Source organism: Sciurus vulgaris, assembly GCF_902686455.1.
Source record: "Sciurus vulgaris genome assembly, chromosome: 17".
Lineage (NCBI taxonomy): Eukaryota > Metazoa > Chordata > Mammalia > Rodentia > Sciuridae > Sciurus > Sciurus vulgaris.
Genome location: NC_136478.1, coordinates 30,855,209 through 31,143,566, shown reverse-complemented (window position 1 = coordinate 31,143,566; position 288,358 = coordinate 30,855,209). Strand labels below are relative to the sequence as shown.

Genomic DNA, 288,358 nt, shown 5'->3' with positions numbered 1-288,358 from the left:
ACATATCAGGCAAGCCACCCACCCTGAGCTGTATCCCTACCCCTTTCTAAAACCTTATTTTGAGACAGGGTCTCACCAAGTTTCTTAAGTTGGCCTTGAATTTGTGATCCTCCTGCCTTAGCCTCCCCACTGGCTGGGACAACAGGCATGTTGTTTATCTAACACTTCTTAGTAGATTCTCTTTAATAAGTGAGTATACACATACTTGGGGAAAAAAGAAAATGAAACCAACCATCTGTCATCTGTCCTTTTCTGGCCTATCTCACGAGTCGTGAACTATTACCCAAATGCTTTCACACATATCTTCTAGGATGTTCTCTCAGAACCATGTCTGCACCAACCATGGCCACCCTTATGGAGCTCAGCACCATAGCCCAGATGCCCATTTTGGTCTGGGCACCTGGAAGTTTCCCCCAAACAAGGTCAAAGAAGCCATGAAGGTAGCCATTGATTCAGGATATTGCCACAGACTGTGCCTACGTCTATTAGAATGAGAATCGAGGTAGGAGAAGAGAAGGTGGTATGGACCTCTTTACTGTTAGCAAGTTGTATTGCACTTTTTTTTTTTTAATACCAGGGATTGAACCCAGAGGCTTAACCACTGAGCTACATCCCCAGCCCATTTGGTTTTTATTTTGAGACAGGGTATCACTGAGTTCCTGAGGCTGGCTTTGAACTTGCGATCCTCCTGCCTCAGCCTCCCAAGCCACTGGGATTATAGGTGTGAACCACTGCACCTAGCTGTGGTGCATCTTCTTTGAAAAAAATACCTTCTGAAGGAAGCCTATCAGAAGACCCTCAAAGAAAAAAAAAAAAAGAAGAAGACGACCCTCAAGGATCTGAAACTGGACTATCTGGACATCTATCTTATTCCCTGGCCACAGGGATTGCAGTCTGGGTAGGAGTTATTCCCCAAAGGTGATAAAGACAATGGCCTCACCAGTAAATTAACATTCTTGGATGCCCGGGAGGTCATGGAGGAGCTGGTGGACAAGGGGTTGGTGAAAGCCCTTGGCATCTCAATTTCAACCACGTCCAGGTTGAAAGGATCTTGAACAAACCTGGACTCAAATATAAACCAGTGACTAATCAGGTCAAATGTCACCCACACCTCACCCAGAAGAAACTGATCCACTACTGCCACCTCAAGGGCATCCCTGTCATAGCCTACAGTCTCTCAGGATCTCCAGACAGCCCTTAGGTCAAGCCAGAAGACCCTTCACTACAGGAGGACCCCAAGATTAGGGAGACTGCTGTAAAGCACAAAAAAATCCCCAGCCCAGGTTCTGATCCAGTTCCAGATCCAGAGCAACATGGTGGTGAATCCCAAGCCTGTGCATTGTCAAAAACTTTCAGGTCTTAACTTCCAATTGAATGATGAGGGGATGGTCGACCACCCTCAGCTTCAACAGACACGGAAGGGCCTGCGTCCTGGCTGATGCCCCACCTGATGGAATATCCTCCAATGCCAAATACTGAAGCGACTCTCCTGATACAACCTGGTGGATTCGTTCTCTTCACTGAAGTGGAACTCTCTCGCCCGAGTCTTGTTTTAACCAAGCTTGTGTGAAATAGTACTGCGTCGGAATGGTTGTAAATCAGAAACTAAGTAAGTTTTGGTTTTTTTTTTTTTTTTTAACTGGTGCTTTATAATTATACATAGAGAAATTCATTATGCCCTAATCATACATGGCATGTAACAACTTACTCAACCTCCTTCCCTTTTCTTTCCCTCCTTCCTGCCCCAAGGCAAGGTTTTATTCAGATCCATAGGATGAACCAGAATGAGACGATCACAGGGAAGGATGACTCAGTTGAGCAAATGACAGTTGCTTCCACTTATTTGATCTGACCAAATGTATGTTAAACAATAGGAACTCTGCTAACGCTAATGATGCAAAGATGAAAAGAATCAAAAATAATACTTTTTTTTTTTATTTTTTTTAAACAGCCTGGCACAGTGGTGAAAATCTGTAACTGTAATGTGAAGCCCTTGGTTCTACCCCTAGCAAACAAACACACACACACACACACACACATACACACACACACACACACACAAAATAAATGAATAAATAAATAAATAAATAAATAAATAAATACAAATGACATGGTTAAAAGAACATTGTCCTAGCCAGCTGTAGTGGTGCATGCCTGTTAATCCCAGTATCTCCAGAGGCTGAGGCAGGAGGGTCAGGAGTTCAAACCCAGCCTCAGCAACTTAGTGAGACCCTAAGCAGCTCAGCAAGACCCTGTCTCTAATAAAATATAAAAAGGGCAGGGGCTGTGGCTCAGTGGTTAAATACTCCTGGGTTCAATCCCTGGTACAAAAAAAAAAAACAAAACAAAGAACACCGTCCTTTTGCGTGAGGAAGAGTTGGGAACTTACTGTGCAGTCCTTGCGACTGTGTGACATAAAGTGAGATCAGGTCCAGCATATGTGACCCAGCCTCTGAAAGAGCTGTGCTCACACCCAGCCTTGAGAGAAGCCAGCTGCTCTGAAGATGGAACTGGCCTCTGCTTGGTTTGGCCTGCCAGTCCCTGCTGCTATCATTGGATGTTTAATGTTCCCCGAAGGTTCATGTGTTAAAGACTTAATCCCCAAGTGGAGCTATTAGAAGATGAAGAGGACCCTCAGCAGAAGGAGTCTGGTAGGAGGTCCCAAGGTCATTGGGGTGTGTCCCTGAAGGAGATTATGGAGTTGGGGCCCCTTCCTCTCTCTTTTTGCTTCATGGCCATGAGGTTATCAGTTTACTCAAACACCCACTCCTGTCATTGCCATCTGGCACCCCCATCAGAGACCCAAAGCAATGGGTCTACCCAATCATGGACTGAAAACTTCAAAACCATGAGCCAAAATAAACCTTTTATCTTTATAATTGATCATCTCAGGTATATCATTACAGTGACAGAGGGCTAAGGATGTGGCTCAGTGGCACACCACTTGCCTAACACGTACCAAGCCCCGTATTCAATCCCAAGTACTGAAGGAGAAAAAAAGAGAGAGAACAAAACAAACAAAAAGACCATTATAGGAACAGAAACCTAACACACCTGCCAGAGCTTAGGCCAGAGTTTGCATGCCCCTGCCCCACCATGGCACCCGATGCTAGCTAAAGCCCTTCAGAGGGCCTTTATTACTCTCCAGAAAAGAACGATAGCACAACACACAGCCTAAAAAACCCAGCACAGCAGCCAGAGGTACAGCTCGGTGGAGGAACACTCGCCTACCATTCATGAGGCCCTGCATAAGGAATGGTTCATGGGCTCCATCCCCAGTGTCACCAAAAAAGAAAGCCAGCATGAGCCAGGCATAGCGTCACACCTGTAATCATAGCTACTTCGGAGACTCAGGAAGGAGGATGCCAAGTTCAAGGCCAGGGTTTTAGGCAGCTTTTTTGCTGCTGGGGCCAAAAGACCTGATGAGATCAATTAGAGGAGGACAAGTTTATTCGGAGGCTCACAGTTTGAGAGGTCTCAGTAAATAGATGACCTGCTCCGTTCCTTAGGGCTCTAGGTGAAGCGGAACATCATTACAGAAGAGAGCGATGGAGGAGAGCAGCTCAGGACATGGCCACCAGGAAACAGGCTTGTCCTCTCACCAAGGACAAAATATGTACCCCAAATGCATGCCCCAATGACCCACCTCCTCCAGCAGCACCCTACCTGCCTACAAGTACCACTCAGTTAACCCCCATCAGGGGATTAATTCACTGATTAAGTTGAAGTTCTCATAACCCAATCATTTTCCCGCTAAGCCTTCTTGCATTGTCTCACACATGAGCTTTGGGGGACACCTCACATCCAAACTTTAGCAGTCAGCATGGGCAATTTAGCAAGACCCTGTCTCAAAATGAAATAAAAAGGGCTAGAATTAGAACTCAGAGGTACAGCTCACCTAGTAAGTATAACGTCCTGGATTCCCCACTACTGGGAAAAAAATAAAAAGCCAAACATGATATGACCTCTGATACTTCTCTAGCTCAATCTCATGCCCATGCCCATGCTTCTCTCTCTCTCTCTCTCTCTCTCTCTCTCTCTCTCTCTCTCTCTCTCTCTCTCTCTCTCTCTCTCTCCCCGCTCCAGAAACACTGACTTTCTTCTCCCAGTAGTTAGAAAGGTCCTTGTACAACAAGGCCTTTGCACATGCTAACTCCTCAACCTGACCTACCTACTTATCCTTGTGATGTTTTTTTCTCTTCTTTTCTTTGTTTCTTGTTGTTGTTGTTTGTTTGTTTGTTTGTTTGTTTGCTTTTTTTTTCCGATGGGGAGGAAGGCTGGGAATTGCAGATTGAACCCAGGAGCAGCGCAGGACATATAGCCCATCTCATAGAGTGCCTGCCTCACATGCTGGAGGCCGGGGTTCAAGTCCCCAGCACTGTGAGATTGTGGAAATAACAAACTAATGAAACCTATTCAGATTGAACCCAGGGCCATGTGCTCCACCACTGTGCAATGCTCAATACCCTCAATCCCAACCTTGAAATCTTGAGATCTCAGCTCATGCAAAACTTTTCTCAGGATAAGCTTTGCTGAAGTCCCAGAGAAAAACCTCCCTATTATTGGTTCCAAAGCATTTGTCACAGTGGGAATTTTACATTTACTAATTCAATTATTAGTGACCTGACTAGGCTACAAGCCCCATGAACAATGAGACTGTCTCTCTTTGCTGATCACTGGATTTCCCAGGGCCCCCTACAAAGTCTGGTATACACTAGGCACATGACATTTGTCATTTTGTCAAAATAAAATAAAAAGGAACTGATGAAAGAGGAATGAATGAAGGGATGGACCAATAAAATCCCCAAGGCCACAGACCCATACAATTGTTATTTGTTAAGAACTTAAAGGTCCGGCACAGTGGTGCACACTTGTAATTCCAGGGGCTCGGGAGGCTGAGGCAGGAGGATCACAAGTTCAAAGCCAGCCTCAGCAAAAGCGAGGTGCCAAGCAACTCAGTGAGACCCTGTCTCTAAATAAAACACAAAAAAGGGCTGGGGATGTGGTTCAGTGGTTAACCCACTCTGGGTTAAATCCCTGGTACCAAAAATAAATACATAAACAACCAAAAAAAACTTTTAAAAGACTCCATCTTCTCTTGCAAATTTGAGTTTTTTTTTCAAAAACTCAGTGGTAGAGCACTTGACATCCCCAGTACCACAAAAAAGAAAAAAAAAAAAAATAACAACAACAAAATACAACTCTAAAAGAACCCACTACAGAAGAATTCATCAGTGGTCGCTCTTTCTGGCACAAATCCATTTCATGGAAATAATTTTTAGTACTTTAATGATGCCTCTCTTGCCCTAGAGCATATGACAACAAGGAGCAATTAGCTCTACAAGTATAATGTAAAAGGGGTGGAATGCATTTAAATTGGAATTGATTTTTGTTTAATCTATGTTTCCATGGGTGGAAATCAGCTTTTTTTTTTTTTTTTTTTTTTTTTGGTGGTGGTGTTGCTGGGTATTGAACCCAGGGCCTTTTTCATGCTAGGCAAGCACTCTACCAACTGAACTATATCCCCAGCCCGGAAGTCAGCCTTTCCTGATCTGGCACATTAGAATGGACCAGTTGGTGGATCTTTGGGGGCCTCCTTTTTACAAATAGAAAGGCCAGTACACACCTTCCTCCTCGTTTCACTTTGCCTAGAGTTCCTGTCTTCTCCACTGGTATGCCTCAACACCTCAGGTGTACATGGCAGGTGTGTATGCTCATTTTCAGGTGCCGCCTGAGACTTATGCCCTGCCCGTGGGTCACTGGCCTCATGAAGTGTATTTTTTGGGGGGAGCAATGGTGTGCACCTATAATCCCAGCAACTCCAGAGGCTGAGGCAGGAGGATAGTGAGTTTAAAGTCAGCCTCAACAACTTAGTAAGACCCTAAGTAACTTAGCAAGAGCCTATCTCTGAATACAATATAAAAAGGGCTGGGGATGTGGCTCAGTAGTTAAGCATCCATGGGTTCAATTCCCAGTACAAAAAGAAAAAAAAAGTGTATTTTTGCCTGTAGTTTCCAGTTCATAGACCCTGACACAATTGAGACCTTTAATAAAGAGTGATCATCAGGAAACAACTAAGTGGGCATGAGTCAAGATTTCAGCTCTGCAAACAGTCTGTCTTTTGTCATCCTAGATAATAAAAATACCATCTTAGGAGCTGGGGGTGTAGCTCAGTGGTAGAGTGCATGCTTAGCATGCACCAGGTCTTGGGTTCTATCTCCAGCAACACACACACACAAAAAAAATCTTATTTTGTTGAAGTATGGAGGTTCTTAACTGTTGTGGGGCACAATTTAAGAACAGACTGATCACCACTGAGAATCCAAATCTGAGCATCTTTATTAGCCAGCCTGCTGACTGTCTCACATACCACCCAAAATGGCTATTGGGAGAACAGCCCCAAGGGTAGGGTTGCAGAGGCTTTTATACCATCAGTCAGTACATCAATCATAAGTGTCTGTTGCTATGATTCAAAATAACAAACTAACATCATGAGATCTAAAATCATAAGCAGAAGGGGAAGCAGGTCAAAACAACCTTAGTTGGGTACAAGTTAAAGAATGGTACTAACATCTAGACAATCATTGCTGACAGGTTACATTGTCCAAGAAAAATAAGAACAAAAGAGAACAATTTTACATTATATAAGAATTGCCATTTTGTGTTGCCAAACATGCTATGCTAAGCAACTGTTGATGGGCACAGAGGCGGGGCGTTCCCACGGGAGGGGCATTTCCTACATGACATGGAGTCTCAGGGTAAAATGGAGTCTGTTTGCTCATTGCCCATATAGCCTGGCCCATAACATTGACTCAGCATGTGCAATGGAACCAAGTCCCAAACCAGCATTTCCAGAGACAGGCAGTGGGCAGCCATAGGTTTCGAAAGGACCACAGTGTCTCTCATGCCCAAGTGAGTTTTCAAGCCACCAATGCAGCAGCTCTCTTGTCCTGAAGAGTTAGACAAGGAAACTGAGGACCAGAGAGGTTAATGGTGATTCGCCCGAGACATGACGTGTGCAAGTGAACCAATCTACATTCTGACAAAGGTGTCATCCTAGAAATCCTCTAATCCTGAATGAATGAAGGGTGCTGTACACTCAGGAGCCAATAAGAGTCATTATTAAAGGCCATGTAGCCTGAAAATGTTTAGCTGAGTTGGTAAGGGGTTGCTAGTCTTTTTGATTTATTTTTGAGTATTTTGGAGAATAAACCAGTCCTTGTCATCCTTTTGAGGTAGCTCCTTCCACAAAGTTGCCGTGGCCAGTGTTGTGTGGTCTTGCTACCTTGTCCACACTGCTGATTGTAGCAGGCAGGACAGAAGGCAAACCAATAGCCTGTCAGAAGGCCACTGATAACTAGGGAGGTGGTAGGTGGCCTCTTGATGACTACCTGATCACTACCAGTCAGCAGCTCAGAACGAACCTTAAGTGAGGTATCAGGGTAGAGGGCTGGGAAAGAGCAGAAGGAGCCAAGAGGCAGCAGCGGGAAGTCAAAAATAGAATAGAGCCTTTGGAAAAAAAATAGAGGGCAAAGTTCACAAGTTCAATAGCATCACAAGGTTAAAGGTAGCATGTCCCCACTTTAAGGATTGAAAAGATGGCCAGGTTACTATTGCTGCTTTTTTTCTAATTTTTTTAAGTTGTTAATGGACCTTCATGTTATTCATTTACTTATATGTGGTGCTGAGGATGGAACCCAGTGCCTCACACATACTAGGCAAACTCTCTACCACTGAGCCCACTATTGCTATTTTGTATCCTCAATTTATTCCAGTTCTTTGAGAACCAGTTTGTGCAATTTCTTAGACATTTTTCTGTTTTCTTCACATTCCTGAATATTCCTAAGATTATCTCTGTGTGCTATAAAGTACAGTTGAGGAAGGACAATAACATGACATTTTCCTGCTCACCAAGCACCTCAAAGGAGACTTCTTTGGCCTCTGGCATCTAGAAAGATATCGGGATGGCTTTGGAGCTTCCCAGAATTCTTTGCACCTCTGAGAAATTGCAGGACATCTGTTTTCCTGAACTGAATGGTGGAGCTGTTTTTCATTTCTTTGCTTCTATTGCCCTCTAGTGTTCATTTCCTATACTGATCTTTAGACAATTTTTTTTTTTTTAATTACTTGAGTTAAAAATTCAAAACTAAGAAACTTCTTAGAAGTTTATTCACCACTTTGCATAAATTCATCTAGCTGTACATATGATATATTTGCTTTTTTGGCATGCTTGTTAAGTTTCAATTATTTTAAGTACACACCTGTAATCCCATAGGCTGAGGCAGAAGGATCACAAGTTTAAAACCAAATTCAGCAACTTAGCAAGGCCCTAAGCAATTTAAAATAAAAAAATAAAATGGGCTGGGGATGTGGCTCAGTGGTTAAGCACTACTGGATTCAATCCCCAGCATGGTTTATTATAAAATTTATATACTGGGCTGAGGAGATAGCTCAGTTGGTAGAGTGCTCGCCTCACAAGCACAAGGCCCTGGGTTCAATCCCCAGCACCACAAAAAAAAAAAAAAAAAAAAAAAAATACAGTTCTTGCCTTCATGGAGACCCACCTGAGGATACTGACCATAGATGTCACATACAAAGGTGTGATGACAATTTTGACAGTGCTGCAAGAAGGAAACAGAAAATCCACTTGTTAGGGAAGTCAGGGAAGGATTTCCCTCTGAAAGAAAGAATGGAGTGACATGAAGGAAGGACCAGAGTTATAATGGCAGAAAGGTCAAGGGCAGCAGCAAATGCAGACCTATGTATCCAGGAGTGGAATGGTCTTGAAGTGAAAGCAGACCTGTGTCGCTGGAAGGTAAACAGCAGAGCCTGGGGTGGGGGGAGAGCAGGCTGGAGGAATGATTGAGGGAAGGTCTTCCTGTGGCCCGCTTGACCACCTAAGAATTTTGGTCTTCATTAAAATGAAGAGGCAGCCTTCTTCCTTATGTCTCTTCCTCCCTCCTTTCTTTGCTTCCTCCATACCTCCTTCACTCGCTGCCCTTCTTCCTCCTTTTCTTCTGGTTCTCAATCCTGGCTGTCTATTGCAATCACCTGGTTTAAAATTCCAGCCATCAAGTCATACCTCGGACCACGTTAAACAAGTATCTCTGGGAGTGGGACTTCACATCAGTGCTTCTGAAGTCCCCAAGGTGATTCCTGAAGGATATGAAAAATAACAACCCCCAAGGAAAAAAGGCAACAACAACTCCCTGGGAGAAAGGAGGACAGTGTGACCCGGGTGGGGTCAGTGAGCTCTGGGCTCTGGAGTTCATTCACCCTTTCTCAGCAACAATGGGTTTGAAACTTTTGCAACTGTTTCCTGATTTGGGCTTTGAACTTGCACAACTAACTGACTGCCCAACCAACGCATTCTGCAAATGATTCAAACCTCATTTGTTATGAATTAAATATCACTCAAACCCTATAAAAATCAGACCCCTTCTGTAATCAATTGCCATTTTCTCTCCCGAACATGTGCCATTCTGCTGCTTAATAAAGAAAACTTGCTGATCTCTTGAGGTCTATTTCCCGAGTTGGTCATGTTTGCTTCAATTCCAGTGTGTGGCCAGTGAGGAGAGCTCCCCACAGGAAGTCTCTGAAGATGTAGAAAGAAAAGAAGAAAAGATTCTTCTTTTGCTTCCTATAGTAACTCCTTTTATTTTTTCATACTGTAGATTGAACCCAGCTCCCCCCGACATGATAGTCAAATGCTGCACCATTGAGCTACATGGCCAGCCCTTGTTATTTTGAGACAAGGTCAGCCTCAAACTTGTGATCCTCCTGTCTCAGCAAAGGAATTACAGGTGTGGGCCACCACACCCAGCTTGCTTTGCATTCTTCAATCCAATTCTGTCTGTACCTGACACAGAGGGCAATCTGGAGCAAAGCAGGGCAGTCACAGACCCCAACCCTGAAACTCATCCACCAAAGTTCTGCCTGGGAAACAGGGAGACAAACAGCCCAATCTCCAGCCCAGAAGAAACCAAAGATCCCCTCACCACCCCCTGGTTTTCCTCCCCTATACCTGGCTCCGGTTCCAGTCCAGTTCCACTGCCCTTCCTTTCTTCCCTCCCCACCTGCCTGTATTCCACCCCATCCCAGGGGACAGGGGGATAAGGAGCATTTGTGTTGTGTTGTGTTGTGTTGTGTTGTGTTGTGTTGGGATGGTCAGATTTGTGTTTTGAAAATATCCTGCTAGTCGAGCTGCAAGATGAATTGAAGCTGGATCACAGCTTCCCAGGAGATTAGATCAAAGACCATGAGTAATGCAGCTCTGGTGAGAGAGAACGGCCTCTGGGATGGTGGCCCAAGTGGGATAAAGGAGCTAGAGTCAAGGGATGTATAGAGGATAACTGAGCTTGGTGGTAGGGTGGATATGGGAGGATGGAGAGAAGGAGTCCCCCAAAAGTTTATGTGTAAGACATTGCAAGAATCATCAGGGCCTGGGGATGTGGCTCAGTGGCAGAGTGTATGCCTGGCATGTGCAAGGTCCTGGGTTCAATGCTACCACCTGCTGCCCTACAGCAATTCATTTGCTCAGGAGGCTGAGGATTGACTCACAGTGGGAGGGGATGTGTTCACCAGATTGTGGGGAGTGGTTGAGGGAAGGGAGGGAGGATGGGAATGGAAAAGAAAGTAGGATGAATCAGACATAACTTTCCTATGTAGATATACGAACATATGACCAGTGTAACTCCACATCATGTACAACCACAAAATGGCAAGTTATATCCCACGTATTATGTCAAAATACATTCTACTGTCATGTATAAGTAAAAAGAACAATAAAAAAATTTACAAAAGAAAAAAAAAAAAAAAAGCCAGCCTCAGCATATTAGCAAGGCCCTAGGTAATTTGGCAAGACCCTATCTCAAAATAAGATATAAAAAGGGCTGGGGATGTGGCTCAGTGATTAAGTGTTCTTGGGTTCAAGCCCCAATACCAAAAAAAAAAAAAAAAAAAAAAAAAAAAATCAGAGGTAGCATGATTGAATCATGAGAACTTTAACCCAATCAGTGCATTAACCCACTGATATGGATTAACTGGGTAGTGACTGTAGGCAGATGGGGTGTGAATGGAAGAAGTAGGTCACAGGGGGCATGCCGTTGGGGTTTATATTTTGTCCCTGGTGAGCAGAGCTCTCTCTGCTTCTTGATTGCCATGTCCTGAGCTGCTTTCCTCTGCGATGCCCTTCTGCCATGATGTTCTGCCTCACCCAGGCCCAGAGCAACAGAATCAGCCTTCTATGGACTGAGACCTCAGAAACTGTGAGCACCAAATAAACTTCTCCTCCTCTACTGTGTTCTTGTCAGGTCCTTTTGGTCTTGGTGACAAAATGCTAACTAAAACAAGAGGGATATATCAAAGATGATTCGGGATTCTGGCTTGAGTGACAAGATGGGTGTTGGTGTCATTTCCTATGATAGGGAACAGTGTCAGAGAAACAGATTTCAGGGGCGAGGGAAAAGAAATGCATTTTTACTAGTGTTAGGGCAGAAGCTCTGGCTCCAGGGGTCCCCGTGGACCAGATTCAACCACCCATCCCAAAAAGACAGTCGAAGAGATAAGAAGCAAGAAGAGAGCTTTAGTCAGCATGGCCACAGCAGGAACTGAGCGATCTAGTGACCTGTGCTTCAAGGGTACCAACAAGAGTTTTAGATTTAAACAGGGTAAGAAACTAAGCAGGGGATAAGAAGTAGAGACATCATTAAGCCTTTTCATCAAACTGTGGTCTATTTCAAACAGTTATTTCCGTTCTGGTTTTGTGAGGTCCTGCTGGCTCTGAGGAAGTTGTTGGGGGGCAATCTGGTTCCCATCATGGAGTGATGCAGCTTAGCAGGGCAGGCTCGATTCCCATCGACGTGATCTGCCTCCAAGGCTCGCTGCTCCTAGAATCTTGGAAATATCTTAGTTACTCTGATCTTGGTGTTTTCAGCCTTGAAGGGGGAGGATTAGCAGCTTTGATGAATACTCCTTAAATGATTAACAAGTCTCAGCACAGAGTGAACAGGAATCTGACCCAAAGTTTAAGGCAGTAAAGGAGACAGATACAAAATGAAGGCAGAGATGTCAAGCTTTATCCTGCTTTTAGTTACCCATCGGGCATCTGCAAACCCAAGTGAAGAGTCAGTGCTTGTAGCAAAAGCAGCCTTTAAGCCCCTATTACAGGATGAGTTTGGTTTTGGACAAATTAAGTTTAATGTACCTTTAGGATATTTAAATGGATATTTGAGTGCAGGCAGTAATTTACTCAACAAATACTTACTAAGTCCTTAATGGTGTCAGACACAATTCTAGGCTTTTTCCTTGTAGAGTTTGGATTGTAGCTCATCTCCTTGCCTCTGTGTAGATCCCTGCCCACGTGTCCTGGTCAGATGAAAATCCATTTAGTATTCAATAAGATGATTCTGGGAACTGATTACATATGTAACATTGAACTCAGCACTCTCCTCAAATGGGAGATACTATTTCTTACCTTCACTTACTGCCTTGCCAAAGTAACCCTCAAAGTGCCCCCGACATTACACAAAAACCAAAGTGGAGCATGCTAGGTGCAAGCCAGACTCATTATGAAATGGGACCTCATACAGATATTTACCTGGACTTTCCAGTAAAACTGTTCACTTCAGAAGAGGGGAACCAGGTATGGTGGTGCATACCTGTAATCCCAGTGACCTGGGAGGCTGAGGAAGGAGGATTTCAATTTGAGAACAGCCTCAGCAACTTAGCAGGCCCTAAGAAATTTAGAGAGAACCTATCTTTTAAAAAAAATTTTTTTTTTAAATTTTTATAAAAGGGCTGGGGATGTGACTCAGTCATAAATTGTCCCTGGGTTAAATCCCTGGCACAAAAAAAAAAGGGGGGGGGGGAATATGTTGTATTTTCCCATCCACTTAACTGATGGTTAAACTTTGGAAAGCATTTCTCCCTGAAAATCCCCAGGTCTTAAAATCAAGGACTTTGAGTAGCTGATAATGGAAGTCCTAAGGGTCCTTAAGCAGAGGAACAAAAGAAACACAGAATCTTTTTTAAAAATATTTTTAGTTGTAGATGGACACAATGCCTTTATTTTACTTATTTATATGTGGTACTGAGGATGCAACCCAGTGCCTCACATATGCTAGGCAAGGGCTCTACCACTGAGCTACCCAAACACAGAATCTTAAAGAGGGAAGGAGTTAAGAATTTACCTGGGGCTGGGGAGATAGCTCAGTGGGTAGAGTGCTTGCCTTGTAAGCACAAGGCCCTGGGTTCGATCCCCAGCGCCAAAAAAGAAAAAAAAAAAAAAAAAAAAAGAATTTACCTAATCCCAAAGTGAATTCTGTGCCCCTTAATAATTCCCAGAAATAAAATGATACTCTCACTGGAGGGGATATAAGGAGGTCCCAGAGAGGGACAGGAGTTTACATATAATAAGTCATAGTCAAAGCAGAAGGAAAAGCTATAAGGTTAGCTGACCAGAGCTGGCACCTCAAAATGCCCCATGTTGGACCCCAAAGTAAGATGTCACCAGACGGGATCCAAGGAGGTCCTAGGGAGGGTGACCTCAGCTCAAAACAAGAGCATCCTTGATATACATCATAGAAAAGAATTTCAAGCCATGTCAAATAAAGACACAAGCAAAAGATTTATTCAAGAAAGCAAGGGAGAATGTGGGCTATTTTGAGACTGAGACGTACTTTTGCATTCTTGGAATCTTCTTTGAAAGGAAACTTTGTGAGGGGTGGGCGTGGGAATGTATGTGGAGATGACATCAGTCTAGTGGCTGCAAGACGGTTGAAGGCATCATAGCTGTTCTCAGAATCCTTACGTTGATCTCCATTATCTGATCAATAAATGATATTTGGAATGTACCCTACATTATAGGTTTTTTTAAAATATTGTATTACCCTTGCTTAAACTATTCTAAAAATACATGTATTAGTACATTGCACAGGACAAATTTCATAAGTGAGTGAATTTCCAGTAATTTTAAGATTGTGAGTGAAGATGTGTTGATTTCCCAGAAATTTGGTTCCTACAGGCCTGGGGAAATACTGTCTTGGAGGGAAAAGGCACAAGGAAACTTGGCATAAGGCTTTCAGATTAAAGTTATGGTGTCCTTTTCCTTCCTTTTGATTCCTTCCTACCTTTCTGTTATTTCTTCTATTCTACTCAATACCATGATTCAAACAGTTGGGGGGAAAAATTCTTTAACTCTATACTGTCCTCTTAGACTTCATAATGGGCAAGCGAGGTGGCACATGCCTTTAAGCCCAGGTCAGCCTCGGCAACTTGGCAAGATCCTATCTCAAAAGTTTAAGTGAAAAGGGCTGAGGATGTAGCTCAGTGGTATAACCCCCTTGGGTTCAATCCCCAGTACTGAAAAAAAAAAAAAAGAACAGAACATGGGTTCCCAAACTTATTTAACTACCCAACACTTTTTCTCATAATAGCTACAGAAATGCCTAGGACTGTCTTCAGGTAAAAATATAATGGGTATAATGGTAATAATAATAATTGTCACTATTATTTATTATCTACTTTATGCTATATACTTTTCATTATTTCACTTAATCCTTAAAACAACCCCATATTATTGTTATATAGCGTATTATATTCTATATGTGTATTTATATATCATATATATTATCTCATGTAACATTTAACAAAGGAGAAAATCTAAGACTCAGAATAATTTCTCCAAGGCCATATAGCTGGTAGGAAGTGATAGGGTTCAGGACATATCACCCCAAAATATGGACTGGAATATGCCACCCCAATATGCCTGTTTGGCCTAAGAAATTTTTTGAGCTCTTTTGAGAAAGAGCAGGTATAGAAAAAGCTTTAAAAACAAAAGTAGCAATTTACCCTTTCCTAAGAGAAACTTGCATCTGTAGAGGAAATCCTGCTGCATAACAGTGTCTCTCCCTCTGCACCAGAAGGGCGAGTAAATCACGAGACACCCCCCATGGCAGAGGGGAGAAGACTGACCTACATCTGCATTACAACATTGTTCCATTTACCCTTCTTTTCCTAACCATCTCCTGATAACCTGCCTCTCCCAGGTCTTTTTGGTTCAGCAAACAGTGGTATCTCAGCTTGAAGTTTAAACTCCTCCTTTGAGATTTATTCTTGGATTTTACTCTTAGGCATCTCCCTGAGTATTCACTGGGTATACAGGAGGTATACATGTTATATTAACTCTATGCATCTTTGTCTCATTAATCTGCCCTTTGTTGCAGGAAATCCCCACTAAGAACTATGGAGGGTAGACAGAAAATTATTTTTCCTCCCCTCCAGAGGCATGCTTTGAATACAGGCTCTTAACCATGATTCCACACTGCTTCCAATTCAATCCAAATCCTCTCCCATGCTTGAACAGGCCCACAATACCATGGGAAAGAATTGTCCAATCTCAGGAAATTTAAACATTCTCAGACAGAATACTCACTATTTCTCGAAATAATACATTTCATGATTGAGTATCTTTAAATATTTAGAAAGTTCTTTATATTTAATTGAATCTTTCACTCTCTACCTTCCACTCATTATTTCCAGATCTCACTTCAGAGATGATATACACTAAACCTAATGCTTTCATAAGAGCATGATTCAAATATTTGAAGACAACTATTTTGTCTGCCTGCAAAAAGATAACCAAAGTATAACTGCATTTTTAGAAATGGGTTATAGTCAGTAAGTAAACTGAGACCTGAACTAGTCTTCTAAGTATTTTGTCTGATCACATTGTCTTATGTTTCCTTAATTTCCACAGTGGCACAAAGATGTATTTTTTAATCACTGGGGGGCCAGAAAGAGGGAGAAAGACAAACAGCGTGATTGAGTGCACCTGTTATGTACGCAATCTGATGCACTTTGGGAAAATCATGTACAAAAAGCATTTGATGCTTAATCTTGTGGGTGTGTGTGTGTGTGTGTGTGTGTGTGTGCGCGCACGTGTGTGTTGTGCTGGGGATCAAACCCATTGCCTTATATGTGCTAGGCAAGTGCTCTACCACTGAGCTACACCCCAAACACATGCTCTCTTTGGAAATTCTAAAGAAAACTATTTCCTTGCCAGTTGCAGCTTTTGGTGACCCCAAATGCCAAAGAAAAAATTTTCATGATACTTGTTAAAGATAGTTAGGCAGAGGACTGAAGATTTAATTCAGTGGAGAATGCTTGCCTAACATGCATGAAGCCCTGGGTTTGATCCCCAGCACAACACAACACACACATACCCAGATGACAGTGAGGCAGATTTTATTCAGGGGGACAGTTACAAACGGATTTTGTAATAAGGGAGAGTGATTGGGCAAACTCAGAATAAAATAAAAAGTGGGGCCAGGCATGGTGGTTTGGGAGGCTGAGACAAGAGATCACAAGTTTGAGGCCAACCTCAGCAACTTAACAAGACCCTGTTTCAAAATTAAAAATAAAAAGGCTGGGGATGTGGCTCAGTGGTTAAGTGGCCCTGGGTTCAATCCCTGGTACCAAAAAAAAAGTAGGAATTTATAGCCAAGGAGTAGTATAGAAATCAGTGAATATAAAATAAAATCATGAAGAGGAAGCATCAAAGGTGAGGGGGGATTCTTGCTCCATCGATTCAATAGGATTCTTGCTGCAGACAGGCCAGGGAGATCAGATATCAAGAGTAGGGGATAAGAAATTTGATCAGAAATTGAGAATGGGGAATTTTTATTAACCTGACCCAGGTGAACTTAGACTGAAGAGACCAAGGTCAGGAACTGAAGGCTTAGGGCAGCCTGAGTCAAGCCAGGTGAAAGGAATTTTTGTCATGGTTATCCTGGGATTGTGGCAGCCTAAATCCAGTCTTTATCTCCTTTTTCTCATGATCTTCCTCTGTGTCTCTATGTTCAACTTACCCTCTTCATTCTTTTCTAAAGAGACTAGTTATTGGGTTAAGGGCTCACCCAAATTCAGCATGACTTCATCTTAACCTAATTACATCTTCATTCCCATTTCCTAATAAAGGCACATTCTGAGGTCCCCATGAATTTGGGAAATATACTATCCAACCCACGACTGTGATTAAAACAATGGCCTCTAAAATTCAAATTCTTGCTCTGGACAGGTGTAGTGGTGCACACTTGTAATCTGATGCAAGAGGATCATAATAAGTTCAAGGCCAGTCTCAGCAAAACCCTAAGCAACTTAGTGGCACACACCTGTAATCCCCTCAGCTCTGGGGGCTGAGGCAGGAGTTCAAAATGAGCCTCAGCAAAAGTGAGGCGCTAAGCAACTCAGTGAGACCCTGTCTCCAAATTAAATACAAAATAGGACTGGGGATGTGGCTCAGTGGTTGGGTGCCTTGAGTTCAATCCCCAGTACCAAAAAAAGAAAAAAATTATAACTACACCATGATTTTATCTCACACCAGTCAGAATGGCATTCATCAAGATATAAATAATACTAAATGCTGGAGAGGCTATGGAAAAAAGAACACTTTTACACTGTTGGTGGAATGTAAATTTAGTACAACCACTACGGAAATCAGTATGGAGGCTCCTCAAAAGACAAGGAATGAAACCATCGTATGACCTAGCTATACCACTTCTTAGTATTTATCCTGAAGAATTAAAGTCATCTTACTATAGTATACATGCATACCCATGTTTATAGAAGCACAATTCACAATAGCCACATTATAGAACCAGCCTAGGTGGCCATCAATGGATGAATGGATAAAGAAAATGTGGTGTATATACACAATGGTGTTTTATTCAGCCATAAAGAAAACTGAAATTATGGCATTTGCAGGAAAAGGTTTGGAACTAGAGACCATCATGTTAAGAGAAATAAGTCAAACTCAGGTTAAGGGTCCTATGTTTTCTCTCATATGTGGAAGCTGGAGACGAATAAGGAAAACAGAGATGGGGTGGATCTTCTAAAAATCAAAGGGAGATCAGTAGAGGAAAGGGATCAAGGGGTAGACGGGACAGAATGAAGGGGGAAATGCTGGGAGTGATATAGGCCAAATTATACTGTTTTTTTTTAAACTTTATTTTTTATTCACTTTTTATGTGGTGCTGAGGATCGAAGCCAGTGCCTCATACATGCTAGGCAAGCACTCTACCACTGAGCCACAAACCCAGCGCCCACTGTTATTTTTTTTACATGTCCAAATATGTAACAACAAATCTCATCAATATGTACAACTATAATGCACCAATTAAAAATTGAGAAAAATAGATGAATAAGTGGAGGGAAGAGTCGAATGTGGTGGTACACACCTATAATCCTGGCTACTTGGGAGACTAACAGAAAGACAGCAAGTTCAAGGCCAGCCAGGACAACTTAGTAAGACCCATGTCGAAATAAAATGTTACAAGGGTTGGGGATGTTGAATCCGTGGTAAAGAACTTACCTAGCAGGTGCAAGGTCCTAGGTCCAATCCCCTGAACCAGAAAGGAAGGAAGGAAGGAAGAGAGGTGGGATGATTAACAGTGGGCGATTGTAACAGTAGTCACCCTTTTGTGAGTTGTCCTTTGACTTCCTTTCCCTTTTCCTGGCATTCTAAATTCTAAAGAAAAGCTGCACCTAAATGACTAAGATATTAACTGTTAAATAATATCCTTCAGATTTACAACACCCAGAACATCTGCTGACCTTCAGATGTCAGCATGTGTAAAACCCCTCCTTATTCTTTAGTCTTGTACATCAGCGAACACAAAGGGTGCAAATTACTGAGGTTTAACTCACAGAAAAGTAATGTATTTGTCTAAAGAATGACAAGAACTAGTCCTAGGAGATCAAGGTCAATTACATTGTCTGGCCAGAGTGGGAAAAAATTTACGCACATCCTTGGTGACAAATGTCCTGCCCATTGCTACTCCCACTTCCTCTTCCTCCCTATAAAAAGTCTTTCATGTACCTGAGTCCCCTAAGACAGGCTTTTTATGGGGATGATATCTCCTCAGGGTGCTGGCCCTTGGATAAACCCCATTTCTTCCCACCAACTCTCATCTTCCAACTATTGACTTTTGAGCAGCAAGCAACTGGACTTAGGCTTGGTTAAAAAAACAAAACAAACAAAAAGACTTTGGTACAGAGGTTGGAGACTGCAAATATGAGAAAAGACAATTAACAAGGTTTGGGTGGGTGTTATGGTTTAGAGATGAGGTGTCCCCCGAAAGCTCAAGTGTGAGACATTGTAAGAAAGTTCAGAAGTGAAATGAGTTATGAAAGCCTTAAGCTAATCGGTGCATTAATCCACTGAGGGATGAACTGGGTAGTAACCGTGGGCAGGTAGGGTGTGGCTGGAGGAGATAGGTCCCTAGGGGCAGGACTCGGGGGTGTACACTTTGTTCTTTATGAGGAGAGCTCTCTATTAGCTTCCTGGTGACCGTGTCCTGAGCTGCTTTTCTCCATCACATGCTTCTGCCATGGAGTGCTGCCTCACCTCAGGCCCAAAGCAACAGAGTTGGCTGACTATGGACTGAGATCTCTGAAATGTGAGCCAAATAAAATTGTTCTTTTCAGGTCTTTCGGTCACAATGGCAAAAAAGTTGACTAAAATGGGGGTTGTTTTGTTTTCATTTTGCAGTGCAGGGGATTAATGCTTTGCAGCGCCAGGGCCTTTGTGTATGTTCAGCAAGTGTTGTATCACTGAGCTATACCTCCAGCCCTTACTCAGTTTTTATTTTTTCACACTTGCATACAGGAACTTCCAATAATGGAAAATTTATGGAATGGCCCAAAGTAAAGGTTTACATTATCAACTTAACAAAAAGAGGTGATTTAGGGCTTCAGTGGGAAAATATGAAAGGTTCCTTTGAGGGACTTTTATTGTTTGCTTTTGTTTCATTTTGAATTTGGGTTTTGTTTTTTTTGTTTTGTTTTGTTTTGTTTTGTTTTTTTGTTCCGTTTGCTTTTAGTTTTGTTTGCAGTGTTGGGAGTTGAACTCAGGGCCTTGAGCATCCCAAGCAAATACTCTACCACTGCAATACACCCTCAGTCCCCTATTGAGCTTTCTGATGCAAGTGGGAACAGGCAATTGGTCTCAGCAGCTGAATTCACAGGAATCTCTACTGGAGGAGGGCTGATAGTACATGTTTTTTGGTTTGTTTGTTTTCGTTTGGTTTGGTTTTGGTATTGGGAATTGAACGGAGGTCACTCAACCACTGAGCCACATCCCCAGCCCTTTTTTAATATTGTATTTAGCAAGAGGTTCTTGCTGAGTTGTTTAGGGCCTCACTAAATTGCTGAGGTTGGCTTTGAACTCCCACTCCTCCTATCTCAGCCTCCCAAGTCACTGAGATTATAGGCATGTGCCACTGCACTCAGAAGTACATGTATTTTTTGAGAGGCTCTGATTTAGTCAGATAAGGGAAGTACAGAGAAGATTTCTTTTTGCATCATCTGTTTTTCAAACATTTTCACTTTAAAATAAAAAATCCTTTATACAGGGGATAGGAGTGTAATGGTGGAAGAGAACGGGCCATTCTCAAGGCCCAGATTTGATCCCCAACCCAAAACAAACAAACAAACAAAAACCTTATACCAACTCAAGGGGTCCAAGAGGGCATCCACAACTCCAAAATGGATTCCCTAAGATTTAAGAGCTGAAAGACCTGATATAAGTTACATAAGCCCCTGTATTTGTCAGGGCCCTCCAAAGGACAGAGTCAATAGCGTAAGCAAAAATAACCCAAACAGTTTCAGTACCATAATGAAAGTACAGAATAATCAGGCCAGAGTAGATCCCAAACGGATCAGCAAGCTTTCCTTTATTCTGTATTCTGTAGTAGAGTCAGTCAATCAGGCACGGGAGGGGCTCACTTTCTATGTAGAAAAATGGCCCCCAGTTATAGGCAGGATCTGTGTTTATATAGGTTGCACTGATCCATGACTTAATCACTGAAGACCTTACTAGAACATGTCAGCTTGAGCACTCAGGAAACAGGTTGTGAGAATTTGAAATCTGTTTTTACTGGGAAAGAATGGAGGGTCCGGAGCTCAGCGTTCAGTGCTTATCTCTTTCCCTCCAGGGTCTGTTGTACTGTCACTGGGAAAGGATTTTTTTTTTTTTTTTTTTTTTTTTTTTTTTTTGCGGTACTGGGGATCGAACTCAGGGCCTTGTGCTTGCAAGGCAAGCACTCTACCAGCTGAGCTATCTCCCCAGCCCTGGGAAAGGATTTATTTGGGGAAGGATCGATGTTTTGGCTCCTTCCCAGACACTGTCATTTTAAGGCTTGATGGATACATCTCCTTCCTAGGATTGTCTTGTCACTGGGTGATGCTTGCTTCCTTCCCAGGGATTGTCCTGTCACTGGTAAAAGATGTATTGGGAAAGGATCAATGTTATCAATGTGTTGCCTTCTTCCTCCATCCCTCTTCCCAGGTCACTGTTTTGGGGGGTTATCATTTCCATATCCTTCAAATAGGATATCTAGAGATATATACCAAGGGGTTTATTGGAGGAATGGGTTACCTAATAACGGAGGCCAGGAAGTCCCATGGTTTAAAGTCTATTTTCACCAGACACAGTGGCACATGCCTGTAATCCCAGCAACTGGAGAGAATGAGACAAGAGGATCACCAGTTCAAAGCCAGCCTCAGCAACTTCGCAAGGCCCTAAGTAACTTAGTGAGGCCCTGTCTCTAAATAAAATAATAAAAGGTCTAGGGATGTGGCTCAGTGGTTAAGTACCCCTGGGTTCAATCCCTGATACTAAAAAAATGAATAAAAATAAAAAAGAAAGCCTTCCCTAGTGGTAGGAAAATTGTCTCCAAGAGGTTCCAGGCTCAAACTAGTCCATTTTATTAATCTCAAATTAAGGTGAAAATTTTTTTCCTAATTTCTTTTATAAAATGTTCAGGGCAGACTCTCATTGGACTAGCTTAGAGCATGTGCCTGACCTTGAATCAATCACTTGGACCAATTGTAGGTAATGCTCAGCCTGGAATCCGAGAATGGGATCAGCCCCACCCAACTATGTAAATTGAAAGCTTTTCCCCAAGGGAAAAAGCAAAAGGCAGGAGTTTTTTTGTTTTGTTTTGTTTTGTTTTTTAAGATGGTGACAATACCTTTATTTTATTTGTTTTTATGTGGTGCTAAGGATCGAACTAAGTGCCTCACATATGCGAGGCAAGTGCTCTACCACTGAGCCGAAACCCCAGACCAAGGCAGGAGTTCTTACTGCCACGGGAACGCAGGAAGCTGAAACTCCAAACCTCAGTTCTTGTGTTCCCATGAAAGAAAACTTGAAGTCCGACATCAAGAGAGAGAGTGGGCCATCTCTGAATAGAGAACAAAAAAGTAGACAACATTGCCTCCAAATTTTTGTCTCATTTGTCTTTCACTCCTTTTTTTTTTTTTTTAAGTTGTAGCTGTATACAATACCTTTATTTTATTTACATTTATGTGGTGCTAAGGTTCAAACCCAGTGCCTCACATGTGCTAGGCAAGTGATCAACCACCGAGCTACAACTCCAGCCTGCTGTCTCCAAACTTATTACTGTTTGATGTTTACCCGAAGAACTGGGGACCACCTTCCATACTCTTTGCCAGTCAGGTGTTCAATTCTTCCTTCACTTCGGGTGGTGGAGTTTTTGACCTTAGTTGGTCTTCTCCGGAACTGTCATGGTGACCATCCTATTTAGGGGGACTTCATCTACAAGCCAATCCCATGTTAATGTAGACACTGGGGTCAGAAACTGATCAGAAGTTGCCTTAGTATCCCTGCACTACTAAAGGAATCTTCCTTCCCAGACAATTGGAGACACTTCTAGCCATAATTCCTAACTTCACATCCACCTCAGTGAACCCTGTCAAGAGTTAGTCCCATTAATTCTTTTCTCTTGATGTGATTTCCAACTAGCTCCCTTGCTTCTGTTTACTTTCTACAAATTAACTACCACCCTTGGCTTTCTCGACTACTTTGGAAGTAGTTTAAAGAAGACCCTAAAGGAATTTAAAGAACACTTGGGACCTTACCATGCATTTCACAGCTCATTGCTAGCTAGCTACTCCCTAACATCACCAGAAGACAGAAATACAAAGCAGTCAAAAGCAATTGATGTTCAGCCGTCCTTCCTCTGCCTGAGACCCCTCAGTGAACTCCCCTTCACCAATACTGTGAGCTCTCAGCCTCTGGGCATGAAACACAAGACTCTTCAGGATTAGATCTTTTTTCCTTGTCTGGCCTCACCTCCCTGTCATCTGTGATGTGTACTCCGGGCTCCTACAACAGTACACATCAAGCTTGGGCTCCACACAGCTTATTTTTGTTTGGTTCCTTTTTAATTTTTTGGTACTGAGGATTTAATCCAGGAGTGCTTTACCAATGAGCCACATTCCCAGTCCTATTTATTTATTTATTTGTTTGTTTGTTTATTTATTTATTTATTTTTGGGGGACAGGGCCTTTCTAAATTGCTTAGGATCTCGCTAAATTGCTGAGGCTGGCCTCAAACTTGTAATACTCCTGCTTCAGCCTCCGGAGTTGCTGGAATGACAGGCATGTGCCACCACACCCAACTTTGTTTTTGTTTGTTAGAGATGGGGTCTTACTACCTTGCCCAGGCTGACCTTGAACACCTGGGTTCAAGTGATCTTCCCATCTCAGCCTCCAGGCAGCTTCCTGAATCCAACCTTGGGTCATATGCTCCTCTTCTGAAATACCCATCCACAGGGGCTCAGTGGTCAAACCAAGGGCCTCATGCATGCTAGGTAAGTACTCTATCACTGAGTTATATCCCAACACCATAAAAAATAAAAATGAAATACCCATCCTCTCTTCCTGGCTAATTCCTACTTACTCTTGAAGGCTGAATGTGGGTATCCCCTAGATTATTAAGAGCTCTCTGAACCACTCTGTTCCTGTAATTTCACATTTTGTTAACACTAAGAAGTTTGGCATAAGGTAATCACCCAGTAATTGCTTTACTAATAGATAAATGAATGAATAAGTGAGTGAGTGATAGAGAAGAGTAGAACCTCAATATTTATTGAATGACCAAACTAATTTAAAAAAGAGAAAATTTTAAACAGGGCATGGTGGTACATACCTGTAATACCAGCAACTTGGGAGGCTGAGGCAGGAGGATTGCAAATTTGAGGCCAGCCTCAGCAACTTAGCAAGGCCCTAAGGACTAAGCAAGACTCTCTCTCAAAATAAAAAATAAAAAGGGCTGGGGATGTAGCTCAGTGGTGAAGTGAGCCTAGGTTCAATCCCTGGTACCAAAAAAATAAAAATCAAGGGGAAAATTTGTTGCTTCATTTAACTGAAAAATTCAGGGCAAAAGCTGAATGTATAAATAAATGGGTACATGGATGGGGAGATGTAAGGGTGGGGACAAACAGAAGGATGGGGGTGCTGGGGAGATAGCTCAGCAGATAAAGTGCTTGCAAGGCAAGCACAAGGCCATGGGTTCAATTCCCAGCACCACAAAAAAAAAAAAAAAAAAAGGATAGATGGAGCGATAAGTTAACTGGCAACAAACCTTCTCTTCCAGCAGTCTGGGAAGTGCCCTAGAGCTAGGACTTTCAAGTCGTAGTCATCTGTGCAGACCTATCTTTCCAGAGCTAAAGCCATATTAAAGTGGGCCTAATCCTGACCACTTTCACCTGGCACTTGGGACATTCCTAAGCCTCAGAAAGAGAGAGATGAGTGATACCAGGCCCCAGCGGAACAACTACTACAATGTTCTTAAGAAGAAATGACAGCGTGCCTGCCACAGCTGGAGGATGGTGAGGAATCTTGTTCTTAAAAGCCCTCGGAGACCTTGAACTTAACTGAAGGAGCATCTTGCTCCATCACAAGAGGAAGCAAGACAAACCACCCAGGTTTCTGAACTTCTAAGACCTAGAAACGCCTTCCTTTGATCAGGTAAGAAGCTGAGTGAGCTGGGCTTCTGAGGTGGGTCCTGCCGGGCCTCAGAGCCTCCTCCTCCTGTGTCGTGAGCATCCCTGCTTTACAGGGTGAATTTCCATTAGGAGGAAGGAAAGGGGAAAAAGAAGTGTCTGGGTGGGGGAATGAAAGCGGTTCCCAAAGCTTGCCTGAACCCAGAATGCTGTAGGAGGGGCCCTTGGACTTCCGCATCCCCAGCCACAGGCCGAGCCCAGCACCCCAGGGACAGAGCAGGGCTGGGGCCAGCCAAGACTTTTCAGGCTCTGCTGAAGCAGAAGGAATCTTTTTTTTGGGGGCGGTGCTGGTTATCGAACCCAGGGCCTTGTGCTTACGAGGCAAGCACTCTACCGACTGAGCTATCTCCCCAGCCCCCCCCAAAGAATCTTTTGTAGTTAATTTTTAGGCAAAATTATTTGTCTTCTTGTCCCTTCTTGCTTTTTTCCTTCATCTTTACCACAGTCACATTATGCTCAAAGAGTCCTATTCCGTTTGCCAGGTTTTTATGGCAAAGAAGGATCCCTTCTAGTATATTACAGCCTTTTCCTCCATCTCTCTCCTTCCCTCCCTCTCTCTCTTTTCCCTCTCCTACTTTCAACTCTTCCCTCTGTTTCTTTCCCTCCAGGGAGGGTTACTGAAGATTGAACCCAGGGGTGCTTTACCACTGAGCGCCATCCCCAGACCTTTTACTTTTTATTTTGAGTCACAGTCTCAAGGCTGAGGTTGGCCTCAAACTTGTGATCCTCCTGCCTCAGCCTCCAGAGTCACTGAGATTACAGACTTGTACCACCATGCCAATTCTCCCCCTCCTTTCTTCCTGTCCTTTCCCTCCCTCCTCCATCTCTTTCACTCTTTCTCATCTTCCTCCCTCTTCCTCTTCCCCTTCCTCCTACTCACCAGAGTAAGATTAAAAGACCCTGAATGCTTCAGCCAACCTGCAGTAGGGTGACTCCAAGCTGACCAGAGGTCTGCTGCTCCTCAGGCAGCAGTTAGATCCAAATGAATAAAGAGAAACATTTCCTGCTTTACAGCATAGATGGTCAAAAAACTTGAATTTCAGTTTATTCACCAGGAAGACCCTCCTCTGTTTTGGATTGCACCCAGGGGTGCTCTACCACTGAGGTATATTTCCAGTGCTTTTTATTTTATTTTGAAACGGGGTCTACTGAAATTGCTGAGGTTGACCTCAAACTTGTGACCTTCCTGCTTCAGGATCTGGAGTATGAGTTCAGAAGCCACATTTCTGGGGTTCAAATCTGGTCTCTGCTAATCATGGCTGGTCATACTCAGGCAAGTCACTTACTATCCTCACCTATAAAACGGGTTGGTGTTTGTGGGTGCATCAAGCCATCTCTGAAGGGTCCTCAGTGGGATTCCTGGTGAGAGGAAGGCTTCCTCCTGCTCTCGCTCCAGTTCCACAGAATTGCATCCACACTCCCTGCCTGCCAATCCTCCAATCTCAGCTCCCCAATCCTGTCCTTCAAATGTGTGGTGCCGTCATTTATTTGCAAACATGTCTATTTGATTTCAAATGAAAATGCTTTTGCATTTGCATTAAAACCAAAACACATGCAAGGAGAGAAAAAAAGAGGTTGACAGACATGTTAGTAAACAGTGAAATATTTTTGAAGGCTGGATGCAGATAGCTCAGATGCTAGAGGGTTCAACTTGACAGACTTTTGGTAGGAGACATGTGAATATTAACAGACAGACATTTTCTGGGGATTAATAACCAAAAACGTGAATTCCTCCTCCTTCCCACCAGCACTCAGAGGGTCACTTCCTGAATGACCAAAGCTTTGTGCCTTCCATTTAAGGGATCTCCATTTGATCCTGGTCATTCCCACAATTCATTAACAATACTGCAAGTTAAATATTAAATTATTCATGCAAACAGTGTGGAGTGAGCCAAATGCAAAACCTTCTGGTCAGGAATGTCAGCTGTTGAACCAGCCTTTGAAAAAAAGGAGAGAGAGAAAGAGTCAAGCTGTGACCCACACACCGCAATCAATGTTATGACCACAGAGTCTCCAGAGTTCCAGAGAGTGCACCAGGTGGGGGTCACTGGACAGGCAGAGACCAACCGGCAGATAGTCACCGGACCCAAGAGTCTGCATCCAGGCCTGTGCATTTCCAGAAGCTGTAGAAAAGTCCCCTGAAGCAGAAGACTCCTTTTGTCCTCTGCGGGAAGCTGGAGGGATAGGTTCCTTGGATCGTCACCCTCCACATCATGAATGGGGGGCGCAGGGGTTATTCTGAGGCCTGAATCCCAAGGACGGGGGACCTCTCTCTCCTCCCTCTACGCACAGCTTCTCAGAATGGGGATTGTCTCCTGTTTCAGAGGCCAAAGGCGGTTCCAGAAACGAGGCCAGGGTCCGACTCTGGAGTAAAGCAGCTCAGCTCTTCAGCTCGGGGTGTTCCTCCTTCAGGGAGGCGTCCTTGGCATCCGCTGCCCCCTCGCCAGGCTCCAGCCTCGGTTCTTCTCCCTCGGACTGTTCTCCAGGCTTCTGGGGCTCAGGCGCCACCTCGGTGCCCTTGCTGGAGTGGCACCCCATCTCAGGGGGACGCTGCGGGCCAGTGCCCTTGGACCTTCAGAGAGGAGGCAGGTACGTGCGCAGGGCGTCCTGAGTCAGAGTTAAATAACCCTCGGAGCTCAGCTGGAGAGTGAGCGGGCTCGGTTTCTATGGGGACGAGGAGACGCCCCCTGTGCACAAGGAGCCCCCTGCGGAGAGGGTAGGGCGTGGAGGGTTGCCCTTCCAGAGAACCCGGCTAATTCCAGGCAGTGTGCCCCATTCAGTCCACCGGAGGAATTCCCTTTTGTTGAGCCTCTAACTTCTTTCCCGATCCCCCCACCCACCACCACCACCTAGTTACCTGTAAACACAGCCGGCCTTCACACGCGATGCCCTGTTACCACGCAACCAGCCCTGGCCTCCCTTCTTGTCCCAGGGTCACATCCAGGTCTGGGACTCACAGACCCCACCCCCACTTGCAGGACAGCCTCACCCTAGAAGCCAGCTTCTCCCAGTGTTGAAAAATAGTGAATTCAAAGACAGCGGGCTCCCGGGGTTACCCAGACATACAGGTAACTAAAAGAAGAACAGACACTGGGTGGTACTCTGTGCCAAATACAGGGCACATTAATCAGTTTGTTTACAACCCTAACAGGTAAGTTGGGGGATTTTTTGTTGTCCTTGTTTTGTTTCCTTTTGTCTTATTTGGTACTAGGAATTGAAACCAAGTGCTTTTAACCATTGGGCAACATCCCCTGTTCTTTTTATTTTTCATTTTGAGACAGGGTCTCACTAGGTTGTTGAGTGAGGCTGGCAGAGAACTGGAAATCCTCCTGCCTCAGCCTCCCAAGTCTCTGGGATTACAAACCTGCACCACTGCATCCAGCTCCAGCCCTTTTTAGTTTTAATTTTAAGACAGGGTCTCGCTGAGTTGTCCAGGCTGGCCTGGACTTTGCCATTCTCCTGCCTCAGCCTTCTAAATCACTGGGATTATAGGTGTGCACCACCGCGCCTGACATGTTACATCTTATTCACAGATTGAGGCGCTGAAGCGCAGAGAGTAAGTGATCTGAGGTAGTTACTAACAGCCAGGAAATAGCAGAGTTGGGATTCAAACCCAAGTCTTAGGCTTCCATCCTCTTTATCATTATGTTAATTTTATCTATTTTCTAAGTTTTTTGTTTTTTTGTTTTTAGTCTTATCTATTTTTTTTTTTTTTTTTTTTTTCTTTTCTTTTTTGTGTACTGAGGATCTAACCCAGGGCCTAGTACATGCTAGGCAAGTGTTGCACCTCACGGTGGCACTGTGACTGTAACCCAGGGGTAGAGTGCTTGCCTACTGTGCACTAGGCCCCGGGGTTGGATCACACACACACAATTGCCCAGGACGGCCTCAAACTTGTCTCCTGCCTTAGGCTCTTGAGTAGCTGGGATTACAGGATGGGACACCATGCCAGGCTTAATCTTATTTTAGAGACTCCATCAGGCCATCTTCAAACACGGTGACAGGTATCATCAGCTGGGTAGATTGTCACTGTGTTGCCAGAGTCACAGATTCGGGAACCTGACTTCAGGAAGGTCCCAACCCTTACCCCAGAAGAAAATCAAATGACAAAAGTAATGGTGAAGTAGGAAAGGAATTTAATAGCAAAGCCATACTGGGAAGACGAGACTAGTGACATTGGCCCTGTCCTCAGGGGTACTGATATGAGCTTCAGGTTTAAATAGGGGAAGAAACAAAACTGGGGGGGGGGGGGTGCAACCAGTATGCAGAGTCAAGCAGTCCTGGTCAAGCAGTGGTCTGGTTGACCATTATCTCAGGATGGGTCAAGTGGGGCCTTGCCCACAGTAAGAAACCTGCTGCTGCCTGGTTGGGGGGGGTGGTAATTTTGACTCTTGTCACAATATATTTATCCATCAGATGACTATAGGAGAGAATGACTCAGAGGAAGAACAAGTTAGAAAGGCAAGTTGGTGTTAGTTCCTTCAGGTTTAGGGCAATGGCTAGAGACTTTGAGATGCTGCTCCAGTGACCTGGAACAGGATTTTGTAAATGCTGTCAGTTGGCAATCTGTTGATTATGATGTCCCTGTGAATCTCAAAACATCTTACTCTTATCCGGGTGCTTTTAACCTTGAAGGGAGAGGATTACCAGCTTTACCCAAGGCTTAAGGTAGCAAAGGAAACAGATGCAAAATGAAGGCAGAGATGCCAAGGTTTATCCTGCTTTGAGTTACCCGGTGGACACCTGCTGGCCCAAGTGAAGGGTCCGTGCTTTTAACAACACCAGCCCCTAAGTCCTTGTTACAGTTGTGCTTTGGATCTGAGACACATGGGTAAAGATTTTGAATCATCTGTGATGCAAATGTGTGTGTGTGTGTGTGTGTCTATGTGTGTCTGTGTGTTGCTGGGCTTCCTACATGGTAGGCAGGCACTCTACCACTGAGCTACACCCCCAGTCCTGAAAACTTTTTTTTTTTTTTGTATTGGGAATTTAATTCAGGAGCTCTCTACCATTAAGAGACATCCCCAGCCCGCCCCCCCCTTTTTTCCTTACTTTTTTTATTTTGAGGCAAATTCTAAGTTGCTTAGAGTCTTGTAAAATTCCTGAGGCTGGCCTTGAACTTGCCATCCTCCTATCTCAGCTTCTTGAGTCAGTGGGATTACAGGTGGGCACCACCATGTTCAGCCCCACAAATATTGAGTCTAGTGTGCTATGGATCTGACATTAGGAATTCCTGTGATCTCTATATTACCCTTGTTTTATTTTCTGATCACCTAGGTTTCCTTTTCCTGAAGGAAGCCTGGTAATCCTGACCCAGTTCCTAGGAAGTTAGGAGGAGGATCAGGCAGGCTGTGAAGTGACTTTCACAGAAGCACAAGTTTCACAGAAGCACAAGTTTTACAATGATTCTTTCCTGACTCCCGTTTGCACACAGCAGTCAGGTGACATCAACTCCCATATCAACTCCCATTCACTTACAGAGGGCAGGTACTTGACAGCCTCGGGTCCTTACACAAACCCTCTTGGTTACTCCTCACAATCACACAATTCTTTTCTTTTTTTTTTTTTTTTTTTTTTTTTTGCGCGGTGCTGGGGATTGAACCCAGGGCCTTGTGCTTACAAGGCAAGCACTCTACCAACTGAGCTATATCCCCAGCCCAACAATCACACAATTCTATGAGGAAGTGTAACTAATCCCTCTTTAGAATTGAAATCACAGAATCTAGAGTGGTTAGTTTAGTTGCTCCAAGTTTGAGGTCATGAACCCGGTAAGCAGCCAGCTCGGGATAGAAACCTAAGACCTTCTGCCTCCAAAGCCTGTGATCTCAAGCTCCCTTCTGCCTCTGCCTCCAGTTAAATCATTCCTCTCCCTGGGCCTGGGCATTCAGTGATCTCCAAGAATGTGGGTAAACTCACCTGTAATTCTCTTCCTTCTTCTCTCTCTCTTTTTTTTTTCCCCTCCAGTCCTGGGGATTGAGGACTAGGGCCTCGTGCATGCTAGGCAAACACTTTACCAATGAGCTATACCCTAGCTCTTTTTATTTTATTTTGAGACAAAATCTCATCAAATCACCCTGGCTGACCCCAATCCTCCTGCCTCAGCTCCCAAGCAGTTGAGATTACAGGAGGACCTGGCTATAAATCATCTTTTAAAAAAAGAAAGCATGCCTGTCATCCCAGCAGCTCAGGAGGCTGAGGCAGGAGAATCATGAGTTCAAAGTCAGCCTTAGCAATTTAATGAGGCCCTAAGCTACTCAACGAGACCTGGTTTCAAAATAAAAAATAGGAAGAGGACTGGGGATGTGGTTCAGTGGTTAAGCACCCCTGGGTTCAATTCCTAGTACCAAGAAAAAAAAAAAAAACCTTGCCAACTGGGCTTGGCAGAGTGACAGTGACGGTTAGGAAGATCTGATGATATTATCTGTTTCTATCTGCCATATAAATGCCAAATGGGGGTGACGAAGTAGAAGAGGGAGATTCCCCTTACCTCCAGTTCAGAGGCCCTACTTAAGGCAAACCCTCATTTGGAAATTGAGCTTATAAAGCCAACAATCCTCAGGTGAAGGTTCCAAGTTAATTATGCTGAACCTGAGTGAACCCGAGACGGGCAGCAGGAGCTCTGGCGGCCAGGTGAGCGCCCTCGGAATGGGGAACAGAGGCAGGGTACTTTGCCAAGTGAACAGGGTCAGAGACCTTGGCTTGTTCCTGGCCTCCCCACATGCAGGACTGGTTCTATAATCTATGGGGCCAAAGAATGTGGGGTCCAATCTTTGAATGTTCAAAAATTCTTCAGGATTTCAAGACAGTGACAGCAGGAGTTTAAATAAAGAAAAGGGCCAGCTTCGTGGGCCCATCGAACGTCTTCCTCAACTTCTAGAAATGGATTTGCCACTGACTATTATTTGCCAGATCCACCAGCTGGCTTGGCTCAGGAGACACTGTCCTTGGAAAAGAATGAGGACCAGAGCACACTAGACAAGACATGGAGTCGGGCCAGTCCGAAGATGGAGGGAACACATTCAAAATGCTTCCAGCTTTCTGATTCCTTAGATGAAACCATATTAAATCCAAACTCTCGTGTCTGAGCGATCTCAGAAATAAAATGGTTTACTCAGAAAAAGAACCAGGTCCTGGGATAAGCTTCTGCAAACTACCAGTAGTAGCAAGACTAGATTGCAGTTGGAAGAATGTCCACCAGAACAGAACTAAGAGCATTTTTTTATAACTAAAGTTTGATTTTGGGGGGGGGGGGGCGGGGAGTACTGGGGATTGAACTTGGACACTCGACCACTGAGCCACACCCCCAGTCCTATTTTGTATTCTTATTTAGAGACAGGGTCTCACTGAGTTGCTTAGCACCCCGCTTTTGCTGAGGCTGGCTTTGAACTCACGATCTTCCTGCCTCAGCCTCCCAAGTCGCTGGGATTACAGATGTGAGCCTCCACACCCAGCTTGTTTTTTCAATTGAGCAATTTTAATTTACAAAGTAGTAGAAACAATATATGAAAAAATAAGTTTAACTTCAATAATGTTTTTATTCCCAATGTAGAATTAAATTGAATATACCTCACTATTTTTTGTTTTATTCGGATCCAAAAATATCAACCACAAATATAGAAACTATGAGGAATCTTTTGTCTGACCAGGAAACCATTTAAAAGAAAAACAGGACCTCCAAACACACATACGTGGGTGATTATTCTTCTGTGAATGGACCCACCTTTTGACCCAGTTATCTAACACCTCAGTTTATACCCAAGGAACTTAAAATTAGCATACTACAGTAATGCAGCCACATCAATGTTTATAGCAGCTCAATTCACAATAGCTAGATTGTAGAACCAACCTAGATGCCCTTCGACAGATGAATGGATAAAGAAACTGTGGTATATATACACAATAGAATATTATTCAGTCATAAGGAATAATATGTTATGGCATTTGCAGATAAATGGATGGAATTGGAGAATATCATGCTCAGTGAAATAATCCCATCCCAAAAAGCCAAAGGCTGAATGTTTTCTCTGATAAGTGGATGATGATATATAATGGGGGTGGTGGTGAGAGAAGAATGGAGGAACTTTAGATTACATAGAGGGAAATGAAGGGGGTATGAAAAATGGTGGAATGAGACAGACATCATTACCCTATGGACATGTATGATTACATGAATGTTATGAATCTACATTGTGTACAACCACAGAAATGAAATAATGTACGATGAATCAAAATGCAGTCTGTACAAATTTAAAAAATTTTAAAAATAATAAACTGGGATGATTGAATATTGTAAAGTTTCATTTTTAGATTAATGGAGGAGAAAAAAGTTCAAAAGCCCTTTTTCTATCTGAAGTCCTAATAATGTTAACACTTTAACATTATTAGAAATTCATTCTCTACCTGTAATCACTCAAATATGAACACAAAGCTGGAATCGCATCCCAACCAACAAAGTTCAAGATGAAGTAAATCTGAATTCAATGTGTTACATAGGTAGTATATAGTTGATTTTCCTCTTACCCTAATTTTTTTTTTTTTTTCCCCACTGAGCTGTATCCGGAGTCCTTTTTATTTATTTATTTTTTTGAGACAGGGTTTCCCTAAGTTGCTGAGGCTGACCTCAAACTTTAGATCCTCCTAGCTCAGCCTCCCAGTGGCTAGGATTACAAGTGTGCATCACCATGCCCAGTTTGTAACAAAAATTTGGGAAAGGAAAGCATAAATTGTTCACAATGAACCTACATTGGCTATGGATAAAAGAAATGGGATTACATAATGTAGGGAATGCTTTAGGATATGTAGAGAGGGTGACTCGAACCTGGTCTCTGATTCCCTTATAGCTGCATTTGCAAGGGGAGCTGACTATGCAAAAGTGCTGGTCATGATGCACCAGTTGCTATGGTAACGCCAGCCAGGGGTGGCTAGGTGCAAAGCCAAGGCTCTAACCTTGGATTCAGAGGCCAACTCCCAAGGGTAGAGAATTCTGGGCGTAACAAGATGACCTCCATGTCTCAAGTTTCACTGGGTCCTTCAGACTGCTGCTTTGCTAAAAACTTTCCCACAAATTACTTTTTGATGACAAAACATATATAATAAACGTGCTGAGCTAGCTCTGGTGTCAGTCTTTCCCCATCAGGGGTTGGCTGAACCATCTGACCCCAGTTTTGTCTACATATGTGAGCCCATTTGTCTTTTCTCCATCCCCATCGCCTCTCTGGTTCCTGAATTAATGGCCCAGGCATGAGGCCTCAGCAAGGGTAGAAGCATGGTCCATAAGAAGCACAGTGGTTCAGCTCCAGAGACTGAGGCAGGAGGATCACAAGTTCAAAGCCAGTCTCAGCAGCTTGGCAAGGTCCTAAGCAACTTAGTGAGACCCATTCTCAAAATAAATAAAAAGGACGAGGCGGGGGTGGGGAGGGTGGCTCAGCAATAGTTCAATCCCTGGTGCCACAATAAATAAATAAATAAATATGTAAATAAATAAATAAATATGCAAATAATAAATAAATAGCAATCAGTGCTTCTGAACTGGTGGAGGTTACCAGCCCAGAGAGTTTATGTATGAACAATACAGCGGCCCTGGTGTTTGAGTGTGATGGGATTTAAATCAAAGTTTTCATGTAAACAGTCTTTTTGCTGGTATGGCCACAGCAGATGTTAACTGATTAACTTCCCTTATTCTCCTCTCCCCACCCACCATACTCTCTGGCCTTTGTAATTAAATTTAAGATGTGTCAATTTTTTTAACCACTACTTTCAATACACACACACACACACACACACACACACACACACACACATTAAAAATACAAAAACTGCCTGGAAAAAATGCTGACACGATCGTGTATTAATAAGATTGTGGCGCAACTGGAACTTCCTTTCATGTGTCACTGGTGGAAATACAAGAGCACAGCCATTCGGGGAAAAGAGACTGGCAGGTTTTCCATTATCGCTGTTCTTTTTGTCTTGTGGTGCTGGGCATCTAACCTTGGGACTCTACCACTAAGCAAGTACTCTACCACTGAGACTTGTCCCCATCCCAGACAGAATTACCCTGGCAGTTTCTTATAAAATTAAATGCACACTCTTCCTGGGGTATTTGCCTGTATTATTTGACTGGGGTTGCCATAACAAAATACTACAGATGTGTAGCTAACTTAACAGATGTTCATTTTCTCACAATTCTGGGGCTGGAAGTTCATGACCGAGGTGCCAGCAAAATTGATTTCTGATAAGAACTCTTTTCTGGGCATGTAGATGACATTTTTTTTTTTTGGTACCAGAGATTGAACCCAGGGGCACTTAATCCCTAAGCCACATCCCCAGCTCGTTTTATGATTTATTTTGAGGCAGGGCCTCACTAAGTGGCTTAGGGCCTCACTAAATTGCTAAGGCTGGCTTTGAAGTTGCCATCCTCCTACCTCAGCCTCCTGAGCCACTGGGACTATAGGCGGGTGCCACTCACCTGATTTTCTCCATCCCCCGCCCCACCCCCCACCCCCCACCCCGGGGCTTGGACTGGGGCTGGAACCCAGGTCCTTAAGCATGGTTGGCAAGTGCCCTACCACTGAGTTACATCCAGCCCCTAAGCAACTTAGCGAGACCCTGTGTCTAATACAATATAAAACTTGCTCTCCATTTAAAAAAAAAAAAAAAAGTCAGATCATAACTTTGTGAAATTATTTTAAAAAGCAAAATGAAAGTCCAGGAGTATAGCTCAGAGGTAGAGGGCTTGCTTAGCTTAGCATTGGTGAGGCACTGAGTTGGATCCAGCTCTGAAAGAGAAAAAAAGGACAGAGACAAACAAAACTGTCCCTTTGAAGAAAACAACAGGCAGAACAAGAAAGCACAAAAGATGAGAGAAAAATGAGAGCACCTTATCCATCCTGTCCCATATATAAAGTACAGTGCTCAGCACAAAGCAGATACTCAGTAAATAGGAGTGAAGGTTTCTAGGGCATGTGTTCTGGAATCAAGTAATCCAGATTCAAGAACCAGTTATATCACTTGCTAACTCTAGCTCAAGTTAATTAAACACAAGGAGTCCCAGTTTCTTCCTTGATGCAATGAGAAAAATAACAATGACAGCCAGGTGCAGTGACAGACACCTATAATCCCAGTGATTCAGGAGGCTGAGGCAGGAGGATTTCAAGTTCAAACCCAGCCTCAGCAACTTAGCAAGGCCCCAAGCAACTTAGAGAGACCCTGTCTCTAATACAATATAAAAAAGGACTGGGGATGTGGCCCAGTGTTAAGCACTCCTGGGTCCAATCCATGGTACCAAAAAAATAAATTAATAAATAACAATGACTATTCCATAAGATTATTGTGAGAATTAAACTAGTCCAACTAAAATTCTTAGTGCCTAATATATGGCAAGGTTTTTCTTGTCTGTTTGTTTGTTAGATGTTTGTTTTTGTAGTGCCAAGGGATTGAACCTAGGGCCTTGATTCACCTTACCATGGAGCTATGGCCCCAGTCCCTGCCATTATCAGTGCCTATCAAGCACTGTGCTGCCCCTCAAGGAGACCACGACCTTCCGGGAAAACAGACCTGTTTGTTGATAACTCTGCAGTTTCCAAAACAGTCCATGATTAGTAGAAAGAGAGAAACCAGGAGAGCTCCTAGGAGAAAGTCATTAGGAAGCCTTCAGCCTCCTGATGACAGGCGTCAGAATCCCAGCCTTGTAATCTAGCACTCTGCCCAGGCATGCTTTGGAGCACAGAGGTGGGGAGGGAGCTATTGCAGGGACTAGGGCAAGGGCAGTGTGCAAGTGACTCACAGGCACTTAAAAGTGAAAGAATGGGAAGTTACCTGCCAGCTCGTACATGCCAAGGGCTGTCAGCACTTCTCTGACCCATTCACCTTCACCAGGGCACCAGCCTAATAAGTAGGCTGGGATGGGCCCTGTCTGTGACACTCCCTATTTTTCCTCCTACCCCCACCTCTGGCCCTTGTAGGCACTACCCAGAGGTGACACCTCTGCCTGTCTGTTCCTCTGCCCTTGATATTCACTTTGACCAGATTACACCAGGACAGAAAGTGCAAAGATTAAGTAGGTGCACACACAGGGCAAACCAGGAGGATCAGAGTGGGGGTGGGCCCGGGTGCGGGTGGCCTAGGCTTCCCTTTCACAGATCGCTTGGAATTTCCACTGGTGACATTATCCCCAAGTGTTGTCACAGAGATAAATGGTTGGGATTAAAGGAAGACACTCCCCAAGTAACTTGGCAACATTTGTGTCTCCACCACCAGACCTCTCTGCCTTCGGTGCCCTATAAGTAGATATTCCTTTTTTTTTCTTTTCTTTTTTTTTTTTTTGTTGTTGTTGTCTTGGGATATTGCCCAGGCTGGCATTATATAAGCATGCATGCACCACTGCATATGGCTTAAATAGACAGTTCTCATATCTTCTGTACTTAACCCATGGAGATCTCAATTATATCACATTCTAGTGTGTGTGTGTGTGTTTGTGTGTGTGTGTGTGTGTTAAAAATGTTATTGTGTTACATTAAATGTGAATTCAACCAGGACAGAGATTTTTGCATTTTGTTCTTCCATATACCCCTTGTAGAAATATGCCTGGCATACAGAAGGTGTTCAGTTAATGTTTGTTCAAGTAAAAAAAAATAAATGAAATGTAAACATGTTAAATAGTCCACTTCTTTGCCCTCCCACACCTTTGTGTGTGTGCGCGCGCATGTGTGTTACTGGGGTTTGCTCCCAGGGCTTTGTGCATGCTAGGCAAGTACTCTACCACTGAGCTACATCCCCAGCCCTTTTTATTTGATTTTGAGACAGGTTCTGGATAAATTCCACAGGCTGGCCTCCAACTTGAAGTCCTCCTGCCTCAGCCTCCCAAGTGGCTGGATTACATACAGGTGTGCCCACCATGCCCAGCTAAAACACCAGTTTTGTAGCCATTTGAGCATGTTTTCATTAAGGAAAAAAGAAAGGAAAAACTGGGATCCTCCCGAAAGGGAGGTGGCTGCTCCAAAAGTCTGGCAACGGGACCTCTCTGGACATTGCCTTCCATTAAGTGTCATCTGAATCCAATTATCAGGTAATAAATTCATAAATTCTCTGTTCTCCCTCCACCGAAGGAGACCACTGGAAACGGGATGAGAAGCTTGTGGTGTCACCATAATTACGGACGGCTGCTGGCACTTAGTGATAACGAGTCAGGGATGGCCTCCAAGACCAGGATGGGCCCCATTCAAAGAAATGGCTGTCGCAGCCCGGTGAGAAACACTACTGGGGTTGCTAACTCCTGTGGCGCCCCATTGTGCCTTTCTGACCCCACAGGGAGTGACAGAGTGAATGTTTAACAAAGTTCATAAAGAGAATGGAGGGAACAAGGTGCATCGCAAGGGGTGAGAGGTGTCAAGAGGCTTACTGGTAAGGGAAAGACTTCCCTGGGCTTGAGGAAAAACCCAGTCAGTCCTTTCCATCTTCTGATGCTCCTGGCATGGCTAAAAGAGAGGTTAAGCCAACTTGTGGTGTTATGAAGGCTGTTGGATGAAAGGAAAGATCCCTGAGCCCAGCCAGGAAAATCCCAGGATGAATCCTATGCCGGTGGCCAGGGTCTAGTTCACGCTCCCAAGAAAAAGTAGAGCAAGTTCAGGTCCCAGCGCGCTCTCCTGGGAGGGTGGTCCCGCCCAGGCCGGATCTGCGCCCTTGGGTTCGCAGCGCATTGGAAAACCGCCCACGTGGGAAGCCCCGCATTTCCGCCCTGCACTGCACTCCCACCTCCCAGCCCAAGTCTCCGCGCGGCCACTCAGTGCCCACTAGGTGGCGCCTGCGCTCTAGAGGGCGCCTCATGGGCGCCGGCGAAAGAGACAGATGGAACCTGTGTCCTAGGATTCCGAGGACTGGAGGGCAGCGCCGGCAGCCAAGGTAAGATTCCTGAGTCCCGGGTATTTCCCTAGAATCTTCGAGGGTCGGGTGGGCAGCGTGGCGGCGGTGGAACACTGCTTGTGATCTGCAGAGAATAACAGAGAAATCGGAGCGTGTTGTTGCCTAGGGGGATCGGGAGACCAGTCTCCGAGCTGGGCCTAAGAGCGGAGCAGAACACCAGGTCGCTTGCAGGCAAGCATCCTCCCCGAGCTCCGGCCTCTGGGAGGCTTGCTCAGATCCCCACACGGCAAGCCCCCAAAGCAGAAGGGAGCTAGCTACTGCTGTCCAAAGAGCCTCCAGCGCTGGAGCTGAGCGCTGATCGGGTCCACAGCACTACTTCTCAAACTTGGGTGCACATTGGCTTGGCTCAGGGAGCAGAAAAACATGCTGACGCCCCAGTTCCACATCCCCTGCTCCAAGAGACTTGGATGTAATTGGTCTGGGTTGGGCCGCGGACATCTGGATATTGAAAGGTTCCCAGGAGCTTGGCATGGTTGTCTGTAATCCCAGCTACTCCGGAAGCTGAGGCAGGAGGATCGCAAATTGGAGGCCAGCCTGGGCAATTTAGCAAGACCCTCGGCAACTTAGCTGAGACTGTCTCAATTTTTTTTCTTTAAAAAAAAAAGTACTGGCGATGTAGCTCAGTGGTAGTGTCTAGCATGCAGGAGGCCCTGGATTTAATCCCCAGTTCCGAAGAAGGAAAAATAAATAAATAAAAAGCTTTCCAGGAGATTCCAGTTTGCAGCCAAATTTGAGGATCCTTGATTTAAAGGAAGGTCGAGAATGTTTTGTTACAGCTCAACATGATGTTGTTCTTTTTCCTTCTCCCTAAGCAGGGCATGCCCCTGCCTTTGGGCTATCAAACAAAATAACAAGCCAAAAACCCCACTCCCAACAGACTTGTTCTGAAAGGGCTGAACTCAAAAGGGGGCAGGAGCTGTCTCCTTGGTGCATGCCTGTAATCCCAGGGGCTTGGGAGCCTGAGGCAGGAGGATGAAAATTAGCAAGGCCGTTCCTCAAAGTAAAAAGGGCTGGGAATGTAGCTCAATGGTAAAGTGCCCCTGTGTTCAGTCCCCAGTACCCCCCCCCACCCCCAAAAACATAGTAGGCAGGGAACAGAAATACACCAATGTGGAAAGTGAAAAATGCTCTCAGGAGGATGGGGTGGGGGGTGAATGGGCTCCTGCCCCTCCTGGATCCCAGAGAAGTTCAGGAAAATGTAACTGAGCAGTCAGAGTAAGGAACCTTATAATTAGTAAAAACAACCCCGTATGTTTTATATAAAAGCAAAGTTTTACCAGCAAGGACTTAGAGTCCCAGAGCCAGCCCTTCCTTACTTATGACCCCAGACAACTCACTGAATTACCCTTACCTTCAGTTTCTTCCTATGCCAAATGGGTATGATAGCATAAAACTCTTAGTGTGACCGTGAGAATTACTAAGAATGAAAGCCACTGTTACCAAGGAGTCACTCTGTGCCAGACATTGCTAAACACTTTCTCTGCTTTGCCACTCTGACCCCTCACCAGAGCCCACAAGGCAGTAAGTAAGGACCAGAAGTATTGCACTTGAGAGCTGAGGAAAGTGGCACATGCCTATAATCCCAGTGACCTGGGAGGCTGAGGCAGAAGGATCACAAGGTCAAGGACAACTTTGGCAATCTAGGGAGGCCCTCCCTGTCTTTCTTTTTTTTTTTTTAGAGGTGGGGGGCAGTACCAGGGATTGAATTCAGGGGCACTTGACCACTAAGCCACAGCCCTATTTTGTATTTTATTTATTTATTTATTTATTTATTTTTTTTGCGGTACTGGGGATCGAACTCAGGGCTTTGTGCTTGCAAAGCAAGCTCTCTACCAGCTGAGCTATCTCCCCAGCCCTTGTATTTTATTTAGAGACTAAGTCTCACTGTGTTGCTTAACGCCTCGCTTTTGCTGAACCTGGCTTTAAGGAAGCCCTGTCTTCAAATAAAAATAAAAAGGTCTGGAGATCAGTGCCCTGCAGTGCCCCTGGTTTCAATCCCCAGTAGAAGGAGAGAAAGAACCAAGAAAGCTGGGACTGAGAGGTACCAAAAATCTTGTCAGGGTTATGTAAGTAATGAGACAAAGATCCTGTATTGGAACCCAGGCAGTCTGACTCAGACAATTCATGTGCAAAAGAACAGTATCCTGCTGGCTCCCTGGTTTAAAGAACAGGAAGATGTCACTTAGCATAGGTGCCAGTGAATGGTTTCTCCCTAGCACTTGGCTATCCATGTCTATCTTGGATGTGAGCAAAGCACTTCCACTGAATTGACTCTCTCCCTCATTGGTAATATATTTATTATTGAGACTCTATCATATGCCGGGCCACCTTCCAGATGCTGGGGACCCTTGGTGAATTCACACTCTGATGATTCTTTGCAAATTCTGTATTTGCAAATTTGCAACTCCCTAAAATTTGTAACCCCAAAATCAAAATCCCTAGCACTTCCCCAGTCACATACAGACTTTGCAGAGCAACAAAAAAGTTGTCACTCAACACACCGTTCTCAGCTGAGATCAAACAGAAGTCCTCCCTTCTTCTTCCAGTCCCTGACCAATGACAGCCCAATGCAACATTTTTCCAGCTTTCTGATGGCATAAGAGCAATGCTCATTCTGTAGAAACCATACTCCAAATTCTGAATTCCGATCGTTTCCTGAACTAACCATGTGCAGTACGATACTTTTGAGGGATGCTGGACAGCAGCCGTGGGTTGTAGCCCTGTCAATCACAGGATCATGAGGGGAAACAGTCAATACTATATATACAGTGTACTGTGCTGCTGAGCTGTGATATTCAATAGGTTGGGTGTTTTTAGATATATTTCCAACTTACAATATTTTCCTCTTTAATTAATGAATTAATTAATTATGGCAGTACTGGGGGTTGAACCACGGCTTCTTGCTTGACTTAATATTTTCACTTTAGGTTTATTGGGATGTAACCCTATTGCAACTTGAAAAGCATCTGTATAAACAAATGTCCTTTTTGTGGCTTGTTTTTCTTTTGTTTTGGTACTGCAAATAATTGAATAATTAACCACTGAGCCACATCCCCAGCCCTGTTTTATTTTTTTAAGACTAAGTTGCTTAGGGCCTCTCCCTAAATTGTAGAGGCTGACTTTGAACTTGCGATCCTCCTGCCTCAGCCTCCTGAGTTTCTGGGATTACAGGTGTGCCCCACCACACCCAGGTTTTGTGGTTTCTTTGGTGTTTTTTTTTTTTTTTTTTTGTGTGTGTGTGTGTGTGTGTGTGCACGTGTGTGCTTCATATTTGTGACTTGGATGTTTAAAATGGTCCCTGAGCCTAGTGCTAGAGTACTGTCTGGTATCCTGAGCACAAGAAGATCTTGACGTGCCTTAGGAAGAAAATATGTGTTAGATGAGCTTTATTCAGGCATAAGTTGTACCTGTTGTCTGAGTTCAATGTTATGAAACGATATATATTGAAAAAGATGTCTTGGGGCTGGGAGTATAGATCAGGGGTAGAGTGCTTGGCTCCATGCTCAAGGCCCTGGTTCAATCCCAAAAAAGTGAAAACAAAAATGTTTTTAAACAGTAATGCACATAAAACTCCCATGCACACAAAGGTTATGTATTCATCAGCCAGAGGATGGTGGGAGAGGAAAAAAGTTTCAGACAGAAGCCTTTGCACAGGTAGCCAAGAGCATGCAAGGGAAGGGAGCTCATGGAGAACCTGTGGGCAGGGTGTGTGGGGGTCAGAGGAAGCAGAAGTGCAATAATGTAATGAAATGCTGGAGTGGGAGACTGGGGCCAAGTGACAGCTTTGTGGGCAACTCTCACCTCACCCCATTAGCACAGTAATCCTCGAAGGCCACACAGGATCGTTTTTTGAGATATGACAAAATTGATGAACCATGCTATTAAATGATTCACTCAAAGTTATACTGCTATTAAGTAGCAACCCTCCCACCCCCGCATCATTTTAATCTAATGTTGAGAGGACATTGGGTTATTAATCAGAGATCTCCCGACATGGTCCTGGGCGGAGGTTTGGATTGGTTGGGGGAGGAATACGTAACCTAGTGGTGGCAAAAGCATGGATGAAATCACCTGGGACGGTGTCGGAGTGGGGAGAAGAAAAGTTCTCTCTCTCTCTCTTTTTTTTTTTTTTTTTTTTTTAGATGAGTTTGTGTTGCTCGGGTTGATCTTGAAATTGCGAAGTGATTCTTATGCCTTCAGTTCCTGAGTAGCTGGGACTACAGGCATGTGTCACTGTTTGGCTCTGTCCTTTTAAAAATGAAAATATTCTTGGTGTAAAGACATTAATACTTCAATCCAAAAGTCCTGGGTCCCTGGAGAAGGCAGGAGCAGTGAGGGTGGTCACAGAAGTGTTCAAAAAGGAAATGGGGAGTTTTATTCAAACTGCTGCCTGAATGCTTGGTCTGGGGTGGGCTTCGCTGTCCATGGAGCAACCAGGCCTTTTGTTCCTGCAGGAAAAGGATCTTGAACAAGGACCAGCAAACTTTTTCTGTAAAGGTTTGGTTGGTAAATATTTTGAGCTTTGTGGACTTTATATTTTCAACTGCAACTTCTCAACTCTGCTTTATGGTACAAAAGCAGCCACGGAAGCCGGGTGTGGTGGTGCACATCTGTAATCCCTGTAGCTCCAGAGGCTAAGGCAGGAGGAACACAAGTTCAAGGCCAACCTCGGCAATTTAACAAGACCCTGTCTCAAAATAAAAAAATAAAAAGACTGGGGATATGGCTCCATGATTAAGCCCCAGGGTTCAATCCCTGGAACAACAACAACAAAAAAAGCCACCATAGGGGGTATATAAACAATTGAGTGTAAGTGTATTCTAATAAAATTTTATGGACACTGAAGTTTGGATGTCAGATAACATTGGGGGGTTCAGATAACATTGGGGGGTTTACTTTGGGGAGGTTCTGGGAATTAAACACAGTGCCTTGTGCATGTTAGGCAAGTGTTCTACCACTAAACTATAACCACAACCCCAAACTTAGAATTCTTTTTTCTTTTTTTGAGTTGGGATCTCAAACTAACTTCAAACTCCTGGACTCAAGGGCCTCCTCTGCCTCAGCCTCCCCCCCGTAGCTAAGACCACAAGCATGCGTGCTTCCACACCTGCTGGTTTCATATAATCTTCAGGTGTCAAAAAGTGTTGGTTTTTTTGTTTGGTTTGGTTTTGTTTTGTAGCCCTAGCAATTGAGCCCAGGGATTCTCTACCACTGAGCTACATCCCCCAGCCCTTTTTAAATTTTATTTTGAGATCAGATCTGGCTAAGTTGCCCAGGCTGGCCTCAAAATTATGATCCTCCTGCCCCAGCATCCCAAATTACTGGAAATAACAGGCATGTGCCCCCACACCAGGTTGTTATTCTTCTTTTAATTCTTTTCAACCATTAAAAATTGGAAAGCTATTCTTAGCTCACAGGCTGTATGAGAGCATGCAGGGGGCTGGATGGACTGTGGACTGTGGTTTGCCAACTCTGGATCCAGAATCACAGGACCTGGGGGCCTGAAGGATCCTGAAGGTCCATCAACTTGAATCATTCCCTGACCTGTGACTCTCCAATGAACATTCTCAGCCATTCCTTGAGTGTTCCAGTAAACTGGAACTTACCAACTGATTGGACTACTCATTGTATCATCAGAAACCTAAAACTGTGCCCCAGTTGGAGTTTCCCCAAAAGCAAATCATGAGACAAGAATTCAGGTGCCAGAAATTTATTCGGGAAGCGATCCCAGAAAGCCCAGTGGGAGTGGTGAACCAAAACAGGGAGAAGAGCCAATCAAGGATGTGCTGATGAGCAAGGTACCACTGGGCCACGGGCTCCATCCCTCAGAAACTCTTGGACAGGTTGTGGAATACATTTCACAAGTGTCCCAGAAGTGCTAGGCACAGTGGTGCAGAACTGTAATTCCAGGGAATCGGGAGGCTGAGGTAGGAGAATCTCAAGTTCAAGGGCAGCGGCAGCAACTAGCAAGGCCGTGTCTCAAAATAAAAATTAAAAAGGACTGGGAGTGAGGTTCAGTGCCTGGGTTCAATCTCTAGTACAAAAAAAAAAAATAAATAAATAAATAAAAGTGTCCCAGAAGAGGTAAAGAAACTGGGGTATTTGGTTAATCCCAGCCTCATTGTTCAGGCCTGCTGCTCTCCCTGACACATCTGGCCTGTACCTCTCACTGCATGTTGAACACACCCTGGAGCCAGAAAATGACCTAAGGCACAAAGAAGCCGGAGGCAGACAGTGCATCTGGAAAGCGGCTGCCATAACCTCAGGGATGCACTGGGGAGCAGGGGTGGGAGTGTGGGTGGGGCACCCACCGCAGGTGCTAGGACATGTGTCTGACAGTTCTTTCTGGCCTACCACTGGGTGCCTTGTGACATGATTTGCAGTGGCACAAAGAGACATGGCACTAAAGAATCCCAAGTCTCACAATAGGAAAGGTGTTTCCTATTAAACTCTCTTCTTTTTCACCCTCTATACTAGGGATTGAAATTGAACTCAGAGGTACTCTACTACTGAGCTACATCCCCATCGATTTCATTATTTTATTTTTAAAATTTTTATATATAATTATTTATTTATGGTGCTGGTGCTGGGGATTAAACCCACGAGCACTCTACCACTGAGCCACATCCCCATCCCTTTTTAATTTTTTTTTTTTTTTTTTCTTTTTTGTGGTGCTGGGGATTGAACCCAAGACCTTGTGCTTACAAGGCAAGCACTCTACCAACTGAGCTATATCCCCAGCCCCCTCTTTTTAAATTTTATGTTGAGGCAGGGTCTTGCAAAATTACACAGGCTGGCCTTGAATTTGTGATCCTCCTGCCTCAGTCTCCACAGTAGCTGGAATCATAGTTGTGCACCACTGTGCTGGCTTTAACCTTCTCCTTGAGGCTGCCCTCCTGCTTCTCCAGCACCCTCAGGCTACCCTCACTCCCCAGAGCAGGTGCCCTGGCCACAGTGGCCTTTCACTTCCTCAAACTAACCAGACTCTTCCTTGTGTCTAGTCAATGAGAAGTCTCAGTGAACTGCAACAAGGTCTCTATAGTCCCTGCTGCTTTCCCTCCCAACTGAAAAGATAAGCAGTTAGTACATTTGACAGGCAAGTGTAAGAGTAACTGTAATTATTTAGTAACATTATAATAGTAACAATTTTGCCCAAGGCCCTGGGTTCAATTCCCCAGCACCAAAGCAAAATAGAATTAACAATTTAATAATGTTATGTTTATCTTTGTAATTTCCGCCTATGTATGGCCAGTGTTACTGACTTTTTATTACAGAAGTAATATAAGTTAGGACTGGGGGAGTAGCTTAATCAGTATAGTGCTTGCCTAGTGAAGCCCTGGGTTCCATCCCGAGTACCACAGGGAGGGGGAAAAAAGGGAATATAAATTTCCTTTAAAATAAATTAACAGGGGCTATGGATGTGGCTGAGAAAGTAGAGTACTTTCCCAGTATGCATGAGGGCCCAGATTTGATCCCCAGCACCACAAAAATAAAATAATAGAAATCATATATTCATATGAGGAAAAACATTAAATAAATAATAAGCGATATGAGAATATAAGATATAATAATAGGCACCATTTATTGAGTACTCACTATGTGCTGAGTTCTCTTTTTAAACCTTTTTAATTTTTTGATATTTTTTATTTTTTATTTTTTTATTTTTAATTTTTGCAGGACCAGGGATTGAACCCAGGGGTGCTTAACCACTAAGCCACATCCCCAGCCCTTTTTTATTTTTTTATTTTGAAACGGGGTCTCCCTAAGTTGCTGAGGTCCTCGTTAAATTGCTGATTCTGGCTTTAAATTTGTGATCCTCCTGCCTTAGCTTCCCAAGCCACTGGGATTACAGGTGTATGCCACTACACCCAGCTAATATTTTTTTTATTTTTGATATATAATTACACATATTTATGGGGTACAGTGTGATGTTGCAATACATGAACATAATGTATCATGATGAAATCAGGGTAATTGGTGTACCTGTCATGGGAGAATAGATGTTTCCAGAGAAGGGTCCGAGGAGTTTCTAGAGGAGAGGGGGAACTCACCTCAGGACCAGCAGTTTCAGCGTGAGCTAGACAAATAAACAGAGGTTTATTTAGGAAGGTTGATCCACATTCAAGGGAGAATGGGGGCTGTCTCAAGAGTGAGAAGCAGCCTTGCCTTGGACTGGGGGTCCAATATTTATAGAAGAGCCATATGCCCTTCCTGGAGGTGGATCCAGGGTGGGGCTGCACGATTTCAGGCCAGTTTTCCCTGCCCTTGCATATTTTCCTCATTTTACCAAGGGCTTGGGCCCAGGGCATGTTGCTCAAGATTTACAACTCTGCTTTCTGCATCTCAGTGGCCTGTGGTGTTTCCTTTAAGATTCAGCATTTCTCTCTCTTTATCCTAACTTGCTATGTCATATCTATCACCTCAAGCATTTATCATTTCTTTGTGTTGAGAAAATTAAAAATCCTCTCTGCTAGCAGCCAGGCATGGTGGCACCCATCTGTAATACCAGCAACTCTGGAGGCTGAGGCAGGAGGATTGCACATTGGAGGCCAACCTGGGCAACTTGTTGAGACCCTGTCTCAAAATAAAAGAAGACTAGGTATTTAGCTCAGTGATAAAGCATCCCTGGGTTCAATTCCCAATACTGCACGCACACACACACACACACACACACACACACACACACCCTCTTTGCTAGCTATTTTGAAATATACAATTAGTGTCAACCATAGTTGACCTACTGTGCTACAGAACATTAGAAGTTATTCTTCCTATGCAACCATTCACCATCTTCTTTCCATCTCTGCCTCCTCTGCCCGCTTCCTAGCCTTTTATAACTACTTTTCAACTCTCTACTCATATGAGATCAACTTTTTTAGCTTCCATAGAAATGAGAACATATGGTTTTTGGGTTCCAGTGCCTGACTCATGTCACAGAACATAATGTCCTCCAGGCTTATCCACATTGCCACAAAGAACAAGATTTGGTTCTTTTGTATGGCTGAATAATATTCCATTGTGCATATATACCATTCTGCCCCCCCGCCCACTCCCACCCAATCTATCAATGGACAACTAGGTTGATTCCTTATCTTGGCTATTGTGACTAGTGGTGCAGTAAATACAAGAAATACAAGAGTGCAGTCGTCTCTTTGACATACTGATTCCAATTCTTTTGGATACGTACCCAGTAGTGGGATTGCTAGATCATATGGCAGTTCTATTTCTAGTTTTTTGAGGAACCTCCATACTGTTTTCCAGAGTGGCTGAACTAATTTACATTCCTCCCAACAGTGTCTGAGAGTTCCCCTTTCTTTGCATCCTCTGCTGGCTGCTCTTCTAAGCATTTTGCATGTATAATTCAATTAATCCTCATCACAACCATATGGGTTAAGTACTATTTGAGGTAGGTACTATTATAAGCTCCGTTTTACTTCTGAGAAAATAGGCACAGGAAGTTAAGAAACTTACCTAAAGTTATATAGCTGGTCTGGACATGGTGGAACATGCCTGTAATCCCAGCAACGCAGGAGGATCACAAGTTCTAAGCCAGCCTCAGCAATTCAGCAAGACCCTGTCTCAAAAAATAAAATAAAATAAAATAAAAAATTAAAAAAGAGCTGGGGATATGGCTCAGTGTGTTTAGGCTCTTCTGTTTTCAATCCCCAGTGCCCCTCCCCACCCCCCACCCCCCAAAATAAGTAAGTGTCAGGGCTGGGAAATGAACCTTGGTAGGTCTTATTCCAGGGATTGCGATTTTCTCCCCATTTATTTATGATGTGTGTATGAGGGGGTGCAGGTGATTGAACCCAGGGCCTCTTACATTCTTGGCAAACACTGTACCAAAGAGCCACATCTCCAGTTCAAATTTGTGTTCTCAATCACAGTATTACACTGCTTCTCACAATTATGACCCTCTCCCCGACCCCCAAAAATTTGCTGAGCGCAGTGGCGGTGGCCCGTGCCTGAAATTCCAGCATCTCTGGAGACTGAGGAAGGAGGATCGAGAGTTCAAAACCAACCTCAGCAACTTAGTGAGGCCATAGTAGTGAGGCCCTGTCTTAAAATACAAAATAAAAAAGGACTGGGGATGTGACTCAGTGCTTGAGCGCCCTTTGGTTCAATCCCTGTTACAAAAAGGAAAAAAAAAAAAAAAAGTGAAGGTGATATTTGAATAACAAGGTAGATTGAAAATGCCATGAAATGTTTTTTTTTTTTTTTTTTTTTTTTCTCTATCTCTCTGAATCGGCACAATTTGGTTTGCATACTTTCTCCTAGAGCCTTAGAGTAAATCTATCCCTTTTTCATCATTACAGTTCTTTGGATATTTGATGACAAGGAACTGATTAGCTCTCCTGGATCTTCCCTGCTCTGGATTAAATATCGCGGGTTACTTCTGCTTAGTCTCTGCTGCATATCCTTGGTGTCTTCTCCCAAGCACCGGGTTTCTTTCCTCTTTTTTCTTTTTTATTCAGCAGAAATTAGAAAGTTGGTTTTGTTGCCATAGCAAGTGTCCCACAGTTCATTCTGGGCACAGGTAGATGACTGTGGCTGGCAGATTGATGTGGCAAAGAAAGTCCACTGGGTAGTAAAGTCAAGGGGGGGAGGCAAGTGCTGGACTTGCCTGCCATGTGCAAAGCCCTGGGTTTAATCCCAACCTTGGGAAAAAAGGAGGGGGGTGCAGAGGGAAGACCTGCTGCTCTGTCAAGGAGAACCCCCTCTGGGCCAGCATCACAAGGGGCTGGAGGTTGGCAGCTCAGATTCTTTGCAGGCCAGAGATGGGAATTCTTTAGTGCACTTGGAGCTAATCAGGACAGACTAACCAAATTCACAGGAGCCTGGTGAGGAAGCCAGACCACAAATATATTAAATCACAACGGGGAGAAGGAAACGGCAAAGCAGCCTGAAACTCTTCTGTCAACCTGTCAGCACATTGTCCTCCCTGAGGGAAAGGCCATACAGAAAGCCAAATTCTGGTTGGAAGGTTGGTATTCATGGACTCAAGGCAAGGTGAGCAAGATGAATGATTTTAATAGCCAGGGTAGCCTAGGATACTTGCATCTTCATAGGAGAGTCCAGAAAGGCAACTTCCCATCCCTTTGCTCATGGTAGATAATAACTAAATAATTACTGAACCTTTGACTTCCTCCTGCTCCCTGGACCAGCCTTAAGATCCTTATCAAGACGGTATTTCTGGAAGCTCCCATCAGACCTCAGAGCAGCCTATAACACTCAAGTAGATTTTCAGAGTTCCCACCAGTCTGGACAACGTAGGACACAAAACAGACTCTCAGACTTACTTGCACCTCTGAGTTACCACATCATCTCTCTCTACCTCTTATTTCTGCAGTTTGTGTTAATACAATTGACCTGCCTTTTTTTTTTTTTTTTATTCTGTCAAGTCTTGATTTGATTTCCAGGCCTTGTCCTTCCGGCTTTGTCCAAAGACACATCCTGTCCAATCCATAAGGACTTTTGCAGATCAGTAAACATAGACGTTTTGTGTGCATTCCACTAATATATGATACTCTCCTCACATTTTGGAGGTGACTTACTGTGTATCCTGCAGTAACAATTCTTGCAATGGAGAAGCAGTTTTCTGGGATACTGGATTTTGTTTCATTGTAGAACTGGCAGCACCACAATTTTAAACTGTTACTACTGTTATCATTCGGCTCTGACAGGTCTGAGCTATAAGGGGTGCCAGAGAGCAAGGAGGCAGGAAAGGAAACCTAGGCATTAAACCCAACAAACCATTGAGATTGCTGGTTTGGGGGGCAGCAGGGAGTGGTTCATGCATGCTAAGTTTGCTGCATTTGTACACTGGTTATGCTTAACTAAAGAGTTAGAATTATTGTTTTGGAGCAAACTCATCTTTTTTCAGCCTTAAAAAATGTACAGCGACCATGGGCCGTGGTGCATGCCTATAATTCCAGATACTTGGGAGGCTGAGGCATGAGGATCACAAGTTCAAGACCAGCCTGGGCAATTTAGCAAAATCTTGTCTTAAAAATTTGAAAGAGGCTGGGGGTGGGGGCGCTGGTTTTGTAGCTCAGTGGTAGACCACTTGCCTGGCATGTGTAAGGCATGGGCTTCAATTCTCAGCACCGCATATAAATAAATAAATAAATGCCCAGCAACAACTAAAAAAAAATTTGTAAAAATAATTTTAAAAGGGCTGGGGATGACACTCAGTGTTAGAACACTGTCGTAGGATGCGTGAGGCCCTGGATTTGGTCACCAGCATTGGAAAAAAAAATACCTTATATACGTGACCTCTCTTTCTATCCATATAGAGAATCTTGACTTAAAGAAAAATAAAATATATATGGAGAATTTGTGGCACCTGGAGCTGCTAAGGAAGGCCTTCTTGAGCTTCTTGAGAGGAAAGGTAGCCCCTGCCCTTAGAAGCAACGTTTTCCCAGAATAGCCTTTTTTCTAATGACCTTGGCAGTTTTGAGTAATGCTGGTCAGATATATTATAGAGTACCCCTGTATTGGAATTGGTCTCATATGTTTCCCATGATTAGAGTAGGGTTATGGGCTATAATAAGGAAGACAAGAAGTAAAATTTCATTTGCATCACATATCAAGCATACCTACTGTAAACATGGCTATCACCATGGATACCGACTTGGACTGCCTGTCTGAGGTAGTGTCTGTCAAGTTTCTCCATTGTAAATTACTGTCTTCCTTTCCGCCCTGCACTCTGGAAAGAAAGTCAGTGTGTATAACCCAGACTTAAGGGAATGTGGAGTTATAGTCCCCTTCCTTTATGGCAGAGTATCTACATAATTTACTTGGAACACTTCCACATGGGAGATTTGTCTCCTCTGTTTGCTCATTTTTTCTTTTTCTTTTTTTTTTTAAGCCAAGCATGGTGGTACATGCCTGCAATCCCAGCTACTCAGGAAGCTAAGTTAGGAGAATGGCAAGATCGAGGTCAACCTGGGCAACTGGGCGATATAAAATATAAAGGGTTACAGATATAGCTCAGTGGTAGTGAACCCCTGGTACTACCAAAATTTTTTTTTCTTTATATTAGTATGGATTCATGATATTTATTTTATAATCTGGATTAAAATCCAATTTAAGTTTGTCTTGTTTGATTTATTCAAACTTTGCTTTTGGGAATGGAATTTGTATTTTTGTTGCTGGTTGGGTGTTTCTGTATTGCTGGAGATGGAACCCAGGGCCTTGTACACACTAGGCAATCACCATCCTCCTGAACTACATCCCAAACCAAAAGCATATTTTTTTTTCTTTCTCCACACTCCCCCAACTCCCCCACCTTCAGTGCTGAGAGTTGAACCCAGGCCTAGTCCATGTGAGGCAAGGGTCCAACCTTGAGCTACACCCCTAGCCCCCAAGGCATTTCAGGACTTGGGTTAACCTGGTTCATAGCCCAGCTCCTCCTCTTGCTGGCTTGGTGTGCCCTTGGGCAAGATGCTTAACATCCTGAGCCTCAGCTTTCTCAGCTGACAAAGAGAGCTAATATTGCCACCTTAAGGTTGTTGACAAAATTATTGTTATTGTAAACAAATTATGACTGTAGTCTGGCATTCAGGTTCCTTCTGGATCACCTTCCAAGATATGGAAGCCTTCTCTCCCATCTGTGCCTCTCAGTCACACCACACCCCAGCCAAAGGAACCCTCACCCCATGAGCCCCGCACCAGTTCACACATTTACACATCCTCCTTCCCTCAAAGGGGTTCTCTGTGGCACCGCCCAAGAGCCAAGAAGCAAGTCCCCTCTCTCCTCCAGAGCCACTCACTGTCCTCCTTTTCCTTCGAGCCTTCCTCGCCTTAGAGTTGTGTCCCAGTCAGGTGCATGGACCTTCGTCCCTCTGAGCAGCCCTCACCTTGCTCTCCTGCCTGCACACACTGACCTTCCATATGGGCCTGTGGCTTCTGTGGTAAGTTTTGACAAGACAAAGGAAGTTGAGGGAAAACCGTAGTCTGGGTACTGACTGAGCCTAATTGTATAACCTGGAAGGGCAGAACTCAGAAGTTGAGAGGCTGACCCTGGATCACTTACACTACTTTATCTATATGTATATATACAATTTTTTAAAAAATATTCTTTTAGTTGGCGATGGACCTTTATTTTATTTATTTATATGAGGTGCTGAGGATTGAACCCAGTGCCTCACAAGTGCAAGGCAAGTACTCTGCCACTGAACCCCAGCCCTGTATGTATAAATTTTATGATGGTAAAATATACATGACATAAAATTTATTACTTATTTTATTTTATTGTAGGTGCTGGGGATCAACCCAGAGTCTTGTGTATCCTAGCCAAGTGCTCTACCACCAAGGTACACTCCCAGTCCCTCATAGTAGGCTTTTTGGGTTTTTTTTTTTTTTTTTTTTTTGGTACTGAGAATTGAACCCAGGGACACTTAACTACTGAGCCACGTCCCCAGTCCTATTTTGTATTTTATTTAGAGACAGGGTCTTGCTGAGTTGCTTAGGACCTCACTAAATTGTTGAGGCTGGTTTTGAACTCAAGATTCTCCCACCTCAGCCTCCCGAGCTGCTGGAATTACAAGCATGCACCACCGCACCCAGCCCTCATTGTAGTTTAGATTTGCATTTTCCTAATGATTAATGGTGTTGAACATCTTTTGGCCAAAAATTGAATGTCATCTTTGGAGAAATGTCTATTCAAGCCCCTTTCTCATATTTTAATCAGGCTGGGTTTATATTTTTGTTTGTTTGTTTGTTAAATTGTAGGGGTTTTTTTTCCCCCCAGTACTGAGGACTGAACCCACAGATCCTTTACCACTGATTCACATCTCTAGCCCTTTTAATTTTTTATTTTGAGTCAGGGTCTTGCTAAGTTGGTGAGACTCACCTCGAACTTGGGATCCTCCTACCTCAGCTTCCTGAGTAGTTGAAACACCAGACCTGCATTACCTCACCTAGTGAATTGTAGTTCTTTATATGGCCTTGTTATCAGTCCTTTATCAGATATGATTGCAAAGACTTATTCTCATCTACGTGTTGACCTTTCACTCTATTGATTATTGCCATTTGAACATAAGTTTTAAATTTCGATGAAGTTCAATTTAGCTTTTCCTTTTGTCGTCCAGGCTTTTAGTGTTATACTAAAAAATCATTGCCAGCCAGGCATGGTGGCACATACCTGTGCCTCCAGTGACTCTGGAGGCTGAGGTAGGAGGGTCTCAATTTCAAGGACAGCCTGGGCAATTTAAAAAGGACTGAAGAGGTGACTCAGTGGTAGAGCACCCCTGGATTCAATCTCTAATAGCCCCCCCAAAAAAAGAAAGAAAGAAAAATCATTGCCAAATGCAATGTCATAAAGCTTCTCTTATGTTTTCTTCTAAGAGTTTTATACTTTTAGCTCTTTGTTTAGGTTTTTTATCTATTTCGAGTTAATTTTTATATATAATGTAAGATTAGGGTACAGCTTCATTCTTTTGCATTTGACTATAGTTTTCCCAGCATCATTTGTTAAAAAGACTATCCTTTCCCCATAAATGGTTTTGGTACCCTGTTAAATCATTTGCCCAAACATGCAAGTGTTTGTTTCTATTATCTTTCATTGATCTAGATGCCTCTCTCTATGCCAATATCACATTTTTCTGATTTCTGTAGCTTTATTTGAGCTATTTGGGATTTCTTGAAATTCCATATGGATTTTAGTATGAATTCTTCTATTTCTGCAAAAGCCTCATTGGGATTTTTTTTTTTTTTCTTTCTTTCTTTTTTTTTTTTTTTTTGGTGGTACTGGGGATTGAACTCAGGGCCTCATGCAAATGAGGCAAGCACTCTACCAACTGAGCTATATCCCCAGCCCTTCATTGGGATTTTGATGATGATTACACTGAATCTGTAGATCACTGTGAGTAGAACTGACATCACTATATTTAGTCTTCAAAGTTGTTGATCTTTCCACTTGTTTATGTCTTTTGTTTGTTTTCTGTTTTGCATTAATGAGAATGGAACCCAGGGACTCAACATGCTAGACAAGCACTCTACCGCTGAACTATGTCCTTAACTCTTTTCCTTTTGATTTTTTAAATTTTGATACAGGGTTTCACTAAGTTGCCAAAGCTGACCTGGAACTTTGTGATCCCGCTACCTCAGCCTTCCAAGTTGAGTCAGTGGGATTACAGGTGTGCACCACCATGCCAGGTTTACTTATGTCTTCTTTAACTCCTTTCAGCTATATGTTTTACAGTTTTCAGTGAACAAGGCTTTCTCCTCCTTGGTTAAGTTTATTTCTAAGTATTTTGTTCTTCATGCTCAATTTCACTATTTGCAGCTCCTGATACATTGAAAAGTTGAAGGAATGCAAACAGAACTGCAAAATGGTAGTTTTTTTGTTTTTGTTTTTTTTGTTGTTGTTGTTGTTTCTCCCACCATGTCCCAGGGGCAGTGCATATAGATAGCAATAGGGTTACATAGTGTCAAAAGTCTAAGTTTGAAAGACTGGGCTAGATGGCACATTCCTATAGTCTCAGCTACTCTGGAGGCTGAGGCAGGAGGATTGTATGAGCCTAGGCATTTGAGGCCAACCTGGGAGCATAACAAGACTCCGTTTCTTACCAAAATAAAAATAGCCTAAGTTTGAGGTTTGAGTTTCTTTCCAATGTGAGGTAGTCCTGCCAACTTACCCCCACTATGATCCAAGGATAATTTCACTTATTGGGATCAAATAGGAAAACCATAATTTTCCCTCAGGCCCTGCTCAAGGGACCCAGCAAAGGCCCATTATCACCCTGGATCTAATCAAGACATCTCCAGAAAGTGATGCTGAGAACATGCAGACGCTTTTTTTTTTTTTTTTTTTTGAGGGATGAGGATCAGTACTGGGAATTGAACCCAAGGGCACTTTACCACTGAGCCCTTTTTATTTTTTATTACGAGATAGAGTCTTGCTAAGTTGCTGAGAGCCTTGCTAAATTGCTGAGAGTGGCCTCAAACTTTCAGTCCTCCTGCCTCAACCTCCCAAGTTGCTGGTATTACCAGTGTGCACCACCGCACCCAGCCTGCAGACATTTTTGAAGTCTTAGGCTAGAAGACCCCAGAGCCCAGTGCCATGGTGCTGTGAAATAGACACAGTCCCCTGAAACTACGGAGGAGAAAGAACCACCAACCTACAGTCCTGAATACTCTGTGGCAATCTTGTTTCTGACCCACATCAGTTTCACTTTGAAGAGTTAAGGTTGAGGACAAAAGGTGAGGAGACAGTGTGACAGCCAGTCCTGCTCAGGCATTTCCCCCACCTCTGGAAGGCCTCTCAATGCCTCAACCTGCCTCAGCCTCTCCTTCTCCTCTTTCAGTCTTGTCCCCAAGATACCTGGTTAAAGTTGATTCAGACTTTGGGTTTATTTTGCTGCTTCCTTTGCTTTGACCTGTGGGGATACATATGCAGCATAGTTACACACCTCTCATGCTCCATTCTCTATCACTCCAAATGTCTGCACAATTCAGAGGGCCCGTCCAGGGTGCTGGTGTGGGGGGGGGGGGCACGCCCTTGTTATTCCAGGCACCCGGGAGGCTGGGGCAGGAGGATTGAAATTTGAGGCCAGCCTAGGCAACTTTGTGAGACCCTGTCTCAAAATCAAAATTAAAAAGGTTCCAGGGATGTAACTCCGTGGTAGAGCGCCCTGGGTTCGATCCCCAGTGGAGGAGGGAAGAGGAATTAAAAAGAGGAGAAGAAGAAGAAGGAAGGGGGAAAAAAAAAAAAAAAAAGCAGAGACCCCAGAGTTCTCTGTTTTTTCCCACCTTCTCCTCCTCCCTGTCTGTTGTTGTCTTATCCCAGCCGGAAGTCCCCTCTGTCACAGGGCCAGCTTCCCGGCCACTTGTTCTACTCCAGCTGCTGCTCCTGCAAACCCCAGCCAACTCCCATTTCCATAGCAACTGAAATTCATTTCCCATCCCTGTATTTTGACTTTGGAAGAGAAAGCTATAACAGGTTTTCATGTTGTTTCTTCTCTTTTTCTTTCTCTCTGTCTCTTCTCTTTTCTTTTGGAGGTGCTGGGGATCAAACCCAGGGCCTTGTGCATGCTAGGCAAGCGCTCTAGCCCTGAGCTACGTCCTTCCCTTCCCTGTAACAGGTTGTTGTTGTTGATTTTTGGGACTCCTGCTTTTTACCCACACCCCATGCCCCATTATTTTGATCGTGTTAAGATACACACCTAACATCACATTTTCTGTCATGGCCATTCTTAAGTGCACGATTCAGTGTTGGGGACATTCATAATGTCATGCAAACATACCCACCATTTATTTCCAGTTTCTTTTCATCTTGTAAAAGTGAAACTCTGTACCCCCGAACAGTAACTTCTGGGATCCCCTTCCTCCCAGTTCCTGGTAGCCACCATTCACTGTCTCTGTGGAGTTATGCAGCATTTGTCTTTCTGTGACTCGTTTATTTTACTCTGCATAATGTCCTCGAGGCTCTTCCATGTGGTAGCATAAATCAGAATTTTCTTCTTTTTAAGGCCAAATAAGAGTCCATAATGTACATATTTCATACTTTGCTTAGCATTCATTCCTTCATGGACATTTGGGTTGATTCTGCTGCTTGACTATTGTAAATAATGCTTCTATGAACACAAGTATGCAAATACATATTTTTTTTTTTTTCAATTTTTTACACATCTATCCAGCGATATACCCAGTAGTGGAACTGTTGAGTCATATAATGATTCTGTTTTTCTTTCTTTTTTCCTTCCTGGTCTGGGGATCCTACCCAGGGCCTTTCGCATGCTAGGCAAGTGTGCTACTACTGAGCTGCATCCCCAGTCCTGGTAATTCTGTTTTTAACTTTTTGAGGAATATACAGGTGTACTTTTTTATAATCCCACCAACAGTGCATCAAGGTTCAGATTTTGTTTTTATTTTGAGATGCTGGGATTGAACCCAGGGCCTCGTGCTTAATAGGCAAGCACTCTATGAGCTGAGCTATATCCCCAGCCTGAGGTTCAGATTTCTTTATATCCTAGTCAATACTTATTATTTTCTGTGTTTTTATTTTTGCTTTTTGATACCGTTGTAATGGATACGAGATGGTATATTATGTTTTTTGGTTTTTGTTTGTTTTTGGTATGGGGGATTGAACCCAGGGGTGCTTACCTACTGAACTACATCCCCAGACCTTTTGATTTTTTTATTTTGAAATCAAGTCTCACTAAGGAGCTTAGGGTTTCGCTAAATTGTTGAGACTGAGCCAGGTGCAATGGGGCACACCTGTAATCCCAGATCTTGGAAGGTTGAGGAAGGAAGATTGCAAGTTCAAAGCCAACCTCAGCAGCTCAGCAAGACCCTGTCTCTAAATAAAAAAAATATATATATATAAAAGGTGGGGGGGGGGGGGGCTGGGAATGTGGTTCAGTGGTTAAGTGCCCTTGGGTTCAATCCCTGGTATAAAAAAAAAATTCCTGGGGCTGGGGATATAGCTCAGTTGGTAGAGTGCTTGACTCGCAACCACAAGGCCTTGGGTTCAAATCCCCAGTACTGAAAAAAAAAAAAAAAAATTCCTGAGGCTGGCTTTGAACTCATGATCCTGCTGCCTCAGATTCCCAAGTCACTAGGATTACAGGCGTCTGCCACCATGCCCAACTTATTTTTAATTTTGAGACAAGGTTCCACTAAATTGCTGAGTTTGGCCTCAAATTTGAGATCCTCCTGCCTCAGCCTCCTAAATTGCTGAGATTTTAGGCCTGGACTACCACACCTGGCATGACATTACCTTTTTTTTTTAATTTTTTTTTTATTGGTACCAGGGATTGAACCCAGGGTTGCTTAACTACTGAGCCACATTCCCAGCCATATTTTTTTGATATTGTATGCGGAGACAGAGTCTCAATGAGTTACTGAGGCTGGCTTTGAACTCAAAATCCTTCTGCCTTAGTTTCCCAGGCCACTGGGATTACAGCCCTACACCGCCACCACCTCCACCACCAGGCCTGGCTTGACATTACCTTTCGATGCATACTTATTCTTTAATTTTCATGATGTATGATTTGTCTTTTTAAGATATTGATTTATCTATTTTTACATGTTTAAAGTGTGTGTGTAGTGGTGGGGTGCTGAGAACCAAACTCAGGGGCCGTCACATACTCTACCACTCAGTTACACCACCATCCTGAAGTTTGTTTGTTTATTGCACAACTGGAGATCAAATCCAAGGCCTTGCACATGCTAGACAAGCTCTCTACCACTAAGCTACATCTCCAGCCCTTTAAAGTTTATTTTTAGTTCACAAATAATAATTATATATATTTATGGGGCACATGGTGACCTTTTTTTTTGGCTATTTTCAGGACAGAATCCAGGGGCATTCACTCTACCACTGTGCTACATCCCCAGCCATTTTTGGTTTTTGTTTCAAGGGTCTCACTAAATTGCTGAGGCTGGTCTCAAATTTTTGATCCTCCTGCCTCAGCCTCTATATCAGCTAAGATTATAGGCAGGTGTCACCTTGCCCAGCCAGGGTCATGTTTGATACACTTTTAAAATGTGGAATGATTAAATCAGGCCAGTTAACAAATAGGTCATCTCAGATACTTATTTTGTGTGTGTGGTGAAAGCATTAAAAATCTCCTTTTTTAAAAAATTTAGCTGTTGTCAAGTATACAATGTATTGTAATTGTAGTCGCCATTCTGTCCAATAGGTCACTAAATCTTATTCCTCCTCTCCTACTGAAACTTTGTACTCTTTGGTCATTATTTTTTCTTTTGTTGCCAAAACCCATAATAGTATTTTGAAAGAAAGAGAAAGCCAGCCAGCCAGCCCTAGCATAATCAATTTGAATTATAAAGTGTTTGTATCTCACCCAAATTCCTTGATCCCTTAAAGATCCTTACCTACTTCCCTGCTACCTTTCTCTCCTAAATCCTCATGGCCCCTGACTCAGAAGCAGGTTTGAGAAGTCCCTTTCTCTCTTCAAATTAATGCAGGATGATACTGTGCTTTGCCAACCCAGAGAAGAAGAAGAGTTAGAGGCTTTATTACAGTGCTTTAGGGGATGCTGGCTTTTATTGGTGGGGGTATTGTTTATTTACCCTCCCCTGTCTGGAAAGGTCAGAGGTTGCCTGCATATGTCATTATGTCATTTCTGAAAATGAGACTTTTACTCTAAAATTCTGGGACAGCATGATTCCTAGGTGTTTGAGCAGGATTAGATGATTATGCTTCTGGTATGGTTGTTTGGCATGCATTACCCACACAGGAGACTTGGAGTACTACGTGAGGGGCCTGGGAAAGCTCTCTTTCTTCCTCTACCTGCCTAAATTCCACCATAGACTGTACATGCTATTGGGCTCACTGATCATTTTCTTTCTTTTTTTTTTTTTTTTTCCCACGGTGCTGGGGATTGAACCCAGGGCCTTGAGCTTGTGACACAGGCACTCTACCAACTGAGCCATATCCCCAGCCCTCACCTATCATTTTCTACTAAAAATGTAAAATATAGCAGAGCAGTGTGGCACACCTTGTAATCCTAGCTACTTGGGAGGCTAAAGCAGGAGGATCCCAAGTTTGAAGACTCTCCTGGGCAATTTAGCGATGAGACCCTCAAAATAAAATATGCCAAGCACCATGGTGCATGCCTCTAATCCCAGCAACTTGAGGCTGAGGCAGGAGGATGGCAAATTTGAGGCCAGCCTCAGCAATTTAGTGAGGACCCAAGCAACTTAGTGAGACCCTTTCTCACACAGACTGGGGATGTAGTTTAGTGGTAATATACCCTTGGGTTCAATCCCCTGTACCAAAAGTAAATAAATTGGTAATAAAAAGGGAGGAAATATAGCATATGATAGGGTGCTTACCTAGTATGCTCCAGGCCCTGTGTTCAATCCCCAGTACTGAAAAAATAAATAAATAAATAAATAAATACAAATGCAGAGTACATGACAAGCCGTGTTCAGCTTGGACACCTTTGCCCCTAGTGCTATATACCTTGCACAGATTTAGTTGGTGTTATTTGTATTAAATTCATTTTTTTAGCATAAAATGTTCCCACAGAAGACTTTTGTAATCTGACAACTGGCCAGAAACATTTCTGGTACGAACTCTGCTTAGGCAAGGGGATATAATACAAAAACATATTTGATCTTTGTCCCCAGTCTCCGCCCCCCCCCCCAGCCTCCTTTAGCATTCTTTAAGACCCTGGAAACTTTCCCAATGTTAGGAGAGTCTTTTGTTATGCCTAGTGAGCCCCTTTCAATCACACCTCAGTTTATGCTGATTCACTTCGGGTGGAGTCCCTAGATAGCTTCCGGATGGGGCTGGCCACCAGCAAGATCAAGTGATTAGAGGGTAGAGGGTCGGGAACTTTCAGCCCCACACACCCCCCTTCCTCAGGGATGGGGGGCGGGGGGAATGCAGGAGATCAAGGTATGTAAAAACTCAACAATGAAATTGGAGGAGCATCCAGGATGGTGAACAAATAGAGGTTCTTGGAAGGTGGTGGGCCAGAGAGGGCTTGGGAGCTTCCTGCACCCTCCCCACCCCCATACCTCCTCCAGTGCTTCTTTTTCATTTGACTGTCCTTTATGATAAACTGCAAAACATAAGTAAAGGGTTCCAAGAACGTGTTTGGCAAATTACTGAACCCAAAGAAGGGGTTGTGGGAACCCCGTGAACGCATAACCCATTGGTCAGAAGTCTCAGTGGTCTGGAGCCTATGACTGGCATCTGAAATGGGGGCAGGCAGCCTGTGGGACTGACTGAGCCCTTAACCTGTGGGATCTCTTGCTAACTTCAGACAGTGTCAGAATTGAATTAAATTGTAGGTTTACCAGCTGGTATTAGAGAATTGATTTGCACGGGGGCGGGGGGGGGGGGAACCCTACCCATTTGGTGTCAGGAGAGTGTTCATTTGTTATCAGAAGGGTGTTCTGTGGGTAGAAACATCTTAGAAGGCATCTTTTGGCAAGAAAGGATTTTTTTAAAAGTATTACCATTATTATTAACCCCTTTGTTAATTACCACTCCCCTATACCCTACCCACACTTCCATCAACATGGATAACCAAGAGGCGCATGCAAACTGCAGGAACTGGTTTCTAGCATAGCAGTTTGTTATTACAGTTGCTCAAAAAAAATGTGTGCTGGAAGAGTGTCCCTGCGCACCTCCAAGGGGGAAGACAGCGTTTATCTAAACACAGGTCTTTGTCTCCACAACGTGCCACCCCACCCACCCTGCTGCCCGAGCGGGCTGGGCTTTTTGAGTCACTCGTGATGTGTTTTTGAACACAACGTGGGGAAAGGTCCCCCACAGTCTGTTCAGCGCTAGCTATGAAAAATACAAGCTGCGTTTGACTGAATGACAAAAAGAAATCTGTTGAGCCAGGAAGCATAGTAAATACCGTGACTCTCTGCAAATGTGCACAGCCCAAACAGCTTTTTCCAGTCTGGAAAAATGAAGAGATTTGTCTGTGCAAAACCAGCCAAGTCTCCGCCCCTCCTCCCTCTCTACCGCTCCACCCCCACCTCCTGGCAAGGCCTCCCACCCTGCCCCAGACATTCAGTCATCTGCTTTCATCCTCTGTGACTCGGAGTTGCCCCAGGAAATAACATTGCCGGGGCTCTGGGGAGATGCCCTCGGCACTCTCGAGCATCTTCTAGGGATGCCTGTCTGCTTGGGTGGTGCCATTCTCTGACCTTGGCCAGAGCTGGCTCACGGCAGAGTTGCACAGCAGGTGAAGTGGGTCTGGCGTTCTTTCCCTGCCCACTCCCTGTCCTCTCCTTTCCCCTCGATCGCCGCCCCCACTTTTGTTTTGAAGCAACCTTTATCCCATTCCCCTTTCCAAAAGATGGTGTTTAGAGGGAAGACTTGCCAGAGATGAAATTTCAAAAGATTTTGTTGTAGGTTACTGTAGGGCGTGGAGGAGCGATGGGAAACCTCTCAGCCACTCTCAAAGGCATCCAGGTTGGGACAAGCTTTGGTGGGTGCAGAGTTTCTATATGGGAGGGACTCTTTGGGAGAAGCTGGTTCTGCACCTTGTCTTGTGGAAGGTACATTAGCATAACAACTACGTTGTTTCTTTGATCGTATGTTTTGGGGGTGTAGTGCTGACACAGACAGTGGAGCAGGGAAGCAGCCACCCAAGCCCCTGGAGACAACATACCAAACCTGTACTTAGGTGGATTAGGAAAGACACTGGAACTGAAATCCAAATTCCAATGGGTTTGAGCAGGAATGCCACCAAAAGCTCGGTCCTTGTCCCAGATGCCAGTTCATGCCAATTTAAAGGACACCACTTTGAGAAAAAGGAAAAAGAAGACTTATTGCTTTGTTAGCAAATGAAAAGCACAGGGGACTCCTGTCCCAGAGGCTATGATTCTGCCCATCAGGGGAAACAGGGCTTTTAAAGAAGCTATTCAAAGGCTGCATTCCAGGTGTGCCCTGACGGGGGGGGGGGGGGGGGGGGGGGGGGGGTGTTGTCCCAGGTGTGCTGAAATTCACTTGTTAATTTGGGAGAGAGTCACTTCCTAGATCTTCCGGTGACATCTTCTTCCTGTGGTGGGGGTGTACTCCAGGACTGATAACTCAAGGTCATCTTGTTCCCCACCCCCAAGTGAGGGAGGGGGAGAGGGAGAAGAGGAAAAAGAAAAACAGGTCCCTTTTAAAATAAGCAGCGAGGGCTATTTTCAAAAGGTGAAGTGACCCACTGTTACAGGAAGTCGGTCTTATTCACCACCCTGTGCGGAGCCCCTGGCACAAGCCAGTCAACAGCAGGGCTGGGGAATGTTCCTGGAGTCGGGGAATGAATGAATGAACAGATAACATTGGGTACTTTTCCTCTTTGAGCCTCAGTTTCCTTCACTATGAAATCTAACTCCTACTGTGTGTGTGTGTGTGTGTGTGTGTGTGTGTGTGTGTGTGTGTGTGTTTGGGAGAGAGAGGAAAAAAACAAGACAAAATGGAGAGAGAGAAGACAGAATGTATGAGTGTTCTTTGTCCCGAGTAAATCGGAATTTATGAATCAGTTTGTCTCAGGCTCTATGCTTTACCCTTAATGTTTGTGTTCCTCAACAGGAGAAGAGACTATTCCAAGTGTCCCTTAAATATTTAGTTCTCTATCATGTATTTCGGGTACTCTAAGTAGACAGGAGAACATTTTCAATGCTTTTATTTGTATTTATTTTGCATGACCAGGGATGCTCTACCACTGAACTACATCCCTGGCCATTTTTATTTTTTATTCTGAGACGGAGTCTAAGTTGCTGAGAGCCTTGCTAAGTTGTCAAAGCTGTCCTCGAACTCATAATCCTCCTGCCTCAGCCTCCCTACTCACTGGGATTATAGGCAACTACCACTGCCCTGGTGAGAACAATCATGGTTAAGGTTCTCAGCCTTGACTCATGGCCACAGCCCACACTTGACTCCAGAACTCCCCTGAAACCTCAGGAGGGAGCTTGCCTTAGCTTCACATGCCCAGGGACTTGACCTCTAGAGATCCCAAATGTCCAAGGTGTTTCCTCTATCTTGAATGTTCTTCCTTTTTGCTTGATTTTCACCTCACCCTTTCAGACCTCAGCTGAGACATTTCTTGGAAGATACATTCCTCAGTTCCTTGTATCTGTCTTTCAGAGTAAGTGCCCTCTTCAGCTGTGTCCTCTCTACTTCCTCTCAGAGTGCTTACCCCCCTGATGACTAGCTTCCCTTTTAAACTGTGACCTATGAGGACAAGGGCTATACTTTCTCTCTCTCACTCTTTTTTTTTTTTTTTTTTTTTACAGTGCTGGGGATCCAACATAGGGCCTAGCACTTGTGAGACTAGTGCTTTTCACTGAGCTTCACCCCAGCAGCACCGTCTCTGTTCTTGAATGGAACACTAGGGCATGTCACAGTGCCAGACACTGAGAAGGTGCTCCATAAGGATCTATTAAGTCAATAGCAGCACTGCATTGAGATGGGAGGGAGAAGATTGAGGTCATGAAGGTCCTCTTAGGGGGTTACTGTATTTACTGAAATATGAGAAACAACACTTCTTCCCCCAAAATGACTTGCATACAAATTAAGTGTGAATATATACATGGGTGCAAGCCCACGCACACACATTCCTGCACACACCCTGATGTAGGCATTCACTTGTGCAGCTCGCTCTCCCTTGCTTTGAAATATCAGCTCTAGCAGCCAAGATGCGGTGGTGCACACCTGTAACCCCAGCAACTTGGGAGACTAAGGCAGGAGGATCAAAAGTTCAAGGCCAGCCTCAGCAACTTAGTGAGACCCTGTCTCAAAATAAAATAGGACTAGGGAGTTGTAGCTCAGTAGTAAAGTGCCACTGGGTTCAATCCCCAGTACCAAAAAAGAAAAGAAAAGAAGACATTCGTATCTCCTCTTGTCATCTCCTCCCACTCATCTTTCCCATTCCTTCTATGTAGGGAGTTGCAAGTCTGAAAGAATCTACCTGGCAGCAAAATGTCAAGGAAAGAAATGAGGATTTTTTCTCATCTCTCTAAATATTTTAGATTTTGTTCTGTTGTAAGGGAATTCTACTTATCTTTGTACAATTCAATTCAGGAAGATACCTGGCTTCTGAAGTTTTAAAAGTAGGTTTTATTTGGGGGGGGGGCGGTGCTGGAGGTGTAGCTCAAGAACAAGCACGAGGTCCTGGGTTCATCTTCAGCACCGCTCAATAAAAAAGGAAAAAAAAAAGAGGCACAACTTAGTGTGGTTCTGCATGCCCTTTGGAGTCCTGCCAAATGCTGGTTGGCAAATAATCCCCAAATCTGTGACTTAGTTTCCCTCTTTCCTCTCACAGAGATGAGGAAGAGAAGTTGCCCTTGAAAGGCAGTTTTTCTTTTACCCGAAAAGAATAGCTCTTAAATATGCAGAGTTACTGGCCATGACTTTCAGTGTGAAAGAAAGATGTCACTTGATTCTTTTATGAGCAAGTGAATGGTAAGGGTTTTTTTGTTTGTTTGTTTGTTTTTCTTTTTAATGTTGACTCGAATGTGGTCAGAGGCTAAAATGACAACTTGCACTTCTAATCAAAGGAAGGATGAGTTCTGAACTGGCCTTGGAGGGTAAGAGAATTCTGAAGAGAGTGGGAGGGTTGTTGGTAAAGACCCAACTGGCAGCAGATGCCTTGTGATAAAATCACAGAAGCCTAAAAGAGTCTCATGTCCTAGAACTGCAAGCAGCCCTGCCTCTTTTTTTTTTTTTTTTTTTTTTGTGGTGCTGGGGATCGAACCCAGGGCCATGTGCTTGTGGGGCAAGCACTCTACCAACTGAGCTATATCCCCTGCCCCGCCCTGCCTCTTTAGCATGCTGGTCAAGGCCTTTTGTGGTGTGGCTTCATCTGACCTCTTCAGGGCCTCTTCTCCTATACTTTCCACCACCCTACGGCCATACAGGACCCACTTCCTAGGTCCAGCTTACAAAGCTGGGGTGCTCAGGTGACCTCAGATTGCTGCACACATTTTGTTTGGCTCAGAATATCAGCCTCTGGTTTTTGTTGTTGTTTTTGAAGTACTGGGGACTGAATCCAGGGGCTTGTACATGCTAGTAGGCAAATGCTGTACCACTGAGCCACATCCCCAGCCTCCCCGTTTTTAATTTTTTATTTTAAGATGGGGTCTTGCTAAATTGCCCAAGCTAACCCCCCAAGTAGCTGGGATCACAGGTGTGTACCACCCCCCAGGCTTGGAATATTTTTCATTTAAATCAGTTCCCCAATTGGGGGACTTCATGTAAAATCCAGATCTTTACTTCCTTTGGAAAAATGGAAGATCTGGCAGCACAATGCTCACATTCTTCCATAACAACCGTCAGTCAGCTGCTGCCCTTTGCAGAGAACACTTTGCTGTCCCTAGTCCCCACTGCACCAGTGGCTGTCTTTTATCATCTTTTACCCCCTAGGACATTTATATTGCTTGCTGTGCCCCTGAAAGCACCTGAGGGTTCCTGATCTCTCTCTGGGGGAGGACCTTCTGTGCCCTAGGCCAGTGATGCATTAAACATCCTTTCCTCCCCCACACCCCCTGGCTGCTGATTTGCCTAGTATTGCACTGCAGAGGGCTGGCTCTCTCTCCTTCAGGGGGATAAGTTGCCATTATATTAAGATGTACAAGACCATAGGCTAAGGAGCAGGCGAGGACCTGCTCCTCACTCCCCAGACAACACACTCCCAGTTCAGCAGTAACCTTCTGGGAATCATGCCCGTGCCTTTTCTTTCTTTCTATTCCATTAGTGATTTTCAAAGAGGAAGTTTCAGCCAGATAAAGGGAGCAGATGGCATTGTAGCAGGCCTCCTGCAGGATGAATATTTTGGAGGAGTCGGGGCTTTTCTGTGATTTGTTCCTTGTACCCAGTAAGCTTTGATCTCCCAGGTTATTGAGGTGTGTTCTCCTACAGAAGGAATCAGGCTGCACCTCACCTTGATAATTGAAATCACTGTTCTCCTTGCCCTTCTTTCATAAACAAGGAAATTGGAACAGAGCTAAGAGAGGCTTTTTCATGCACTTTAGGAAAGAATGAGCAATGGAAAAAGGAAATTGAGAGCTTTGGGGAGTTTATAGCAGAGGAGCATTTGAGTTTGAAATAGGAGCTGGGAATCCATATGTTTGGGAGGAAAGAAAAGAAAAGAACAGCCACACGCACAGAGCTTCAAGGGTACATGCGGAAATAGTTATGGGGAAGGGGGCAGGGCGCCCACGTGGGTCTCCCTTTATCAGACGCAGATGTTCAGGCACTGGTTCTCAAGATGCCCGTGAAGGGGTCCAGAGCCTGCTGGGCTAGACTCAGTGTTTTCTTAAGTACCAAGAAGCACGTGAAATCAGTGGCTGGGAGCTTTCCACTGTAGCTCAATGACTCCCTGGGGCTCTGCTGGGGTCTGTGCCACACCAGTTATACACCGGCTAAGCTGCCTTGGGGCAGGACTTGGAAGTGGATAAGTCTGGCTGACTGGGTAACCATTCCTGCTCCCATCAGATCCTGCCAAACAGAGGCTGTCAATCTTGCCTCTGTTGCTGCCTACCCTAGGCTAACCTTGGAATACAGGAGTTGGAAGCCTGAGGTTCAGCCTCAATGCCATATTATATAAAATGCCTTAGCCGTGCTAAGCCTCAGTTTTGTTCTCTTTAAATGGGGAGAGAATCTCTTGTGAGGTGCATGCAAGATAATGTGTGGAGCTGGATGCAGTGATGCATGCCTGTAATCCCAGTGGCTGGGAGGCTGAGGCAAGAAGGATTGTGAGTTCCAAGCCAGCCTCAGCAACTTACTGAGGCCCTAAGCAACTCCGTGAGACCCTGTCTCTTAAGTAAAATATTAAAAAGGGCCCGGGATGTGGCTCAGTGGTAAAGTTCACCTGGGTTCAATCCCCAGTACCAAAAAAAAAAAAGATGTGTAAAGTCAGGGATGGTGGGCACACACCTGTAATTCCAGAAACTCAGGAGGCTAAGACAGGAGAGTCCCAAGTTCAAGACCAGCCTCGGAAGTGAGACCCTAAGCACTTTAGCAAGACCCTGTCTCAAAATAAAAAGTGAAAAGGACTGGAGATGTAGCTCGGTGCTAGAGTACCCCTGGGTTCAATCACCAGGACCATGAAATAACTACATAATTGAATAAATACATAATAAATTAATAAATAAAGTATTCATGATAGCCAGGCACAGTATTGTACACTGGTAGTCCCACTTGGGAGGCTGAGGAGGAACCCTTAAGCCCGGGAGTTAGAGACCAGCTTTGGCCTCCCTAATATAGTGAGATCTCCCATCTCAAAAAAAAAAATTAAATATTCATAGTACCTTAAATTACTGTGGAGATTTTCAAATATATGCTCAAGTAGGCAGAATAAACCTTTATCTACCCATAAGACAGCTTCAATAATTATTAACTCACATCCAATCTTATTTCAGCTCTATCTCCTCCGATTTTCCCTATTCCTGTGCTATTTGGAAGCAAATGCCTGATGTATCGTTTTATCCTGTTATCAAATTCAGATGACAGACTCATACCCTCGACCAACTGAAACTCAGATGTTTCTGTCTGTAACCTTGCTCCTTCCAGGGTGCCACATCTCCTATCCCCACCATGCACCCAGTGCCCTCATAAACCTATTATTCCTACAAAATTGTCATGACTGATAAGAGCGCAGGCTTGAAGTCCTGGGAGGCCTGAGATGCATCTGCATTTTATCAGGCTCCGATATCTTCTGAGAAACAAGTGATGATCTGAGAAATGACACTGAAGCTTCAATCCCTAGAAGGCGCTGGAAGTGTTGGCCACTTAGAGCCTGCCAAGCCCTTGACATCAAGTGTTAGCCCTACAGCCATCGGCTGCGGTCCTCCTATTGGTGCTTTTCTTCCAGGGAAAGGGCACGAGGAACAGAGGACACTAGAGGATTGTGTCCTCCCTCAGCTGCCAGCCGCAGGGGAGTCAGGGGTCTCCTCTCCCAGTGGATGTGCTACTGCAGGCAGATAGTCTGTGAGACTCAGGTCCATTCACAAATCCTTGTGCTGTGGAGACAATCCAGGCTTCAGAGGCCAGAAGACCAGAATCTAATCTTGCCCCCACCACTTACACCACACAGCTTCTCTGTGCCTCAGTTTCTCTAACTGATTTATAAAGTGGAGGTCACAGTCCCTACCTCCCAGTTGTTGACAGGATGATATGAGATGTTGCTGTATCCATTAGGATTTTATATGTGTGTGTGTGTGTGTGTGTGTGTGTGTGTATGTGTGTGTGTGTATCTGGGAGTTGAACTAGGGCCTTGTGCATGCTAGGCAAGCATTTTACCTCTGCACCCTATTTATTTATTTTTTTAATTTTGAAACAGGTCTTGATGAATTGCCCAGGCTGGTCTCGAACTTGTGATCCTCCTGCCTATGCCTCCTGAGTGTCCATTAGGATTCTTTTTGTAGCCAGTGACAGAAAACCCAGCCCAAGATGTTTTTAAGCAATAGGGTGGGGCTGGCAGTAAGGCTCAGTGTCAGTGTCCCGGGTCCCCCTGTTGGTGCTTCTCTTCCAGGGAAAGGGCACCTGGGACAGAGAACACTAGAAGATAGTGAGAAATACAAAAACAACAATAAAAACCCTCCATGGGTGGATTCAGGGTTCATGTTAAAATCAGGTCGTAAATACTCTTCACTTCTTACTCTCTCTTTTGTCTTTTAACTTTTAGTCTTGGGTTGATGTGGTAACAGAATGATAACATCAGTCCTAGCCCTTTATCCTTTCAGGGTTCAGGGGAGAAGGGATTCTTTTCCTTGAACAATCCTTGAGGCCAAGGAAAATGAGATAAACTTAATTTGCTCTGGTTGGTATCACTGTATGTAGGTGGACTGAGAGATAAGGAAAGAGGTGGTTCATTAGTAGGAATTTCAGGAGCTGAAGAAATAGCTCCTTTTGGAGGGCACTCGCCTAGCATGTGCAAGGACCGTGGTTCGAATCCCCGGCTTCTCAAATGAGAAGGAAAAAAAAAAAAACCATTAGTAGGAATTTCAGAGGGAGGGTTGGGCATAGTTAATGCTATGGTTTAAATGTCCCCTTCAAAACGCATGCTGAAAAAAAAAATTTTTTTTTAATGATGCCAGGGATCGAACCCAGGGCCCTCTACATGCTAGGCAAGTGCTGTACCACTGAGCTACACCTGCAGCTCCTACATGTAGAAGTTTAATTGCCATTTTAACATTATTGAGAGGTAGGATCTTTAAGAAGTGGTGAGGTCATGAGTGCTCTGCCCCATGAGCGGACTAACGCCATTATCAAGGGAGTGGATTCGTTATTGAAGGAGTAAGCGCCTCATAAAAGGATGAGTTCAGTTCGGTTTTCCTTCCTGTCTCCCTTGTACTCACTTGACCTCGGCAATGTCATGACACAGCATGGAGGCAGAGGCTGGTGCCATGTTGGACTTCCCAGCCACCAGAATCAGGAACCAAATAAACGGTTCGTAAATTACCCAGTTTGTGGTATTCTGTCATAGCAGCAAAAAACCAGACTAAGACAGTTATCAAACTGAAGGTAAGTAGGAGGCTGAGGGAGGACCACAGTGCAAGGGCACCAGGGCAACTTAGTCAGACCCTGTTGCAAGAAGGAAAATGAAAATAAACAAGGGCTGGGGATGTAGCTCAGTGGTAGGCGCATCCCTGAGTTCCATCCAGTACCAGGAATGAAGGTGAATAGGTAGAGTGGTCAAATTGAAGATGCTTGCCGACCATCTGTACTTGGTAAATCTTTCAAGTACATTATCAAAGCTCATAAAATAGTAATTCTCCTCACCTATCTCACGGAGCGCATTGTATTCCATTGCAGGTAAGTTCTATGAATTTGGTCACATTGAGCTTCATAACAGCCCTATGAGACAGACTGGAGTCCAAGTATTATCTTTCCACTTTACAGATGAGGAAATCAAAGCACAGAGCTGTCACACAGCAGGGTAGTCTACTTTGTGTACAGTCACACAGAGCTATAACTGGTTCAGGATGCCCTGGCAGATCCACAAGGACTGGAAACTGGGATATACAGGGTAAGGGTTGCTCGAGGCCTGATGCGGGGTTTGGATCAGCTGCCAGGGCTTGCTCCTGAGTAAACAGTCTGGACTGGTTGCAGTTGGGCATGTCAAGGACCCATTGTTGATGCCCTGGCAGTTGGCAAGGGAAAGAACTGCTACATAGGCAGGACACTGTCACCTCAGGAACACTCTCTCATGACTGAGTCCCTTTACACCAAGCAGCTGGGTACAAGACTTGGTTTTCCTTGTTCCAGAAAAAAATGCCAATAAAAACAAAAATTTTAAAAAATAAAAATAAAAAGAGGGGAGGTAAGGCTGGCTTCTCCCAAGGCTACTTGGTTCTGGAGCCAAGAACCCTCTTCGCCAGAATATAGAGGGGTGCAGAATCCTGGTCAGATGGAGGTGGTTTGCCCAGACCTCACAATCTCTAAAGAGTCTTCCAAAAAAACAATATCCCTCTTCCACATCTAGGTTGAGAACACATTTAGGAAGAAAACAAAGCAATGGCCGAGAGCCCAAATACCACCTGAATTACCACCACAGCTAGCGTGGAGGATGTAGCATATTGTGAGGACAAAATCAGCTTCCCATTTGAGCCTGGGAGAAGGAGGGAGCTGAAAAGATCATTCCAGAGAGCCTTCCCAAGTTCTCCAACCAGAGAGGGCTTTCCATGGAGTTAAAAAACAACACCCATGTTTAGGGAAAATCCCTGCTTATGGAAACCAGAAGCAGAAAAGAAACAAGTGACCATAACAAGTTATTCATCTCTGTGCTCGTCAGTCCCTTCTTCATTAAAATGGGAACAATCACAGTACCTCCCCGCTAAGGAGGCGGCCAGGACTGGACGGGATCATGGGCACACTGGCCCTGGCAGGCATTAGGACTCAGGAAGGGCTGGCTGTTTTTGTGTACGTTCCAGGTTCATGACAGGTGGCCTTGCTTTTCTCCCCGGCATGACGCCCAGGGCCCCAGAGTCCTGCTGTGCTTGTGTATGGCTTTTTCTCTCCAGCTGTAAAAATTCATGAGAACGTGGGTGTGCGGTGGCCTTCCAGTTTCTTGGCTGCTTCCCAAGCTGTGTTCTCCCACTTGGGGGTGCAGAGGGATGGCAGACATCCTTTTCACCATGGTGGGTACCACCCCACCCCAACTCCCATGCCCTGTTCCAGCAGAGCCTGGCTCAAAGTTCAAAGCCTAGGTGGCTTTGTTGAGGATTTCAGTGACACTGCCCGCCCGCCTGCCACGGAGGGTACGTCTCACTCCCACACACCCATTTGCTGAGCATCTGTTGCCCTCTGTTTTGTGGTGTGGAGGCTGGGAACAGGCAGACTGCCCCAACTGACCGCAGGGGGGCTGTGCTTCCTTCCTTCCCCCCTGCTGCCCTGGGGCTCTGGGTCTTGCTCAGGGCCCTGCTGTAGGTTTCAGATCCGCTCCCAGGCCCGTTGGCGCTGACTACATCTGGATTCACACCAACCTCTTCCTCCTGGGGGTTCAGAGTGTTCTTGGAAGATAGCCTGGGAAGGGAAAGGCCTTCCCTAGCGCTCTGCATCCAGTGATTGGCTGACAGCATAGGTCTGAGCTGCCAAGAACTCTGGTGTCAGACAGACCTGAGTTCAAATCCCTGGGTGACCTTGGGCAAGCTGCTCCCTCCACTTCAGTCTCCTCATCTGTAAAAAATGTTGTCAGTAACAGAATCTGCCTCCCGGGACAATGGTGAGAATTCAGAGATACTAAACAGGCGCTCTCACCCCTCCATCTGGGCAGTGGGAGGTGCTTGAGAAATGGTAGCCCTTGGCCATCAGCTGGGGATCGCCTGCCTTCCCCAGGGTGGGCTCTTGGTGGGAGGGAATAACATCTCCTTTTTCCCATCCCCTCCCAAATTAGACCTGTATCACAGTTATTCCCACACAACCAGACTGATTTGGTTCTAGGCAAACTTCTCTTGGGTGAGGAAGGATTCTTTCTCATTTGCCTGAGACCTCCCTGGCCCATCCTAGTGTGGTGCTGGCACTTCACAAGTGCTAAATGTTTGGGAAAAGGAGCAGGAGAGTACCTGGCCAGCAGCCTCTGTTCCAGGGCTATTTTCTGAACTCTAGGCAGTTATTTCTGCCCCCCTGCCTCCCCTCCCTCCCTCCCTCCCTCTTTCCCTTCCTTCCTTCTGACCTTCCTGTTTCAGGCCTTCCTTTCTTTTTCCTCATTGGAAAGAACTTCCTTCTTTCCTTTTCTTATAATATCCTATCTGCTGGAGCATCCCTTGAGAGCCCTTCACCCAGCCGAGAGCAGCGATTCCTCTTTCAAATTGAGTCTGTCCCCTGACTCATTCATTAAAATGCATAGGGCATGTGACCAAACTGCATAATGATTCTCTCATGAGGAAGGCTTGGAGGCAGCAGAGATGCTGCCAACTGCAAAGGCAAATATTTCCCCCCAGCTGTGGATCAGGCTCATTGGCTGTCATGCCCTGGGAAGGCTGGGGGCTGCTGTTCATCTCCAGTAAATCAGCCAAGCCCTGGAGAGCTGCAGCCTGGCGCGGGCTGGAGTCTTGGAAGCTGTGCTGCTTTGGAGAGTCCGATCCATGACCTTTTCTCAACCTTCCTCCACCCCCACTTCATTTAGTTTTTCATTTATTTAAATATATTTTTAAGCACACAGTAAATGAATGCATTCTTTTTGTTGCTATTGTTTTGGTGCTATGGAGAATGCATTCTTATGAAAAAAAAGTCAAATGTAAATGAACACCCCCTTTGATAACGCCTCACTGCTGCTATCCCTCTTGTTGGCATATAGCTTTTCACCTTCCAGGATCCTTGGGTTACTCAGGGACAACCACCCTACAAGGTGATTTGGGAAATTAAACACCCGTTTGCCTTCCTGAAGTCCTAGGCCAGTTCTTGGCAAAAGAGTGAACATTTATCTTAAGGGCCTTCTTAGCTCCCTTCCTCTCAAGCCCTATGTCAGCATGTGTAAACCCAATGACCCATGCATGCACCCCCCCATGAGTCCCATTCCTGCAAAAGAGCCCTGCTGTTGCTGGGCATGGTGATGCAGACCTATAATCCCAGAGGCTCTGGAGGCTGAGGCAGGAGGATTGCAAATTTGAGGCCAGCCTCAGCAATTTAGTGAGGACCAAAGTAAGGTAGTGAGACTCTATCTCCAAATTAAAAAAAAAAAAAAATGAAAGAAGGACAGGGGGTCTCAATGGTTAAGTTCCCCCAGGGTTCAATCCCTGATACCAAAAAAAAAAAAAAAATGCCCTACAAGCACATGGCACAAGCCTATAATCCCAGCAACTCAGGAGTCTGAGGCAGGATCTGAAGTTCAAGGACAGTCTAGGCAGCTTTGTGACACAGTGTCTCAAAATTTTAAAAAAGGGCTGGATGTAGCACAGTGGTAAAGTGCCCCTGGGTTCAATCCCCAGTCCCAGGGGTTGTTGGGGGAGCAGGTAATGTACAGGTAAACTAGGTAACTCCCAGCTTAGACATCTAGGGTGCCTTTTCCAGAGGCATCCTTCCTTTAATATTGGGGCTATGAAGAGTGAGGAAAGTAACAAAATCTAGTGACCCTTGTGGTCGCCTCTTAGGCACCTGGATCACCTGTGTTCGCTTTCTAGTGTTGAGCCTTTCTGGAGACACTATCTCATGCCCCTTGGGGAATAATCTATGTTACTGTGTGGCTTTGGGAAAATCACTAATTTCTCTGACTCACACTAAATCATCTGCAGAATGGGAATAACTGTAGTACCTCCATCATTGGGTTGTTCTGAAGTTTAAAGGGGTTTAGCCACGTAAAGCCTCCTAAGCACAATTCTTGGCACGTGATCAAGATGCAGTTAATGCTATTAATTATGATCATCATCATCATTACACTTATTCCAATTTGTAATAATCCGGTTTACTCATTTAAGAACTATTTATCAAGCACCTACTATGCACCAGGTACTATCCTTTGTCCTGGCAATAAAGCAATGAAGAAGTCAGACAAGGTTTTCAAAAGACATATTCTAGTAAAAAAATGCAATGCACCTTTCTCTTTTCTTCCCCTGCCCCCCCCCCCCCCCCCCCCCCCCCCCCCCCCGTTGGGGATTGATCTAAGGGACACTACCAAGCCACACCCCCAGCCCTTTTCATTTTATTATTTATTTATTTATTTTAGATACTGGGAATTTAACCCAGGGGCGCTTAATCACTGGGCCATATCCTCAGCCCTTTTTATTTTTTATTTTAAGACAGGGTCTCCCTCAGTTGCCTAGGGCCTTGCTAAGTTGCTGAGGCTGGCTTTGAACTCTCCATCCTCCTGTGTCAGCCTCCCAGGTCACTGGGATTTCAGGCTTGCACCCAGTCTACAGCATTCTTTTTTTGATAAGCATTTTGTTCCTCATTGTGTCATGTAGTCTCATTAATGCCTTTTAGTTAAATAAGGACAGTATGGTTGTTCCCACTGTACAGAAAGAAAGCTGAGGTTTCAATAACTAAGCTATTGGAGACAGCTAGAAACTGACCAGGTTTTGGTGGGTGTGGTGGCACACACCTGTAATCCCAGCAGCTGGAGAGGTTGAGGCAGGAGGATGGCAGGTTAGTGGCCAGACTCAGCAACTGAGTGAGGCTCTAAGTAACTTATTGAGATACTGTTTCAAAATAAAAGATTCAAAGGACAGGGAATGTAACTCAGTGGTAGAGTACCCATGGGTTCAGTCTCCAGTACCCCCCTTCCCCTGCCAGATAAATAAATAAATAAATAAGAAAAAGAAAGTAACCAGGTATTACTTGATCTAGGTCTTTTAGACTTTAGTTCTGCTGGTCTCTTGTGTGACAGGCACTGATGATTTGGGGAGGGTGTTGGGGTGGGAGCATGTAAGCAGCTCTCAGAGCTTCGGAACCCTGACCCAGCAGCAAAAGCACAAAGGAGAGGCAGGGACTCTCTCTGGTGTGCCTGAGAGTTCCAGTTCATTCTGTCCATGCCGTTTGTCAATCACCTGGCTCCAACAATATGTTCCTCTGCCTGGTGTCAACTTTGGGGCCTTGGAGGGGACTTCATCTTTAGGAAAAAGTGCTTGCTCCTACCTGTGGTTCATGGGGCAGTGTGATGATAGCAGGCTTCCATTTGCTCCCCACAGAGCAGAATAGAAGATGGATAGGACAGTGACTGAACTGCATGGTCCTGGGTGTCTCCAGTGGCAGGAAGGTTCACTAACCCACGCCCAGGCAGCTGGGTGGGGCAGGGCTGGTCTCGTCTGAGAACGCAACATTCAGGAACTGGAAGTCTGTCCCAGGGGAGGTGGCAGGCAAAGACCTGGCAAAGACCATGGGGGAGAGGTCACTCAGGGCCAGGCATCATGCAGAGATACCAATGTCCCAAACCTGGCTGGTGGCAGGTTGGGAGGGCTATCTCCTGATCCCATGGCAATGACAACTGTCTTCTACCCTCGGATCCCAGGTGACAATTCTTTTTTGTTGTTGTTGCTGTTGAGATGGGTTCTCACGATCTGGCCTGGGCTGGCCTTGAACTTGTGTGCTCAAGTGATCCTTCTGGCTTAGCCTCCCAAGGAGTTGAGATTACAGGTATGTGCTACCACGCCCAGGTCTCCAGGTGATAACTCTGAACTTGCACAGCAGCATGTGGCTAATGCAAGGGGTTTCCTCCTCCAGGATCAACCCTGTCTGATCCTCATGGAAACACCCTGCCCCTTTTTTGGTGCGCTTTACCACCCTCTCTGAACATGCCTTCTGGTACTTCCTACTGGTCCCAAGAGTAGTCTTTTTTTTTTTTTTTTTTTTTTTTTTAATTGAATTCGAGGGCACACGGTTGGACCTACAACAACCTGAGTCTAGTTATTTATCTATAGGTTTATTTATGCGCTTACAATATGGGATGAACGCACTGCAGATTTTTTCCTTGTGTTCCTCCTTTCCGTCTTGAATCCTGAGTTGACCGTTCTTTTGCTTTTATTTCATATATTTTTCTAAGATACATGTTTTTTAGATTTACTCTCTTTCTTTGCTTAAAAGAATGTCCTGCCATATTTCACCTTCTGGAATGTTCTTTTTTCTCATAATATTATGTTGTTAAAATTCATCCATATTGTAGCATATAGTTTGGGTCCATTTGCTTTTGCTTCAATATTATAGTCCTCTCTATTGTCTCTGACATATGTTTCTTCTGTCAATGAACTTTTGGGTTTGTTATCAGCTTTCCACTACTTTGAATATGCTGAGCTGAATATTCTTATACATATCTCCTGGAAAACAATGTGAATTTAACAATTTACAACTCCAACAACAAAAAACCTTTAAAGATCCTATTGATTTTTATCTTCTCCAGCATTTATTATCAGTTTACAGTGGTCAGTGATTCAGTGGAAATACCCTGTCAGGGGACTGAAGTAGTATGCTTAAAGTCTCTCCCAGTTGGAACCATGTCACTTTCTTATTCAACCCTGGTTCCCCAGTCCCCAACACAGTGCCTGGTAGCTCATCATTATCATCATCAAAACCAACAATTCTATAGTAATTATAGATATCATTTATCAAGGGCTTATTAAGTGCCAGGTGCAATGTTAAATAACACCTTTACTTTTATTATCTTATTTAATCATTCTGGAAATCCTATAAGGTAAGGTCCATATTACATCCATTTTGTAGCTGGGGAACTAAAGTTAAATATATTTCCCAGAATCACAAAGTAGTAAATAATGGAGCCAGGATTTGAACAGTGGCATCTTAACTAGCATATGACAGGTGCCCTGTAAATTCTCAAACAAAATGCATGTACCTACCCATAACTAGAGGCAGGGTCAAATGCCATGACAGTTTTCCCTTTTTGTGTGTGGGGGGGTGCTGGGAATTGAACCCAAGGCCTCCGGCATGCCAGGCAAGCACTCTACCACTGAGCTACATCCCTAGCCAGATACGTTTACTTATTTATCTCCTTTCAAATATGTTTAAGATAAACTCACTTTTGGGAAGGATTTTTGTTTTGATATTGGGATTAGAATTCTACAGCTGAGCTGTGCCCCTTTTTCTTTTTCTACCAGTCCTTTTTATTTTGAAACAGGGTCTCACAAAGTTGGTGAGGCTGACCTTGAATTTGTGATCTTCCTGCCTCAGCCTCCCAAGTCACTGGGATTAGAGGTGTATGCCATTGTGCTAAAGAATGTTTTATAATCTTGTTCTAGTCAAATGTAACTCATTCCTGAGGATGGTGGCACATGCCTTCCTGAAGCAGAAAGATCTTAAGTTTGGGGTCAGCCAGGCCAACTTTGTAAGACCTTGTCTCAAAATAAAGTAAAAAGGCTCGGGGATGTGGTTAAGTGCTTGCCTAGCCTGTGGGAGGCACTGGGTTCCATCCCCAGTACTACAAAAAAAAAAAAAAAAAAAAGTAACTTTAATTTAATTTAGGATTAGTGATAATTTCTCAGCAATCATCACGTAGACTTGAGAACTCTCACTGTGAGAGAGATCTTACCTACAAATTATTGTCAAATGTTATGAGATGTTTATGAATTCTTCCTTTACCAATAAATCCTCCTAATCCTGCTCTATTTTCTCATTGATCACACTTATTATCTCTAATATTAATATGATTTACTTATTATTGTGTCGATTATAGATGCACAAGGGCAGGAATGTTTGCCTGTTTAGCTCTGTATCTTTAATTGATTTAGAATTTATGTATCCCTAGTGTCTATAACCCTGCCTGGCACGGAGAGGCTGCTCAACAAAGATCTGTTGGACACATGGAATAAATGGATGCTGACAGGGTGAATGAATGAATAGAGTGAATGAACCAGCAAATTCTAAATTTGAAGCCAAATACTTTTTCAGGTTTTTGTTTTTTGTAATGAGGATTGAACCCAGAGTGCTTAATCACTGAGCCACATCCCTGCCCCTTTTTATATTTTATTTTGAGAATGGGTCTTGCTCATTTGCTTTGGGCCTTGCTAAGTTGCTGAGGCTGGCCTTGAACTTGTGATCCTCCTCTGTTAGTCTCAGGAGTGGCTGAAAAAAGCCACCACACCCAGCTCTTTCAGGCTTTAGACATTTCTGTAGCTGGTGGAAAATCAGGGAGGCCTGAGATTGTGTCTGTACTGCATAAAGGATACAACAGTCCTGATCTGAAGATCCTAAATGATGCTTTTGTTGCCTTTTTCTTTATCTCTCATAAACTAACAATGAGCAGCCTGCCTCAAGTATTGACTGTGGTGATGAAGCAGGAGGCAATCAAAACAAAACAAAACAAAACAAAGCAAAAAAACTGGCAGCTTGAATTTAGTGCATTTTTTCCTAGCAATCTACCTTGGTGTCTAGGCCCAGTGCACCTCATTCCATATGCAAAACATCTGATATTTGTGTAACAGGTCCTTAACCCTTGGCTTTTATTCTTATTTCCAAACTGGAGTGCACTAGATAAATGCAGAAATCAGGAACCATCCCTCCCAGTCAAGCGTCCCTGGCTCAGTTCTCAGAGCCAGGCCAAACGAGTAATTATAGCTTCTCTCTGTGGTGTACAGGGCAGGAGGCTGATTTAATAAAGGAAGCCTGCTGTCTGTCTCCAGCCTGGCTCTGACTCATGGAACTAGGGAGTCCCAGAAGCACTACCCACAGAGGGTGGTGAGCAGCTGGGGGGTGGGAGGTGAGGGTGGCTGGCTAGCAAGGCCTGGGCTGAGAGAGAGCCCAGAGAATGAGGAAACTCCCTGCTTGGCCAGGAGGAACCTGCAGTTGGAGCCAGAGGAAGTGAAGCTCAGACGGAGCAGCTGCCGGTCCAGCTACAGCAGCAACTGCCTCACCCCTGAAAGAAGGCTCCTTGCCGTGTGGACACTTAAAATGAAATGGGTTAGTAATTTTCATATTCAAAATTAATTGGGGGAAACAATGGCATTTGTGTCTATTAGGGATGGCTGCCTTTGTATGATAGAACAGTGGTTTTGGTTTCTTGCAGGGGGTCTGGGTCTTGGAGTGATGAGCAGTCTGTTAATTTGGTTTCTCACTTTGGCAGGGAGGTGGCTAATTAGGTGTTCACAGCCGCAGAGACAGTTTGAGCTGGGAGTGGTTTCAGCTACACAGAGGGTGACAGCCGGCCCTGGAGTGGATTTGGATGCCACCTTAGATAGGTCACCAGAGGTCATCTTATCCTTCCTTCTGTCTCCAGCAGCTTCTTCCTCCTCCCCTGACAATCAGCCAGACGGAGGCAACTTGACCTTCTCCTCCTCTCCCTCCTCCTCCTCCTCCAGGCCCTGCCAGCCAGGAGATTCCGGCTCCACCCCTCCCCTCCCCTTCCTTTCCCGCTGAGTCACACACCTCCCGGTCAGGTGATCCTCCCCTGGGCCCTTCCCAGAGCACCTTGACCTATATTCCGAACTCTCCATGGCAGCAGATTCTAATTGTCCTGAGAGAGGGCCCGCCAGGCCAGCGGGCAGGGCGCCCTGGCAGCCCAGGCTGCAGACGGGCTCCCCAGGCAATGGGAGGGGTGCACCCACTCGGCGAACCACCGACCCGAGAGGCCTGGAAATGGAAAGTTAGGAAGCTGGAGGCTGTGTGCGGGCGGGCGGCGGCGGTGGAGGAGGGGGTGGCGTGTTGAGTCAGCTGCGAGAGCTGACAGCCACTGGGAGCCGCGTGCTTCCTCCCCTTCCTGGCAGGGCTCTCGCCAGCTCCGGGCCAGGCCCTGACTGAGCAGACTACAGGGGGTGAAGTGGTGAAGGACAGATGCCACTGTGGCTGGGTCATGTTGCTGCCCACGGGAAGGGGAGAGGTGAGAAACTATGCAAATAATGGGATAAACCCAGATGACTCATCTGGAGAATCAGCCTAGGAAAACTGCCCTGCTCCAACACCACCGCCTCCCACCCCACCCCCAGAAACAAGTTCCCATCCCAAAATTACCCACAAAATGGCCTCTACTTATCTTGTGTATGGGTTCTTTGTGCAGCCGCTGCCTGGGCAGTCTTTGTGTCCTCTGAATGTGAGGATAATGGGGGTGCTGTGGAAAGGGAATTAAAAGTGTTCAGAGTCAGACTTTGAGCCTCATCCTTGGGTAGCAAGCCTGTAAAAGGCCATACAGCCGAAGATCATAGTCCCTTTTGAATTCGAAAGGGCTCTGAATTTAGGGTCATTCTTCGAAACCTCCCTTTACCAGATAGTATAGCTCCGTGACTGCAAAGTCATTACAGGCCTTAGTCTCCAATCTAATATGGGGCTTTTAATAAAGCCCACCTCCCATTACATCAGACTGCATTAAATCAGATGATGTGCATGAAATATATTAATTGTACATAATGATGCATAACTATATAATGTCTTCTCTAGGTGGCTAACCGCCCCCCCCCCACCCCCAACACACCCAATTTAAAAAGATTCTTTTTTTGTTGTTGTTGAATGTGCCCATCATAGAAGAGCCTGCCTCTGGGTGTGTTTACCAGGGTAAATAGAAAACTGTAGCCTCTGGTTACGGTATGATCCAGTCTAACAAGCAGCCCCACAGTTTATTTACATACCACCCACAGGTTGGTCCTACATTGTTTTGGTCCTTTATATGGAGAAAAGCTGTGTATCTGTCATAGTTTGGATAAAAATCTGCAGATTGAAGTGAAGCATGATTTTTAGATTCATTCCATTTTCTTTGATGTTCTAGGGATGATCCCAGGTCTCATGCATGCGAGGCAAACACTCTACCACTGCATCACAACCTCAGCCCAAGCACAATTTTCAAATCAAGATGCAAATTTAGGAAGTCACTGCCTAGTGCAGAGTGGATGCTAGAAGGTAGATGGAAGTTATGTGGATAGAAAGGAAAAAGGAAGTAAATTAGGCAACCAGAGCGTTACCAGGAAGCTCATTATGCTTAAACTTCAGGGTCCTTTAGGTGCATGTGTCCCTTCCAAGGTCGTACCTCATTTTAAATCAATTATGCGTTCCTTTCCTGAAGAGAGTCCCCAGTGTGATATACCCTTCAGACCCCATCAAGACACCCAGGCTTTGTTCTCATTTAAGACTTATAAGCACAAATGAAAATGTAGGTGGCATAGGGGATGTGGCATTTCCATGCAGTCTCCACCATGGACTCTGTAAGGGATCTCGCAGAAACCACGCCAGACACAGGAAATCACATAAGGGAGTTTATTAAGCAAACAGAGTGTCTCCCTGCAGGGTAAGAGAGAAAATGAGAGGAAAAGAAAGGGAATGAGAAAGGGTGCACACAAGAAAAAGTATGAAAGCCAGGAGGATAGAGAAAGTGAGGAGGAGAGAGAGAAGGATGAGAAAAGATGGTGGGGTAGCTACAGTAAAGCAATTGAATTGCGCCAGGCTAACAGGGGACCAATATCGGAGAAGGATACTTGCAAGCTGACTGATGAACCAATAGGTAGCCAGGATGTTCACAGATTGACAAGTGGTTGAGAGGCGGGCAAAATGGCTGCACCGGAAAGGTCAGGGGGAGCAGCTTTGTACATTACAGACTCCAAATCTGAAATTTGCATAAAGATTCACATGTAAGCCAAAGAAGGGCAACATCACAAGCAAGTGTCCGTATGGGTAGTACACACCTGTAATCCCAGGGACTCAGGAGGCTGAGGCAGGAGGATTCCAAGTTCAAGGCCAACCTCAGCAACTTAGCTAGAGACCCTATCTCAACAAACAAACAAAATGGGAGCTGTGCATGGTGGCACAAGCCTGTAATGCCAGCAACTCGGGAGGATGAGCCATAAGGATTGCAAGTTCAAAGACAGCCTCAGCAACTCAGTGAGGCTCCAAGAAACTCAGAAAGACCCTGTCTGTAAATACAATATTATTTTAAAAAAAAAAAAAAAAACTGGGGATGTAGCTTAGTGGTTGAGCCCCTGGGTTCAATTCCTGGTACCAAAAACAAAACAAAACAAAACACAGGAGGGGTTCTGGGAATGTAGCTGCAGAACGCCTCTGGGCCCCTGGGTGCAATCCCCAATCTAATCTATCTCTTCTCTCTCTCTCTCTCTCTCTCTCTCTCTCTCTCTCTCTCTCTCTCTCTCTCACACACACACACACACACACACACACACACACACACACAGATGGGATGGGATGTTCAAAAAGGTCAGGAATGTGTGGAATTATTGGGCCAATTCCAATAAACATTCAGAATCCACTTTGATACTTCTAGGGCTCTTAAATTTCCAGAAGTTTTGAATCTGGGTGATATGCTTTGCATTATACAGAGCATTGGAGAAATAGTAATTTATAATCTGGAACTCTCACTAGTCCTGGTCTTTACTAATGCCTTCTTGGTAACGAGTTGTGTGTCCTTGGTGGGAGTCACCTTTGGGTCTACATTTTTCTGTATTCAGGATAAGTGGTTTTGGAGCCTCTTAAGCTTCATAAGGGCAGGGATTAAAACTGCCTTGTTCAGCCTGGTGGAGCCTGTAATCAATCCCAGCAGCTTGAGGCTGAGGCAAGAGGATCACAAGTTCAAGGCCAGCCTCAGCAATTTAGCTAGTCCCTAAACAAGTTAGCCAGATCCTGTCTCAAAATAAAAAATAAATAGGGCTGGGAATGCTCATTGGTAAGTGCCCCCAGGTTCAATCCCTGGTACAAAAAAAAAAAAAAAAAAAAACCTGTCTTGTTCACTACCTTATTCCCATTGTTGAGTACAAGGTCTAATAATAAGTATGCAACATTTTTCTTTTTTCATTGTGCTTGAGGATGTGGAAACTGAAGCACAGAATTGTTTGCACACATTCCCTGTCAGTCAGCTATTAAGTGACAGAACTGTGATTCAAACCCAAGCAGTCTACCTCCAGAGTCCTTGTCTTGACACTCTACACCCTCTATAAATATATATTTTTAATGAATAGGCCTTATTTTTAGAATAGTTTTATTTTACAGAAAAATTGTGCAGATAGTACAGTGTGATGAGTAAATAAATCAATGAAGTGCCCCTTGATTGACAGCATGCTTGATCCAAGGTACACCAAAGGGGAATTCACGCTTGTGATTTTTTTTTGTAGCCAGCACTTCACCTAACTCCTAATTCCCACAGCCATCTTATTAAGCAGGTAGTATTTTAACCTCATTTTGCAGTGAGAAAACTAAGGCTCAAAGAGGCTAGGGGACTTGCCCTAGGTTACCCAGCAGATGGGGGGTGGGGTGGGGTTCTAATCTCTGATCCTAAAGATCACATTTTCTCCCCTGGTAGCAAACTTCATCATAATCCAGAGGTATTTTGGGTTGTATATAGTAGCCTACCATTGGTCTCTAGTGACTTATAGTTTTAACAGTGCTCTTTTATCCTTATGTTTTGGTTTTTGAAGGAAAGGCAGCTAGTATGATCCCACTTTACAGAGAAGGCTAATTCAGGCTCAAAATAATTGCAATTCTGTGACAGTGTTGAGGTAGTCAGGACTGAAGCACAAATCTGTGGACTTGCTACTCTGCCTCTCTCCCTTCTCATCAACCTGCCTCTGAGTTTGAAACTGTCTCTTTGCACTTTATTCTTGCTGGCCCTGCACAGAGGAAATACCTTGTTTGCTGAGTCTTCAAGAGGATGATCTTCTTCTCAAGGGTTGGACAACGGAATTTTTACAAAATCTGAATTTCCTTACCCCCTCTCCTACCTCAGCTTTGGGGATGGAACCCAAGGGCAAAATCTAAGCTTTGACTGCATTGATGACTTTCCTAAATATTTGGAGAAGAGTGAACCTTGGCATTTTCCCCCACGTATTTAACTAACACAAGAAATTGACCATTTTCAGTTGGAGTATGTGGGATCAGGTTCGGAAGTTCCTATCAGAAACCATGTTGCCAATGTTGCCAACTCATTCTATAATGGCAACAAGGAAGGAATGTCCTCTCTGCCTTTGGCTGTCAGGACAAAGTAAGTATACCTCTGAAGCAAATAAATTACCTTGGGCCCTTCCTCTTCTCCACAGCCCCCTAGCTTTAAGCACTCAACCTATTACCATAGAGCAGAGATTTGTTTTCTTTTTCTTTTCTTTGCTTTTTTTTCTCCTCTTTAATCTCATGTTCAAAAAAAAATTCAAATCTACAGAAATGGTGCAAGAAAGTTAAAAAATGAGCTCCTTTCTCCATACCTCCTAGATTAAGAAGGACTTCATTAATTTTTAAAATCTCATTCAATGTAATTTTTCTTATTAATTAATTTATTTATTCCTCAACATGGGGATCAAACCCAGAGGTACTCTACCACTGAGCCACATCCTGAGGTTTCCCCCCTCCACCCCGCTTTTTTTTTTTTTTTTTTTTTTTGGTACCGGGAATTGAACTCAGGGGCACTCAACCACTGAGCCACCTCCCCAGTCCTATTTTGTATTTTATTTAGAGACAGGGTCTCACTGAGTTGCTTAGCACCTTGATTTTGCTGAGGCTGGCTTTGAACTGGAGATCCTCCTGTACCAGCCTCCCAAGCCACAGGGATTATGGGCATGTACCACCATTCCCAGCTGAAATGAATATCTCATGCATGTCATTCCACATGGATGCAAGGATTGTTGTAAAATAAATTCCTGGAACTGGGATTTTCTGGGCCTCCTCCCTCAGCCACCCCAGCTGCTGGGATGACAGGCGTGCACCACCTCTCCCAGTAAGCCCTTTTTAATGAGATAGGGTCTCATTAAGGTACCCAGGCTGTCCTTGAACTTGTGGTTCTCCTGCTTGAGCTTCCAGAGTCACTAGGATTACAGGTATATGCCACCCTCCTATGTATGATTTTTTTTTTCTTTAGAGTATTAATTTTGCTTGTTTTGAGTAGAAATTATATTCGTTTGATTCAAAATTTAAAGGACATAGCAGCGTGCAACTGTAATTCCATCTACTCAGAAGGCTAAAGCAGGAGGATGGCAAGGTTAAGGCCAGCCTCAGCAACTTAGTGAGGTCCTAAGCAACTCAGTGAGACCCTGTCTCAAAATAAAAAATAAAAGGGTTTGGGGATGTAGCTCAGTGGTAGAGCACCCCTGAGTTTAATCCCTAGTATCACAAAAACAAAACAAAAAACAAAGGAATATACAATGAGGAGTCTCCTCAACTCTGTCCCCAGTGCCCATTTCTAGAAATCACCAATAATTTCAGTTTTTTGTTTCTAATATTTTTTTAGTTGATGATGGACCTTTATTTTATTTATTTATATGCGGTGCTAAGAATCGAACCCAGTGCCTCACACATGCTAGGCAGGTGCTGTACCCTCAGCCCCAGCCCCAGCCCCTATTTTTAGTTTTTCACGTGCTCTTCCAGAGGTATTTCATAATATATATGAGAAAATGATTGTATTGTATCTTCTTGTTTTGCCTTTTCCCTTGTCCTCCCATGTTTTCCCACAGCCTGGTTTTTTCATTTGAAACTATTTTAATTCATTTCATTAAAGAGCATTTTGTTTTTTTGCTCTGTTTGTTTTGTTTTGTTTTGTTTTGGTACCAGGGATTGAACTCAGGGGTGCTTAACCACTGAGCCATGTCCCTAGCCCCCCCCCCCCCCTTTTTTTTTTTTTTTCATATTTCATTTTGAGGCAGAATCTTGCTAAGTTACTTAGGGCCTGGCTAAATGGCTGGGGCTGGCTTTGAACTCACAATCCTCCTGCCTCAATCTTCTGAGCCACTGGGGTTACAGGCGTGAGTGTTCTTTCTTATTTATTTTAATGTTGTATTTCGTTATATGAGTATTCTGTCACCGGTACCCTAAGGCAGTCTCTTTAAGTCGTTTCTGAGCTTTAGCTGATACTAACCATGTTGTAATGAATAACCTTGTATAAATGTTATTCTATAGGATAGTTTCCAAATTTTAATAGAGACTGGGATTGAAGGCTACATCCAGGAGGCTGGAGGTGTAGCTCAGAGGTAGAGTGAGTGCCTGCCTAGCATGTGTGAGACTCTGGGTTTGAGCCCCAGCACTGCCCCAACCCCCGCCAAAAAAAAAAAAAAAGAAGAAAGAAAGAAAGAAAAAGAAAAGAAAAAAGACTATGTCCAGGAACTTCCATAAGTTTAAATATTTCCAAGAAAGGGCATTACCTGAAGTCTGGGTTCTATCCTCCTTTGATATGGGGTTGGTAACCTAATTTTACATGCTCTCTCTGGTCACAAGAGTGATAGAAGCTTTTCTGAATAGGTTATTTTCTTGTGCAGAAATGGTCTGTTTCCTACTGTATGCCTGTGTCTCATCTCTGCTCAGCATGTTAGCCACTTAGTTCAATATGAATGGCACATGTATCACCTCCATTAGTCCAAACAGATCTGGGATCCTTCAGTTATTGCGTTCTGATCACAGTGTCAGGCCAAAACACTTGAACCAGAAGTTCAGCCTTTATGATACTTGTATTTGGGAAATGAACCAAAGTTTCCCAGGTGTACTGCTTGGGGAACTCAAGTATCATAAAAAGGCATAAGCAACAACAAAAAATAATGATAAATAGCTCCCAAAGGACATCTGGAAGGCAAGAACCATGGAGTAAGGTAGCTAGGAAAATCCTTCACTTCTTCAAATTAGGTCTTATTCCACGAATTTACTAGTGCACATTTCAGGCAAAAAAAAAAAAAAAAGCCTATCTTTGTTAGCTTAGAGAAAAGGAAGACAGCCTCATAATCTAGTTAATGATGCAACTGCTACAAACACACACAAACCACACCATATTTCTAGTGTTATTATAGTGCAGTTTTTTTTCTTTTTTTCTTTTTTTTTTTTTTTTTGACAGTGCTGGGGATGTAGTGCAGCATTTTGGAGGGGAAAAAAAGATCATTCCATTTAGCATCCTGCTTTCTAGACAGGCTACCCTACATCTGTTCTAGAGCTTTATCTATCTATGTATTTTTTTAATTGGTATTAGGGATTAAACACAGGGGTGCTTACCACTGAGCCCCCCCCCTTTTTTTTTTTTTTTTGAAACAGGGTCTCACTAAGTTGCTTGCTGTACTTGTGATCCTCCTACCTCAGCCTCCTGAGCCACTGGTGTTACAGGCATGTGCCACCATGCCTGGCTATTTTAGAGTTTAAAAAAGAAAGAAGCAGCACCGCAGATGAAGCTCAATGGTAGAGCACTTACCTAACAAATGTGAGGCCCTGGGTTCAATTCCCAGGATCACAGTAAATAAACAAAAAGAAGGAAGAAAAGGTATCTTTGAGAAAGTAAAGTTTTTTAGGGAGTTGATCCCTTTGCCAAAGTTCTGCCTTATTTATTTAGCCATTAGGTTGTTTTGGAGAAACTAGTAATAGCTGAATAGTCTTGGTGGAGTAGGAAAAAATGCCTGAGAAGTCACAGGCCTGGGTTCTTGTGTTGCACAAATTCACTGTGTAGCCTTGGGTTCCATCCTTGAAAACATTTAGGAAAGGAAATGTGTATATTCATGCAAAAAATATGTACACAAAGGAGAGACAGCATCAAAATTTCTGAGCACTGTTCCAACTTCAAAGTAAGTAGTCACTGTCCCCATCCAGAAATTCTGCTTTGTTTGTGACTGTTAACTATAGAAATAATTGCCACCTTGTTACCTGGGTATAGGCCTGACACGTTCATTTGTTTAACAAACGTTTACTGATTTCCTACTGTAGGCTAGACACTGTCACAGCACTTCGAATGTTGTGGTAAGCTGGGCATGGTGGTGCATGCCTGTAATCCCAGCTGCTTCTGAGGCTAAGATCAGGAGGATTGCAAGGTTGAGGCCAGCCTTGGCAATTTAGGGAGGCCCATTCTCAAAATTTGAAAAAAATGAAAAGAGCTGGGGAGGTAGCTCAGTCATTAAGCACCTCTAGGTTCAGTTCCTTGTATTGGAGGGCAAAAATGTAGTGACGAACGAAAGAAATCTGCATCCCAGGGAGCTTATGTTCCAGAAGAGGAAGAGAGATGATAAACCACAACATAAAATAAGACATAGAACATTCTGGTGCTAAGTAATAGGGAGAAAAATGAAGCAGGAAATATTGTAAGGAATGTGGGGTGAAGAAAAATGGGCCACAATTTTAATGTAGAGTGATTGGGAAAGCTTCATTGAGAAAGTAGTACTTGAACTAAATCCTAGAGGAGTGGGGGTGAACAGCAGTGACTCTTCAGGTAAAGTAATAAGCCTCCTGTCATTATAATTTGAGAGTAAGTACTTTGTCTATTCATTTTTTTTTTAATCAGCTGATCTTATCCCCAAAATTCTATTAGTAATATATATTTTGGGGTTAAAATGCTAAAATACTGCCAGGTGTGGTGGCGCATGCCTGTAATCCCAGCAGCTCAGGAGGCTGAGGCAGGAGGATCTTGAGTTCAAAGCCAGCCTCAGCAAAAGTGAGGCACTAAGCAACTCAGTGAGACTCTGTCTCTAAATAAACACAAAATAGGGCTGGGGATGTGGCTCAGTGGTCAAGTGCCCTTGAGTTCAATCTCTGGTACAGCCCCCCCCCCCAAAAAAAAAAAGCTGAAATATTGTTGGGGTTGTAGCTCAGTGGTCGAGTGCTTACCTAGCATGAGGAAGGCTCTGGTTGGATTCCCCAATACCACAGGGTGGAGGAGGGAGTTACTCCTGGCTAGCATGGTGGCACACACCTGTCATCTCAGCTACGCTGGATGCTAAGGCAGGAGGATCACACAGTTGTAGCCCAGTGGTAGAGCACGTGTGGGTTAAAGCTCCAATTCTGGGGGGCAGGGAGGATTACTCCAGTTGCTCATACTGTACCGCCACTGGCCAGCCCTGAGGATGTTCTGGGACTCTCAGCTAGTTCTTTCTAATCTTGGTGCTGAGTGAGAGTTTAATTTTGCATCTCCTGAGGACCTAGGAGTTTGGGGGAGTTACCCTACAGATAGTAGTATAAATGAGGACATATAGAAAAGCAATTCTGGGACTTGAGTTCTCCTAGCCTCTGGTTAATTATCACAGCCCTTGGAAAAGAAAAATTTTGGGAAATCCTGAATTTCCTTATTGATTACAAGAAAGTAGCATTACTCATGATGGTATTTGCCTCGTTTTTTGAAATTAGATTGTACTTTCTATCTGTATTCTAGATTTACCTTTGTTGCAACAAGATTCAGTTCTTCAAAATGTTTCTATGACCATAAGCTTTAGACCACAGTCACAAACTCAAATGTGTACAGGGAGCAGATAGTAATGGATACAAGCAGGTATAAGGCTATAGGGACTGGTGGGGACTGTGACAAACTGAAGAGTACATCCTTCCACTCTGCTTCTGGGATGGTGATCAACTGAATGTGAGAGTTCCCATTGCTAGAATTTCTAAGAAGCTGGATATCCACATTTTTTTTTTAGGCAAAATATTCTGATTATAAATGTTGGCAACTAATTCAAGATAGCTAAATACATTGTGCAGATAAATATGGGATCTCTAACATAAACAGACCAAGTTGACCCATTTGCCAAGATTTTGCCTTATCTAGTTAACCAATAGGTTATTTCAAAGAAACTAGCAACATTGGAGTCATCCTGGTAGAGTGGAAGAGAATGTGCAACCTCTGGTAAATCCCTCAGGCCCCTGGGGCATTAATGTCCTCTTCTGCAGAATGAGGGGGCTGGACTTAAATGTTTTCAAAATGTGCCCCCGTTAGCCCAGGAAGTCTTCAGAGATGCCTGCAAGGGCTGGGGAAGGGTGGGGGATCCTAGAGCCTGCAGGACAGCTCAGCCTTTGTTCTGTTTTCTCTTTGGGGCTTCTGCTTTTTTGTTTTACATCTTGAACTTTTGCCAAGAGTTTAGAAATAAGATCTTTTTGAAGAAAGAATTTCCTTGCTTTCAAAAAAGGTTTGACAATCTTTGGATTAGTTGATCAGCTCTAGTGTAAGGTGTTATTAGCTTTTCTCCATTTGCCTAATGCTGCTTATCTCCTTACAGTTGCCACTAGCAGTGCAACCCCAGACTTAAGTCAAGTGAACAAATATTATAGGAAGGGCTTGGGGTGCAGCTCAGCGGGAGAGTATGTGCTTCGGAGGCTCAAGACCCTGGGTTCCATCCCCGGCACCACGTACACGCACAAAATTACAGGGCGATTCTGACACATTACCTAGTGCAATAGCTTATTTCGGATGATATTTTCTTTTTCTCTTTGTTTTGGAAAAAAGATGTGTTCTTTTTTCTGGTATAATATTGCTTATAAACAATGCAGTCATATTTGCTACTAAAAAAAACTTTCCTAGCCAAGGTGATGGCGCAAGTCTGTGGTCCTAGCTAACTGGGAGACTGATTCCTTGAACTGGAATCCAGGCATTCAAAGCCAGACTGAACACCCTGTCTCTTATTATATTAAAAAACAAAACAAAACCCTTTCCTGAGTCACATGATGTTCACAGGAAGTGATAAAACATTAACATTGCACAGTGACCTGCAACTTCCAGGTACTTGGCCACTCGAATGAATCTGGAGATCACTCAACTAACTGGCTATTTAAAAAAAAAAAAAAATTAACCATGATTTATTGATAACTCAATATATGATGACTTTGTGAATATAAGATTCAGGTTATTCACATGCAAAAAGAACTTTTTTGTCTCTCTCTTCCTAATACATAAGGAAACAAAGGCTAGGTGAGGTTGCAAACTTACCTTGATCACACAAGATGCCAACCCATACCTGTCCCAGCATATTCCAGCCAGTTGCTTCCAGCTTTGAGAAGTCAGACAGCAGGAGACCTCTTGTTTTAAGGTGTCCCAGGATCACCTGTCAGGCTGCTTTCAACCTCAGCTTTCCAGATCCTCTTATCTACTGCAAGTGCCTTGAATGGAACTCACAGCTGTTCTGAGTTTGTTGCCCTAATCTTGAATTTAAATAGTCCTTTCCATGCCTTGAATTTCAGTGGAAATGAAAGAACTTGAGATCTGGGGGTGGAAATAGACTTTTGGGAATGATTAAATGGACTTTTTCTTTCTTTTCTTTTTTTTTTTTTTTTTTTTTTTTGACTAGGGATTGAAGCCTGGGGTGCTCTACCACTGAGTTTTGTCCCTCAACCCTTTTTTATTTTTATTTATTTTTTGAAACAGAGTCTCACTAAGTTGCCCAGACTGGTCTTGAACTTGCAATTCACCTGCCTCAGCCAACAGAGTAGCTGGGATCACAGGCATGTGACATAGCACACAGCGGGAATGAATAAATGGATTTTTAAATGTTCCTGCACTTGGCTGAGCTATGTTTCTCCTGCTGTAAAGGAAATTACTTTCCCTGTACGTTGATCTTACCTACTGTTCTAGTCTAACTGGTTTAGTTTCCCTAGTGGTAGGTACGTGCAGAGGAGGTATCAAAAAGCAAGTATTGATTATGGTCCTTTTTTTTTTTTTTTTTAATTTAGCACTTTACTGGGCACATAATATATCCTAGGTCAATATTTCTACTTATTGTAACCACTGGATTTTTTTTTCAAGTTTATGCACAAGACAGAAGACTAGGAACTTTCATTTGTATATGTAGTGTTTTCAGAGAATACATGTGAGCATTATTTATAAGAAACAACAATAAGATAAGACAGGCAGGCAGCGTAGGTGTTATGATTCTTATTTCTTTCTTCTTCTTTTTTTTTTTTTTTTTGTACCAGGGATAGAACCCAAGGTGCTTAATCACTGAGTCCATCCCCAGCTCTTTTTATTTTATTTTATTACCAGGGATTGAACTCAGGGGCACTGAGCCACTGAGCCACAACCTCAGCCCTATTTTGTATTTTATTTAGAGACAGGGTCTCACTGAGTTGCTTAGCACCTTGCTTTGGCTGAGGCTGGCTTTGAACTCATGATCCTCCTGCCTCAGTCTCCCAAGCCTCTGGGATTACATGGATGGGCCACCATGCCCAACCTTTTTTATTTTTGGAAACAGGGTCTTGCTATCTTGCTTAGGGCCTCACTGAATTGCTGAAGCTGGCTTTGAATTTGCGATCCTCCTGCCTCAGTCTCCCAGATTGCTGGGATAATAGGCATGTGGCACCATGCCCGGCAATGATTCTCACTTCACAGGCAAAAAAGAAAAAAAAAAAAATCACAAAATTGCTAATCATTTATGTGGTTGGCCAGTGGTAAAGCCTGGACTGCAATTTAGATATTTCCCTTTTAATCCTGTGTCCTCTCCATTTTACTACAGTCATTTGGCCTTTCTAATTGGAGGAGGAAACTAGGTTCCAGTTAACTTTCAGCATGAACCTAGATTTTTTTTCTGTGTGTGTCCATATCGCAGTGCTGGTATTGGACTCAGGGTCTCACAAATGCTAAGAAAGTATTTCTACCACTGATCTACATTCCCAGCTCTTAGCAGTATTTTCCTATCTGGGCTACACAAGTCATTATACAAATGGCTTTTAAAACATGCTGATGCCAAGACTCATCACCTCTAGTTCTAGGCAGGGTCTGTGCAAATTTTCAAGTTTCTACTAGTGCTTCTAATGTGCAGTGTCATAGTCTGTTTTCTGTGGCTATGACAAAATACCTGAGACTGGGTAATTTATAAAGATAGAGGTTTATATAGCACATGGTTTTGGAAGCCCAGAGCACGGCACTGTCATCTGCTCAGTGTCTGGTAAAGGTCCACTGATAGCATCATAAGATGGCAGAAGGTATCCGATGATGAGACAGAGCAAATGTCTTAGCTCAGGTCTCTCTTTCTCTTATTTATTTATTTATTTATTTATTTATTTATTTATTTATTTATTGTTACTGAGGATTTAACTCAGGGGCTTCTACCATTGAACCATACCCCCAGCACTGGACTCTCTTTTTCTTATTAGAAAATCACTAACACTATCATGGGAGCTCCACTCACATGACCTCCTCTACTCCTAATTACTTCTCCAAGTTTCCATCTTGAATACCATCAGCATATGAATTTGAGGATTAAATTTCTATCACAAACGTTTGGGGTTTGAGAACTTCTGATAGAGTATCCAGTGTCTTGTTCAAAACCAGATAGGATAAGCAGTTCTTTCTGTCAGAAATTTCAGGTCAAAATTCATTCAGTGTAAGGTACACATTTATTGCCCATGTTCTAGGTGCTAGGAACAAGACTGAACCTGTTCATGATGCTTTCCTTCTAGTGGAGAGAGTCATGTAGGAAGTATATAAACAGGACCATGATCAGTGTTAAGAAGGAAACAAACTAGATAGTTGGACCATGAAGGCTGCTACTCTGAGGAACCATTTTTGCAAAACCTGAAGGAAGGAGAAGCAGCTCCTGGAGTCGATAAGGCGAAGGAACAGAAGGTGAAAAGGTCTGAGACAAGGAAGGGGGTGTGTTTGAGGAACACAAAGACTTTTGTTAGCCAGGCACTGTGGTGCATGTCTGTAATCCCAGCAGTTTGGGAAGCTGAGGCAGGAGGATCACAAGTTCAAAGCCAGCTTCAGCAACTTAGTGAAGCCCTAAGCAACTCAGTGAGACCCTGTCTCTAATAAAAAATAAAAAGGGCTAGGGATGTGGCTGAGTGGTAAAGTGTCCCTAGGTTTAATCACCAGTCCCCCCCCCCCCCCCAAAAAAAAAGAAAGAAAGAAAGAAAAATATTCTTGTTGCTTTCAGTTATCTAGAACAAGGAGTAACAGATAGTAAGTACCTGCCTGACATTTCTTATCGTTTACACAAGCCATTCTGTGTGTCCTTGCCAAAGGGTACGCATTCTGCAGAGGAAAGAGAGAGAGCCACTTCCAGGAGCCAGGTGCCAGACAAAGAGAAGACTTTACCAGCTAAAAATTGCCGACTATGAGAAAAAAGTTAGACGATCCTACATGACACTGAGATAAAGAATGAAAAAGGAGGAACAGAAAGAACACTCAATTATATATTTGATATTGAGATGATTTGGCCTAATTCCTCTTTTATCCTATTGCTAATAATCACTTGAATATAGGCTATTAGTGTGGCAAACAGGGCTCAGACATTTAGTTCTATGATGTGGGTTTGTGTGGTGTGTGTGTGTGTGTGTGTGTGTGTGCGTGCGTGTGCCTGTATGGTGCTGGGAATTGAACCCAGGGTCTTGAGCATGCAAAGCATGTGCTCTACTACTGAGCTACCTCCAATCCCTGACATGTTCCCCACCCCCCAATACTGTTTGTAAATTTTTGGTACTGGGGATTGAACGTGGGAGTGCTTTACCACTGAGTTATGTCCCCAGCCCCTTCTTATTGTTTTTAAATTTTGAGACAGGGTCTTACTAGGTTGCTTAGAGTCTCAGTAAGTTGCTGAGGCTGGCCTTGAACTGTGGTCCTCCTGCCCCAGCCTCCTGAATCACTGGGATACCTTTTTTTTTTTTTTTTTCCAGTACTAGAGATTGAACCTAAGACTTCACACATGCTAGACCAGTGCTTTGTCATCGAGCTACATCCCCAGTATCTGATATAATATTTTTAAGGTTTTTTTTTCTCTATCTAAAATACATGAGGAATCAAACATGTACATGTGAAACCTAATTATTTCTATGAATTTCATGTTTTAAGGAAAGCACCTTTCAGCCAGGTGTGGTGGTACACATCTGTAATCCCAGTGGCTTGGGAGACTGGGCAGGAGATCACAGGATCACAAGTTCAAAGCCAGCCTCAGCAATTTAGTGAGGCTCTAAGCAACTTAGTGAGACTCTGTCTCAAAATAAAAATAAAAAGGGCTGGGGGATGTGGCTCAGTGTAAAGTGCCTTGAGTTAAATTCTCAGCACCAAAAAAAAAAGAAGGAAAGCGAGCAAGCATCTTTCCTGTTACCATGCAAGACTGACTTCTGCTTCAATTATACGAGGCCACTACTACTTAACCGCTAATGGTAACCAGAGTAAACAGCTATACTGATTTATTTTCAGCAAAACTCTCTAAGAGCCCACTGCTCTTAAATTAAAATTTGTTTTCAATTATATAACCTGGAATTAATTTTCATGGTTGGCATGTGGTTACTCATCCTCTATAAAACCATGGAATTCAGTGCAAAGAAAGCAACTATAATTAATATGCATCCTCAACCAAAGGTCCAAGAATTCAAATAAATCCCAAATGCCTTTAAATAAGAGATGATAGTGTCTTAATAAAATAGGAGTGCTTCAAAACATGATCTTAACAAGAGGTGACTTTTCATAACCCTCTCCTCCAAAAAAATCCCAAAGAGACACAAAGAAATTTTAGGAGGCGATGGATATGTTTATTACCTGAATTGTGGGGGATGGGAACATGAAGGTATCTGCAGGTTTCTCTCCCAATTAATTATCATTAATTATGTACTCATTTCTGGCATATCAGTTATACTTCAATAAGGCTGGAGGGAAAAGTATAATTTAAAAAATTGATTAGTATGTTATTTTCAAATGGAATATGCAAATATAGTAAAAAAGAGAGAGAGAGAGAGAGAGAGAGAAGAAATCCATATGAGGCAAAACTGGCATGTAGTTAAAAAAACAAAAACAAAAACAAAAAAAACAGACAAGACTATGGTAATTGTTAAAGGAAAGAATTGGGTTTTTTTTGTTCATTTCTTTTACTGTTTTGCTGTGCCGGACATCTAGCCCAGGGCCTGGCACATTCTAGGCCAAGTAGTGGTGTGAAAGCTAGTCAATGACACCATGAGAAAATGAGAGGCGAAGTATAATCGGGGCTATTTTTTAAAAAAGGAAAAAAAAAAAAGTCAGGAACCCCAGGTGCTGTTTCCTCTTGTTTTGAAGATTAAACAGGACAAGATGGGGGGATTTCTTCTGAAAATATAATGCCTATAATGCTTATAAAGCAAACCAGTTGATTAGAAAAATACATGTTTTTTCAGTTTCCATCAGAATTTAGGCTAAGTGGTATACATCATACATGCTTTTTTAAGCATGCCAATTATAATATCTAAATGTTAAGTATTACCCAAATTAATACAAAAAAATCAGTGAGCTGGTATTTATTTACTCCATGGAATAATTTGCCATGAGGCCAGAGGATCATTTCTATCTTGTTCAATGTTATATTTCCACCACCCAGAAATGTGCTTGACACATCAACAGATACTCTTTAAATACTTGCTGAATGGATTCATTTTTAAAACATCCACCACTTGATGTTTTTGCATTTGATCTCTCCAAACTTAATCTAGATGCAACTTCTCCAGGAGTGCTTATATTATCCAAAGAGAAGCAGATGCACAGAAACGAGGAATGGGATGCTCAGGGATGTTTTATCAAGGACAACAGCAAAACTTCTTTTTTCTGAAGACCTTTTAAGATTAGGACAAGCAGCTGTTTATAAAAGCTCTCAGTGTGAGATTTGAACTGTCAAGTAGAATCATGCTTTGAAGTATATTCCTGGCTAAAAGCAGGGGATCAACTAGATAAAACTTGGAGACTCTAAGATCTGTCCCTGATTAAATGGGCCTTGGAGTAAAAATCTGAAGAACAGCTTCCTGGTTGAACATATCATTTGGATGTTATTATTATCAGCAGTCTCTAGATTTGAAAATAGTACTGAACATGCAGCAAAATGATTTTTTTTTTTTTTTTTTTTGTACTGGGGATTGAACCCCCCAGAGGTGATTTCCCACTGAAACACATCCCCAACCTTTTTTATTTTGAGACAGGGTCTTGTTAAGTTGCTTACTTAAGGCCTTGCTATGTTGCTGAGGTTGACCTCAAACTTGGGATCCTCCTGTTTCAGCCAGGGGGATTTTACAGGCATGTACCATCGCGCCCAGCACTAAATGGTCTTTGAGGTGCTTTAAGCTACAGCTAAAGTTTAGCTAGTCCTCATTTCTATCTGCTTGAACAAGAACCTAAAAAGAAGTCTAAAGAGTTTTCTAGCGATATCCTTCACTACTGTTCTAACAACTCTTCACCAAGTTAAAGAAATTTCACAAGTCTCAAGAGCTAATGTGAAATTACTGTTAACTAGAGTTATGTTCCAATTCCTTCTCTAAAGTAGAGAAGTACTTGAGCTGTTCAGGCTACTTTTCATTACTGCAGAGATGGATATCATATCCTATTGTATAATGTAATGGGGCATAAAATATTGAAGTTATGGATCTACATGAAATGTGTAAAATATTTTTAAAAACATTTTAACATTTATAAGTACTTATCACTGGTCAGTGAAAGAACATTTTTCTTTAGTGCCTCAACCTGTGAATGAGTGTCAGAGATGAGCAAGAAGATATTTTATATACACATTTGTTCATTATTTATTCTACATGTTATTACTAATTTAATAGTATTTATATGAGAATGATAATCCTTTATTCTGTGCCCAACACAGCATCTCACCTAGTATGTTTATGTTGTGCAGGAATTTAAACACATATAAAGTTGGGGGTAGGCTTAGTGGAAGAGTGCTCACCTGGCATGGGTGAGGCCCTGAGTTTGATTCTCAGTAAAATGCCCCTCCCCCCATACACACACATATACGCAAATTACAACGAAGTCACAAAACCAGCAAGTCTAATGGGAAAAATAACAGTGCCACTATAACAATATTCAGATTTTTAAAAATCATTTGCTCCTTAACTGGTTTTATAATGTAATTAAAATACGTCTTTTTGTCTTAACCTGTGTCTACATAGATGTATATGGATTTAATGTATATAATACTATAACAAAGTTAGAAGTTACTGGCTGGGCATCACTTTGTTTTAAATGATTAGTTGAGATAGTATTTACTTATCACAAAGTTCACGCTTCTGTGGGTTTTAGTATATTCAGAGTTGCATAACCACCACCTAATTAATTAATTAATCTTTTGCTACTAGGGCTTGAACATTCGCTAGGAAAATGCTCTACCACTGAGATATATCCCTCGCCTACCATCTAATTTTAAAATAGTTTATCACCCAAAAGGAACCTATGCCTATTAGCAGTTACTCTTATTCTTCATTCCATTATTTCCAATTTGACCCCAGGCAACCACTAATCTACCTTCTGTCTGTGTAGCTTTGTTTATTCTGAACCTTTCATATACAGTAAATAGAATCTGGCTTTTATCATAAAGCATTATGTTTTCAAAGTTCATCTGTGTTGTACCTTGTATCAGTACCTGATACTTTTTATGGCTGAATGATATAGTTTTCCATTTTATGGATACACCACTGTTTATGCATTGGAGTTGTTTCTGCTTTAGGGATATATCAAATAATACTGCTATGAGCATTTATGTGCAATTTTTTGTATGAATTTTTTTTTTTTTTTTTTTTTTTTTTTTTTTTGGTATTGGGGATTGGATTGAACCCAGGGGAACATTATCACTGAGCTACATCCCCAGTCCTTTTTATTTATTATTTTAAAACAGGGTTTCACCAAGTTGCTGAAATTGACCTAGAACTTGTGATCCTCCTGCCCTAGCATCCCAAGTTGCTGGTAGCACAGTTGTCTGCTACCACATCAGGCTGAACATATGTTTTCATTTCTCTTGGGTCACTGGATCATATAATAACTAAGTTTAACTTTTCTGTTTTCCATAATGGCTGTATCATTTTACATTTCTCTCACCAGCAATTGTGGGAGGGGTCTAGTTTCTCCAAGTCTTCAACAATACTTGTTATTGTTTATCTTTTTTATTATCGCCATCCTAATGGGTGCAAAATGGTTTTGATTTATTTGCATCTTTATGGTTTTGATTTGCATTTTTCTAACTAATGTTTTGGGCTCCTTTGCCTGTGTATATTGGCCATTAGTATGTCTTTTTTGAAGAAATGGCTATTCAGATACTTTGACTACTTTTAAACCCTTATGAGGTATGTAATTTGCAAATATTTCCATTCAGTCTGTGTTTTGTCATCTTTTTGCTTTCTTACTGGTGTTCATTGGGGCACAAAAGGTTTCCTACCCCACCCCCACTGAGGATTGAATCCAGGGGTGCTCTATTACTGAGCTACATCCCCAGTTCCTTTTATTTTTATTTTGAGACAAGGTCCAGCTAAGTTTCCCAAGCTGGCCTTGAATGTGTGATCTTCCTGCTTTAGTCTCCCAATAAGTTTTCCTATTTTTTTAGTTGTCAATGGGCCTTTATTTTATTTATTTGCATGTGGTGCTGAGAATTGAACCCAGTACCTTACACATGCTAAGCAAGTGTTCCACCACTGAGCTACAGCTTCAGTCCACTTTTCTTATTTTTTAATTTTAAGACAGGGTCTCACTAAGTTGCTGAAGCAGTCCTCAAATTTGTGATCCTCCTGTCCTAGCCTCCCTGGGATTGCAGGTGTGCATCACAGCACCCAGTAGATTTAAATATCTTGAAGCCTTTGCCAACCATATGTGTAAAGATTTCTTTCTAGGCTCTCTAATCTGTTCCATTGATCTGTCTGTCCTTATGCCAGTAGCACACTCTCTTGATTTTTATGACTCTATACTAAGTTTTGAAATCAGAACTTGTGTTGAGTTCTTCTTCTATTTCCTTTTTTAAGCTTGTTTGGACTACTCCTAGATGTATCGATTCAGCTTAACCATGACTACAACCACCTTGGGTCATATCTACCATGGTCAATCACCGTATTGTCCCAGGATAGTCCTAGTCAGTTTTTCCTTCATAGTTTCCCAGCAAACTATAATAGATAAAACCATTAGAGTCATATGTGGGACTTTACAACTGGACCCTGGCTCCAGGGATGTGCCTCTTTGATATTGTCTTAAGATAAACCAGGTACATTCCAGCCAGGATAAAGTCACTTTTATCCTGTACTATAAACATGTCACTCTATCTGACCCAAATTGTGAGGATACAAGTGGTCTTGTTGCTGCCTAACACCGTGTTTATGTCATTAAGTCCCCCGATAATCCACACTCTGTAATCCTGGATCTGTGTGCTTCTCTTTCTTCAGTCTCATAGTGCCTTGAGGCCAGTCAGTCCTTATAAACTAGGATTGGGTTATTCTGGAACATGTGAGTATCACCTTTGCAAGCCTAATCCTTGGTTTTGAAGTTTCATGATCTTGATGGTATCAGTTTTTCCCCAAAGTGAACGTATACTAAAGCATTGGTTCATATTCCTCAAACTTGCAGGAAAAGTCCACAAATTTGCATTGTGGGATATTCTTTTGGTGACCTGAATCAAAATGCCTTTGCAGGAAACTCCCTCCTTTAAGGTGGCAAATTAGTTACTTGCAAAAACATGCTTAGATGTAGCTCGGTGATAGAGTGCTTGCCTAGTATGTGCAAGATACTGGGTTTAATCCCCAGTAGGAAGGAAGGAAGGAAGGAAGGAAGGAAGGAAGGAAGGAAGGAAGGAAGAAAGGGAGGGAGGGAGGGAGGAAGGAGGGAGGGAGGAAGGAGGGAGGGAGGGAAGGAAGGAGGGAGGGAGGGAGGGGGAAAGAAGAAAGAAAGAATGAAAGAAAGAAAGAAAGAAAGAAAGAAAAGAAAGAGGGAGAAAGAAAGAAAGAGAAAGAAAGAAAGAGAAAAAGAGAGAGAGAGAGAGGAGGAGGAAGGAAGGACAAACATGCTTGATTAACATGGAGTTAGAAACTCAGGCTGAAGGGAGGGATATAGCATAATGGTTAAGAGTTCCAGGTTTTGGAGACAGACAGGTTTGTTTTTTTCCCACAGTACCGAGGATTGAGTGCTGTGCTCAGGGGTGCTCTACCACTGAACCACATTCCCTGTCCTTTTTTATTTGAGACAGGGTTTCACCAAGTTGCTCTGGCTGGCCTCAAACTTGTGGTCCTCTTGCCTCACCCTTCTGAGTACCCAGGATTATAGGCTTGTGACACCATGCTTGATGGGATCAGATAGTTATAAGTTTGAATAGTTTTTCTGTATGGCTAGGGCAAGATTTTGAACCCTCTTCTGTAAAATGAGGGGAAAAAATAATCCATCGAGTGGTCGTGAAGGTAAAATGAAATAACAAATTTCGTGGAGCTTTGGGACTAAATTTCAGCAAATGACGCCTATTGTAGGATGTTTTATTCAGGGTGTGAAGAATCCCTCCATCATAGCGCAGGCTTTCTGGAGATTCAAATTAATTATATCCACAGATGTGAGGCCTTTTTGCTTTGAAAGACATTGCATAAGAATGTAGCCATCCTTAACCTAGATTGGGAAGAGGGGACTTGGAGAATGTGGTTACCACTTGGCTTTGGACATTCCTTTGCCTCACAGGAACGGTAGGCCAGTGTTGCTAGATTTTGATGTTGTTCATAATATTGATTCAATTGCAAAGGGTAATCAAATGTACTGATCTAGTTCTTAAACTTTGAGATTCATCTTCTGCTGTAACTTCTCTAGAGTCCACATATCCATAAACTTCAGTTACTCGTAATATTACCAAGATTTTAAAAATAAGTGAAAACCAGTCACTGAACAATCAAAATAGATGTCACAAGAACTCATGTAGTTTATCTGCAGGATAACCCTACCAAAAAAAAAAAATCTTTACTCAAAACTAGAGAGTCTAAACTAATAAAAGCTTATCTGTGTCTAAATTTGTATAGCATACAAACATCAAAAAAGTAGAGAAGCTGGTTGTTTGGTAGGCCCATTGAGAAGTGTCAGCTCATTAGTGAGGAAGACGACACAAAAAAACAGACATAAATGGAAAATAAAAACAGCATTCTAAACCATTGTTATAGGGACAAATTCTACTTTTGCTAATTGCAGTGGTGAGTTTCTGTAATCCCAGCAACTCAGGAGGCTGAGGCAGGAGGACTGTGAGGGCATCCTGGGCTATTTAGTGAGATCCTGTCTCAAAATAAACATTTTTAAAAGTGGGGGCTGGGGATGTGGCTTCCTGGTAGAGCACCTTAGACTCAACCCCCAGGACCCGGCACTCCCAAATACTTTTGTGGACATAATAGGACACAGTAATGTTAATAATTTTAATTATAATGACTTTAATCACCAAGTATAAGTAATTTTCAGAGTTGTATTTAAGAAAACATGAGTTTTCCATCAGATGATGGGAAGACAGTTCTTTAAAGCAGCCAGTTTTTCATTTATATGGGCTGTCTTAATCTATGATGCCAGATAAATGGGATGTTACTGGCCTTAAATTTGACTCAACAAGTTGAATTTGCAAACCAAAGCATTATTCAAATAAGAAGTAGTGTAGGGAGCCCCACGATTAACTCTTCCTGTGCATCCTTATTCTAGTACAGTGTGGGGGTTGTTAAGTATACTGGAGGGAACTCTAGGCTGTAATTGTAATTCTTATTCCTGGCCGGGTTTCCTCCCAGCCCCTTTAGTATCTCAAGTACAATTGTGTTGATCTACTCTGGAGGGTCTTCATGAGGAGTGAAATTACTGAGCAACTAGCACTGTGAATACAGCGGACGTTCTGTTCTGGTCAGGCATAAACAAGGACCCTGACCATTCCTTTGTGGAGGCTGAAACTTAAGGGATTGCTATCAACTGGCAGGTGAATGTTAGGTATTACCCAAAATGGAGATGAAAACAGTAAACAGTTTTGCTGGCAAGTGCTATTTCACTTCATTTATTTATCAATGCTGAGGATGGAACACAGGGAAATGCTAGGCAAGTGCTCCACCAATGAGTCACACCCCAGCCCGACAGCTTTCAACAAACAGACTGTGAAGTTCAAACATTTAATTATTTCATCTATCTTGTGTTTTAATATGGATTTTAAAATTTTAATTAGGTATAAGGTCAGCTCTGGGCCTGAAAGTAGAATTTTTAGAGCTGGAAGGCTTTTAGAAAACTTGTCCAGCCTCTTCATTTTACAGAAGGGAAAACCGAGGCCCTGGGACACGTTATGATTTAATGTAGGTCACCGGGTTAATTAATGACAAAGATGGTACCCAAGTGCCCCAACTCCTTCGTAGGACAGTGAGTTTTCCAGTAAGCCCCCTACTCCTAAACCAGTGTTGCTCTCCCATCCCCATTTGATCTCTGGCCCCTCTTTCTTTCTCTTCCTAATTGTGCAATTTGGAACCTAAGCCTGAACCTTGGGCAGACCAGGATTCAGCCCTGGCTGGGTCTTTCCTCTGCAGGCGTTTAGCACCTGGCCTGAATCGCTGCATCATCGCGGCGGTACTCGCCATACTCCCGATTTTACAGCACAGGCGCGTGTGCCCCGGATCTCAGCGCGAAAGGAGAACGTGGGTAGGAATTCACGGTCGTTTTAAAGGGAGGTTCTGGAAACTCTCGTTTTTCCTGGGCCAACCCTGGCTGGCCTAGAGATGCCCTGTGTGAGTGACCTCGGCGCCGACCCCGCCACTGGTCAGCTCCCGGCCGGGGCGTGCCCGCCGGGGCCTGACGTGGCGGCGGGGCCGCGGGGCGGGAGACGAGAGGGAGAGGCAGCCAGGAGGGCGCGGCCTGACGTGGCGGCCGCCTTGGGGCAGCGAGGGGAGCTGCGGCCACTGCACTGCTCAGTGCTCCGGCCAGAGGGCGCCCGGTCCCAACCCTTCCCCGCCCCGAGGCCGCCTGGGGCTCCCGGAGTAACCGCGCCGGCGATTGGGTCGGTGGCGCGGCGGGGCCATGTTGGAGCAGGACGGCGACCCCGCCTTCTACCGCCCTCCGCTCTAGGTCAAGCCGGGCCGTGAGGGAAGGGGAGCGGCAAGGGGGAATCCTCCCTCCGGGGTAGCCCAATGCTGCCGGTGCGGCGACTGGAGCTGTGGCGGTCATCACCGCCCTCCCCGCGCCCTGGCCAATCAGCGGCGCGGGTACAAATATGCAAATGGTGCGCCGGTGCTGCTGGAGTGCCGCTCGCAGGGGCTGGTGGGGTCGCGCTGGGGGAGTGAACTGGGCCAATCAGGCGGGTGCGTGGCGGCGCGGGGGAGGCGGTGCCCCTTCACTCCTCCCTCCTCTCCCTCCCGGCCCCGCGCTGACAGGGGGGCCTGGCCGCGCCGCGGGTAAGTGTCGCCGCTGCCCGCCGCTACCACCCGCCGCCTCAGGCATGGGGAGGAAGCCCGGGGACACCGCGGGGCAGCGGCTGCGGCTCAACTGGTAGGGAGAGGAGGGAGAGTGCTCTGTCAGCCGGGTGGTCGCTTGCGGCTGCCCCCGCCAGGCCAGCCGCGCGTGTCAGTCTTGGTCGAGGCAGGGGGCGGCGGGGGCGCCTCAGTCATGGCGAAGCGCAAGAGCCAGCGAGCGGCGGTGAGTACGTGCCTTCTCCGCCGCCGCTGCTCGGCCGGGGGGGGGTCGGGGCAGGCAGGGCCGCGCAGCCGCCGCCGCCTGAGGTGAGGGGCTAGCGCCCGGGGAGGGGCGGGCGCGCGGGGAGGCCGGGGAGGGGGTGCTGCCCGCACGTGCGGCCCAGCCGGCCTGCGGCCCGCCCCGCGACTGTCATGGCTGCGGGCTGCTGCCCCCGCCCCCCAGCCCGCAGACCCTGGGGTCGGGACCGGGCCACCTCGCCTGTTGCGTTGCTTGGAGGTGCGGACGGGGCGTGGGGGAGGCGGGCCCCCCTTCCCCGCCCCGCGAGAGGTCGGAGCCACCCCCCGGGCTGGGTTCCCTCCCGAGGGTCGGGCTTCCCTCCATCCCTGCAGCCTCTTCCCCCGCCTGCTGTCTCGCCTGCGTGACTCATGACAGGGCGTCCCGCGCGAGTGCCGGGAGCTCCGGAGCACGGGACGCCCCCGGCACTTTCCCAGGCCTCGCCTCTTGGTTCCTAGCACCCAGCTTTAACTGTGTTCTTCCGCCCCGAGGGGCATCCCCGAGGGCCTCTCCACCTCTGAAGCGTGGCCGGGACCCCGCCAGCCCATTTGAGTCCGGCCAGTGCTGCTCCTTCTCGATGTCTGTCTGGGTGTGGGACGCGATGGGTGGTTCCAGGACTCTCTTCTCGGACATCCATCGCAAAGCCAAGAACAACTCAGAAAGCCTGAGTGTCTTACTGGCTTGTCGCAGCCGCCAGCTCAGAGAGTGGTTTCTGTTTGTTCCTTTTTTGGTTTTGTTTTGCCTTAAAAAAAAAAAAAAAAGAAAAGAAAAGAAAAAAGAAAGAAAATAAAACTTTTTGGAACAAAGTAGACAAAAATTAAAGTCGCAATATTAGTAGTGCTACACAATTTCTTTACTGACGGTTGGAATTTGACACTTGTGACTTTTATCCATTTATGTGAAATACATCTTCGGATTTCCCCCTATTAAATAAAGTTTATCTTCATTAATAAAATCACTCTCACAGTTTAGTTCCTCAGTATTGCATGCTGGTTTTCACTTTTTCTGTGATTTCACATTCTCCAGTTCTTAACCATGATTTGAACTGAAAGGATTTCCTATCTTGTGTGATATTACTTTCTACCTAAACTCTACATGCAGTTAGTTTTAAAGGAACCACTTGGTCTTCAAACACTTGAATATACAGAATGTGAACTTGAAGAGATTCCACATTGCAGAAGGAGGTTTTTAAATTCTTTGTAGTGCAAAATGATGATCATAGTGTTCTTTCTGTTCTTTTGGATTTACAGAACTTTAATTTAGATGCAGTTTTTTGCTAATGGCAGACAACATGGAAACTTACATAGGGTATTTGATAAGTTTTAAGTGAAAAACATTGTTTCTTGGGGCTAGTTAAATCTGTTATGTAGCTTGAAGACTGTTTCTTCAGTGAATTTGACAATATCAAAAAGTTACAGTGTACTACAAATAAATATTAGTAAGCCTCAGTCCTTCGGGAGTTTCCTGTAAACTACAGACATATAATATGGACATGAAATGCACTGGTTAAGGGTAACTCATCATGAAGAATTTCATGGAGGTGGATAATGTAAGAACATCAAACAAGACAAAAAACACAACTTGTGATTGACTAGGAGGAGATGCTGTCTTAAGGACATAGGAAATAACCATTAGAAACAACAACAGCAACATCGTGATATGACCAGTAAAAACCTCTTCTTGACTTGGAGGGAGTACTGGTTGGAGAGAATCAAGACTTAACTCAGGTAGCTGTAGTCAAGTTTCTTGACTTCTGTCAGCTTTAGATTTCTTCAGTGTAAAATTTAGTTTCCTTTAGTTTTAGGGTTCTCAGTATCTCATGAGGTCTGTCCTTGGAAATAACAAAAATTATATTTGGATTTCAAGTGTTAAGAAAAGGCCAATGTTTAAAAGCAAGTAGTGGTAGAGTTGACCTTTTGCAAAGCACATTTATTAAAGAAAAATCTCAAGGGAGACAGGTATGCACAAAGCCAAAAAAGCATCTTCAATGAAAAAACTTAAGATGAGATTAAGATTAATGAAACTGACCATGGTACAAACCTGCAGTCCTAGCTACTTTGGAGGTTGAGACCAGAGGATCATAAATTTGAGGTTAACCTGGGCAACTTAACAAGATCCTATATCAGAACAAAATTTAAAAAGGGAAAAGGGCACATATATATATATATATATAATATATATATATATTATTTTGAGAAACTTACCTTCAAACCTCTTATCTAATGCAATTAATTTTGGTACATGAAAATTTTAGATATTCCAAAGGGTTAATGTGTTGTTGATATAAATGTAGTAGAAGAAAAAGCCAACTAAAAATAAAAGGAAAAATTCTAAAGTGGTCAGAGTCTAAAGAAAAAAAAAAAATGACAATAGATCTACTGGAGAAATTCATCAGATAATCAGTGGAGAATCAGTACAGTGAATAAAGCATAGGGAAGACTATCAAAACTTGAAGTAGTTGGTCAGCATGAAAACTGGTGAAAGCATGTTATATAAGTGTTTGAAAAACTTTTATTTTTTTCTTCCTGTTGCCTGGGGATTGGAACCTGGGACCTGGGCAATGCTAAGCAAGCACTCTACTACTAAGCTATGTACTCCCAGCTCAGTCACATACTTTGATATATTGCCCCCATTCCAGCCCTTTGGTGCTGGGGATCGAATCTATAGCCTCACACATGCTAGGCCAGTTTTCTACCACTGAGCTGTATCACCAGCCTTTTTGAAAAACTTTAAAAACCAAAAATGAGTTATAAGAGATTTGTGGACACTTAAGAGATTGATTTTAATTTTAACCTTTTAAATTCTTTGTAGTTGTTATAGTCTTAAGAGATATAGATTTCTTACATAATGTAAGATTTTGCTTTTTTATACTTTTTTTTAACTTTGTAAAGATAAGTTACTACCTGTGGGTGCTATCATCTAGTACTTTATGCTTCTGTTTATTTCCTTATTGGGGTTTCATTCCCTTTGCACCTCTTGGAACTTACCAGTTTGAATACTCAGGTCTGATTCCACCTTGTGAATAAGATCATCTCTTGTTTTTGTTTTGTTTTATTTTTGGCACCAGGGATTGAACCCAGGGGCACTTAACCTCTGAGCCACATCTTCAGACATTTTTTATTTTTTATTTTGAAACAGGGTCTCACTAAGTTGCTGAGGCTGGCAACTTGCAATTCTCGTTCCTCAGGCGACCAAGCCATTGGGATTATAGGAGTGCATCACCATGCCTGGCCCTCATCTCTGGTTGTGGCCCTTAGGGATTTCTTCTTTCCATGAAACATTGTTCTTTGTCTCACTTATTTCATGTGTCATGTATAACTTCCTTACATCTTTTTTTACGTTTTCAGGAACATTTTTGGTTTTCTTTTTTAGAAACAGTTGGAAAGCTGATCAAGTGACAATGGGAGATCCAGAGAAGGGGAAGCCACTTTTCAGCTATAATTTATTCTCTGGACTTCAGGTTGTTCATATCCATTTATTCATTAAATAGACTTAAGGGCTGGGGCTATAGCTCAGTGGCAGAGCGCTTGTCTAGCAAATGTGAGGCACTGGGTTCTATCCTTGGCAGCTTATAAAAATATAAACAAAGGCATGCTGTTCAGGTACAACTACAAAAATTTCTTTAAAAAAATTAAATGTTATTTATTATGTATTACATATTAAGTTCAGTGATCTTTACCTTCATGAAATGTATAGTTTAACTGTGGAGATAAGTAAAGAACAAGTAAATGTAAAATGGCAATTTATGATGAAGTCAGTGAAAAGAATAGACTGCTGTGAGATAAAGGGCAGGATTTTGTGGGGGCTGGGGTTGTGGCTCAATGGTAGAGCACTCACCTAGCATGTGTGAGGCACTGGGTTTGGTGCTTAGCACCACATAAAAATAAAATGAGAGTGTTGTGTCCACCTTTAACTAAAAACAAAAAATATTTTTTTAAAAAAACGGGGAGCAGGATTTTAGATTTTGTAGTCAGAGAAGGCCTCTTTCAGATAGTGACTTTTAAATTGAGACATAATAAGAAATCAGACAAGTAAAGAGGAAAAAGATTTTTTGGAAGAGAAAAATTTGTTTGTTATGAGGCAAGAAAGAATTTAGAGTTTAAAAATACCATTGTGAGCCCGGTACCGTACCCCTGTAGTCCCAGTAGCTCTGGAGACTGAGGCAGGAGAATCTCCAGTTCAAAGCCAGCCTCAGCAGAAGCAAGGCACTAAGCAACTCATTGAGACCCTGTCTCAAAATAAAATACAAAATAGGGCTGGGATGTGGCTCAGTGGTTAAGTGCCCCTGAGTTCAATCCCTGTCACCCTCTCCCATAAAAAAATACTAGTGTGAAAATGGATTGGAGAAAGACAAGAGTGAAGCAAAGATATTTTAATATATAGTTGTCCCTGCAAGACGTAATATTAGCTGGAATTGGGGTGGGAGCTGTAGAGGTGAAAGAAAGCACTATATTCTTTCCATATATTTCCTTTAGTTTTTCCTCTTACATACATACATACATATAAGAGAAAGAGGAGATGGTGAGATTAGGGTAGGATGAGGCATTACCAACTTGATGGCTTGATTGGATGTTAGAGGAAAGGTGTCAAAAATTATTTCATTGATAGTTCCTGACTTAAGGAATTAGAAAGATGGTGACAGGTGATTGAGATGAAGATGATGAAGGAAAAAAAAGTTTGGCAAGAAATGATGTTTTGAATACCATTCCCAGACAAGTATTCAGAAAGTGGAGTTTGCCTTTATGTGACCATGATAGGTACCTCAGGATAGATATAACTACATGTGTAATGCCATAGCAATTTTCATGTTTATATTTTAAAGATTTTATTTTTTATTTTTATTTTTTGGTACCAGGGATTGAACCCAGAGGCACTTTAGCATGGAGCCACATCTCCAGCTCTTTTTTATTTTTTATTTTGAGACAGGGCCTCACTAAATTGCTGAGGCTACCTTAGCCTCCTGAGCCGCTGGGATTACAAGGTGTGCTCCTCTGTGTCTGGACAAGGGAGTTAGTAGCATGGTTTATTGTATTGTAGACTTATATACACTTTTTAACCTCAGACATCAAATGTATAGCTGGAGTGACTTTTAACTTCAGGAAGTATACTACTTGACAACATGCAGGTACTTTTAGTGTCCAAAACTGAATTTCATTATCCTAAAGATTTTTTGATGGGTCCATCTTATTATCAACCAGCCAACTAAGCCCTTTAAAATGGATTATCTTGGGGTAAGGGTATAGCTGATTGAGCACATGCCCAGTATACATGAGGCCCCAGCACCTCAAAACAGAACAAAATCGACAAGAAATCTCATGGTGAATGTCATGTGGTGAAAGCAGGACCATTATGAGCAAGACTGAAATAATGGAAGACAGCATAGTAATAGTTTTCCCATTTACAAACAATATTTCCTATGGGCCCAAAGGGCTATTTCTTAAAGGCGCATGCATATTGATTTACCCAATTTTTTTCCCATGTGAACTTGATGTGCAAGGCTTAACATTTTGTTCTCTTCTGTGTTATTTTCATATGTATATTCAGATCTGGCATGTACCCTTCAACCAACCAAAACTGAGACACCAATGGTGAAAAACCCCAGTATTTTCTGCTTAAGTTGGTTAATGTGTTAAATTTATGTGACTTTCATTGGCATTCTCTCAAAATGTAAAACCATGGATTAGCACCAGTTTTTTTGTTTGTTTGTTTGTTTGCGGTGCTGGGGATTGAACCCAGGGCCTACCGACTGAGCTATCTCCCCAGCCCTAGCACCAGTTTTGTTGACTTTAATATTGTATACTTAAAGGTATGTTTTCTTCTAATTATCTTGTTATAATAAATGGACGAAAGAAGTATTTTCTACAGATCATTGTTGGTCTGTTGCTTGAGAAAAAAGTTTAAACTCTGTTGAAATCAACACACAAGATGACTTTTTCTGGAAAAAGCTACACATGGTTTTTTGAAGGAAAAACTGTAAAATTCTTTGCTTTTATATTTCAGGTTATTTCCTACAGTTTCATAACGAGCTCAACACAGAAATAACTGCTTGTTCAATAAGTTTATTATCTTTATCTGAAAAAACTTCACAGAAAAACTTGTTTGGTTTAGCTCTCAGCAGCTGTTCCGAGCTCTTGAAGAAACTTGCCTTCTTTTGAGCTACCCCATCTTTCTTCTGGGCAAGGGACATTTTAGGATGGTTCCGCCTTTTCTTTTTAACTTCTCTTGGACTTCTTCTCATCAGTGGCTTCTCTCATGTAGCAGAATGAGCTTCCTTATACATCTCCTCCATTGTTCTTTATATACTGAGGGAATTGTTTCTTGTAAGCATCTTCATCATCTTCCTTTAGATAGCGCATATAATCCGCAGCATTCTGACCCATGATGTGCTTCCGATGTATTTCTGCATTGAACTCCTTGCTTTCAGAATCATAACTAGGGAATTGTTTGGTACTATGAAGGATAGACAAGCCTCCATATACAGCTCCCTTCAGGGCCCCCAAAACTGAATTGCCAGTTGTAGTTCTAGCAAGGCCTGCATCCAAATAGCAGGTAAAGGCACCAGGTTGACTGTCAATACTTCCCACATTGTATTCATCTCCAGTCACCTCCACTTGGCCTTCATAGATCTTGTTCATACCAAACGTACTGAGAAGCCTGCAAGACCAGCAGGCCAGTACAATATGCTGCACAGACTATCATATCCTCTTCTATGTGGGCATAAGCACTCTGGCAAATGATATCTCTGTTAGTTACATGAACTATCATCCTGTATTTGGGTGTGTTGTACTTATATTCGTCCTGGTGATCAAGTGTTTGCAACCATAGTAATCAGTTTTGCCCTCTTCTAAATTTCACTTGGTGTCTCATAAAGTAGGCCTTATTCTTGCCAACTTTAATAAACCCCATCCCGTGGAACAGAGACCTGGGTCTGCAGCTTCACACTGACCTGCAGGCCCAGCAGCACTACAGGGGAGAAAAACCCGGATATATTAATTAAAAAAAATGGTAATTGAGATGATCTTTTTAACAATTTACTTCAGTTTTTGAAGTTTTATTGTAAATAGTCTCATAATTCAGATTATGTTAGATGTAAAGTTGTGAAAGAAGTAATATAGATTGAGCATCCCTGATCTGAAAATCTGAAATTTAAAATGCATCAAAATCCATTACTTTTCGAGTACTGTCTTGATACCTCAAGTGGAAAATCCCATACCTAACCTCCTGTGGAGAATTGCAGTCAAAATGAAAGCACAATAGAAATACTGTATAAAATTATCTTTAGACTACATGTGGAAGGTGTATATGAACAAATTAATTTCATGTTTAGCCTTGGGTCCCATCACTAAGATAGCTCATGTGTACATATGGAAATGTTATAAAATCCAAAGCACTACTAGTCTCAAGCATTTCAGATAAGGGATACTCAACCCAGATAAAATTAGATGAGTAAATATATAGGTCATGGTGCAGAATATAAGTTTTATTGTCTTAGTATTCTTTTTTAAATTTTGTATTGATATTCTTAGCACAATAGCAGCCTTGTTGATCATTTGCTCTCCGGCAGCCAGATACTAAATTTGTAATCCCTCCACCAGATGGGGTCTTGCTAACTTGCTTAGGCTGGCCTCAAACTTGAGATCCTCCTGCCTTAGCCTTCCAAATTGCTGGGATTATACCAAGTTAGTTTTGTCTTAAAATTGTATTTCACGTCACAGATCAGGTACATTTAAAATATTTAAAGGTTAGTTTCTATCTTTGCAATGTTTATTTTTATTTTTTTTTTGTTTTTTTGTTTTTTAATTTATTGTAAACAAATGGGATACATGTTGTTTCAGTTTGTACATGGAGTAACAGCATACCATTTGCATATTCATATATTTACATAGAGTAATGATGTTTGATTCATTCCGTTATTTTTTTCCTCCCCCCACCCCCCACCTCTCTTTTCCCTCTATACAGTCCCTCCTTCCTCCATTCTTGTCCCCCTCCCACCCCCCATTAAGTGTCATCATCCACTTATCAGTGAGATCATTCCTCTTTTGGATTTTTGAGATTGGCTTGTCTCACTTAACATGATATTCTCCAATTTCCTCCATTTGCCTGCAAATGTGCAATGTTTATTGTTAAAAAGGCATTTAGTACTGAGAGTGAGTCTTCAGGATTACAGACCTGCACCATTGTGCCAGGTGTAGCCATGGTACTGGGTTTGATCCCCAGCACCACAAAAGTGAAAGACAATTTTAATGCTGGCTCTCACCTGAAATCCCAGCTACTAGAGGGGATGAAGGCAGGAGGATTGCAAATTCAAAGCCAGCCTTAGCAATTTAGTGAATTCCTAAACAATTTAGTTTAGTTTGACCATGTCTCAAAAAAAAATAAAAGGGCTAAGGATGTAGCTCAGTGGTAAAGTACCCCTGGGTTCAATCCCTAGTGTCCCCCAAAAGAGTTTTTCCACCTTAATGAAGTGGCTCACACTTTAAATCCTGTAAATCTGGGACTCTGAACAGGAGGCTCTCAGGTTTGTGGTCAGCCTTAGCAATTTAGCAAGCTCTTCAGCAACTTGGTGAGACCCTATCTCAAAAAAGAAAAGAATGAACTGGGTGTGTAACACAGTGTTCAAGTGTCCTCGGTTTAATCCCCACTACCACTAAAAGTGGTTTTTTGTTTTGTTTTGTTTTGTTTTTTTCACTTTTCAAGAAACTTATCCTTTTTATCTAAAATAAATCTAGAAATTTAGGATTATAGATTTGGTGTACTTATTTAGTCCATTTTACAGTTGAAGCACTCTAGGTACAGAGAAACTGGATTCTCAAGGGTCTCTCTACATATTGGAGAAGACTCAGATTATATAATTTAGTGAGTTCATTGCATCTCAAAATATATGAACATATTTATTCTATTTTGATGAAAATGTGTTGAAATCAGTAATGTACAGAATTTACTGGCCCTTTCAGAGATCACCCTATATTTGCCACTTTTTTAAAATAATATATTCTCTGTTGTTTATAAATATTTACTTAACACTTCATCTTAAACTTTTAAAACCATAATATATGCAGAAAAGTATATAAATCTTATATATATATATGTCATTTATTACAAAGTGAACACATCTCAAACTACCACCCAAATTTTAAAAAAAATTAGCAGCAGCAGCCCAAAAGCTCCCCTCATATACTAATCACTGCCATTGTATCTTCCCAGTGGTGACCTGACTACTAGGTCACCCCTATAAATCAAATCCAGAGATGAGGCATGTGCTAGGCAAGTGCTCTATCACTGAGTTATATCTCTAGTTCTTTAATTTTTATTTTGAGATAGGATCTTGCTAAGTTGCTCAAACTGGCCTTGAATTTGTGATCCTCCTGCCTTACCTCCCAAATTGCTGGGATTGTACATGTGGGTCATTGTGTCTGGGTTAGTACACTCTTCTGTGTAATATTTCTGTTTTCCCATGCAGGAGTATTTCTTTCATTCTAATTGCTGTTGATTCCAATGTATGATAGACATGTTTTCAATTTTAGACTACTGTGAATAATATTGATGTGAACATTACCATGTATATCACTTGGTACACATGTGCAAATATTTCTGTGAAGTTTATTTCTAGGAGTGAAAAAACTAGCATGGGATCAGGTATGTTCAACATTAGTGATAATGCCTTATTGTTTTCCAAATTTGTTGTTCTAATTTCCATTTTTTTTTAGCAGTGTATGAAAAGGCCAGTTATCCCACATTGAGTTATGTGGTTTGATTAACATACTAATGCAATTGAAGTCTTATGTTCCTTTAAAAAAAATCCAGAGATAGCTATTTGATGATGAATAGCTATTTCTGCCTCATTGAGATACAATAGAAAGGCATATGAGATAGCAGGAAGTTTTTTTAGTTAAAAAATGAGTACCTATGATATACCCTTCGGAATACTGCAGATTCTTTTTTGTGGAGGGGCACTGATGATTGAACCCAGTGGCAATTTACCATTAAGCCACATACTCAGCCCTTTTTATTTTTTATTTTGAGACAGGGTCTTGCTAAGTTGCTTAGGGCCTGACTAAATTGCTGAGACTGGCCTTGAATTCATGATCCTACTTCCTCAGCTTACAGGTGTGCACCAATGTGCCTTTTGGATTACCTCCAATTCTAACAGAACACAATTTTCTATTTTTGAAGTAATAGTCAAATTATAAAAGTCACTTTTTTCTTTTTCTTTTTTTATGGTACTGACAATTGAATCCAGGTCCTCATGCATGCTAGGAAACTACCACTGAGCTGCATCATCAGCTTTTGTAAGTCTATCTTGAGACAGGGTCTCCTAAATTGCCTAGACTGTCCTTGAACTTTCTATCATCTGTAGTAGATGAGATTACAGTTATGGGCCACCACGCCAGCACTGTTGTCTTTTCTTAAGCCTTACAAAAGTTTATTTTTTAAGGTCTATTGAACAGTATACCATTTTAGGGAATAAAATTTGTGAAGAATTAAATATATAGCTTAAAGAAATGTTACCTAAGGAGACAGGAAGAGAAAGTATTTTGTCAAGGTAAATTTCATGACTATTAGAAAATGTATAGTATACTTTGGAATAAGGTTCTAGAGAAGGAGGAGAGAAAGTATTACAAAGCTCTATGTTATTCCTGAGATTTTTATTGAAACTTGTCAGAAATGACCAATTTCCTAGCACTACCCAAGAGCAATGTCATAGTTGATTTTTTTTTTTTTTTTTTTTTCTTCCCCATTTGAGTGTAGTCTTTATTCTTTTTTTTTTGGCAGGTGGCTACCAGGGATTGAAGCCAAAGACACTTAACCATTGAGCCACATCCCAAGCCCTTTATATTTTTTATTTTGAGATAGGGTCTTGCTGAGTTGCTTAGGGCCTTGCCAAGTTGCTGAGACTGGCTTGGAATCTGGGATCCTCCTGCCTCAGTTTCTTGAGCTGCTGGGATTACAAGTGTGTGCCACCACACTCAGCCATAGTCTTTATTCTTAAGGCACTGAAAACCTAAATGGTATTTGATAAGTGAGTATGCATAAATGAAGGGAGGTTTTATATGAAAGACAACATTTGTGTTTGGTTTCTGTTGTCACTTTGGTTAGTGATAGCAAATGTTTTGTAAGGCTATTTATACCTGGTCAAAGAGAGGGATTAAGGAAGCCTTTGGATTTGTCTGCGAAATAACCATGGATAGTATAGTTGCAGTAATTTTATACTGGCAGAAACTACAAAACACAAAAGGTTAACAGGCCAATAAATATTTAGAATAATGGAGATGTCACTGGAGATCTGAGGAGTTCCCAGAGAGGGGATCTTCACTCAGGTCAAGTGGGGGATCCCTGGCATAAGTTTTGGGCAAGAATTTCAGCACTTACCAGTCAGAGACTGATTTATTCAGGAAAGCAGAGATGCATTCAAGGAAGAGTTCTGACTATCTCAGGGAAGAGAAGTCTTTTAGGTGGACTGCCAATAAAATAAGTAGTACGCATTCAAGTAGTAATATGGACCTTCTCCTGAGGGAGACCACAACCTCTTGGTGTGGGCTGTTAATATTTATAGAGGGACAGTTGCTTGGGACTAGACTAGAGGTGGAGCCAGGACAGAGTTACACAATTTCACACCAATTTTTCCAGAGCTTGTGCATTGCCTTCATGTTACTTTTGCAAGCAAGGGCATGGGTCAAGGGTGAGGGGCAAGGGGTAATTTAGGGATATGGGCTGGGTTGCTCAGGAATGCTTATTGTATATCAAAGGTTCATGGGCATTTTCTGCATTCCAAGAACTCTTGTGTGCAGGAGATTCCTATCGCAGAGGCAGTGAATCACTTATTTTCAGTACTTCAGCATTTAATGGAAAGATAGGAATAGGATGATTTGGTTTATATCTTTTGGTTAAGATAGAGACGATGTGCCAATGCTCAAAGTTAGAAGAGAAGCAGGCAATTGTAAGAATTTGATTAAAGATCCTAAGAGAGATGGAGCATGAAGATACAAGTCCCTTTGAGAGACTGGAATGGTGTTAGGAGATCTTTGGAGAAGTCCCATGCTTCCTTTCCTGGTAGGTCAACACAGGATAGGTATAAAGACATATACTTGGTTCTGAAAATATGATTTTGTGGTGAATTTCAATTGAAAGCCCTCAGAAGACTTAAGAGGTAAGACTTCCTTGGGTGAAAAGGGAAAGTTAGTATGAAGGCTTGAGGAGAAAGAACATAAAATAACTATAAAGAGATAGCCTAGAAGCATAAGGAAATTAATTTAAAAATTTCTAAGCAGAGGCAAGAGCCACATTGAAGGTAAAGTGTGTAAATTAGTATTAACCTTATATTAATAAGGTTCTTATAATAAATATATTAATAGTCAGAAAATATTAATTGAATTGAATTAGATGGAGACCTGGAGATAAGATTACAGTGGTGATTGTAATATAATATGGTAGATTGAGTGAATGAAAAAAAGTCACCAGGGTATTGAAGGTGATAAGACAGCATTGGAGATTATTGGTAGAAGAATTCGAGGAGTTCTAGAGAAGCCTAATAGTTGTGGCAGGGTTTGAATAACTATAGACTCTTGGGAAGGCAGAATGGAGATGATAGAGATGATAGGTATGAGAGGGAAGACTACATTAATTAAGCATATATATTTTGCAGTACTGGAAATCAAACCTGATGCCATGCATGCTAGGCAAGTGCTCCACCACTGAGTGACTTTCCTCTCCCCCTCTTCAATATTTTTAATATATTTTTTCTAAACCCTTAAGTTAGGTAGTGATAATCAAAACTGTCTCACATTTCAGTTTTTATATTTAAACTTTTGAAAAACCCTGTATTTGGAAGGTTCCTATTTTTAGTGCTAGTTGAAATTTATTTGGCTTTAGAATGTACATTTATACTTAATTTGGTGTGAGTGCAATTGATGTTTCAGACTACTTTAATTAGGAAATTTGAACTGATGGGAAATTTGAACCCGCCTCAGTAGCAACTAGGAAATTTGTAATCTAATTTCAATTTCAAAAATTATTTATCCTCATTCAGCTTTTACCATGAGTAGAGATGAGATTGTGTTTTAAAGATTTTTAAGTGTGAATGCCAATAAAATAAGTATTTGCATCTAGTAAATGGTTAGCAATCTGTAGAAGAAGATGTTAATAATTTAAGTAGTACAGAAGTACCAGGTTTGTGGTTTTCAGTTTTCTTAAACCAAATAATTCTTTTTTTGTTTGTTTGTTTTTTAGAAATCCTACGTGAAGGTACTGTTGACAAAATATAAACAAAATATTCAAGGTGAAATCTTACTTGGGGGAAGGAAAGGCCTAAATCCCTTTCTTCCTTTCAATGGCTGAATATTGTCCAGCATTCCAAGAAGCATAGTTTGAAAATGCTGAGAGTTTACACAGTGCTTTACATGTATTATTTTACAGTAGTTCTATGTGATTACTGCTAACAATTCCCATTTTACAGATAAAGAAACTGAGCTTCAAAATGATTAAATGGCTTTCCTAGGATTATGTACATAGTAAGCAAAGAAGCCAGAATTCCAATCAAGATAGTCAGTTTCTAGAGCCTGTGAAATTGCTGTCCTACCTGGTCCATTATAGAATTATCTATCAATTGAAAGTAGAATTCTTCACTGAGGGATGGCTGGAAATTAAACTTCAAAATTGCATCAGTGGTAGGGCTGGGGATATAGCTTAGTTGGTTGAATGCTTGCCTCACGTGCACTTGGCCCTGGGTTTAGTACCTAGCACTACACACACACACACACAAATTGCATCAGTGGAACTTTTCTTTAAAATTGTGATGAAGCGTCTATAATAATGTTTACCATTTTAACCATTTTTAAGTGCACAGTTCAGTAGGGACTTTTTTTTTTTTTTTTTTTTTTTTTTTTTTGTATTTTATTTAGAGACAGGGTCTCATGGAATTGCTTAGGGCCTCACTAAGTTACTGAGGCTGACTTTGAACCAGCCTCCTGAGCTGCTGGGATTACAGGCATGTGCCATCTCGCCTGGCTGGGACATTCTTTTTTCTCTTTCTTATTTTTGTGGTTCTGGGGATTTAACTTCAGGGTGCTTTACCACTGAGCTCTACCTCCAACCCTTTTGCTTAGTTTACTGAAACTGGCCTTAAACTTGAAATCCTCCTGCCTCAGCCTCCTGAGTCACTGGGATTACTGGCATGCGGAACCATGCCAGGCTGTTATTGTCATGGGAGAAGAGATATCTCTGGAGAGGGTCCCAGAGAGAAGTGGGAATTCCACTCAGAACCAGCTGGATTCTTGGCATATGTGATGGAAAAGAATTTCAGCATGTGCTTGTCAAAGGCTTATACAGAGGTTTATTTAAGAAAGTAGATACACATTCAATAAGGGTGGGCAATCTCAAAAGAGAGATGCCTTTGGGGTAAATGCAAGTAAGAGGCTCTCAAGGGAGAATTTGAGCTATCTCCATAGGGAGAGACAGCCACCCTTTGGTGAAGGGTGTTAATATTTATAGAGGGTTGGTGCTAGGACTGTATAAGAAATGGAGGCAGGGTGGAGCTACACAATTTAACACCAGTTTTTCTTTTCCTTGCACATTTCCCTTATTTTACAAGGGCACGTCAAACTCAAAGATTTACAACTGCGCTTTCTGTATCTTGATGGCTTGTGTGCATTTCCTTTAATATTCAGTATATCTCTTTATCCTAAATTTCTATCTCATTTCAGCTTGTTGACTTTCTAAAAGCATTTGAGTATTTATTATGTGCCCAGAGTTATAGTAGATGTTAGGGATGTTAGGGATAAAAAGATGAATAAGCACCAGTCTCCACACTCATTGTGTTTAATAGGGAAAACAAACTAATAGACCAAAAATGATAATGTGTGTAAGATGTGGAATACAAAACATTAGTGCCTTATTTTATATATTTATGTATTTTTACTGTGCTGGGAACTGAACCCAGGGCCTCACACATGCTATTGCTCTACTACTGAACTGTATTCGTAGCCCAGTGTAAAAATACTTAAGGGTGGATTTTTCTTTTCTTTCTTTTTTTTTTTTTTTTGTACTAGGGATTGAACCCAAGGGTGCTTAACCACTGGGCCACATCCACAGCCCCTCTTATTTTTCATATTTTGAGACAGGGTCTCATTAAGTTACATAGGGCCTTGCTAAGTCACTGAGGCTAGCCTTGAACATGAGGTCCTCTTACCTCATCCTCCTGAGTTACTGGAATTACAGATGTGTGCCGCCATGCCCGACTTAAGTATCTATGTTTAAAGTTTCCTAGATTTAGTATCTAAATTTATTTATTTGGTACCATGGATTGAACCCAGGGGTACTTAATCACCAAGCCACATCCCCAGCCCTTTTTTATACTTTATTTAGAGACAGGACCTCACTAAGTTGCTGAGAATGACTTTGAACCTGTGATCCTCCTGCCTCAACCTCCTGAGTCACTGGAATTATAGTCGTGGGCCATCGTGCCTGGCCTAAATTTAGTCTTGAAGACAGTTGTAACAACAGTTGGAGAAAGACTGAGTGATGTAGGTGGGGAACTTCCTGTACACATTAATTGAGGTGTGAGAAGTTTGATGAATTCAAGCACTATTTTAATGTGGTTAAAATACAGATTATTTATATGTTGGAAGCAAGTAAGAGTGGGACATCAGTAGTTCTTGGAAGGGAGTGAAACACCAAATGTACATGATGTTGAGTAGGCAAAGATAAATTTAGGCATATTTTGACAATGTTAATCAGCACAGATTTCATTAAATGAGCTGGAACTGGGAATGTACCTCAGTGGTAGAGCACTTTCCTGGCATGTGCAAAGCTCTAGATTCATTCTCTTACCTCAAAAAAAATTTTTTTAAATAAAATGAGTTGGAAAATGAATACCACATAATTAGATATAGTAGGCTCCAATCTTGGTATTATTTCAGCCTGTGAACAAAGAATCTGGACTTATGTTTCTCATTCAATAGGTCAGTCAGTAAGAAGTAAATGTGTACTTCATGAGCACTTGCTATGTTTTAGGAATATGGACATATTCTTTCTAAATTCTGCCACCTTTTTGAGCCCTGTAACTTACATGGTCAGATGAGAAAACCACTGGGAGATTTTAAGAATTACTGAAGGTAGCCAGATGTGGTATCTCAAGGCCTGTGATCCCAGTGACCTGGGAGAGTGAAGCAGGATCACAAGTTCCAGGCCAGCTTTGGCAGCTTAGCAAGACCCTAAGCAATTTAGAGAGACTCCATCTCAAAATAAAAAATAGAAAGGCCTGGGAATATAGCTCAGCAATAAAGTGACCCTGGGTTCAATCCCCAGTACCAAAAAAAAAAAAAAAAAAAAAAAAAAAGTAACAGCATAAAAATGGCAGTTTTTCTAATTGATTGGCAAACCTAATTCCTAACTTGTTTGAATGTCTAGATAGTATAATTAGATTATCAGAAATATGCCAAGGATACATAGAACAAAGCTGGGTGTGATTTTATAGAGCAGTATAAATTTTAAAGCCTCTTACTATTTGGTGTTCTATAATGATTTCATGTTTGTACATTAATTGAACAACCTAAGGATTTGTTAACTACTGGAAACAATTTAGAAGGATGTACTTCCAGATGAAAATTACATATTGTATTATTTTTCTTCTAAGTTCTAATTTTTATTTGGACTAATATATTAATGTCATATTAGTCTGAAAAATAAAGGAATGAGAATAGAGATACTCCCAGAATTAATATAGTGAACTTCTTTAACTTTTTTTTTTTTTTTTTTTTTTTTAGTATTTTGAGGTTTACAACCTATGGTTAATGTCCCAAAGAAGGGGGAAAATTCATCTCTTTATTTTTAAAATTTTAATTTTGGCAGTTTTGGTTTCAAACCCAGGAGCTCACACATGCTAAGCAAGGGCTATCCCACAGAAGTGCATGCCCAACCCTTTTAAAATTTTGAGACAGCGTGGCTAAGTTGCTGAATGCTGGCCTTGAACTTTGATTCTCTCCCCTCAGTCTCCCTAGTAGCTACTGGTATTATTTGTGTGCATCACCATACCTGGCATATCTTTTCCTTTCTTTCCTTCCTTCCTTTCATCCTTTTTTTTTTTAATATTATTTTTGTTTTTAGGTACTGGGTTTTGTGTTTCAATATTGGCACTTTACCACTAAGCTGTATCCTCACCCCTTTTATTTTTTAATTTTGAGACATGGTGTTGCTAACTTTTTAAGACTGGCCTCAGTCTTGAGATCCTCCTTGCGTCAGCCTCCCCAGTTGCTGAGATTACAGGCATGTGCCACTACACCCAGCTGTACAGCTTTTTCTTAATAAAAGTTTTCTTTTTTTCTTTGGCATTGGGCATTGAACATGGGGGTGCTCTTCTACCACTGAGCTATATCCCCAGCCTGGCTTAATAAAAAGTATTTTGAAAAATTAAATTTCACTGAGCCTGGTAGAGTATGCCTATAATCTCAGCTACTTGGAAGGCTCAGGCAGGGTAATCTCAAGTCCGAAGCTAGCCTACCAAATGTAATCACTAAAGTAAGTAAGTAAGTAAATAAATAAAAAAAAGTCTCCAGAATCCCTTGGTTAGTTTTCTAAGTAGTTTAGAGCTGAAAATTGGGTCATAACTTGTGATTTGCTACCCAAACATCTTTTACTTCCTATTAAGAAGCTAAGAATGCTTCTGAGACTAGATTCTGTAGCAGATCATGCTTCTTGTTCTAAAAGAATTTAAAACATTTTTAAAAATCAATAGAAGTGGTCCCTAATATATACAATTAATTATTCAGAAATTCTGGCATATAGTACAATATGGAGGAGCAGTGAGGACATTATGTTAAATAAAATAGCCAATCACAAAAAGGTACACATACTCTGCTCTTAAATTTCTCTATTCTTCCACATTATATTGTTATTGTCAAAGATTATATTTTTATTGTGTACTCATCAACATGTTTGTTTTTGTTATTTGGGCTAGGCGTGGTGGCACACACCTGTAATCCCAGCGATTTGGGAGGTTGTGGCAGGAGGATCACAAGTTTGAGGTCAGCCTCAGCAACTTATGAGAACCTGTCTCACAGTTTAGAAAGAGGGCTCAGGATGTTGTTTGGCGGTAAAGCATCTCTAGATTCAATCCCCAGTACTCCAAAAATTAAAAAGACATAATCTTGCTAAGTTGCTCAGGCGTCCCTGGAACTTGCCATCCTCCTGCCTTACCCTCCTGTATATCTTGGATTATAGGCGTGCACCACCATATCCAGTTCATTAACAGATTTGTAATAAGTGTTTTATTCCTTTGCATTGAAAATTGATTAAGAAAAAAATAGGACTTCATATTCCAAAGGTACAGTAATACTGCCTTTTTAAATATATGTACTAACCTTTACCAGTGCTTTTGTTTCTTCAGAATACTTGCTAGTGGTAGGAGAATTGCAAGTTTCAGGCTAGCTAGCCTCAGCAACTTAGTAAGACCCTGTCTCATTTTTTTTTTTTTTTTAAAGGGTTGAGGGTGTAGGGTTGGTGGAGCACCCCTGTTCCATCTCTAGTACTACAAGAAAAAAAAGGAAAAGGATACTTTCTTGTGTTCTTTATCTCATCCTAAAGGACTCTCATAAGCATTCCTTTTAGGGCAGTTCTAATAATAACTATTTTAGCATGTCTTAATTTCTCTTTCATTCTCTAAAAAATATACATATATATATTTAGTTGTAGATGGACACAACTAGGCAAGAGCTCTACCACTGAGCAACAGCCCCAATCCTGTACTTTCATTCTTTCTTTTTTTTTTTTTTTGCGGTGCTGGGAATCGAACCCAGGGCCTTGTGCTTGCAAGGCAAGCACTCTACCGACTGAGCTGTTTCCCCAGCCCTGTACTTTCATTCTTGAAGAGTAGTTTTTTTAGGTATAGACTTCTTAGTCAATGCCTTTTTTTCTTTCAGCATTTGAAATATCATCCTACTGCCTTCTGATTTCCATGGTTTCGGGAAACTTTTGTTGATATTTTTTGTTTTATCTTATTTATTAATTATTTACTATTAGTGGAGCTAGGGATTTTATTTTATCTTACTTATTTTATTATTTATTATTGTGGAGCTAGGGATAGAATCCAGGGTTTTATGTATATTAGGCAAGTACTCTACCACTGAGCTATGCCCCCAGTCCTATTTTATTGATGATCCACTTTTTGAGACCTTTCTTTCTTTTTTTTCTTTCTTCTTTTTTGGTACTGGGGATTGAACCCAGGGACACTTTACCACTGATCTATATCCCAGTCCTTTTTATTTTTTATTTTGAGATAGGGTCTCCTAAAAAGTTGAGGCTGGCCTTGAACTTGTAATCCTGTCTTGGCCTTCTCAGTCACTATTATTACCTTATCAGAGAGTGTGCTGCACACCTACCATGTTAGCTGAGACCTTTTTTCTTTTTTTGTGATGGGATACCTTACCACTGAGCTGTATTCCTAGCCTCCATTTTTAAATTTTAAATTTTTTTTTAAAATTTTTTTATGAGATAAAGTTTCAAAATTTAACAGAAGTCTCAAAGTGGCTTAGGACCTCCCTAAATTGCTGAGGCTGACTTTTAACTTTAATCCCTTGTCTCTGGACTTGCTGGGATTACAGAAGTGGGCCACTGGGGAACTGAGACCTTTCTTTGTGCTTTCATTTTGACAACAGTGTGTGTCAGTGTGAATGTGTTTGAGTGTATCCTGCTTGGAGTTGGTTGAGCTTTCTGAATGTGTAACATTCATGTCTTTCATCTAAATTGGGGAATTTTCAACCATTGTTTCTTCAGTTACTCTCTTTACCTCCTTCTCACTTTCTTCCTCTGGGATGCCCAGGATACACTAGTATGTTGGTGTGCTTGATATTGTCTCACAGGTTTTTCAGACCCTTTTCACTTTTTTTTCATTCTTTTTTTTTTTTTTTTCTTTTTGTCTCAGACTGAACAACTTCAAATGTCCTATATTCAAATTTGCTGATTTTTTTCTTTGTTTGCTCAAATCTCCTTTTGAACTACTGTTGTGAATTTCTTATTTCAGTTATTGTAGTTTTCAGCTTCAGAATTCCTGTTTATTACCTCTTTATAAATTCTACTTCTGCGTTGATCTTTTCTATTTCCTCCTTCCTCTTCCTGTCTTTATTCCTTTCCTCCCTCCCACCCAGGACTTTACATATGCTTTGCAACAAAATTGGAGGAATAAAGAGGCTCTAGACAGAATAATTCTGGAGATGGAAAAAAATAACAGCTTATTTATATGCTGATGGAGTGATTTAGTTGAATGAGGCAAATTGATGGTTCAGAAGAGAATTATGGAGCCATTGTCTTTCAACAAGTGAAAGTGAGGGAGGAAGAAAAGTATTCATTGTTTATTTTGTTCGAAGAACCTGACATTTTCAACTTAAATCTAAAGCAGTGGAGGAAATTTTTTAAAAAGTAATGTGCTCTAGGGCTGGGGTTGTAGTTCAGTGGTAGAGTGCTTGCCTAGCATGTGTGAGGCACTAGGTTCGATCCTCATCACCACATAAAAATAAATAAAATAAAGGTATCGTGTCTATCTACAATTAAAAAAATTTTTTTTTAATTTAACAAAAGCAAGATGGGGTTGTGACTCAGTGGTAGCGTGCTCACCCAGCATGCATGAGGCCCTGGGTTCGATCCTCAGCACCACATAAAAATAAAGGTATTGTGTCCACCTACAACTAAAAATAAAATAAAATAAAAAGTTAAAAAAATGTAAAAAGTAATATCCTCCAATAATTTCAAGTTTATTTGTGATGTGGTTTAGGGAAGTAATTAAAAAGTTCTTACATTTGCAGATGGAAGACAGTTATTTGTATATGAAGATTTATATCCTGGTAAGATCTCTAGGAAAGAAGATCAAATCAAGAAATAAATAGAAAAACCTGGATGGGAAGTTCTTTCCTACTTTAGTCCTCATTGTGTACAGAATTTAGCAGTTCTCGTTAACTTTTAAAAGATCAACTCTAAATAAGGAACTATATTGAACTCATTATTTAATATTTATGCCCTTTCAATTAATATTTATTGCTGAGTGCAGTGGTACAATTCTGTAATCAAAACTACTAGGAATGATGAGATAGGAGAATCGCAAGTTCGAGGCCAGCTTGAACAATTTAGCAAGACCCTGCCTCAGAAAATTAAAAGAACAAGGTTATATCTCCATGGTTGAATCTGACTTGGTTCAGTCCCCAGTATAGAAAAAAAAGAAAAGAAAAGACACTATTGCTCAACAGTCTCTGGGCTTCCTACTTAAAAAAAAAAAAAAAAAAAATCTAAGTTATACTAAATATCAGATTCCATTTTTGACTAATATTAGCTAATATTTCCTGGGTTGTCACACAACCTTGTAAACTTTTCTTCATCCTAAATTTACTGTTAATGATACATCTTGCTTTTGTATGGAAAACTTTAATTTGCACTATATCACTAAACTATCGTATCTAGTATTTAGGATAGGTTGAAGGTTTGTGTTGATTCTTTGATTGCAGTTTTTCTTCAGGTCCCCAATAATAAGGAACTTTGTGAATAAGCTTATGCATCAACTAGATTTTATCTTTTATCACTGAGTCAGTCAGGATCATTTTAGTTAATTTTTGAAGTTTTAAATTTTAATTGATTAAAACCATCACAGCATTCTACCCTGTCTTCCCCTGTGCACATAATGCTAGGGTTCCCATGCTAGGCAAGTAGTCTACCACCAAGTTACATCCCCAACCATAGCTTATTTGGAGAAGAATTTTTGTCTTGAGTTATTTAAAGATACACATTTGTTCTAGAGTCGACATTTATTTTAAAAATTCACAAAAATATTTCTTTTTACCATTACTAGCTTATTTTAATACTGTCATAAGTTTCAAAGTTATGTTATGCTAAATAGATAGAATATTTTATTTGAGAAAATTAAGTTCCACAGTAAATTGACCAAATCTCCTAAAGCAAACCTGCTTTGTTTTTTTCTCAGGAAAAAAAAAATTTTTTTTTACCTTGTAAATACCTAAGTAAATTTAGTTGGTAATTTGTTGAAGAGAATCAGTTTTCAAGTGGTCATTATAATTCGCCCTTATCTAAAAGATATAACATGTTTCAAAATAATTTAACTCATATAAGTTGTTCTTTTTTAAAAAAAAAATGTGCTGGGGATTGAACCAGGAGCACTCTACCATTGACACCCCAAGACCTATTTTATTTTTGATAGAATCTCTCTAAGTTGCCAAGGCTGGCCTAGAATTTGTGATCCTCCTCTCTCAACCTCCCTCCTCATTGGGATTGTAGGTATGTGTCATTATGCCTAGCTCTGTTCTGGTGTTTTTATTTTTGTTATTGTTTTTGTTTTTGATACTGAGGATCGAACCCAGAGGCATTTTATTACTGAACTACATCCCCAGCCCATTTTATTTTTTTATTTTAAGAGAGGGTCTGGCTAAATTACTTAGGGCCTCATTAAATTGCTAAGGCTGGCTTTGAACTTGCAATCTTCCTGTCTCAGCTTCCAGAGCTGCTAGATTACAGGTATGCCCCACCATGCCCAGTGTTTTTTTTTTTTTTTTTCTTTTTTTTTTTTGTGGTGCTGGGGATTTGACCCAGGGCCTTGTGCTTGCGAGGCAAGCACTCTACCAACTGAGCTATATCCCCAGCCCATGCCCAGTGTTTTTTAACTATTGAGTTGGAACTTTTTGTATATTGCAGATACATGTCCCTTATCAGTTATATGATTTAGAAATATTTTCTCCCATTCTTCCCACTTTACCGTTTCTCTCATGGGTTGTCTTTTTATTTCCTTAATGTTGTCCTTTGAAGTATGAAAGGTTTTAATTTTGATGATGTTGCCCAGACACTTTTTATATCAAAACCCTTTTTTTTTTTTTTTTTTTTTGGTACTAGGGATTGAACTAAGGGGTACTGTTCCACTGAACCACATCCCCGACCTTTCTTCTTTTTATTTTAACACAGATCTCACTAAGTTGCTGTGACTAGCCTTGAACTTGTTAGTTACATGAACTATCATCCTGTATCTTCCTATTTCAGCCTCCCAAATTGCTGGGATTATAGGCATGCCTAGCTTTCATTTTTGCTTAAGTAAAAATTATAGTTACTAGTGGTATACAGTTACTAGAAGTATAGGATTCTGTAGTTAAAAAAATGGTATCCTATAGTTGAAAGACAGTATGTTCTTTCTAATATTTTTTTTATGTTTGCTTTTCCTAAGGATTCATATTTAGATTGTGCTTAGTGATTGTTTCCAAATCTTGCTTTTTTTCTCTCTCTACCTACTTTGCACTTTCTCCATTATGTAGCTGAAGGGACATTAGTACCTATATATTTTTTAAATCACCTTAACTTTACCTTCCTAGTATTTAATTTCATTCCATTTTTTATGATCTTTCCCCCTAGTTAATTATTATTATTATTATTATTATTATTATTTTCAGTACTAGGTATTGATTTCAGAACCTTGTACATGCTATACAAGTGCTCTACCACTAAGCTGCATCCCCAGGTAATATGATTTTGAAGTACATTTAAATTTTAGGTGTTTTGAAATACAATAAAATAATTTAGATTTGAGGAAAACACTTCGGAATTCTTAGATCAATTAAAGATACAGTATAAATTATCTACAGCCCTGTAAACTTTATTGAAATGTACTAAGAACTTTGGGTACCACATTGAAGCTAGGTATTATCAAATGACAAGATTCATAAAATACCAAGATCAGAAGGGACTTTTATTTTATTTTGTTGGTGGTACTGGTGATTGAAACAGGGGTGCTTCACCACCAACCTATATCCCCTTTTTATTTTGAGAGGGTCTTGCAAGTTGCCCATTCTGGCTTCCCTTTTTTTTTTTTTTTTTTTTTTTTTAACTGGAATCACTCTGTGTATTTCTTTTATTTGATCTTGTGGTGCTAGGGAGTGAACCTAGGGCCTTGTGTATACTAGGCAAGTTCTACCACTGAGCCATTCTCCCAGCCCCCTGGCTTCCAATTTATGATCCTCCTACTTTAGCATCCCTAGTACCCAGGATTTTAGGTGTGCATTACCATGCCAAATAAAAAGAAACTTTAAACATTATCCACTCAGTCCCTCATATGTTGCTGAACTTCTTTTCCCAGTATCTCTACTTGAAGTCTTACTTAATCTATGTTAAACTTTAATATGCAATTTTAGTACAAAACTTTCTCCTTATTACTGTTCTGTACTCCTTTCAGGACTGCATGAATGATTTTTCCTTCACAGCTTCAGCAACATGTTTTATCAAATTTGAGAATATCTGTCTAGGAAATTAATTGGTACTATTTGGGTGTAGTAATTGCTGTTTACTAGTATATTATCACAAGAGTTTTGCATTAAGCTAGAAAATCTTGTGAAATTCTATACTATCCGTCATGTACTTAGGAACCCTAAGGAAATCAGTAATTTGGGATCAATAGTTGAAGATTTATCTCTAAACATCAAACATTTTATTTTAGCCATTTTATATAGAATTTTTCATATCTGAATAAACAGGGATTATTCTCTTTGAAGTAGAAGTATTAGAGGAGACATAAGTCTTCAAGAATTGGAAGGTTCATGATAAGAAAAAGAGATTAAGTTCATTTTAAACAATTTCAAAGGGTAAGAATTCCTATGAAGGCAAGGGGAGAGTTGACTTGATTGAAAGATATTTTTTAATAAATATTCAAGTACAGTTTGGATGCCTTATGGGAGTTATTTTTACAAGTTCACAGACTTTTTTTTAAACAAAGAAGTAGTACATTCACTTAAGTTTACCATCTTTTTATTTTGTCAGGTAAGTATATTTATTTTTTTTTTATTTTTTCGTGCCAGGGATTAAACCCCAGGGACGCTTAACCACTGAGCCACATCCCCAGTCCTTTTTTGTTTTGAGACAGGGTCTAATTAAATTGCTTAGGGCCTCACTATGTTGGTTGACCATGACCTGGAATTGACAATCCTCTTGCCTCTGTCTCCTGAGTTACTCTGATTACAGACATGCACCATGACTAACCAAGATCTTATTTCTTAAACATCAATAACAACAAATGACTAATATTCCCTGTAATTATCATTTTATTTAAAAAAATGTTTCTGAGTACATTTTAATTGTTTTGTTATTGTCATCAAGTGTTAAATGTGAATAGCCATGAATGAGAATGATTTCATCGTAGTAAAAATATTAGGTGTTGAGTTAGAGAAGAAATTTTTGACTAGTGAAATGGCTCCCTATTCCTTTTAGGATAAAGTTCAGTTTTCTTAACATGGCTAATAAAAACCCTGGCTGTGTGACCTCTTCTGACCTTTTGGTTTCTCTATTTGGCTAATAGTACATTCTGGCCATAATACACTGTTGAGTAGAAGTGCCATGTCTTGTCTCAACTCTGGGCATTTCTACAGTGATTCTTCTGTGCTCTTGTCCCATTTTAAGGTACATTGCAAGGGAGTGAAAGGATTTTAAAAGTTGTTTCATACTCTAATAGGTGTTAGGTTTATTGACAGGACAGTAGTTTATTTGACTCTATAATTTAAGGTAGACAGGACTGAAGTTAACAATTTTTGTTGTTTATTTTTATTTGTTCTAATTAGTTATGCATGACAGTGGAATGTTTGTTTTTAATAGATGAAAACAAAAATTATGTGATCTTCTCAAGTTCATACAGCTAAAAGGTCACAAGGCCAGGGCTCAGGACTTGACTTTGTGTGTGTGTGTGTGTGTGTGTGTGTATGTGTGTGTTTTAAATTTATAGTCTAATTCCTATGTAATCAGTCATTTTAACAAATTTATTGTGTGATTGTGTGCCTACTATGGTCATCAGCAAACTGAGAATACAAGAATGATAAGCAAATTTCTTTCTTTCTGAGGCCATAAAGTCTATTAGAAAGAAAAGATAAATTGTTACAATGCATCATGATTTGTGGTATGCGTAGGACTTGGGTCTTGGGTCTGGAGAGGCCTTCCATTGGAGTTAAATCTTAATCTGAATTTTCCCCAAGCAAAGAGTGGGTTGATAATGTGGCATAGATTTAATACCATTTAGAAATGTTAAAGAGATGACTAATAGAGGACTGAATAATTTAGTAAGGTCAGTGGTTATTTATTTATTTATTTATTTTGGTACTAGGGATTGAACTCAGAGGCACTCAACCACTGAGCCACATCCCCAGCCTATTTTGTATTTTATTTAGAGACAGGGTCTCACTGAGTTGCTTAATGCCTCACTTTTACTGAGGCTGGAAAGCCATGTACCACCGTGCTGGGCTCAATGATTATTTTAGATTAAATGAAACTTAATTTTTAGAACTTATTGGGAAAACTAATTCATTTAGTAGAAAAAATATTAGGGATATATTTGGAGCGTATTGAAATGTCTTAAAACAAAAGCAGCTATTAGACACTGGGGAAAGTCAATTTGCAATGAGGTCTGTTTATATAAATTCTGTTATAGAATACATATTCAGTTATCTTATTTTTATTCCTAAGACCCAACTCAAGTATTACCTCACCTTTATGCATTTCCTGGCTTTTCCCAAGCATAATTAATTAGTATTTAATCTGTGCTTCAATAATATAGTGTTTTGTATATTTCATTGTTAAGGTATGTATCACAGTATTTGTGTTTTCTTCCCTTCTAGATAATGAGTTTTTTTTTGGAGGTAGAAATTCTCTCCTGTTAATATTTGAATCTGTCTTATATAATCATCATAGTTGGAATTGACTAAATGTAAAAATGAAGATAATTTTAATTCTAAATACTTGTCTCAACCTTCAATGAATTTCTTTTCCTCAGATACACTATTTTAAGGTGCATGCTTGATTATGTTTCTACATCAGTATTCCAACTATATTTCTACCCTTATTTTGCATTGCTTCACTTTTCACTTTTTCTCCCTTTGTATGTTCTCTGCAATGGGTACACTCTTTTCTTAACATATATTTATTGCTGGTATTTCTTTTCTCGAAACCTTTGGGCTTCCTTTCCTATTCCTTTATAAAGGTGACTTCAAAGACTGTTCAAAGATACTTTTTCTGAGTAACTAGCCAAGTATGTTCTCTTACCTTCATAAATCACTTTACATATGAACTTATTACTCTCAGGCCATATTTACCATATTTTATTCAGTATATAACATGTTTTTGTTAACTCCATTTCTTTTTCCCTGCCCCATTTAGAGTCTCAACTTCCTGAGGGCAAGATATTTTTGTTCGTGTAAAGATGCTTTGGATGTTACCGGAATGTCCATAAACATGTGCTTAAATAATAACTTAAAATTAGACTGACATAATGGTTTTTCGAAGTTGGAAATTGGTAGAATTAAAACAATAGATCATAAAAGAGGAATTTAAATGAACATTTTGTCAATTGTAGAATAAGCTGTTCAAACCAGAAAACATGGTTCACTGAATTTTTATGGGCATTTTTTCATAGTTAATTTTTTTTTTAAGTAAGGTTCACTATCTTTTTTATTTTTTATTTTTTTGTATAATAATGTCAGCTATATTCAGTAGTCAGAATAATTACTGAATATTACAAAAATTACAGCACGTGGCTGGTGAATGATGTAAAATTATCTCAACAATGATTTCCTTCCCAAAAAAAGATACCTGGTACTGACAATTCTTGATGCTTTTAGAGGTTCTACAAATAAATTTGGTTGTTTTCTTAGTGTTCTCTATTTTTTCACTAAGTCTCCTAGATCCGTTTTTCTAGTATCTTTGTGATTTATATATCATGTTGATTCTATTACCTCATTTCCCAATCTTTTTTTTTGGTATGGGGATTGAACTCAACCCCTCAACCACTGAGCCACATCCCCAGCCCTATTTTGTATTTTATCTAGAGGCAGGGTCTCACTGAGTTGCTGTCCCTGAGACTGGCTTTGAACTCGAGATCCTCCTGTCTCAGCATCCTGAGCTGTTGAGATTAAAGGTGTGGGATCCTTGCAGCCTAGCCCAGTCTTTTTTTTTTTTTTTTTTTTTTGACTCTGTGAAATTGTGTATTTTGAAAACCTCGTTGCCAACATTTTTTTTTTTCCAGGAAAGAATAAAAATAAATGTGAGTCTTCTTTTAAAAAGAAAAAACAAAACATTGATTTCCTTCTAATTTCTGATTAAAAATTTCAACATGTAACAAAGTTTGAAGGATTTTATAATGGAGACCCATCTGTATTCACCATGCAAACAGATTTTACTGTTTGCATAATTATTGTACTTATTACTTATTTCTCTATCCATTTGTCCTCATAGTGTATATTAGATCTCTGGACTTTTTCATCCTACATTATCTGGTACTTTGTATCCTTTGAACTACAGCCACCACTTTGACTACTATCTTGTCCCTATTAGATATGTATCTTCTTCTAGTATAGTATTTGTGTCAGTGTTTTCTTTGACATTAGATGTTCCTCCTCCATGTTTACCTTTATCAAAGCACATATATCATGTGTTGGCAATGAGTATGTGAAGTTATTGATTAGTAAATATTTATTGGATGAATAAATAACAGTGTTTTCTTAATTAAAATTGCCACTGTTAGTAAGCTTCTGGTAGAAAACACTTTCTGACAAATTAGAAAAAATTAAAAAACTTTCTGTTTTAGCTGATCTACCATAATGTATAAAAATTCAAAAGCTGCCCCAGTTTTTTCATATATGGAATATTACTCTGGCATAACATGAATATTTAGAATAAATCAAATATTTATTTATGTATTAGAGATTGAACTCGGGTGCTCTTTGGATCCTCCTGTAATCCTAAATCACTAGGATTACAGATGTGCACCACTATACTCAACTTCAGAATAGTCTTTTAAAAATTCTTTTATTTTTGCTGGGTGTGGTGGCGCAGGTACATGTCTATAATCACAGTTACTTGGCAGGCTGAGGCAGAAGGATTGCAAGTTCAAGGATGTACCTCAGTGATAGAGCACTAATGGGTTCAATCCCCAGTATTGCCAAAAATAAATAAATAAATAAATAAATAAATAAATAAATAAATAAATGAATAAATAAAATTCTAAGTGTCATAGTTTAATTGGCAGCATTTTTCTTCAACTTGTATCAACTAATATTGTACTTTATAATCGATCAGTGAAATTGTATTTTATAATTTCCATTTTTTTAATATGGTCCATTTGATAAATAATCATCCATTCATGTAAAACTCAGAAGGCATTACTTTTCTGATTTAATTGCTTAGATATACATAGGTGTTTTCTAGTCAAAGTGTCAGAAGCTGAATATAAAGTGTTTCAGAGAAGTTACTTGAGCTACCATATTTTTTGGCTAATGCTTATTGAGTTCAGAGAACAGTCTTCCATATTTTTAGTCTCATAATAGTAAAATCTGAAAAATAATTTCTTTTTCTACATTTTACTTTTTCTAAAATATGTTTATAAAAGCATATGAACATCATAGTGATTGTTAATATGATAATTTCTAGGTAAAGTTAATCTAGATCTGGTAGTTTTTACTCCTCAGGGCTTTTACAAGCATTTCTACATTTAAATGGCAGAAAATTTGTTTAGGAGCTGGGCAGGGCAGCACATGCCTGTAATCACAGCGACTGAGGAGGCCGAGGCAGGAAGATCAAACGTTTGAGGCTAGCCTAGGCAACTTAGCAAGACTGTGTCTCAAAATTTAAAAAATTAAAAAAGGGTTGGGGATGTAGTGTAGTGATAGAGGGCCCATGGGTTCAATCCCTAGTACTGCCAATAAAAAAGTCGTTTTTTTAGAAATCTATATATCCCTTTTTGTGTGTGTGTCGGGGGGCAGTACTGGGAATAGAACCCAGATCCTCACATGTACTAGGCAAGTGCTCAGCAAATGAGCTGTATCCCCAGTCCATAGGAATTTTTTTCCTAATATTGATCTTCCAGAATTGAAGTTCTGAAAAAGTGTCTTAGTCCTTTGTTTATTTTTGAATTCATTCAAATGTAGAACAGCAAATACTTTTATTTGTGGTTCTCCATGCAAGACAGTGTGGGCAGAATAAAAAATTACCTGTATTAAGAATGTTGGGAATGATACAAACCTAGAACAATAATAGATACCTATTCAATATTATCAAGTAATCTGTTAGATCCTTTTTACTCATAAGTAATGTATATGTGTGCCTAAATATAAACATGTACAATTAACCATCTGTAGCCTCAGGTTCTTCATCAAATGTTTCAATCAACTGTAGATCAAAAATATTTGGGAAAAAAAATTGCATCTGTACTGAACATATGTAGACTTCTTTCCTTGTTATTATTTCCTAGACAGTACAGCAGTGTATTGACTCTTTATATAACATTTATTTTGTATTAGGTATCATATGCTACCTAGAGATGATTTAGTATATATAGGAATATTTGCAAAGATTACTAACATGAAAGTGCTCCACATGCATATACTTTTTTTTTTTTTTTTGGTACCAGGGATTGAACCCAGGGGCGCTTGACCACTGAGCCATATCCCCAGCCCTTTTTATTTTAATTCAGGGTCTCATTAAGTTGCTTAGGGCCTCGCTAAGTTGCTGAGGCTAGACATGAACTTGTGATCCTCCTGCTTCAGTCTCCCGAACTGCTGGGATTACAGGTGTGCACCACCATGCCCAGCATGCATTTTAAATAAGGGACTTGAGTATCCATGGATTTTGGTATTTCTCTAGGCAAAGATGGGGGATCATGGTACCCGACCCGCTCAGATTCCAAGGGGCAACTCTGTATACATAATTATAATTGTTTTTCTTATGAGACTATCATAAGACCAAATTTATTGCTTAACTTCTATTTGTTTTCTTCTCAGTGTGAGCCTCAGTATTTGTACAGTTTAGTAAAAATAATAAGCAATATTTATATTCTAGATGATTCAACAGAATGGCATTGGGAATGGAATAATAAATACAGCAATTACAGGAAGGTGCTTGCTTTTGCTTCATAGATGTCTAAATCATTTGGCTATAAAGAAGGCTGATTTTCTATGGTAGATGAACAAGGCCATGGTAGAAAATGTGTGAATGTCTTTCAACATATCCCTCCACATACATCTGTGCTGTCTGCTAATCAGATGGCTAACTTTGGTCTCCTTTTGGGCCAGTTTATAATCTCATGTAGTTGTTCTTCTTGATGCAGTTCTACATACACCTTATGAAATAATAGATTTATCTATTCAAGATGTCCAGAGCACAAGATTGCAATATACTTACTAATCTGAGAAGGTCTGATATCAGTTATCTTAACAGGATTTATTTTGAATTGTAACATAAATATTTTTTACATTGGTGAAAATTGCTGGGGAGTGATGACCATTTCATGCTATGGGAGAAAGTGCAATTAACTATTTCTAGGTTTACTTTACTTTCATCATAATAATATGACTGTATTCATCATAATATTCGAGCTTTAAAAAAAATTTTTGGATCTGGGGCTGTAGCTCAGTGGCAGAGCACTTGCCTAGCATGCACAAGGCACTGGGTTCAATCCTTAGCATCACATAAAAATAAACAAAGGCATTCTGTCCATCTACAACTACAACAATTTTTTTTTAAAAATTTATTTCTTATTTTATGTTTCCGGTACTGGGGATTAAACCCAGGACCTGAACACGCTAGATAAGCACTCTACCACTTAGCTTCATCCCCGGGACTATTGCTCTGCGTGTGTGTGTAGGGGAGGTCCTGGAGTTTGAACCTGGGAGCACATTATCACTGGGCTACATCCCCAGTACTTATTTTTAATTTTGAGAGTCTCATTAAGTCGAAAGATTGCTGAGCTGCTGAGTGTGACTTCGAATTTGTGATCCTCCTGCTTCAGCCTCCCGAATCAATGAGATTACAGGCATGCACCACAGCACCTGGTTCACCCCTATTCTTTTACTGTATTTATTTATTTTTGTGGTGCTGGGAATTGTGCATACAAAGCAGGCACTGTACCACATGAGCTATATCCCCAGCCCACCCCTATTGTTTTTAAATGCATATAGTTATGTCCACTCTCGGAAATTCCCCCACTCCTTATTGGGAATGTTAATGAGCAATTTGCAATGTATTATTCTACAAAAAAACTGTACACTTAATGTTTTATACTTTTTAAGTCATATATAAGCTTTGTTGATGTAAAGTTAATGAATAATCATTATTAAATTTAAGTTGTTTTTGTTCTTTTTTTCCCTAGGATTCTTACACTTGATGACATGTCATTATCTAGAGCAATAATGAACAATGGCTTATTTTGGATTAGTTGATGACCTTCAGTAATGATCTAATAATATCTACCACAGAGAAACTGAATATACTTCATTTGGAGTGAACAGCCCAGATTGTTATTGACTTTTAAAGATGACAGATCCAATGATGGACTTTTTTGATGATGCCAATCTTTTTGGTGAGACCTTAGAAGGTTTATCAGATGATGCATTTGTACAACCAGGACCTGTTTCGCTAGTTGATGAATTGAACTTGGGTGCAGAGTTTGAACCGTTGCATATAGACTCATTGAACCATGTTCATGGTACTCCAACACATCAGAAAATGACTGATTTTGAACAGTTAAATCAATTTGATTCAATGAAATTTCATCAAGTTAATCAGTCTTTTGGTAGCCCAGCTGAACATGTGTTATCTCCACACTCTCAGTTTAATTGTTCTCCTATCCATCCCCCAAACCAACCCAATGGTTTGTTTCCAGATGTGGCAGATGGCAGTCCAATGTGGGGTCATCAGACAGCTACTAACATTTCTAATCAAAATGGATCTCCTTTTCACCAACAAGGACATTCACATTCTATGCATCAAAATAAAAGCTTTGTGGCACACCATGACTTTGCCTTATTTCAGGCCAATGAACAACAAACACAGTGTACTTCACTACGCTCACAACAAAACAGAAATAATCTTACCCCAGGGCAAAATTCTCTTAGCCAGTCTATTAATGTTTCTGGTCCTCATAGAGTCAGTGTTAACCACCCACCACAAATTACTAATGCATCTACTTCACAACAGTCTCTTTCGATGCAGTTTTCTCAAACGCCAAATCCTTCAGTACACTTCCTCAAGTGTAACAATCATCAAGAAGGAAATTTTAATGGACCCTCTCCAAATATGACTTCTTGTTCTGTCAATAATTCTCAGCAGTTTTCTTCACATTATTCCTTTTCCAATAATCATATTTCACCAAACAGTCTCCTTCAATCCTCTGCAGTTCTTGCACCCAATCATGCAAATCAGACTTTATCTGATTTTTCTGGAAGTAATTCCTTTTCACCTCATAGGGGAATCAAGCAAGAATCTACTCAGCATATCCTAAACCCCAATGCATCACTGAATTCAAATAATTTTCAAATGTTGCATTCATCACATCCTCAGGGTAATTATAGCAATTCAAAATTATCTCCTGTGCATATGAACTTCCCAGATCCTGTTGACTCAGGAACTCAAATGGGCCATTTCAATGATCATGTAGAAACTAATGGCTTTTCATCTTTAGAAGACAATTTACTTCATCAAGTGGAATCTCAAACTGAGCCATTCACAGGACTTGACCCAGAGGACCTCCTTCAGGAGGGTCTGCTTCCACAATTTGATGAGTCAACATTTGGACAAGATAATTCAAATCATGCTTTAGATCATGACCTTGATCGACACTTTACTTCACATATTGTAGCACGGACTTCTGATATGGCTCAAACTCAGTTGCAATGTCAGGCTCGGAGTTGGCATTCATCATTTTCTAATCATCAGCATTTACATGACAGAAATCGCCTGTGTTTACAGCGACAGGTATGTAGCTACTTTTATTTTTTATTTTTTTATATTTTAAATATTTTTTTGTTGTAGATGGACACAACACCTTTATATTATTTATTTTCTTATGTGGTGCTGATGATAGAATCCAGAGCATCACACATGCTAGGTAAGCCCTTTACCACTGAGCCATAACCTCAGCCCTACTTTTATTTTTGATATTTGGAGTAGAGTGGGATTTTATTCATTGAGTTCATTTTATTTGTAGCCTATTCAAGATTTCTCAAACTCAGAATTCTATTGAATATGCATATTTTAACATAGGTTTATGTTGCCTTAAAAATGTTACTGAAAGTGATTCATTGATGTCCTCAAAGCAATAGACTAACTTTTATGCTGAGAAAATTGTGAGTTTTGAAACCTCTTCTGTAACATTTAATTATTATTACCTTTAATGAAAGGTGATTTTACCAAAAATAAAACTTTTAAAACCATAATAAAATAAGAAACTGGGAATAAGATAATAAGACTGGGAAAATTTTATTGCAGATGTGATGGACATACTGTTAACATTCCTGTGAAAAGCTCATATAAATTGATTAGAGATCTTAAAATTGCAGTTGATAACTGGATAAAGCCCATAGGTAGAAATTCATAAAACAGGAAATCAAATTAGTAAAACCTGTAATTTTAATAATAAATTAATTCATTGTGGAGTATGATTTAATTTTTATCAATTAGAAACAAATTTTTAGAATGTTAATACTTTAATGCTGCAAATTTTGATGAAATTGGTACATTGCTTTGCCAATTAAAATAAATATTTTGGAAAGCATTTGGTGGTATATTAGAATAATCCATACATTTCTAAAGTAATATACCCACAGATATTTATCTTACTGTTTTCCAAGAGACAACTGGAAATAGCATATCCATTTATTAGATGGTCTATTGTAAGTATTAAAAAGTCTTCAAAAATTAACACTGAAAATATGTTAATGATGAGAGGGAAACAATTCAAAATTACTGTCACAGTAAAGTGGTTCAGAGAATAGGCTTTGGTTCTAGACTACATATGTTCAAATCTTAGTTCCTCTTATTATTTGTATGACTTTGAGCTAACTGTCCAATTTCTATGTGTCTCTTTTTTCTTGTTTTTAAAATATGAAATAATAATAGAGTCTAACTAGTAAGGCTTTTGAAAGGATTAACAGTTATAATGTGTGAAAGTGCTGAGGACTGTGCCTCAATTACAGTTAAGTGCTTAATAAATGTTTTTATAATTACACTTACAGCAATTTGAAAATATGCACATGAAAAAATACCAGAAGAAAATAGGTAGTACAGTTGCACTTTTCTTTCACTTGTTTTCTACGATTTTTGTCATGTTAAGTGTATTACTTTTATAATTAAAAATGTACTTCATGTAATGTTTTACATTTTTATGAACTCTTGTTAAATTAGGGTTTTATAAAATGCTTTAATACCTTGTTTGCCTTTGAGACTTTGTGGACAACAGTATATACCATGGTTCTTAATATTCGGATTTTGGGACCAGTTTCTCATTTTAAAAAATTAAAGTATTTGTAAAAAAAGAAAATCTTTGTTTTCCATAAGGTTTACTTTAGTTGTATATTTTTTTTCTTTTTTGTACTCAGGATTGAACCCAGGGACTGAGTTTCATTCCTAGCTCTTTTTATTTTTATTTTGAGACAGTCTCTCGCTTAGGGCTTACAAAGTTGATGAGGCTGGCCTTGAACTTGGAATTCTCCTGTCTTAGTCTACCAAGTCACTGGGATTACAGGCATGCATCACCACACCCAGCTTAGTTGTATTTCAGAGTATTTTCCACACATTTTTTGAAATGTCTAGATGGATGTAAAGGCACTTAAAAACTCATCTCCCTTCTTGTGACAAGTTGAGTCTTATGATTTTGCTCCCTCTACTGGAGGAGGATCAAGCATCTTAGTAAGAAGAATCCTGAGAAATATCTCCACAGATTGGATTGAAATTTAGGTTCATCTATCCACTTTGTATGTAGATTTCTGACCAGTTTGATTTATCATTTTGTCCATTGAATAATTGAAGTTGTAGACCAAAAATTTGTTAACTTCTTAATTTTGTTTTTCTAAGACCTGTTTTCATTTTAATTCCTTTTTGTGTGTGTGTGTGCATGTGTGTGTGTGTGTTGTTTATCTTAATTTATGTATTTCATTCATCTATTTCTGAAGATGTTTTCCCAGCTTTAGAAAATAGTAAGGACTCAGATTTGGAATGAAGGGTAACATAAGTAACTAAAGTAGTTTCAATTTGCTAGCATATAGACATGTCTAAGAGAAATTCTTTTCAGGCCTGTCATAAGCAACCTTTCATAAATCATGTATAGAATAATCTATACAAAAATTAATAGTTTAAAAATCTACTCACTTTTAGTTTTGGAGGTTATCTCGTTTTGCCAGCTGCTGCTGCTACTGCTACTGCTGCTGCTTCTCTTAAATAAATCTCAAACTTATAATGTAGTCCACTTGGAATACTTTTTTGACTTACTGAACTTGTATTCTTAAGTTTTCTATTACTTATTAGTGTTAAAAGTAATGGGTTTTGTTGATTATGTGGGTAAAGAAGGAAAATGAAATGGTGGAGAAGGCTATTATGGTTATTATAGATTGCATGTCAAATTTTTACGTACAGAATTATAGAACATATAGCCTAAATATGTAGAATTCAAATTATTTACATGTAAATTTTATGAAAAGTTCTAGCAGAACATATAAGCTTTTTGCTTATGTAATTTTCTGGATGTTTATGGGTGCTAACTTTATTTTTTTATTTTTCCAACTTTGGAAATGTGTAGTTCATTACTCAAAAAGCTTACATGTTATTTTAATAAGGTGGTGTTATCAGGTTCTATAGAAAATTTTTTTTGAGGTTTATTTTCAGGTTTCTTTATTTCTCTTGCAATAATTTATGTCACACTAAATTAGCATTACTACATATGCTAATTTGTAGCATATGTAGTAATGCATATAGAAGTTTGGAGATTTAAAAATAATAGTTATAATTTTTAGTTTATCAAAACAATTGAGTCATTTTGTTATAGTCTAATTAAGGTATTGTAGATTTTAATCTACTGATTGAAAAATCACTGATGCCACTCTTCAGAATTCTAGAAAACTGCATTGCAAATGTTGGATGTTCAGTGTATATTTCTAAACCTTGACTTTTCCTACTCCTCAAGTTCAGTAGAGGGATTGTAGATAAAATGTTTATATTTTAGAGTACCTGACATCTGTGTCAATTGTTAATAACAGTGAGTGTGACTGAGATCACTTTTCTAGAATTTGGCTTTAGAATTTTACCACTTAAAATTTTGCCTCTAGAATGTTACCACTTAAAAAATAGAAGAGAGAAGGAGCCCAAATGCTTGAGAGAAAAGACTTGAGGATGAGGTGGGTAAGAAGCTATCACAAGTGCTTTTCTGAATGTTAGTATGTACCAACTGTAGCATAGAGAAAATACTAGCTTATGTCAACTGTAATTTTTGGAGCAATGGAATTTTGAGAGAATAACACTAAACTTTTCCTTGTTCTTTTATAATGTATTTTCTGCTGTTTCATAACACACTCTTTAGTTTTTGTCTTATTTGTGAAGTGGAAACAATGTATGGAGCACTGTCAATGTTTGAAAATTAAGTTTAGTATAAAAGTTCTGTAGGAGTGATATATGGGATGACTAACAAAAGAAGAAATAGAATTTTAGGATGTGTTTATATTTAATGCTTTGTTACCTTTTGTATTATGATGAATTTCTTACTTTAATACCTTGAATTTTTGTTTCCTGAAGGTAGAGATACTTATTACTTACAAATTTTAATTAATTTTTTTTGGTGTGTTTTTTTTTTTTTTTTTTTTTGGTACTGGGGATTGATCTCAGGGGCACTCAACCACTGAGCCACATCCCCAGCTTTATATTGTATTTTATTTAGAGACAGGGTCTTGTATTTTGTTAGAGCCTTGCTAAGTTGCTGAGGCTGGCTTTGAACTCGAGACCTTCTTGCCTCAGCCTCCAAAGCCACTGGGATCATATGTGTGTGCCATCACACCTATTAATTTTATTATTCTTATTTTTCAGTACTAGGGATTGATATCAGGGGTGCTTTACCAGTGAGCTACATCCCCTACCTTTTAAACTTTTATTTTAAGAAAGGATCTCTGTAAGTTGCTCAGGCTAATCTTGAACTTGAGCTCCTTCTGCCTCAGCCTCCTAAATCACTGGGATTACAGGTGTGCATCACCATCGCTATTACTTATTAGCTTTTCAAAAACAACTTAAAGATAGGCTTATATAGCCCATGTAAGGCATATTTTTAAGATACTGATTTTTTTTTTTAACATGTAATGTTACCAAAACATATCTGCTGCTGACATTTTAAGAATACAGTGAGATCTGTTGTGTCTCTTCTTGTCTCTTATTTCCATGGTTTTGCATTTTTAAGAAACCAAATTTGGAACATAGATTTTATACTTCTTTTTGACAGATTATTGCCTTTTAACCCTCTAGTCAATATGTCACATACATTTTTCATGCTGGTAAAGATTTTTCTGAAAATGATTTTGAATGGCTGAATAGTTTACCATTTTAAGGTCATTAAATTACAGTATAAAAGTAAGGTTATTACTGAGATGTTGGAAAATCCGAATTAAGGTTATTAAAATATCTTTATTTTTCTTGCATATATTATCATAATAGTTGAATTTAAATAAGTGCATATTAATAATGAATTACAGTGTCTAACAGATACAGCATTTACTTTGTGCCAAGTACTGCTCTAAATTTTTTTTTGGTACCAGTGGTCCTTAAACAGTGAGACACATCCCCAGCCCTTTTTTATATTTTATAATTCTTTTTTTTTTTTTTTTTTTTGTGGTGCTGGGGATCAAATCCAGGGCCCTATGCTTGTAAGGCAAGCACTTTGCCAACGGATCTATCTCCCCAGCCCTCCTTTTTTATATTTTAGAGACAGGGTCTCACTGAGTTTCTTTAGGACATTGATAAGTTGCTCAGGTTGGCTTTGAGATCTCGTGTTTTTTTTTTTTTTTGGTGATGCTGGGGATCAAACCCAGGGCCTCACGCTTGCAAGGCAAGCACTCTACCAACTGAGCTATATCCCCAGCCCCCTGGCTTTGAGATCTCGATCCTACTGCCTCAGCTTCCCAAGCTGTTGGGATTACAGGCAGGTGCCACTGCACCTGACTGCTATAAATATTTAACATATATTAATACATTGATCTATCACAACAGTCCTTTCAATGTATTTTACTACACTTTATGTATAAAAATGATGTACTAAATATTTCTTCCTCCTTTCACCATTCAGAAACCTACTTTACTAATAAAGCAAAAACTTGTTTTAGAATCTTTAAATGGAGAAGACTTTCGTCTGGTTATTTCCTGGCTATATTGATAATTGTTTATTCATTAGCAGGGGAAAAAACAACCCTAAAATAAAATAAAACAAACAAAATCTAAAATAAAATCTATATTGTTTCCAAAAGTGCTCTGATATTTTTTTATAGATTTTGTATAAGATGATAACAACAAATGCCCTAAAGGTAAAACACAATATCTTCAAATGTTTGGAGATCAGAAAGTGTAAGTCAGATCATGTCAGATCATTTGGTTTAAGGAAGAAGCTTGAAATAAACCTCTTGCTGAACACAGGGAGATGAAATAGCTCAAATGTGTCATAGAAAGAATTTTTATAGTGGGTGGTAAAGACTAAATTGGTGGATTATTCCAATTCTTAAGGAATTGTAATGGTTGTAATTTTAGGTTTCATTGTAGTATATATCATTTATATTACCTATTTTGCTCCCAAGTTACAATTACAAATGATGAAGAAACATGACAGGTCCGCTGACATCCAACAGTGTCAGGGAATTATTGGTTATAGATAAGTAAATTTTCTAGATGGTTAAAATATATTCTGGACTGGGGTTGTAGCTCAGCGGTAGAGCGCTTGCCTAGCACTCATGAGGCACTGGGTCGATCCCAGCACCACAGAAAATATTAAATGAACAAAATAAAGGTACTGTGTCCATCTACAACTAAAAAAAAATTTTTTTAAATTAAAAACTAATGTAATGCAGGGGCTGGGGCTGTAAGTCAGTGACAGAGCACTTCGCCTAGCACATGTGAGGCACTGGGTTGGATCCTTAGCACCACATAAAAATAAAACATAAAATAAAAGCATTCCTGTCCATCTCAACTACCAAAAAAAAAAAAAAAAAAAAAAAACTGTGGGTGTGGTGGTGCACACCTGTAATCCCATTGACTTGGGAGGCTGAGGCAGGAGGATCACACATTCTAGGCCAGCCTCAATTTATGGATACCCTGTTTCAAACTTAAAAAAAGGACTGGGGATGTGGTTCAGAGGTTAAGAATCCCTGGGTTCAATCCCCAGTACCAATAAAGAAGGAAAAAAAAGAGCAAAAAAAATTAAGGCTTTAATTATATCATCTCCCTCCTTTGTGATAGTGATAGAATGCTATGTGAGCAAAAATGAAGAAAAATCTTTTTTAAAATAGGAAGGTCTTACATGTTCACATTTTTTGTTAGTATTAAACCTCCAGGAATTACCGTCCCTTAAATTCAACTCTTAGTGGGACCCATTAGATATTTAAAAATCATCTTAAGCAGAAATGTAACTAATTTTTATAAATTATTATGAAAAGAGGGGACAACATAAAAAACTAAAGATTTTTCTACTTTGCTTATAACCATTAAATTAAGAGGACCTCAAACTCTTTGCTAATATTTTTTCAGTAGTAATTTTCCTAAGTCAGAAAAGTAGAAAATACATGCTTGATTTTTGAAAAATTTCACTCCACTGTACCCCAGACAAAAAGAGGAAATAACCTAAGTAATATTTGAAGTGCTACCTTAAATCGTTTTTTTTTTGTTTTGTTTTGTTTTGTTTTTTTTCTTCCCTCATTACTGGGGATTGAATGCAGGGGTAGTCTACCACCAACTCTCAACCCTATTTATTTTTTGAGACTATCTCTCTGTTGTTGAAACTGGATCTTGAACTTTATATTCTCCTTCCTTACCTTTCTGAGTCTCTGAGATTACAGGTGTGCTCCACCATGCTGGTTTAAAATTAAAATTTCATAAGACTCTTCTCTGTTTACCAGAATATATTTATAGCTATAAATGATATTTGGCATGATATTGCTTATAAAATGTTTCAAAATTCTTAGTTGACTTACTCATCCAAAGCACAAAATAGAAATTCTATCTAGGAATTTTAAAATGTGTTTTAATTAGTTATGTATGACAGTAGAATGTACTTTGTCATATTATACATATATGGAGCATAACTTCTCATTTTTCCGGTTGTACATGATATGGAATTATAGTGGCCATGTAATCATATATGCATATAAGAAAGTAATGTCCGATTCATTCTACTATCTTTCCTTTTTGCATTCCCTTTCCCTTCCCATCATTCCCTTTGTCTAATTCAAAGTTCTTCTATTCCTTGCCCCCCCCCCCCACACACACCTTATTGTGAATTAGCATCAGAGGAACATTTGACCATTTTGTTGTGGGTGGTGGTGGCTTATTTTGCTTAGCATGATGTTCTCCAGTTCCATCCATTTACTGACAAATGCCATCATTTCATTTCTCTCTATGGCTGAGTAGTATTCCATTGTATGTACACATACACACACACACACACATATATATACATCGTATATACATTTGTATATACATACAATATGTGTGTGTGTGTGTATCACATTTTCTTTATCCATCTGTTGAAAGACACCTAGGCTGGTTCCGTAGTTTTAGATATTGTGAGTTGAGCTGCTATAAATATTGGTGTGGCTGTGTCACTGTAGTATGCTGATTTTATGTCCTTTGGGCATAGACTGAGGAGTGGTATAACTGGGTCAAATGGTGATTTCATTCCAAGTTTTCTGAGGAATCTCCATATTGCTTTCCAGAGTGGCTGTACCAATTTGCAATCCCACCAGCAATGTATGAGTGTACCTTATCCCGCCCCCTGCGGCCCCCACGCTCCCTGCATCCTTGCCAATACTTATTATTTGCTATGTTGGGATCAAGCATGTGCTAGGCAGTCACTCTACCACTGGGCCAAAACCCCAGTCCTGTACTTAATTTCTAAAGAAGAGGAAATGCTTTGATTTTAATGAATGAGTAATACTAAGATTTGGGAAGTTACATGGGTACCATCTATAAGGCCTTGAATGCCAGGCTAAGGCTAAGGGAAGACTTGGGCAGGGAAAACCCATGATAAAAACCATACCAGATTAACTTGGGGATTTTGGTGGTGGTGTCATTGTTTTGTGGTGGTAGTGGGGATTTAAGCCAGGGCTTTTTAAATGCTAGACAAGCACTCTTCACTCCCAAGCTTAATTTGGTTTTGAAATAGAACAAAGTAGAAGTAGTATGACTGCACTAGGTAGAGAGGTACATGTATAGACAGTTGAAAATTTTTTAAATAGAATACAGAAGATACGTATTTTGGATATATCTAGTGCAAAGTGGTAAATGATGGCTGAAGCTATGAGACAATAATAGAGACAGAAAATTACAGTGAGAAAATGAGAGTTTGGGAAGAATCTTTGAAAGAACAAACAATAATGGAATTAAAGAATAGTTCTGATACTATATTGTCACCTAATCTGTAGGAAGATTCCAGAAAAAGTGATGGAACCACAGTGTGAAAATTAAAACATTTGAAAAGGATAAAAACAGATAAGAAATTGCTGAGTAGCTATGAAAAGTAATCGATGACCTTGAAATACAGAATTTTTTTTTTCCTTTTGGTAGATTACAGAACAGGAATGAAATCAAAAGAAATTTACAAGTGGTAAGATAATCAGGATATCAGCTGTAATCTACTCTTTTGAGATGTCTGATTATGGAAGGAAAAAGAGTAGTATTTGTGATTATTTAAAAGTGAGAGAAGTGTAAGTCAGTATCTTAAATGTCAATATTTTAAAACTTTCAAGATTGTGATATATACTTATATTAATACAAATAATGTTAGCATTGAAGGTTTTCTTATTATTTTGGCAAACTTAGGTGTATTTATTGAAGAAATTAATTTTGTTTTTGAAGCTGACTTATCATATAATTGAATAAGTTGTGACTTTAAATTTGACCTAAAAATTAATGTAGAAATGCCTTTATGGGTGAAGTTGACTTTTGTTTTTATTTAGTTTTTGTTTCTTTGCAGTTCTGGAGACTGAAGCCAGGGACACTCTACCACTGAGCAAATCCCCAACCTTTTTAATTTTAAGTTTTTAAATTTTGAGACAGGGTTTCACTAAGTTGTTGGGATTGGCCTTGAATTTACTATTAATTCTCCTGCCTCAGCCTCTTGAATTGTTTGGGATTACAGGTGTGTGCCACTGTTACCTGGCTCCTAGGCTTTTTAATTAGCACAGGAGTTGCTTCGTATTTACATGGTTTAAATAAGAACATACTAGAGAAAAAATAATATATATGCATATATATATATATACACACACACACTATATATATATATATATACACATATGTGTATCTTGTAAATGACCATAAATATTTTGTAATTGTATTAGTTTAAATTCATTTAAATTTTGTGATCCTCATGTAAACAAAGAGAATAAAATCGATTTACTTGCATTGAATTTGTTATTCTGTTTTCATTTTGTTTTTTGTAGTACTGGGTATTGAACCCAGGGGCACTTTACCACTGAGTTACACATCTCCAGACTTTTTTATTTATTTTTGTTGTACTGGGGATTGAACCCCCAAGGGTGCTACATCACCAGCCCTATTTATTTTTTGAGACAGGGTCTTGAGAAATTGTTGAAACTGGCCTTAAACTTGCAGTTCTCCTGCTTTAGCCTCCTGAGTCGTTGAGATTATTGGTATATGCCACCACACCTGGCTATATTTTTTTATTTGAGTCAGAGTTTTGCTAAATGGAGCAGACTGGTCTAGAACTTGTGATCCTCCTACCTTAGCCTCCTGAGTAGCTGGAATTACAGTTGTGCACTACTGTGCGTGGCTTTATTATTTTTTTAGATAATGATTCTATCTTAATGTAATTCATATTCTGTATTACTTACCCACTTAGAGTATACTATTCAGTGGTTTTCAGTATATTTGTAGAGTTGTGCATCTATCCCTAAGATCAGTTGTAAAACATTCCTATCACTTCCAAAAGAAACCCCAAATACATTAACTCTCTCTCCATTAACTCCTATCACCCAAAGTCCTAAACACCAGTCTATCTTCTGTCTATGGATTTTCTTATTTTGCATAAATAAATGGAAGCATACAACACATGATCTTTTAAGATGAGCTTCTTTCAGTTAGCATAGTTTATGTTGTAACATGTAACAGAACTTCATTTTTTATTGTTAGTCATATGCCATTTTGTACGTATATTCATTAGGTTTACCTATTCTGCTTTCTAATTATTGTGAATAAGATTCGTGTAGAAGCTTTCATTTCTCTTGGGTATATAACTAGGAATGAAATTGTAGGGTCATGTAATACTCCTGAGCAACTTTCAGGTTGTTTTTCAGAGCAGATGGGCCATTTTACATTTCCGCTAGTGCATGAAGGTTCTAGTTTTTCCATGTTTGCCAGTACTTGTTCATATCTATATTTTTTTATTATAGCCATCTTAGGGGATGTGAAGTAATATCTCATTGTGGTTTGATTTGCATTTCCCTGATATCATGGATTCATTGACCATTTGTACATCTTTTGGAGAAATGCCTATCCATCTTTTACCAATTTTTACATTGGGTTCTTTTTATTATTGAGTTAAATAGATTATATAATCTAAATACCTGTTTCCTAACAGATATTTGTTTTGTAAATAGTTTCCTTAGGACTTTTTTTAATAGAAAAGATTGTGTCTTCTGCATGTACTTCTCCTTTTTAAAAAAAATATTTTATTAGTTATTGATGAACTTTTATTTATTTATTTGCATGTGGTGCTAAGAATTGAACCCAGTGCCTCTCACATGCTAGGCAAGTGCTCGCTCTACCAGTGGGTCACAGCCCCAGCCCATCTGCATGTACTTCTTGATTTGTAATCTGATGCTTTTTAATTTCTTTTTCTAATTGCCCTGGCTAGAATTGCTGGCAAAATGTTGAACAGAAGTGACAAGAGCAGATAACCTTGTGTAGTTTGTAATCTAAGGAAAAACGTTTGATCTTTCACCATGAAATATGATGTTAATTGGGGCTGGGACTGTAGGTCAGTTGGTAGAATGCTTGCCTTACAAGCACAAGGCCCTGGGTTCAATTCCCAGCACCACCAAAAAAAAAAAAAAAAAGATGTTAATTGTTAATTTTAATAGATGTTCTATTTAGCAGGTTGTGGATGTTTCCTTATTCTAATATTTTGAGTATTTTTGTGATGATATGATATTACTTGTCAAACACTTTTTCTTCATCACTTGATATGACATGAGGTTTTATTATTCTATTGATAAGTTATATTACATCGCCTTTTAGATAATAAATTAGCCTTGCATTTCTACAGTATGTCCAACTTAATTAGACATAGTGGTACACGCCTTTAAATTCCAGATACTGGGGTATGGGTATGGGACTGAGGCAGGAGAACCAGAAATTTGAGGCCACCCTGCATAACTCAAAATAAAAAGGGCTGTAAAATTAGCTCATTAGTAGAGTGCCACTGAGTTCTACCCTGAGTAGGGTGAGTGAGGAAGAATCCCACTTCCTTATCATTTCTACTTTTCTTTTTTTCAATTTTAAATGCGATTTTATTTAAAACATTGCATTTGCACTTAGAGTACAGTGCTTGTAATATGCAATGTTATTTTGCTTTCCTGTGCTCATGTTTTTATATTCATGTATTGAGAATGTCCAGTAATTTACTAAGGCAAGTCAACTTTAAAATTGCCACAGAATTTGCTACAAATTTGGACTCTTCTATATTTTACTGCCTGGATCAATGCTACATTATTAATACTTGTGATGGCTTGTTCATCCTCTTAAATGGTGGGTCCCAGAGGAAGCACCAAAGGACAGAACTCCCCCACCAGGGAAGTCCCCAGTATTACTCCTAACTTGCTTCCTGCACTCTGGTATAGCTTGGTAATGATGGGGTTGCAGATTTTTCCAACTCTTTCTGTTGATGCTCAAATTCTTCCTTCTCTGTAGTCTGATCCTTACAGTTGATTATTTTATTACTTTTGTCAAGAATCTTGTTTGTCCATCATTTATCTTGCCTTTTAGTCTATAATTTTAATTCATTATTTGTACCAGTCTTTGTTGTCGTTGTGTTCTTTGGTTCTGGTTGATTGCACTAAATGGAGCAATGCAAGAAATAGCAAAATATTTTTATATTCTTTTGTCAGTAGTTTGTTCATTTATAGGCCAATTTTTTCCATGTCTTACAGGATGATAGGAGATAAATACATTTTTCTTTAAATAAGTTCAAAAAGTAAAAAGTTAATGTTGACAAGTATATCATGACTTATATTCAGTTTTTTTTTTGTTGTTATTGTTTTGTCATTTGTTTTTGTGGTGCTGGGTATTAGATCCAGGGCCTCTTGCATGCCAGGCAGCTGCTGTGGCACTAAGCCACATTCCCAGCCCATAAGTTAAGTGTTTTTATATTTGTATTCTGTATATGTACTAGAGTGGGGTATACCTTAATGTTAAATTTATTATTACTTCAACCCATTATCTTAAGTACTCCTGTGTATTATAAAAGTACTGCATTGAACTATAATTTCTCCCCTTCCTTACCTCCCAAATTAAAACAAATTACAATAGAACCAACAAACTTCTATTCACACTGGTCCCCAAACTCATTCTTAAGGCCTTACCCCAGTGAAGGATAGATAATTGATTAAGTTCCCTGTAAATTTTGTACTAGTTTACAATATGGCTTTCCCTGTGGGAGATGAAGGTGGGTGGAACAAACCAAACTTTTTAAACCACTATACCTCAAAAGAAAAAAATGATTTAAATAGTCCAGAAGAGTTGGTTTGTTTACACTGAGAATCCAAGGTTGTTCCTCATTTTTGCCCTGTTGATTCTATTCACTCATTTTCTGCTAGATCTCATCTGCTAGGATTTGTAGAGTAAGTTTTTAATACATTAAATTTTATTGTGATGTTCCAAGTAGGGGAAATACAAGGCAGCATCTCAGAATCTTTTATGAATGTGAATATTTTAACATCTCATGCTGTCTTAAAATATGATTTGTGAAACATTAACTTATTCCTTGAGAACATAGTTCCAAGTCTTCCTTGTTTTCTTTGGTTCATGTTGATTTCTTTTCCTCCCCTGCCTGATAGTTGATCATTTATTGGTTTTTTTTTTGTTTGTTTGTTTGTTTTTTCTCATATACTCAGTGCCTTATATGCATTTATCTCTATAGTAAAAATATCAACTTTTTTGTGGGCAGCATTCCATTTCATATTTCTCGCCTGTACTTAGAGGATATTGTTGTACCTCTATGTAGTAAGTTCTCTTTCTCTTTCTCTCTTTTTTTTTTTTTTTTGCAATGGTGGTTGAAGCCAGGAACTCTTTACCACTGAGCCTTTTTATTTTCGATTTTAAGAGACTGGCCTTAAACTTGAAATCTTCGGGCATCAGACTCCCAAGCCATGGGGATTACAGGCATGTAAAACTGCCACTGTGCCTACCTGCAGTGTGTTCTTAGCCAGTATTTTCTAAATTGAGTGTCTGCATTAGCAATAAACTAGCATAAATTATAGAATTTACATAATATAATCTAATTTTAGTTTAGAAAAATGAAGTAATAAGAAATTATTTAAGTAGTCAGTGCAAAATTAATTACTATATCTACTCACCCCTTACCCCAGGTATTCACTATACAATAGTTTTGCCTATTTTAGATTCCATATAAATGAAATGGGTTTATGTATTTTTTAATATGTCTGTTTTCATTGGGCATAATAATGTTTTTAAGATGTATCTCTGTCTTTTCAGGTTATTGGGTTTTTTGTTTGTTTTGTACTGGGGATCAAACCCTTGGCTTTGTACAGACTAGGCAAGCACTTTATCTCTAAGCTACATGCCCTGCCCTTGTAATAAAAAGTCAGTCATACATAGAGAAGGTCAATGTCTCTAACATGACAAAAACTAAAAGAACTGTATGTGCCTGCATATATGTGTGTTTTTATGGTGTGTTAAGAAGGAAGGAGAGTTGGAATAGGAATTGGGAAAGTCAGATGTAACCTATATAAAAAAGTCTAGTTAGCCAATTTTGTTTGATAAGGGAGTCCAGCTGTGTCTAACATTGACTCTAGAAAGAAAATGAGTAAGAAAATAGCATCTAGAAATTTAGAGGCCTAATTTTTTTGGTTGAGTATTCTTAACCACTGAGCCACATCCTCAGCCCTTCTTATTTTTTATTTTTTATGTTTTAAATTTTGAGACAGGATTTTTTTCACTAAGTTGCCTAGGGCCTTGCTGGGTTGCTGAGACTGGTCTCAAATTTCAATCCTCTTGCCTCTGTTTCCCAAGTCACTGAAATTGCAAGCGTGCACCACCAGAAGTGGTGCTTTTTTTTTTTTTTTTTTAAAGTCTCTTTTTGTTGTAGATGAACACTGTACCTTTATATTATTAATTATTTTCTTGTGTGGTGCTGAGGATTGAACCCAGGGCCTCACACATGCTAGGCAAGCTCTCCACCAATGAGCCACAACCCCAGCCCCAAGATTTTAGCTTTTTTAGAATGAGAATCAAGGTCTAAAGAACATTAATTTGGTAGAGGGTGGTTTTTGAAGTAGAACTTAAATCTTTAAAATTGTCATTTTTGTTTATAGTTCTATGACTTTAGAAAAATATACACAATTGTGTAAGCACACCACAATCGAAATATATAGTATTATCATCCCCCAAATTCCTTAGTGCCCCTCGTAGTCAACTTTTTACCTAACCCCAGAACCTGACTACCAATGAGCAATGTTTCTTCTTATGTTTTTACTTTTGAGAATATTGTGTAAGTGGAATCATGAAGTATGTTGCCCCATGAGTTTGGCTTCTTCCTCTTAAGTATATTGCATTTTTTGTTACATGTAGTTTTTTTATTTCCTTTCTGTTACTGAGTAGTATTCCATTATATGAAGTTAACACAGACCGTTTATTCATTAGTTAAAGGATAGTTAGATTATTTTCTGATTTTGACAAATATGAATAAATTCCCTATGAACATTTGTGTGCAAATTTTTTTAATCAAATGAAATCAGACATTTCATTTCTTTGTGGAAAATATTTAAGAATAGGATTGCTGGGGATCATTTGTTGAAGTGTATGTTTAACTGTAATAAAACACCACCAAAACTGGTGCACCATTGTGCATTCCTGCTAGTAGTGTATGAGTTTCATTTGCTCTTTATCCTCTCTAGCCATTAATAGTTATTTATTTATTTATTTATTTATTTATTTTGGTACTGATGGAGTGAAACCAGGGGTGCTTTACCACTGAGCTATGTCTCCAGCCCTTTTTATTTTTTATTTTGAGAAAGGGCCTCATTAAATTGCTGAGGCTGGCCTCAAATTTACATTCCTCCTCACTCAGCCTCCTGAGTTGCTGGGACTATAGAAATGCCTCTAAGCCTAGCTTATTTTCCTTCAATTATTCATTCATCCTTTTGTTAGTTTGTTTTTATGGTACTGAGAACTGAACTCCCTTAAGGGCATTCTACCACTGAGCTACTTTCCCAGTCCTTTTCACTTTATTTTGAGGTAGGATCTCCAAGACTGGCCTCAAATTTGCAATTCTCCTGGTTCAGCCTCAGAAGTAGGTGGGATTTATAGGCACAAGCCACCATGCCTGGTGAATTTTTAACCACCATAAATATATTCATTTTCTAATGCTATATAGAAACAAATTATGACATGTTTAATTTAGTGGACTGAAACAGTACACATTTATTATCTCATTGTTTCCTTGGCCCAAGTGTCTGGGCACAAGTTAACTAAGTCTCTTCTCAGGCTCTCACAAGACTTTTGTGCCATGGTATCAACTGGGACTGCATTTCATCTGAAGCCTAGGGTCCTCTTTTCAGCTCATGGAATTGTTGACAAAATTCATTTCCTTGCAGCTGTGGAACTTAGAGCAGTTTGTTTTTTAAAAAGCCAACAGAAGGGGCTGGGGTTGTGGCTCAGTGGTGGAGCACTTGCCTAGCACATGTGAGGCACTGAGTTCGAGCCTTAGCACCGCATGAAAATGAACAAATTAAAATAAAGGCATGCTGTCTACCTACAACTACAAAAAATAAAAATAAAAAGCCAACAGGAGAGTGTCTTTGAGATCTGAAAAGGCCACTCACGTGCGCGTTCTCTCTCTTTTAAGCACTTTTTTTTCTGAGGTAATTGCAAATTTGCATGCAGTTGTAAAAAATGATACAGTGGTCAGGTGCAGTGGTGCACACCTGTAATCCCAGTGGTTTAGGAGGCTTAGGCAGGAGGATTGAGAGTTGAAAGCCACCCTCAGTAATTTAGTGAGGCCCTAAGTAACTCAGTGAGACCCTGTCTCTAAATATAAAGTATAATAAAAAGGCTGGGGATGTGACTTAGTAGTTAAGCACCCCTGAGTTCAATCCCTGGTACCAAAAAGAAATGATACAATGAAATCCAGTGTACCTTTGACTCATTTTCCCTCAATGGTAGCATCTTGTAAAGCTGTAACATCGTATTGCAACAAGTAAATTGAGTTGATAAACTCATTTCATTTAGATTTCCCTGTTTTACATGCACTCATTTTTATGTATCTGTATTTATTTTTATGACCCATTTCTGTGTCTGTGTGTGTGTGCGCGCGCGCACGCTCACTCTCTTAAGGATCAAACCCAAGGCCTTACGTATTTCTCTACCATTTTATCACATTGAAGGTTCTTCATAGTCACGATGCAGGGGTGCTTAACCACTGAACCACATCCCCAGCTCCTTTTAGTTTTTATTTTGAGACAGGGTCTCAGTTGCTTAGGGCCTTGCTAAGTTGCTGAGGCTGACTTTGAACTTTGGATCCTTCTGCCTCAGCCTCCAGAGCTGCTGAGATTATAGGTGAATGCCACCATGCCCAGCTAAATCACCACCACATTTCTGAGTATGCTTTTTTTATAGCTACACCCTTTTCTCTCCTACTCTCTCATTTTTAATCCTTGGCAACATTAATCTCTTCTTTACAATTTGTTCATTTCAAGAATTTATAGAGAGCTGGGGAGATAGCTCAGTCGGTTGAGTGCTTGCCTTGCAAGCACAAGGCCCTGGGTTCAATCCCCAGCACTGCAAAAAAAAAAATTATAGAAATTAGATTATTCATTTTATGATCATATGATTAGGTTAGGCTCACACCTAGTTATGTCCATTTGATTGACTCAAACTTGACTGGTTCAGATCTTGGTTACATCTGTAAAATCCTTTCACTTTTGACACACACTCTGTAATATTGTGTCATGTTCCTACATTCAAGGAGAGGGATTATACAACAGCATGGGTCAATGGGAATTCACTTTCAAATTCTGCCCACCATAATATATGATTAACTCTGATAGATACAGAATGACCCTATATTGAAAGCAACAGATTTGACAATCAGTACAAGAGTACTTAGTAGAAATAAGTGACAAAGAAAATAATGAAAGTGCTTGGGAATAGTCCCTAATCACTGGACCCCGGGGGTATAGCTCAGTAGTAGAGCATTTACCTAACATGCACCACAAAAAACAAACAAAAAAAACCCAAACTTTCAAACTTGTTAGTAAATGAATGACCAGTTTTCATGTGGTAAAAGTTTAAAGACAATGATCAATCAGATTCAATTTTGGATTAAAATATTTTGTAAATTGTAGAACATTTTTAGAAGTTTATAAGCCAAACTAAAATTTTATAACATTTTCTCTCCCATGAAATTGTTTTGTTTTGCTCATAGATCTGTCCCTTCAGTTTTCTTTAGTATAAGGCTTTTAACGTTAATGATTAATATGTTCGTTTTAATAGAAAAGTGTAGAACAGTGATTCTCATTGGTAGACCAGCAGCTAAGAGGCTCCCCTGCTATCTGAATTTCAGAGAGAATTTACTAGTTGTGCCATTTTACTCCCTTCACTTGAGGTTCTGTAAGTGGTGAGATATGTACTATTATGGTGAATATGCTGCCTATGTGAAAAATAAGGAAATACAAAAAGAGTCTCAGAGCTGATAGTAGACTGGTGTAAAGGGAAGAGTGGGAAAGATTATGGGACTTGGCTAAGACTACTTTGTCTCTCCCCCACCTCCCCTTGGGGCTGAGGATCAAGCTTAGGTCCTTGGTACATATTTTCTACATTTTATAATGGAAATACCATATATCACTATGGTCATTTTGTGGGACAGAAGAAATAAATGAATAATATATACAGATTAAAATTATACAGATTAAAATCTCTGTAAACTTTCAGATAAAGTATAAATATTAGTTTTTATCTGTAATCAACTACCCTATTTATAATTAAAATAAGATTTGAATAACATTCTTTGCTCAATATACATAGGAAATTGGTATGTGGTTGATCTACCCTATCTTTTATTCATTGAAATTACTGTAGAAAAGTATCCAGAAGCGATAGTTCTGTACAAGGCATAAGTTTCTTTAGGTGACAGACTACATAATTTGTAACACTAATGTGGTGCCTTATTAATGATAGGCATTTGATAGTTGTTTAAAGAATTGAACTTTTTTTTTTTTTTAAAGAATTGAACTTTCAAGTCTCACAAAATAATTCCTTTTATGTGATATGTATGTGAGCTGTCAGGTCTTGTGTCCCTTTTGTTTTAAGTCAAACATGCCTGATTTTTTGTTGTTAATTCACATAGGATTATTGAATCTTGTCACCTGGATATTTTCCTGTATACCCCTTTCTTTAGACTTTCATGTAGGAATAGTTAAGGAAGCAGTTTTCTTAGTCCAGATTTCCTATAGACAATACTTTCTCAAGTGATTTCTCAAACCTGTTTAAGTTAATTTCTAATTCCTCTTTAATCTTTACCTGACTAGTTTTTTTTTTTTTTTTTTTTAATTCAGATTTCAGTGGTGCCTCTTCAGAACTTTCCTAAATCTGTTCTAAAGTGGTCATCCTGTCACTTTTCACCCCATCATCTTATTTTCTTTCTCTGCCTAGCTTTTACCCCCACTTGAAATTATACCTATTTGCTTATTATCTGCCTCTCTTAAAATGTTAATTACCTAAGAAAGAAATTTTGTTTTCATTGCTCTTAATATCACTTATAAAATGTTTTACATTTAATATGTACTCTGTGTCTTGAATGAATGAACTAGTTCCTGTTCCTCTAAATTAAAACAATACATTTTTCTTGGTAAGGCTGAAATATAGTGTAATTCTGCAGAACATATTTCTATTTATGCAGGCTAGGATTTTATTTTATTTTTCTTTTTTGCCAGCTTATTATACTGTATATTCATTTAGTTTACAGTGAACTTCTTGGTATTTCTTATATGAGCTGCTGTTAATATATGCACCATTTATTTCATGCTTAAGTAGTTCTGTGTGTACAATCATGTTTGTCCACTTATAGATTCAATCTTATAAGTTTTTTTTGTAATCAGCATTAAAAAATATCATTAAACTAAGGGGACGCTAATTTAAGAACTCATGGTAGGGATACTGAAGAGATATTAAACTGAAATAAAAGGGCAGTAGGAATTCAGAAAATAAGCCAAATGGCACCAGTTCACAATTTAAACTGAAATTATTCGGTTAGAGATTTTAGGCATGTGCCACTGTGCCTGGTTCTCTTTATTCTTAAAACATACAGCATAATTCAACTGGTTAAGATTTAACATTGGAGTTATATCTTTTCCTATCTAAATGTTATTCTCTTTGAAACACAGTATGGAAATACACATAATAATATTTGAAAAATGTTCTCTGTGCTCCATCACCTTCATTATCTATTTTCCTTTTCTGTCTACCTCACTGCTACACACCATGCTCACAAGATCTTAGCTGTTTTGTTCAAAACCATTAATAGAGCATTTTCAGTTACCCTAATTTTGTCAAACCCTTACATGCGGGCTATAACTTTCCTGATACTACTCTTACAGTTTAGTGTCTCACATTTTTCTTTACTTTTTTTTTTTTTTTTTTTTTTGTACTTTTCTTTTTTTGTTCTTGGCCCTTTGAAATCTTTATGGCTCTAACCATCATTTTTACATACATAATTTTTTTTTGAGTCTTGACTGATTTATATTTCTTGACTATATTGATCTTTCTATCCTTTTGTAATTTCAGGTAATACCGAGTTATTTTTTTCCCTTAACTTTAAAAGGTGGGCCATCTTTTAAAGAGAGAGATATTTGCCAGGCCTGGAGGTGCATTCCTGTAATTCCAGCGACTTGGGAGACTGAGACCGGAAGATTACAAGTTCCAGGCCAGCCTCTGCAGTTTTGCAAGACCTTAAGAAACTTTGTGAGACCCTGTCTCAAAGTTAAAAGTATAAAGGATTGGGGATGTGACTCAAGAGTTTAAGTGTGCCTGGGCTCTGTCCCTGGTACCAAAAAAAAAAGTGAGAGACATACAAACTACTATGCTTACAGTACCATACTATGTTACAGTACCAGGAAACATGGTTCTGGACACCAGAAGGACAAGGACATTTATAGCTTTCTCATATGGCTCTCATGTGGTCCTCACTACTTCCAGAAATACATTTTTTCTGTGGCGTAACTAATATCCAGAGATGTAGTTTCTCTCATTTCCTTTGTGTTCTCCCAGATGAAATTTTAATGTGATGTAATTAACAATATTTTGTTATTTCTAAAATGCTCCTAATGTTTTTAATAAATTTGATAATATAAGAGATAATATAAGAGATAATATCTTGCTATGAATCCCCAGCTGGCCTTGAACCCTTGGGCTCAAGTGATCTGCCTCAACTTCCCAAGTAGCTGGGGCTGCAGGAATGTACCATCATGCCTGGCCTAACTTTGTGTGTGTGTGTGTGTGTGTGTGTGTGTGTGTGTATGTCATTATTCTTTGGCATATAACAGAATTATATATATATATTTTTAGCCTGCCTTATTTTTAGAATTTACCTTATTGCAATCCTTAACATCACATATATTTATGTTAATAATCACTTGAGTGTTCAAATAGTTTTTTAAAAAATTGTATCAGAATATTGAATTCTAAAATGTTGATTTCTCATAATGAAGTGCATACAATAAGTTATTTAATGGAACCAATTCTCAGTATTCCTTTTAAAGATGGAAAGAGGTTTTTTCCTTTGTGTTTAAGACATTTAGAAACATTGTTTGCCAAAAGAATTTAGAGATGGTCAGTGTTATCAAGCAACTGGTCGTCTAATTTACTTACCCTGTTGCCCTTCTACTTTATTGGGACCTGTCAAGGCTGTACATTTCATCTATGAAGTTTTGTCAGATTGCCACTATAGCAGTCTTTTAGGAGAAGAATGGATAACTGCAATTTGGCATACTGCTTTGAAAAGTTTACTGATTCCTAATAGACTGTCATATTTAATGCTTTTTGAGCTTGGGATCACCCATCATCTATGTGGTCATGGTAGATGATAATAATAGTTAGCAAAATGATTTTTGAAGAGTTGAACCCTATAGGTATTCAGTGTGATAGGTATTTAATCTATCCAGACCTGAATTCTTTCATTTGCAAATTTAGGAATAATTATTTTTTTTAATTGTCACAATATTTTTTTAATTGTCATAATATACCTAATTTATAGGTATATTATGAAATCAAATAAGAAAATATATCAGAAATTGTACAAACTTTCAGGAAAAATTATTTGTGATTAAAACTTATTGAAGTCTTTTTAAGTACTTATAGGCTCCCATCCCCACTAGAAGCATTTTATAATTGATATTATAGAAAGCTTATATTATTTACCAAAGAATTATTTATATATAATATTTACATTTTTAATCAATGTGATTTTTAAAACATTGTTGTAGGAAAGTACTTTAAAATTTTCTACTTAAATTATTCATTCTCCATTCCCTGTCCCCCACATCTCCACGCACTCTATGCCTGTTTTTTTTGTTTGTTTGTTTGTTTTGTTTTATATTTTAGCCAGAAAAATAAAATCATACTAGTTTTTATTTTTTATTTAGGAAGGACATTTGACATTTATTATATCCAATTTTTTCTCCTCATTAAATTTTTTTTCTCACTTTTTAACCTCCTGAATATGGACTCCATTTCAGCCACTCAATTAAACTATTTTAACTACAATTCTACAATATCATACAGTATCAGAAAGTAAGGAAATACTTGAAGTGCGATAGGGATATGTCCAGTGAACACAGTAAGCAACTTAAAGTTGAGTTCTAAATGGCCCAAAGTGGGATAATTTAAGCAACAAATAAATAATTATAGTATCAGATTATAACTCATAGAATGAAGTAACCATTCAGGAGTTTGTACTGGTAAAAATAAATAATTGAATGAATAAATAAATGGCAAAGAGAGAGCTCTTATTTATGGTAGAGTTCCAATTTAAATCCAGAAGGAATGATGGAAATGAAAATTTTTCATTAGGCAAAAACCACAATAATTATTATAGATATTAAAATCAGTGCATGCTACAATTATTGGGCACATGCATACGAGAAATAGTGTATTTGCATAATCTGAAATAACTCTACAATGTGTTTTAGTTCCAAAAGGAGTCATTTATAGTGGAGAATCATGATAGACACTACTTTAACCAAGTGATCAAAGTTAGCATCAGGAATAAGACATACTGGCATCATTTACTCTCTGATAATATCAAGAAGAGCATATCATATCACAGCAAGAGTATTTCTGTGTCCCGCATTATATATTAGGTCTCACAATAGCTCTGTAAGGTAGATACTATTATCATCTCCATTTTATAGTTGAAGAAGCTGAGGCCCAAGTAAATGATGAAACTAGAACTTGAACTGAGGGGCTGGCTGACTCCAAAGCTCATTGCCTTTATCACACCATTATGCTGAGAATAGTTTTTAATGTTAGGGGTAACTTCAGTCTGATGAATTTAATGATTTTAATGTTGTAAGTTGTGAACTTGATAAAGTTTTGCAGTTTGATGTTTTAAAAATATACACTTGACTTAATTTGGAAGCATTGAAAAAGTGACACAAACTACTGTATTATAAGATAAAAGGTTAAATACTACTTATTTTTATGTCATATATAAGCTTTTGCTAAGTGAACATTTTTTGTCAGCATTCTGATATTGTTGAAATTGCTAAGCAAACCAATGTCTAAAAATCTAATTCTATTAACTTGTCTCTATATAATCACTTTCTTCTAATCCTTCATATAAAGTTTAGATATTTTAGCATAACTTATAACTTTTGATAATCTAACATATTCATTAAAATTCTTATTACTTATCATTTCCTACATGATTCTAATTTTCTCATCATACTAAACTACTTGTTATTATAGAATATCACTTCTAAAATGTATTATGTTATATAATAACATAGGTGTACACAAAAGTAGAAGTATCCATCACCCAGGTACAACAACTTTCAATTTATGGCCATCACTTCATTTATATTACCCTCCATCATTCTCACCTGCTCTGTAGATCTCAGTCATATCACTTCATTTGTAAATATTTTAGTTTATATACAAAAACAAAGTTTTGTTTATTCATTTTGCATTTCTGGGATTGAGGAGGATCTCAAGTTCTAGGCATCCTGGGCAACTTAACAAGACCCTGTCTAAAATTAAAAAGAAAAAAGGGCCAGGTATGTAGCTCAGCAGTAGAGCAGTCCTGAGTTTAATCCCCAGAGCTGCAAAAAAAAAAAAAAAAAAAAAAAAAAAAGTAAAGTGAAATAATCACTCCATTTTGATCAAAAATACTGAATTGAAATGTAAGGGCATAACTCAGAAAATAATTTTTATGTTGTAATTTGTTCTTTGATCCATTTTTCCCCTTCTTTAAAAACATCTTTTTTGGTAACTTGGAGAAAAATGTTGTATGCATTAAGAAAAAGCAAAAAAAAAAAAAAAAAAAAAAAAATCGCTTATGTTTGATCCATATTACTAAAATTAACTATGAATTTATTTTTAGAAGGTTGATTTAATGTGAATATTTAATGTTCTGTTTTTTAAACAAGGAAATTAAGAACTAGCATACAAACTCACTATAAACAAGAGAAAGATTTCTTATAAATTATCACTATAACAAATTCTTATGAGATACTTTCCTTAGATATTTCTTTTTTATATTATTAAATTTTTTTTTTAGTTGTAGATGGACACAATACCTTTATTTTATTTATTTATGTGGTGCTGATGATTGAATCCAGTGCCACAGGCATGCAAGGCAAGCTCTCTACCACTGAGCCACAACCCCAAAAAGATATTTCTTTTTGATTATAGTGCTTTTAACTTGAATTTTTTGATTATTCCCTGATACCACTCTATCCTGACTCATCTTAGTATTCTTTCATTTTCTTTTTGTTTTCCTTCATTAACCCCTCTTCATATACTAGCCCTTTAACTTAGTGTATTTGAGTTTCATTACTGGTTATTCTACATTGTCTCTCTAAGCAGTCAAAATCGTTTCTACTCGAGGCTTGCTACTTGTCTCTTACATTCTCTTCCATTGTAACCTCCATGTACCTAGACCCCCAAGCCTGAAGACTGACTGTCCTCTTCCTCTCGAAGATTTTTAGCCAAAGTGCTATTATATGTATGTTGTTGAAAATTATTTGTGTGTTTTTCCTAAATTTGGAAATTTATAACTTTTACTCATGTCTACACACTAGTGATTCAATAATATTTACTTATTTGTAGGCAACTAAAATGGCTAAATACCTCAGTGTGGGAGATTGAGTAGTTGGGAAAATTTTAAGAAGAGGGAACAAATCCCCATTCAGATTTCAAAACCTCTAATTTCTAGACTAAATCTCTGCTGCTTCCCCACATGAAGAAAAAGGGGAATACCGCGTGGTGAAAACATTCTGATTTTCTAAGAGGTATGAAATTCACCCACAAGGCTTAGTTAGGTACCATCCTATTTTATTTTATTTCATATTTAGAAGTGCTAGTCTTGACCTACTAAATATACATCATTAATTCCCTTTTTCGTCATGACCCATGATTTAAAAAATACTCATACTATAAATTCTTGAGATTCTGCAATACTGAAATTTGATATCCAGGGTTTTCCATGTATTCCTCCTATTTGCTGTCAAAGTATCACATATATCATCTGTTTTCTGATTATTTATTTTGTGAGTATTTGAATATGATATTAATGTATGTACCTTTTTATATTTTAAAAATCATTTTAACATATAGATACTTGGGGAACAAAGCCTGTGGATTTGTTTTAAATTTTTAAAATATATTTTGAAACTATCAGAAACTTGCAGAAAAATTTCTAGTACCAAGAAATTCCTTTACTCCTTATTTTTTTAAAAAATTTTTAGTTGTAGGTGTATACAATACCTTTATTTATTTATTTATTGTTTTTTGTTTTTTGTGTTTTGGGTGCTGAGGATCGAACCCAGGACCTTGTGCTTACAAGGCAAGCACTCTACCGTCTGAGCTATTTCCCCAGCCCCCCTTTATTTTATTTTTATGTGGTGCTGAGGATCAAACCCAGGGCCTCACGCATGCCAGGCTGCTCACCTCTACCACTGAGCCCTCCTTTATTTATTCCCTTTGAGAGTAGGTGGCAGACCTGACATTCTGTTACCCTTAAAGTCTATAGTGTGTATTTTATACAAATGAGAACATTTCCCCAGGTAACCACATGTGGATAATTAATACAACCAGATGCTGTGGGGACTGAGAAAAGAAAAACAAAACAAAATACAATTAAGTAGATTTGACAGAATTTGCATACTGTTTAGATGGAAGAAAAGGACCCAAGAACCTTAACATATAGTATGTTTTGTGTGTGAATTGGGAAATGATTGATATTCAGGATATTTAGTTACTTAACACCTTGATGTTGATGTTCTATGAGAATAAAGTTTCTTATTCTAGAAGCCAGATAATTATTTGATCACAAATTCACTATTGTCTACTGTCATATTTATTGTTAAGCAATTGGGATTTTGAATCAGGTAATAGAATTTATTGAAAAACTTTATAGGAGAAGTGGGATATTTTGGAAGTTCTCTTTGGTTCTGTGAATAGATTGTCAGTGAGTTAAGGGAAATGAAAGAGAAGAGCAGGGGAATCTACATCTTCAGTCCCTCCCCCTCATGGTGTCAAGGCTTAAATTCAGGGCTTTGGATTTGCTAAGCAGGTATTCTACCTGTGAACCACATCCCCAGGCCTGGAATCCACATCTTGTATTTTAGCCCTGTCCATCTGGGGGATCTAGTCCCAAATTTCCAATTGCTAGAGTTCTCCATTTCATATTCAATGTGAAAAGAACTAGCTTTATTTCTTTTATCTCTCTCTCTCCCTTTTTTTTTGGCGGGGGGCTATTGGAAATTGAACCCAATGGGGCTTAACCCCTGAGCCACATCCCAACCCTTTTTATTTTTTATTTTGAGACAGGTCTCACTAAGTTGCCTAGGCTGTCATTGAACTTGCAGTCCTTTTGGTTCAGCCTCCTGAGCTGCTGGGATCGCAGGCATGTGCCACCATAGCCAGCTTCATAGAGTTGCTTTGAAGATTGAAGCAATATATGTGAAATATTAGGAATAGGACTTGGCATTCAAAGGAAGTTTTAATTCTTACATTGATTGATTATTTGATTGATTGAGGTAGTTGGGATTGAACCCAGGGATGTGCTACCACTGAGCTATACTCCCACCAGCTTTCTTTAAAAATTTATTTGTTATTGGGTCTTGCTGAGTTGCCCAGGCTGAACTCAATCTTGTGATTCTTCTGCCTTATCTTCTCAAATCTCTGGGATTACAGGTGTGTGCTACCATGCCCTGTCATGCTCTTACTATTATTAATATCAATTAATATCAATTTTGTAATTAAGTTCCTTCTACTATTTTGTAATGCTTCAATAAGAGTATCTCTTACAGGGTATGATGCATGACCTATAATCCCAGCTACTCAGCAGTCTGGAGCTTCGGGATCTCAAATTAGGCCAGGCTAGGCAAAATAAAATAAAAAGGGCTGATGATGTAGTCTAGTGCAAGAACATTTGCCTAGATGTGGGGAGACCTGGGTTTAATCCCTAATAACCCCCCACCCCCCAAAAAAAGAAAAAAATCCCTCTCATTTGGGCCCACCCCCATTTTCTCCATCATTTCTATTATTACCCACTTATTATTCAGGAGTAAATTAGTTAATATATGTAAAGTGCTTAAAATAATGCTTGGCACTTAGTAAGTACCAAGTATGTGTTCAGTCTTTATTATGATGTTTTCATGGTTGAGCTCTAGGTCAGTGAGATCCTTTCCTTGCTTTTAATGGTCCTTTACCTTTAATCTTTTCTCAAGCTGTCCGGATTGATCTTTCTAGGACACTGTTCAGATAGTGTTGTTCTGTTTTGTGACCTTTGATGCCCAGAAAGCAAAACAAAAACAAAACAGTGTGCTTTGATAGTGATATCAGATGACTAGCCAAGACCTACAGAAAAAACGTGGCAATAATGAAAAAATTAAACTTTAATTTTGAACAGTGAAATTTTGTTTTAGCTAATTAGAGGCATTATTAAAATAGTCTCATTTTTTTCTAGACAGAAAAGTTGTTTGTGATCAAATTCACGTGGACTTGCTATTTATTTTTAGCAAAGAATTGAACCTAAAATTTATCTGAAGAACTCAACAGTTCAGTTAAAATAGGATATGAGGCGTAAAGGTCAGAAAGGTTTTTGTGAGTTTTTTATGTTAGGAAAATTAAATTAATATTCATCCAGATTGATAATGAAAAAAAATTTAATGTATATAGTAATTCTTTGTAAAACTCTCATTTGCCCATTTCAAAATCTTAAACCTCTCATAATTTAAAGCTAAATAGCTTTATTTCTCTATTTTTAAAATAACAGATTTTTTTGTTAGAAGAATCATGATTCTTTATCTACTTTCTTAAGAAATCACTTAAGTGTGCATTTGCATATCCTGTTCTTAATACTTTGTACATCTTCAACTATTTTCAATATTTTAAGTATTTTACACTTTTATGAAGCTCTTATGTAAAATTATTTTTCTCAGTGAAAATTGTTTTGGATTTTTAAAAATACTTATAGCCACATAAAGTCATTTCACCACAGTTGTAGTTTCCAGATTATTTTTTTAATCAGTTTTTTTTTTTTGTTTGTTTTGTTTTAAAGAACTTTATTGCAGGAAATGGCAGAGAGAGAGTTAATGTGTTACACGGAGGGAAGAACAGTCCATTGGGGGTTAAATTGCAGAGTCTAATGGAATAATAACTGGTAGCACCATCTGCTGGCCTACTTCCGCAGAAGGAGTCAGTATTTTTAACGACATCTCTAATATTCATGCTGATGCATTTTGATGCTTTGTGCATTCATTTCTTTCTGTGCTTTGTTGGAATCTGGCTATCTGCTTACAGCTATTGAGGAAACTCAGCTTTTTTAGGAGGGCTTACAGTCTTTATCATTCCTAAATAGGATGAACAGTAGATATAAACTTGCCAAGGCAGAAATGTGTTGATAAATCAAAATGTGTATTTGTGGAGGGTTGTGCATCTCTTGGTTGCAGCTTGCTAAATAGGCCATTTAGGAATCTTCTTTCAATGCTTTTTTCTTGAGCACTGCCTGGGGTGGTGAAAAAGCAGAGGGCAAGCCTTTGTCTGACGCCAAAAATGTCTTCAGTGAAGAGGCCAAGAGGAAGGGTAAGTGAAAGCCTGAATGAGTGGGAGGAGGAGGGGTTCTTTGGGCTAAAAGGCTAATGGGATTGAATAACCTTCCTTATTACTGGCTGCTGCTGCGGGAGTCGTACTGCATCGCCATCTTGAGCTTGTTGCTGTTTTCTCGAGTCTTGGTTATTTGTTATAGCCTGTAGGCCTTAAGGTGGCATTTTAGTGAGCGATTCTAAGCCCTCCTTCTTTTCCCAGTGCTGCAGCACTGCTATGAAACCTTTGATGAGGCAGGTATAGAAAAGATACCGGTGAAACACACTGGAATCAGCATGAAAATGTGTTTGGAAATTCCTGATGTTTTTTTTCTTTGCTATAGTCAGAGGCATGTTTACGGGTAAGAACATAACAAAACTGTAATCTAAGTATGTGAATGAATGTGTGTTTGCAGAGGAAATTCTTTTTAAAATGCTCTTGATCTGCTTCCTGTGATATTGCTAAAATATTAATAATCTTAATGTAAAACTATAAAACTTGTTTCTTTCCCATACTGCTTGAGCAAAATAATTATGATACAGAAAAAAGGGGGAAAAATTCTATGTTTAACTTTTTAATGGAAAAACTAAAACTTTCTCTAATTTTAAGTACGAGAATGTCTGTTTACTAACTATTGTGTTGCTGCATTAAAATGATTTAAATGATTTCAGGTTCTCATTCTAGTTTTAAAGCAGGGGCTTTGTTTTTCTAAAAGCCATAATATACTATAAGGAGTAGTGATTCTAAATTAAAATTGTTATTTTAAATTTATTAATAATTTTCAGAGTTTTGGAGTGGAAAGAAAAAACTTTGATTCAAATGCAAAGAACATTTACAGGACAAAATTTGAATCAATTACATTTACAGGAAAAAATCTGAATCAACTAACGAACCAAGAATGCTATGAAAATATCAATGAATCTATATTTATCCTTCCTTAACCTTCATTTTCAAAGCAGCAGTTGAGCTGTTTATATTTTTACTAATTTCCAGATAAACAAAATGTCTGAATTTTAAATTTGTTTGTAGTACTCGCATATTTGCTCATGTAATTTTACTTCTCTATTTAAGCTTACTTAAAAATTTTCAGATACTTATGTCAGTTGTTTTTATAATATACTTTGGTGCATTCCATAAAAATAATATTTTGGTTTCCCTAGCCTCCATCTTCCAAGAAGAATGATGGTTCTGGGACATATACTAAGTTGCAGAATACCCAGGTGAGGGTCATGACTGAGAAGAAGCAGAGAAAAAAGGTGGAATCGGAAAGCAAGCAAGAAAAGGCTAATCGTATAATATCAGAGGCCATAGCAAAAGCAAAGGAGCGTGGGGAACGCAATATTCCACGAGTAATGAGCCCTGAAAACTTTCCTAGTGCTTCAGTTGAAGGCAAAGAGGAAAAGAAAGGTAGAAGGACAAAATCCAAGCCAAAGGACAAGGACAACAAAAAAATAAAAACCTGTTCTAAGTTAAAAGAGAAGACAAAGATTGGGTAAGTTGTTATTAATTAAATTTATTAAATTTATTTTTTATTTAATTAAATTAAATTTATTTTAATTTTTGTTAAAATGCAGCCTGTCTTACCTTCTCCTTTTGAGTATGACATTGTTTACTCCAACATTTAGAGTTTTACATTGCTAGATACCATATGTACCTTATTGTTTTAGACTAGGGAATATTTTAGGACATACTAAATTTTACTGTTCTATGAATGTAGTTTTTTGTGTATTAGTGAAAGAATATGAAATAAGAGGAAAAAAAATAAAATCCATATGGCTGTGCCAGTTCCAAATTCGCTTTCTTTACAGACATGCATCGAAATTCTTTCTTTACCTCTTAATTCTACAATACCTCACTGCACTCTACTGTCCAGAAACACGAAATACAATATTTTCTCAAATTCAACAACTTTGGACTAAATGGAATGGCAATAAAACTAAAACCACGTAACTCAACAATAACAACTAGCTCTTGGCTCTTACTGATTTACTCCCATACAGGCTCTGATTTACCTTATGTAATAAAGAGGCCTGGTGAGGATTAATGCTCCAAGAGAATTTAAAGGACAAAGAATTGTGGTAGGAGAGTAAATTAATCCTATGTATTTTTATTTGACTGTTCAACACATTTTCAAAAACTAGAACATAATAAGAGTTATTGACTTTATGCTTTACCAGCAAGTATAAGCATAACTTAAGGCCAACATGGTTTAGAATTGTTTTTGCAGGACTATTTGGTCATTTTTGAAGACTGTGTGTGCTTAATCTCAGTTTCCTCTTCTTTTTCTTTTTTCTTTTTGAAAAAAGGTACACAATAAAGAAGGAATTCCCTTGTTATCAAGGTCTTCTTTTGCATAAGAAAATATTAAATCCTTATGTAGATATTTAGAATAAAAACAATTTTGTAAACCAAATTAATTCTTACCATTTTAAATACAGCCACCAAATTGAATTTTATAGTTTGGTTGTGATGCCCTTCAATCCAAACCATTAAATAATGTGGGATCTCATTAAAATAGATTAATAAGTGATAGTTGTTGCTGATTTAGCATTTTATTTGCAGATAGGTTAAAATGGAATGAATTCAGAAGTTAGATTTCTACCCATTTATTTTTTTTTTAAGTTTTCAGTATGAATGTATCTAATTTTTCCATACTCATGTCTAGTTTTAATTCCAGAAACCCATATTTAGTATTTCATAATACTAACAGTTAATATGATTAAGATTTTCCAGTTTTAACTTCCATAAGTAGTGTCCTGTTCAGAAAGAGCACTTTGAAAAGTAATATAAGAAGAGAATAGTAGAAGAATTTCAGAAGTTATAGTTACTATTATTTGCTTTAAGTTTGAAGAAACAGGAAACTTTAGCAACCAGAAGCAGAAGATACCAGAAGTAAATCTTGTTTAAGAAGAAAACCAAAATGCCAGAGGGAAAATTTACAAATAAAAGTATACTTTAATATAGTTGGAAGTAGCAACTCTGTAGTAGGTAGATTATTCACAATAAATTTCAATATTATGCAACATTTATCAACATAGTGCTTTGTTTTTAGTAGTTGCAATCTCTAGAAAACAGAAAAAAAAGAATTGTACTAGAAATAACATTTTTGTTTTTCCATTTTGTTTAAATACATGGTGAATACTGACCGCTCAGCAAACACCATACTGTTGAATATAATGCCCAGTCTTAGTCCTTTCTGGTAGAGAAATTTATATGTCCAGATAGGTAAATAAATTAGAATCTTGCCTCTACTCTTAGAATAAAACAAACTTATCTTTATTACCAAAGGACAAAAGTTATGATCATGTTGGAGGAACAAATATAATTGGAATAAGTGAAATTCATATAGAACCCAGAGTTTCAGTATTAGTTAATTGAAATATGACTGTTTCTTCCAGTAATAAACTGTAATTTATTATTTTGAATTTGCTGTTTTTAATTTTTATGTGAAGAATCATCATTTAACTAAAGATCAGTTGTATCATTTTAACTAACAGCATTTTATGATATATGAAATCTTTTAAAACTTTATTTTTGTATTTTTAAAAGACTTAGTCTGCTAATATCAAATTATTGGTATCAGATAATTGAAAGGCAGTGTATGCTGCAACTAACCACTAACAGTATGAAATAAAAATATAAGTAAATTGTAAACAATAATTTATGGTTGATGTATAGTCAGTTCATGTTTATTTAACTCATAGATGTGTTTTGATGTAACTTGAGAAGATTAATCTGAAGAAAAACAATACTGCCATTATTCCCTTTGCTTGCAAGTGTGCTTGAAATCTTTTCATTGTCACTTTTGTAGATTTTTTTTTCAATGAAAGGAATAGGGTGTCCTTTTCAGAGCACTCTCAGAGTCTCATTTAATTTTTATATAAATTCTGTGACTTCGGGTAGACATTCAGTATCATAATGTGGTTAAATTTTTAGCTCTAAAACCAGTTGCATTTGTTCTATTTGTAGTTTCATTAATTATAAGTAGTATAAACCTGGATAGACACTTAACCTCTAATCTGTAAAGTGGGAGTGATGACAGTAGTTGCCTCATAGTGTTATTTTGAGAACAAAATGAGTTAATAACATTTATAGCATGTAAAACAATATCTGGAACTTGCTTGGTGCTTATAGAGCAGTAGCTGTTAATATTTTCTGAGACCATAAATAACATACATTTATTTATGAAAAAAGCCAAGATTAGGAGCCACACACTCAAGTACCTTAATCAAACAGAAGCTGAGGGTGGGAGGGCCACCATTTGTATACTTTTGTTGTTGTGTTTATTTGTTTGTTTGTTTTATGGTGGTTGTGGTCCTGGAGGTGGAACCCAGGGCCTCATGCATTCTAGGCAAATGCTTTCCCGCTGAGCTATACCCACAGCTCAATGGTAGTGACTATTTTGGGGGTACTGTGGATTGAACCCAGGGATGCATTTCCTCTGAAATACATCCCCAGTCCTTTTATATTTTATTTTGAGACAGGGTTGCCCAGGCTAGTCTTGAACTTGGGCTCTCCTACCTCAGCCTCCCAACTACCTGGGCTTACAGGTATGGGCCATCACACCTAGTTTGGTTGCTACTGTTTAAGGAAGATGATACATTAATGGCTATTTTCTCATAAGCATGCTTCTGCTTATCTTGGTAACTTAAGTAGCATTTGGGATGGTAAGGAAATTTTGTTTGAAATGTGCCTGAAATTTGAGAGTGGTTACGTGGAAGGGTGTAAATTGAAATAGAAATGGCAGGAGCAAAATGAAGGGTGAAATAGGACTGGAAAGCAACTTATTTTAAACTTTGACAATTTTCATGATTATGGCAGTTAAGTTTAAATAGCTACCAGATGTAGAATAGCAGATATTCCTATAATAGGTACATGTTTCATGAATGGAATGAATTTTATGGATAAATAAATGGAAAGAAGATTAAATACTAAATGATATCCATTTATAAAGCCATAGGATCATAAACAATGGTTTAGCAATATTAGAGTTAGATTCTAAAATAAATTAATAAAATTTATTCTAAGACTCACAGAATTTCGTAGAAATTTTTGTATGGCTCGGTTTAGTATTAGATTATTTGGTAGAATTTCGCATAATTTGAAGCATTTAAAAATTTGTGACATTTAAACTGTTTCCATGTTGTCATGTAGAATTTACCTCCTTGTGTTAGATTATCTGACTAATCCTAACCCTAACCCTAATGCTTTTGATATTTAAAAATGTTCTCATGGGGCTGGGGTTGTAGCTCAGTGTTAGAGCGCTTGCCTAGTACTGGGTTCGATCATCACCACATACATGAATGAATGAATGAATAAATAAATATTCCCAGAGCTATATAAGTTTAATCAGTTATAATCCTTCATGATTAACCTTTTCTTTTTTTATTGTTCATAATTTTATTTATTACAGAAATACTACATATCAAGTATTAGAAATAGCCTTTTCTTTTAGTTACAGTATGAAACACCTAGATTATTGTTTGTTTTGCAGCACTGGGGATTAAACCCTGGGGTGCTTTATCACTGAGACACATCCCCAGTTATTTTTATTTTTTATTTTGAAGGAGTGTTTAGCTAAATAGCAGTGGCTGTCCTCAAATTTGCTATCCTCCTCACTGGGATTACAGGTGTGGGCCACCCAGTTCCTTTTTCTTTTTGAAGGTTCACTACTACAGTAGAGATCAGGGATATAGCTCAGTGGTAGAGTGCTTGCCAGACATGCACAAGGCTCAGGGTTTGATTCCAAGCACCAAAAAATAAAAATAAAATTCAAAAATCTCAACCAAGCACCGTGGTACACACTCATAATCCCAGTGACTGGGATATTTGTTCTTTGTAAAAGCTTACATGACAGTAGAATGTATATTGACATATCATTTAATTCACTCTTTTGAAAAAAAAAAATGATGTCCAACTTTAATCAGGAAATAATAATCCAAGTTACCAAAAGTTTACAATGTTGCTTTCACATATTGAAGGATTACAATTTAACCTAAATTAAAGAATCAGTTTAAAACTTATTTGTTTTTGCAAGATGAGTTTAAGCTTGGACCTTGAGTTGAAATTTAAATGGGAAGCATTTCTCTGAGTTAAATGTATTTATTTTTAAAAGTAATAAAGTTTATCTTTGACATTTAAAATAACCTTACTTCCTTTTTTTTGACTTGCAAAGAGAAAAATAATGTGAATATAAACAGTATTATCTGTTTTTTCACTTATGATAAATTGGGTATATTAATTAAAACAAATGGAGTAATTGGTTTAGATTCATTGTCCAATTATTGCAATGAGAGAATCAACAGGAGGAAATTACAGATTGACACATTTAGAGAATACAACTTGTTACACAGCATCTAATAACTTGTGGGCAGGATTTGGATGAGTGCATAAATTGCATCTAAAAATCAAGTATACACATGTCAAGTATAAACACTGCAGTTTTCTAGTGCCTATACCTACGAAATGAATTAGCATTTCAAATTCATACCTTAGTTTCAATTACCCTTTTCTGCCAGAAACAAGCAATGTTTTGATATTTAGTTTTTTTTTTTTTTTTACTTGCCCAAATATCTGTTGCTGTAGTTTGCTAACACTGATTAACAGATTCTGTTCATGGTTTTTAAAATCAAAACTTGCATAAAGTCTTTGTTATTAATTTATTCTGCATTACTTTATTACTTTCCTTTGGGAATATATCTTATTAGATAACACATCACTTTATTTGAAGAATTATTTATAGTGAAGTTTTATTTTCATTTATAATGAAATTTTATTTTAGAATTAATATAGGAACTAACCCATGATAGAAGAATAGGGTGCTCTGTGGCTATTAGGTATTTTGTTTAATTATATTATTTGTATTATGTTTCAATTTTCTGATTTTCTTTTTTTAAATTTTTTTAGACCTTTATTTTATTAATTTATTTTTATGTGGTGCTGAGGATCGAACCCAGTGCCTCACACAGGCTAGAGAAGTACTCTGCCACTGAGCCACAACTGCAGCCCCTGATTTTCTTTAGGTAATATTTGTGACTGTCTTTTGCTATTGTGGCTATTGTGCAGGCAATAGAGATTTCTGGTTGCTCCTAAGTCATCTAGCCAGGCTGTGGATATAAGTCAGTGGTAGAGTACTTGCCTAGCAAGTTCAAGGCCCCTGAATTCAATCATCAATACTAGGAGGAAAAAAAAGAAAAAAGTCAGATAAACTATTGTTAATGATTTACTAAAAGATAATTTAGTTTTAGATTTCTCTTTATTCATTTAACTGTTTATTGATGTTAAATCTTTATTGACTGGTTGAAGTATATATGCTATTTTATTTTAAAATCAAATAGAAATAGAAATCTAAGAAATAAAGAGACCTTTATTGTTGTTTTACTAGGCTTGTGACTTTGGCAATTTGTTTGATCTTTTGGAACTGAACTTTCTCTGTTTCAGGATGAGTATCTGCCTTGTCAATTTTAGAATTTTTCTCAGCATCAATTGAGATATTGGAGGCAAAGGCACATCAAAATTTTAAGTGTTCTATAAATATAAAATGGTTTTATTATCCTGAATATTTGTTTCTAGCATTTTCTACAATAGTTGCACATGTGTCAGTTGTTCTCCAACCCAGGAGAGCCTCAGAATCTCTTGGGGGAATATTTTACAAGTCATATTGGGATCCCACTTACTAAATAAGAATCCTGGGGTTGGGACTTGCACATCTGATGGGTTCTTTTTTATTTTTTTAATTTTTTATTTATTTATTTTTTATTGATTAAAAAACAAAACCAAAATTTATTGAAAGCAGGTAGGGAAACAATATGTACAAAAGTCTCATGAAAAGGAGAATAAAACAACTTGAAACAATTCAGTCTGTATAGGACTGAGTTAATACAAAATATAACTAAAGAGCCATACAAGAGAAAGCTGTGTGCCTGAAAGTCAGGAGGTGAATACTCTCGTTCCCCAAATTCCTGGAACATAGTACATAGCCCTTTGGGGTATAGAGGCTGGTCAGAGCATAAGGATATCACTGTTGACTCTACACAACTAGTCTATGCCCCAGGCATAGGCTAAACACGAAATGACATCATCAGCCAAAGCACCTGTAGAGGCTATGCACATAATGACATCACCAGCTAAGGCACCCTTTGCTACCCCAGTGATCCCATTAAGAGAAGTGCTGTCTGCAGAGTCTAAAGACCTGGCAGGGACTGCTGGACCACATGTAGCTTAGAGACAGTTACTCTGCAGCCAGTCACTTAAATTCCTAGACTAAGTCCTTTAATTCCCTTCTCCAGATTCCCACTAACTAGATAGGTAGAGGTGCAAGACATGGAAGCTGTCTCCAAACCAGTTTTTGGTCTTTTTGATAAACTCAAAACTCATGTCAGCTTGACAGGAACTATTGGGCATAGCAGGTGAAAGATTCCAAGGCCCCACTTAGTACCCAGCATTGAAAGGGCAGGAGACAGTTGGTGGAACTGGAGGAGACATGTGCACGTTCTGCTACCGTGGTCACTGCTACAACCTCTATTGTCCTGCTGTCTTCTCACTTGGGGGTCCGTATGCTGCTGCAGTTTTGGGTGAGATGACTCGAGGGTTTCTTAATGTTCCCTAAAGCCTCTGGATTCATCTGTGCAATATCAATCCTCAGCAAGTCACTGGCCAATAATGGCATGCTTGCTCCACCGCCCACTGGCACAGTCAGGAAGATCTCTTTGCTGTCAGCAAGAGGATTGCCGTTGGCAGAGATGTTGATGCTCTCTGGCTGTTGGAGTGCACTGGCCTGGGGTCTTGAAGACACTGGAGTCAAACCTGGGTGTCAGGCCTGGAGTTGGTTTCACCATGAACAGCTCTAATCAGCCCACAGCTGGGGTCACAGTGCTGTCGTGGCTTGACCTTTTGCTTTTGCCTTTTCCTTGCACAGACTGGATTCTCTTCTTGGATGTAGGACACCTTTTGACTCTTGTAGTTTGAAGATTCTTATGTTTGTTTTCCTCCTCCTCTTCTTCCACTATCATTTCATCCACTTGTATTACCTTTCGTGTTTTTGCAGAGTCTGGATAGCTTCTTCAGGTAGTTTGTTTATTTCTGTGATATCCACGTCAGCTGTTGCTGCCTCTTCCAGGGCCTGTTTGTTTCCTCCAAGGGCAAAGTAGTCAAGCCAGTTCATCTCACACAGAGCCTTGGGGAGCCATAGGATCTCGATGTTGTACAGGTTATCCACCTCCTTGAGAAGGTTCTGCCTGTCTGATTCAATTTGCTTGATTTGTACTTGCACTTCACGGTCGAAATCCTTAAGAAAGGAAGTGAGCTTTCAGCTCCGTATGGAGTTGGTCTTGTTCACCCAACTGCCACCCTTCCTAGGAGCCATGGCGCTTCGGAGGAGGCTATGGGTCGGGAAGCAAGGGCCGAGAACACCTCACTGCTCCAGCTGAGAGGCTCTTTTTTATATTTTATTTTGAAATAATTTTAGACTTGCAAAAGTAGGTCAGAGTTCCCTTAGGTTTTACTCCCAGTTTCCAAATGTTAACATTTTATGTAACCATACCATAATTCCAAAGCCAGGAAATAAACATTTTTTACAATTCTGTTACTAATTCTATATCTTTCATGCCGATATTGTTAGTTGTTCCTTTTTGGTTGTTGTTGATTTCTTATTTGGCCAGAATCCAATTCAGGATCCCACATTTCATTTTGTTTTCAGGCCTCCTTAAACTCCTCTTAATTGGCAACAATTCCTCAATAATTCCTCTTCCTTTTTTTAAATTTAAAAAAAAAATTTAAATTTGTCCTTGGACCTTTACTTAATTTCTTTATTTACATGTGGTGCTGAGAATCAAACCCAGTGCTTTATACATGCTAGACAAGCGCTCTACCATTGAGCCACAACCCCAGCCCTGTCTTTTATGAGTGTTTACTTTTTTTTTTCTTTTCTTTTTGATGATTACTACTGGGGATTGAACCCAAGGCCTTAAACCTGTGAGGCAAGCACTTTACCGTTGAGCTACATCCCCAGCCCTGGGTTTTCACTTTTGAAACATGTCGGCTAGCTTTTGTAGAACATCTCTTAATTTGACATTTCCTCCTGAGGAATCTGTTTTGCTTTGTTTTGTTTTGATCCAAACTGGGGATTGAACCCACGGATATTTTTATCACTGAGCTATACTCCCAGTCCTTTTTATTTTTTATTTTGTGATGGAGTCTTCTAAACTGCTGAGGGGTTAAATTGCTGAGACTGGTTTTGAACTTATGACACCCTCCTCCTACTCCAGCCTCCCTGGACCCTGGGATTACAGGCATACACCACTGTGTCCAGCTTGGAATCTGTACTTTAAACAGGCAAATTTCTTTATTTAAATTTTGCAGTACTGGGCATTGAACCCAGGACTTTACATGTGCTAAGGAAGTGGTCTACCACTGAGGTACTTCCCTAGTTACCTTTAAATTTTAAGACAGGGTCTTAATAATTTGCTGTTTGGCCTCAAACCTACAATCTTTCTGCCTCAGCATTCAAAGTAGCTGGGATTATAGGTTTGTGCCACAATGCCCAGTAAACAGACAGCTTTCTAATGAAACCTACCCCATACATTTAGGAACTACCAATCTGATATCCATCTAGGTACTACTTTAGAACATACAATAAACTGATAGGATGTCAGTTTCTAACTGATGTTTTATGTAGGTAGCCCTGGTTTTAAAATCCTTAAATAAACTAGGGGTTGGTAGTATATGCCTGTAATCCCAGTGACTCAGGAGGCTGAGGCAGAAGGATCACAAATTTGAGACTAGCCTCAGCAATTTAGTGGGGCCCTAAGCAATTTAGCAGGACTCTGTCTCAAAGTAAATCAATAAATAAAAAGAACTGGGTTTGTGGCTCAGTGGTAGAGGGCCCCTGAATTCAATCACCAGTCCCCACAAAAGGAAGGAAAAAAAAATTTAAAATAATGTTGAAACAGCTTAGTACTTTGAGAGATCCCGCAACCCCAGTACTAGAAGAAGTTGAATCCAGAATTAGCCTACCTAGTCCTTTTAAATTTTTTTTTTTTTTTTTTTTTTTTAATTTTGAGGCAGGATCTCACTAAATTGCTAAAGCTGGCCATAATCTTGTGATTCTCCTGCCTCAGCCTCCTGAGTCACTGGGATTATAGGCGTGCACCACCATGCCTGGTAAAAAATCTTTTTTTATCCTCTTATACTACTGGAAAGAAATAGTATAACCACTTCATAGTCATTTATAAATTATAAAAAATATGTGACTATGTCTTATTTTGTTGTGCCGTGCCACCCCCACCCTTGTGCTTACGTTTGAACTCAGGGGTGAGTAACACTGAGCTACATTCCTACCCCCTTTTATTTTTCATTTTGAGACAAGGTCTGCTAAAATTTCCCAGGCTAGCCTTGAACTTGGGATCTTCTTGCCTCAGTCTCCTGAATCACTGGGATTACAGGCATGTACCACTGCACCCATCTTGTTGAAGTTTTTATTTAATAGGATTTGAGTCTTTAAGGGAGCCACACAAATATTATATCAGAACATTTGTTTTACATAATTCATTTAGCTAACTAATCATGAAGAAAATGCCTTTTAAAGCAGTATATTAAAGTATATTAATCGACCTTAATTTGCATTTCATAGGAAATTCTTAAGAATGGAACTCTCATTTAACTAGGGTTCTAATGTAGAAACTAGTGAAGATATCCATAAATGTTGGCAGTGGACAGCAAGTGGGAAAGTGCATCAGATAAATATTTCTACTGCCCAATTTTACTTACTGAGCTTGCCATTGACAATCATCTGTATAAATACCTGCGGCTTTATCAAATAATCACAAGGAGAATAATGGATATCCTTAGGAGAAGGTTATTAGTGGATGAAGAGGCATAAAGGGGTTTTTGGAAAACAAATTTCTTGTTTCTTAATATGGAAGTTTGTTACATACATATTTTCTTTTGAGAAAAGTCATTGATCCTCGATATATGCACCTTCTGAATTTATATCATAGTTTAATATTAATCATAGTAGTCTGTTACATTCTTAAACTTATGAAAAAGGAAGGATTAGATTTGTAGGCATTTTGATATTGTGATTATACCTGTGAGATATTCATATGAGTCTGCCTTTGTGAGTCTGAAGGTTGGGAGAAAAGTATAAAGCGAATTTGAGAATCTTCAACTTCTAGGTAGCAGTAAAGAATAGTATGTGTCTAGTAAATGATGGGGACACATTCTACGAAATGTTTTATTAGGTCATTCCCCCCCTCCTTTGGTGCTGAGGATTAATCCTAGGGCTTTGAGAATGCTAAGCGGGCACTTTAACACTAAGCTATACCCCAGTCCCTTGGGGTGATTTTGACCTTGTGTCAACATCACAGAGTGTGCTTAGTACAATCCTAGATGATAAGGTCAATCACTCAACGTGGTATTTAAGAGACTGTATATACAAAATGTATGGGGCTGCTGGCGGAGTAATACAGCATAATGTTTTATAATTAATGTGTTTTTTGTTTTTGTTTTTTATATTTTAAAATTTTTTTTAGTTGTTGATGGACATTTATTTATTATTTATGTGTGGTGCTGAGAATCGAACCCAGTGCCTCACACATGCCTGGCAAGCACTCTATCACTGAGCCACAACCCCAACCCCAGTAAATGTGTTTTTTTAAGTAAGAATATAAAGAATTTAAAGTGTTAAAATGTATAATTACAGAAATCAGTATCATAGTCATTTATTATCAAGTATTATGAATTACATGAGCTGCCAGTCACGTGCATTGTAAATAAGCCTGTGCTGTGAGTCACATTTTATTCTTATGATTGTAATATAGGTGACTAGCAGCACAATAGGTTTATTTATACCAGCATCATCACAAACACATTGAACAATGCATTGCACTAAGACCAGCTGAGAGGTCATTAGGTGATAGGAATTTTTCTGCTCTACAATATTTTGGTACATCATTGACTGAGATGTTGTGTGGTGCATGACTGTAGAATAAATTAAATCTTCCATTTACTGTATGTAAAGAGATAAGAAGTCTGAAGACAGATGTTTGAGAAACACCGAAGTTTGAGGGGCTGGCAGAAAAGATCACTGAATTCTGCCCAGGCATGGTGGCATACGCCTGCAGTTCCGGCAACTCAGGAGGGTGAGACGGAAGGATCACAAGTTCAAGGCCATCCTCAGCAGCTTAGTAAGGCCCTAAGTGACTTAGCAAAACCCTGTCTCAAAATTTAGAAATAAATAAATAGAAAGGGCTTGGGATGCAGCTCAATGGTAAAGTGCCCCAAGGTTCAATCACCAGTACCATCCCTGCCCCATCCCCCACCCCACCAAAAGAACTGACTCCTGCTGAAAATCAACATTCAAGGAATGGATAGAGGAAGTGGAACGAAAGTATAGTGAGAGGAAGTTTGACTATTGCATAATGTAGCCAAGGGAACAAAAAAGAAAATGGTGATTAGTTAAACATTGGTACATAGGACTTTAACATTTTCTATTGGATTTGACATTTTAAAGGTTATCTATGGCTGTACACATTGGGAATTTAGGCTTTAGAGTGAGGCATGTGTAATATCTGTGTCTTTTCATACTCTGTGTGACTTTTAAGCAAGTTATTGGATTTCTTGAAGTCTCGATTTCATGTCTCTATAAAATTATACTTGCCTCTCCAAGTTATATGAACATCAGTTGAAGGAAAACAGGTAAAGTCAGCACAGATGCTGACTCATAGTAAACAATGAATACATAGAAACTATCAATATGAAAAGTAGCTTCAAGAGTTCAGATTATAGTGGGTTTAGAAACGAAAGTGAAATGACAGCCCCGCCTCATACTGAGAATTGAGCACAGGGGGGCTTTACTACTCAGCTACATCCCCAGTCCTTTTTATTTTGAAACAGTATTGAACATTTGCTTAGGGCTGCTGTGGCTGGCCTAGAACTTGTGATCTTCCCAAATCATTGGGATTACAGGCATGTGCAACCACACCTGATGTGAAATGACTTTTGAAAGCTGTAGAAAAGGGAGATCAAGATCACGTGGGATCTGACAGTAGACGTGACCTCTGAGATTTTTTAGTTGTGAAACCAGAATAAGGAAAAATAAGTGTCAGAGGGAAGACATAAACAATGAAAGTGGCAAGAGGAAGAGTGTAGCTTTGGTTGGTTCCTTAATTTGTTTCAGAATATCTTTTTGTATATTCTGGTTCCAGCATGAGCTGTATATGTACACTCTTATTTACTTTCTTCACATATTCAAAACAGTGCAGGTAAGATAGCTAGTTGAATTGCCATTATCTTGTTGTACATAGTCAGTACAAGTATAATAAAGAGGAAAACTCACTGTACATTTATCTTCCTTCATATTTTGTCAGCTAGTCAATACCAAATCTTATTGGCTCTGTTTCCACAGTAAAATACTAGGTCTTTCTTCAGTGTTCATTCATAGTGCCATGGCCCTGGATTATACTTAATTGTTATTTACCTTATCAATAGTTTCTCTGTCTTATACTTTAGTTCTTCCAATCACATTGTTCCCTTCTTTAAATTCTTATCTTACTGTATTTTGTTTTTATTTATTCAAAAATCTCAGTGCCTTTTTATTAAGTATTAGTTGCCAGTGCTAAGATAGGTAGATTTTGTTTAAATTCTTACCCTGTGGAGCTTAAAAACTAACCTTAAAATATTTTAACTCTTTCATGTCTTTTCAAGGCCTTCTATAATCTTCACCATATATAATTTTTCAATTTTCTGCTTCCTCCTTCTGTAATACTCTGTGTCCCTGTCATGCTGTCACCATGGCATATTCACCTCACTCTTCTGTGGTATCTCCCTGCCTGGAATGTACCCTCTTTTTTCACTACCTGTTAAACTGTTTCATCAATCAGTTGCTATATCAAATTGTATCATTTCTGTAACACTCCTATTTTATTTATATAATTTTTAATTTTTTGGTACTGGGGATTGAACCCAGGGGCCCTTCACTACTAAGCCACATCCCCGGCCCTTTTTATATATTTTATTTAGAGACAGGGTCTCACTGAGTTGCTTGGTGCCTTGCTAAGTTGCTGAGGTAGACTTTGAACTCACCATCCTGCTGCAGCCTCCTGAGCCTCTGGGACTATGGGCCTGTTTCACCACCCCAGCTGTAATACTTTCTTTAATTTTCAATGAAAGAATACACTGTTCACATTGTATCCTGTGCTAATATCCACTTAGCAGTTTAGCTGTGATCATTGTCTGGTGACTTTCAGGTTAAAGACTATCTTCATATTCAATCTCTGAACCTAGGAAAGGGCTGAACATGTATTAATTAGCAGTAGTTTCTATTAGTTAGGACTGTGCTAAAGTTAACATACTGTATTGGTAAACTTTTCATGTCTGTGACAAAATTCCTGAGATAAAGGACTTATAGGAAGGAAAGATGTATTTTGTCTCATGGTTTCAGAGGTTTTAGTCCATGGTCACCGAGGACATGTGGTGGAGCAAAACATCATGGCTGGGAGCATGTGGTAGAGTCTAGGCTGCTTACCTTGTTGCAGATGGGAAGCAAAGAGAGGGAGAAGAATGTGCCAGGGTCCCATCCCCTTCAAGTACACGACCCCAGTGACTTCCTCCAACTAGGCCTCACTTCTTTAAAGTACTGCCACCTCCTAGTAGTGCCATCAGAGGAGTACTAAGCCTACAAAACCTGAACTTATGGGAGACATTTAAGATCCAAACCATTACACATATTGTCCTACTTCATTTTCAAGAGGGAGGTAGCTGTTATACTTACTACCCCTATGTTTACAGGCAAGCATTTTGCTCAGGGTCCCACAGATGGGTGAATGTTGGGTTCAGGGTTTATATCTTTGATACTGTGATTTCAAAGTACACACTGTTAACTTTTAAGCTCTCCCACATTAATAAATAATCACTCAAAGAATTCTGAAATCTTTCTGGTATACCATTCCTGAAAATATTTGGGGGATTTTTCAGTTTTTGGAATATAGATATCTAAAGTAGAATTCTGATGATTTGCAGTTAGAATGGTTTATGATTAATATAGTGTTTTACTAATGTTCTGTTAAGGCACATATGTGAGAGCCATATACTTCTATTTGTCATCAAGGAAAAAAATTACACTCTTAATTTGTATATATCTCCTTGATATGTTTGAAAATACTTAATACATATAAACACATACAGAAATGTTCTGAGGATACATACATACTGTAGAAATATAAAAAATGTTTTTTTTTCCCCCTTTGGTATCACAGATTGAACCTGGGGCACTTAACCATTGAACCACATCCCCAGGCCCCCCCATCCCTTTTTGAGACAGGGTCTTGCTAAGTTGCTGAGGCTGACCTGGAACTTGGAATCTTCCTGTCCCAGCCTCCCAAGTTGCTAGGACTATAGGCGTGCACCACCATGCCACTTTATTTCTCACTCTAAACATAAATAAAAGTATTGAAGAAAAATTAATTGTTGAATTGTCAAATAAGGTAGAATTACCATAGGGTATAAAAAAAATAGAGGTTTCCTAGGGTACGGAGGTATTCATGGTCGATAAATGGAATTTAAATTTAATTAAAGGGAAGAGTGAAAAACAGCTCCTCATGATCTTATAGTCCAAATCTATAAGAAAAGAAATAAATTGTTTTTTATGTAATAGTTATGTATGTCCTAAAATGTTAAGTATATTCTAAAAACAAGAGATAGGACTTGACTAGCTTTCTGTGCTTACAAGTACATTAACTGTAGTATTAGGTTTTTTTCATTCTGGTAGAATAGAGGTATAATTTGAAAATGTCTTTATGAATTTCTGAATACTTATCATTTTTGGTTGGACATGCAAGTGGTAGAAAATAGAAGAAAGTTTATAATGATAATCTTAATTTGACCCAAAATAGAAAAATGCAAAGTTCTTACTGTTTGTTCTTTTCCTCTTGAAACAGCAAACTCATTATTACATTGGGTAAGAAACAGAAAAGAAAAAATGAGTCTTCAGATGAAATATCTGATGCAGAGCATATGCCATCACATGCATTCAAAGATCAAGACTCTCAAGTGAGTATTACATTTATTTTCCGAGAAATGAAACACTCTTAGAATTATTTAGGTAGCAAAATACTGCTTTATGTCTACTTACACTGTAGTTTAGTACTAAAAATACATTTTATTATATGGTATAATTTGCAGGACAGCATTATTACAATATGCTCCTAGTAGTATTACCATAGAATATTAGATTTGGGAGGAAACTTACATATCCTCTCCAAACCCTTCATTTTTCAAGATAATAAAACTGAAGCCCTCAAAGATTAAGTAATAATGCAAAGTCCTTGATGGCTTTTAACATGGAAAAGTGTCTATTGGTATTATCCTGTGCTTATTGAGTGCTTTTAAGTGAACTTAATGATAGAAATATTCATTTTAAAAAATCATATACAAATGACAAAGAAAATGAATTGAGTCATTCCTAGAGACAATTCCTTTAGTCTGCTTCTATTGAAGAAAAGAATATAACTGAATATATTAAAAATCCCCTAACATAGACATAAATATTGTGCATTTTACCTTTTTTTTTTTTTTTTTTTTTTTACAAAAATAGGTGGATATTCAAAATAACCTGTGAAGTTAAAAAATATATATATAGAGAGTGAAGGTCATAATAATTCAGGCCACCCTCTGCTTTCTAATATTTAAAATACAACTGTAGGCCATAGGGGTGGTGGCAATTGTTGAATTATGGGGCCAGAAAGCCCCTGAATGGCCTTTCTTCTTCCTTATGCAGCTTCTTATCCATTTGGAGAGTAGTGGCTCAAGGCTCCTGGGCTGCTGCAAGAGTTGAGGTAAGGGCAGTGATCAAAGCTCCTAATATTATATGGCCTGGCTTTTTCTTCATATGTTATCCTTAACTTAGGCAAACTTATATTTAACTTATTCAGTATGAGAAAATATAGCTTAATTTTTACTAGAATAATGCTGGCCATTTTCCCATATGTAATTACGAAAAAATGAAATGATAGTATAGGTCAACACGTACATTTCTTCCATGTTCTTCAGTATCGTATTAAGTTGCTTTGACAAGTGTGTTACTTTAACACCAAAGGGGGTTATTTTCTAATAATCAATTATAAATCTATATTATTGACATATTTGACAGGTCTGTGTATCTTTTAACCACATGCATTGTCAGGATTTGAACTGTAGACTTAAACTTTGTTATCAGGAGGAAATGTAGTACTGCATATAATATTTTTAACTTTCAATAAGAGTATTTTAGTAGTTGTACTACATTTAGAAACCTAAATCTTTTTTTTTTTTTTTTTAATACCTCTACAGTGGATTATATTAGGATTATTTTAGGGAACAAGTGATATCTCATCATAATGAAGTATTAGTCATTTGAAAACATTCTTCTGACCTCTTTTTGTGCGAAATGCTGTGTGCTGATCTGTTAGAGCCTCTAAGACATAAGAAAAAAAAAATCCAGAAATAATAAATTAGTACTACTTGTCATTATTTTAAATTGTATTTTGAAAACATTATGGAGAAAGACAGCAAGAAAAAAGCACATTAGCCAAATATGTGGGCATTATATTAGTTTTTATATTTTTAAACTAGTAGAGATACTATATGACACAGAAAGATAATTGCTGAGAGTTACTTGGCATCAAGTAATGTTTTACTCTGTATCTTATGGAATGTGATTTATTATAAAATCAAGTACATTTTCCTAATTCATGGAATTTTAATCTGCCAGCCTCATAGAGTTTTCATAGGATAAGGAAGACGTTTTCCTTAACTGGTCCTCATTCTGTTTGTAAGCTAAAAGGAGTTTTTCAGAACACTGATCTATCTGTTTGTCCACCCTTCAGTGTTAGACATTGAACTCAGGAGTGCTTTACCACTGATTATACCCCCAGCACTTTTTATTTTATTTTGAGACAATGACTTACTAAATTACCCAAGGCAACCTCAAACCTGTGATCCTCCTGCCTCAGGCTTCCAAATCCCTGGGATTGCAGGCATGTGCCACCACATTTGGTTCTTCATTTACTATTTACCAAAGACAAAAACACTTCAGAGTACTCAGATGCTTGAGTGACCAGAAAAGAAACTATAAAAACTATAAACATTCTTTTTGCCTAGATTCATAGACCCCCCACTCCCCAGCGAATAATAAATATTTCATGTCTCTTTCAAAATAGTATGTGGGAATACTGAGTTTCTCATGGTCTTTTTATTATAATTTTATCCGTCTTCCCCATCTCCTGTATTAATAAAATGTTTATTTGCTATTTGAAAATGTAAATGTCTTCATGGCCATTTGGATGATGACCAAAAAATAAAATTAAACAAAATTTGGGGGCTCAGGGTGCAACTCAGAGGTAGAGTGCTTGCCTAGCATCTATATAATCCTTGGTTCCATCCCCAACGTCCATCCTTCCTCACTGCCGCCACCCATAGAAGCTTAGTGTAACTAGATGGTGACTCCTCTTGAAAGAGGTGTTGAGTTCTCTTTTGACAGCCATATATTGCCTTACTTATAAGTAAGTGAAAGGGGGAGAAGCATGTTGTTACAAAGGCCACTACTGCCACCTTACTGGATACAGATAACAGTATGCCCCTGTGCTATGCACTCACTCAGCCATTTTTGTCATGGCTGTGGAGTAACAAAAGATCTGCCAAATGCAAGACTTAGGCAGAAACCAAAAGGAAAATGCATGGGTTATTTTGTTAGTTCCATTTCTGGGGAGTGTCATGAGAGTTTCATTATATAGAAGAAAAAGGAAAAAGGGTTAGATTTACCAAATATTGGGGGCTGGGGAGATAGCTCAGTCAGTAGAGTGCTTGCCTTGTAAGCACAAGGCCCTGGGTTCAATCCCCACCCCACCCCCCCCAAAAAAAAAAAAAAAGATTTACCAAATGTTAAGCAATAGCACAGTTGGTTGAGGTGCCTACACCCTGTGAGATTTTAGAGAATTAAAAAAAAAAAAAAAAGTAAAATTAAATCCTTTGGGATTTTCAAACCACCCTAAGCTTTTGACTTTTTAGTAGGACCATCAAAAAGATATGTAACCTTGTTTAAAAATTCTCCTTTAAAATATAGAAACTTTTGAAACAAATATTAGATACTTAGGGAGGTAAGTAAAACCATGTATATTTGATTCCTGGTTTTAAATTACTTAGGTAATTTAAAAATTGTGCTACTACATGTAATTCTTTTATTTAAAAGACAACATTTTATGATATTAATGTTTTTATTTTTAGTAAAGCTAGTCAATTAGAAATATTGTTTCTTCCTTCAAGTTTAATTATTTGGTAAATTTAATAAATATTTTTGTATTTAAAACATTGTTTTATTCTACTTTAAACAGTTTCATGTTTTTTCAAATATTCTTTAATGCCCTAGGATTATGCTCCCAATTAATTACTTAACCAATGTTCATCTAATATACTTTTTAGGTTTGGGGCAAAAAAATATGAAAGGATCTATAGTTTTAAATATGTCATGCCTAAGGTTTAAAATAGTGCAACAAAGTAAAATAACCTTTTTGCTCTTTTTAACAATAGTTTATAAAGAAAAGCAACCCAGCAATAAAGGTATTACTAATAAAATATATTTTGCCCAATCTGTAAGATAGTTTTTTAAAAGCAACAGAGTTCTTTTCTTAAAACTTTTAAAGAAAAATAAATAAAGATATTATTACTAATCTTTGATGTTTGAAATTTTGGGAAAGTAAAACATTAGAATGATTATAAACCTGTGGCAATGGGCAAATTATAATCTTCCTTTAAAAGAGTAAGGAAAAAATGTGTGTTGAATATAAGTTTGAAAATTAATAAACAATTTGCCAACTTTAGAAGTAAAATTCTTAAAATCTGTGTTCAAAAGATTTTAAATTATCTAAAAAAATCAGTTGTATAAATCTGATCCTTCTGGTTCATTACAGAAAAGAAGATCAAATCGACAAATTAAAAGAAAAAAATATGCAGAAGATGCAGAAGGGAAGCAATCTGAAGAAGAGGTTAAAGGCTCTATGAAAATAAAAAAGAATTCAACTCCTTTACCTGGTGAACAGCCTTTACAGTTATTTGTGGTAAGGCATATTTGGGATTATTACGACAATACATTTTCAGATAAATGTAAATTCTTCAAAATAGTAGAAATTCATACCTCTCGTTTGCCTTGATTTCCTCATCCTATTTGTCAAAATATTTTTTTCTTCCTCAGTGTATACCGAAAACTCTTTCAAACTGTCTCTCCTTTGCAGAATGTTTCTAAAGAAACAGTCTGATTATTAGGTAGATTGCAATCTATGAGCAGATTGGATAGGGATTACTTTTTGGCTGAAAATTACTCTAATAGTCTTCTAAATCTGAAATAATAATGCCTTTTTTAGCACAGTGTATAAAGAAAGACCTTTGTCTAGATTTTCTGACTTTGTCTCCTGCCACATTTTATAAGGACTACCTTAATGAAGTTTCCTAAATGCCATGTTTTGATACCTTTGTGCCTTTCATGTGTGCTTTCCTCTTCTATAATTCTTTTAATTTCTCTTATCTACATTGTGAACGAAGTACTCATTCACTACCTGAGTGATTGAAAACTTTGGGCATTTAATTATCTTGAATATTCCTGTGTTTTTTAAATTGTACAATGGAGATGATAATAGGAGGGATAATAATGGAGATGTTAATGGATTAGATTAATTAATAAATGCAGAGTGCTTAGAATAATGCCTAGCACACACAAAAAAGCACAGTATGTTTAGAATGATGATGATGATGACAAAAAACATAATAATGATGATATATTTTTTCCATTTTACTATATTTATAAAGTTCATAGTGCTGGGCATCTGTGCTAAATGCTTCTTTGTTGAGTTTTAGGGTATTTATAAACATATAAAATAGCAACTAAAAGATATTTCAGAATGTGTTCCATTGCATATTTCTTTCCCTCACTCCAATAGGAGAACCCAAGTGAAGAAGATGCTGCAATTGTAGACAAAATACTGTCTTCTAGAATTGTTAAAAAGGAAGTAAGTAATGGCACATTATATTTCACACTTTATGTTCCATGTCCTGTTTAAGCTTTATAATTATTAATTTTATTTTCATAGATATCACCTGGAGTGATGATTGATACAGAAGAATTTTTTGTAAAATACAAGAATTAGTAAGTATTTGAGTTAGAAAATTAATGTGAAGTTGGTAGATATTTTAATATAAAACATTGAATTAAAATTACAATTTTCCTTTTACCTGCACTTAAAAATAATTTTTATCATTTATAACTGCATGAATCATTAAAAAGTGGAAGACTATTGAAAACGTTCCATGATGAGACTGATTTTTTTTTCCAGAAAGTATTCCTTATTAATCTCAAAATGCAGGAATCTACAAAATATACTTTTACAAATTATAGGTATTATTCATTGTATGTTGAACTTTTCAGACTTCATTTTTTTTCTTAAAAAATTCTAGTATTTAGGTTATTGCATTAAATATGTATAATGTGATTCTTTTACTTCAAAATTTAAATTTCCATCTTAAACAGCCAATAATCATGAAAAAGTTATTCTTTGTCTACCTTTTTCTGTTGTTTTCTATACTTTCATGAAAGTTTTTAGATAAAATTACGTTGGTTTCAAAATAAGTTAGCACTCTGATTGTGACAGGTCCATTATAATGAAAAAAACGGAAGATAAATTACATCTTGCTGATTACTTCTAGTCAGTTTACTATTCTGTTTCTATATGGTAAATTGTACATCTTAGGCTATAATCTTCTAAGGACATAGAGATCACAGTTGTTTTAATTTTAGAAATTACATGAAGTCTGTTAAAATTAAAGTGATTAAACTGCCTATTACATAATTGAAGATAATATTTCATATTGGATATTATAATTAAAAATTAATCATAAGCATGTTTTTTGTAACGTTCTAATATACCACTTCTATAAAAATTTTAGCTCCTATCTTCACTGTGAATGGGCCACAGAAGAGCAGCTTTTGAAAGATAAAAGGATCCAGCAGAAAATTAAACGATTCAAATTGAGACAAGCACAAAGAGCACATTTTTTTGCAGATGTAAGAAAAAAATAAGACTATTATGTGTTGGACTTTGAATACATGTAGATTTATTTATCAAAATTTAAGCATTAATTTAATTCTTAAGCTTCCAACATTGATATTCAAATAAAATGCTATCAACAGAATTTTTCTCTTTCCAAAATTAACTTGGAAACTAGCCAAAACAAAAATACCGATAATTCGGAATGGTAGATAATATTTGTATTTTTAAGTTAGCATTATTTCAATGTATATAGTCAAACTGGGTGTGTTAAAATCACAAAGAATTTATCAGCAAATTATTTAAGTAAAGGAAGTTATATTATAGCAAATAAATGGAAAATAAAAATTTTCAGTATTGTGTATTAAATATTACATACTAAATAATTATATTAACATTGCATATTATCCATACCAGCCTTCTATTTATGTGACTACAACATCATTGAAAAAATATATGTTTCTAGGCCTCACCAAATGATCTGATGTTCTTTTCTCATCTAATATTTTTTAAAGTAGCCTATTCTTTAGAGCACTTATACATTCATCTGAATTCTTTAATTTGAATAATTTTAAACTATATTTTGGAAAAAAAATCATGAAAATAGTAAAACACATTCCCATGTACATTTTAAATTGATTTTGCAAATGTTAACATTTTCCTATATTTACTTATTTGTATTTATTGTATCCAAATTTCCCCATCCCTTATGCTCCCCATCCTTTTGTCATGCATGCATTTTATGAAACATGAACATATGTTATAAATGTGTCTATTTTCTAAAAACAAAATATATTCTTACATAAAAATAATAGAATTGACATTGATATAGCACTATTATTAGAAATTACATTATAGTACTATTATTATCATCTTCAGACCTTATTCCTATTTCATTGTCAAACTAGTGTTTTAAGAGCCAAAAATGTGTGTGTATATGTTTATGTTTGTCTGTTTTAGAATTCAGTTCAGCATCATATGTTACATTTAGCTGTCATCTCTCTCTATTCAGTTTTTGTTTTTCATTTCTTGGACATTTTTTAAGAATATAGGTTATTTTGTAGAATGTCTCTCAATTTGGGGTTATGTTTATTTTGTTTTAATTCAGGCTATACTTTATTTTCAAGAACATTACAGAAATCATGCTTTATTCTTTTCAGTCATAGATGGTATGTGATACCTATTTGCCCATACATTGTACCTCACTAGTAGATAGTTAACTTTGATCACTGCGTTAAGAGTAGAAAGTACTGTTATTCCCTTCATAATTATTAAAACCACCTCAAAAAAATCTTCTGTTTAGTTTTTTTGTAGTACTGGAAACTAAACCCAAGGCCTCACACATGCTAGGCAAGTACTCTACCATATCCCTAACCCTTTTCACTTTTTATTTTGAGGCATGGTTTTACCTAGTCGTACTGGCTAGTTACAACCTTGTGATTCTTCTCAGCCTTCCCAGTAGCTGGGATTATACATGTGCACCACTGCACCAGACTAGAGTTTTTTCTTCTTTTAACTATCAAAATTTCCTTTTGTTTCCTTAAAAAAAGAAAATTAGTTGTATTTGACAAAGATTACTGATATATTTATGGTTCACAATTTGATAATTTGATACATTTATACATTGTAAAATAATCACCTCCAACTAATGAATATATCTGACACCTTTTCTTTTTTAAAATCTCTAAAGTGTCATATTACCATTCTGGTGTTGGGCTGTCCCCATTGTTATCACATGTGTCCTATACAGAACCATGGACTTGAGGAAAGAGGTTTAAGATACTAAAGAGAACTAAAGGTAGAGCCATGTGATACACAGCATTTTGAGGGTAAACATATGAAGAGTGAAGAGTGCAGTAAAGTAAGCTGAAGTGTCTGTTGAACGTCTTTCAGAGATGAATAGGAATTACTCAAGCAGAGAAGCCAAGAAGTGGTAAACTAGTCAGAAGAGAGCAGAATGAGCATAAAAACATGAACATGTGAGATGAGTTTTAGACAACATGGTTTTGCACTTAGGTAGGTTGCAATCTCAGTTAAAGTTGTAGCAAGCAATAGAAGATAAGGTTGGTAGAAAAGGAGGGATCTTATCAATTACACAAAAAAACTAATTTGAACCTGATCTTCAAACAAGGCAGAATCACTGAAAGATCTTAAACAAGGAAACCGTAAGTAAAATAATTTGTATTTGAGAAAGATTAGTCTGACAACAATATGAAAAACAGTAAAGGAAGACAAGACAGGCTTTGGGGGACAAGTTAGGAGTTACTTTTAAAGATTCTTATAAGAAGTGATGAGTCAATGGGAATGAGGAGGAAGGAACCAATCTGAATTTCAATTAAAAGTAAAATCTGGTGGGGTGTGGTGTCACTTGCCTGTAATCCCAGTGGCTCTGGAGGCTGAGGCAGGAGGATTGCAAGTTCAAAGCGAGCCTCAGCAGTTTACAGAGGACTTAAGCAACCTCGTGAGACCCTGTCTCAAAATTTAAAATATAAAATAGGACTAGGAATGTGGCTCAAAGGTTAAGCACCCCATGTTCAATCCCGGGTACCAAAAAAAAAAAAAAAAAAAAAGTACAAGTCAGAAATAAAGAGAAGTAAAGGAAAAGAAGGAATCTAAGACAGCTTCTTCATTTCTGACTTGTGTGACTGAGTTTCAGGACTGGAAAGGGAGCTGTCCTCCATTAACCCAGTTAGAAAATATAGGAGGAGGTATAGGTTGAAGAGTAAATGAATACAACTAAGTTTGAGGTAGCACAAGTAGACAGTTTGCATTCAACTTGATGAGTGGATCTTGAGCACAGGACTATCAGGTAAAGATAAAGAGTGGTACTACTGAGAACTGAGCAACTTTAGCAACCTGAACAAAGTAGCAAAAGAGAAGCATAGAGGCTAGTTTTAGGAAAACTTTAAACACATCTCCTAAAGTAACTTACTTGTCCGGAATACCCTATTTCTTTTTAGTGCCGTTTGGTTGATCTTATTATTTATAACATGGCCATTCATATATCATAAATGTCTTTTGGAAATTAAACTAGAAAAATGCCATTTGTTGGAAATTTTAATTGGAGTCAAAGTGATGTGTTTGTTCTATAGTGAAACACTGGTAAGTTTGTCTTGCTTTGTACTCTTTTAGATGGAAGAAGAACCCTTTAACCCAGACTATGTTGAAGTAGACAGAGTATTAGAAGTGTCATTTTGTGAAGATAAGGATACTGGTGAGGTAAATACTTTATCATTTTTTAAAATTTTTGTGGTGCTGGGGAACAAACCCAGGGTTTCACAGATGCTCATAAGAATATATTTTTACATAAGAAAAGCCTGAAACTTTGCAAATATTAAAATCTAATACTGGGGTTGGGGTTGTGGCTCAGTGGTAGAGCACTCACCCAGCACAAGGGAGGCCCTGGGTTTGATCCTGAGCACCACATAAAAATAAAGGTATTATATCCACCTAAAACTAAAAAAATTAAAAAAAAAAAAAATACTAATACTCTTTAAAACTTACAGCCTAAAAACTCTTTAATAAAAGTGTTTCATTTGTTTTTATCCACATAGGTTAGTATGTTTAAACTGTCTGTAATCATGCTGTATTTGAACTACTTACTGTTCTTATTTTTAAAATGGTAAATTGAAAAAAAAAATTTTTTTTACAGCCTGTTATTTACTACTTAGTAAAATGGTGCTCATTGCCATATGAAGATAGTACATGGGAACTAAAGGAAGATGTAGATCTGGCAAAAATAGAAGAGTTTGAACAACTACAAGCTTTGAGACCCGACACAAGACATTTGGTAAGAACCTATCATAAACAGCTTCACAAAATCTTAGCACATCAGAATCTCTTAGAGATTTTCAGAAATTAGAGATGCCTTAGATATATAGTATAATTTCTCATAATAGGTTTTGAGCGAGGAGAATTAGTCCCCTTAATGTAAAATCAATGACAACATTGCTAATCTACAATACTTATATAATGTAGGAGGTGATTTTTTTTTTTTGTTATTGTTAGTCATTATTGTTGAATAAAATAGTGTATAAATCATGGAAAGTATTTTTAGAGATTCCAAAAAGAAAATTTTGCTCTCTTCTAAATTAATGAAATATTAACAATGATTGGATTACTGAAAAGAAGTTTATATAGAATGGAATTTAATATGGAAATTATTTTAAGTAGTAACTTAAATGTCATGTTAATAATAATTTTAAAGTTCATTGGCTATTATTTAAGAAATGTTTTCTTGGAATGGAGTTGTAGCTCAGTGGTAGAATGCTTGCCTAGTATGAATGTAGCCCTGTTTTCTTTATAAGCCCTATTTGTCTTAGGTTAACAGCATTAGTTCTACATAGTCTTGATTCTGCAACTTTTACAATTCTTGAAATCAGTTATTATAAGTCCCCAAACTTTATTTACATCTTCCCCACACCTCCCAGTGCTGTTTTGGCTATTTCTGGTACTTTGCATTTCCATGTGCTTTTAGAATTAACTTGTCAATTTCTACAAAAACCGCGATGCAAGTTTGATTGGATTGTGTTGATTTTGTTCACTTTGAGAAAAATTAATAGGTTAACAATGTTAAGTGTTCAAATCAGGGTATATCTTCATTAGTTTTTCTCAGAGTATTTTGTGGCTTCAAATTTACTGGTGCTATACCACTTTTATTAAGAATCAATTTTTAAAAATTAGTATTTTAGATTCATTATAAAATAGCTGTTTCTTAAATAATTCATTATTTTTGCTAAAGTATAGAATACAATTGACTTTTGTACTTCAGTTTTACATTATGTAATCTTGCTAAAACTACTACTTAGTTTAGCTTTTAATAGATCCCAAAGGATTTTCTACATAGACAAATTATATCTACTATGAATAAAGATAGTTTTAGTTTTTCATTTCCAATCTTGGTGACTTTTGTCTGCTTTCCTTGCTTGATCATCCTTGTCACAGCCTATGGTACAATGTAAATAGATGTCACAGGGGACATCTTTGCCTTATTTCTGATCTTAGGGAAAGCTTTCAGTCTTTCTCCTTTAAGAATGATGTTAACTTTGACTTTTTCACCATTCATTCTTTGTTTTTCCACAAAGGACCGCCCTCCCTCTAATATTTGGAAGAAAATAGATCAATCCAGGGACTACAAAAATGGCAATCAACTCAGGGAATATCAACTGGAAGGACTCAACTGGCTCCTGTTCAACTGGTACAACAGGTATGTAGTATATCTTAAAAAATTTTAGTGTTATAACCTTTTCCTTATGTATGTCAAAATACATTAAATAAAGTCAATACTGATGTTTCCATATTGTTATTTTGATGAAGTCTTTGATTTAAAGTGAAGTTACTACTGGGTGCCATGGTACATGCCTGTAATCCCAGCAGCTTGGGAGACTGAAGCAGGAGCATTGCAAGTTCAAACCCAGCCTAGGCAACTTAGCAAGAGCGTGTGTGAAAATAAAAGAATTTAAAAATTTAAAAGGGGAACAGTGGGGATGTGGGTCAGTGGTTAAGCACCCCTGGGTTCAATACCTAGTATCCCTGAAAAATAAATACATAAAATAAGGTGAAGTTACTCTAGAAAAATATGTAAATTAGTTTAAGTTGTCAACTACACTGCTTCCTTTAAGTGTGTGTCAGTCAGAGTTACATTGATTAATCATTAAATTTGAAATAAAGTGCCAAGAGTCCTAAAACATTTGTTATGTTACAGGAAGTTTTTCAGCTTATCCGTTTATACTACTGTCTGCCTACAGTTGGTTTTATTTAGTAAACTGTAACACATTACACCTGTGTGAATTAGATCTCTGTTTTCTAATGCTTTCCATGAAGTATATTGCCAACTATTAATAAAGAATAGAATATAAAAATGAATATAAAAATTACCTCTTTGTTAGTATTTTTCACAGTTTATAAAATGCTTTGTATCTCTTTCTGTGTGTGTGTTTACATGTTTATGCATATATCTGGTATGAAGAATTGAACCCAGGTCCTCATGCATGCTGAGCAAGCAATCTATCACTGAGCTACTTTCCCAGCCCTCAAGCCACAAGTTCTTTTTTGAGATGGAAAGATAATTTTGAAAAAAGAAAAACATGACATCATGATTCAGAAAGAAGTATAATAGTGTATACAAAAGAGCAAATGAAGGCATTATTATTAGTACTTACAGCAATATTTGATGACACTTTAATTCCAAGTCACTTTTCTGTGATTTTACTTATTATATTATTCTTCTCAGTTGTCACACTTAGTAATAATGGTGAGTTATGTGACTCAGATGGAGTGCAGGCATCCTGTTATTCCATACAGTTTTCTTTTCCCTGGTTTTATTTTCTAAATATTAATCATTCTCAAGAATCATCCACATAAATGAGGTTAACACATTTTTTTAAATCTTGCCTTCCTTTATTGATACTCCTACTTCCTACATTACCTGTTTTAAACTTCCATCACTTCCTTCATGTTCTTTGTCACAATTCTGTCTCATTCACTTTCTGTATATGACTGCTATGCATATACAGTCATATACAGGGTGAAAATTCTTGCCTGCCCTCACATTCAATCCTATAAGCATATCTACAGCCATTCTTACCTCTAACCTTGTGCATTGCAAGGTAAAAGATCTTACTCTAGGACAAGGATGAATCATGTTATCTCAGTCCTTGACATGCTAGTTTCATCTAGTGTTTTCAGAGCTTCACTTCATTCAGTTATCATCCTTTTTTAAAAAATATGTTCAAGGGATCCCTGAAGACTATTTCTATCCCTTCAGTCTATGAATAAATTTGGGGTTAGCCTATCTATAGAAAGAAAACAAATGATAAACCTCCTTTTGGCTCTACTAACTGCTTTGAACCCTCTTTGTAGCTTTCCAGGCATATTCCTAGATAGAGTAGCCTGCAGTCTCTCTCCCCATTTCCTTATCTCCATTTCTCTTTTTAACCTGTTGTAATATAGAGTTTGTTTTTGTCTGTTCCCCAAAACTTGATTTTCTAATCCCAAGGATAGTCTTTAGCCTAATCTTACTTTCCATTGGGTAGAAATTGCCAATCCTTCCTGTAAACGTTCCTCCTCCCCATTCAATAGACTCCTGGTTACTCTTCCCCTGCCTGTCATTTAGTTGTTGCTTTTTGCTGCTTCAGGTTCTATCTTATTTCTCTTTTCATATTACATGTTTGTTCTCCCTCAGCCATACTCTGTACTCTGCCCTCCGTGCCTTTCCTTACTACTTTACTTTTGTATGTGCATATGCACGCATGCACACACACAAGCTTGTGTATGTGGTGCCTGAGATCAAACCCAGGACCTTGCAAATGCTAGGCAAGTGCTGTACGATTGAGCTATATACCTCGCCCTATTCACCAATAATATTTTAATAATTCCATATTATGTCTAAGACCTTGAATTCTGGGCCCATATTTCCATTCATCTTCTGGCTACCTGAATGTCAAACACAACAATTCTTCAAACACGGCAGATGTCAAAATTAATTTTAATTCCGGTTTCTTCTGTGTCAAATTTGTTTTTTCTCCATATTTTTCATCTTATTACTAATACAGTTTGTTTTATTACCCAAACTAAAATCTAGATGTCATCTTATACCCTATACATTGAGTTGTTTCCAAGGGCCAATTCATTCTAACCCATAATAGACTCTGACATCATTTCTGGAAAGTTAGTTTATTCTCCCTTAGTCTATATGCCCATAATATCTTCCCTGTCTATTAAAGTACTTTGCCATTTACTTCCCAACTTCTCATCCCCTTACCCTCTGATATCCTTAGTGTCACCAAAATAAAGTTTAAAGTACACACCTAACCTTATAGGGTTTCTTTTAAGATTTTCTGTGCCTCCTATTGCATAAAATAATGATGTCTAACCTCTTCTGTTTATGCCTCCAATCTCACTTCTCTCTTCTTCCTTTACCTTTCCCTGTTGATCATTAACTATATTGAATAACTTTTGGTCCCTCAGTTAGTTCCTCCCCTGCTCCCCCGCTCCACCTCCTGCTTTGCTTTGTCCTCTAGCAAAATCCTAATCATAACTGACTTCCTTGCTGAAGTTGTTTCTTCTTTGATCCCTTTTAGCTATAGTTTATTGGTTTTTCCTCTATGCTGCCATAATAAGTATTATTCTGATATTCTTCACTGGCCACATAGTACAATCATCTATAGAGCTTATTTTAAAAATTAGAACTGACTTTATCCTACTCCATACATATTAAATCATAATGTAAAAGTCGGGGCAGGGGAGAACCTAAGTATCTGTTTTGTTTCTTTTTCAAGCTTTGTAGGCTCTTCTACTGCACAGCTATGGTTGAAAACCAATAGTATAGTTGTGCTTCTACAGTAGCACATTGCATGATTATTTATTTATGTATTTGCATGTCTGCTTCTCTAATAGATACAAGCCCCTGGAAGGCAGAGAACATGTTCTATTTCTTTTGTATCCCATCTTCTCATACTGTCCTGAGATAATAGAAGGTATTTAATAAAAACTTCCTGAATAAATTATGTAATATGCATTGCTCTTATCTTTTCAGTTTTTAGAAAAATCAAACAGTTGTTATCTTTAATTTGGAGCTATAAAAATCTTTAATTTTTCCTTTGCAGGATTATAATAAAATTGTAATCTTGAGCTTATTCTGCACTTCATCAACTTTTGTTTTTATAAGTGCAAATATTTTTATTTACTCTTTGATTATTTTCATATATTTATCTTTAAAAACTTCATAGTATACAGAAGAACCCAATGTATGCATGGATAATATATTTGTTTATTTCAGACGAAACTGCATTTTAGCAGATGAAATGGGTCTTGGCAAAACCATTCAATCAATTACATTCCTCTACGAAATCCTTCTGACTGGTATAAGAGGACCTTTCCTGATTATTGCACCACTTTCTACCATTGCAAACTGGGAGAGAGAATTTCGTACATGGACTGATATTAATGTTGTGGTTTATCATGGAAGCCTGATTAGCAGACAGATGATACAGCAATATGAGATGTACTTCAGGGACTCACAGGTGTGTTACTAATGCTTTTGCTTGTTGTTAAGTGATCAGGGTTGAAAAAGATAGGCATTATATTACTAATTGCTTCCAAATTTAGCATAGATTTTACTTGCATTTTAAAATCATAGGTTAAGCTTAATTTATTTAAAATAAATTATCTTAAAATAAATTATAGTAACTGAAAACAATGACAAGCATTTAATGCTTTTTTAATTATAATGAAGTATGCAAGATTTATGCATATGCAGAAATTTGTAATCTTTACTATTTCAACTGGAATAATTTTTAAGAAAAATAATTATTGTTTTTAAATACACATTAAATTTATTTCTAGAAAAACTGCCTTTGATCATTCTTTACCTTTTTTCCTTCTTTTTATTTTTGTTGTTGTTGTTTAAATATTCAGTGAACACCATGACTTTAAATGGCTATTGAGGCGGGATTATAAATTTTCTTTCATGTTCAATGGATTTTGCCTTTAGACATCTTTAAAGTTTTTGAATTGTGTGTTGGAGATTTAGCTCAATGTTAGAGTACTTGCTTAGAATGGACAAGCCCTAGGTTTGAACCTCAGCACTAGGGGGAAAAACAGTTGGTCATTTGTTTTGTGTACTAATCCAAGCATACCTTCAAATTCTTAGAATCCATAAATCAGTACTTTGGTGATTTGATGGTTTTCTCCTTCTCTATATCCTGGCGGCTTTTTCCATTTTACCGTAGCCACCTTTTTTTTTTTTTTTTTTTTTAAACTTAAGAAAGTTGTTGATCGTTTTTTAACATATTTTATAAAAGTTTCTCAACCATGTATTTGACAATATAGGAAATGGTCAGTTGTTTTCTTAGGAATCTGATAATGACAACTTGAATCTCTACTGCCGCTCACTCAGTAAGAAAGGATTTTCTATTTCTCCTAAATACAAAACTATAAAATGAAAAAGATTATAATATAAGGAAGAATTTTCTAGCAAGAAAACACAAAGTGCCAAGTTGTAATCTTTTGATGTTTGTATGAATCTTTTTGGTTAGAAATTTTTATTAAGTAATAAGACATAAAATTCATTAGCAAAATTTATACCAAATTGCCCTTTTTAATCGAAAAAGATGTATTGCCTGACATTCTACCTCAGTAGCCTCTAAATATCTTCTTTCCCTTTCACTTATTGTTCCATTCTAAAAAGATCGTTATAACATATGTCCAGATCATTTATGGTAGAAGCTGAAATAAGATAATATACATCGCCTTCTACTTTTGCCTCCTAATTATAAGTGACTTTTTCTACATTTTTGAAGCCAACAGTGAATGAATTAACTGATTTTTTTTTTTTTCCTGTAACTTCATTTTCCTGCCTCCTTCCAGGGTTAAAACAACTGAATGTGTATGAAATTATGTATCTGTGTAATCCCTTAATTTGTATTCCTCATTTTTATTACAAAGTACTACCTTTGTACCTTTGGAGTCTATGACATCTCAGGTTATATTTTTATTTCTTTCTGTTATGTGTTGTTATTCTTAATCATACTTTTGTGAAATTTTAAAGTTGTATGGTATCATAGAAATGATTTAGTTTCATCTCATTTAGAGAAGGTACAACTAAAATCTTGAGACTTTAAGAAATTTCTAAGAAAGTTTCAATTTTAATATATATGGTATAAATATTAAAGAGTCAAACTAAAAGATTCTTGATGTATAATAAACTGAGTAATATTTATTAAGTATATTTTTATGGTAAATGTTACACATTCTAAGATTAACTGAAGAGGATTTAAATTTCAAAAAATTATGTCTTATGTAGTGTAATGGTTCTTTAAATATAGACATACCTTTTAATAGTTAAGGCTTACAGATATATTTTAACATAAAATAATTGAATATTTTCTTCTTTTGTCAAATTATCAAGTTGCTTAAAAACACATTAGTAGTAAAACTATGTTAATATTTTCCAGATTGCCCTGTGAGTAGAAATAATAATACCCATAACTACAAACGTTTTTTTTGAGTATCTATCATGTCCCAGCCAATATGCTGAAAGTTTACCTCTATTCACTTCATCTTTGTAACAGCAACCTTGTAAAATAGATATTAGCATCTCCATTTTATATATGCAGATACTGAGCCATAAGGTTGTTATGTAGATTGCCCAAAATACATATAGTAAAACTGTGATTAACATACCCAAGTCAGTGAAACTGAAGAGCCCAATGTAATATATCCCAGGTTGTCAGATTTGTATAAATTCCATCAATTTATACCTCATATTTTGACAATATTCTACTGGAACTGTTATTTAACTGAGTGCTCAGTGTATGCAGTCAATGTGAACTAACCTAAAAATTTCAAAACTTAATCAGAATACATAATTGTTCTTAACCTTTTCTTTCTTTTAATACCTAATAAGTTTAAGTTTTCAATCTACTATCTCTACCAATTCCTGGACTTCACACTGTCTTTCCATCTATTCCTTCTTATTTTATGGATTCCTCCTCATCCCCATATCTAAACTTTTGGGTGATCCAGTGTGCAGCCTTCAGACTCTTCTATTTTATGCTCATTCCCTTAAGCTACATCTGTACTGTTAGACTCCCAAATCACTAGCTGTAAACTCTTTCCCAAATTTCAGTCATATCCAAATACCTACTCAACAACTCCACTTGGATATCTCTAATAGACATCTTCAACTTATTTTGTACACAGTCAGTATCATGAATATTCTCATGTTAGTAAACAGCAACACTAAATTCCAGTTGTACAAACTAAAATTTTTTAGAGTCAAATTTGATTCTCTCCTAATGTCACTCCATATCCATCTCTTACGAAATTCTGTTGACTCTACCTTCAAAACATGTCTACAAGTGAGTGCTTTTCACCACCTCTAATGATGATGTTTTTACTCTGACAACTTTTATGGTCTCTGTGATCCTTTACTTGTATGTTTTCACCACAACAGTCAGAATATTTTTCCTGCAATCCCATCATAGCCTCTTGCTTAGAGGAATACATAGTCCTTGCCACAGTTGTCAAGTCCCTATTCTGTCTGCCTCATCCCCTTCCCCATTCACTGGGTTTCAACCACCCTGGCTTTCTTGCTGTGATCCGAGTATTAGGAAATATACAGGACCTCCATACTTGCTGCTTTTATCAAGAATGGTTTTTCCTCCAGATATCAAAATGGTTTCCTCCCTCAACTTCAGATCTTCTTCATATATCACTTCTCAGTAATGGTCTCCCAACCACCCTATGTAATATTGTAACCCTATAATCTAACCCTATTATTTTTACTTCATATTCATGGTTTATTTTATGCCTCTGCCTTATTGTTTTCTAAATTTAAAAAAAGATTCTTTTTTTTTTTTTTTTTTTTTTTACTGATTATATCCTGCATTAGGATCATTAAAAAGTATAAGTTCCATCCTAACAATTAATTTTGTTTATTCTGTTATCTTCTTTATCTCCAGCAACTAGAACAGAGTCTGGCACATAGACATTCAATAAATATTTGCTGAATAAATTATTTGAATGTCTGATTTTTATATTCATTACTTATTTGCCATTATAAATGTTAACTCAAGGATGTAAATCATAAGCATTACTATTGAAATCTCATTGGCCAGATTTTATAATGGCCTTTCTTGACTTAAATTGTTATTACAACTCTTTCTTTTCTTTTTTTTTTTTTCTTGAGGCAGAGTCTCACTAATTGCTGAGACTTGCCTGAAACTAGTAATCCTCCTAACTCAGCCTCTCTAGTTGCTGGGATTATAGTTGTGCACCACTGCACCCTGCTCTTATTATAATTCTTAAAAATTTTCTTGAAACATTTTACCAAGGAACACTTATTGGAATATAGTTTCAAATAATATAAATATGTAGGCATGCATTTTGAGAGTGATATTAAAAATAATAATCTAATACAGTTAGAATGCTTAAATTTCTTTCAAGGGAGTTTCTATGTATATTTACAAATTTCAGTGGAAAATAATTTACAACAAGTATCACTAGTTTAATTTTATGACATTTGTCAGGAATAAAAAGTGTACCTAAGACATTCTAGAATATTATATTTGATAACTTCTAGGGACGCATCATTCGAGGAGCTTACAGATTCCAAGCCATCATCACCACTTTTGAAATGATTCTCGGAGGCTGTGGAGAGCTTAATGCAATTGAATGGCGATGTGTAATTATTGATGAAGCACATAGGTTAAAAAATAAAAACTGTAAACTCCTAGAAGGTTTGAAACTCATGAATCTGGTAAGTATTCTAAAATCTTTTTTACTTAATTTCCTAGCTATATAGTGAAAGATCATAGACAGAGAACTAAATGCTAAAAATGTACTTTTAAAAAATTTTATAGAGATATCTGAATCCTATCTGTTTTAATTAAGAGAATTTTTGTTCAGTTAGTAAAGGGAATAATCTCATCAGTTTTCTAAGACTTGAAAAATTTTAGTTTTTACCAAAAAGCTTTAGTAATTAATTTATAAAATTACAAAAAGAAATCTTCGTAGGTTTTTACCACTGAAAAGAAAATAAGATCATAAATTTCTGCAAATTAGTTACTGAAAAGCCCTTTCATCAAAGGTACTCAGTAATTTATGGTAGAGAGATAAAGTTCCTACACAATTCCACATGCTTAGCACATTTTGATTATATTTAAATGGAATTTCTTAAAGTCACCTTCTTTGTAGTATATTCAAAGCTTTCAAATAAAAGGTTTTTTAAAAAATATTTTGACTTTTAACTAAGATCACATAATTAGTACATCAGTATATGAACAAATAAATAAACAGAACCACATACAATAAAAAATTGAAGTGCTCCTTTTATATTCCCTCTCTACCTATGCCACCACCCAGTTTAACTCCTCGCTCTGGTATTTAAAGTTAGATGTGTATCTTTCTCTTCATTTGCTATCTTATACATATATATACACACACACACACACATATATGCAGATCTGCGGGCATATATACACAATTTTTAATTCGGCAATTTAGAGGTGTTGTCAAATAAAATTTTAAATGGTAATTTATACTATTATTTTACATATTCTGTATTTTTTTCTGTTCCTATTGTGTTTTAAGTTTTAATGGAATTGTACTTTAAAGCATATTCTAGTCGCCACTTTACATTCTTGGATTGTAACTTCACTGATTTGATAATTTGTTCTGTGAAAAGTTTAATGATCTTTCAAATTACAAAGAATGAACACTGTTTGGTATACATATTATTATACCAATAATGATTCAGTACAAACTAAAAAGTGCCCCTTGTGTTCTTAAAAAAAAAAAAAAAAGTTTATTTCTTTGAGGTAATCCGAAATATGTATTTTCAAAAATTTGGAATTTTTAAAGGTATGCTTAAGTCAAGCTAGCATATAACATAGCATATTCCGAGACTGATAAAGAGGTTTTGGAATTTTTACTTTTATTTATTTTTAATTGAAGATCTGTGCTTCACAAAGATTTTAACACATTTAGAAAAGTACATTGCTGAAGATTTGTGGGAAGAGATGTGTTTTCAGTCGATTCTTGAAAATTATGGGCAGAAATACTTTTGAACATTTGATCCTCCAAATCAGCTTTCATTTAATTTTTGTACTATGGCATTTGAATGCAATTGTTCTTGCTTTGTATAGGAACACAAGGTGCTTTTGACTGGCACTCCTCTCCAAAATACAGTTGAAGAACTTTTCAGTCTTCTTCATTTTCTTGAACCTTTAAGATTTCCTTCTGAATCAACATTTATGCAAGAATTTGGAGATCTGAAAACAGAGGAACAGGTATCCATTGTTCTTTGTAAATAAGTACTTCAGATCTCTTACTATAATTATTTTATATGTACAATTGAATGTGCTTTTGTGTCATGTATATTTTTATTATGTTTTATTTAGGTGCAAAAACTTCAAGCTATCCTGAAACCAATGATGTTGAGACGATTAAAAGAAGATGTTGAAAAGAAATTGGCACCTAAGGAAGAAACTATCATTGAAGTAGAACTTACTAATATTCAAAAAAAATACTACCGGGCTATTTTGGAGAAGAATTTTTCATTTTTGTCCAAAGGAGCAGGACAAACTAATGTACCTAACTTGGTTAATACCATGATGGAGCTTAGGAAATGCTGTAATCATCCATATCTTATCAAAGGTAGCTAAAATGTATTAGAACAAGTACTTTTTTCTTTTGTGAAATACTAATGAACCATTAAACAGAACACCACTACAGCTGTAGAGGCTGTTAACAACTCTGTTCTGCTGTTCTCAGGAATCACAAGTGTTTCAGATTCATGGGCAATGTGAGCTACATTATAGTGTCTAATATTAGCATACCAGGTTCCAAGAGCAAGAGTTTTGTTTAATTTGTTTGGGAGTGAAATTCTGCAGTTTAATCTTTCTCATGGACAAAGGGTAAAACCCATCTTTGAACCTCTGTATATACATTTTTCCCCCTTGATCTTTTTCTAGTTCAGATATTCCACTTAGTATTTCAGTTTTTGTGCTACAGTAATGATACTCTTTAAGGTCTTGTCGATTTCTCTATCAGTGTTCTCTGTACAGTGTTTTGAGTCTTTTCATGTATGTATTCCTGTGAATATACTACTCATCTACTTAGTTTGCCTTAGACAATTGATCCTTCCCTTACAATCTCAATACACTTTTATGGCTTACCAAGGCTGAGGAAAGATGCTGAGAGCCCCTTTAATTCTGATCTAGATTCTTTGAAGAAAGTATACATCACAGACCAATAACATGACTTCCTTTTGACTTTTTCTTATTTTCATGCTAAGAAGATTCCCATAGTCACATCCACAGCAATTAATGATAATCCTCTGATGATGACCATTGTTATGATTTTTTTTTTTTTTTTTTTTTTTTTTGCGGTGCTGGGGATCGAACCCAGGGTGTTGTGCTTGCACGGCAAGCACTCTACCAATTGAGCTATCTCCCCAGCCCTGAGCTATCTCCCCAGCCCTATTGTTATGATTGATGTTTAAATATTTGATTTTTTAAAAATATATATGTATTTATTCACGTGGGTCAGGACCACAATTTTGTACATTCTTTTTCTAATGGCATTCATTTAGTATTTATCAAACATAAGTTCATATAAGCCATTATACCAGATTTCTAGAGAGGTGAAAACATGATTAAGAGATTATCTGTGTCCTCAGTGGAATTACCAATTTGGTATTGGCGGGGATTTAGCCGTAAACATAAATAATTCTAATAAAAGCAATATACTTGACATCAAAAAATTATGCTTTGTTCCAAAGTATGTAGGAGCACTAAATGTGAATTAAAATAAAAGCAATTGGGAATTGCCTGCATTTGTGCATTTTTGCTATCTTTTTATATATATTTTTTGACAGGTGCTGAGGAGAAAATACTTGGAGAATTTAGAGATACATATAATCCAACTGCTACTGATTTTCATCTTCAAGCAATGATCCAGTCAGCTGGTAAATTGGTCCTTATTGATAAATTGCTTCCCAAAATGAAAGCAGGAGGTCATAAAGTGCTCATATTCTCTCAGATGGTACGTTGCCTTGATATTCTGGAGGACTATCTCATACATAAAAGGTAAAACATATTGTAATACATTTAATATTATACTGTGAATTATGCTAAGTATGTTTATTAAGGTTTGTGCAAGGAATTGACCTAGGAATTGTTTTATTATTATATTTGTAAACCTTAATGGTACTAACACCTTCAATGTACATGTAAGTCAATTTAAAAATATATTGCCTATTTATAAATATATTGAAGATAACCATCTTCATTGGAAAAGGTGTTTCAAGAGGCATTTGAATCTATTTTATTATTAATAATTATAACCTGTTATTCCTTGATTTTTATCATAAGCTATATAAAATTGGTGCTTTAATTTCTGATTTATTTGATATGGGGTTTATTGTTTTACTTTTTGAGTTTATGATTGTAAGATAGTCTTAAGTATTGCTTTGTGTTTAGGTAAATAGGATATTTATAAGCTATTTTATCAGAATATTAGAGTTTAATTTGAAAACAGTATATTATTATAAAAGGACTCAGATATTACAGTAGTACAATGTAACTCAAACAATTTAGACCTTTATATAGTAGTAAAGATCAATACTGGTGAATATTTTCAGAGATAATGTAGTTCATGGTTCATTGTTATTTTTCACCTTTGTTTCTAGTTTGTTTGTTTATTTATTTATTTTGTTGTTGTTGTTGTTCTGTGCTAGGAATTGAACTCAGGGTCTCTTTGCATAGTAAGCATGCACTGCATGTTACCACTGAGCTATATCTCCACCTTTTAGTTCTGTTTTTATTGTCAGTTTTCATGTCTGTAGCTTCATTCCAAAATGTATATTGCTCTCAATTTTATACCATATAAGTAAATATAGGAACATTAAGTTGCAATATTCCCCAAACCAAACAGTCTTATATTTTGTCGATTTTCTTACACAAAGAACTTGGTACAGAAATAAATCTGTACATATAAATTTATATTGTGATGAATTTCATGGAGAACTCCATGTTTTATTATCATCATAAATAACTTTATTAGAAACCACACCCCCAGTTGCAGTATTTGAGATAATAGTGGAGCTGCTGCTTAAACTCTAGGAAATTGTACATGAAAAGTACTGTCTTTTCCAGAGGAAGTGTGACAGATGTCACACATATGCCCATTTATTTCGTAGCTCTTAAATTTTCATGTAATTTGTTTTTATTAATGTATTGAAGTTTTTTGAATTTTGTGTATGTTAAGTCGGGAAAGATAAAAGAAGTTAAAAGATTATTGCTTTAGAGTAATGGCTGTAAAAACTTCTGCAACATCCCAGTTTACCCTGAATAGGTTATAGCGTATAAGGAAGTATATCAGTTGATAAAGTAACATAGAATTTGGATTAAAAACAGAAAAATTTATAGGCCTATTGGATAGTTGTGTGAAAGTCATTACTTGTACAAAAGCAATTTGTGGTGATATGTACAGTAATGTAGATTTTTATAAACTGTCTTTTGTTATTCCAACTATTGAAAGTGGTACTTATTATAATGCTGTTTTACCTGTATATTCAGGAATGCAGACATTTTGAATCTTTATGTTACTTTTTGTTCCCACTGTGCTTCTTAGCAAGAAGTATAAAGCCATAGAAACTTAATTGGGATGATTTTTCTACTTCATTTTATAGTTAAACATAATGTTGCAGAAAAACTGACTTTACCTTTGATTGTCTTCCCTTTTCATTATATTCATCTACCTAAATTTAGTGCATTTTATTTGATAGATATTTATATGAGCGAATTGATGGAAGAGTCAGAGGGAATCTTCGACAAGCTGCTATAGATCGATTTAGTAAACCTGATTCAGATCGATTTGTTTTTCTCCTGTGTACCCGAGCTGGTGGGTTGGGCATCAATTTAACTGCAGCTGATACATGTATAATTTTTGATTCTGATTGGAACCCTCAAAATGACCTTCAGGTAATAAACTCCTTGGCTAACAAAGAGTATAATTATTTAAAAATTCATGTAACTTTTTTAGCAGTCCACATCTTTTATTTTTATCTAGCGGACTAATGTGTTTTTCTAAGAAATATCTGTCACATAAAATAGATGAAATTATTTTAATTTTGATTTCAAGATAGTGAAATATAATAAAATGAACTTGTTAATATGTCTCACTAACTTATAAAAAAGTATGCTGAGTTTAATACAGTATTTTTAATTCTTTAGTATATAGAGAAGGGATATAATTTAGTGGTAGAGCACTTGCCTAGCATATGCAAGTCCCTAGGTTCAATCCCTAGTACTGAAAAACCAAGAATTTATGACTCGTAACAAGAATGTTAATTAGAGTGGGGAAAAATAGGTTAAAATTTGCAGAGATTAAGCATTTAGGAGGAATATGAGATGAGAACAAATGATAAGAGAAATTCCTTATTCATGATAGTTGAAATTTATTGCAATTTATGCTACAACTTTGTATATAAAATCAAATATAATAAATAGTTATTGAGAATATACCTGGCTCAATAAAATACAAGGTTTACATTGCTCGTTTATGTAACTATATAATCCAGTTCACAATATCAGGTGGTTATCCAGAATTAATACATAGATTAAACCAGGGCACACTCTTCCTGTAGAAGGCCAATTAATAAATATTTTAGGCTTTATGGACCAATATAAGATCTCTGTCACACATTTTTTTTTCACAAACCTTTAAATATGTAAAAGCCATTTTTACTTGTCAGGCAAGATGTGATCTACAGGCGGTAGTTTGCCAATCCCCAAATTGACTTTAAGTCATGATTATGTGCCTTTGGAATGCATATTTATAGTTAAAACTGCCCTCAGTGCTTGTGATATTAAAATTAAAATAATAGTCATATTGTAGAACCTGAAGAGTAAGTAAAAGTCTATACTGACTTCCTCAATTTCTACCTCTCACTTGATTTTTCTAATTTTCTGTTATTATAGATCTAGTATTTATAAACTAATAAAAAGTTATGATATCTTGTATATGTTACCTAGTTCTAGAATAAAATTACCCATTTATAATTCCGGGTTCCAAATGGTACAAACTGAATATGGACAGAATAAAGTTATCAACAAAAGACTTAGATATTATTAATACCTGTAAATGTTGAAGCCACAGATTGTGATTTAATCTGAGTATAATTGGAATATGATTAATATTAAGAGAAAGACTATATAGATTCTGTAGAACCTTTGGAGTCTAGATTTATCATACAAACTTTAAGTTTAGTTAGGAGCTCAAGATAAAATATGAAGCTCTTATGTAATCTTTGATAGCTTCACTTTTTCTAATGTGTACATATTAATTAGTTCTTCCACTAAATAAAATGTAGATCTCGAGAGTTATCCAGCTTAGAAAATATTTTTCAAAGACTGTTGATAATGGAGTAGAGAACAATTTAGAAATTTAGGGTTGGACTTGAAGACTTAAAAGTTTGAGTTGTTAGCAATGAAAAATTCTGTTTGTATATTTTGTGTTCATTTCTAAAATTACAGGTTGAGTATTCCTTATTGAAAATGCTTGAGACCAGAATATTTTGAGTTTCAGATATTTTTCAATTTTGGAATATTTGCATATACCTAATGAGCTATCTTGGGGTCCCAATATAAACACAAAAATTCAATAATGTTCCAAATATACCTTGAAGGTAATCTTATAGAGTAATTTAGTGTGCCTGAGCTTTTGACTGACCCTATCAGGTCAGGTGTGGAAGTTTCCACTGTGGCATTTCATTGATGCTCAAAAAGTACCAGATTTTGAAGCATTTTAGGTTTCCAAATTAGGGATGCTCAATTATGCCTCCATTAAAACACAGTAATCCTTCATGGATTTATATTCTTTGGAGTATAATCTTAAATTTTAACTTAATGATGATTGTTGGATTATTTCTCATCCTATAAAGTTCTGCCTTTATTTCTAGAAAATAGTTATCTTAATTTAGTAGCTAATGTCTAAAATTGTCTTCTACTTTTACATTCCATTATGTGGTAGAGTAGAAAATGTATTTTGTGAAGAAAATTGAATCTCTAACTTTTCATTTTTTTATAGGCCCAAGCTCGTTGCCACAGAATTGGTCAGAACAAAGCAGTTAAAGTCTACAGATTAGTTACTCGTAACTCATATGAGAGAGAGATGTTTGACCGAGCCAGTCTCAAACTGGGCCTAGATAAAGCTGTGTTACAGAGCATGAGTGGAAGAGAAAGTAATGTTGGTGGTGTATGTATATATATTTTTTCACTTCAAGTTTTTGTGTTAAATTATTTTGTATTTAGTTTTACTTTAGGTAGTGAATCTCTTAATTTTGGTCCACAGGGACCACTAAATACATTGTTTTATGCAAATAGGCATTCTAGAATAGAACTATGTTTAATTAATACTTTTGAATACTTTTTGGTGTATCTACATAGCTCCAGAATTTATGAATTCTAACAATCCTGTCTTCAAGATAAAAATGAGAACATCATTGCTGGGCACAGTGGTGCATGCCTGTAATCCCAGCATTTTGGGAGGGTGAGGCAGGAGCCAGCCTCAGCAATTTAGGGAGGCCCTCAGCAACTTAATAAGATCCTGTCTCAAAATAAAAACAAAAAGAGCTGGGGATGTGATTCAGTGGTTAAGTACCCCTGGGTTCTTAATAAAGAAATAAAGAAATGTTCTCATCTCTTTTTAGGATGTTTGTATGATGGCATAGCAAACTCTAATTTGTGAAATTTTCTTTACTTATATCAAGTTTTTCAAAAAATTTTAAATGTCAGACTTATAACATTATCTTCATCTCATGATGGTTTGTGGCATTTTTTTGCCTCAAGAATTTTGTCTAATATAAAATATTAGTACTAGCCCGGTGTGGTGGCACATGCCTGTAATCCCAGGGGCTCAGGAGGCTGAGGCAGGAGGATCTCAAGTTCAAAACCAATTTCAGCAAAATCAAGGCACCAAGCAACTCAGTGAGACCCTGTCTTTACGTAAAATACAAAGTAGCACTGGGAATGTATCTCAGTGGTTAAGTGCCCCTGAGTTCAATCCCTGGTACCTGATTCTTAGTACTAAAAAGAACCTTGAGGGGTTACTTGTCCCTTAGGCTTTGGTTTAATTGAAGTCTTTTGACATAGTAGGTAATTCTTATTTTAAAAGCTGTCAAAGAAGAGTCAATAACTTAAATATATTCTTTCATGGAATTCTCTCTCATTTGCCTCCCAACCCAAATGCAATTTAAACATAACCTCTCATGTTTTCAACATTCTTTAGGGATACTTTTGCACTCTGTAAACTTTAAAAATACTGTTATTACCAAATTGTTTTCCTTTTAGATTCAACAGCTTTCTAAAAAGGAAATAGAAGACCTGCTTCGACGAGGTGCTTATGGTGCCATTATGGAGGAAGAAGATGAAGGCTCTAAATTCTGTGAAGAGGATATAGATCAGATTTTACTACGTCGTACAAAAACAATTACAATTGAATCAGAAGGACGTGGGTCAACATTTGCCAAGGTAACAGTGAGTACTGTATGTTTTAAACATAAACAATGATGTTTATGTCTCCATTACTGAAAAATTTTTATGATTCTTGTTCTAAATCTATAAGCATACTAAGTTAGCTCAGAGCTAATAATATATCCCTTTCCTTCAGTTTTTTTGATCTTACATAAAATTTCACATGGACTCTTCTGCACCTAAAGAAATGGAATAATTGTAATAATTGCAACTACTTTTGCATATTAATCAGAATAAAACATTTAAAATCAAAGAAATTTAGAAACTAAAAAATATATATATCAATGACAGAGCAAAATGTAAGTAATAATGTCAGAGATTCAGTCAACTTACATTAACTTTAATAATTGAACCTAAAGGAGAGGAAAAAATTGCAATTTCATTTTAAATACTATAATCTAATTTTAGAAGAATAAAATGAGATTTTTGTCTTTAAAGGAAGCATTAATAACTATGTTCAATTTATAGTAAACAATTTCAGAGTTACTAATATATTTACATATTCTATATGTTTCATTATTTCTTTTCTTTCTTTTTTCCCCTTTTCTTTTCAACAGAGACATGGTAAACCTATATCTTCCATTCATCTGAGGTGTTTTTTTAATCACAGTACTCTTTATCATCTGCACTGAGTCATATGAGTTTTCTTCTTTCATCTTCTTTTCTACATTTTTCTTCATCCCAGTCCCTATCCCCATCCCCATTTTACTTCCAGCCCAGAAATCTTTGTTTGTCTTTGTGGGGGAACCCTTTGTTATAGTAGTCCTATGTGTGCTGCACCAAAAGTAATGATATCTGTCTTCAAATAGAAACTTTACTTGCATTCACAGTCCAGTGAAATCTTGTGTCAAGTACTTTCCTAAATACTGTACTAAAATGAATGGACTATAATTGCTGGAAAAATTAAAATAGGAAATTGTTTCATCTATGTAAAATAGGAGAGCAGAAAGTAAGGAAAGCCTTAGTTGAGGCTTGAAGTAATTGTGAATTTCATTGTGTTTGAAAAGGAGAGAGAAATCCTCCTAATTGAATCATATATTGCTAATGTACAAGGAATATTTCAGAAATACGGCATGGAATAAATGAATTAGATGGAGTTGAAAGTGAAGAAATTAGGGAAGTTGGATCCAATTTGTTAAGGACTTTGTGTGCCATTTGATAGGCAGTTCAACTTTTTTTTTTTTTTAAAGCCCCTTAACCAGGAAATATTCACATGCAATCTAGTTTAGAAATTTAACTCTAGGAGCAGTGCAGAAAACAAGTTGGAAAGGGGAAAGACTAGATGCAGGGAGATCTTAAAGAAATGTGTTTAGGAAGTAATGATTGGTGAACTGGGGAGAGTAGGATCCATTTAAATCAGCAGGATTTGATGACCAATTGGAAATCTGTGGAACAAGTTATCAAAAATAACTTAAATTCTGTCTTGAGTTAGCTAGGAGGGTCATTTTGTCATAAAACATGGAGAATGCAGGAGAAGTTCATATGGGAAAAGTAAAATATTAGAGCAGTTGTATTTGCAACATTTACAGGGCATCCAGGAGAGTTGGCTGAGATACAGTTAAAAATTTGGGGAGTTATTAGTTAATAGAAAATAAAAAGTGTAGTAGATAGTATCATAGAAACAAAAGAAATATTGCTTAAGTATAAGGTTTTAAATAAAAGTCATCATGATGGCTAGCTCTTATGTCTTTCCTGGGAAATCTTATTTACTTTTGATTCCTTTTCTCTGTACTTCATGTGTCATAGGTGCAGGAATTGAACCCAGGGCAGTGCACTGTACCACTGAACTACATTCTCAGTCCTTATTTTTATTTTCTTATTTTAAGACAGGTTGTTCTCAGCCAAGTTTCCCAGCCTGACCTGGAATTTGGATCCTCCTGCCATAGCCTCCCAAGTAGCTAAGATTATAGGCATGTAGCATCACTCCTGGCTATACAGATATTTTTTCTTATGTGTGAAGTTCAGTGAAATCCAGTTAATACCAAAGGTATTGTTAGTCTTGATTGTCATCTTTGTTGATTAGGCTAAGCATAGAGTGATTTTCCTTAACTTTTTTCTCCCCTTGAAATGAAGATGTACAAAAAAAACATGTAATGACCACATGAGAGTCTAGGCTTCCTCATTTAAAATGTGAATGATAATAATTATGATAGGCAAAATACCAGTGTTTGAATTTTGACTCATAAGCTGAGTGACCTTGGACAATTAACTTAACCTCTGAGTCTTTCTAGTCTTTAAAGAGATTATAATCATCATACTTGGCCTTCTCTACTTTACTATAAAGTACTGTGAAGGTATTACTTAGATGACTCAGATGTACTCTAATCATAATCAGCTATACTCTAAGAATAAGAAACACTTAAGCATTTGAATATCTATTTTAAAGTCTCAGACCAGGAAGTCACTGCTAGATTTGGAGATAAGGCTCACTAAATAGTAACAAAATAGCTGAGGAGAGTCCAGAGAATTTTCTGTAGTTGCTTTATAATTTGTTTATTTCCTAAATAATTAGGCCAGTCCCAATAGCTGTATGGGAATGGTAATAAATAGTGGACATTTGGCATAGTAAAGTTGGTAGTATTTTATACTTTTTTCTAGAATTTTCAAAGACTTCTGCTAAATATACTTATTTTCAAAGATTTGGACAAATAAAGTATTCATTTCTTGGCATTATCAAATAGAATTTGATAAGGAGCTACATAAATAGAGCACGCTGCTCATAAAAATACTTAGACCAAGCCATGTGCGGTGTTCCATGCCTATAATCCCAGCTACTCAGAAGTCTGCAGCAAAAGTATCCAAGTTTGAGCAACATAGCAAGTCCCCATTTCAAAAATAAGAATATTTATGCTTTGTACATAACCATCAAGTAGAACTCATTATTTGTAACTTCATGTATAAGTAGCTATTATCTAAACCTCGTTCTGAGAGACTTTCATAAGGACATTAAGGTTTGTCCTAGAAATAGAAAAGTTTATTGTTATGTGATTGGTTTGGGTGTGTGGGTGTGTGTGGGTGTGTGTGTGTGTGTGTGTGTGTGTGTGTGTGTGCGCGCGCGCGCACGCATACACACTGGGTTACTTGTTCATGGTAGACCAGTGCTCCAACATTGAGCTACATTCCAGGCAGCTCTAGTCTAATTTTTAAAAATCTTGTGTGGAACAAAAAGTTTGAATTGCATAAACTGGGACTTCATGACATCTTCCACAATGGGCTTTTCATTTCCAAAAATATTATTCCATTGTCACAACCCTTGAGAATCATATAAGTTATCCTGAAAATGGGTTACCTGGCAGTTCATAATATCTTGAATTATTTAGGGACTTTTAGAAAATTTGTTTGAAAAATAAAATTTGTTTTTCTTAAAATGAATGTAACCAAAGCTATTTAATTATGACGCTTAGTTTCTTCTTGGCAAATTATTTTGATTATCAACAGTTATATGTTACCAGCATAAAAATGATCATGCACTATAGCATTTAAAAGTCTGTATCCATTCAATGCCTGTTGGTATTTATGGCATTTCATGTTGAATGTTCTCCAATACATCTAAAATAAACAGGCATTTACTAGATTGATTCAATCTCAAGGGGCAAGATGAGTACAAAAATTCACTCGTATAACCCCAGCTACTAGCAAAACTGAGGCAGAATAATCACAAGTTTGAGACCAGCTTTGGCAACTTATAGAGACCCTGTCTCAAAATTAAAAAAAAAAAAAAATTAAAAAGGATGGGCTATTCAGTGGTAGATTGCCCTGGGTTCAAGCCCCAGTACTGGAGGCTGGGGTGACTCTCAAGATACATGTATCAGTGAAACTGTAATTCAGAATTAAGCCCTGTGAACTATGTTCAGTGAACTTTTCACAGTTCCTGAAAATAGGTAAATTTGTATCACTGAAGATTTCAAAATATCATATGTCTTTGATTGTAAGAAATTCTTTTTTTGTTTTTCTTTTCTATTTAGTAGTACTGGGAATTGAACCCAGGGGCTTGCACAAGCTAGCCAAGCACTCTACCACTGAAGAACATCCCCAACCCTTTTTTCAAATTTTATTTTGACACAAAGTCTCATTAAGTTATCCAGAATGGCCTGAAACTTGAAATATTCCTGCCTCAACCTCCTGAATAGCTGAGAGTACTGCTGTGCTCCATGATGCTCAGCAAGAAATTTGTTTGAGTCAACAAAGTGAAGTCCCTCATAGTTTAGGAATTTCTAGCGCATAATTAGATATCTGTCCATTGTACTTATTCATATACCAGTTTGATGAATTGTTATCGTCCATTTGATTAAATGTTGTCATAAACAAGTTGAGCATCTGTACTCTGAATATCTAAAAAAACTGCTCCATAATCCAAAATTGAGAATTAACACAGTGCCCAAATAATTTTGGATTTTGGAGCATTTCCATTTTCAGATTTTTTAATTAGAAATACTCAGCCAGTAAAGTCTAAGCAAATATTGCAGAAATAAAACTATAAAATCTGAAATCTGAGTAGTAGTCCCAGGCATTTTGCTTAAGGTATACTCAATCTGTTCTTTTGTACAGATAACGGTGGCTTTTTTCTTTTTGTTTCATCAAGCTAGTTAGCCTTTGTTATTTCAATTTGGATATGAGTTTTTAATATGTGGTTTATTAATAGGTGTCTCATTGTATTATTTTCTGTTGCCACTGTAAAAATTTAATGCAAATTTAGTGGCTTAAAACAATACAAATTTATTCTCTTATAGTTCTGGATGTCAGAAGTCCAACATCAGTCTGCCAGGGTTAAAATCAAGAGTCAGCAAGGCTGGTTCATTCTGGAGACTCCAGGGGAGAATCTCTTATCTCTTCCAGTTCCTAAGAATGTCTGCATTCCTTGACTTGTGGCCACAGTACTCCAATCTCTGCTTCTGTTGTGTCATATCCTTTTCCTCTTTTATAGACAAATCTTCCTCTGCCTCCTTCTTGTAAGGGCACTTGTAATGAATGACATTTAGTGGCCACATGGATAATATAAGCTAATATCCCATTTCAAGATCCTAAATCACAGCTGCCAAGTCACAACACAAGGTTCCAGGGATTAGAACCAGATATCTTCGGGAGCCAAAGTTCAGTCTACCACACTCATAATTTTGAACAAGTAAAAAATTATCGTTTTTATAAAGTTTTACAATATTAACGCAGTAGCTTAGAGGAAGCAAAAAAAAAAAAAAAGGAATTTCATTTCATTAAAGCATTTATTACTGTCACTTCAATTTTATAAATATTCCAGGAAAAGACATTTTTAAACACTTATAATATTTAACACTTGCTTTTTATGCAAACACCTTAAAAGACCAACCTTAGAGGAAAGCTAGATGGAATGAATGAATATACTTATTACTTGGTAAGCAATGACAAGAACTGAATCTTATGTTCAACTGGGGGCATTTAGTATTTCAATTTTGTTCCTGTTCATTTTCTAAACATTTTATAAAGTTTCAAACTATAAATACAGACAGAATAGCAGAATGAAATATGTATACTCATCATCCACCTTCAACATTATCAACTCATGCTAAACTGTTTCATTACTACCCACCCATCTTTCATATTGTTTTGAAGCAAATCTCAGCTGTCATGTCATAACTTTATACATACTGTTTCCAAAGTATCACTAAAGATAGACTTTTTAAAAAGACAACCACAATATAATATTTAAAAATAAAATTAGATGTAATTCCTTGATGTTAATTATCTTGTGTTCAGAATTCAGTTAATCTTGAGTGTCGTAAATGACTCATTTTTATGTTTTATTCTCTTTTAATGTATGATTTTCTACACTTTTATCAGAATGCTTTTTTAAAGAAGATTTAAATCCTTCAACTACCATTAGGCAGTATTTTAAAGTGATTTACCTGTTATGTTCTCCTTTAAAATTTTTTTAATGTGAACTATTCTTCTATTTATTTGTATAAGATTTTTTTAGCCCCTTTACTTGCTTAAAGTGTTATGTATCTTTATTTTATTTTTTTATAAAGTAGTTTGATGATTTTTTTTAACGTGGCATTTTCTGTTTTCAGTAACTTAAATTATAAATAATGGTTATTAATTCAAAAAGTATAGAGCTGAAAGGTAATATCTAACATTTCTTCCAAGTAAAATATTTATTTTCTTTTGTTCTGTATTTTCTTAAATTTTTATGACATTATCTATACCATATATTTATTGTAAGGAAAATTTTTTCTCTCTCTCTTTCTCTCTCTCTCTCTCTCTCTCTCTCTCTCTCTCTCTCTCTCTCTCTCTCTCTCTCTCTCTCTCTCTCTCTTTTTTTTTTTGATGGTGCTGGTAATAAAATCCAGGACCTTGCACATAATATGCAAGCATTATATCACTAACCTACATCCTAGCCACTGGAAAAGAATTTTTAAAATAAACACAATAATTCATTTTTATTTTCCATATACTATGTTGCATTTTTTTTCAGGAGATAATACGATTTTGAAAATGTGATGGATATTAAAGTAGGATACCAGAAAATGAACTATATTGTGTAGGTAGATTTTGTAACTCTTTTTCTACCCTAATTTCTTAATGTTTGTGTATCTTTTTAGAAAGTATCTCTGTTCTATGCAATTTCCTTGCTTACAAAGATTAAGAGTTAACCAACAGTAGTAACTAATTTAACTCTGCTCATAAACTCTAACCTGTGTTGGCATTAAGCCTTTGCCTTAAACAAATGCTGTGTTATATTTCAGACCACTGGATTTGAAACATGCTTTGACTATTGTGTATGCTGAATTTAAATTCTATCCACAGTAAATGTGAAGAGATAATATTTTAAGTATACTTTGATAGATTTTCCCTTTCAATTCATAATGACTTGAAAAACGGCGATTATATATTTCAGGCAAGTTTTGTGGCATCTGGAAACCGGACTGATATTTCCTTAGATGATCCCAACTTCTGGCAAAAATGGGCCAAAAAAGCAGAAATAGACATAGATGCCATCAGTGGCAGAGTAAGTATTTATTTCCCTCCAAAAATAATTTTGTTTTGAGATACGAAGTCAGTAACTTTATAGTATTTTAAGGTATTCAGTTGTAAAGATACCGGATAAAAACTTCTGCACACATAAATTGAAATGAGATAGGAGAATGTTTATATACTGAATTAGGCATTACTTCAATTTAATACTTCTGATATATGTCATGATTAGTTATAATATAGAGAAAGTTTAATTTGGGGATATAATTTATCTAATTAAATTATGTTTAAAACTTTTTAAATGTCTTAAATTCATAAATTTTCTTTTCTCCTTTATGTTTTGTTGGTATCAGAACCCTCTAATGAGCTAATAAAATGTAAGAGGGTGAAAAAAGGCAGTCAAGAAGTGGCATTTATAAATTCTTTCTTTTATGACTTCCCTAGAGCTGAGGAAGACAGGGCCAGAAAGCTAAAATAAAATTCATGGAACTGATAATTATAGCATTAACTGTCTACCTACTGACACCTGTCCAGCAATTTTATAGGAATTAATGCTTATAAGCCTTACTTTCAAAATAACATCCTCATGATTAATTTCATAGTAAGCAGTGATACATGGAGTCTCTTTTAGTTTTTTAACATGGAAAGCTTTACAGTTATTAATAACATCACTGCCATTCATAATGTGTTTTTAAAATGTATATAATTTTGTGAAGCAAGTAAATTTGAAAAAAATTATAAAAATCTTATTGCCTGAGACATTTTCATATGCTAAAGTGAACTCTGCAAATCAGTATTAAAAATCATGAATGAGGACTCAGACATGGCCTAAACAGCTGATGCCTTTTCTGGCCCCTTGTTCTTTCCTCTTCTTGTAATGCTATTTCCTCCCTGCCTACCTGACAAGGTCTGGTATCACTATTTTGTGATGTTTTTTTCTCTGACTTCCTTTAGACACTCTTGTATAGTAAAGGATTTCATTTTGAACAGCATTTTTTTGGGGGGAGGAGTTGTACCAGGGATTGAACTCAAGGGCACTGCTCAGGACCACTGGACCACTGAGCCACATCCCCAGCCCTATATTGTATTTTATTTAGAGCCAGGGTCTCACTGAGTTGCTTAGCACCTGGCTTTTGCTGAGGCTGGCTTTGAACTTGGCAATCCTGTCTCAGCCTCCAGAACCACTGGGATTACAGGTATGCGCCATTGAGCCTGGCAACATTTTTTTTTTTTTTTTAACATATTTATCTGACCCTCGGATATGGTTTCTTTATGAATAGACTCTTATTTATCTTTGTATCTACAATCCATAAAACAGTGCCTTACTTAGAGAAGCTTTTAAATAAATGTAGAAGGTGTGTCAACTAAAGTTGTTTTGAATGAATAAGCTAAATCGAGCACAGAGAGGAAGAAACATAAATTGCCTTGCTTTTGTAATATTAGTATAACTCTTGGAGCAAACTAAAACATATTTCTAAATCTATAAAATATTCATAACTTTTGACCAATATTTCAATTCCTAGATATTTTCCTTCTTTTATATTTACCTCTAGGATAAATGTAGATCACAAATATTTACTGTAGCATTATTTATGTTAAAAATTGAAAGTCAAATTAAATTGTGAATTAAATAGGTAAAACAAATTGTGAGGCATAAATTTAGCCTAAATATATTTGATGGTTATTATAGAAATGCAATAGTTTTTTTATATTAATAATAAAGCAGACAGCTGGGTTGTGTGGCTCAGTGGTAGAGCGCTCGCTTGCCTAGTATGCAAAAGGCACTGGGTTCAATCCTTAGCACCACATAAAAGTAAATAAATAAAATAAAGATATAAAAAAATAAAGTAGGGTACAAAATTCTGTTAAGCCTATGACTGTAATGTTATAAAGTTGTACATATGTGGTGAAAATTTTAGAGGAATGTAAAAAATTTTAAGTTGATTTAGTAGAGTGTCAAAACTATTAGTAATTTATGTTTTCTTTCTGAAATTATTGTTTGCACAATTGGGAAGGTAAAAATATAACACTATGATAAACAAAATTATAAAAATATCTTCAAGTAATAGCTGTTAAATTTTACAGAATAGCTTGGTTATTGACACTCCAAGAATTAGGAAGCAAACAAGACCATTTAGTGCCACAAAAGATGAATTGGCTGAATTATCCGAAGCTGAAAGTGAAGGAGATGAAAAACCCAAACTACGGAGACCCTGTGATCGTTCCAATGGCTATGGAAGAACTGAATGCTTCAGAGTAGAGAAAAACTTGCTAGTTTATGGGTAAAGTATTGTTTTTATTGTTTATTTGAAGTCATCATATAAAGTTAGAAAATATATACTGTTTTCCAGTGATTTTTACCTTATTAGAATCAATAAGATTTATTTTTTAAATATCCAGGATTTGTGTGTTGAACAAATGTTCAATTGGAGAATGAGGAATTAGGTTATCACTATCACATCAAACTTCTTGTTCTCAAATTTGCATATTTAGTAATACAAAGTAGATAATGTTACAATCCATTATTGAGTAAAATATACTAGAAATTCCCATACTATTCCTCTTTGTTTACACATGGAGGACAACAACATTAGCAAAATCTATTAATAAGAGAGTTGATTGTTGTTGTTTTGATTTTGGTTAGTTTTTTATTTTTATTCCTTGCCCTTTATGAGTTTTTTTTTTTTTTCCCCCTAGACCTTTACTTAATATCAATGTAACTATACCTTTTTTAACTAGGTGGGGCCGATGGAGAGAGATTCTATCTCATGGACGTTTTAAAAGGCAGCTAAATGAGCATGATGTAGAAATAATTTGCCGAGCTCTCTTGGCATATTGCCTTGTTCACTACCGAGGAGATGAGAAAATTAAAGGTTTCATATGGGATCTCATTACTCCAACTGAAGATGGGCAGACACGAGAGTTGCAAAATCATCTAGGTAAAAACATTCTTTTGTTTTCTTAAAAAAATTTTTTTGTTATATAAGGAATGCTTAACATATTTTCCTATAAAATATTAAATCATTGTAGGTAGCATTTGTCTTCACCCTCAAAGTTCTAGCTTCAGAAAATGCCAGTATTATCAGTTTGGTAGATATTTGGGTTTTACTTATTTTTGTCAAATATGTATCAGTTTATAAGTTGTTGACCTTACAATATGTCTTAGAGGCCTTTCCATTTTTGTTCATTTTGATCCATCTCATTTTAAGCTTGTTTAGTATTCCATAATATGAATGTTTCATAATTTGTTTTGCCTTTTTAATGATGGACATTTAGGTTTCTAATTTTAGAAAATTAAAAACAGGTTTCAGTGAACAGCTTTGTATAGTCTTTCTTACACATATGAACAAATGTTTTAGTAAAACAGATATCAGAAAATAGAATTATGAGATCATAGCATACATCTTGAGTACCTTAAATGTGGTTTCTGGATCAAAAACATCATCATCTCCTGGGATCTTAGAAATGCAAAATCTTATGGCATTAGATTTACGGAATCAGTACTCAAGTAAGATAATCAGTTTTCTTTGGTGAATTTTGCCAGACCATTATCTAAGGAAAAAAATCCCAATTAGTTGCTCTTTTGTGATCCCACATTCAACAGACAACACTTTTAGACTACATATTACCTTTTTGATCTTTATTCTTAAAAGCAATCATAATGAAAGATATCAGACATCTGATGAATGTCTCTCACATGAAAGATAGAGGCTAAAAGTAACCCATTAGAATGAACTTGGAGGAAAGGAAAAACTTTATTTTTGAATTATCATTAATTTCAGCGAGATATTTTAAATACTGTAGTGTAACTTTGAAGGAATAAAATGCTAACAAAAACATTGAGAGCACAAACAAACCTCCTATAAGTTATAAATGAGCAAGTAATAGAAGTAAAAAATAGTTGAACTGAATGGTGAATCTGCAAAAATAATGTGAGGAAGATTATAAATCTAGAATATCTATGGATTTTAGAGTTTCTATATATTTTTAAAATATGCAGTTTAGTTTCCAAACTAGTGAAAATACAAGGGATTAAAATATAAAACTATCATTCTGCAAAAACCATAAAGGAGGGAATCATGTGTAATCATACTTTGTCTCTCCCTGTGAAAAGATAAAAATTGTCAGATGGGAGAGAAAAATCTGTATTTTAAAGCTTCAAAGAGATGTTATTAGACACCAATAAGAAGCTGAAAATAAAGATTTAACAAAAGAGATTTGCTAAAATCTCTTTAAAGAAGCTTTGAAAATATAGATTTACCATATAAAACTGTTTTAGTAACGTTAAGATAGAACACTGTAGAATTGGAAGACATTAATTGGGATAAACAAGTATGAGTTTATATTGCATCTAACAAAATAATCTTGAAATATAAAAAGATCAACCACACAGGTGCTTCCATTTACCATTGTAGTGGAGCTTCTACCTACTGTAGTATGTTAAGGAAAAGATAAGTAAAAAAAGAATTGGAAAGTCAAAACTGCATTATTAGTCATTTTGAAGAATTACAAGTGATATACCATCATGGAAGATTAATAAATATGAGTTGGCATACTCATGTAATAAATTATTACATTAAAATAAATGAATTAATGCTTCATGAATCAACATGGGTAAATCTCAAACAAAATATTTGGAACAATAAATTTGTTATAGGTTTATGTGTATAATGTAATCCTTAATGCTAACTACTTAAATTTAGTGCCCTTAATACTAAATACTTAAATACTTAGATGCTACACATTTCTTCATCAGATATAATGATTGTGTAAACAGGCATGGAAGAAAAAAACAAAGTCAAGGTAGCGATGATCTCTGGGAAGGAGTGAATGAATCGGGTAGGAGAAGACTATGTTGGGACTTCAGAAGCAAATACGAAATATGAGTAGGAATACTTACTTGTATTTTTTAAATATTTCACAACAAAAATCTCAAGAAATAAAATGGATTTAGCTATCTTGAATGGGAACCTCTAGTGGCTAACCTAATCCGTGTTGTTAGTAAAATCAGTTTTGAAAGATAAGAGGCAAGAAAAGTAAAACAAAGGGATAAGTTTGATCTTGTGCTTTTTACATGCAGAAAAAAAAGGAACCTGTTTGGGAACAAAACAGAAATCATAATGATCTTTCTAATTAGACATATAGAATTATTAGATATTTGGGGATGTTGTTTTAATATGTGTAAAACCATCCCCTGACTTGTGATTAGGTTAATATTAAAATTCCTTTATAGCCTGTACAAACCTCAAAAAGTCTCCAGAAATTTCTTGCATGGAAAAAAATCTTTCATATAGTAGTTCTTCATACAAATTTTTCCTTGTTTCACATGGGCTTCTCATTTTAACAGGACTGTCAGCTCCTGTACCCAGGGGTCGAAAAGGGAAGAAAGTGAAGACTCAAACAAGTTCATTTGATATACAAAAAGCAGAATGGCTTCGAAAATATAATCCTGAGCAGCTACTTCAAGATGAAGGCTACAAAAAACATATAAAACACCACTGTAATAAGTAGGTAGTGGGGTATTTTAATATCATTCCTTTAAGATTTACCTTTCTTAATTTATCAATAATCATAAAACATATTATATAGAGATAGCATTGTCTAAGACTAATTCTGCTAGTAATTGTTATCATGTGTCTTCAGCAATCAAGATAACCTTTGTGTCACTGTTTTCACCAACAGATAAATAGAACTGGCCTTTAGATGAACTCATTATCTCTTAAGGGAAAAATAATAATAATGCTTGTGGAGATTTTGAGAACCTTTTTGCATATTGATAGTAATGAGATTCATTTACTCTTTTTAAATATATTTTTAGTTGTAGATGGACACTATACTTTTATTTTATTTATTTATTTTTATGTTGTGCTAATGATCAAACCCAGTGCTTCACACGTGATAGGCAAGTGCTCTATCACTGAGCTATAACCCCAACCTGAGATTCATTTACTTTTACATAATTATTTCATTATAAAAAATGTATATTCAGCAGGCATGGTAACATATGCTTATAATCTCAGCAGCTTGGGAGACTGAGACAGGAGAATCTTAAGCTCGAGGCCATCCTTAGCAACTTAAACCCTGCTTCAATATTTAAAAATAAAAAGGATTGGAGATATAACTGAGTGCAAAAGCATTCCTGGGTTTGATCCCCAGAACCATCACCACCAGCCCCCGCCCCCCCCCCCAATTTTATGTACAAATTACTTCCTAACTTTAACCCTGTAGATTAATTTTTTTAAATATATTTTTTAGATGTTGATAGATCTTTATTGTACTCATTAATTTTTTTTTTTAATATGGTGCTGAGAATCAGATCCATTGCCTCACACATGCTAGGCAAGAACTCTACCACTGAACACCACCCCAGTCCTATGAATTTTTTTAAAGTGAATCATCTTTGTCCCTTTCTGTTTTTTCTTGTTTTCAGGGTTTTGCTTCGTGTAAGAATGCTATATTACCTAAAGCAAGAAGTCATTGGAAATGAGTGTCAAAAAGTATTTGATGGAGTAGATGCAAGGTAAAGTAAATAATATGTATATTCATTTTCCACTAACACAATGAAGCAAACTTTATACTGTATGTTAAGTGACTCCCTAATTCAGGGAAATTCACAAGTAGGAAAATTCTCCAACCTTGGGATTTACCCTTGCCATTTCATTGCCATTTTTGTATTACTCTCATCATTGTCTTTGTTACTAGAAGTTGTAATCATAACAACAATATGGTGGGTTGATAATGTTAAAAATGATTTATAATGTATATGTCATTAAGGCATACACAAATGTATTGACTGATGCATTCGTCGCTTCAGAAACATCTCTTTGTGTGTGTGTTGCTATAGTTTGAACCTACATACTTTAACCTCCTACTCATTCTCGGCAACTGATATCCCTCCTGCTTTGTAGAAAAAAATGTAGGAAAGCTTTCAAACCGAAATTCCCTTAGCTTTTTGCTACCAAATCTAAATTGAACTTTTCTGGGCTATTACCATTTTCATGCCCCTTCTTTTCTCTTTCAACCTAGATTTTATAGTCCAGGATTCTAGGCCTAAACTAAGTTCCTCGATTCCTTTTACCTGCCTTTCCCTCTCTTTTACATACCTGTGCAACTCACGTCAGCTCAGGTGAAATCCAAATATCTTACCTCTCACATTCTGTAAGCAGATAAACATTATTGAAAAAAATACCAAACCCTGTGGAATATACTCATATCAAATGAGATTAAGCACAGACTGTTTAACCACTATGGCTAGTAAATTCACTTTCCTACATCTTATGAGGCTCATCTCGCACCTTCTTTTCTCAACCCTCCTTTGATCCTACCTGCAATAATGACCTTGCTATACATTTCATGAAGCAATGAGGTGAGAGTTACCTTTAGTTCTTCTTGCATATATGTCCACTTATTCTTCCTTCAGGATACTGTAGAAATACTCTCCCTACTTGGGTAAACCTGGTGGCTTATAATTCATCCGTTTTTATCTTGTAAGAACTTTTCTCCTTTGGTAATCTTTCTATTCTGAAACATCTCTCTTTCCCCTTCCTCCCCTCTCCCTTTACTCTCTTTCCTGGATCATCCTGGTATACATTCAGTTGATTGTCTTTGCCTCTCTTTCCGGCTCTCTAAAGCTGATCCTTCAAACAGTGCCAGAGAAATCTTTTCAAAGCAATAATCAAGTCATAGCACCCCTCTTAAAACCCTCCAGATGCTTCTTATTTCTCACAGAATAAAAGCCAAACTCCCATTGACCTCTTCCTTCACTCTGCCCTTCACCCAGTATATTCCAGGTATCTTGGTGTTTCTGTTCCTCCAGTATCAAAGCTCATTCTGTGCTGTTCTCCTTTTCCTACTACCTTCACTCCAGATCTTCCCTAGAACTGCCCCTTCAGGTTATTCAATTCTCTAGGATTGCCTTCTCTGCTAGACCTGCCTTGCTCACTGCAGCTATAGTAACCCACCACTTAGTTACCACTACTTAACTTTATCTGACTCATAATACCATTAATATTCAAAAATTGTGCTTATTTTTTTATATCATCTTTCTCCCTCCTTTTTAATTTAAGCTCCTTAGAACTAAGTGAATTATCTGTCTTATTAATCACTATAGTTTCAAGCCTTAAAATCTGGGACATACTAAGTACTACTTAAATATTTATTGACTAATTGACTACTTTCCCTTGGCCTAACCATGTCTGATCTGCTCATGATTTCCCAGGGACTATCCCTTCATCTTTCATTCTTTCTTTTTTAGGTTAATCTACTGCTCTTTGGTCTCTCATGATTTTTTTTTTTAATGAACAGTTTCCTTTTTTTTCTCTCATTTCATTTTTAGTTGTCAATGGTCCTTTATTTATTTATTTATATGTGGTGCTGAAAATTGAACCCAGTGCCTTACACATGCCAGGCAAGTACTCTACCACTGAGCTACATCCCAAGCCTTCTCATTGAATTTTAATGTTTTTATCTTCCTGATCTTCCATATTTAAGTGCACCCAACACACACACACACACACACACACACACACACACACACACACACACGAACACTTTGACCTAGTAGATATCTCCATTATTGCTCTTGTTGATTTCACAACTAAACTTGTTTTAAGAAGAATATCTGTTATTTCATGTCTCCTTTTTATTCTTCCATGCTTCGTGCAGCAGTTTCTACCTCCTAACTTTACCATACACTTCAATATGTTAACCAACATTCTTACTGCTAAATATTATGGATATGCCATAGTGTTTACCTTACTTTACCCATGTTGAACACCTTGTGCCTTTACCATTCTCCTATACTGTTTAACATACTGCTTCTCATTCTTATTTTCTATTGTCTTTTAAATCTCAGACTCTTCCCATAGGCCCTCTATTCTTATCACTTATCTTGGGTGTTGTCTATGGCTTCATTGTTTAATCTCTTTGCTGATGTCTTCCAAGTCTGCATCTCCAGCCCACAACTCTCTTGTGAACTTCAGATTCACATTTCTCAAATATGCCATGATTGATTCCTCTTGCCTCCAAATCTTCATATTCCAATAGGAATTAATTCCCATTCTTTGATTCTCCCTCTCACTCACCTGTCATTAGCTCCGCCTTTCATGATTTCTCAAGTCTGAATTAGGCACAAATTCAGATTATCATGTCCTAGCCTTCAGCACCTAGTATTGCAGGTACTTCTTTACAAAGGGCATCTGATTTAATTCATTATTGCCATTGTTGGCATAGTGCGTGCTGTTTAAACATGTTTCAAATGAATGATCTATCCTAGGAAAATTTAAGAAATCCTTATGCAGGTTAAAACATATGAGCTGAGTCTTTAAGAATAAAAGTCAACAAGAGGTATACATCTAGTTCATGTCCTTTTTTGCTGACAACTTACTAAGTCCTAATGTTGGGTTGCATTGATTAACTCTTTTCACAAATAGGAACTTTCTACTTCAGGTATCACTGTGTTCTGAGCTTAGAGTGCCACCTGATGGTTGGCAAGGGGAAGGAACTATCTGACCCACTTTCCCCTGCCTCTGGGATCTTGTTTTCTGTGTTCTTCCTCTTTCCTATATTTATTCTTCAGTGATAATGTTTTGTATAGTTAAGGAATGTAATCAAAAATAACTATCTCCTTTAGCCAGATATCTCATCATGTCTTTATTTTTGCCATATTATAGGAGAAGAAAAGTCATTCTTCCTTTTTCTCTAGTTTTTGTTTTTTGTTTTTTTTGTTTTTTTTGTTTTTTTTGCAGTAAGGTAAAAAAAAATTTAATTGTGAATCACCTTAAAACAAACACAGGTATAGTAAATTGCTGACATATTGCTTTAAGAATGTAGAGAAAAGCCGGTGGCACATGCCTGTAGTCCCAGCAGTTTGGGAGACTGAGGCAGGAGGACTGTGAATTCAAAGCCAGCCTCAACAATTTAGCAAGACCCTGTCTCTAAATAAAATGTTTTTTAAAAGGGGCTTTGTTGAATTTAATCCCCAGTATTTTAAAAACAAAAAAATTTAGAGAAAGGTCTCTACCTATTTCTCATATTCCTTGGTTCAAAAACTTTTCTGGGAAAGTAGTTGTGAAAAATAAAAAGTAAATTATTATTATTTATAAAACTTAAGTCTTTCTTTTTCATTGTCATTTTCTTTTGTTTCAAGTATTTTATTGGTGACACATGAAGTTCTTTTACCTAATCTAGGAACATGTGCACCATTTATCAGTTTATTTTTATATGAAAATTTATTTTGAGTACACAACAACAGCCAATGTACAAATGAACTTTTGTCATAGAACCTATTGTAAATGGGAAATTCCCCATTTCTTTAAATCTGTAGATTTTTGTTAGTCAATTTATGAAATATACTAACAAGACAGATGAAATTCTATTCAGTATACTTTGTATTGTATTTTATTATATCTGATTCTGCAAAACTGATAATTCATGAATATCAAATAGGATAATTGTCAACTGTCATTTGATTTCATGCAGTAATTTATTCCATTTGATCTCTACCCCTTAGTTGACAATTGAATATAATACAAGAAACTGTAAATAGATAAGAATTGCTGATACTTATTTGCTAATCATTGTTAAACACAAACACATGCTAGTCTAAAAGAGACAATGATTTAAATGACTGTGGAAAAGAAATGAACATTTCAGCCCTTCTGTACATATGTCTTCTTTTAGAGATACTATATTTGGTACTTGGAAAAGGTTTCTGGGAATATAATAATTTCAAATGTTGGGCACAGGAGAAGAAAATTACATTTGCAAAATTAGCCAGTGTTATAATTCTTTCTTACTCATGAAAAAACAGCCAAGTTTCCAAAGAATTATGAATTTATTATTATAGTTCATGGTACTCAACTCTCATTTTATAGCATATAAATATTGTGTTTATTTGTAGTTAAACTTATCATTTTCTTTGATTTTCTTAGCAAAAAGTGTTATAGAAAAAAACATCTTGTTTTGCAGTGTAAAGCAATTCATTTACCCTTTCAGGACTTCAGTCTTATTTATGGAAAATGACATATTACAGCCAGATAATTTTTAGCAAGTTGTTGGCTGACATAACTTTCCAATCAAATCCTTTTTCTACAAGTTACAAGTAAAAAGAATATGATTCCTTAATTATATAATACACTTTTTTGAAACTTATTTCTTCCATCTAGTTAACAGTATTAGTTTATTTTCTGGTATCCTTTTTGCTAACATGTAGTTTTATAATTTTAATTGGTGGTATCTATGAAAATGAAAAATATCAATGCAATATAATCCTAATCTTTCTTAAAAATCACAGTGCTTTCAAAACTATGTAAATTTTTGCCTCCTCTTTTACTTGTTTGTAATAATTATATCTGCCAGATGCAGTGGCACACCTATAATCCCAGCTGCTCAGGAGGCTAACCCAGGAGAACCTCATCTTTCAGTCCATTCTTTATCAAGACCCTGTTCAAAATAAAAATAAATAGATCTAGAAATGTATTTCAGTGATAGAGCACTCTGGGTTAAATTCTCAGTACCACAAAAAGTAATTCATTGTGCCTTATCGTAATTTTTTTTTCTTTTTTTTTTTTTTTTTAAGTGATATTGATGTTTGGGTACCAGAACCAGACCATTCAGAAGTTCCTGCTGAGTGGTGGGACTTTGACGCTGATAAGTCTCTCCTTATAGGGGTTTTTAAACATGGTAAGTAAGAAGTAAGGTAGGTGGAACCCCTTCTGTGTGTAATGTTATTCAAATAGTTCTCAGTTTATTGATTTTCCCTTATAGCTTTATTCCTATAACACTTTTTAATATATTCTATATTAGAAAGATAATACTATCCAACTAGGTGCATTAGTCACTACATTCCCTCAAGAGAGGGTGTATTCATGACCTGCCTCTCTTGGATGTACATCTTACACAATTTCCTGTCTCAAAAAGATTTACTATATGAAATATGTGTGTATATAGTGCTTATTCTGTTTTCCTTTTTAACAGAAAACTTTCATCTAGGAATCATTATCAGATCATATAATATTTGTGATAATTTCTAGAAAACATGATTCAACTTTTTTCATTTTAATATATAGTCCCTTTATTTCAGGAATATCATCCACAAAAATATGAGAATGCTTATTTATACATCTATCTTTTTTCAATTTTTTTTTTCTGTTATAATTGTTGATGCGCCCAGGATATGAAAAATATAACACTATCCGAGCAGACCCAGCATTATGCTTCTTAGAAAGAGTGGGAAAACCTGATGACAAAGCAGTTGCTGCTGAACAGAGAGCCAATGATTTTATGGATGGGTATGTGCATTTCAGAGTCATGAATTCTCCATGCTTGTCTTCTGTTCAATTCAGCATAGTCTATATCAATCAGGTTTATCTTTAAATGATGTAGAAATAAAAGAATTAATTGAAGTTAAAAATCTCAAAGAGCCCACGATACTCCAAGAAGTTAGTAGTTAACCATACAAAGTAGGGTAAGGAACAGATTGGATGATCTATGTTTAGTTTTGGTTTTGGTCCCTGGTATTGAACCGAGGATATTATGCATGCTAAACACCTGCTTTACCACTCAGCTGTACCCCAGCCCATACTGTTTTCCCCCAACCCTTTGATACTGGGGATTAAACTCCAGGGAGGTCTACGCTGAGATATAGCCCCAGTTCTTTTTGTTTTTTATTTAATGAAAGGATCTCAGTAAGTTGCTTGGGCTAGCCTTGAACTTGCAGAACTTATTGCCTCAGCCTCCCGAGTCTTCAGGATTGCAGGTTACACCACCTCACCCAACCATATCTGTTCCTTTGATGAGTCCTTCATGTTTTTCACTCTAGTAGTGTTTCATGGCCACTAGTCCACAAAATTTTAGGGACTAAGAGGGAAAAAGAAAGGCAAGAATATAACAGTCGCAGAGAAAGATGATATTGTTCACTATCCTGTTATAAGGCCTTATAACAGGATAATCTTTCTATTCTTCACAAAAGAAAGATATAGGAGACATTTCAAGGTTAATAATAGCATATTTAAAATTGAAGTTGGGAGTAAGAATAAATTGGAACTAGCGTTTTTCTTACTTGCCATATAGCAGCATTCATGATATGGCTTGCACTACTCTAGTTAGAAAACAGATTTCATTTCGATTCTTTTTTTTTTTTTTTTTTGGTGCTGGGGATCAAATCCAGGGCCTTGTTGCTTACATGGCAAGCACTCTACTGACTGAGCTATCTCCCCAGCCCCTCATTTCGATTCTTAAACTAACAGATCTTTCCAGTGAAATTTCATTTGTTTGTTCTGTAAATAGAAATCATATCTGTTAAAATAATTATAGCATTTGTTGTAATTTTAACAGGGATGTGGAAGATCCAGAATACAAGCCTGCCCCAGCCATCTTTAAAGATGATATAGAGGTATGCTTTGAACCATATTTTAAAATTCTCCATTTTAGGTGTTCCTTGATTTCTCTTATTTGCTTTTCTTTCATGTTTTTCCTTCATATGTTTTTGGTATACATGATTCTTCTGATTATCAGAAGATAAGCTAAGAAAGTGATCAACTTGAGTAGACAAATGTCACAAATATTCAGAATTTGCTTGATCTCCTCTCCTAGACAAAACAAAGGCTGATTTGGACATGTGGCCATTATGGAGTTTGCCCACATGCTACAAATCTTCAAGCTAAGAAAGACCAAAATCCCCAAGCAAAGTAATAATTAGATCTAAAAGTACACAGCAAGAGATAGAAACTATCTATATAAAGAGGTTTGAAATAGAGGGTAGATCCTAGAGGAATTCTAACCTGCTACAGCATAGTTAATAAATGCTCTCTTCATAGAGTGTCAAAAGGAAGAAGAATTGGAGGAAAATAATCCATGAAGTGGGGAAAAGGATGTTGAAGGAGATGAGGGTTTCTGTAATATTTATGAGAGCATGGTAAAAAACTAGATGTTGCTTTAGTTTGTTGTGTAGGTTTGTTGCTCTTGGTCACTAAGGTTAAATATGAGAATGAGAGACAACATTCATGCTAGTGTATACATAATGAGAACTAAAATAGTGTATGAAGTCTGGACTGTCAAAGGCCAATATCTTTTGAACAAACAGCACAGGATAGGAACAACGAAATTTATCTCAACATGGGCTCTGAATAGGAAAAAAAAATATTATCTCCACTAATAATTTATAACTATAGGACTGTCTTCTCATGAGTTTATGGTTTGGTTCTTTATCTGCATAATCCAAGAACCCTCAAGACAAGCATCATAAATTAAAAAGAGACCCTTAGCCAGTTACAGTGTCACATGCCTATAATTTCAGCTGTTCAGAAGACTGAGGAAGCAGGAAGATCATAAATTTAAGGCCAGCCTAGATGGATTAGCAAAATCCTGTTTGAAAATAAAATTTTACAAAGTACTGGGTGTATTACCCAGTAGTAGAGCATTTGTTTAGCATGTGTGAGGCCCGAGGTTTGATGCCCAGTACAGGAACCAGGGCAGGGCAGGGTGAACAACTCCATAAGAAACCCCTTCTTTAATCTAGATTACATGAGTCCTGAAGATGAAGCCAACATTTTAAAAACATATGAGGGTGGGCTGGGGAGATAGCTCAGTTGGTAGAGTGCTTGTCTTGCAAGCACAAGGCCCTGGGTTCGATCCCCAACACACCCCCCCCCAAAAAAAGAAAAAAGTAAAAACATATGAGGAAAAGTTTACCATAAAAGATGTTAACATATTAAAAAGAACAAGTTTAGAGTTCTGAGAATTTTTTAACTCTTCTTTTTTTTTAACTTTATTTTATTTGTTAATTTTTAAATTTTTTTATGTGGTGCTAAAGATCAAACCCAGTGCCTCATATGTGCTGGGTACGTGCCTTACCACTGAGCCACAACCTCAGCCCCTAGAGTCCTGAGAATTTCTGTTAATATATCTATTGAAATAGAAAATAAGCAGAATTTTAAATGATTAAACACATTAAAGAAAGAACCAGGAACTAAACAAATAAATAAAAGACAAGGTGATTTTAAAAGACTGGGAAAGCCAGGTATAATGGCATATACCTGAATTCCAGCTGCATAGGAGGCTGAGGCAAGAGGATTGATTATGCTGGAAGTTTGAGGCCAGCCTGGGCAACATAGTTGAGACCCTATCTCAAGAAATAGACAAAGAATATGTGAAAAAGAACCTTGTATATAAATGAAACAGTGAGAAATGCAATCATTTACATTTAAAACTCACTGAATAGGTTAAGCATTTTGTTAGACAAACAAATTAGATACACCTCATGAGAGAAGAAATGCTTTGTAAAACTCATTTAAGGAAATTATCCAAAGTGTTGCACAATGACATATTCTGGGCCAATCAGAAGAGAGGAAAACCCCATAGTAATTCAAACAGGTAAAGTTTAATATAAATAATTATTTATTATAGTGAGATTACAATAATTAAAGAATTAAAAGTCAAAGAGAACTCTAAGAAATTCAGGAATCACAGATTGAAGGAGCATCTTCCTCTCCTAGGACTCAAGAAGAGCACCCCAGTTAGAGCCCTGTCTACCCAGAGCCAAGGTCCAGACCTTGTTGGGAGGACATTGCCATGGCTCACTGGATGGCAAAAAAGTTGCTATGCTGCTAAACTGGTGCCACTTGCTGGAAACCTGCCCTCTAGGGTTGCCGAAAAAGTTGTCTTGGTATGGATGGGTACTTTGCTGTAAAACTGCCCAAGGCAGAGGTGGCTGAAAAAATGTTTCTGGCCAGTAGGTGCTAAATGAACTGCCCAAATTGTAGGAATAGGACAATGGGGAAGCATCCTGCGCTGTGGAAGCTGAGCAGTGGAGGAGCTCACCAGAACTAGAAAGGAAAACCTTTTTCTCCTATATTATCTCTCTACTTCCTTCTATTGACAAAGCTTAACATCATAACTGGCTAGTAGAGGAAAACATTTCAACAGTTCAGAGAGGTAATTAATTAATAACCAACACAATGGACTATGTGAAAATTTTTTTTCAAAAACGAGGATAGTATGAACATGTCTGACATATATCTAATAGGCATTCTGGAAGAAACAACTAGAGAAAATAAGGAAGAAGTACATTTGAAAGGGATATTAGCTGAAACTTTTAGGTCTTGATCCCAGATTTAAGAAATAAAATGAGTCTTTGCAAGATAAATAAAACTAAATCCACTCTGAAAAACATCCTGGAGTTTCTACAAATTTGCCAAACGAAGAAGTTAGAAAAAAAAAAAAAAAAAATCAGAATCAAACCAGGCACAGTGATACATGCCTGTAATCCCAGCACCTTGGGAGGCTGAAGCAGGAAGATCCCAAGTTCAAGGACAGCCTCAGCATTCAATCCCTAGTACCAAAAAGAAAAACAAAAGAAATCATCAGAATCTCCTTGTTATGGGGCAGTGCAGCTGCAGTCTAAGTTTTATCTGTTTGGGAAGGGAGAGAAAACAATAGCTGGCATCCAGGGTAACTTCTCCAGGTAAATAGTACTACAGAGGTGTTTAGGACTGTATGTGGCCAGTCACAGAAAAATAATGAATAAATAATTTAAATTTAATTTTTTTTTCAAAGCCATTATCAGCCAGGTGCAGTGGTGCACATCTGTGATCCTAGCAGCTTCAGAGGCTAAGGCAGGTAGATCACAAGTTTAAAGCCAGCCTCAGCACCTCAGTGAGGCCCTAAGCAACATAGCAAGACCCTGTCTCAAAATAAAAAGTAAAAAATAACTGGGAAAGTCTCCCAGTGGGTAAGCACCCCTGGGTTCAGTCCCTGGTATCATATTAATTAATTAAGAAAAAGAAAAGCCATCAGCAAAAAAAGAAACAAAGAGCCCTCCTACACAGATATTATGATAATTCTAACTTCAGACTTTTCTAAAATGATAATAGAAATTAGTAGGCATTGAAATAGATTTCCAAAGTATTAAGGATAAGAAAATGTTAGCATGCCTAATTGAAAGATGCTCTGTTGGTGGGCAAAAATTAGAACTACAGTACAAGTAAACTGTTCAAGGCTAAAAAGAAAGGATTTATAGGTTGTCAAATAAGAGAATTTTCTGAGAGTTGGTATACAGAGGGAAAAAAATGTAGCAATAAAACCTAAGGCATGCTCAGAAATATAGAGGAGAAAATTACTTGTTTAAAAGTAATAAATAGAAAAGTAAATAGTCTTAGTAAATAGTGACTGACTTAGAGTGTCAGATTGAGAATGAGGTATTTGAAGTTTCATTTTTGCTAAATTTTTAAATCTATTGCCAAGAAACATTCTCTATTACAAAGAAGTTTGATTCTCTTCCTATGTGTATATTTCTTGACTCAGTTACCTGTGGCAATTTTTTTTTTTTTTTTTTTTTTTAAAGGATGATGTTTCCTCACCTGGAGATCTTGTTATAGCAGATGGAGGTAAATTGCATTTACTTCTTTACTTATCATTATTGTAATTTCACATTCTTATGACACTATGAGATCAATAAACAATCACAGTTTTATAATGTTGCTATGTATGTAAATCTTTTATTGAATATATTTGTAATCATAGGACATACTGGTTGATTGTGAACTTAACAATGTTTTTAGTTGTTGCCCATCTTTTTTCAGTGGTTCTCTGTTTTTACAGCATTGAGACTGATAATTTTATGACTTGATTATTAAATTTATATGGGAGATTTTATCAACATGTCACCAAGTATTAATGTAGTAATACATTCAATTTCTCATGCTTTCCATATGTACATGAGGAACCATTTTTTATTACCCAGTTTCTACAAAACTTTTCTGAGCAAGATCTGCTTCTACTTCCTTCCAATATTAAGAAACACATTGTTGCTAGAGTACACTTGTCCCCACCTGGCACCCAGAAGAATCCATGCCTCTGCTTCCTACAGTTCAACTAAGAAAGTGGGATTTGCTTAGTATGAATGGGTATACATTAATTATGGCATATTATTGTAATGTTATACCTATAAGTAGAGTGTTAGATCCTGTAGTTTATTATGTAAATAAAATCCTAAAAGCTACAGCATTATGATAGTGATTTTTAATATCAATTTAAATATAGATGGTCAACTGATGGAGGGTGATAAAATTTATTGGCCTACTCAGTCAGCTTTAACCACACGGTTGAGACGTCTTATCACTGCATATCAACGTACTAATAAAAACAGACAAATCCAGCAGATTCAACCAACCTTCTCAGTGCCTGCCAGTATAATGCATCCTCTTTATGAAGAAGCCACTCTTAATCCTAAAATGGCAGCCAAGATAGAAAGACAACAGAGGTAAGACAATAGTACTAATTCTTTTTTTTAAGGTGATGTATACTGGAGATCATACATGCTAGACAAGAGTGCTCTGCCACTGAACTGTGCTCCAGTTCCCTAACTATTTAATGTAGTATCTAAATGTTTGTTAGGTGGGTACAGTGGCATATGCCTGTTGTCCCAGTGGCATATGCCTCCAGAGACTGAGGCAGGAGGATGGAGAGTTCAAAACCAGCCTCAGCAATTTAGCAAGGTATTATGCAACTCAGTGAGACCCTGTCTCTAAATAAAATATTTTAGAAAGGGCTGGGGATGCAGCTCAGTAGTTAAGTACCCCTGGGTTCAATCCCCACTACCAAAAAAAATTAAGATAAAAAATAAATGTTTGATAATTTTAAAGGCTTTCATGGTGTGATTATCTTGCTAACTGATCAAAGCAAAGTTCTGGTGCACATATACTCATATTTGAAGAATTATGATAAAACTAATAAAGATTGTTGCATCTTAATTATTAGCAATACTTCATATTTATCACTTTTTCGGGGAGTACCAGGGATTGAACTTGGAGGCACGCAACCACTGAGTCACATCCCCAGCCCTATTTTGTTTCTTATTTAGAGACAGGATCCCACTGAGTGCTTAGCACCTCACTTTTGCTGAGTCTGGCTTTGAACTCGTCATCCTCCTGCCTCAGCCTCCTGAACCACTGAGATTGCAGGAGTGCACCACAGTGCCTGGCTTAATCACTTTTTTTATTGTAGGAACATTGAGCTATTTTTTAAAAGAAGATGCAGAGCATACCCACGAATAAGTTGATACAGCAGAAGTTTAAATCGTGTGAAATAGGGGCTGGGGAGATAGCTCAGTCGGTAGAGTGCTTGCCTTGAAAGCATAAGGCCCTGGGTTCAATCCCCCGCACCCAAAAAAAAAAAAAAAAAAAATTGTGTGAAATAGATTCTATTTTATATTATTTTATATTAAAAGGCAATTACAGAATGTAAGAATATATAGGAAGGCAAATTCACTTAATTCATACAAGAATGCATCTTTAGAACTATTGGTGTTAATGGAAAAAAAATGTAAGAGACCTTGATAAGAAGATAGGCAAACTTCTTTAAAAAAGAGTATATGGAAAAGAATAGCAATGTGAATCAGTAACCTAGCTTCCTTGTTTTAAACCTGAGTCCTGGGATGTTCTTTGGAAGATAAATCATTGTTCTTTTGTTTTATTTGCAGTACATTCAATGTAGCTAGAACTTAGTATGAAACCTAAGAATTTAGCTATCCTAGCTGTAAGTTTTAAATGCTGTTACCTCTGTAAATATATTATTCAAGTTATCCATTTTTGTATAACAGACTATCCCAAAACATACTGAAATAGAATTCATGTATTTCTTTTGATTCCCTGAGTTGACTGCTTCTTCTGTTTCAGGTGCAAGCATAGGCTGGGGTTCTGAAATAGATGGACGTTTTACCCCAGTCACTCACATAGCTGACTGTTAGTACTAACTGCCAAATGGAAACCCTAATTGTAAGAGGGATCGTTCTAAATAGGAAAGTAGCAAAAGCAGTTGTTGCTGATTTCTTAAGGCCCAGTCTCACCAATTATAAAGTGTCACTTTTGCCCCTTTGTCTTGGTCAAAAATGTCATAGCGCCAGCCCATATGTAAGGGCGAGGGAAATAGATTCCATTTAAAGAATCCGTGACCATCATTAATCTTTTATATTCATTTTTCCTCAGTTTTTTGGGTCCATATTAATCTTCCTAGAATAATAGTTTTATCATGGTGTGCAGTGGCTCTATATTTAAAATAGATATAAAATCTTATATTTTTAAGCCTGGATTCAAAGTTCTCTTCAGTTAGGTTTCAGTATACATTTCTAACTTTTCTCAGTATAATTTCCTTTGTTAGAATGTATTACAGTCTTAACTCAATACCCCAGTTTTTTTTGCTTTGTTTTTATTTTGTTTTGTTGGTACTAGTGATTGAACCCAGGGTCACTTAACCACTGAGCCACATCCCCAGCCCTTTTTATTTTTTATTTTCAGACAGGTTCTCACTAAATTGCTTAGAGCCTTGCTAAGTTGCTGAAGCTGATCTCAAACTTGTGTTCCTCCTGCCTCAGCCTCCTGAGTCACTGTGATTATAGGTGTGCACCACTGTGCCCAGTTCCATTCCTACTCCATCCCTATTCTTATCACCCAGGTTTAAGGTTCATATGATTTGATTGACTTTCTGGACTTGCTGTTTTTACGTTGTCATTAAATTAATGTATAACTATGATAAAAAATGACTCAATATTTTTCAAAGTTCTTTCCCATAAGCTTTTTTCTCAGTGAGTTAAGCAAGGAAAAATTTCTATAAATGGAGATACTGAAGTTTGGAGATCTGTGATTTATGATGTTAACATTACCCTTTTTAGGTAAAAGTTCTTACAAGAAACTTTTACTTAAAAATAAAGATTATTAAGCCAGGCATTTAGAGCATTTCATAACTTGACCCCAGCTTGCTCGTTTTGTCACATGTATGAGCCATATCCTTGTCATCCCAACAAAATAAAGTACTTTCTACTTTGCTTATTCCATACTGTCTTAGTAACACCCCCCCTCATCTTATCCTTGTCCCATCTTACTCTGAGAAATGCTACCTACTCAGTGATGTTTTTCTTAATTGTTCATGTCTGAACTGATCTTTCCATTATCTGTGCCCTCCCAAAATTCTTTCTTTCTATAACTCATACAACAAAAAATACTACCTTGTACTATAAAAGTAGTTGAAAATAGCTGTGCATAGGTGGTACATGCCTAAAATCCCAGCGATTTAGGAGACTGAAGCAAGAGGATCACAAGTATAACAAGTATAAGTTGCCTTGGCAACTTAGCAAGACCCTGTCTCAAAACAAAAATTTTTTGAAAGGACTGTGTATGTAACTCAGAGATAGAACACTCCTGAATTCATTTCCCAGTAATACGCGCTCCCCCCCCCCAATAATGTGTTTTAAAATATTTTATCACTTTCCTGAAGATCAGGGTCATCTTATATAACCTTGTGTCTTGTGCATATTTTCTTACATAGTAAACATGCAGAAAACTATTATCTGAGGAACAATGTATGCTAAATAAAAAGTATGGTTGAATTGATAAGTCAGTTAGCATTTTAAAATGTATTAATAACACAGTAACCCTGATTTTGATCCTTTAAAGTGTTAGGTACTGCTGGGCATTGTGGCGCATGCCTGTAATCTCAGTGGCTTGGAAGGCTGAGGCAGGAGGATCGCCAGTTCAAAGCCAGCCTCTGCAACTTGGTGAGGCCCTCAGGAACTTAGTAAGACCCTGTCTCAAAATAAAAGATAAAAAGGGCTGAGGATGTGACTCAGTTGTCGATTGCCCCTGGGTTCAATCTCTGGTACCAAAAACAAAGTGTTAGGTACTAGAAATGTTTTAAGTTTTTACAATAGTCATTATTTTCAGTAAAAATGTGTATTGATAATGTGGTTTTTTCTTTAATCTGAATCAAAATAGATGGACAAGAAGAGAAGAAGCTGACTTTTATCGAGTTGTATCTACATTTGGAGTTGTTTTTGACCCTGATAGAGGCCAATTTGATTGGACAAAATTTAGAGCTATGGCTAGGTTACATAAGAAAACTGACGAAAGTTTGGAGAAATACTTATATGCATTCATGTCCATGTGTCGGAGGGTTTGTCGTCTTCCTTCCAAAGAAGGTATGTATAAATTTTTCCCTTTGTTTTAGTCAAAGAAGCAAAATCACTGAAATTCAGAAATTTTTCAGAATTTTAAATAAATTATGCTTTAAGATCCTCCATTTCTTAATCCCACTATTAAAATTTATCTCTAAAAAGGATAAAAAATACTAAGTTTTAAGATACCTCACATTTGACCACAGATTTATGATTAGGAAGAAGCAGAAGTTAAACAATAGCTTTTGGTAACCAGAACTATGTCTTGAATCCATCTTATAGAAACTTTGCTAAAGGATTAATTTACCTGAATAATTTTGCAAGAAATGACGCCCCCTCTTTTAAGACATTTTAAAGTATTTTGCTATATGTTCTCCACTTGAATATTATTTAAGTGGTGGGTCTAAAAGTGTAACTCAGTGGTAGACCACTTACCTAACATGAACAAGGCCTTGGATTTGATCCCTAGTATTGCAAAAGTCCTTTCTCTCTCTCTCTCTCTCTCTCACACACACACACACACACACACACCCCACACTTTATTTCATAGTTTGGCCCCTGCTTTTTCTTGGTTTGCCCCTTGTGTGAGCCATATCATTCGTGTGTGTGTGTGTGTGTATGTGTGTTTGGGTGTTTTATAAGTCTTAAATTCCACATAAGTTTCCATATGTGTGTGTGTGTGTGTGTGTGTGTGTGTGTTTCTTTTTAATTGTAGATGGACATATACCTTTATTTTATTTATTTATTTTTATGTGGTACTCAGGATTGAACTTTGCCTCACACGTGCTAGACAAGTGCTCTACCAATGAGCTACAACCCCAGCCCCATAGAGGTTTCTTGTTTTAATTTTATTCTTACAATTTTTTTTGTCAGTCTGTTCAGTAACTAATCACCCAAATACCAGGTGATACAGAATAGGTTTCAGTCTACTTTCAGGTATGTTGGAAGACCATAAGTGGATTTAACAGTCCATTTAAAGCAAAGTATTATGTCTTTTATTTTGTATTGTTACCAGGAGTCTCTTATTTCTTTCTTGTGTTATTCCCATCAAAAATACGGTGATATGAATAAATCCATTACATTTGATTCTAATTTTAAAAGAGAAAAGGCTAATTACTAATCATTGAAAAGAAAGGCCTTCCTTTTTAGAAATGTGATTGAAGTTTTATTTAGGATTTCAAACTACTTCAGTTCAAAGTGCAATAATTTTTTTCATAGAACCTGAGGACAAAATATACCTAACAGTTCTACGTAATGAATAATTAACTCCAGACAATTTAGTGCTATGTCCTAATAATCTAGTAATTATTTGAAAACATAATAACAAATATTGAAAAAAATGTTTTTTTTTTCTTAAATGTTCACAATTACTTCTTAATGGAATATGTGTAACTTTTAGGCACTATACAAATTCTCAAATTGCGTTTGTAGTCTATACCATTATTTCCTTGATTTTTTTTTTCTTTACTATGTTGCTTTGTTTTGAATTATTTTCAGATTTACAGAAAAGTTGCAAAAAATAAACAGCGAGTTTCCATGTATTCCTCACCCTGCCTCTCCCAATGTCAAAATCTTAACATGACTAATTATAATTATCAGACCAGGAAATCAATCTTAGTATAAAATCATTAATTCCATTATACATGTGGGACTGGTTGTAGGACGTCAAAGAATATTAAAACCCAAGGATGCGCTAGTTCTTAAATAAATTGGGTAGTATTTGCATATAACCTATATATATTCTCCTAGAGTTTGAATCATCTCTAGATTCCTTTTAATATATAATACAATTTAAGTACTATACAAATAGTTGTATTGTTGGGGTTGGGGAGATAGCTTAGTTGGTAGAGTGTTTGCCTCACAAACACAAGACCCTGGGTTCAAACCCCAGCACCACCCAAAAAAAAAAAAAAAAAAAAAAAAAGTTGTATTGTTTAGGGAATAATGACAAGCGGGGGAAAGTCCATACAGGTTTAGTATAGACACAAGTTTTTTCCTCCAGCTATTTTCCATCCAGTATTAGTTGAATCAGTGAATATAGGAATCTGACTTTGTGTTTGAATTTTACCAGTTTTTACCCTAGTGTACATTTTTGTTCCAGAAGTCCACATTGTAATTGGTTGTTCTTTCTCCTCAACCTCCTGTAGTTTGTAACAGATTTTTAGTCATTTTTTTCCTAAATAACCTTGGTACCCTTAAAACCATTGAATAATTATTTTGCCATGTATCCTTTGATTTGGGTTTGTCTTGTGTATTCACATGATTGGATTGAGATTGTGTATTTTAGGATAGAGTACCATAGAAATATTGTGTCTTTCTCAGAATGTAGTATCATGTACTTCCTGATGTCAATCTCTTATTACTGATGATGTTGATTTTAATTGTTTAAGTAGGGTATGATTTGTTTTTTCACTATATCTTTGTCCCTGTAGTTAACAAATATCTTTTTTTTTTTTTTTTTTTTTTTTTTTTTTGGTGCTGGAGGTTGAACCCAGGGCCTTATGCTTGCAAGGCATGCACTCTACCAACTGAGCTACATCCCCAGCCCCAACAAATATCTTAAGGAATCTCAGAAATCCTATTTCTCCTCAAATTTTCACCCACTGATTTTAGTATCTGTTAGATACTACATCTTATCTGCAACAGTTTTTATGTAGAATTCTGTTGCAAGGAAGAACTGTTTCTTCTCCCTCGTCTATTTAAAATAATCAATTGCTTATTAATATGAATTCATGGATATTTATTCTATAGGTTACAATCCAATTTTTTTTCCTAAAATTGTTCCATATTTGACCATTATGAGCTCCCCAGGTTGGTCCCTGCATTATTTTAACAAATTCTTATCTTTTTTAAGTGCTTGCTAAATACTAATAACCTAGATTCACAAATATATGACCTCATCAAAAGGAATAATACATGATCTGATGTTGAAACTGAACTACCTCCAGCTGGTAGTTTGTGTGGTATCTGGCAGATATGCCTACGCCTGTGTTTCTCTCAATTTGAAAAATTCCTTGGTTCCCCTATGACTTCACTGTGATGCCCCAAGTTACCTTGTGCAGTTTGAGATGTCAGTTTACGTTTTTTTGTGGGGTATCATTTAATAGCTCTATTTGTATTTTCAGTGAGTTTAAGCAGACATTTTTCTCCTCAATCAAGACAAAGTTTATAGGGAATTTCTTTAAAGTAAATTCCTAATTACACTAACATACTTCTAAAATTATCTTATGTCTTAGTTATTTTTAGAAGATCAGTGTGTTGTTCTTCATTATTTATTTATTTATTTATTTATTTATTTATTTATTTAACTGGGGATTCAATCCAGGGGAGCTTTACCACTGAGCTACATCCCCAGTCCTGTCCTGTCCTGTCCTATCCTTTCCTTCTCTCTCCCCGTCCCTCCCTTTCCTCCTCCTCCTCCTCCTCCTCCTTTTTCTTCTCTCTCTCTCTCTCTCTCTCTCTCTCTCTCTCTCGCTAAGTTTCTTAGGGTCTCACTAAGTTGTCGACACTATTCTCAAACTTGTGGTCTATCTGCCTCAGGCTCGCAAGTCACGGGGATTACAGGTGGGCACTACCATACCTACTAATCGTTCATGATTTTTAATGATTCTTTTTAAAATTTATTTTTCCTGTGTGAAAATACAAAAATTTTGGAAATTGTACAATGATGCTGAGTAGAGGTGTATTTTAGAAGTTAAATTATTTATTTATTTTGAATTTTTGAAGTTAAAATTTTTGTCCTGTTTTAATGCAGAATTGGTAGATCCAAATATTTTTATCCAACCAATCACAGAAGAACGTGCTTCTAGGACTTTGTATCGCATTGAACTTCTGAGGAAAGTACGGGAGCAGGCCCTTCGACATCCACAATTGTTTGAACGCTTGAAGCTTTGCCATCCAAATCCAGACTTGCCAGTCTGGTGGGAATGTGGCCCTCATGATAGGGATTTGCTTATTGGCGCTGCTAAACATGGGGTGAGCCGAACAGATTATCATATTCTTCGTGATCCTGAACTCTCATTTATGGCAGCTCAAAGGAACTACAGTCAAAGTAAGATGACTCATTCAAGGACTTCTACCCCACTTTTACAGCAATACCAAGTAGCACTTTCCGCTTCTCCTCTTACCTCTTTACCTAGGCTCCTAGATGCTAAAGGTATTATTCTAGAGGATATGAAAGTTAAAAGTGAAACCCTTAAAGAAGAGCCTCAGTCTTCTGAAGAAGAATCTATGTCTTCTGTGGAAACCAGGACACTAATAAAGTCCGAGCCTGTAAGTCCAAAGAATGGTGTTTTATCACAGGCTACTGGAGACCAGAAATCTGGTGGAAAAGTTGAAACAGACAGACGCATGGTTGCAGCCAGAACAGAACCCCTAACTCCAAACCCAGCTTCTAAGAAACAGAGAGTCCACAAAAGAGGATCAGAATCTAGTTCTGATTCTGACTCTGATTCTGAGAGATCATCCTGTTCTTCCAGATCATCATCTTCCTCGTCTTCTTCCTCTTCTTGTTCCCATTCTCGATCAGGCTCTAGTTCTTCTTCATCCTCATCATGTTCTTCAGCATCATCTTCATCTTCCTCCTCCTCCTCCTCCTCCTCATCTTCTTCATCTTCATCAGAAGAAAGTGACAGTGAAGAAGAGGAAGTCCAAAAGCGAGGTATATGCATAAAGTAATTTCACTATTTTTAAGACAACTTTTCAAGGGAAAATGAAAATTTGATTTAGATAACTTAAGCATGCTTAACATTGTTAGCTCAAATTTTATGCATACAACTTTTCCTAGAAATTCAGCATTGAAAAGGAAACTAGAACTACTGGTATACACTCCCTATTCAGTATTTAAGGCATTTCAAAATAGATTAGTCACACACAGTAGCTTTGTAATTGCCTTAAATTTGGTAGTACATTTTCCCCCTGAAACAAGTTGATTAGTTAACAAACAAAAGTTAATATTGTATAACAATTACCAGGAATCTTAAACAGGCAAATAAGAATATGATGGGCCCTACTTGACACCTATCTACTTAGAAGGATATAGTTTAAGAACTACAACTTATCAGCAGAGTAGTATTAGGTGGTATTCTTCTCCAAGTATCTTTGAGATTCAGGGATATGAGTCATCACTAGGCATGTGCTGGATCCACTCTGGCTTAAAGAGCTTCATACCCAACAGGAGCCAGAATCTCTTATAATAATTCCATAGGCATAGTGTTCAGGGTTGCCACAAAGAATATGCCTAATTCTAAAAGTTGCCTCATTTAGAGAATTATGGTATCCCCATCAAGTATTTGTATTTCTCCCAATTCAAATGAAATCTTCTAATGAGGAATCATTCTAAAAGTAATGATTACTTTATTGTAATTTAGGTGAATTTTTCCTTTTTATAAAATCCATTTTCTCTACCATTTGTTTTTACTTTTTCATTTTCAAATGTTTCTGAATAATTACATGAAAATTTTATAAGTACATATAAAGGGGCTGGGAATGTAGCTCACTGATAGAGCACTTGCCTAGCATGCATAAAGCCCTTGAGTTTGATCCCCAGAATTGCAAAAGATTAAATCAAGGACATATGACATTGTCTTATGCAGTCATTTAAAAATGGTTATAATTATTCCTAGCAGAAAGTACCCCTCACATGAAGGCCTATGATGAAGAAAGTGTTGCATCACTGAGCACTACCCAGGATGAGACCCAGGACAGTTTCCAAATAAACAATGGGACACCAGAATCTGCTTACCTCTTACAGGGTGGTTACATGCTGGCAGCTTCATATTGGCCAAAGGTAAAGGAATAATTTATTTTTCGGATTGATTTTTTTTTTAGCATTTTTCTATATTGCCCTATAGTGTTTTCTATATTGCTATATTATTATGGGAAAAAATAAGTAATTATAAAATGTGGAATGATATTTTGGCATTAGCATCAATAGTATGTCTTAACCATCCATTACATTAGTTCTGCTTAAATGTGTGTGCTTCTCAACATAACTTTAAAATGTTTAAAGTAGCTCAGCATGGTGGTATACACCTGTAATCCAGTGGCTTGGGAGGCTGAGATTGTAAGATTGCAAGTTCAAAGCTAGCCTCAGCAACTTGGTGAGACCCGAAGGAACTTATTAAGACCCTGTTTCCAAAAATTAGAAAATAGGTCAGGGGATATGACTCAGTGATTAAGCACTGCTCGTTTCAATCCCTGGTACCTCTGAAAATGTTTAGAGTAAAAGATGATGAATCCTTATATCCAAGTTAATAGTCAAGCACTTCTTTATGACAACATGCTTCAAAAAACAGTCCCTTTAAGTACATGAAGCGTCAGTGGTAAAAAGCATCCCAGACTGGATTGATAGAAGCTCACTCATTGTGTTATAAGACTAGTACAGAAATACTCAACTTTAGGAATGAGTTGTATCTCCAAAGGTCTGGCCTAATTATTAAAAATTTTCCTTTGGGAAGAATGATCTCACTGATAAGTGGATGAGGACATATAATGGGGGGTGGGAGGGGTTAGTGTTAGGGTTAGGTTTAGGGTTAGGGTTAGGGAGGGTGGCAAGAATGGAGGAAGGAAGGACTGTATAGAGGGAAAAGAGGGATGGGAGGGGTGGGGGGAAGGAAAAAAATAACAGAATGAATCAAACAACATTACCCTATGTAAATTTATGATTACACAAATGGTATGCCTTTACTTCATGTACAAAAAGAGAAACAACATGTATCCCATTTGTTTATAAAAAAAATTTTTTTAATTAAAAAAAATAGGAAGACAAGGGCCCACACAGCCCTATATTTATTTTATGATTATCCTTTCATTTATTCAATAAATGCTTATCAAATTTGACTATTGTCAAAAAACAAACAAATAAATAAGGAAAACAAAAAAAATTTTTCCTTTGGTGGTGCATGTTTTTCTAGGATCGTGTGATGATCAACCGGCTGGACAGTATTTGTCAAACAGTTCTCAAAGGGAAGTGGCCTTCAGCTAGAAGAAGTTATGATGCTAACACGGTGGCTTCTTTTTATACCACAAAACTACTGGACAGCCCTGGAGCAGCTACAGAATATAGCGAGTCCAGTGTTCCCACTCCCCCAGGTGCTGGTGTCAAAGAAGAACATGATCAGTCAACACAGATGTCAAAGGTGAAGAAGCATGTACGAGAAAAGGAGTTTACAGTGAAAATCAAAGACGTATGTGTATTTTTATTGCCCTAGGGCCTGATTGCGATTGCGGTGTGCAGCATGCTTTTCCTGCAAATGGCTGCCTGCTCTTATTCTTCCTTCCTTCACATACTTGTCTCCTGGTATTTGTGTTTTCTTTTTTGATATCCAGGTTATTAAACTTGAATATTCTACTAGAGGGATCATCATTAAATGTTTCTCTCCTTATACTTCTGAAAATAGTTCTGCTGATCAAGATGCTTTCTTAAACAATGTGACAATTTGTTTTGATTCTTTTATATAATATTTTATTATATCAATGTACTCTCAAACATTTAGCATGTCCTGTTATTAGTAATGTTTATTTTAATAGAACTTTTGAATCTAGGTTGATTACTAGGTATCTAAAATATGGGTAACATTATCTGTGTGTCATTATGAATAATGTACCTTGAGATGTATTAATAAAGCTGAAAATGTCATAATGTACTAATTACACAAAAAACTGTTTTGCTTAGAAAAGCATGTTACATGAATTTTTTTCACTTAAGATAGAAAATTATTGTAGAATTTAATTAAAAAGTTTTATCCAATTGATTTATAAGGAAAATGAGAACTTCATTAATGTTTCAGGGTTTCACTTCACTTTTTCTAAGTAAAAGTTTTCTTTTACTATCCTATCCTACAATAAGATTTTCATTAACATTTTCTGTTTTAATACTGATGTTTTTTTAAACAGGAAGGTGGTTTGAAGTTGACATTTCAGAAGCAAGGGCTTGCCCAAAAAAGACCATTTGATAGTGAAGATGGTGCTCTGGGGCAGCAGCAGTACCTCACTCGACTTCGGGAACTTCAAAATGCATCAGAGACAAGCCTCGTCAATTTTCCAAAATCTATGCCTGTATCAGGTGAAATGCAAATAATATTGTCTTATTATGAAATATTTCCTACAATTTCAGAATTCTCTTATGATTCTTGTAATAAAAATTCATTTTTCATTTAATGTCGGAACCACCGTTAAGTGTATAAAGTAATAACTATAACAAATTTTAATAAATGTTGGAACTTTTAATATGGCATTTTAAATCACAGACGTCAGTTTAGTTTGGGGGCTTGAATATTTGGGGGAAGACTTTTTTTTGTACCAAGGGTCCATAACCACTGAGCTACATCCCCAGCCCTTTCTATTTCTTATTTTGAGACAGAACCTCACTAAGTTTCTGAGGCTGGTTTAGAACTCCTCCTGCCTTAGCCTCCCAAACTGCTGGGATTACAGGCAAGTGCCTTGAGAATGACACTGCAGATCAACTGAGTCTCAGTGTGTTGACCACCACATATTAATCTCCCAAAATACTAATTTTCACTTATAGCTAAGAAATAAGTTCAATTTCCTTTACATGTTCATTATATAAGGCTAAGAACTCTGTTTCGGTGTTATACCAAATCTGGTTGCCACACAATACTTGCAAGTATTTCAAAACTACTGTGTATTGCAGTGTGTGGAATGCCTACATTTTGGGAAAACAAAGCTTTTTTATAATTGTTATCTTGAATTTATTACTGTTTTCAATTGCTGCTGTGCCACTTTTTAATTTTAAATTAAAGTGATGAAGCTTAGCTTCATCAATCATCAGTTTGGTTTCTTGAAGATTCATTGATTATTCACTGTCATTTTCCAATTATTAGACTTTCAGACATGTATTAATCACAGTTTAAATTTAAATCAGCTTTGCTTCTATTACTGACACATAAGTTACCCAAATTATGCTTTACAATTAGAGTTTTATTATTAAGGAGTTCCTTTTTTATTAGAAAATGGGAATGGATGGGACAATAAACTGTGTGCTTTTGTCCAATCTAAATGAAGTTTAATAATATCACGACCCTTATCTTGATGACTCCACCATAAAATGGAATTGATAACTGTCATCTGTATATTTTATTGCTATTGCAACTGAAAATTGTATAGCCTTCACTTATAGGTAATTCTTTGGTAAGGGAAACTTTTTAATAGTATCAATAGGAACATGACTTTTCCAACTATATAATAGGTTAACACTATATAGAGTTATTATTAAGTATTCTATCTCATCTGTCTTAATTACCTTTATGAAAATCTGGAACCTGTATTCCTGATGAGACTTTTTGGCAAGTTTTAACATTTTTGAGTCTTTTCTTGTTTGTGAAATGAGGAACAGGAGGAGGAAAGAGGTCACATTGTTGGGTGAATTACATAAAACAACAAAGTGTCTAGTAAAGAGCTTGGCATACAGTTAAACACTACATAGATGTTAAAAATTAGATGGTTAACAGAAGTTTAAAATTCAAGCATTTGTTTGAAATTTCAAAAGGATGTGCTTTTTTTTATTCTTGTGATTACCTTTTGAACTTTATTTGAAAACCTGAATAAACACACCAAGTGAAATGTAACTTAATTTATGAAGGAAAGTAAAATAACACAGATTATAATAAGAAGATAAAACTAAAGCACTCATTTTGGAAACTATGTGAAGTAATAGATAAAGGATGACAAAACTAAGCAATGTGGGGTTAAATTCTTTTATTAACTCTTGTGACATTGAGTGTTTCTGATCTCATTTTTAAAACAGACAACAATATCTCTGTTTTCATTTTGTTTTTGATGATTTAAGATAGCTTTGTAAAACATCGTCCAATGTATCACTTATAGTAGGCATTCAATAGAAAGAAGCTTTTAAAATATTGTTATTGTTAGATCTACAGTAAAGACAACAAAGACTTCATAAAGTTAAATTTTCATTTTTAAATTCTATCTTAAAATTCATTGAAAATATTTATTAAAATCACTCTAAGAAATAAGTTAGGTTAATATGTAATTAAAATAAAGATTTGAGCAAGTAGGATATTTTTATAAATGTACACTTTGGTGTGCACATATGTTTTTCTATTGATAATTATAGTACTTTTCTTTTATGTAGTACACAGGTAGCACTAAAGGGAAAGGGACGGGAAATAACACAGTCTTTCATTGCTTGGTAGACTACACTTATATGTTATGTATTAGGTAATACATTTAAAAACAAGGTCAGTTATGCTTGGAGCAGTAGTACATGCAATTCCAGTGGCTCAGGAGGATCACAAGTTCAATGTCAGCCTCAGCAATTTTGTGAGGCCCTAAGCAACTTATTGAGACCCTATCCCAAAATAAAAAAGGGATTGGAATGTGGTTCAATGGTTAAGCACTCCTGGGTTCATTCTCTGGTACCAAAAAAAGAAAAAAGACAAGGTAATTATCTTGCTACAAGGAGCATTATACTCATGAATGATGGAAAATGAAATATCACTTCTGACTAGAAACTTGGACAAAGTCCTATGAAAGAGGTGGAATTGAACAGGATTTATTAAGATTAGAGATGGTTCTGGAAAACAGGGTTGATAGGAAGTGTGGAAATACAGGATATAGCCTAAACCAGAGATAAGACATCAGGAAAATTATGTTTTTTTGATAAGACTGACTTAGCTAGTGTATAATTTCTTACTAGAGAGATCTGTATATCAGATTAGAGCCTGCTTATGAAATATGAATCTGAGTTACAAAAAGCATGAAAAACTAGACTATATGGCAATGGTTGAAGGTAGAAATAAAACTGATACAAAGTAGTTCATTCATATTAAGATAGGAAGCCATGAGATGTTTTTATGAAATAGAATGGCACTTTGAAAACTGATACTTTAGGAAGGTTATTGTTATTAGAGCTAAAATGTACTATAGTGAAAATATTTTCAAATCCTATTTATAATATTGTTAATATAATTAAGAAATTTTACTATATGGATATAATAATAAATATATTATTTTTATTGTATTTAGTTATTCCTTACCATGTGAATTAAGGAAATTTTTTACAACTGAAATGGGAGGGAAGTGAGTTCCTTCTATAAGGTTACAGAGCTAGCCAAAGGGCTACACTTTTATTCAGGAATACACAGAAACTCTCAAAAAATTCTCCTTAATGATTGAAGACATATTTTCCACTTATGCGTAGCTACTGAATAGGTATTTATTGAAAAATAAAATGCATGGAACTGTTTCATACCTCTTACAGACATGACTATCAAGTGCCTACTAAAATGAGGAAGGTCACTTTAATTTAGTAACTAAAACTTTACTGATGATACTAAAGAAAATAAGTAGGTTGGAGCAGGAATAGACAACAGGAAAACTGAGAAATAAGTTAGTCTGTATTAAGAAGCAGCACAAAAACTAGACGAAATTAATTTTCTATTTGAATTGGCCTTATTTTTGAGTTGAGGAGGGTCTGAAGTACAGAAGGATATTTTAGTGTAAGAAAATAGAGAGGTGATTTTTAAAATAAGCTTTTAGAAACTGTAGGAATTAATGGGTTTGAGAGAGTTTGTCTTGAACAGGAGAAAGGCATGCTTCCTACTCTAAAAGAGGCAGGAAGAGGTGCAGAAAATGGAGTAGAAGAATTGAGAAAACAAGTCAAAAATTGAAAGAACTCTGTTACACATCTCCAAATTTTAAAGTTGAGAAGCAGGGGAGATGTTTTTATTCCAAGAATTGCTCGATTTAGGGTATATAAAATAAGCACTAACACTTCCTTATAAATTTAGAATACTGATTACTTTCACTTCATTTAAGAACTAAAATTTTATCACTATTTTGGGTGTTTAATTTGATTAGGTACTTCCATTCAATCAACAATTGGTGCCAATGGAGTGATCTTAGACAACCAGCCTGTAGTCAAAAAAAGGCGGGGAAGGAGGAAGAATGTAGAAGGTGTTGACATCCTCTTTTTTAACAGAAATAAACCACCTAATCATGTAAGTAAAGTAACTAAAAATTACTGATCCTTGAGACTAAAATTCAATCCCATAAATATACACATTGTAGTTTTATGAGTTTTAAAAATATAATGTTAATAAAGAAATTAGAAGTATATCATATATTTTCAGGTTTTGTATTATTAGTAGAATCTGACATTGGCCAAGATTCATGAAAATCTTAAGTTTAAAAGATTGAGTAGAATTTAATGGGATACCTTTTTTTTTTTCTTCAAGAAAGAACCACTCCCATGTACATATGTGAAAACATCACAGTATATCCCACTGTCATGTATATCCACAAGAATGGGATCCTAACTAGAATAAGAGAATATCCCATGCTTGTATAATAATATCAAAATGGATTATAGTATAATGTATAACTAAAAAGAACCAATAAAGAGAAAAAAAAAGAACTACTTCATTGAAGCTTGGAAATAAATTTTCATTTGGTGTTTTTCTGCAGGTTACTTTAGGTTTAACCACCTCACAGATTTCCACAGGGATAAATCCAGCATTATCCTATACTCAACCTCAAGGAATTCCTGATACAGAAAGTCCAGTTCCAGTTATTAATCTTAAAGATGGGACAAGACTTGCAGGAGATGATGCACCGAAGAGAAAGGATTTGGAAAAATGGCTTAAGGATCATCCAGGTTATGTGGAAGATTTAGGAGCTTTTATTCCTGTAGGTGATAATTTTTAAATCTTGGTATACATCATTTCTATGATCTGTCAAACATATAATGATGAAGCATGATTTCTCATTCACTTCTGCTAAATATGTGATCTGCCTAAGATTTAGGAAAATTAACTGAAAAAAGAATAACAATCTTTTTTCCCATGATACAATATAGTATCATTTTCCACTTTCCCTTCTGCATTCAACAGGTATTTAATAATAAAAATCACTTCTGATATGAGTACAATGTTAGACCCAATGGAAATTACAAAGGTATAAAACTTCTGACACTTCCTCAAATAATTCATCTTCTTTCTTTTTTTTCTCTCTTTTTTTTAAATATATATGTGTTGCTGAGGATAAAACTCAGGGCCTCACACACACAGGGCGAGCACTCTACCGCTGAGCCATAACTCCAGCCCCGAATTGATTTTCTAATATTGGTCATAGTAAAAATTTAATTCTGTCTGCCATTATATTTAATTCCTAAAGTCTGTTATCTTAATGCACTGTATTAGAATGGTATTGTTATGTTATGACTATTTTACAGATTAAGAAATCGAAACACTGGGATTTTAAATAAATAGTCCAAGGCCACACAGCAAATAAGTCCAGAATTGCACACGCTAGGCAAGTGGTGTACCACTGAGCTACATCCTAAACCCAGAACTTCTGCATTTAAGCTGTACTTCAGGCCATAAGAGTATGGGTTCTGTGTCTCTGCAGGTGCATAAATTTATGTTAATCAAAGATGAGAATCTTACGTTTAATTTATATTCTTCCTAACCTCTGAAATACTGTCATCTTATGGGCTTTCTCACTCAGATATATATTATTTATATTCTGGAACTTTATTATTTCAAACACTAACATATTTTGTGTCATTATCCTTAACATTTCTATGTACTTTATAAGATAAAAGAATGTGGGTCTATCTTATGTATGTGGAGGTTAAAAGTCTATTTGCCTCCTTAAGATCAAATGGATAACCAAAATGAAGCTGTCCAAAATGAAGCTGTCTGCTACCCCAAGAGCTTCCCCATCCCGCCCCACTTTTCTCACTGACCAGGTTCAAACCCAGGGCATTGTACATGTGAGGCAAGTACTCTACCATTGTGCTACAACCCTAGCCCCACCCCATGGGCTTCTTAAGGTCCATGTCCTATTTACCTAAGTGTCCTAGGGCTGAGCACATGAGTACTTATAACATGGAATAGTAAAAAATAAAAATCTTGAAAACTAAAAAGTTCTGTAATAATGGTAAAATGATTATTTTATTAACAGAAAAAAAATCGCCTTGTTATTTTTTTCCATGAAAAGAAATCAGGCAAGTTCTAATCTGGAGAATGGTTTTTGTATCCTTGATATGTATTTAGATCCAATATTTCATTTTGCTACTGTTACCAGGAACTAACCTGATGTCTAAAATAGAGAGCCATAGTCTCTCCCCCTCCCACAAAACCTAGGGCACTTAAACACCGACCTACATCCCCCATCCCTTTTTATTTTATTTTTATTTTTTCATTTTCTTTTTGTTCCAGGGATTGAACTCAGAGGTGCTTCATCACTCACTGAACCACATCCCAGACCTTTTTAAATATTTTATATTTAGAGACAGGGTCTTACTAACTTGCTGAGGTTAACTTTGAACTAGCCATCCTCCTGCCTCAGCTTCCTAAGCCACTGGGATTACAGGTGTGCACTGGCATGCCCAGCTTAACTTTTTATATTGAGACAGTGTCTTGCTAAGCTGCTTAGGGCCTCAGGGTCTCATTAAGTTGCTTAATTTAAGATGGTCTCAAACTTGAGATCCTCCTGCCTCAGCATCCCAAGTCACTGGTATTACAGGCACCACTGGGCTGGGCTTCCTTAGTTTATTCTTCTGGGTGCCCTTCATAGCCCTAGTTTACTCAAAGATGGAACAATTCTCAAGCTTTTATTTAATTCCTTTTCATTTTGATGCCAAATAATGCCCTTGTAATTATAAGGGGAGGACTTGTTCCTAAATAAAATGGGCAATTTCAAAGTGAATATTGTAATTCAAAAAAACAATGAGAATCATCCTTTTAATGCTGTAATTTCATAATATGTTAGAAAGTTATTCCCAGACGTGGTACATACACCTGTAATCCCAGCAGTTCAGAGACTGAAACAAGAAGATCACAAGTTCACAGTCAGGTCAGCAACTTATTGGAGGCCTAAGCACCTGTGACAAGACCCTGCCTCAAAATGAAAAAGGGCTAGGGATGTAGGTCAGTGGTAAAATGCCCCGGATTCGATGGTTCAATTCCCAATACAGGCAGGCAAGCACAAAGGAAGAGGAAAAAAAAAGAGAGAAATGGACATAGAAGTGAGAGGAAGAGAAAGAAATTCATGTGTTCAGCCAACAAATTTTTGAGTGACTACTATGTGCCAGTTATAATTTTAGTGATTGAAAATATACCAGTGAACAATGTGATATTTTTCTTGCTCTTGTAGCACTTACACTGTAGTCTCTGAAGGATTCTCACACCTTTCTCTTAATCACTGCAAGAGTTTTTATTAATGTTCTCAATTTTTTTTATCCATTCATCATTTTCATTGCCAATAAATCTTTTACCATAATGTTTTTTGTAACTTTATTTTTAGGATTTAAAAGCATGTTTTTAAAAGGCAGCATTTATGCCCTGGTGTGGTGGTACACACTCATAATCTCAGCTGTTTGGGAGACTGAGGCAGTAGTACTGCAAGTTCAAGGCCAGCCTTGGCAAGACTCTGTCTCAAAAGAAAATTAAAAAGTATTGAGGATATAGCTTCATGATAGAGCGTCCCTGGATTCAATTCCCAGTTACCACTCCCCATACCCACCCCTCCACACACAAAGGCAGCATTTATTCCACTAAAGAACAGAAGATATTTTGGACATGGTGGTATGAACCTATAATCCTAATGGCTTGAGAGACTGAGACAGGAGTATCATAAGTTCATAGCCAGTCTTAGCAATTTAGCAAGGTCCTAAGCAATTATTGGGACCCTGTCTAAAAATAAAGAACAAAAGGACTGGGGATGTAGCTTAGTGGTAAATTGCCCTGGGTTAAATATCCAGTACCAAAAAAAAGAAGACAAATAGAAAATATAATTTAATTTAGCTGCTTTTCCAAGGATACTTTACATTAATGATTTCATAGATCTCACACATTATTATAATGTCTCTATAACTAAATAATTATGGTATAGAATATATTGCAATAGAGGTATGTATAAAGTTCCATTCATGGGTACAAACATAAGAACAATTAACTACCACTGCACTATATTCCCAGCCTTTTTACATTTTTTAATTTTGAGGGAGTGTTTTATTAAGCTGTGTAGGCTGGCTGCATACTTGTGATCTTTCTGCCTCTGCTTCCCCATTAGCTGGAATTAAAGACATGCACCATTGTGGCCTGCTTGGTTCTGCATTCTAAATCAGTAACTACATGGAACATTTGCAACATGTGAAAAATAACAATTGTGAACTAATACTAGGAGGCTGAGGCAGAAGACCACAACTTCAGGCTGGGCAACTTGGCAAGACTGGCTCAAAATAAAAAATAAAAAGGACTGAGGGACTGGGGTTGTAGCTCAGTGATCATTGTGATTGCATTGAATAATTCTAAAATGTAAATTTGAAGAAAAGACTTATATAAGTTTTTTATTAAAATATTTATAAGTTTAAATATTTTTAAAGTGCCAGCAACTAAAAGGATTAAATTTGAAACAGCTCAGTTGTAATATTTTGAATAGTTTTGCAGAAGCAAGCATTTTAATATTTCTTTGTCTGTTTTAGAGAGTGCAGCTTCATGAGGGAAGACCCAAACAAAAAAGACATCGTTGCAGAAACCCCAATAAGCTTGATGTTAATACTCTTACTGGAGAAGAACGTGTTCAACTGATTAACAGAAGAAATGCCAGAAAGGTATTTATGTATTTGTGGTTAATCTTTTACATTAATTTAAATATGTAGGAACTCTTAGAACACCAATTCATTATGTATTATTTTCTAACAAGACCTGACAAAGGATTGAATTTAGCAGATTTGTGGGGGAAGACGTTAATAATAATTTTATATATCCTAACCCTAAATCCTGTAACACCTACTAAGCTATTAAATGAATAAGGAAGCTGCTCAACATATATGGATCTAAGCAGTGTCATTTCATATGGTTGTGCCCTACACAGGACACTACAGCTAAAACATTGGTTCTTCTCAGGAGGCAATTTTGCTCTTTAAGGGAACATTTGGCAGAACCTGGAGACTTTACCAGAGATTGAACCCAGGGCTCTTAGCCACTCAGCCATATCCTCTGATCCCTAGCCCTTTTTTATATTTTACTTAGAGCTGGGATACCTGAGTTGCTTAGGGTCTCAGCCTCCCAAGCCACTGGGATTACAGGCATGTGGCACTGCACCCAGCTGGAGACATTTTTGGTAACCATAAATGAGCAGTGTGGGTAAGTGGTGAGCAGGAGTAGGGCGCTACTTGCATCTAGTGAGTAGAAGCCAGTTACTCAGATCAGATACTGCTAATCTTTCTGCAGTACATAGGACAACCCCACAATACCAATCCAAAATGTCTGTACTGCAAAGGTTGAGGAAATGTGATCTAAGGAAGAGACACCATTGACATCATAGCCATCATAAAATTTGTCATATTTCATCACTATTTTCCATCAGATAACCCTAACATGTTTGTTCTGTCAAAATCAGCATAATGTATAATTTTATGGTAGATAGAAGTGAATTGTCTTAAGTAAAAGTACCTTGTAGACTAATGGCACTTCTATGCTTATTCCTGTTTTGTCTTTTAAGATTTGAGGTTATTCTGAAACCAGATTTGATTCAATATTTGCTTCCTGAAATTGTTATATATTTAAATGAGTAATATGTGTCTTTACCTTATAAAGTAAATGATAGAAGACTTCTGATACCCTTTTGTAAATGTAGCTTTGACATACTATTTTTTATTCTGATAAATAAATGATAAAATTTGAAAGAAAACGTGGTCTGAGGGTAAGAACACCAAATTTCTCATTGAATTCTTTGGCTCAAACACTCACTTTACATTGCTCATGTTAATTCCCTGATTCTGTTTTACTCTGTTAAATACTCTCACTCCTAGGATAAAATTTTTAGTTTATTATAAGAAATATTGGAAATAGAATAATAATATCAATTGTTTTACTATCATTCTATACGCCAACTCTTTAAAATTAATGCCAGTTTTTCCCCATTTTGGGAGATAATAGTTCATTCAGCTTTTGTTAGTATTTTACAGTAATAGCATAGATTATATTAGAGAAAGAATAAGGTGAATGTTTATAGTAGCATTTTAACTGTGTGCTTGCATATATTTCTGACAAATCTTTGCTATGATTGAATTTGTCTTCACCTTTTTTCCTTCATCTTAGCCAATTTTAAGGAGATGAAACAGTTTTGGATTTTTGTAGGTTTTTTTTTTTCCATACATGTATATAGGGTAATAATGTCTGTCTCATTCTATTGTCCTTCCTGACACCACCTTTCCACCCCTCCCCTCAGTCTCCTCTGCATAATCCAAAATTCCTTCTTTCTTCCCTACCCACCCCCACTATGTATCAGCGTCCACTTATCAGAGAAAACGTTTGACCTTTGGTTTTTTTGGGATTGGCTTATTTCACTTAGCATGATATTCTCTAGTTCCTACATTTATCTGCAAATGCCATCCGTTCATTCTTCTTTAAGGCTGAGTAATATTCCATTGTGTATATGTACCACAGTTTCTTTATCCATTCATCTGTTGAAGGGTATCTAGGTTGGTTCCACAGTTTAGCTATCGGGAATTGAGCTGCTATAAACATTGATGCAAGTGCATCAGTGTAGTATGCTGATTTTAAGTCCTTTGGGTAAAAACTGAGGAGTGGGATGGCTGGGTCAAATGGTGGTTCCATTCCAAGTTTTGTGAGAAATCTCCATAGTGTTTGCACCAATCTGCAGTCCAGCCACCAATGTATGAGTATACCTTTTTCCCCCCACATCTTCACCAACACCTATTATTGCTTGTATTCTTGATAATAGCTATTCTAATCGGAGTGAGATGAAATCTTAAGATAGTTTTGATTTGCATTTCTATAATTGCAAGAGATGTTGAACATTTTTTCATATGTTCATCCATCGATTATTTTTCTTCTGTGAAGTGTCTGTCAGTTCCTTAGCCCATTTATTGATTGGGTTACTTGTTTTTTTGTTTTGTTTTGTTTTTGTTTTTGTTTTTGTTTTTTGATGTTGGGTTTTTTGAGTTCTTTATATATCATGGAGTTTAGTGCTATATCTGAGGTGCATGTGGTAAAGATTTTTTCCCATTCTATAGGCTGTGTCTTCACATTACCTGATTACTTGCTTTGCTGAGAAGCCTTTTTGTTTGAATCCATTCCATTTATTCTTTTTTTTTTAAATTTTTTATACACATTTTTTTTAGATGTTGATAGACCTTTATTTTTTATTCATTTATTTATATGTGGTGCTGAGTATCGAACCCATTTTTTCACACATGCTAAGCAAGTGTTCTACTACTGAGCCAAAACCCCAGTCCCCCATTTATTGATTCTTAATTTTACTTCTTGTGCTTTTGGAGTCTTGTTAAGGAAGTCAGGTCCTAAGCCAACATGATGAAGATTTGGGCCTACTTTTTCTTCTATTAGGCACAGAGTCTCTATTCTAGTGCCTAAGTCTTTGATCCACTTTAAGTTGGTTTTTGTACAGAGTGAGAGATAGAGGTTTAATTTCATTTTTTTACCTATGATTTCCAGTTTTCCCAGCACCATTTGTTGAATTAGGCTATCTTTTCTCCAATGTATATTTTTGGCACCTTTGTCTAGTATGAGATAACCATATTTATGTGGGTTTGTCTCCATGTCTTCTATTTTGTACCATTGGTCTACAGGTCTGTTTTGGTGCCAATACCATGCTGTTTTTGTTAGTATTGCTCTGTAGTATAGTTTAGGTCGGGTATTGTGACGCCCTGCTTCACTCTTCTTGCTAAGGATTGTCTAGGTTGTTCTGGGTCTCTTATTTTTCCAAATGAATTTTGTGGTTGCTTTTTCTATTTTTATGAAGAATGTCATTGGGATTTTAATAGCAATTGCATTGAATCTGTATAAAACTTTTGGTAATATGGCTTTTGACAGTATCAATTCTGCCTATTGAAGAATATGGGAGATCTTTCCATCTTCTAATTTCTAATTTCTTTTTTTAGTGTTCTACAGTTTTCTTTGTAGAGGTCTTTCATCTCTTGTTAGATTGATTCCCCCTTTTTTTTTTTTTTTTTTTTTTTTTTTTGAGGCTACTCTGAATGGGGTTGTTTTCCTAATTTCTCTTGCCATGGATTCATCACTTATGTATAGAAATGCATTTGATTTATGGACATTGATTTTGTATCCTGCTACTTTGCTGAATTCATTTTTGAGTTCTAGAAGTTTTCTGGTGGAATTTTTTGCATCTTCTAAATATAGAGTCATGTTGTCAACAAATAGTAATAATTTGAGTTCTTCTTTTCCTATTTGTATCCCTTTAATTTCTTTCATCTGTCTGATTGCTCTGGCTAGAGTTTCAAGGATGATGTTGAACAGAAGTGGTGAAAGAGGGCAGCCCTGTCTTGTTCCAGTTTTTAGAGGCAATGCTTTCAAATTTCCTCCATTTAGAATGATGTTGACCTTAGGCTTAGCATAGATAGCATTTATAATGTTGATGTATGTACCTACTATCCCTAGTTTTTCTAGTGTTTTGAATATAAAGAGGTGCTGTATTTAGTCACATGCTTTTTCTGCATCTATTGAGATGATCATATGATTCTTATGTTTAAGTCTATTGTATTATGTTTATTGATTTTCATATGTTGAACCAACCTTGCATTCCAGGAATGAACTCCACTTGATCTTGTTGCACTATCTTTTTAATATGTTTTTGTATGCAATTTGCCAGAATTTTATTGAGAATTTTTGAGTCTTATGTTCATCATGGATATCGGTCTGAAGTTTTCTTTCCTTGATGTGTCTTTGTCTGGTTTTGGTATAAGAATGATACTAGCCTCATAGAATGAGTTTGGAAGGGTTCCCTCCTTTTCTATTTCATGAAATAATTTGAGGAGTATTGGTGCTAATTCTTTGAAGGTTTTGTAGAACTTGACTGAGAATTCGTCTGGTCCTGGGCTTTTCTTGGTTGGTAGACTTTTGATGGCGTCTTCTATTTCATTGCTTGAAATTTATCTGTTTAAATTGTGTATGTCCTCCTGATTCAGTTTGGGTAGATACTATGTCTTTAGAAATTCATTGATGTCTCCGAGTTTTTCTATTTTATTAGAGTATAAATTTCAAAATAGTTTCTAATTATCTTCTGTGTTTTAGTAGTGTCTACTGTGATATATCCCTCTTCTTCACAAATTTTCGTAATTTAAGTTTTCTATTTCTCTTTGTTAATGTAGCTAAGTGTTTACCAATTTTTTTTTCAAAGAACGAACTTTTTGTTTTGTCAGTTTTTTTCAATTGTTTCTTTTGTTTTCATTTCATTGATTTCAGCTCTGATTTTAATTATTTCCTGTCTTATACTGCTTTTGTTGTTGATTTGTTCTTCTTTTTCTAGGGCTTTGAGTTGTAATGTTAGGTCATTTATTTGTTGACTTTCATTCTTTTAATGAATGAGCTCAATACAAGGAACTTTCTTCTTAGCAGTGTCTTAATAGTGTCCCAGAGATTTTGATATGTTGTATCCGTGTTCTCATTTACCTCTAAGTATTTTTTTTTAATTTCCTCCCTGATTTCTTCTTTTATCCATTCATCATTCAATAGCATGCTATTTAGTCTGCAGGTGTTGGAGTAGCTTCTATTTTTTATTTTATCATTGATTTCTGGTTTCATTCCATTATGATCTAATAAAATGCAGGGTAGTATTTCTATATTTTTGTATTTGCTGAGATTTGCTTTTGTGGTATAATGTATGGTCTCTTTTAGAGAATGATCCATGTGCTGTTGAGAAGAAGGCATATTCACTCGATGATGGATGAAATACTCTATATATATGTCTGTTAAGTCTAAGGCATTGATTGTATTGTTTAACTCTATAGTTTCTTTGTTTAGTTTTTATTTGGAAGCTCTATCCAGTGATGACAGAAGTATGTTAAAGTCATGCAGTATTATTGTGTTGTGGTTTATTGATTCTTGAAATTGAGATGAATTTGTTTGATGTACATAGATGCTCCATTGTTTGGGGCATATATATGCACAATTGTTCTGTCTTGTTGGTGTATGATTCCCTTAAGCAGTATAAAATGTCCTTCTTTATCCCTTCTGACTAAGCTTGGTTTGAAGACCACTTTGTCTAATATGAGAGTGGAAGCTCAGTCTTTGGTGAGCAATATGTTTTTTCCCAACCTTTCACCTTCAGTCTGTGGATGTCTTTTTCTATGAAATGAGTCTCTTGAAGACAGCATATCATTGGGTCTTTTTTTTTTTTTTAAATCCAATCTGCCAGTCTATGTCTTCTGATTGATGAGTTTAGGCCACTAACACACTCAGGGGTATTATTGAGATACAACTTATATTCCTGGTCATTTTTATTTATTTTTGGTTTTTAACTTAATTTCTCCTTTGATTGACCTCTCTTTACATAGTTCCTCCCTTTGCTGGTTTTCTTTTCTTTTTTTTTTTTTTTTTTTTCTTTTCATTTCCTCCTCATGGAAAATTTTGCTGAGAATGTTCTGTAGTGCCAACTTTCTAGTTGTGAATTCTTTTAATTTAGTTTATCATGGAAAGTTTTTATTTCATTTTCAAATCTGAAGCTTCATTTTGCTGAATATAAAATTCTCGCTTGGCATCCATTTTCTTTCAGAACTTGATATATGTTATTCCAGGACCTCCTGGCATTGAGGGTTTAAGTAGAGAAGTCAACTGAGAACTGAATTGGTTTCCCCCTATATGTGATTGGATTTTTTTCTCTCTAAGTCTTTAAAATTCTATCTTTATTCTGTATGTTAGTCATTCTCATTCTGATGTGTCTTGGTGTGGGTCTGCTATAATTTTATACATTTGGGGTCCTATAAGCCTCTTGTAGTTGATTTTCCATTTCATTCTTTAGATTTGGGAAGTTTTCTGATATTATGTCATTGAAAAGATTGTGCATTCCTTTGGTTTGTATCTCCATGCCTATTTCAATAAATCTTAAATTTGGTCTTTTCATGTTATCCCATATTTCTTGGAACTTCTGTTCATGGTTTCTTACCATCTTATCTATGTGGTTGACTTTATTTTCAAGTATATATTTCGTCTTCATTGTCTGAGGTTGTCTTCAAAGTGGTCTAGTCTATTGGTGATACTTTCTGTTGAATATTTAATTTGGTTTACTGTTTCCTTCATTTTGAGGATTTCTGCTTGATTCCTTTTTATAATCTCTGCCTCTTTATTGAAGTGATCTTTCACTTCCTATATTTTCTAAATTCCTTCTGACATTTCTTCTACTGTATTTTCTATGGATTGTGTTGGAACATCTTGGTTTGTTTGAGGTACTTTGTTCCCTTGTTTTTTCACATTGTTTGTGTGTGTTCTCATCTAGCAGTATGGAACTGAGGCAGTATAGATTCTACCCTGTAGTTTTATAGTGTCCCTGAAGGCCAGTACCCCCACCTTTAAGGGGGAGACCAGTATTAACAGCACCCAATGCAAACAATATCCCACCTTAAACCAAATGGCTCCTACTAAGGTGTTTACAGTTTTGTCACAATAAACAGAAGTGAAGTGTTCAAATATTGTCTACAATATAAACAGTAAGTTTGCTAAAATGATGAACAATGGGGGAACAGAAGTAGTGTAAGATTTGATGTTTATGAGGGAGAGGTAGAGAAGATAGAGGTAAAAATTTATAGTAAGAGTGAGGGAGAAATTAATAGATGTTGGCTGTTAGTATGAGAGAAGTGAGAAAGAGAATCCAGAGAGACAGGTAGGTGTAAAAATATAAGAATACATAACAAAACTGTAATACCCTATTTAGATATCCCATTCCTCAATAAATGGATGCATGAAAAATATTTGAATTAAGAGATGGTAGAGGTGAGAAAAAGAAGGAAAGTCTAAATGGAAAATTGAATGATTGCTTCCCTTGGCTTTCAAAAATTTTCTCAGCTTCCCTTCTCCACTGATAGGTGGGGTTGTCTGAAGTTTGATGTTAGCTCCAGTCCAGTGGGTGCTGGACTGATTGAGTGGGTGAGCCAATAGCAAGATGCCCTCACACCCTCGTACAGTCTTCCAACCCATCATAACTGGCCCCTTTCCATCCCCGCACACTTCAGGACTCACTGAGCTGGAAAGAGCCCAGTTTTCTCCCCCCAGGGAACTGCCCCTCGTCTCCAACTTTCCACAGGCTTGCCAAACCCAGACTGGTCCACACAAACGCAGCTGCAATCTGATGGACCTGGGCTTCAGTTTACCCAGGCCCTGTCTTGCTGCAGTCCCAAGATCTCAATGCCCTTTCAACTTGCAGAGAGACCACCAGGGATGCTCTCACACAAAGGAGCCACCCTGCAAAGAGACCACTAGATGGCAGCCACTACCACACCCAGCAGAAAGACCTCAGGTACAACCAGACCTGCAGGTACCCCCATATATCTCCAGGCCCTGGCCTGTGTCCCCAGACCATGGTGGCCCCACCCTTTGTGGCAAACCTGCAGACCCTGGCCGTGTCCACGTGTAACCAAACCTGCGGCTACTGTGACAGTGGACTTCCAGGCAACGGCAGGCAGCAGGCGGTCTGCTGGCAGTCTGCGGGCAGTCTGCAGGCTAAGGTGGATGATCAGTGGGTAGACATTGGGTAGTGGGTGATGGGCAGGCAAGAGGTGAGCAAACAGGCAAATGGTGGATGATAGGTGGCGGTCAATGAATGATCTGCACTCCAAAGGCAGGTGATGAGTTGGCAGACAGTGGGGTGGCAGGGGCAAGGGCAATTGAGGTGAATGAATGGGATGGTCAGCAAGAACTGCCTTGCAAAGAAACTGCTTGAATCCTGAGTTACTGAGCGACATGGAATACAGCCTCCCTCTAGTCCACCATCTTAGATCTCACTTGTAGGTTTAATAGTAAACATTTTTAAATTTTATTTTTAATTGTTGTAGCCTCATGAGGGTCCAGCTCATTTTCCTTAATTTGTAAAGTTCTTTACTGTTTTGAGTCTGCGAGGTGCAGGCTTAGCTTGTTGAATTACTGAGGAGAAGAATTTACTTACTAAATCCCCAAGAGGGTGTTCAATTTAAATTGAAGCTTAATGAACCTTAATTAAAAAAAAAAAAAAAAGGAGAATACAAGACAAATTGCCCAGACTAAGAATATAAGGGATACTAGACAAGGACACATTATAGGTAATATAGCTGACTACATTAAATTCTGTCTATATCCTATCAAAATATAATATGTACCCATGTGTTAGGGATGTTGCTCAGTGGAAAAGCTTTTGCCTAACATGCACAAGGCCCTGAGTTTCATCCCCAGAACCACAAAAACAGAGAAAAGGAAAGAAGAGAGAGATAGATTATGTATTAATTTTAAAGGGTGTGGAAAAGGAATTAAGAAGTGTCTTTAGAATCCCAAGGGACATCAAATTGGTAAGTCCAAATCATCCAAATGTAATTTTTATGTATTTATTTTGCAATGCTGGGAATCAAACATAGAACCTCACACGTGCCAGACAAATGTTTGTCTGGTATGCCTGAGGCCCTAATATAATATTCTTCTTAATTTAAATCTCAAAATACTTTATCTCAATTTTGGGCTAATTATTATATATATTGATTTTTATCTTTTCAAATTTACTTATGAGTTTTCACAGGGATATGTATAATTTCATACTTTTAATGTTAGTATACATCATAAATAAATATAGGTGTTTGAGATCTCAGAATTCATTAATTTTTATTATATGCTGGACAGTGTTCCAAGATACTTGAATTGTCACATCTTACCTACACAGAAAGCCATGAAGTTCAGGTTAGTGGTGCATGCCTATGATCCCAGTGGCTCAGGAGGCTGAGGTAGGAGGATCACAAGTTCAGAGCTAGCCTCAGAGACTTAGTAAGGCTCTAAGCAACTTAGCAAGACTGTATCTCAAAATCGAAAATAAAAAGGGCTAGGGATGAGTACCACTGAGTAACCCAGGAGTACTCAGTGGTTGAGTACCCCTGGGTTAAATCCTCAGTACGGTAGGGACAAAAGGGAGCCATGAGGGAAGTGCTATTGTTATTCCCATTTTTCAGAACAGGAAACTGAGACTCAAAAGAGATTTACTGATTTGCTCAAGTTCCTATGGCTGTTAAAAGGCTGTACTCTCATCCAGGCTGTGCTACCCAACCTGCACAGTAAATGATAGTTCTTCATTTAAAATTTACATTATCACACATTTATATAGTGTATCAGTAGTCCATGTGGATTATTATAATCCTTTTAAATGTAAAGATTGTTGAAGATGGCTCAAAAATATGTATTTCAAAGAAATAAACTCTGTGTAGTACCAAATAAAAACAATAAAAAAGAAATAGTTTTGTATTCAATAGTGTGTTAAGTATCTAACAATCTGTTTTTCATTTACAGGTTGGAGGTGCATTTGCTCCCCCTTTGAAAGACTTATGTAGATTTCTAAAAGAAAATTCAGAATATGGAGTAGCTCCTGAATGGGGAGATGTTGTTAAGCAATCTGTGAGTATTTCACAAATACTAACTCATCATTTTAAAAGTTAGATGCCATTTAATTATATATTATTTTATTAATATTATATTAATTATATAGTCATATTTAATTATGTAATTAAAAGTGTATACACACAGTATTTATTTATTCCATTGTTTATTTAAGTACTGGGGCTTAAACCCAGGAGCACTGTGCCACTGAGCCACATCCCCAGTCTCTATAAGTTGCTGAGAAGCTGACCTCAAGCTAGCCAGCCTCCTCACTCAGCCTTTTGAATCACTGGATTTACAGGCATGCACCACCGCACCTAGCTATTTAATGATATCTTAAAGTTTCAATTAAGAATTCATAAAGGGCTGGGAATATCACTCGATTGGTAGAGTGCTTGCCTCACAAGCATAAGACCCTGGGTTCAATCTTCAGCACTGCAAAAACAAAAAAAAGGAATTAATAAAATATTCCATAAACATGTGATCATTTTTTAGTGTCTGTCTTTCTTTTTTTTTTTTTTTTCCCCCTTGGAGTACTAGGGATTGAATCCAGGGGTGCTCTACCACTGAGCTGCTACATCCCCAGCCTGTTTTTGTTTGTTTGTTTGTGTGATTTTTGTTTTTCTTATTTTTGTTAGTTGTAGATGGACTCAATACCTTTATTTTTATTTATTTTTATGTGATTCTAAGGACTGAACCCAGTACCTCACACATTAGGCAAGTGCTCTACCACTGAGCTACAACCCCAGCCCTTCAGTCCTTTTTATTTTTTATTTTGAGCCAGTCTTGCCAAGTTGCCCAGCCTGGCCTCCAAGTTGTGGTCTTCTGCCTCAGCCTCCTAGTATTAGTTCACAATTGTTATTTTTCACACGTTGCAAATGTTCCATATAGTTACTGATTTAGAATGCAGAACCAAGCTGACCACAATGGTGCATGTCTTTAATTCCAACTAATGGGGAAGTAGAGGCAGAAGGATCACAAGTATGCAGCCAGCCTAAAGAGCTTAACAAGACCCTCCCTCAAAATTAAAAAAATGTAAAAAGACTTGGAATATAGTTCAGTGGTATAGAGTGCTTACCTAGCAGACATGAAGTCCTGGGTTCAGTCCACAGTACTATAAAATTTAAAAAAAAAAAAAAAGTGCAGAACCAATATATGATGGTTTCTTTTTATTTTAAGCACTGTCTGAACAATTTCATAAAGCAAAGTCAAATATGTGGGCAAAGAAATATAATAACAATTCTTGCCAAGTAGGGTGATACACACCTGTAATCCCAGGGACTCAGGAGTCTGAGACAGGAGTATTGCAAGTTTGAGGCCAACCTCAGCAACTTATTGAGAGCCTGTCTCAAAATAAAAAAAGAAAAGGGATGAGTACGTAGTTCATTGGTAGAGCACTCTCGGATTCAGTCCACATTACTGCACAGAAACACACACACAAATACACAAATAGAATGTTCATCATGGTGCAATAGTTTAAAAGAAATTGGGAATGATCTTGTGGTCCATCCAAATATTGTAGAACTATGCAACTATTTTAAAAATTGTACCTTAGAGGAACATCTAATGACACGAGAGAAAACATTCACAGTATATTAAATGTGGTAATAGTTAACATCTTGGAGTAGTAAAGCCTAACTATATGGTAAATGGCAATGAAATAATACTTATTATTTCTACAGGTCTGTAAGTGTTCATATAAAAAGTGTTCATATAAAACTAAGTTCAGCATGAGTCTATTTTTTATGTTAGGAAGGTGGGGAGAATTAAAGAATGTGTCATAAATGCAAAAGACATAAATGAGAAATGCATCCTGAAATGTTAGCAGTAGTTATCTCTGAATGGTGAGGTTATGGATGATATTTCTTCTTTGTATTACCCTGATTTCTGTAATGAACCCTGATATAAAGAGAAAACAATGAATTGATCTAATTACAGATATAGCTCAAAGGTAGAATGTTTGCCTAGTATGTGTAAGGCTCTGTGTTCAATTCCCAGTACTGAATGAATGAATGAATGAATGAGTTAATCAATTCAAAACAAAATTAATAAGTACTCCTACCTGACACAGTGGTGTATACCTGTAATTCCAGCTACTAGGGGTAAGACTGGAGGATGGCAAGTTCAAGGCCAGCCTCGAAATCTAAGTGAGACCCTGTCTCATATAAAAATAAAAAAGACTGGGGTATTGCTCAGTGATAAACCACCCATAGGTTCAATCCCAGTATCACAAAAGAAAACAAAGTGGTCCCAAAAGTCTTTCCTTAAACTGTACTATCTACAGCAGCTATGCTTTTACAGATGATATCCACTATGCTTATCTGGCTGTTGAGCACTTGAAATTTGGTTGGTGTTTGGTTTGGTGTGGTACCAGGGATTGAATCCAAAGGCGCCTAACCCCTGAGCTACTCCCAGCCCTTTTTATTTTTTGAGACAGGGTCTCGCTAAATAGCTTAGGGCCTCTTTAAGTTGCTGGGACTGGCTTTGAACTTTCTGTCCTCATGCCTCAGCTTCAAGTTGCTGGGATTACAGGTGGGTGTTACCCTGCCCTGCTGGTTTTGGTTTTGAAGACAGAATAAAGAATGTAAAATATCTTAATGAGTTTTACAGATTACATACGGAAGTGATAATATTGTGATTATGTATAGACTATCTTACTAAAGTTAATATCACAAATGTCAGCTATGCCATTAGTAGTGTGTCAACAAAGAAATTTTAAATTACATATGTGGCTTGCATTATATTTCTATTAGACAGTGCTGGTACTAAACTAAAACTTCCAAGACATGTGTGTCCCAGAAAATCATGGAAGAATTTACATGAAAGCAACATAGAGTCTCCATTGTTCTAAACTTGATGATTCCCAAAGTACAGGTGCTACTACTGTCCTGGCCCAAGTGATCTTTCTTCCTTTGACTATCTTTTTCAACTTCATTCTTATCTCCTTTATTCCAAAGTAACTGTCGATGAAATTCATATGATGCATCTCACTTTAACCTTGACCTTTTACTCACTTCCCTTATCCTTTCCTTATTGTTCTTCTAGATTACAAGGGTGTCACTTCTTTGGTCTTCTAAAACAAGTGGTAATGGGAAACATGTAAGGGTTATGAAAGTATCTGTGAAAAATTTCTTTGGACCTTATGCTTTCTAGTCTACAAACTTCATACCTTCTAGTAGGGAAGAAGCTAAAGGCATCTGTCTACTCTCTATTGCTATCATAAACTCAGAAGTAGTTAAGACTTATTTCAATCCACAATTTATAATAGAATAAAATTAGGTTATCTCTTCTATGATTGATTCTTTCATATCAATACAAAATAAGTTTACAAATGATTATTTTAATAGCTACTTATAGAAGCTAATTGCTATTCATTTTATTTTCATATAACTATTATTAACAAATTGTCAATGAATCATTAATGAATACATATTTCCTCCAGGGGTTTCTTCCAGAAAGTATGTATGAACGTATTCTCACGGGTCCTGTCGTGAGAGAGGAAGTAAGCAGGCGAGGGAGACGCCCTAAAAGTGGAATTGTGAAGGCCACAGCAGCAGCTGCTGCTGCTGCAACTGCCACCAGTGTTTCAGGCAATCCTTTGTTAGCCAATGGATTACTCCCAGGTGTGGATCTCACAACTCTTCAGGCCTTACAACAAAATCTACAGAATTTGCAGTCACTGCAAGTAACTGCAGGGCTAATGGGAATGCCTGCTGGCCTTTCTTCTGGAGGAGAAGCTAAAAACATGGCTGCTATGTTCCCCATGCTGCTGTCAGGAATGGCAGGATTACCAAATCTGTTGGGCATGGGAGGACTCCTAACAAAGCCTGCAGATTCTGGGGCAGAAGAGAAAAAGGGAAATGACTCTAAGGAGCACGAAGGAAAAAAAGAAAGGACAGAGAGCCAAAGTTCAGAGAATGGTGGAGAAAACTCTGTGTCAAGTTCTCCTTCAACTTCCTCTACTGCTGCATTAAATACAGCTGCAGCTGCCAACCCGTTAGCTCTTAACCCACTATTACTATCTAATATACTTTATCCAGGGATGCTTCTCACTCCAGGCCTTAATCTTCATATTCCAACTTTGTCCCAGTCCAATACTTTTGATGTACAGAAAAGCAAAAACAGTGACTTAGGCTCATCTAAGACTGTAGAAGTAAAGGAAGAAGATTCCAGAGTTAAAGATCAGGAAGACAAAGGGGGAACTGAACCTAGTCCTCTCAATGAAAACAGCACAGATGATGGTTCAGAGAAAGCTGATGCTTCATCTGGATCTGATAGTACATCATCGTCATCCGAGGATTCAGATTCTAGTAATGAAGACTGATTCCCAGACTCTGCACTTAAATTATGAACTGATTTTGAGGTTTTTCTTTAATTTTAATTGTAAATATCCCAGTGTTGAGTGCATCAATAACTTACTGACCGAACATTTCAGTTATTTGTTTAGAAGTGCAAACTGCTTTCAGAGACGTTTTGCATGTAAAATTTCTTAAGATTCATAAGTTTCTGAACTCGTATGTACTATCAAATACATAAACGTATAAAATTACAACAAAAGGCATTATAATTTTGTTGGGGGTTAATTTTATGAAAATTATGCTCAATAAGAGTTGTATATTTAATATATTTGCAGTGAACACAGAATACTTTATGCATATTACTGATTTAATTTGAATATAGTTTTACAGCCTCCTTGACACCTATAATTTACAGATCAAAACTCAGCAATAATTTGGGCAGCTAATGAATGTCATGAAAGCTGTAGAATCTACATCACCATCCATTGCTTTAATTACATGAAAATGCTCTAGTGTTGTGATGCACTGCTGATGTTTCCAATTCAGGTACAAGTATGTTTTAAAGAAGAAATAAGTTTCCCAATCAGCCAATTTAACTGGCTACCTGTTACCTCAGCTGAGTTAGTTTAGGAAGTTTACATTCGTTTCTAATTCTGTACTTGTTTTCAGGGGTTTTTTAAACACATCCTATATATCATGTTAATCTGACAAGGAATATGACTTGCTTTTTGCTGAGCTTAACTTGGAAATCAGTAAAATAAGTCATAAAATAATCCTGTGTCATGTGATTTTGGCACCCTATAGACATAGATTTAACTTTTCAAAGTTTGGCCTCCTATTAGAAATAATTATGTCTCAGATGAGTAATGTCTGTTTCCAGGGTTCAGAAAAGGCAGACTCATGAAATGCCACTGAAAAGAACTTTCAACACAGCATACTTCATGTAAAAGAAATTGTTTGTTTGCTTTATTTGTGTAGATTTTGTGTTTTATGTCATGGAAATATTCCAAAATAGCAGATAATAGTGGTAAAGTAATAATGCAGATAGCCTAAATTCATTTTGAGTTTCTAGGTGTAAGCAGACTAAATATTGCCCAGAATCAGTGTTGGGTTATCAGTTTATATTAAATATACTGAGCTGCCCATTTTGAAAACGCACTTTGAAGAATCTCAAAAAGATGTACAAGTTATACCTATAAACCACAAAAATGAAGCCCAAGGCTTCTGTTCAATTTCTTAGAATCCTTTACCATGTAAAATCTGTCCAATATTTGATTTGTGATTCAATTTCTCCTGCTAAAGCTGCTATTATTCTGACAAGGTAGAGGTCCAGGTTCACCTTCCATACATATTGTAAACAATTAGAACTGAATTGAACGTAAAAATATTTACATCCTGAGGAAAGAGAAACATTTGCATTTTTCTGGTACCCAAATAAGTCAGTGATAAAGTTTGCAAGGGTATAAATAAAGGGGGGGAAAGTACCTCAGTTCTCTCCTACAGAAAAAATAACTTTTACTATTTTGATAGAACTGTTTTGTCATGAATTAAGCAATTGTATTAGGTTTTCCAAGACCTTTACCAGTAAATTATGTTTCTGTATGTAAAGTAACTAACCCCTTATTAGAGAGACAGTGTTATATGTATTTACAAAATTATATAAGTTCCATTGGGATTGTATTGATTTTTGTATTTTCCCAAAATAGTTCTTTGAATTGATAGTCCTTTATGCAATGTCTTAGCAATAGTCACTCTTATGCCCATCCAGGAGAAGTGGGTAGTAATTCTTCATCATGAAAATGCTATATTACATATTTAGTATCTTCCCTTTGCAGTATTGCACTTTTGTTTAACTAGAATACACCTTTGAGATAGCCAAAGTTTTTCAAACACAATAAACTTAGTTTGCCAGTGGAGTATTTCGACACCATATTTCCCTTCCCTCCTCTAGTTCTACCCACATGATCTTTATTCCTTTCTTTCCCCAGATTAAAAACAAAGGAACAAATCCCTAGATCTTGTCAACTAAAACCTAATTTATATCAAATCTATGAGAGAAAGTATTTTCCTAATTATGGTCAAATGAATTTGGTTAACATCCTAGTGATTCTCTTTGTATGTAATAAGGCAATTACAGTTTTCACAACATTAAAGCTAATGTTAACTTTAACATTCTCTTGGGTTTCAAGACATTTCTATGTAATATTGATTGGGGGGAAAAAAGTTGTCCAGCTATCAGCTAAGGGAAAAAAAAAAAAAAAACACATGCAAATATGATTGTGTTAAGTTAAGGGTTATAAGGAAAAAATCAGTAGAATTACATAATACTAAAGTTGCAGTTGAAAGGATATCCAAGTATGTGTTGGTAGTTACTAAAGAATTATAGCTGATATTGCCTTGTATTTATAGCCCTTGTTTCAGGTTTCATGATTCAAGTCTTAGTCCAAGTTTTCTTTTGGACATTTGCAATATTTACCAGTTGTGTTTTGTGTAGTCTGAATTTGCTTTCTGTAGTTGAGCAAACGTCTTAAAAAGTCATTTGTAATTTATTAAATTACTTTCTATGATGTTCTATAGAGCAAATGGAAGTTTAATTATTTTTTATTAAACATATTCTTTGACTACCCATGATGTCAGTCTCTCTACATGACAGTACTTTCTTTTTAATTTAAGCTTATTTAATTAACTATTAATTTGATCTAAAAATACATTAATGAGATGTGAAAGATGTAAATATAGATTCTTTTTTTTATGGACTAAGTAGGTTTTTTTTTAAATTTTACAGACTGCATTTTGATTCATTGTACACAAATGAGGTACAACTTTTGTATGGTTGTACACAATGTAAATTCACACCATTCCTGTAATCATACATGTACATAGGGTATGATATCTGTCTCAGTCCATTATCTTTCCTTCTCCCATCCTCTCCCACCCCATGACATTACTTCTTAAACTGAATTTTATGATTTATCTTATTCCAGTTATGAAAGAAGCCATGTTATAAATCTTTAAAAGGAAGGTATACTTTAGAAGAATTTTTAAGGAACAGAAATTTGCTGTAACTATATCTACAACAGCATCTTATTTGTCGCCAGTTTTTCATTTTGATTTAATTGTTGATACTGATACTGATATTTGCAAGAAAAAGAGAAAGCTTCTTTTTTAGAACTTAAGTTTTCTTTCCTTGGACCTTTAGAAATTCCAGGAAGACTCCAAAATAAACTTTTTTTTTTTTTTTACTAGTATCATTATTTCTTATTTTTTATTTTGAGACAGGATCTTACTAAGTTGCTGAGGCCAGCCTTGAACTTGTGATCCCCCTGCCTCAGAAAAAGCACAAAAATTCAGAAAAGCACAAAAATCTCAAGTAACTGGGATTACCAGTGGGCACCACCTCACCCAATTGAAATGTGAATTTTAATACATGCTGTTGACTCTTAACAGATGGAATTTATTCATGTACTCAAAAATGAACATTGGATTTAAATATGCATTTTTGTATTCATCCCTCCCTAGTTATTAGATTAATTCCTTGAACTGAAAATACTTCCTCTTTTTTTTTTTTTTTGGTACCAGGAATTGAACCCAGGTCTGCTTAACCACTGAGTCACGTCCCCAGCCCTTTTTATTTTTTTGAAACAGGGTCTCACTAAGTTGTTAAGGCTGGTTTTGAACTTGCAATCTTCCTGTCTCAGTCTCCTCAGCCACTGGGATTACAAGTGTGCACCATTACTTCCTCTATTTTTAAGGATTTTGCTTTATGTTGCCAAGTTTATGATGAAGGTGTTAATAGTAATTTTTACTGTAATTGGTAGCATATATTTTGTGCTTGCTTATTTACTCTAACTTCTTACTAATAGTGTGAATTGCTTTTTAATAATCTTTGCCAAACAAGACAAAAATAATCAATTTTTATTAACATTTTTTCTTTGTTAAAAATAAGATAAATGGATAATTTATCTTTGTATTTACATATTACCTATTATTTTAATAAGAATGAAGTTAAACTGTATGCATACCATTTTTGTAACCTTCCTTCTTCATTTACTATATCATCTTACTGTGTAAGTAAGGAATCTTACATTTTTATTTAGATATAACTTATTTAATGTGAAAGAAGCACACGGAGCCACAGTCCAAAGCTAATCACTGGAGAAGTCCCGTTTTATTTTAAAAATGCACACACTTATATAGGGCCAGGAAGAGGCTGATTGGTTGGGGCATGCAACGGGATGAGAGTTGATTGGGAGAGCCTTGTTGCTGGGGGCCGGGGCAATGGTTGATTGGGTGAGCCCTGTTGCTGGGGGGTGGGGTGTCAAGCACCAATTGGGTGCGAGTTCATGCCTGCAGGAAGAAGTTATGAGGAGTAAAATCTGGAAGCTCGGCCAGCGCCATGTTGACACCTAAGGGGGGCGGTGACCTTATATAATGTCCAGTTATCATTTAGATTTTTTTCCAGTTTTGTTTGTAGTTAGTTCTTTGTATACATTTCTGATTATTTCATTAGAATAATACGTAGGCATGAAATAAGCTCATATTTCAAGACTGTATGACTAAGATTGAGAGTTAAGACTAAGATTTTACCATTTTATACCCCATCAGCAAAGCATGAAACGACTTCTCTGTCTTCTTGCCAACACAGGGCATTATAATTTTTCAAAAGTCTTCATCAGTAGGTACAAAGAAAAGAGATTCTTGTTTTAGTTTATGTTTCTTTAATTCTTAGTAACTTAAAGTCTTTTCATATCTTCCTGTAGGCCAGTTGTATTTCTTCTCTTCTGGATTTCTTCTGCCATGCATTATGTGTGGTAAATATTTTTCCCAGTTTGCCTACTTTTGTTGTTATTTTGGTGCTAGGGATTGAACCCAGAGCCTTGCACATACTAAGCATGCACTGTACCACTGAGCTACAGACACGCTCCACCTCTGTTTTTTATTTTTATTTATTTATTTTTTTTAATATATGTTTTAGTTGTAGGTGGACACAATACCTTTATTTTATTTTTATGTGGTGCTGAGGATCAAACCCAGGGCCCTGCTTGTGCTAGGCAAGCTCTTCACCACTGAGCCACAACCCGGTCCCCCTCTGCTCCACCCCGCCCCCTGCCCTCTGTATTTTAATGTGCAAGGTTGTTTGGTTTGCTTTGGTTTCTTTTGTCAGGGATGCAGGGAGGGAGCTTCTCCCTGTGTTGTCCCTGCTGGATCTTCTAGACTCAAGTGGTTTTCCTGTCTCCCAAGTACTGGAACAATAGGTGCTTTTGTGTGCTAGCTTTCAATTTTACATGGGTCTCTCAATCTGCCAACTTTTCTGGTTTGTTTTATTGTTTTTTGGTACTGGTACTGAGGATTGAACCCAGGGGCACCTTACCACTGGGCTATATCCCCAGCCCTTTTTATTTTTTATTTTGAGACAGGATCACACACAGTTGCTGAGGCTGACCTCAAATTTGCAGTCCTTCTGCCTCAGTCTCCTGAGTTGCAGGGATTAGAGGCATGTGCCTCAGTGCCCAGCTCTAGTTTGTATGTTTTATATTTTGTCCACTGGAAAGTCTTCACCCTCAAATTATATACATATTTTGTTCTTTAAAAATATTTAATGTCTTTGTTGATTGGAATTTATTTTGGTAACATCTAGTATAAAATATGAATTGTAATTGAAATTTTTTCAAATAGTGCCTAGCATAATTTAGTATATAGTATCTCCACTGATTTACATGCTGCCATTTATCATAATCTAAAGAAAGAGCTGGGGATGTGGCTCAGTAATTGAGTACCCTGGGTTCAATCCCCAGTACCAAATAAATAAATAAATAAATACTGGAGTTTGGAGTAGCTATACTAATATCAGATGTACTTTTAAAACAAAAATGTTGCCGGGTGGCAGTGGCGCACTCCTATAATTCCAGTGGCCCAGAAGTCTGAGGCAGGAGGATTGAGAATTCAAAGCCAGCCTCAGCAACTTAGCAAGACACTAAGCAACTCAGTGAGACCCTGTTTCTAAATAAGGACAAAAAGGGTTGGGGATGTGCCTCAGTGGTTAAGCACCCCTAGGTTCAATACCTCGTACCAAAAAAAAGTTACTAAAATAAACATTTTATAATAAAAGGGTCAATCTATCAAGAAGGAACATAGAACATCTATAAGCATGTAGACACCTAACAACAGCTGGAAAATGCCTGAAGCAAAAATTAACTCAATTGAAAGAAATATACAATGAAACAAGAATAGATGGAGACTTTACTATCCCACTTTCCATAATGGACAGAGCAACATGGCAAGGGGTCAACAGGAGAACAATACTTGAGCAACACTATAAATCACCAACACCTAAGATGCATCTATTAAACACTCAACAAGAATACAAATTCTTATAAAGCACACACTGCACATTCTCTAGGATAGGCCACATGGTAGGCTATAAAACAAGCATCAAATTTGGAAAGGTTGAAACATACCAAGTGTGTTTTCCAACCACAATAGAACATTCCCTCTTCCCAGTTCTAAGATTTGAACTTCATCATGTGGAAATTAAACAACGTACTCCTAAGTAATGGTTCAGAGAAGAAATCTCAAGGGCAATTAGAAATTGAGATGAATGAAAACAACACAACATCAAAATGTGAGACTCTCCTCCTCAGTCTCCTGAATGACTGGAATTATAGGCATGTGCCACTGCATCTGGCTCATGTGAGTCATTTCCATCAGTGTTGAACGTAACTTATTTCTCCTGTCTTAATACAATAACTAGTGCAAAACAGCCAAACAAAACTCCAGTCACATCCCTCTCCAGCTTAGCCTTTTGTTCTACTCAGGCCTTAAGATGATTGGATAAGCCTACCCGCATTTTGGAGAACAATCTTCTTAACTCAAATTCCTCTTATTTTGTAAATGTGATCCCAAAACACCCTCACAGAAACATATTAATGTTTGACTAAATATCTGGGTACTATGGCTCAGCCAAGTTGACACATAAAATTAACCACAATCTTTATGTTGAGAAGAAACTTGATGCAGAGAGACCAGATAGGTAGGAATTGGATTAATTTTGGTGAAGATGATGATAGCTTACATGAAAGAATTGGTAACAGGAGGGGAAAGGTGGTCAGATTTTGAACAGTTTGGAGCCTGGATGACAGAAATTACAGATGGACTGCATGTAGGATATAAAAGAATCAAAGACGACTCAAATTTTTGGTCTGTTAAACTGGAAAAATGATTTCACCATTTCCTGATAAGGAGGAATGGAATCAGAGGTGAGAGCTTATTATACAAAATAAACATTCTGTTTTGTACATCATACAAACCATGTTTAAAAAACTGGAATGTCTATTCTAATATCAGGTAAATATACATTAAAACACAAAGTTACTAGAAATAAATGTTTCAAAGTTTCTAGTTACTAGAAATAAATGTTTCAAAGTTTCAATCTATCAAGAAAGTATAACAATTATACTTGAAGCCTGTTGGATATGAAGAAATGAGCTGGGGCTTCCCACGGCGTTGTGAAAGGATAGAAGAGAGTGAAGGAAAGAGATTTCATCCTGGCTGAGGTAACCTGGACAGAAAAAAGAAGGGCTTGCATTTTGATTGAAGACTGAGGAAACTTGTCTTACCAGCATGGTAGATTTTGTCTCAGGAGTGCTGTGTCTCAGAACTCAGCCATGGCCCAGAAGCAAAGCTAGGTATTCAGTTAAGATCTGCTGAACACCTAACGGTGCCACACTGTCCTCAGTGCTGCGGAGTGAGTTATGTCACTACTTTCCTTAACTTAAAGCCATAAGTGGCTTCTGACCACCTTTAGGACCAAGTCCAACATCTTCACCAGAACTCTGACTTCACCTTTTTTCATATGTTGTGCCATTCTCTCTCTTTCTCTCTCCCTCTCTCCCCCCCCCCCCCCCCACCTCTCTCTCTCTCTCATATCACATTCACATTTCTTCAACTCCTTGGAACAACTGTTCTTTTTCCTGATTTAGGGCTTTACACTGCTTTTTCCTTCACCTAAAATGAATCCTTTTTCCCCTCCTTTACTAAGACTTTCCGATTTCCCCTCAGCGGAATCAAGGTTAAGAAAGAGAAGCCTTTGTCCATCCCAAACACCCAGACACCCCCACCCCATCCCTGCTCCATGGTTCTTGCTCTCTTTCCCTCTTAGCATGCATGCACACTTCAGGTCTTCTGTGATGTTTTCTGGATTTCTTTTTTATTATATATTCACACTTCACTATTCTTGTTCTGGGTCTATTTCCCCATTGAATAACAAGCTCCATGGGAGCAGGAACTGGGCTTTTCTCAGTTAATACTACATCCTCAGTGTCTGGCAAAGTGTTCAACATACACTAAGCACTAACTAAACATATGTTAAATTTTAAAGTTTTTTATGCTACTAGAGAATTGAACCCAAGACCTCTTGCCTTCTAGGCAAGCACTCTATCACTGAACTATACCTCAGAACTTTTTAAAATTATTTCATTTTGAGATAGAGTCTCACTAAGTTGCCCAGGCTTGCAATCTTCCTTGTAATCAATTCATGACAGGATCACTGGCTAAATGAATGAATGGATGCTATTATTATTATTATTGGTACTGAGGATTGAACCACTGAGCCACATCCCCAGCCCTTTCAAGTTTTATTTTGAGGCAGGGTCTTGCTAAATTACTGTGGCCAATCTTGAATTTGCAATCCTCCTGTTTCAGCCTCCCAAGTAGTTGGATTATAGGTGTGTAACACTGCAACCGGCAAACTGCCACATTTGGAATGTGTCCCCTAAATGTTCACGTATTGGAAAGTTAACCCCCAAATTCATATGTTAAACATATCTGACGGTGGGATCCTAGGGGAGTAAGTAGGACTAGGTGAGGTCATGAGGTGGGGGTTCCCATGCGGATTTATAAGATGAGGAAGAGAGACCTGAACTGCACACTTTCTCTGTTGCCACACATTTCCCTTCATAGTGATGTGTAGCAGGAAGGCCCTCACCAGATACAGAGCAGCTGCCCAGACCACACTCTAGGACCTCCTGCCCTCCAAAACTATGAGCCAAAAAACTATAAATTATTTGGACTTGGCTATTTTGTTATAGCAACAGAAAATGGACTAAATCAATGATAATCAGACCCCAAGAACCAAGCCTTTTAAATTCAATTAATGTTCAGACCTCTACTCAAGGTTCATGACCTATTTTTTAAAAATATTTTTTAGTTGTAAATGAACACAATATCTTTATCTATGTCCTTTCCATGTGGTGCTGAGGACTGAACCCTGTGCCCACATGTGCCAGGCAAGTACTCTATCACTGAACCACAACTTCAGTCCCCATGGCCTATTTTTTTAACCTCAAAAATTTATAGTAAAATGCTACATATGTTTACACCCAACATTTCAAGAAATGTTGAAATTTTACATTTATACCCAACACTTCAAGAAATCTCCAATTATAGAAGTCTACAGATCTGATAGATATAAAATTGTTTTGCTTTCATTGTCCAAACTGTCCCTGAGGAGTGACTTGCCACTGTACTTACTGAAACATTAAATTCATGATTGTTTTTTTGTTTGTTTGTTTTTTGTAGCAGGAATTGAACCCAGAGGTACTTTACCACTCAGTCACATCCCCAGCACCCTTTTTATATTTTATTTAGAGACAGGGTCTCACTAGGTTGCTTAGGGCCTCACTAAATTGCTGACACTGGCTTTGAACTCATGATCTTCCTGCCTCAGCTTCCCAAGCTGCTGGGGTTACAGACCACTGTAAGATTACTTAGGCTACTGTGCCTGGCTATATTTTTTAAAATATCTTTTTTAGATGTTGATAGGCCTTTATTTTTTTTCATTTATTTATATGTGGTGCTGAGAAAAGAACCCAGTGCCTCACATATGCAAGGCAAGTGCTCCACCACTGAGCCACAACCCCAGCCCCTGGCTACGTCTTTGATAAATAAAAATGTACAAGATTTTTGGTTAGCGGTAGGGAGAAGTATGAGATTATGACATTTAGGTAGAATGTGTTACTCCACAGAAGCATGCCAAACTTAACCAGGAGCTTGAAAATAAATAAATTTCCAAAGAAAAACACCAATTTTGAGTGACTAAAATAATTATTTATTCTATTTAAAACCATAATCAATTCAAATGTTCTTTGTCTTCCTTTATAAAGTATATTTTCATTTTCTCGAATGGAATGACATAATATATGTATAAGAATCACTTCAGAATAATTCACTATGGGTTGTGGGGGGTGGGGTAGGTATTATGGAGGAAACAAGATTGGTAATAGAGCCGGGGGGTGGTGAGCCTGTAATCCCAGCCACTCGGGAGGCTGAGGCATGAGGATCACGAGTTCAAAGCCAGCCTCAGCAACTTAGCGAGGCCCTAAGCAACCCAGCAAGACCCTGTCTCCAATAAATACAAAAAAGGACTGGGGATGTGGCTCAGTGGTTAAGCACCCCTGAGTTCAATACCCAATACCAGAAACAAACACAAAAAATGATTGGTGATAGATTCATGCACATTTATTAAACCACTCTGCTTCCTATTATATAAATTCAAATGTTTTCATTATAACAAGTAAAAAAATGTTTGCTTCATTCATCTACTTTAATGTTATTTGATCTATTTTTAACTGATGAATAATCATCTTAAAATGCTCATGGTTCAAGCAAATATCACATTCTGTTAACCCTTTTCCTTCCATAATGGGCCCTTCTGTTTTATTTATCTCTCCAAGTGTCACCAGAGATAACAAATACTTGTTACATGTGTTTTCATTGTTTTTCAATTCTTCCATTTCTAGAGGGAATAAATAATAGTGTTCTACCTATTCTCAGTGTAAGTGGGGGGAGGGGTAGAGAGGTGTTGGAGACAAAAGCATTTTGTAATCTTTGCAGAGTTAAAAAGACATCATTGTTAGGATAAGGATGATGATGACGATGATGATGATGATGAAGGTGATTGTTCTCATTGTTTTTTGTTGTGTTTCATCTTACATAAACTATGTGTAATTGAGGGTCTTCATAAATAAGATACTGATCAGTTGCTTGTAGCAAAGTTAGTAAATCAGTGGAATTCTTTGTAAGCTTATGGTCTGCATTTCAATATGCTTATTTACACTTAGCGGTTGTAATGAGTGAATCCCATATTCTGAGTGAGAAGGTGAGAAGAATGACCTGATCAGAAACCAAAGCAAGCCAGCATCTTGATCTTGGCTTTCCCAGCCTCCAGAACTGTGGTGGTGGAGGGGGAAGGTCCTGTTTAAGACATCCAGTCTATAGCATATTAGTCCCCTCTTGTCCATGGTGGATATTTTCCAAGATTCCCTCATGAATGCCTGAAACTGTGCATAATACTGAACCATGTATAGCTCTGCAATACTGTAGCAATGGATATACTAACCAAGACAACCACTGACCGACCGCTACTAACGGGTATAGCATGAATGTATACCGAATGGATGTTCTGGCAGGCGGGACAGCATGAAATGTCCTCATTCTATTCAGGATGACATACAAGGCCATGAAACTTATGACTCGCTTATTTCTGGACTTTTCCATTTAGTATTTCTGAACTGAAATCATGTGTAAGGGGAAACCATGGATGGGGCCACTACAGTTTTTTGTTTGTTTGTTTTGAATCCCAATAAGACTAAAACAGAGTATGATACAAGTATGCTAACCTTTATAAGAAACTGCTGAGGGCTGGGGAGATAGCTTAGTAGGCAGAGTGCTTGCCTTGCAAGCATAAGGCCCTGGGTTTGATCCCCAGCACCACAAGAAAAAAAAAAGAAACTGCTGAATTTTTTTCTAAAATGGACTTTCCTCTGTACATGTATGTGGATAAAGACAGAGATCTTTCTAGGCTTCTTCTAATAAAACTACCAATCCTATAAGATTAGGACTCCACCCTTATGACTTAATTTGACCTGAATTATCTCCTAAAAGTACTATCACCAAATCACATTGAGGGTTAGGACTTGAACACATGAATTGTAAGGGTGGCCGGAGTCAGGGGAAGCACAAACATTCAGTCCATAGTACACTCCTGGGAAGTTACTCAAGGGTTATGAAAGCTTGTGTTCACACAAAAATATATGTAAATGTTATAGCAGTTCTACTCATTCACCAAAAAGTGGAAATGAGCACACTGTCTTCAACTGCTAAGTGGATAAAGAGCGGCATGTTCATATAATGGAATAGTACCTACAGCAACAAAGAATGGATCCACTGATACATGTACCAGCTTGGATCAATCTCAAAGGCATCATGTGAGGTTGAAAGAAGCCGTACTCAAAGCCTACATATGGACACCTACATCAACATCACATTTTGTAAAACAGTCAAAACTATTTGAACAGAAAACTGATCAGTCATTGCTAGGGGATAGAAGAGGAGGGGTTTAGTACAAAACACTAGGAAACTTTGAGGGTGATGAAAATGTTCAATGTCTTGATTGTGCTAGTTATTACATGACTATGAATTTGTCAGAATGCATAAAACTATATCCCTAAAAAGCTGAATTTTATTGCCTGGAAATTATACCTGGATGAAAATGACATCATAAAAAAACAGGAGACTTGAAAAAATGAATTTGAATGTACATTTTTTTTTTTTTTTTTTTTTTTGGGTGCTGGGGATTTAACCCAGGGCCTTGTGCTTGCAAGGCAAACACTCTACCGCTGAGCTATATCCCCAGTCCCGAATGTACATTTTTGCTGTAGGGAAATCTGAAGGAAATTAATAAGGGACTTTCAAGCACAAAATATATTAGAATAAATTTTTATTGGGATAGTAAGATAAAATGAGTTAAAGTAGAAAAAAAGAATGATATAAAATTTCAACTTATTGTTCATATATTTTTATTGTAGATGATAGTATGAAATTACTATGACATTTAGAGTCCATTGGATATATTTAAGGTTCAATAACAATTTTGTTTTTAAAGGCTTATAGTTATTATGCTGGATGGATATTATATTCTTTGTACCTAAACTTGTTTGTTTGCTTGCTTGCCCAATTGAACCCTCTGAACCACATAACCAGCCTTTTTTTTTTTTTTTTAAATAATGTCTCACTAAATTGCTGTGGCTGGCCTCTAATTTGCAATCCTCCTGCCTCTGCCTCCTGAGTTGCTAAGATTACAGGTGTGCACTACTGTGCCCAGTTCTAATCAAGCTTTTAATGAAAAAGTTAGATTTCAACTTTAAAATATGCTAGGAGATAATTCTTGTAGGGAGATATGGCCAAGAAGTTTAACGATAACAGTGTTTTTTTGTATGAAAGTATCACAGTTAAGCTTCTATCTTTCCCTTTCTCAATCTCTCTCCTCCTCCTCCGCCTCCTCCTCCCCCTCTTCCTTCCTTTTCTTTTCTTTCTTTCTTTCTTCTTTCTTTTTTCTTTCTTCATTGCAGAGGATCAATGCTAGGAGAGTACTGTACTGTTGACCTACATCCCCATATTTTTTAAGGTGGTATGCATAATGTTAAGGAGAAATTTTAGATGACTGTCATTTATAGTCTTTGACATTCTGTTGGGCTATCAGATCACAACATGAATAAGGACTTTTTATCCACAAAACCCAAGGCTCCAGTAAGATATATATCAATTATCATACTCAGTCATTCACTTGACAGATTTTGTGGAGTCAACTGTATGCCCAGCACCATGTCAGGCACTGAGGTTACAGCACAGAACTGAACAGACACAGATGTCCCACTGACCACAGAGAAAGGACAACAGACATGAAGCAGAAGGTCAAACATGTTAATTATTCATTATGGTTTTAATAAGTATCATTAGAAATATTCGACGGGGGGCAGGCTGGGGATATAGCTCAGTTGGTAGAGTGCTTGCCTCACAAGCACAAGGCCCTGAGTTCAATCCCCAGCGCTGCCCCCCCCCCAAAAAAAAAAAAGAAAGAAAGAAAGAAATATTCAACTGGGATGCCCAAGAGAAATTAGAGTGGTTGGTACCTGACTGATAGAAAGGAGGAACAGAGAGGTGGGGAGGAGGATGCAGCTCAGTGATAGGGCACTAGCTTAGCATATGCAGGGCCCTGGGTTCAAACCCCAGCACCATCCAAAACAAACCAAAAAAAAAAAAAAAAAAGGTAAGGAAAGTGTAAAAGACCAATTTTCACTGAGGATGAAAAGGCAGAAAGGAGGAAACCTGCAGGCAGAGGAAGGTATATTTTTGTGGCCTGAACAGGAGCAAAACAGTTAAGCAGGGAAAGACAAGATCACATTGTGTTATAAGGGGACTGCTTCAGTTTCTGGGAGAAGAAAAGATACAGGAAAGAAGTCTTTGGTAAGTATAGCCTAGGACGCTAATTCGATTTTGAACAACTTGCTTAAAAACTATGTCCAGGCCAATTAGCCTCCATAATCAAAAGTGACTATGACTTAAAACATAGCTGCCTCTTTTATGGAATGTTAATTTCAACTATTATTTTAGGGTTTTTTTTTTTTTTTTTTTTAGTTGTTGATGGGCTTTTATTTTATTCATTTATTTGTGAGCAGTGCTGAGAATAGAACCCCAGTGCCTCACACAGGCTAGGCAAGCGCTCTACCACTGAGCCACAACCCCAGCCCTTATTTTAGCTTTTTAAGGTTAAAAACAATGGAAGTTGTTAGTGAGATTAGAGGAAAATTACCAAGAAAAATAGTCATTAAATGATTTTCTTTTATGATAATCAAAACATACATGTTTTCCGCTTAGTGTTCTATTATTGCTTCGTAACAGCCACCCTAAAACTCCGTAACTTCAAACAAAAATAATTATAATAGGGACTTACAGTCTGTCTTTGCTAAAAGTAGTCATTCTTCGGCATGCGGATGCCCAACGGATAATTAAAAACAGGATAAATTTTAGCATCTCTGCCTTCATTTTGCATGTCTCTTTTATGACCTTAAACTTTGTGACTGGCTCAGCTCTGCACATAGGCATGTTAATTATTTTTAAAAATTTTTGAAACCATTTTTATTTGTTCTTTTTAGTTATACATGACAGTAGGATGCATTTTGACATATTTTACATACATGGAGTATAACTTCCAATTCTCACAGTTGTACGGCATTCATCTAAAAATTGGCAATACAAGGTTTATTAGCCCCAAATTTACCTAACCTATCTTTTCCCCCTTCAAGACTGATTTCTAGAGACTTTTCAACCTCCTGTCCCAGAGTAGTGCTTAGAAATCTCTAGTTCTTATGCCTTCCAGGAACAGCAGAGCCTTGCAGGAGATCACCCCATGATGAGATTGTACCCCTAAGCAGGATCCCCTCATGGGATTCTTTCAAGATCACAGCTCTGATAGATGAACATCCTGATCATCAAATGGAACCTGCCCCCTCAAGATAAGGACTTTTCTGAAGCTACCTCATAGAACCAGAATCAAGATAGTAATCAATTAGATCACAGTTTAACCTAGACTGCTTAAGTGGGCATATCTCTCAGCCAGTGCCCCAATGATTCTATTTAAACCTAAAGCTCATGTTAGCACCCTGAAAACAGGGCTGAGATGCTTGATGGCAATATGATTAAAGTACCTTTCCTGCTTTTTATCATTGCCTTTTCTGTTTGTTTTTTTGGGGTGAATGGCTGGACCTAGTTTGTTGGAACCTGGACTCTGGTAACATAATTGTTTTTTTCTTTTCTTGTCTTTTCTTTTTTCTTTTCTTTTTTTTTTTTTGAGGCGGGGGGTACCAGGGATTGAACTCAGGGGCACTCACCACTGAGCCACATCCCCAGCTCTAGTTCGTTTTATTTAGAGACAGGGTCTCACTGCGTTGCTTAATGCTTCACTAAATTGCTGAGGCTGGCTTTGAACTTGTGATCGTCCTGCCTCCACTTCCTGAGCCGCTGGGATTACAGGCGTGTGCTCTTTTGCCCACAAATTTTGTTGCCAGAATTTGGACAGGGCTCGGTGGGATATTTCACCTCTGTGTATACAGTATCAGTGGGACA

At 37.8% G+C, this 288,358-nt stretch overlaps 1 protein-coding gene and 3 pseudogenes across 11 annotated transcripts; 2 read left to right on the top strand and 2 right to left on the bottom strand.

Annotated features, from left to right (window-relative positions):
* The first annotated feature begins 327 nt into the window (after window positions 1-327).
* Window positions 328-1,479, top strand: LOC306648472 (aldose reductase-related protein 2-like; annotated as a pseudogene). Its single transcript has 2 exons — window positions 328-390; window positions 780-1,479. The product of its transcript is annotated as an aldose reductase-related protein 2-like (transcript).
* A 78,362-nt stretch (window positions 1,480-79,841) lies between these two features.
* CHD9 (chromodomain helicase DNA binding protein 9) lies at window positions 79,842-275,024 on the top strand. Of its 8 annotated transcripts, none has more exons than XM_079118515.1 (40): window positions 79,842-80,055; window positions 108,536-108,623; window positions 137,310-138,913; window positions 168,895-169,226; window positions 184,669-184,780; window positions 188,674-188,820; window positions 189,697-189,765; window positions 189,847-189,902; window positions 190,700-190,817; window positions 193,933-194,019; window positions 194,453-194,590; window positions 195,885-196,006; window positions 199,580-199,823; window positions 203,885-204,061; window positions 205,449-205,592; window positions 205,704-205,959; window positions 207,182-207,392; window positions 209,093-209,288; window positions 211,396-211,563; window positions 212,658-212,837; window positions 219,712-219,822; window positions 221,874-222,070; window positions 222,528-222,727; window positions 225,136-225,295; window positions 226,219-226,308; window positions 231,367-231,470; window positions 231,961-232,078; window positions 233,124-233,181; window positions 237,130-237,172; window positions 237,828-238,047; window positions 241,553-241,755; window positions 245,486-246,391; window positions 247,359-247,519; window positions 248,646-248,870; window positions 249,628-249,796; window positions 253,573-253,712; window positions 254,179-254,400; window positions 258,203-258,331; window positions 268,014-268,118; window positions 271,543-275,024. In XM_079118515.1, exons 3-40 carry the CDS (start codon window positions 137,474-137,476, stop codon window positions 272,422-272,424), a joined length of 8,640 nt encoding a protein of 2,879 aa, XP_078974641.1. In that variant the 5' UTR covers window positions 79,842-80,055; window positions 108,536-108,623; window positions 137,310-137,473; the 3' UTR covers window positions 272,425-275,024. The 8 variants fall into 8 exon arrangements, with proteins under 8 accessions (XP_078974641.1, XP_078974640.1, XP_078974639.1 ...); XM_079118514.1 differs by having other exon boundaries at window positions 247,356-247,519; XM_079118513.1 differs by having other exon boundaries at window positions 79,843-80,055; window positions 248,646-248,918.
* Window positions 110,910-112,930, bottom strand: LOC306647748 (large ribosomal subunit protein uL18-like; annotated as a pseudogene). The gene has a single exon. The product of its transcript is annotated as a large ribosomal subunit protein uL18-like (transcript).
* LOC306648406 (borealin-like) lies at window positions 172,681-180,275 on the bottom strand (annotated as a pseudogene). The gene has a single exon. The product of its transcript is annotated as a borealin-like (transcript).
* Window positions 275,025-288,358: the final 13,334 nt, after the last annotated feature.

Coding starts and splice junctions, on each gene's coding strand:
- CHD9 (XM_079118512.1), top strand. CDS start 137,474: ATGACAGATCCAATGATGGACTTTTTTGATGATGCCAATCTTTTTGGT. Junction 194,020..194,452: donor AAGATAAGGATACTGGTGAG/GTAAATACTTTA, acceptor TTTTTTTTACAG/CCTGTTATTTACTACTTAGT. Junction 226,309..231,366: donor TTTGATGGAGTAGATGCAAG/GTAAAGTAAATA, acceptor TTTTTTTTTAAG/TGATATTGATGTTTGGGTAC.